A 279,508-nucleotide genomic window follows, 5' to 3' on the forward strand; every position below is an offset into this window, starting at 1 on the left:
ACGCTCCGTTACTTTTCGCTCCTTACTTCTCAGGTTACCGCGCACAGAGTGTCGGAGGGCAAAAATGGTCCCGGAGACGCTCCGTTACTTTTCGCTCCTTACTTCTCGGCCTATCACGCACATAGTGTCGGAGGGCAAAAATGGTCCCGGAGACGCTCCGTTACTTTTCGCTCCTTACCTCTCAGGTTAGCGCGCACACAGTGCAGGAGGGCAAAAATGGCCTCGTATGTGCTCCGTCAATTTCCGCTCCTTACCTCTCAGGTTAGCGCGCACAGAGTGTCGGAGTGCAAAAATAGTCCGGGAGACGCTCCGTAAATTTGCGCTCCTTACCTCTCAGGTTAGCGCGCACAGAGTATCGGAGGGCAATAATGGCCTTGGATACGCTCCGTCACTTCGCGCTCCTTACTTCTCAGGTTAGCGCGCACATAGTGCCGTAGGGCAAAAATGGTCCCGGAGACGCTCCGTTACTTTTCGCTCCTTACCTCTCGGCCTAACACGCACATAGTGTCGCAGGGCAAAAATGGTCCCAGAGACGCTCCGTTACTTTTCGCTCCTTACTTCTCAGGTTACCGCGCACAGAGTGTCGGAGGGCAAAAATGGTGCCGGAGACGCTCCGTTACTTTTCGCTCCTTACTTTTCGGCCTATCACGCACATAGTGTCAGAGGGCAAAACTGGTGCCGGAGACGCTCCGTTACTTTTCGCTCCTTACCTCTCGGCCTATCACGCACATAGTGTCGGAGGGCAAAAATAGTCCCGGAGACGCTCCGTTACTTTTCGCTCCTTACTTCTCAGGTTACCACGCACACAGTGTCGGAGGGCAAAAATGGTCCCGGAGACGCTCCGTCACCTTGCTCTCCTTGTCTCTCAGCCTATGGGACATTGAGGGTCGGAGCTGAAAAACATGACAAAGGTGCTCAGCTAACCCTTGCTGCTGCTGCACCCTCCTCCTCCTTGCATGGAAGGTAAGGGGGAAACATCACCTCACAATTATCGACGCCAGTAGCGTCCGCAGCGAGTTTCCTTCTTACCTGAGAACATTATACGAGTCACAAGGGGAGGGAAACCACTTTTAATGCCTGGTGGCGTGTCTGATCAATAGTTCCTCTTATAGCAGAGGTAAGGGACGATATTTTTGGGGCGACATTCTCACCTAGAGCAATGAACCCACATCTGTGATGAGAGGAGGAGGTACGGAAAGGAGCGACTGATGGAGGGACCCAACATGGAGGATACAGGGAAATTTTCACACGAAAAATTTCCCCAAGTTTTTCCTCCGTTAACCAAGGGCTCTCTCTCTCCATACGTATGGTGGTGAACATCATTAGTGGACCTCTCTGAGGTGAGGAGGTACGTAAGGGAGCGATCGGCTGGCTGACATTTTTGCTCCCTCCCCGAGCGGGCATACATACCCACCACACACACACACACACACACACACACACACACACAATCCTCACTGTCTCTCTCATCATCATCAGTTTCGAGTACCTGCCTGTCGTTGAAAATAGCTCGAGTGTGTTTTATATCTATATATGTAGGATGTTGCAATCGATTGGCGTGACAAATCCCCTAACCTTTTTGGGGTTAAACCTTAGCGGATCGCACCTAACCTAACCTAAGCGAGAGAGCGGCGGCGGCCGATCCCCCTCCCTCCAGCGCGCATACCACACATACACCGAGCCAACCAGCCAGCACGCCACCTCCTCACTCTCGCTTTCCATGACGCTCGGCCGACCCACCTCCCTCCCTTCCTTACACACGTTGGTGGTGGTGGTGAACATCAGTGAACCATTGTCGATCGTCCCACATTGCATCCGTGGAATCTGACATCACTCACTAGATTGGCGGTTGTTTTAATAACATTGTCGTACGTGAGCGAGGGAGCAGGCCGGTGGCGGCGGAGGAGGAGGAGGGCGGCAACCCCCCCACCCCCCACCCAAGCGCCACCCTTTCCCCACCGCCCGCGCGCTCTCACATTCCGTACCACACACACCAAGCCAGCCTCCTCCTACGCCGGCATTGAAAGTGAGGGCGAGAGGGAGGTCCAGTTACGGTGGCGAAATACACAACTCATCTTAATCCATATGTCTACTATGCAGGGGCTTTTGCCATCGATTGGCGTGACAAATCCCCTAACCTTTTTCCGGGTTAAACCTTAGTGGATCGCAGTGAGGAGACTGCTCTGCCACTCACGGCACCCAGGCTGATACGCAAGTCGTATGCAAACGGTTCGGTACAGCACATCAGGTTTTGGTTGATCCGTATTTGGGATGGGATAAAGTAGCAACTGTAGCTCTCAACTCTACCCAATTTCCTCCCTTTGCTGCTGCTGGGGCATTGGTGTACAACACTAAGACCTACGATTCGCACGCGCACGGTCAAGCGACATGATGCATGTACTTGTCGAGGCAGAAGCTCTGGTCTAATCTTCACCGTCTAATCATCATCATAACAATTGGCTGGAGCGGGTGCCACCACAACATCCCGCACGTTTTTAAAACAAGGAGAAAATCCCATCTTCTGGAATTCTCAGGAAATGTGCTGCATTGAAGCGTCGGGGGAAGGTAGGCAACTCACAATAGGGAAAAGCCATAAACGGCAAGGCGTCGTCTTCCCCGTGCTGCAGCGGGGGCCATGACGGTTCCATACGGAGAAGAATGTCTTCGAAAAGACAGACCAAGGATATCATTAGACTGGGTCTAATGGAATTGAAGAAGGATACTACTAATGCAGCTGCCGCTGATGATGTTGCTGCGGCAGCGGCATTAGGGTCGAACACTAATACTACGATTCGCACGCGCATGGCCGAGCGACAGGATGCATGTACTTGCCGAGGCAGAAACTTACACGACGGTACAGGGAGACCTAACAAACCAACAACAAAAAGGAGAATCAAGCTCCTACGACCAAGGAACTCCACAGCCATTCGTACAAGTATGACAAGACTCTTATGGTTTTCGTCCCTAACCTAACCCAACCGCCCCAGGCGCATACCACACACAAACCGAGCCAGCCAGCCAGCCACCACCTCCTCCTCCTCACTCTCGCTTTCGATGACGCGCGGCCGACCATCCCTTCCTCACACACGGTGATGGTGGTGAACATCAGTGAACCATTATCGATCGACAAGTAAATGTACAAGTCGATGGCATGTACATTTACTTACGTTTTATGTATGTTATCGACTTGTACATTCACTTACGTTTTATCTTTATGTCATCGACTTGTACAAGTTGATGGGTATTAAATAAAAGGCAAATGTACGATTTGCTGGCATATAAATGAAACGTAAGTAAATGTATAAGTCGATGGCATATATATAAAACGTAAGTATATGTACAAGTCGATGGCATACATATAAAACATAAGTAATTGTACAAGTCGATATATATAGAGTAACGTATCCCAACACCTTAAACCCTAAAAAATTCATAACGTGTTTCTTATCCCTAACAAGTTCCCCATTTTCTGCAATGACTAATTTTTACCATTTTCTGTGATTATCATGTCAAGCCTAACGTAACCTAACCTGTCGATGGCACCTGTCGATGGCATATAAATAAAACGTAAATAAATGTACAAGTCGATGACATATAAACAAAACGTAATGTTCGAGTCGCTGGCAAATAAATAAAACGTAATTAATTGTGTAAGTCGATTGCATATAAATAAAACGTAAGTATATATACAAGTCGATGGCATATATATAAAAGACATGTAATTGTAAAAGTCGATATATGCAGAGTAACGTATCCCAACTTCTTACACCTAAAAAATCCAATGTGTTTGTAGAAAATGGTAAAATTTTTAGGGGTAACAAAGACCAATTTTTACCATTTTCTATTATCATTTCAAGCTTAACGTAACCTAAAATGTGTTTGGCATATAAATAAAATGTAAGTAAATATACGAGTCGCTGGCATAAAAATGAAACGTAAGTAAATATATAATCTAATGGCATATAAATAAAACGTAAATAAATGTACAAGTCGATCACTTATAAGTCAAACGTAAACAATGTACAAGTGAATGGTATATAAATAAAACGAAAGTAAATGTACAAGTCGATATATATAGAGTAACGTATTCCAACTTCTTAAACCACCCAAAAATTCATAACGTGTTTGTAGAAAATGGTAAACTTTTTTTGGCGTAACAATGACTAATTTTTACCATTTTCTGTGATTATCATTTCAAGATTAACGTAACCTAACCCGTCAATGGCACGTAAATTAAACCTAAGTAAATGTACATTTCCTTACGTTTTATTTATATGCCAGCGACTCGTACAAGTCGATGGCTTATAAATAGAAAGCAAGTTAATATACAATTCGATGGCATATAAATATAACGTAAGTAAATGTAGAAGACGATAGCTTATAAATAAATAGTAAGTAAATGTACATGTCGATGGCATATAAATAAAACGAAAGTAAATGTACAAGTCGATGTCATATGAATAAAACGTAAGTAAATGTAGAGTCGCTGGCATATAAATGAAACGTAGGTAAATATACAAGTCGATGGCATACAAATAAAACGAAAGTAAATGTACAAATCGATGGCATATAAATAAAACGTAAGTATATGTACGAGTCGCTGGCATATAAGCAAAACGTAAGAAAATGTACATTTACTTACTGTTTATTTATATGCCATCTAGTTATACAAGTCACTGGCTTATATATAAAATGTAAGTAAATGTACGAGTCGATGGCATATAAATAAAACGTAAGTAAATGTACAAGGCAATGTATGTAGAGTAACGTATCCCAACTTCTTAAACCCTAAAGAATTCCTAACATTTGTTTCTTACCCTTCAAAATTTTACCATTTTCTACAATGACTAATTTTTACCATTTTCTGTGATTATCATTTCAAGCCTAACGTAACCTAACCTGTCGATGGCATATAAATAAAATGTAAGTAAAATTACAATTCGTTGTCATATAAATAAATCGTAAGTAAATGTACAGGTCGATGGCTTATAAATAGATTTAAAGTAAATGTACATGTCGACGGTATGTTAATAAAAGGTAAGTAAATGTAAAAGTCGATATATATATATATATATATATATATATATATAGAGAGAGAGAGAGAGAGAGAGAGAGAGAGAGAGTAACGTATCCAAACTTCTTAAACACTAAAAAATTCCTAACATGTGTTTGTTAACCCTTAAAAGTTTACCATTGTATACACTGAATAACTAACCATTTTCTGTGATTATGATTTCAAGCCCAACGTCACCTAGACTATCGATCGCACATGAATAAAATGTAAGTAAATGTACGAGTCGCTGGTATAAAAATAAAACGTAAGTGAATGTATAATTCGATGGCATATAAATAAAACTTATGGAAATTTATAAGTCGATGGCTTATAAAAACGAAATTGAATGTACAAGTATATATATATATAGAGTAGCGTATCCCAACTTCTTAAACCCTAAAAAATTCACATGTTTCTTACTACTAAAAATTTTAGCATTTTCAACAATTACTATGTTCTACCATTTTCTGTGATTATCAATTCAAACCTAATGTAACCTAACCTGTCGATGGCATGTAAATAAAACGTATGTAAAAGACATATGTATAGAGTAACGTATTCCAACTTCTTAAACACTAGATAATTCATAACGTGTTTGTAGAAAATGGTAAACTTTTTAGGTGTAACAAGGAATAATTTCTACCATTTTCTGATTATTATTTCAAGCCTAACATATCCTAACCTGTCGATGGCAAATAAATCAAACATAAGTAAATGTACAAGTCGATGGTATGAAAATAAAACGTAAGTGAATGTATAATTCGATGGCATATAAAAAAAACCTAAGTAAATTTACAAGACGATTGTTTATAGATAAAACGTAAGTAAACGTACAAGGCGATGGCAAATAAATCAAACGTAAATAAATGTAAAAGTCAATATATATATATATATATATATATATATATATAGAGAGAGAGAGAGAGAGAGAGAGAGAGAGAGAGAGAGAGAGAGAGAGAGAGAGAGAGAGAGAGAGAGAGAGAGAGAGAGAAACGTATCCCAACTTTTTAAACCCTAAAAAATTCATAACATGTATCTGTTACCCCTAAAATGTTTACCATTTTCTACAAGGACTAATTTTCACCATTTTCTATGATTATCATTTCAAGCCTTACGTAACCTAACCTGTCGATGGCATATAAGTAGAACGTAAGTAGATGTACAAGTCGATGACGTATATAAAACATATGTATATGTAAAAGTCGATGGCATATAAGTAGAACTTAAGTAAATGTACAAGTCGAAATATATAGAGTAACGTATCCCAAACATAGCACTTGACATCAAAACCCTCGAGTTACTGTCAAGTCCTACCAGAGACACTGGGCGTGTATTTTGCAACCGTATCGCCAAATCCCTTACCTTATAAGAACACTCAAATCGTTGCACGGTAATTATAAAGTAGACCCAGTCACTTTTACCCAGATCAAATCATACACTTACTGGTAACTATTACGTTCAACGGTGTCTAATTTCTCCTAAAATCCCTTTAAGTTGCCCCAGGTACCTCGGACATTAGTTTTCAATTTCTGTCATTCCTGATAACACTATTAAATGTATTACCGCGCTCTTCACACCACAAGACAACTAAAGGCAAGCTAAAGAAGTTTGTCGCACCCAGACTTAAGGTAAAAAAGTTCTTCGCAGCCAGACATTTTAATTAAAGAGTTGAAACATATGACGTTGGACATCACAGGAGCTTTTCACCAGGAGTCGTTCAAAGTGGTGGAACCATCTGATGAGTTGTCAATGCTTATTGCCAAAGCAAAGAAGGCTAACTTTATTGAAGACTTGAAATCATTCTTGTAGAGTCATGCAAATATTGTGCTTAGCGGCGCAGAGCCACAAAAAGTTACCCAAGATTTCACTTTTTGGTAACACATTGAAGCTTTGCGTTGATGAACTTTTAGACATTACAAAACGAATCATGATACAGATAATCCCACTGTTTTGGAACACAGTACGATGAAACCACTGATGTTGATCAAAGCTTTCAACTGCTTGTTTAGCCTCGATTAGAGGATGGAGTTGCGAAATACGAAATGATTTTCTCGAAAGCACTGGAGACCACATGAAAAGCTTCCGGTATCAATGAGTCTTTTTTCAGGAGAATTACATTTCATGGGAAACGAATGTCGGAGTCTGCAATGACTGTGCACTAACGATGCTTATGTCTCGCTCGGATTCATAGAATTGTTCAAAGAAATGAATGGATCCGTAACTGGGACTCTTGCATCATCCAAAGAGGAGCACTTGCTGCCAAGACTCTACAGAAAACATAAGTAATTCAACTTCCTAGATGACCTACACAATTTGTTGAATTTGGCAATAAAAGTTATTTTGTAAAGAGCTCTTTATATTCTTTGCATCTCTGCACAGATGTTGGACCTCATCACAAAGCTCTCCCGTTTCCACATGGAAGTCATCTGACCTTCAAAATGATATATGCAGGGTCGGCTCTATGAACGCAAGAGAGAGAGCAATTCTTTTCAATAAAGCCATAAACAAGTAGAACTGTAAGACGCATTTACAGGAGAAAAGTTTTAGTTTTCACGAGCACACCTTGTGCACATTTCTGGGTATCAACAACCTCAATCTACAAGTTAGAAACGCAATTACCATAGCGTATTATGCAATCAAAAGTTTCAAGGAGAAAACTGCTTCGGAAACATCTGGACCTTTTCATAGTCTCAAGAAACTCCAAACAAATTTCAATGACTTCCTCACGCTTCAAACAAAAATGCATGTAGGTTTTTTTAAAATCCATTTTCCGGAGCAAAGAAGTTACGATTTTAGTTTGTTTTTTTTCCTTACAACACACAACAACCTACCAACGTTAAAGACTCCTGAACTTGTTGCTTCCCTTCCCAACAACCACTCACTCCCCACTAAAAATCTTACCAATCATCCTGACATCCCCGCTTCCCTAAGCTCTATCACAAATCCAACGTCCTAGGCCACCACCAGCACTACTGCAAAGCTTTCCTCAATTTCCCTAAAATTCTACATTTTTTACCACGACTCCCATCACCTCCCAGACCATCTTATTCCAGGTCCCCACTTATCAATTCCTCTCCTCCTTCCTCCCCCACACTGAACCTGGTCTTCCTGGAGGACCTCCAGAATCAGACCGTTAACTCATACGATAACTTCTCCATCAATACACTTTCCTACATTGAAATTCAATACCTCGACGAAGACACTTCCCCGTCAAACCCCAGACCGTCCTCGACCCATGACCAGACAACTCGTCAAAAACAATCACAATCGAATGAAATTGGGTTATCTAGGCAAACTTAAATCATTTGATTTTTTCAAAAAATAAAATACCTAAAATATTGCAATCCAACGTGTTCGGCTACAATAACCACCGCCTGACCGCTACTCTCCTTGAACACGTAAAAGCAGACCAGACATTGTCTTCAGCAGTGGGGCAGCAATTACCTTCAATTTCTATCTCCCAGGTCTCTATGGGGTTCCGATTACATTCCCTTCTACCTTCAACTCTCATCTAATAACCTCATTATCATTACAAGAAGTCCCATTGGGACACTTTCAGAAACTCACTAATCACACATACGCGAAAAATTGCCATTATCAATCCGTCACATTCACAGACACAGAGATAGGGCACATACATCAGCAAATCATATGCAGCTCTCAACAGTCTCCAAATCACACTCTCCCCAAGATACTACTCCTTCCCTGCTACCAAAACCAAGTCTTCTCTGGTGCTACCGTCGATGATTTGACCAAAACTGACACCGATTAGGCCTAACACACTGGGATCTCACTACCCTAAGCAGCCACATAATGAACAACCTCAGAGCAACCACATAATGAACAGCCTTAGACAGAGCCTAAGAATTCAGTAATCACCACAGCAGAGAAAAAAACAATCTCAAGACTTGTAGAAGCAAATCCATTAATTCAAAAGTACACCCAAAACAGACGTCAACAGGCTAAAAAATAGCACTTAACATCAAAACCTTCAAGACACTCAACATCTTTAAGAAACATTGGAAGGGTATTTATCAACCACATCCCCAACACTCAGATAGTTGCACAGCACATACAAAGTAGACCCAGCCACTTTGACCCAGTCAAGTCATACACTTATCCTTCCTCAAAGAAGACCACTTATTCCCAACTATTACGTTTAACGATGTCAAATTTCTCCTACTTAAAAATCCCTTTAACTAGCCCAGCTTGTCTCGAGCATTGGTTATCAATTCCTCACACATATTCCTGACAACAATATTAAAGTCATTACCGCGAAATTCAAACCACAAAGCAACCAAAGGCCAGCTAAAGAAGTTCTTTGGAGCCAGACAGAATTGAAACATGACTGTGGACACCACGGAAGCTTTTCACCAGGAATCGTTCAAAGTGGTGGAAGCATCTTACGAGTTGTCACTGCTTATTGCCAAAGCAAAGGCGGCTCACTATTGAAGAGATTAATGAAATCATGCTCGAGACCTACAAATATTGTGCTTGGCGCAGATCCACAAAAAGTTATCCAAGATGTCACTTTCTGGTAACACTGAAGCGTCGCGTTGATGAACTTCTAGATGACAAAGTACAAATTATACAAATGAGAATCCCAGCGTTTTGGAACAGTACAACAAAACCACTGATGCTGACCAAAGCTTTCAACTGCTTGTTTATCCTACATTAGAGGATGAAGGAGTTGTGAAAGAATCTTTCTCTGGAAAGCACTGGAGACCACGTGAAAAGCTTCTAGTATCTTTGAAAGTTCCCCAAGAAAATTATCTTCCATGGGAAACGTATGTCGGAGTGTCCAATGACTGTGCCCTAACAATGCTTGTCTCTCGTTGGGGATTCATAGAATTGGTCAAAGAAAAGAATGGAGCCATAACTGGGACTCTTGCCTCATCCACAGATGAGCACTTGCTGGTAAAACCCTTTAAGAAAACATGTAATTCATCTTTCAAGATGACCTACGCAATTCATTGAATTGGTTAATAGAAGTTGATTATTTTGTGAATATCTTTATATTCTGGCCTCTTTGCAGCTCTCTGCACAGATTTAGTTGCTGATCATAAAATTCTCCTGCTTCCACATGGAAGCCCGCTGGCCTTGAAAAGGAATAGTGTCGAGTCGGCTCTATGAACGTGGCAAATATGAAGAGCAACTCTTCCCAATAAAGCCAGAAACAAGATCTGTATGACGCATTTACAAGCGAAAAGATTTAGTTTTCACTAGCGTACCTTGTACATATTTCCGAGACCATCAACAAACTCGATTTACAATTACAAGAAAGGCAATCATTGTGCATTATGATGTAATCAGAGGTCTCAAGGAGGAGAAAACTCGGTTTTGGAAACGGCAGAACATTTTCATAGTCTCATCTCAAGGAACTCCATACTGACAGGAAAGATCATGATCAGTATGGTCTGGACACAAAGAAAAAATCTATCCCATCTGGATTCCGTTGCCGAGTAATCTATGCGCCATTTTCCATATCTTTGTGTTGGAAATTGGCGTGGTATCCATTTAACATTGATGTGGGGTAGTTAACGAATCCTGTGCAAGAAGCAGCCATCGAATTTATGCGCGACGCGAATGCAAATGATAAGTTTGAAACCATGAGTATGGAAGAGCTCTGGGTCAAATAACTCCCAGTCTACCCAAAACTTGGCGAGGGAGCACTTCGTTTCAGAATTTTCTCTATTTATCTCTGCCATTGTCCTGGACACAAAACAGCGTAATCTAACGAATCCTAGAAAACTACTTGCGTAGTGCTCTTTTATCCCCGAAACCTATAATTTCTGAAAGAATAGCAGCAGCATCCACCTCGTTGAATGCACAAGATTCAAATCATCCTTTACTTCCAGTATGGTAATAGTTGAATATTAGATTCGACAGTTTTAATTCGTTTGCATATGATTTGTTTGTTCTAATGGGTTTACAAGATTTAACGTGTTTTTGGTTTCTATGATATTGGGTGTAATTTGGCTTTGGCTCACCTAAGTGTTGGCCAAAATGAATACTTATACCCTTGATACGTGTTATGTTTTGACATTATTTCTATCTAATTTGTCTTCATCCATGCTCACGAGATACAAGGCTACATAAATGACGAACTAGCTGATCCTCAATACTAAAACACAACACAAAATGTCAAATTCTTCAAAAGAAATGGGGGCGGGGGGTTGAGAGAGTATTTCGTGAAAGCCAACAGGCGAGTCATAAAAGCTTGAGAAACACTGATCCAAGTGTATCAGACGATAAAACTAAACTTATCCAAGAAAAAAGAATCGCCAAGGAAACCTGCAACGAAAATTTCGTTCATTTACTGTAACAACTGCCCGGCAGCGATGACCGAACTCTGAAAATCCTCACTATTTGTTAATGGACCGAATACATAAACGCCTATCGGTAGAGCATTAGGAGAAAATAATATTTATCAGTCAGTCGTCTGTCATGCAAACCAACAATACAGAACTTACTAACACATATGCCTATACGTCCTGCTTTGTAAATCTAACTTCTGAAATGCAGATATGTTAAGGATGAGCAGAGATAATGCACTAATTCAATTTACGATGAACAAGAACATTATGATCCGAGTTACCCAATTCAGAACGTGAACTTGCCGTAGCCCTGACCACGGGAAGATGGTACCACCTGCTACATTACACGACACCTACGCAATCCTCGTCTTGCACTATATAAGAGTCAAGTGGCAGATTACCTCTAGCACGACTAGTAGTATCCTAATACCCAAACAACCAACTACCCTTCATATCTACATCTTTACGAGATCTTATGCTAAACCTTTTGAGAGTATGGTCCTCTGTCATTTAGAGAACGAGAGATCCTCAACTTTCCATTCTACACAACAATGAACCTTTAACTCCATCCAAGACACCACAAAAATTAATGTAAACACTAGATAATAGTAAAAACCGTTACATCTAGCTGGATATCATGGTGGCTATATAAACAATATACCATCACAAGGAATTTTCCGAGGTCAGTTATAAGAAAAAAATATGGCAGAAAGGAAAATAACAGTACTATAATGTAAACAATCGGGCGAATGTTCTGTCTATGGAAAACCCGCAGTCGGATATCTGGCAGTCTTTGTATCAGATCATTTTCAGGACGAGTTACCGATTCAATCAATTCCTCCTCCATGTTGCATCATTCACAATAAGGTAAGTTTCTTAGTGGTTCCTTCGTTATAGGTACGAAATTGTTACAATAGGTTTGGTTAGGTTTGATAATCGTTAATTTTCTTACTAGCGGTAATCTTTTGGTAACGCTTGGCTAAGTTAAAGAACGTTAGGCTTCGTAACGTTAAGACTAAATTGTGTTTGGTCTTGTTATGGGTCGTTAGACTTCGTAATGTTACGGTGAAGTTAGGCTGGGATTGATTACGTTTCGAGTTACGTTAGGTTAAGGTAGAACGGTGGTGTGTCAGTTTATATATTTGTAATCCAGTATTTCCCTCTCTCTAAAGCCCAACCACCCCACCCACTGTGTGGAACTCAAAAGTCTTGTACACTTTTTTTACGTCATTTCCGTATTTAAACAAGACTAACTGCTCCGGATTATAATACTGCGTTGTTTCTCCCAGAAATAACGATGACAATAATAGTTAAAAAATAGCATAAACGAAGTTCCTACATACAATTTTAACAGACATCAAAAATGAAAAATAAAGAAACAACGCGACTCAAATACTTAATACGTCCTGCACTTTATGACAACTGAAGCAGCCCTGTGGCGCTTCCCTTATGCACTCACCGAGTGTTGTGGCAGCGAGGAGGTAATGGAACAGCAAAGCAGGATTTTGTCACTGTACATGAAAACCGATGTGTTGTGTTCAATGGTTTGCTATAACTTATTGCGCTTAGTTACTTTCACTTTCAGAACGAAAAAGGCTTCCAAGCAAGATCTTATATCAATGGACAGGACAATTTCTGCTGTGCGAATGGAGTTTTTACGCCTAAATCACAAACAAGACAAATATCACACCTAGTGAAAATCTTCTACTAATTGTATTTTGGTGTGAAGATGGGAGACCACGATATATAGTGGGCACCGCACGTTGTTAGGTTACATTATCTATGAATAACCATGAATATAATGCGTTCATGGATAACTGCATTACTTTTCTTTGGTCGTTACATAAATCTATATATTAGAAAATGGTAACGTTTCCAGTCAACTTATGCACTGCACAAAATAATGACGTCCTACATGACTTTGAAAGCCAGATCTGAATGCAGCAAGTCTGGATCGATCAGAAATTTTTTAGAAAAAAATTAGCGTAAATACCCAAATGACCAAACAACCAGCTACAGAAAGACTAGTGGAGGAAATCAACACCGAAAGACTAAAATCAAGTAAAAATCTAATCAAATAAAAACTCCATGGATAAGCGGAAAAAAATAAACGTTTCCCAGAATACATCAAGGATCTCACCTGGACGTGGGCGAAATTCTAGCATGATGAATCAACAGAAATGTTCGAGTATTACGGACGACCCTCACACGAAGATATTGTACACAAAACATACCTGAAAAATGAGAGAAAAATATATCAGAATCAAGAAAAATATACAATTTCTTGGTTATTTGTATTGTAAAGCTTCAAGAAAAACCTGTGAAACTTTATAAGGAAACTAAGTTATAATAATGGCGTTAATGTTAACATACTTGCTGAAATAGGCATCTTCAAAATTATGAAACTAGATAATCCCATACACATATAACTCTTAAATACCTTTTGGATGTGGTGGTACAAGGCAAAGACACGGGTAACATTCAATTAAACGACCGAACGTTAACAATTCTTACTTCGAAATCGTAACATATTCGTCAAACTCCGTGTGGCACGTATGAACGATAATTATAGTAATATTCCTCACACCATATAAACTCAGATCTAAATATTTACCACAGTGTACATCAAATTTACGTAGATAGTTCGAGCCCAACGTGTCCACACATCACTGACCTGCTACATCCTGCGACGAACACGAGTCCTGGTACTGGCAGATGTAATACCAGCACAAACATTACTCTCACTTAAGCTGTTGTCAGTACATATTCTCTGCACACTTCTACACGATCAGGCGTTTCCCACAGCAACCCAGTTTGAATATACTTCTCGACAAACACAGATATCAACACACACCGCAACCCGCTCGTCCAGCTGACGTTAACCCTATGGTAAAAGAGGTTCCACAAACTTCTATCTGGAGTACCGGCAGCGGTGGTGGCATTATGGGAGAGAGACTTCAGCTGCACCAATCATCGGCCACAATGCTTTGTTTACATTTGCTGGGCGACAACGACTGCTCTAACTACCTCTTATCGTCAAGGTACGATTACACGGTAGTAGGTAAAACTTTTTATTCATAAATGAGATAAACTAAAGAGCACAATTAACAAACGAGTTCTCCAGGACTCAGGTAAGTAAGACAATCTTCCATCAGTACAATACTGATGACGCCTGAACAAGCCCGCCCACCGCGTGTTGACTGGTGCTTCGATACGAAGGATGAACCAATAGCAAGACCTTACAATAACGGAGTTTGACATCACTCACTAGATTGGCGGTTGTTTTAGTAACGTAATCGTACGCTAGCGAGAGAGCGGGAGGTGGCGGGGGCGGAGGAGGAGGAACGCCACCCCCCCCCCCCAACCTCCACATCCCGCGCGGTCTCGCATTCGATACCACACACACCCAGCCAGCCACCCCCTCCTCACTCTCAATGCCGGCGTAGGGGGTCCACTTACGTTAGGTTAGTTGTACATCTACTTACGTACAATGCTATTGACTTGTACGATTACTTACGGTGGCGAAATACACATGTCGATGGCATATAAATAAAACGTAAGTAAATGTGCGGGCGCATACCACACACACACCGAGCCAACCAGCCAGCATGCCACCTCCTCACTCTTGCTTTCGATGACGCGCGGCCGACCCACCTCCCTCCCTTCCTCACCCACGGTGGTGGTGGTGAACATCAGTGGCCCATTATCGATCGAACCACATTGCATCCGTGGAGTTTGACATCACTCACTAGATTGGCGGTTGTTTTAGTAACGTATTCGTACGCGAGCGAGAGAGCGGGAGGTGGCGGAGGAGGAGGAAATACACATGTCGATGGCATATAAATAAAACGTAAGTAAATGTACGGGCGCATACCACACACACCGAGCCAACCAGCCAATACACGGTGGCGAAATACACATGTCGATGGCATATAAATAAAACGTAAGTAAATGTGCGGGCGCATACCACACACACCGAGCCAACCAGCCAGCATGCCACCTCCTCACTCTTGCTTTCGATGACGCGCGGCCGACCCACCTCCCTCCCTTCCTCACCCACGGTGGTGGTGGTGAACATCAGTGGCCCATTATCGATCGACCCACATTGCATCCGTGGAGTTTGACATCACTCACTAGATTGGCGGTTGATTTAGTAACGTAATCGTACGCTAGCGAGAGAGCGGGAGGTGGCGGAGGAGGAGGAGGAACGTCACCCCCCCCCCCCCCCCAAAATCCACATCCCGCGCGGTCTCGCATTCCATACCACACACACCCAGCCAGCCACCCCCTCCTCACTCTCAATGCCGGCGTAGGGGGTCCACTTACGTTAGGTTAGTTGTACATTTACATACGTACAATGCTATTGACTTGTACGATTACTTACGGTGGCGAAATACACATGTCGATGGCATATAAATAAAACGTAAGTAAATGTGCGGGCGCATACCACACACACACCGAGCCAACCAGCCAGCATGCCACCTCCTCACTCTTGCTTTCGATGACGCGCGGCCGACCCACCTCCCTCCCTTCCTCACCCACGGTGGTGGTGGTGAACATCAGTGGCCCATTATCGATCGACCCACATTGCATCCGTGGAGTTTGACATCACTCACTAGATTGGCGGTTGATTTAGTAACGTAATCGTACGCTAGCGAGAGAGCGGGAGGAGGAGGAGGAACGTCACCCCCCCCCCCCCAACATCCACATCCCGCGCGGTCTCGCATTCCATACCACACACACCCAGCCAGCCACCCCCTCCTCACTCTCAATGCCGGCGTAGGGGGTCCACTTACGTTAGGTTAGTTGTACATTTACATGGGGTACAATGCTATTGACTTGTACGATTACTTACGGTGGCGAAATACACATGTCGATGGCATATAAATAAAACGTAAGTAAATGTACGGGCGCATACCACACACCAAGCCAACCAGCCAGCACGCCACCTCCTCACTCTCGCTTTCCATGACGCTCGGCCGACCCACCTCCCTCCCTTCCTTACACACGTTGGTGGTGGTGGTGAACATCAGTGAACCATTGTCGATCGTCCCACATTGCATCCGTGGAATCTGACATCACTCACTAGATTGGCGGTTGTTTTAATAACATTGTCGTACGTGAGCGAGGGAGCAGGCCGGTGGCGGCGGAGGAGGAGGGCGGCAAACCCCCCCCCGAAACCCCACCCAAGCGCCTCCCTTTCCCCACCGCCCGCGCGCTCTCACATTCCGTACCACACACACCAAGCCAGCCTCCTCCTATGCCGGCATTGAAAGTGAGGGCGAGAGGGAGGTCCAGTTACGGTGGCGAAATACACAACTCATCTTAATCCATATGTCTACTATGCAGGGGCTTTTGCCATCGATTGGCGTGACAAATCCCCTAACCTATTTCCGGGTTAAACCTTAGTGGATCGCAGTGAGGAGACTGCTCTGCCACTCACGGCACCCAGGCTGATACGCAAGTCGTATGCAAACGGTTCGGTACAGCACATCAGGTTTTGGTTGATCCGTATTTGGGATGGGATAAAGTAGCAACTGTAGCTCTCAACTCTACCCAGTTTCCTCCCTTTGCTGCTGCTGGGGCATTGGTGTACAACACTAAGACCTACGATTCGCACGCGCACGGTCAAGCGACATAATGCATGTACTTGCCGAGGCAGAAGTCTGGTCTAATCATCACCGTCTAATCATCATCATAACAATTGGCTGGAGCGGGTGCCACCACAACATCCCGCACCTTTTTAAAACAAGGAGAAAATCCCATCTTGTGGAATTCTCAGGAAATGTGCTGCACGCAACTCTCACAATAGGAAAAAGCCATAAACGGCAAGGCGTCGTCTCCCCCGTGCCGCAGCGGGGGCCATGACGGTTCCATACGGAGAAGAACGTCTTCGAAAAGACAGACCAAGGATATCATTAGACTGGGTCTAATGGAATTGAAGAAGGATACTACTAATGCAGCTGCCGCTGATGTTGTTGCTGCGGCGGCGGCATTGGGGTCGAACACTAATACTACGATTCGCACGCGCATGGCCAAGCGACAGGATGCATGTACTTGCCGAGGCAGAAACTTACACGACGGTACAGGGAGACCTAACAAACCAACAACAAAAAGGAGAATCAAGCTCCTACGACCAAGGAACTCCACAGGCATTCGTACAAGTATGACAAGACTCTTATGGTTTTCGTGCCTGACCTAACCTAACCCAACCGCCCCAGGCGCATCCCACACACAAGCCGAGCCAGCCAGCCAGCCACCTCCTCCTCTTCCTCACTCTCGCTTTCGATGACGCGCGGCCGACCATCCCTTCCTCACACACGGTGATGGTGGTGAACATCAGTGAACCATTATCGATCGACAAGTAAATGTACAAGTCGATGGCATGTACATTTACTTACGTTTTATGTATGTTATCGACTTGTACATTCACTTACGTTTTATCTTTATGTCATCGACTTGTACAAGTTGATGGGTATTAAATAAAAGGCAAATGTACGATTTGCTGGCATATAAATGAAACGTAAGTAAATGTATAAGTCGATGGCATGTATATAAAACGTAAGTATATGTACAAGTCGATGGCATACATATAAAACATAAGTAATTGTACAAGTCGATATATATATAGAGTAACGTATCCCAACACCTTAAACCCTAAAAAATTCATAACGTGTTTCTTATCCCTAACAAGTTCCCCATTTTCTACAATGACTAATTTTTACCATTTTCTGTGATTATCATGTCAAGCCTAACGTAACCTAACCTGTCGATGGCATATAAATAAAACGTAAATAAATGTACAAGTCGATGACATATAAACAAAACGTAATGTTCGAGTCGCTGGCAAATAAATAAAACGTAATCAATTGTGTAAGTCGATTGCATATAAATAAAACGTAAGTATATATACAAGTCGATGGCATGTATATAAAAGATATGTAATTGTAAAAGTCGATATATGCAGAGTAACGTATCCCAACTTCTTACACCTAAAAAATCCAATATGTGTTTGTAGAAAATGGTAAAATTTTTAGGGGTAACAAAGACCAATTTTTACCATTTTCTATTATTATAATTTCAAGCTTAACGTAACCTAAAATGTGGTTGGCATATAAATAAAATGTAAGTAAATATACGAGTCGCTGGCATAAAAATGAAACGTAAGTAAATATATAATCTAATGGCATATAAATAAAACGTAAATAAATGTACAAGTCGATCGCTTATAAGTCAAACGTAAACAATGTACAAGTGAATGGTATATAAATAAAACGAAAGTAAATGTACAAGTCGATATATATAGAGTAACGTATTCCAACTTCTTAAACCACCCAAAAATTCATAACGTGTTTGTAGAAAATGGTAAACTTTTTTTGGCGTAACAATGACTAATTTTTACCATTTTCTGTGATTATCATTTCAAGATTAACGTAACCTAACCCGTCAATGGCACGTAAATTAAACCTAAGTAAATGTACATTTCCTTACGTTTTATTTATATGCCAGCGACTCGTACAAGTCGATGGCTTATAAATAGAAAGCAAGTTAATATACAAATCGATGGCATATAAATAAACCGTAAGTACATGTATAAGTTGATGGCATATAAATATAACGTTAGTAAATGTAGAAGACGATAGCTTATAAATAAATAGTAAGTAAATGTACATGTCGATGGCATATAAATAAAACGAAAGTAAATGTACAAGTCGATGTCATATGAATAAAACGTAAGTAAATGTAGAGTCGCTGGCATATAAATGAAACGTACGTAAATATACAAGTCGATGGCATACAAATAAAACGAAAGTAAATGTACAAATCGATGACATATAAATAAAACGTAAGTATATGTACGAGTCGCTGGCATATAAACAAAACGTAAGAAAATGTACATTTACATACTGTTTATTTATATGACATCTACTTATACAAGTCACTGGCTTATATATAAAATGTAAGTAAATGTACGAGTCGATGGCATATAAATAAAACGTAAGTAAATGTACAAGGCAATGTATGTAGAGTAACGTATCCCAACTTCTTAAACCCTAAAGAATTCCTAACATTTGTTTCTTACCCTTAAAAATTTTACGATTTTCTACAATGACTAATTTTTACCATTTTCAGTGATTATCATTTCAAGCCTAACGTAACCTAACCTGTCGATGGCATATAAATAAATTGTAAGTAAAATTACAATTCGTTGTCATATAAATAAATCGTAAGTAAATGTACAGGGCGATGGCTTATAAATAGATTTTAAGTAAATGTACATGTCGACGGTATGTTAATAAAAGGTAAGTAACTGTAAAAGTCGATATATATATATATATATATATATATATATATATATATATATATATAGAGAGAGAGAGAGAGAGAGAGAGAGAGAGAGAGAGAGAGAGAGAGAGAGTAACGTATCCAAACTTCTTAAACACTAAAAAATTCCTAACATGTGTTTGTTAACCCTTAAAAGTTTACCATTGTATACACAGAATAACTTACCATTTTCTGTGCTTATGATTTCAAGCCTAACGTCACCTAGACTATCGATCGCACATGAATAAAATGTAAGTAAATGTACGATTCGCTGGTATAAAAATAAAACGTAAGTGAATGAAGTGAATGTATAATTGCGGAAGATGAAAGCCGGCAAGGCAGCAGGTTTGGATGGTATTGCAGTGGAATTTATTAAAAAAGGGGGTGACTGTATTGTTGACTGGTTGGTAAGGTTCTTTAATGTATGTATGACTCATGGTGAGGTGCCTGAGGATTGGCGGAATCCGTGCATAGTGCCATTGTACAAAGGCAAAGGGGATAAGAGTGAGTGCTCAAATTACAGAGGTATAAGTTTGTTGAGTATTCCTGGTAAATTATATGGGAGGGTATTGATTGAGAGGGGTGAAGGCATGTACAGAGCATCAGATTGGGGAAGAGCAGTGTGGTTTCAGAAGTGGTAGAGGATGTGTGGATCAGGTGTTTGCTTTGAAGAATGTATGTGAGAAATACTTAGAAAAGCAAATGGATTTGTATGTAGCATTTATGGATCTGGAGAAGGCATATGATAGAGTTGATAGAGATGCTCTGTGGAAGGTATTAAGAATATATGGTGTGGGAGGAAAGTTGTTAGAAGCAGTGAAAAGTTTTTATCGAGGATGTAAGGCATGTGTACGTGTAGGAAGAGAGGAAAGTGATTGGTTCTCAGTGAATGTAGGTTTGCGGCAGGGGTGTGTGATGTCTCCATGGTTGTTTAATTTGTTTATGGATGGGGTTGTTAGGGAGGTAAATGCAAGAGTTTTGGAAAGAGGGGCAAGTATGAAGTCTGTTGGGGATGAGAGAGCTTGGGAAGTGAGTCAGTTGTTGTTCGCTGATGATACAGCGCTGGTGGCTGATTCATGTGAGAAACTGCAGAAGCTGGTGACTGAGTTTGGTAAAGTGTGTGGAAGAAGAAAGTTAAGAGTAAATGTGAATAAGAGCAAGGTTATTAGGTACAGTAGGGTTGAGGGTCAAGTCAATTGGGAGGTAAGTTTGAATGGAGAAAAACTGGAGGAAGTGAAGTGTTTTAGATATCTGGGAGTGGATCTGGCAGCGGATGGAACCATGGAAGCGGAAGTGGATCATAGGGTGGGGGAGGAGGCGAAAATTCTGGAGGCCTTGAAGAATGTGTGGAAGTCGAGAACATTATCTCGGAAAGCAAAAATGGGTATGTTTGAAGGAATAGTGGTTCCAACAATGTTGTATGGTTGCGAGGCGTGGGCTATGGATAGAGTTGTGCGCAGGAGGATGGATGTGCTGGAAATGAGATGTTTGAGGACAATGTATGGTGTGAGGTGGTTTGATCGAGTGAGTAACGTAAGGGTAAGACAGATGTGTGGAAATAAAAAGAGCGTGGTTGAGAGAGCAGAAGAGGGTGTTTTGAAGTGGTTTGGGCACATGGAGAGAATGAGAGGAAAGATTGACCAAGAGGATATATGTGTCGGAGGTGGAGGGAACGAGGAGAAGAGGGAGACCAAATTGGAGGTGGAAAGATGGAGTGAAAAAGATTTTGTGTGATCGGGGCCTGAACATTGCAGGAGGGTGAAAGGAGGGCAAGGAATAGAGTGAATTGGAGCGATGTGGTATACCGGGGTTGACGTGCTGTCAGTGGATTGAATCAAGGCATGTGAAGCGCCTGGGGTAAACCATGGAAAGCTGTGTAGGTATGTATATTTGCGTGTGTGGACGTATGTATATACATGTGTATGGGGGGGGGGGTTGGGCCATTTCTTTCGTCTGTTTCCTTGCGCTACCTCGCAAACGCGGGAGACAGCGACAAAGTATAAAAAAAAAAAAATAATTCGATGGCATATAAATAAAACTTATGGAAATTTACAAGTCGATGGCTTATAAAAACGAAAGTGAATGTACAAGTTTATATATATAGAGTAGCGTATCCCAACTTCTTAAACCCTAAAAAATTCACATGTTTCTTACCACTAAAATTTTTAGCATTTTCAACAATTACTATTTTCTACCATTTTCTGTGATTATCAATTCAAACCTAACGTAACCTAACCTGTCGATGGCATGTAGATAAAACGTATGTACAAGACATATGTATAGAGTAACGTATTCCAACTTCTTAAACACTAGATAATTCATAACGTGTTTGTAGAAAATGGTAAACTTTTTAGGTGTAACAATGAATAATTTCCACCATTTTATGTGATTATTATTTCAAGCCTAACATATCCTAACCTGTCGATGCCAAATAAATCAAACATAAGTAAATGTACAAGTCGATGGTATAAAAATAAAACGTAAGTGAATGTATGATTCGATGGCATATAAAAAAAACAAAGTAAATCTACAAGACGATTGTTTATAGATAAAACGTAAGTAAACGTACAAGGCGATGGCAAATAAATCAAACGTAAATAAATGTAAAAGTCAATATATATATATATATATATATAGAGAGAGAGAGAGAGAGAGAGAGAGAGAGAGAGAGAGAGAGAGAGAGAGAGAGAGAGAGAGAGAGAGAGAGAGAGAGAGATAACATGTATCTGTTACCCCTAAAATGTTTACCATTTTCTACAAGGACTAATTTTCACCATTTTCTATGATTATCATTTCAAGCCTTACGTAACCTAACCTGTCGATGGCATATAAGTAGAACGTAAGTAAATGTACAAGTCGATGACGTATATAAAACATATGTATATGTAAAAGTCGATGGCATATAAGTAGAACTTAAGTAAATGTACAAGTCGAAATATATAGAGTAACGTATCCCAAACATAGCACATGACATCAAAACCCTCGAGTTATTGTCAAGTTCTATCAGAGACACTGGGCGTGTATTTTGCAACCGTATCGCCAAATCCCTTACCTTATAAGAACACTCAAATCGTTGCACGGTAATTACAAACTAGACCCAGTCACTTTTACCCAGATCAAATCATACACTTACTGGTAACTATTACGTTCAACGGTGTCTAATTTCTCCTAAAATCCATTTAAGTTGCCCCAGGTACCTCGGACATTAGTTTTCAATTCCTGACATTCCTGATAACACTATTAAATGTATTACCGCGCTCTTCACACCACAAGACAACTAAAGGCAAGCTAAAGAAGTTTGTCGCACCCAGACTTAAGGTAAAAAAGTTCTTCGCAGCCAGACATTTTAATTAAAGAGTTGAAACATATGACGTTGGACACCACATGAGCTTTTCACCAGGAGTCGTTCAAAGTGGTGGAACCATCTGATGAGTTGTCAATGCTTATTGCCAAAGCAAAGAAGGCTCACTTTATTGAAGACATGAAATCATTCTTGTAGAGTCATGCAAATATTGTGCTTAGCGGCGCAGAGCCACAAAAAGTTACCCAAGATTTCACTTTTTGGTAACACATTGAAGCGTTGCGTTGATGAACTTTTAGACATTACAAAACGAATCATGATACAGATAATCCCACTGTTTTGGAACACAGTACGATGAAACCACTGATGCTGATCAAAGCTTTCAACTGCTTGTTTAGCCTCGATTAGAGGATGGAGTTGCGAAATACGAAATGATTTTCTCGAAAGCACTGGAGACCACATGAAAAGCTTTCGGTATCAATGAAAGTCTTTTTTTCAGGAGAATTACATTTCATGGGAAACGATTGTCGGAGTCTCCAATGACTGTGCACTAACGATGCTTATGTCTCGCTCGGATTCATAGAATTGTTCAAAGAAATGAATGGATCCGTAACTGGGACTCTTGCATCATCCACAGAGGAGCACTTGCTGCCAAGACTCTACAGGAAACATAATTCAACTTCCTAATGACCTACACAATTTGCTGAATTTGGCAATAAAAGTTGTTTATTTTGTAAAGAGCTCTTTATATTCTTTGCATCTCTGCACAGATATTGGACCTCATCACAAAGCTCTCCCGTTTCCACATGGAAGTCATCTGACCTTCAAAATGATATATGCAGGGTCGGCTCTATGAACGCAAGAGAGAGAGCAATTCTTTTCAATAAAGCCATAAACAAGTAGAACTGTAAGACGCATTTACAGGAGAAAAGTTTTAGTTTTCACAAGCGTACCTTGTGCACATTTCTGGGTATCAACAACCTCAATCTACAAGTTAGAAACGCAATTACCATAGCGTATTATGCAATCAAAAGTTTCAAGGAGAAAACTGCTTCGGAAACATCTGGACCTTTTCATAGTCTCAAGAAACTCCAAACAAATTTCAATGACTTCCTCACGCTTCAAACAAAAATGCATGTAGGTTTTTTTAAAATCCATTTTCCTGAGCAAAGAAGTTACGATTTTAGTTTGTTTTTTTTTCCTTACAACACACAACAACCTACCAACGTTAAAGACTCCTGAACTTGTTGCTTCCCTTCCCAACAACCACTCACTCCCCACTAAAAATCTTACCAATCATCCTGACATCCCCGCTTCCCTAAGCTCTATCACAAATCCAACGTCCTAGGCCACCACCAGCACTACTGCAAAGCTTTCCTCAATTTCCCTAAAATTCTACATTCTTTACCACGACTCCCATCACCTCCCAGACCATCACTTACTCCAGGTCCCCACTTATCAATTCCTCTCCTCCTTCCTCCCCCACACTGCACCTGGTCTTCCTGGAGGACCTCCAGAATCAGACCGTTAACTCATACGATAACTTCTCCATCAATACACTTTCCTACATTGAAATTCAATACCTCGACGAAGACACTTCCCCGTCAAACCCCAGACCGTCCTCGACCCATGACCAGACAACTCGTCAAAAATAATCACAATCGAATGAAATTGGGTTATGTAGGCAAACTTAAATCATTTGATTTTTTCAAAAAATAAAATACATAAAATATTGCAATCCAACGTGTTCGGCTACTACAATAACCACCGCCTGACCGCTACTCTCCTTGAACACGTAAAAGCAGACCAGACATTGTCTTCAGCAGTGGGGCAGCAATTACCTTCAATTTCTATCTCCCAGGTCTCCATGGGGTTCCGATTACATTCCCTTCTACCTTCAACTCTCATCTAATAACCTCATTATCATTACAAGAAGTCCCATTGGGACACTTTCAGAAACTCACTAATCACACATACGCGAAAAATTGCCATTATCAATCCGTCACATTCACAGACACAGAGATAGGGCACATACATCAGCAAATCATATGCAGCTCTCAACAGTCTCCAAATCACACTCTCCCCAAGATACTACTCCTTCCCTGCTACCAAAACCAAGTCTTCTCTGGTGCTACCGTCGATGATTTGACCAAAACTGACACCGATTAGGCCTAACACACTGGGATCTCACTACCCTAAGCAGCCACATAATGAACAACCTCAGAGCAACCACATAATGAACAGCCTTAGACAGAGCCTAAGAATTCAGTAATCACCACAGCAGAAAAAACAATCTCAAGACTTGTAGAAGCAAATCCATTAATTCAAAAGTACACCCAAAACAGACGTCAACAGGCTAAAAAATAGCACTTAACATCAAAACCTTCAAGACACTCAACATCTTTAAGAAACATTGGAAGAGTATTTATCAACCACATCCCCAACACTCAGATAGTTGCACAGCACATACAAAGTAGACCCAGCCACTTTGACCCAGTCAAGTCATACACTTATCCTTCCTCAAAGAAGACCACTTATTCCCAACTATTACGTTTAACGATGTCAAATTTCTCCTACTTAAAAATCCCTTTAACTAGCCCAGCTTGTCTCGAGCACTGGTTATCAATTCCTCACACATATTCCTGACAACAATATTAAAGTCATTACCGCGAAATTCAAACCACAAAGCAACCAAAGGCCAGCTAAAGAAATTCTTTGGAGCCAGACAGAATTGAAACATGACTGTGGACACCACGGAAGCTTTTCACCAGGAATCGTTCAAAGTGGTGGAAGCATCTTACGAGTTGTCACTACTTATTGCCAAAGCAAAGGCGGCTCACTATTGAAGAGATTAATGAAATCATGCTCGAGACCTACAAATATTGTGCTTGGCGCAGATCCACAAAAAGTTATCCAAGATGTCACTTTCTGGTAACACTGAAGCGTCGCGTTGATGAACTTCTAGATGACAAAGTACAAATTATACATATGAGAATCCCAGCGCTTTGGAACAGTACAACAAAACCACTGATGCTGACCAAAGCTTTCAACTGCTTGTTTATCCTACATTAGAGGATGGAGTTGTGAAAGAATCTTTCTCTGGAAAGCACTGGAGACCACGTGAAAAGCTTCAAGTATCTTTGAAAGTTCCCCAAGAAAATTATCTTCCATGGGAAACGTATGTCGGAGTGTCCAATGACTGTGCCCTAACAATGCTTGTCTCTCGTTGGGGATATAATAAGCCAGTCAGATGAGCTTGACGTGCTTACCATAACGTCACAGTGGCCCGGGGCGCGACCAACACACCAACCAGGAGTTCAGTATCTCTGGGAGACGTACGAGATTAATCATGTTCTCAGATACAAGAGTTTGTGTGTTATTTAATACAAGAATGATGGCGTCCCCTTGATTAACGATAGTGTCTGAGAGAAAATCATCGCCAAAGTGAATAAGAATATCTCCCGGAAAGCTGGGATCTTTCCTGAGTTTCATACCAGAAAAAAAGAATTACATCAGGATATCTTTTCAGCACGTTATGATTTGAAAGGAGACAAACCTGCATAAACGCATAAACAATATTGGAGAAAAACTATTGACTGAAAAATATAAAGCTAGTAAACGGAACCATGCAGAATAAATGCCAGGACTAAAATAAAGTCCCGAATTAAGCACAACTCTCCCAATTTGTTAATGTGTCTATGTCGAATTAAGTAGAACAGCGAGGTGACTATGACAGATTACACCACAGCCTTGCGCGTCGGCATGACGGCCTTAGGAATAAAATAAGAGGCGGGTATATAATTACCAAAGGAAAATAACAAAGGACTCATCTCAATCTCAGTAAGACCGGCGTTATTCATGCCAGTGAGATGCATCACCCTACGGGAATGGAAACGTAATCGCTCCCACAATTTCGCATCCTTAAGTAATGTTTTGATGCAAGACATGAAAATTATCGTACTTTTGTAAAGTGCTTCAAAACATATCATAAAATGATGCGAGTATGCCTCGAATTACGCCTAATATACCATTACTACGTGTTTCTGGTGCCACACGGATTTTCAGACGCTCGCAAACACAACTGTATACATTAATACATGCATGCATATTGACAGGTAAACAAACACAAATATCATTCACAGTAAAAAAAAAAACAATGATAAACAAGAACACAAATACAGGCACACAAACATGAACGCAATCTGATGAACATACTACCTAAAAACTCACATACACATGACATTATATTTGAGATCACAAACCCAAAAATACGTCCAAGATATCTAAAGAATTAGTAGCTTAATAAGAGGATGATTACACTGTGGCTCCTTACCCTGGACATGGTCGTCTTCACAAGCCTTCAGCACGACCAGCCAATACCTCGGCATTGCCACCCTGGCCTGCAATTTGTAGGTCACTTGGTCTCGACATAATTTCGTGTATTTACCACAAAACTAAGTCACTTATACTCTCTAACACTTGATATAACTCATGTACACACACACACACACACACACACACACACACATATATCATTATTTTGCTTTGTCGCTGTCTCCCGCGTTTGCGAGGTAGCGCAAGAAAACAGACGAAAGAAATGGCCCAACCCACCCCCATACACATGTATATACAGACACGTCCACACACGCAAATATACATACCCATACATCTCAATGCACACATACATATACACACACAGACACATACATATATACACATGCACACAATTCACACTGTCTGCCTTTATTCATTCCCATCGCCACCTCGCCACACATGGAATAACATCCCCCTCCCCCTCATGTGTGCGAGGTAGCGCTAGGAAAAGACAACAAAGGCCCCATTCGTTCACACTCAATCTCTAGCTGTCATGCAATAATGTCCCGAAACCACAGCTCCCTTTCCACATCCAGGCCCCACACAACTTTCCATGGTTTACCCCAGACGCTTCACATGCCCTGATTCAATCCATTGACAGCACGTCGACCCCGGTATACCACATCGATCCAATTCACTCTATTCCTTGCCCGCCTTTCACCCTCCTGCATGTTCAGGCCCCGATCACTCAAAATCTTTTTCACTCCATCTTTCCACCTCCAATTTGGTCTCCCACTTCTCGTTCCCTCCACCTCCGACATATATATCCTCTTGGTCAATCTTTCCTCACTCATTCTTTCCATGTGCCCAAACCATTTCAAAACACCCTCTTCCGCCCTCTCAACCACGCTCTTTTTATTTCCATACATCTCTCTTACCCTTACATTACTTACTCGATCAAACCACCTCACACCACACATTGTCCTCAAACATCTCATTTCCAGCACATCCATCCTCCTGCGCACAACTCTATCCATAGCCCACGCCTCGCAACCATACAACATTGATGGAACCACTATTCCTTCAAACATACCCATTTTTGCTTTCCGAGATAATGTTCTCGACTTCCACACATTCTTTAAGGCTCCCAGGATTTTCGCCCCCTCCCCCACCCTATGATTCACGTCCGCTTCCATGGTTCCATCCGCTGCCAGATCCACTCCCAGATATCTAAAACACTTCACTTCCTCCAGTTTTTCTCCATTCAAACTTACCTCCCAATTGACTTGACCCTCAACCCTACTGTACCTAATAACCTTGCTCTTATTCACATTTACTCTTAACTTTCTTTCACACACTTTACCAAACTCAGTCACCAGCTTCTGCAGTTTCTCACATGAATCAGCCACCAGCGTTGTATCATCAGCGAACAACAACTGACTCACTTCCCAAGCTCTCTCATCCCCAACAGACTTCATCCTTGCCCCTTTTTCCAAAACTCTTATAATAAATAAATATATATATATATATATATATATATATATATATATATATATATATATATATATATATATATATATATATACTCCTACGAATCCACGGGGAAAATGAAACACGGTAAGTTCCCAAGTGCACTTTCGTGTAATAGTCACATCATCAGGGAAGACACAAGAGAAATATAACAGTCAGTTGATATACAACGAAGAGACGTAGCTAGGACGCCATTTGGTAAACATACTGTCTTGGACAATTGCGTAGTCTAGCTCTGCAAGGGACGGAGGTCTAGTTATTATGGCTACCTGCGTCGTCGAAATACTTATCACGATAATAAGGTGGCTCTGTATAGACAGAGTGGTGACACCACCTGAACTACAGGCTCAAATCCCCCTATGGCTAGCATGCTTGTTTATGATTTCATTTCCCTGGCGACGGTTGCCACATTTTCTTAAAGTGAGGGAAGTTCTTGAAGGCAAGTGGTTGACCCTTAAGCTTGGTTCAACTTACGTTTGCCAAGCGGTAAGGTATGATTTAGAGGCAGACGTATAGTTTTATCATAATCTATAAGAGACTCAAACACAGATATACATAATCTTTCCGTATTGCTGTGTGTCGCGCGTGCTATCTAGAAACGTAGAGACTAGTATCAGGTGTTCCAATGATAGGAAGAGCTTATCTAAGAACTAATTTAGGGTTACGTTTCATGTACTACAGGCTCTCCTATCAGACAGGGAAATAAGATATTCCAAATTACATACGAGAAACATAAAAAACGCTGACACTGAAAACCACAGAAGATATTGTACTATTGCGTGCCATCTCTCTACCGAAACTGTGGTAAAAGTCGCGACACCAAGATTCAGGAGGATCCTGTTTACGACGTGCTAAATGGTTTCACACACCACATCTCCATCCTCAGTGTCACGTTACCAATCGCCTTCGAATACGGTAGGTTTCGACTCCTTAACACACATTAGCCCAGGATTATGCCCTGATATAACTGTTTCGGTATATAAACAATCAGCTAAAACATCTTGAAAGAAACAAAAAAACAAGTTATGATCTGAACACATGACCGACGTCGAGGTGGACTAGCATCGGACACATTTATCCTAATTAAATATTTACATGTCCACAAATATTGTTCTTTCCTTCTCTGAATAAAGCCTATATCCTTATCTTTGAATATGACAATTAATCAAGGGCTAATGACAACAAGAAGGGCAAATACAACCTGATTCTGCAGAGAAGCCAGCGCGAACGTTTACCCATCTAACAAGCAACGAGCAGAGAGAGCGAATGTGCTTTTGAACACCATAGCTCCAGCTCCCAAAATTACTGTTTTAGCAAAACAAGCACTTTTTTTGTACAGAAAAGTAACAATTACAATTTAAGCAAAACTTTAATAGTAATTTATATAAATAAATAAAGTCAGTGACATGATAAAAGAATAGAAAATCTATAACATTCTTTAAGTCTGTAAGAGAAAAGTTAACGGTATATTATGGGACATTATACAAAACAAAAACATTCTTTTTCAAGGTACAAAAAATTAAATACATAACATCTGCCTCCTCAAAAAACCATGTCATCTTTCAGGTTGACTCATAACCAGCGAGCATGCTGGACGATACATAAGCTACAATACTATCTATTTTCATTTATTTATTTATTTTGCTTTGTCGCTGTCTCCCGCGTTAGCGAGGTAGCGCAAGGAAACAGAAGAAAAAATGGCCCAACCCACCCACATACACGTCCACACAAGCAAATATACATACCTATACATCGCAACATATACATATATATACACACACAGACATAAACATATATACACATGTACATAATTCATAATGTCTGCCTTTATTCATTCCCATCCCCACCCCGCCACACATGAAATAACCACCCCTCCCCCCTTATATGCGCGAGGTAGCGCAAGGAAAAGACAACAAAGGCCACATTCGTTCACACTCAGTCTCTAGCTGTCATGTAATAAAGCACCAAAACCACAGCTCCCTTTCCACATCCAGGCCCCACACAACTTTCCATGGTTTACCGAGACGCTTCACATGCCCTGGTTCAATCCATTGACAGCACGTCGACCCCGGTATACCACATCGTTCCAATTCACTCTATTCCTTGCACGCCTTTCACCCTCCTGCATGTTCAGGCCCCGATCACTCAAAATCTTTTTCACTCCATCTTTCCACCTCCAATTTGGTCTCCCACTTCTCATTCCCTCCACCTCTGACACATATATCCTCTTTGTCAATCTTTCCTTACTCATTCTCTCCATGTGCCCAAACCATTTCAAAACACACTCTCCTGCTCTCTCAACCACACTCTTTTTATTACCGTACATCTCTCTTGCCCTATTATTACTTACTCGATTAAACTACCTCACACCACACATTGTCCTCAAACAACTCATTTCTAGCACATCCAACCTCCTCCGCACAACTCTATCTATAGCCCACGCCTCACAACCATATAACATTGTTGGAGCCACTATTCCTTCAAACATACCCATTTTTGCTTTCCGAGATAATGTTCTTGCCTTCCACACATTCTTCAACGCTCCCAGAACTTTCGCCCCCTCCCGCTTTCCATGATTCACGTCCGCTTTTATGGTTCCATCCGCTGCTAAATCCACTCCCAGATATCTAAAACACTTCACTTCCTCCAGTTTTTCTCCATTCAAACTTACCTCCCAGTTGACTAGTCCCTCAACCCTACTGTACCTAATAACCTTGCTCTTATTCATATTTACTCTCAGCTTTCTTCTTTCACACACTTTACCAAACTCAGTCACCTGCTTCTGCAGTTTCTCACATGAATCAGCCACCAGCGCTGTATCATCAGCGAACAACTGACTCACTTCCCAAGCTCTCTCATGCACAACAGACTGCATACCTGCCCCTCTCTCCAAAACTCTTGCATTCACCTCCCTAACAACCCCATCCATAATATATATATATATATATATATATATATATATATATATATATATATATATATATATATATATATATATATATATGCCAGGCCCATAGCCTAGCGGTAGCATTCCCGCCTGTGGCACAGGGTCCCGGGTTTGATCCTGGCTGTTGGAGGTTTGTATGTTCTATGAAGGTGCGCGTTCATATGCACTTTATTCGTATATATATATATATATATATATATATATATATATATATATATATATATATATATATATATATATATATATATATATGTGTGTGTGTGTGTGTGTGTGTGTGTGTGTGTGCATTAGAAAACTAGCGTTCCTACTATAATAGATATTTTGATGCCATGAGCGGGAACCACATGATAATGAAAGGTTTGATTGAATCAAAGAGTCTAACATTCATACATTCCTATACCTTCCCGAATTTGATTATTGCTGTGATCTGGTTAATACTGAAATCTACGGAACAATCCTCGACAATATCATAAATGATGCAAAGATAATATGAAGATAGCAGAATGCACTAAGCTTTCCTCCAAGAGAGTTGTTGAGGAGGAAGATTGGTATATGGTGCCAAAGCCTTTCCATGTCTTATATTCCTTCAATTTGATTTCTGAAATAGTATTAGATATACATATTTCATGAATGAAATGGGACATAGAAATACAGACAACTACTTTGGTGATGCTCATTACACATTGTGCACTACAAGACCTAAGTAAGGCAAGTGTTTCCATTCATCATGCGATATGTGAGAAAACAACAAGAAAATGAAAGGGCAGACTACATTCTTAAGAACTCTGTCCAAAAAAAGACATATACATACACCTTCCCTAACTTGAAATGGCCATTTCTAAGGAAATCTTATGGTGAAATATAAAAGAGTCAACATAATAGACTTTATTTCGTTAGTTGTTCTTGTAATCGGGTTAATGAAATTCTTGCAACGAAACCTAGTTAAGTAAAATTTCGTAACGGGTCGTTGAACATAAGATTCTAGATATAGCATATTCCGTTGTATTCCAAACAAAGAGACGACAATATCATAAGCTTAATAATTCCTGGGTGTTGGGGCTGAGGCGAGCGCTTTGGGCGGCTCTGGGGTGAAACAGAAATCATAAGAGGGTTGCTCCGCTGGCCTTCCAAGTGACATCATAAGTGGGCGGAGTCTGCCTCGACGTGTCACTTGACCAACGAACGAATGCACGAAGGAAAGAACGAATGCACGAACGAACGAACGCACACGTGTTTTTGGAACCCTCAAAGATGGATGTCAAGGTTTGCCTAACCCAAGATGGATGTCAAGGTTTGCCTAACGCAAAATGGATGTCAAGGTTTGCCTAACCCAAGATGGATGTCAAGGTTTGCCTAACCCAAGATGGATGTCAAGGTTTGCCTAACCCAAAATGGATGTCAAGGTTTGCCTAACCCAAGATGGATGTCAAGGTTTGCCTAACCCAAGATGATGTCAAGGTTTGCCTAACCCAAGATGGATGTCAAGGTTTGCCTAACCCAAGATGGATGTCAAGGTTTGCCTAACCCAAGATGGATGTCAAGGTTTGCCTAACCCAAGATGATGTCAAGGTTTGCCTAACCCAAGATGGATGTCAAGGTTTGCCTGACAACAACGGCAGCACAGATACGCGCCAGATTCAAATCATTGTTTACAAGACCATAGCCAGATGATGCTAGTAGCCATGCAAGACCAGGACAACTACTCATGTAGATCGCATTTTCATAAATTTCCACGGGATGAAGAGACAGATGTAAGGTGTATTTTTTATATGAAGTTGGTGAGATATTCATAAACATAAGGGTACTGTACTACAGTCATTGGACCTTGTTATTGGAATGCTGGCTGGTAATTTATTAATGTTTTTTGTGCTTGAGTAAGTTGTGATTGCTTTTCTACTGTTTGCATTTTATTATCTTAATGCACGGAGTGATGCAATTGCATTGGTGTTATGTAAGCTCTGCCATTTCTTTAGTATTGCTGATTTCCAGGATTTTTGTAAATTTATGATTTTTTCCCGTTAGGCTTTATGATTTTTGTAAATTTATTGGTTTTCTTTTGCTTTGTTTTCGTATTTGGTTATTCTATAATTTATTTGTTATATAATATCATTATGTATACTGTGATTGTTTTGCAATCTGAGTGAAGGTTTTGTTATATTTTTCCTTTTTATGTGTAATGAGCGATAGGTAGTGAGGCAAATTGTGTAGGTGTCCTAAGCTGGAGGAGGAACAGAGAGGCTGACCATTTTTTAAGAAAAGAAGTATTGTGTTTGTAAGTGAAGCTTTAAAGATAGTTAGGAGACTGTGTGGGCAGTTATAGTAAATGGAAATATCAAAAACTGCCGGAATCTTGGGCGTGTTATGGTGCTGTGTAACCAACCGTTGGTGTGGAGGTGTCTCCTTAATTTCGTGGCTGTTTGGCTGGTGACGCACAACCTGATGCTTTTACCTGCAGCTAAGGGCAGTCATCATCATCATGGTGTGGCACAAGACCTGGTGTAGATATTCTATGGCAACTTGACATTCTCCTGCTCTGGAGAACTACAGAAAATTTTTAGAGGTTAAAAGAAAGGGGTTGGATACCATTACAAAGCAAATACCACAGAAAAGCAGAAGTACCTTTGATTCAGTACTGCCTTCAAATTTGAAATAGAGCACAGTATAATGGATGATTGCAATTACAGGCCACACAGAGTTGAACCCACATAGATTTGAATCCAGTTTGTGACAGTCAGTCTATAGTCAACGCAAGCTGTTCATCTTCCATTGTGGGCTGGTCAACAAAATGGGTACCAGACTAGGGTATATGTATATATGGTGTAAACAAGGTGGCTCTGATTAGGGCTCTCATTAGCCTGTGCTGTCTCAGTTGAAAATTTCAGATAGAGCAAAGAGAACATTGAGAACAGTTTAAACGAATGATACTGTTAGATTTAATCAGGAGAATTTATAAAATGATTAGATATGTCAGGGAGGGTTAGTGACAGCTGTGTAGTGAGCCAGGACTTCATTGGTTGTCAAGTTCCACTCCTCTGACCCAGTTAGCTGTCTCTTATTTCTGCCTCACCCACACATAGACAACTGGCACTATTTCCATAAACATACAATCTCTCCTTGTCATAAAATTGGCAAATCTTAGCTCACACTGCTCATTCCTAACTCTAGATTTTCCCTCGATGAGCTTTAGGTGCTAGCCCTACAGTTTGGCAAAATAGTAGCAGTAAATAAGAGTAGTAGGAAGGAACATTTAAACTGCAGTTTTAGGTAGGAGCATTAGGTAGATGTAGTCAATAGGAACATTAAGTAGGAGCCTCTCCAAACAATGTGCAAGAGTTGCCCTTTGCGAGTTGCCTGTTAGGGGTGAGGCATAAAGGCTAAGAAGCAGAACTGGAGTTCACTAGTCATAGAGACTTGTCACCTACATGAGGGAGTTCCTGGAGAGGAACAGGTGTCAGAGATGTAGAGAGATACATTAGATATGTGAGCACTGGTCAACCAGTGCTTAACCTAACCAACCAAACCTAACCTAAAACCTAACACCTAACCTAAAACCTAACCTAAACGTAACGCAGCCTACCCTACCCTACACTAACCTTACCTAACCCTAACTTAACCTAACCAACCTAACCCAACCCCTAACCTATTCTACCCTGACCTAACCCAACCCAACCCACCCTAACCTAAACTAACCTTACCTAAAACCTAACCTAACCTAGCCTACCCTAACCGAACCTAACCTAACCTAACCTAACCTAACCAAACCTAACCTAACCTCACCCAACCTTTAGAAATCGGGCAAACAAAAATAAGCTAAAACGTTTGGCTCTTTTCTTCCTGAAAAAAAAAAAGAAAAGCGACTTCACGGCGACTTAATTCAAGTGTTCAAATTTCTGAATAAGGTCGTCAACGTAAATCACGAACATCTTTTCGAAATAAATGAAAATACGGTTACCGTGTTACCGTGACAGATGAAATAAAACAAAGCTGAAAGTTATAATACAGACGTAAGAAAAAGCTTCTTTTCCCATAGGTGTGTTGAGCAGTGGAATAAGCTACCGTCAGTAGTGTATGCTAGCAGTGTAATACCTTCAAAATGTCCACTTTCGGACTTTAATTCTAGCTGTCGCCTCACCCTGATGTTATATTTTCTTGGCATTTTTTTTTTTTTTTGTGGTACCTCATCTCTAACTCCCACTATAACCAGCAGCGAGGCTTCATTGTCAGAAATGTCAGCTATTTCTCAGACTGCCACGTGTTCCCAAAACTCAATGAGAAAACACAATATACTTGTGATTAAAAATGCTTGGTACTGTTACTTTCATTAAGATCATTCGAAAGTGCTGATTCAGAGAAAATGCAAAGAATATCATGAGTCAAAAAAAAAGTTTTGTTATATACAAGAATATATAAATTCTATCTATTTCCTTTTTGATTCATATAGTACATGCACAAACGAATAAAATTCAAGGGATACAGTTGAAAGAAAGTGTTTAATGTATTCGGACGCGTTGACAATCAGCTGGGAGAGGTTGTGTTTTATTATGACAGTAGGTTGACACTTGTGTCCATCCAGAGTGGATTGATGTGTAATCACACTTGAATATACTTCAGCAACAGCTTAGTGTGTGTATGTGTGTGTTCTTCTTGGACACTTAACAGTGCCTGACCAGCAGACTTATGTGTGGTGTTCTTGGACAATTAATAGTGCCTCGGCAGAAGCTGGAGGTGTGCTATCGAGCATTTGAGTGTAGTGTATGGCCAGCAGCTTCATGTTTTGCAATGTTGGATTGGTAACTGTTACAGCTTAACATGGATGGGATAAGTCGGTAAGTATATAATGAAGCAGGTAGTAACCTTTCTGATCCGCTAAATGTGATGCTGTAGTGTCAGCTGTTAGTGTTACATGTAAACCTGTTCTCAGTGAAATTAACATTAGTCGTGTTACGGGAAGAGTTTTAAAACATTGTTGCCATGTCTCATTACCTTTTATGTCTCATGTCTTCACTGCTATGTATGTATGCACACTCAAACACATCCCAGCCTGAGCTAGGTATAGTATTATGGATTCGTGATTGCCAGCAAAACTCCATTACATCTATGTTGAATGCTCCAGTTACGGACAAAAATACCACAGCAAAACATAATTACAATATACATAGAGAATTTTGAAGCGGAAAAAGAAGACAAGGGAAATCATCTAAGAATTTTGGAGAAAGTGAAAGTCATAGTTACTGTGAAAGACATGAGAAGGTAGAGAGTTCCAAAGCTTCGATGTGTAGGGAAAAACGCAGGTATCAAAACGGCCCACCCTTGAGTTGCCGATGGCCACACAATAATCATGTGATGCAGCAGTTTCCCGAGTATTGCATTATCTAGTTAACGGTGGGGGGCAGACAAGCAGCCAGCTCTTAGGAACAAAAACCAAAGTGATACCTATGGAAGAGGAAAAGTGAGCCAACTGCAGTGTAGGGCAAAGGGGGTCAAGTTTGGAAGTTAGCCTAGGACAGTTTGTTAGTCAGAATGCTTTCGACTCAGCTCTAAAGTAAGGATGCAAAGTTAGAACCACTCCAAATGTGAGAGCATTTCCTTGCATAAACGTATCAGCTGTTCAGGAGAAGAGGTTTTAACACCTAAACAGGACACCCTGTTTCTTAGAGGCAAACTTAGCTATTTCTGTAATGTGGGGTTTCCAAGAAAGATTGGATGTTAAAGGAATAGCAAGTATGTTCATTGAGTCAAGAGGTGGAATTACTGAACCCTCAAAGGAGAGACAAAGAGTTATGAGGAGTTTTCGATAGATGGGTAGAAATTGGGCTTTGGATACATTAAGCTGAACAAGATTTAGTGTACCCAATGAGATATCCTGTCCAAGTCATTGTGCCTTTTTCAGTTTTTTGTTGGGTAAGGTTTTGGTCAGGTTTCTATGTAGGGGCACATCAAAACCAACATTGGAATACTATATATTTCTTTTGCAGTAATGGTTTACGTTGTGGAAATAATAAAGAGAGAACATGATTTGAAACTTTTATTTTTTTGATAAGACTTGTGGGAAGGGTTATGAAACTATAGGAAAGGTCTGAAGATAGTTATAGTAAAAGTGGTTATTCAACAGAACCTATGAAAACACTATGTAACAACCTAACAGTTGTAAAATGTGCCCTTTTGTTCATACACACATCCCAGTGACTGAATCACAGAAAATTCCTGTTATACAATGAAATTAGCATTGGATATTGAGTGATATTCTTCTGAAATGTTAGCGTATTGTGGAGCGTTATTTCATTGTAGAATATTTCATGATGCAATACTTTAGTGGTGAGGATTATGGATATCTGGGAAATGTGGGGTTGAGAAAGCTAAATACTTGTAAAAAATCTAAAGATCCTGTGTACCAGTGAAAACCATGCAAATGAGATTTAGAGTAGAGACATGTCAACAATAATTTGGTTGGGTGATGAGGAATGTGTTATAATGGCTGCTTGTTGGGAGGTTGGCTGGTGGTGCAAACAGCCACCTGGTTTGTCATCTAAGTGTTGATATTCTTTGGCTGTTGACATGATAGTCTTGGATGTGTGTAGTATATTTTGACAAAGTATTGAAAGTTTAGATACAGCTCTGGTATCAGGGAGGTTAGGTATGTTTTCATAGGTTCTGTAGATTTTTCTTTTTTAATTTTTCATGTACATTTACATTAGATGATTGGTTATAGTCATGTTTGGCATGGCATTCATGTTAGGTTTGGATAATGAATGATGTTCATTGTATTGTTTAGGTAGCGCAGTTACAATTACAGAGCATTATAATCTTTTGAGTAATAATGAATTAGGCAGACATTGTAAGGGTTATGTATTCAAGGGAGTATATGAGGTTGATTTATGTAAAAGAAGGTAACACACTTGTAGTAAAAAAATCATATCAAGTAGTCAACATGTACTGAGGAAAATTTTTTTTCTTTTCTTTATTACATGCTCACCATGAGTAAGGTAGCATCAAGAACAGATGACTGAGCCTTAGAAGACAAAAAATCCATGCTTGTTTCCCTCTTCTGTTCCTTCTTTAGAAAAAAATAATAGAGGGGAGGATTTCCATCCTTCTGCTGATGGAAAAATATACTACCATGAATTTGGTCATCATCTGATGGGGATCACATAGCCACTTTGTGTGTTGTCTGACTTAGACAATTGGAGGCATTCAGTCGTGTGTGATTTGGATAGTTTGACTAGAGTAATGAATATTAGTAGTTGGTAGGCAACCATCTACCAGGAAGCTATGTTGCTAATACTACCTGCCTGGGAATTGGGAGGATTAGTGATGGCTGTGTAGTGAATCACTGCTTCAGTTGTTGTCAGATTGCACTCCTCTGACCCAGGTAGCAGACTGTTCTTTCTGCCGTGCTTACACATGGAGTGCTAGCATTCTGTTCACAAACAATATCTCCTTGTCACACACAACACTTGACAACACCTAACTCACACAACTCTTTCTCTGTAACTATTGGTCTTATACAGTGAGCACTATATGCTAGCCCTGCTTTTTAGCAAAATTATCGGAGCAAAGGATAGTAATAGTAGGCAGGAGTATTAGGCAGAGTAGTAAGTTGAAACACTAGGTAGATATTTAGGTAGACATTTAGGTAGAAGCCTCTGAAAATTGCATTAGAGTTTCCCCTCTACCAGTGGCCTGATGAACATGAGGCACTAAAGGTTAAATAGTGGCATTGGAGCTCAACAGCTATGGGGACTTATATGCCATGGCAACTTGCATGAGGGAGTTCCCAGAAGAAAGGGGCATCAGAGATATAGATACACATAAATGACCATTAAGTGAACCCTCAACCATTAAAGAGGTTAGGTAAGGTTTTTATAGGATCTGTACATTTTTTACATGAATTAACCCAACATATTCCCGAATGAACACTAACAAACCAAGGAGCACATAGTAGCTGCTGCTGTGTAAGTGTTTACAAACTATTGTGATTTGTTACTCTGTATTCAAGCATGAATAATTGATAATTGTTTTATAAGATGCTGAATGCAAAATTTATGAGAGAGAGAGAGAGAGAGAGAGAGAGAGAGAGAGAGAGAGAGAGAGAGAGAGAGAGAGAGAGAGAGAGAACCCTCATCACCATTAATGATTTTTTTTTCACTATGTTCTTTATATGTTTGCCTTTCTCCTTACACTTTTTCATAACTTTTGTTGTAGACTTATAGAGATGTTTAAAGAAAAGATAACATTAAAGCATTCTCAGACAGGGTGAACAGTGCATATAAAGTTTGTTGGAGGACAGTGGATACAGAATGTTGAATTTTGGCCAACCTCCAAACCACCAATCATATTGCTTACAAAGAGAAATGGGAATAATTTCACTTGCCATTTAAATCATCATAAGAAAGATGATGAATAAATGGATTATTATCAGAATTTTCAAATACATTGCGAATGCATTTGTCATCATTTCATTCACATAATTAGTTTTAAGTAATGAGACACTTGTCATTGGTTTGTTAAAGTTTCAAGATCATTCAAGAGAATATGATGCTCCAAACCATGTTTGCAACTTACTGAATTCTCTAACAATTGAATGTCATTGCAGAACAAAATCACTTGGAATTCAAAATGGTATGAGGCTTTTAGGCATTTTAACCCCACATTTCTCTGATAATGTTGCCATCACTAATGTATCCTAATGTAATATCGTAAGATAGTTTAAGGATTAAGTCATATGCAGAGGTATTGGAGACTTCTGATGGATGAAATTGTAAATCACATGTAGAGGACTGATCTATTTTCAAAATGCCAATATAGGTTTATTAAGTACAGGTCTATAGCACTACAGTTTATAACAAAATTGGACATAACAAGCATGGACATTGGGATTTTACAAATAAACAGGTTTTGTAAAGCTTTCAATGAAGTTCCTCATGACAGACTAATTTTTCTTTCATACATATTCGCCATTTTCCGCATTAGCGAGATAGCATTAAGAACAGAGGACTGAGCCTGAGAGGGAGAATCCTGGCATGGCCCCCTTCTCTGTTCCATCTTTTGGAAAATTAAAAATGGAAGGGGAGGATTTCCAGCCCCCAGCTCCCTCCCTTTTAGTTGCCTTCTGTGACATGCAGGGAATACATGGGAAGTATTCTTTCTCCCGATCCCCAGAGACAGTGACAGATAATGATAAATATATTACCATATTGTTTCAGTGACTCAGGACTAGAATAGCTATATTCATCTCTGTGAGGAAACAAAGGCTGGTGGTGCATGACTGGACTATTTAGAAGGAGAGCCACCTGTAGTAAACTCCAAGGGAGTGTACTCAGTCTTCAGTTGTTTGTGATATATATATATATATATATATATATATATATATATATATATATATATATATATATATATATATATATATATATTTTTTTTTTTTTTTTTTTTTTTTATACTTTGTCGCTGTCTCCCGCGTTTGCGAGGTAGCGCAAGGAAACAGACGAAAGAAATGGCCCAACCCCCCCCCCCCATACACATGTACATACACACGTCCACACACGCAAATATACATACCTACACAGCTTTCCATGGTTTACCCCAGACGCTTCACATGCCTTGCTTCAATCCACTGACAGCACGTCAACCCCTGTATACCACATGACTCCAATTCACTCTATTTCTTGCCCTCCTTTCACCCTCCTGCATGTTCAGGCCCCGATCACACAAAATCTTTTTCACTCCATCTTTCCACCTCCAATTTGGTCTCCCTCTTCTCCTCGTTCCCTCCACCTCCGACACATATATCCTCTTGGTCAATCTCTCCTCACTCATTCTCTCCATGTGCCCAAACCATTTCAAAACACCCTCTTCTGCTCTCTCAACCACGCTCTTTTTATTTCCACACATCTCTCTTACCCTTACGTTACTTACTCGATCAAACCACCTCACACCACACATTGTCCTCAAACATCTCATTTCCAGCACATCCATCCTCCTGCGCACATCTCTATCCATAGCCCACGCCTCGCAACCATACAACATTGTTGGAACCACTATTCCCTCAAACATACCCATTTTTGCTTTCCGAGATAGTGTTCTCGACTTCCACACATTTTTCAAGGCTCCCAAAATTTTCGCCCCCTCCCCCACCCTATGATCCACTTCCGCTTCCATGGTTCCATCCGCTGACAGATCCACTCCCAGATATCTAAAACACTTCACTTCCTCCAGTTTTTCTCCATTCAAACTCACCTCCCAATTGACTTGACCCTCACCCCTACTGTACCTAATAACCTTGCTCTTATTCACATTTACTCTCAACTTTCTTCTTCCACACACTTTACCAAACTCAGTCACCAGCTTCTGCAGTTTCTCACATGAATCAGCCACCAGCGCTGTATCATCAGCGAACAACAACTGACTCACTTCCCAAGCTCTCTCATCCCCAACAGACTTCATACTTGCCCCTCTTTCCAGGACTCTTGCATTTACCTCCCTTACAACCCCATCCATAAACAAATTAAACAACCATGGAGACATCACACACCCCTGCCGCAAACCTACATTCACTGAGAACCAATCACTTTCCTCTCTTCCTACACGTACACATGCCTTACATCCTCGATAAAAACTTTTCACTGCTTCTAACAACTTGCCTCCCACACCATATATTCTTAATACCTTCCACAGAGCATTATATATATATATATATATATATAATGTATATATATATATTTTCATACTATTTGCCATTTCTCGCGATAGCGAGGTAGCGTTAAGAACAGAGGACTGGGCCTTTGAGGGAATATCCTCACCTGGCCCCCTTCTCTGTTCCTTCTTTTGGAGAAAAAAAAAACGAGAGGGGAGGATTTCCAGCCCCCCGCTCCCTTCCCTTTTAGTCGCCTTCTATGACACGCAGGGAATACGTGGGAAGTATTCTTTCTCCCCTATCCCCAGGGATAGGAGAGAAAGGGATATATATATTTATTACCCCAGGGATATATATATTTATTTATTATACTTTGTTGCTGTCTCCTGCGTTAGCGAGGTAGCGCAAGGAAACAGGTGAAAGAATAGCCCAACCCACCCAAATACACATGTATATACATACACGTCCACATATGCACATATACATACCTAGACATCTCAACGTATACATATATATACACACACAGACATATACATATATACACACTGTCCTCCTTTAGTCATTCCCGTCGCCACCCCGCCACACATGAAACGACAACACTCCTCCCCCCGCGTGTGCACAAGGTAGCACTAGGAAAAGACAACAAAGGCCACATTTGTTCACACTGTCTCTAGCTGTCATGTATAATGCACCGAAACCACAGCTCCCTTTCCACATCCAGGCCCCACAAAACTTTCCATGGTTTACCCCAGAAGCTTCACATGCCCTAGTTCAACCTTTCCTCACTCATTCTTTCCATGTGACCAAACCATTACAATACACCCTCTTCTGCTCTCTCAACCGCACTCTTTTTATTACCACACATCTCTCTTACCCTTTCATTACTTAATTGATCAAACCACCTCACACCACATATTGTCCTCAAACATCTCATTTCCAACACATCCACCCTCCTCTGCACAACCCTATGTATAGCCCTTGCCTTGCAACCATATAACATTGTTGGAACCATTATTCCTTCAAACATAACCATTTTTGCTCTCCAAGATGACGTTCTCGCCTTCCACGCAGTCTTCAATGCACCCAGAACCTTCGCCCCCTCCCCCACCCTGTGATTCACTTCCGCTTCCATTGCTCCATCCGCTGCTAAATCCACTCCCAGATATCTAAAACACTTCACTTCCTCCAGTTTTTCTCCATTCAAACTTACCTCCCAATTTACTTGTCCCTCAACCCTAGTGACCGTGATAACCTTGCTCTTATTCACGTTTACTCTTAGCTTTCTTCTTTCACTCACTTTACCAAACTCAGTCACCATCTTCTGCAGTTTCTCATTCAAATCAGCCACCAGCTCTGCATCGTCAGGGAACAACAACTGACATGCTTCCCAAGCCCTGTCATCCACAACAGACTACATACTTGCCCCTCTCTTCAAAACTCTTGCATTCACCTGCCTAACAACCCCATCCATAAACAAACAACCATGGAGACATCACGCACCCCTGCCGCAAACCAACATTCACTGGGAACCAATCACTTTCCTCACTTCCTACTTCCTTACATCCTTGATAAAAACTTTTCACTGCTTCTAGCAGCTTACCTCCCACATCATATACTCTTAATACCCTCCACAGAGCATCTCTGTCAACTCTATCGTATGCCTTTTCCAGATCCATAAATGCTACATACAAATCCATCTGTTTTTCTAAGTATTTCTCACACACATCACATTGAAGAAGGAAGAATGGATTGAAAAAGATGTAGAGTGATTAGCGCTTGAACATAAAGGAAGGTGAAAGGAATTCATGGGATAGAGTAAATTTGAATAAAGTGGTATACAGGGGTCAACATGCTGACAGTGGACTGAACCATAGCATGTGAAGTGATCAGGAGAAATCATGTAAAGGTATGCGGAGGTTGATTGTGGATAGTGGACTGTGGTCTTGGCGCATTGCACATAACAGCTAAAGAATGGACATGAGCAAATTTGGCTTTTCTTCATCTGTTCCTGGTGCTATCTTACTAAAACAGAAAATGGCAAACGAGTATGGAAAAAGAAATTGTATATGATATGAGGAGAGATTGGTATTATGTTTGAGGAAGGACATTCTGCCTCTGATTGAAATAAAGCTCAAGGGTAAAGGGGAAGAATGTTTTGAAAATATCTTAAAAGTAAAGTCAGGGTTTGGTAAGAGGACAAAAAAAAGAGAAATAAGACCTAAGGAGTAGCACTACTCCAGAAGCAGGAATTGTGGGAGCATATAATATAGTGTAAGGAAATAAATTCTCGATTGACACTGGTAAAATTGAAAGTGGATGGCAAGAGATGGGTGATTATTAGTGCTTATGTAGAAAGCTCGTAAGAGGCAAGTGTTTTGGGAGCAGCTGAGTGAGTGTTTGTGCAGTATTGATGTAAGGGACTAGATATTGATGATGGATGGTTTAAATGCAAAGGTAATTAATGTGGCAGTTGAAGGTATAATTGGAATGCATCGGGTATTGAGTGTTATGAATGGAAATGGTTAGCTTGTTGAGTTGTGTGCCGATAATTTACTGGATATTGGGTTTATCTGGTTTAAAAAGAGGGTTATACTCAAGTATACTTATGTAAGTGGCACAGATCCTCATTAGTTGTGTAATTGTATGATGAATCTGGGATTTTTCTGGGCATGATTTTGTTTTAGATACCCCAAAGGTCATTTTCACTCATTATGGTTTCACAAAACATGATTTTATACATATTTAAGTATTTTGTTTGCATTATGTATATGCAAATCATTTACCTAGACAGTGCATTATTTACATAGATAAATGAAAAATAACCATATTGTCATGAAAAATGTAAATAGCACAGGAAAAGAATTTTTCTTTTACAGTAAAGTTGTTTATAGTAGTGACACTGTACATCATACTCAATGAAATACTGATGGTTGCACTCTGATTAATTTTGGGTGTCTGTGATGTGTGATATTTTTTCTAGCTTTCTTAGGTTCCTCATGTATTTGGAATAAGTAAAAAGACTTATTTTCTAATGGGTAAAGAAGGATCCATGATGGTTATAGAAGTTATGCTGAGTTGATGACTTTGGCAATGTTCAGTTCTTTCCTGGTAAAATCAGTTTTTGATTGTTTAATACTGGTGTAGAAGCCTGTTGTGAATTTTTTCATCGATATTTTATTTTGCTTATTCTGATGGAGAGGTTATTTTGCAGTTTCTCGTTGCTTTTGCTGGAACCTGGAGAGATTTACTTTGAAGATTTTGCTGCTATTTATATTCTCCCAAATGAAAGTACTGAGAATGATGATGGGTGGGAGAATAAGTTTGAAGATGGCATGCTGAGAGGTAGACTGAAGGTAAGGTCATTTGCCTTTGTTTGGCAACTTTTTAGTTGATATCACAAAGTTATAAGTTTGTTATGTGTACTAAGTAAATTCTGTGGTGGTGTGGTGATTGAGAAGTTGGTGGTATACATAGAACATCACACTGGGTAGGAAAAGTGTGGTTTTATGAGTGGTGGAGGATGTGCAGATCAGTTGTTTGTTTTGAAGGATTTGTGTAAGAAAGGAAAAGGGAGGGAGTAGTATATGGCATTTTTGTGGATCTAGAGAAAGTGTAAGGAACATTTGGTATGAGAGGCAATCCACCACAAACTGAGGTTTCATCAAAAGAGTGAGGCAAGAGTAGGAAGAGAGGAGGTTGAATGAAATTGTTGGAAATGAAATGTTTGAGGACAATATGTGGTGTGAGATGGTTTGATGGAGTAAGTAATGTAAGGGTAAGAGAGATGTGTAGAATTAAAAGAGTGTGGTTGAGAGAGCGAGGGTGTGTTGAAATGGTTTGGACGTATTGGGAATGAGTGAGGAAAGGTTGACAAAAAGGATATATGTGTCATAGGTGGAGGGAACAAGGAGGAGTGGGAGACTAAATTGGAGGTGGAAGGATGGAGTGAAAAAGATTTTGAGTGATTGGGGCCTGAACATACCGGAGGGTGAAAGGCGTGCAAGGAATAGAGTGATTTGGAATGATGTAGTGTACCGGAGTTGACGTGCTGTCAATGGACTGAACCAGGGCATATGAAACGTCTGGGGTAGGCCATAGAAAGGTCTGTGGGACCTGGATGTGGATAGGGAGGGAGCTATGGTTTCAGTGCATTACACATGACAGCTAGAGACTGAGTATGAATGAATGTGGCCTTCGTTGTTTGTTTTCCTGGCAATGGACTAAACCAAGGCATGTTAACATTTAAGGTAAACCATTGAAATGTCTGTGGGGCCTGGATGTGGATAGGGAGCTGTGGTTTCGGTGCATTACACATGACAGCTGGAGACTGAGTGTAAATGAATGTGTCCTTTTTTGTCTGTTTTCTTGGCGCTACCTCGCTGAAGCAGGGGGTAGCAATGCTGTTTCCTGTAGGGTGGGATAGTGCTAGACGTGGATGAAGGCAAGCAATTATGAATATGTACATGTGTATATATGTATATGTCTGTGTGTATGTTTGTATATGTCTATATGTTGATATGTATATATGAATGTATATGTGCATGTATGGCATTTATGTATCTATATGTGTATATGAGTGGATGTGCCATTCTTCATCTGTTTCCTGGCGCTACCTCACTGATGCGGGAAGCGGCGATCAAGTATGATAAATTAATGAATAATCCCTAAATGCAAGGGCAACAAGCAAAAGTTGCATTTCTCCTCTCTCAGCACCACAAGGTAGCAAGTCATATCATCTGACTTCTAAAACTCTACCATGCTGCCATACATGTGATATACCCACCAGAAGCAAGGAAAAGGATTTGTTCATCTGATAAAACCTGTTGCATGAAAGTCATACACTTAACAGTATCTTATTTCTTATTTTTTTTGGAGACTGTACATGCTCTTCAGTAAACTTCCTAAGTATTTAAGTTACTGCTCTTTGCTTATATCACTACTGTTATATTGCAACTTTAGGTCAAATGACTATTGCTGTTTCAAAAAGAACTCCTTAGAGCTCCTGATGGATAGGTTCTGAGGTGGTTAGTATTTTTGGATGACTTATATTGCTAGCTTTTCTCAGGTTTGCTCAAAATCCCTGGTGTTTGACTCCAGGGACATCCGTGCTCCCATCATAAAGTTTCCTTATCGCTCATTTGAAGCCATTGATGAGGGCAAGACTACTCGGACCAATGAACTGCTTTATAGGTAATGTTTTTCTTACTGTTCACTGTAAATCTGTAAATGAGTGACAATTGTTTCTTAAATCACTGTCAGCAAGTCATCTGACTATAGATACAGCATGAATTATTGCTTCAGTTTTGATCTATCTTACCTTTACTTGTCATTCCTTGTCTTGTAAGCAAAGATGTATTTGTTCATTGTGCTCACTGTAACTCACTGTTTAACAACAATATTATTTTCAGTGAGGGGGAGCAAAGCATAATAGAGTTGACATGCAGCATGACCGTAGAGATGTTGGAGGGTGGGGTTTTACAGCCATACAAATTCTGCAGGGTAGGTAGAACTGTCATCATTATCCTTTTATTCTTCAAAAGAGGTAGAATTGTTATGAGGGAGAGGAAAATGTGAGGCTGAATTATAATAAGCTAATGTAGAATACCATCAGATTTCAAATCAGGAGATACCTTGACTCTCTGAATGGTACAGTTGATATGCAGTGGGTCACTTGCCTCATTATTGAGGAGGCTCACTCCATTGCTTGATGCTGTGCATCTTTAACTTTGAGAGGCAAACATTGAGTTTATATGTGTATGAATATGTTGAAATTTATCCCTGCCTGGAACAGATCCCCTTAACTAGTGATATGATCTTATATTTAAGGACATCTAAATTCACTCAGTGTAGTTGCAAGACTCTACTTCAGTTATGTTTAACTCTTAAATGTAATGCTGCAAGGCACCATCCAGGGGAATGCATCTCCTCAATAAACTGAAATTAGCCACTGCTAGACCTCTGGCAAGATATGAATTTTACAGCTTATTTGTGTGTAAATTAACTTCCAAATCTGATAATGTTCAAAACAATTGCCAAAGCAATTAATGCTCACTAGAACATGAGCATGGTTCAAAAGTGAATATTTTGTCAACATCCACCAACATTACTCTTTTGCAAATGTCCTCATAAAGAGCACAAGGGCATTCACAAATCATATTGTCATGCCATAAACTTTTCTCCTGTTCTAGTTGACAGATTTTAGTAAAAGTAGTACCAATTGATTCCTTGCACGGTGAACACTTGGTAATGGAGTGGTTTGCCCTGAAATTTCCTTCTGATTCAGAGTCCTGCTGATTTTATGGAACTTAACCTTGTTAAAGTAGAAGGTGCTACAGGTAAAAACCTACACTTTGTATAAACCCAATAGAGTCTAAGGAATCTATTGGTAACATTTTTCATCAAAAGCTTTCAACTAGAACACATGCATCTGCTTTTACATAAATTACCTAAGTAATTTGCCATGTTGGTAGCTACACATATGATGCATGTGTTGATAGACATCTTTACAATGGCTGTTTTGAGATTATCATATTAACTTATTTTAGGGGGTGTTTCATGGATTTTGATATTTTGAATTTTGACCAGTTTTCTTATTATATAACCTACCACAATTTTATTTTTTCCTAATACAAAAAATGAATTCAAGTGTTAATAACTGAAGTCCTTCCACTGATCTGTAGTGATGACATTGCTCTGCATAAGTGTATGTGGTGTATTGTGATCTTTGATAATGTTAATTGCAGGAAGAGCACAGCCACTTATTTCAGCTGATATATGCCGAAGTGTCAGAAGTCTTGCCAAAGATTTGCCAGCTACACAGAGCTTCTACACTGCCTCCAAATGATCAAAATACAATGGTTAGTTATAGAACTGTAATGTTTTCCTCCTGAGATTTGTATGAAATGTAACAGTAAAATGCCTAGCATTTATCAGATTGTTATGATATTGCTTAAAGGGAATGAGGTTCAACATGGTTTCTTGCAATAATGATGCAATGTTTGAGATTATGGAGGGAAAGTACGGTGTCAAGAAACTGGACAGATGTTCACAGTTTGTGTATGTGTGCAGTAACTTTAGATAACCCATTCTCTTGCACTGTTGAGAAAACTTGCAGTTGGTAGCTGTTATTCTGCCCATTAAAGGGTTTTCTCATTCTACATGAAATAGTTTCAAAATATTCAGCAAGCAGTAGTATATGTTTTTTTTTTTTCTTTTTTGCTTTGTTGCTGTCTCCCGCATTTGCGAGGTAGCGCAAGGAAACAGACAAAAGAAATGGCCCAACCCACCCCCATACACATGTATATACATACGTCCACACACGCAAATATACATACCTACACAGCTTTCCATGGTTTACCCCAGACGCTTCACATGCCCTGATTCAATCCACTGACAGCACGTCAACCCCGGTATACCACATCGCTCCAATTCACTCTATTCCTTGCCCTCCTTTCACCCTCCTGCATGTTCAGGCCCCGATCACACAAAATCTTTTTCACTCCATCTTTCCACCTCCAATTTGGTCTCCCTCTTCTCCTCGTTCCCTCCACCTCCGACACATATATCCTCTTGGTCAATCTTTCCTCACTCATTCTCTCCATGTGCCCAAACCATTTCAAAACTCCCTCTTCTGCTCTCTCAACCACGCTCTTTTTATTTCCACACATCTCTCTTACCCTTACGTTACTTACTCGATCAAACCACCTCACACCACACATTGTCCTCAAACATCTCATTTCCAGCACATCCATCCTCCTGCGCACCACTCTATCCATAGCCCACGCCTCGCAACCATACAACATTGTTGGAACCACTATTCCTTCAAACATACCCATTTTTGCTTTCTGAGATAATGTTCTCGACTTCCACACATTCTTCAAGGCTCCCAGAATTTTCGCCCCCTCCCCCATCCTATGATCCACTTCCGCTTCCATGGTTCCATCCGCTGCCAGATCCACTCCCAGATATCTAAAACACTTTACTTCCTCCAGTTTTTCTCCATTCAAACTCACCTCCCAATTGACTTGACCCTCAACCCTACTGTACCTAATAACCTTGCTCTTATTCACATTTACTCTTAACTTTCTTCTTTCACACACTTTACCAAACTCAGTCACCAGCTTCTGCAGTTTCTCACATGAATGAGCCACCAGCGCTGTATCATCAGCGAACAACAACTGACTCACTTCCCAAGCTCTCTCATCCCCAACAGACTTCATACTTGCCCCTTTCCAAAACTCTTGCATTCACCTCCCTAACAACCCCATCCATAAACAAATTAAACAACCATGGAGACATCACACACCCCTGCCGCAAACCTACATTCACTGAGAACCAATCACTTTCCTCTCTTCCTACACGTACACATGCCTTACATCCTCGATAAAAACTTTTCACTGCTTCTAACAACTTGCCTCCCACACCATATATTCTTAATACCTTCCACAGAGCAGTATATGTATATTTGAATATTTAGTGCAGAATTGATGTTATATGTGGGACTTAACATGTCCTGAATTCTGTTAAACTCATAGGCTTATTTTGAATTTTTTCACTCTTGCACAGGTAGATTATTAAAAGCTTTTTCCCAGAATTCCATAAACTTCCAAAAAACATGCTCCAATACCTTGAAGATTACTGTTGTCTTGGAGTAATGTACCTACATGTATATGAGTACCTACAATGAGATTTTGCCATGAGGCAGGGCTGATGTGTAACACTTACTTTGCTTACTTAATAATACTGTTTTCTTTTGCTGCTTTGCGTAATGTATAAACCCTCCCCTTTTTTTTATTTCAATTTCTAAAAGAGGAAACAGAGGAATGAACCAGACAGGGAGTGCTCCTCCTCTTCGAAGGCTAAGACTGGGGTGGCTAAATGTGTGTGGATGTTACCAAGAAGAGAGGAGAGGAGGGATATGTAGTATATTGAGCAAAGAAATGTAGAGGTTCTGGCTCGGAATGAAACAAAGCTTAAGGGGTAATGGGTAATAATGGTTTGGAACTTTCTTTGGAGTAATGTTGGGCATTGGTGAGTGGGCAAAAGTTAAGGAAGGAGTTGCAATACTCCAGAAGCAGGAGTTTGGGAGTGTATAATGGAATGTAAGAAAGTGCATTCTAGTTTGATGTGGGTAAAACTGAAAATGGATGGCAAGAGATGAGTGATTATTGGTGCTTATGCACCCAGCCAAGAGAAGAGAGATCATGAGAAGCAAGTGTTTTGGGAGTAGCTGAATGAGAGTGTCAGCAGTTTTGATGTAAGAGACTGGATCTTAGTGACAGGTGATTAAAATGTGAAGCTAAGTAATGTGGCAGTTGAGAGTATATTTGGGATGCTTGGGTAATTCAGTGTCATGAATGGAAATGTGAAGAGTTTATGGAATTTTGTGCTGAAAAAGGACTGGTGATTGGAAATGCTGTGTTTATAAAAGAGGGATATACACATTACACATTAATTGATGAGTGTGTAAAAGAGAGACTTTTGGATGTAAATATGCTGACTAGGGCAGGTGTTGGGATGCAAGGATGAAGATTTGTAGCTGTTTTCAAAAAAAGAGGAAAAAGGATGTCGAGGAGAGAAGAGTAGTGAGAGTGAGTTTAGAAAGAAGACTAGTGTGAAGAAAAACTAGGAGAGATTGGGTGTAGAGTGGCAAAAAGTGGAAGTAAATGAAGCAAGGGGGTTGGGTAAGGAATGGAAGGTATTTAGGGATGTAGGGATGACATATGCAAGAGATGCATGTGGCATAAAAAAGGTGGGAGGTGAGCAAATTAGAAAGGGTGGTGAGTGCTGGGATGATGAAGTAAAGCTGCTAATGAAAGAGAAAAGAGAGGCATTTGGGCAGTACTTACAGGAAAGATGTACAAGAGAAAGCAGCAGGAGGTCAAGAGGAAGTTACAGGGGTTGAAAAAGAGGGCAAGTGAGGGTTGGGATGAGTAATAGTACACTTTAGGGAGGATAAAAAGATGTTTTGGAAAGAGATACATAATGTGCGAAAGACAAGAGATCAAATGGGAACAACAGTGATGGGGGCAAAAGGAGAAGTGATAACTGTTAATGATGAAGTGAGTATCTTGAAGGATTGTTGAATGTGTCTGATGATTCAGTGGCAGATGTAGGGTGTTTTGTTCACGATTGCATAATGCACCGAAACCACAGCTCCCTTTCCACATCCAGACTCCATGAAGTTTTCCATGGTTTACCCCAGACGCTTCACATGCCCTGGTTCAATCCAGTGACTGCATACCTGCCCCTCTCTCCAAAACTCTTGCATTCACCTCCCTAACAACCCCATCCATAAACAAATTAAACAACCATGGAGACATCACACACCCCTGCCGCAAACCTACATTCACTGAGAACCAATCACTTTCCTCTCTTCCTACACGTGCACATGCCTTACATCCTCGATAAAAACTTTTCACTGCTTCTAACAACTTGCCTCCCACACCATATATTCTTAATACCTTCCACAGAGTATCTCTATCAACTCTATCATATGCCTTCTCCAGATCCATAAATGCTACATACAAATCCACTTGCTTTTCTAAGTATTTCTCTCAAACATTCTTCAAAGCAAACACCTGGCCCACACATCCTCTACCACTTCTGAAACCACACTGCTCTTCCCCAATCTCATACTCTGTACATGCCTTCACCCTCTCAATCAATACCCTCCCATATAATTTACCAGGAATACTCAACAAACTTATACCTCTGTAATTTGAGCACTCACTCTTATCCCCTTTGCCTTTGTACAATGGCACTATGCACGCATTCCGCCAATCCTCAGGCACCTCACCATGAGTCATACATACATTAAATAACCTTACCAACCAGTCAACAATACAGTCACCCCCTTTTTTAATAAATTCCACTGCAGTACCATTCAAACCTGCTGCCTTGCCGGCTTTCATCTTCCGCAAAGCTTTTACTACCTCTTCTCTGTTTACCAAATCATTTTCCCTAACCCTCTCACTTTGCACATCATCTCGACCAAAACACCCTATATCTGCCACTCTATCATCAAACACATTCAACAAACCTTCAAAATACTCACTCCATCTCCTTCTCACATCACCACTACTTGTTATCACCTCCCCATTTGCCCCCTTCACTGAAGTTCCCTTTTGCTCCCTTCTCTTACGCACTTTATTTACCTCCTTCCAGAACATCTTTTTATTCTCCCTAAAATTTAATGATACTCTCTCACCCCAACTCTCATTTGCCCTCTTTTTCACCTCTTGCACCTTTCTCTTGACCTCCTGTCTCTTTCTTTTATACATCTCCCACTCAATTGCATTTTTTCCCTGCAAAAATCGTCCAAATGCCTCTCTCTTCTCTTTCACTAATAATCTTACTTCTTCATCCCACCACTCACTACCCTTTCTAATTAACCCACCTCCCACTCTTCTCATGCCACAAGCATCTTTTGCGCAATCCATCACTGATTTCCTAAATACATCCCATTCCTCCCCCACTCCCCTTACTTCCATTGTTCTCACCTTTTTCCATTCTGTACTCAGTCTCTCCTGGTACTTCCTCACACAAGTCTCCTTCCCAAGCTCACTTACTCTCACCACCCTCTTCACCCCAACATATATATATATATATATATATATATATATATATATATATATATATATATATATATATATATATATATATATATTTATATGGATCATAGGGTGGGGGAGGGGGCGAAAATTTTGGGAGCCTTGAAAAATGTGTGGAAGTCGAGAACATTATCTCGGAAAGCAAAAATGGGTATGTTTGAGGGAATAGTGGTTCCAACAATGTTGTATGGTTGCGAGGCGTGGGCTATGGATAGAGATGTGCGCAGGAGGATGGATGTGCTGGAAATGAGATGTTTGAGGACAATGTGTGGTGTGAGGTGGTTTGATCGAGTAAGTAACGTAAGGGTAAGAGAGATGTGTGGAAATAAAAAGAGCGTGGTTGAGAGAGCAGAAGAGGGTGTTTTGAAATGGTTTGGGCACATGGAGAGAATGAGTGAGGAGAGATTGACCAAGAGGATATATCTGTCGGAGGTGGAGGGAACGAGGAGAAGAGGGAGACCAAATTGGAGGTGGAAAGATGGAGTGAAAAAGATTTTGTGTGATCGGGGCCTGAACATGCAGGAGGGTGAAAGGAGGGCAAGAAATAGAGTGAATTGGAGTCATGTGGTATACAGGGGTTGACGTGCTGTCAGTGGATTGAAGCAAGGCATGTGAAGCGTCTGGGGTAAACCATGGAAAGCTGTGTAGGTATGTATATTTGCGTGTGTGGACGTGTGTATGTACATGTGTATGGGGGGGGGGGCATTTCTTTCGTCTGTTTCCTTGCGCTACCTCGCAGACGCGGGAGACGGCGACAAAGTATAAAAAAAAAAAAAAAATATATATATATATATATATATATATATATATATATATATATATGTATTTTTTTTTTTTTTTTTTCTAACTATTCGCCATTTCCCGCGTTAGCGAGGTAGCGTAAAGAACAGAGGACTGGGCCTTTTTTGGAATATCCTCACCTAGCCCCCTCTGTTCCTTCTTTTGGAAAATTAAAAAAAAAAAAAAGAGAGGGGAGGATTGCCAGCCCCCCGCTCCCTCCCCTTTTAGTCGCCTTCTACGACACGCAGGGAATACGTGGGAAGTATTCTTAATCCCCTATCCCCAGGGATAATATATATATATATATATATATATATATATATATATATATATATATATATATATATATACAAACAAATTAAATATATATATATATATATATATATATATATATATATATATATATATATATATATATATATATATGTTGGGGTGAAGAGGGTGGTGAGAGTAAGTGAGCTTGGGAAGGAGACTTGTGTGAGGAAGTACCATATATATATATATATATATATATTTTTTTTTTTTTTTTTTTTTTATACTTTGTCGCTGTCTCCCGCGTTTGCGAGGTAGCGCAAGGAAACAGACGAAAGAAATGGCCCAACCCCCCCCCCCCATACACATGTACATACACACGTCCACACACGCAAATATACATACCTACACAGCTTTCCATGGTTTACCCCAGACGCTTCACATGCCTAGATTCAATCCACTGACAGCACGTCAACCCTGGTATACCACATCGCTCCAATTCACTCTATTCCTTGCCCTCCTTTCACCCTCCTGCATGTTCAGGCCCCAATCACACAAAATCTTTTTCACTCCATCTTTCCACCTCCAATTTGGTCTCCCTCTTCTCCTCGTTCCCTCCACCTCCGACACATATATCCTCTTGGTCAATCTTTCCTCACTCATTCTCTCCATGTGCCCAAACCACTTCAAAACACCCTCTTCTGCTCTCTCAACCACGCTCTTTTTATTTCCACACATCTCTCTTACCCTTACGTTACTCACTCGATCAAACCACCTCACACCACACATTGTCCTCAAACATCTCATTTCCAGCACATCCATCCTCCTGCGCACAACTCTATCCATAGCCCACGCCTCGCAACCATACAACATTGTTGGAACCACTATTCCTTCAAACATACCCATTTTTGCTTTCCGAGATAATGTTCTCGACTTCCACACATTCTTCAAGGCTCCCAGAATTTTCGCCCCCTCCCCCACCCTATGATCCACTTCCGCTTCCATGGTTCCATCCGCTGCCAGATCCACTCCCAGATATCTAAAACACTTCACTTCCTCCAGTTTTTCTCCATTCAAACTCACCTCCCAATTGACTTGACCCTCAACCCTACTGTACCTAATAACCTTGCTCTTATTCACATTTACTCTTAACTTTCTTCTTCCACACACTTTACCAAACTCAGTCACCAGCTTCTGCAGTTTCTCACATGAATGAGCCACCAGCGCTGTATCATCAGCGAACAACAAATGACTCACTTCCCAAGCTCTCTCATCCCCAACAGACTTCATACTTGCCCCTCTTTCCAAAACTCTTGCATTTACCTCCCTAACAACCCCATCCATAAACAAATTAAACAACCATGGAGACATCACACACCCCTGCCGCAAACCTACATTCACTGAGAACCAATCACTTTCCTCTCTTCCTACACGTACACATGCCTTACATCCTCGATAACAACTTTTCACTGCTTCTAACAACTTGCCTCCCACACCATATATTCTTAATACCTTCCACAGAGCATCTCTATCAACTCTATCATATGCCTTCTCCAGATCCATAAATGCTACATACAAATCCATATGCTTTTCTAAGTATTTCTCACATACATTCTTCAAAGCAAACACCTGATCCACACATCCTCTACCACTTCTGAAACCACACTGCTCTTCCCCAATCTGATGCTCTGTACATGCCTTCACCCTCTCAATCAATACCCTCCCATATAATTTACCAGGAATACTCAACAAACTTATACCTCTGTAATTTGAGCACTCACTCTTATCCCCTTTGCCTTTGTACAATGGCACTATGCACGCATTCCGCCAATCCTCAGGCACCTCACCATGAGTCATACATACATTACGAGGTAGCGCAAGGAAACAGACGAAAGAAATGGCCCAACCCACCCCCATACACGTGTATATACATACACGTCCACACACGCAAATATACATACCTACACAGCTTTCCATGGTTTACCCCAGACGCTTCACATGCCCTGATTCAATCCACTGACAGCACGTCAACCCCGGTATACCACATCGATCCAATTCACTCTATTCCTTGCCCTCCTTTCACCCTCCTGCATGTTCAGGCCCCGATCACACAAAATCTTTTTCACTCCATCTTTCCACCTCCGATTTGGTCTCCCACTTCTCCTCGTTCCCTCCACCTCCGACACATATATCCTCTTGGTCAATCTTTCCTCACTCATTCTCTCCATGTGCCCAAACCATTTCAAAACACCCTCTTCTGCTCTCTCAACCACGCTCTTTTTATTTCCACACATCTCTCTTACCCTTGCGTTACTTACTCGATCAAACCACCTCACACCACACATTATCCTCAAACATCTCATTTCCAGCACATCCACCCTCCTGCGCACAACTCTATCCATAGCCCACGCCTTGCAACCATACAACATTGTTGGAACCACTATTCCTTCAAACATACCCATTTTTGCTTTCCGAGGTAATGTTCTCGACTTCCACACATTCTTCAAGGCTCCCAGGATTTTCGCCCCCTCCCCCACCCTATGATTCACTTCCAGCTTCCATGGTTCCATCCGCTGCCAGATCCACTCCTAGATATCTAAAACACTTTACTTCCTCCAGTTTTTCTCCATTCAAAGTTACCTCCCAATTGACTTGACCCTCAACCCTACTGTACCTAATAACCTTGCTCTTATTCACATTTACTCTTAACTTTCTTCTTTCACACACTTTACCAAACTCAGTCACCAGCTTCTGCAGTATCTCACATGAATCAGCCACCAGCGCTGTATCATCAGCGAATAACAACTGATTCACTTCCCAAGCTCTCTCATCCACAACAGACTTCATACTTGCCCCTCTTTCCAAAACTCTTGCATTCACCTCCCTAACAACCCCATCCATAAACAAATTAAACAACCATAGAGACATCACACACCCCTGCCACAAACCTACATTCACTGAGAACCAATCACTTTCCTCTCTTCTTACACATACACATGCCTTACATCCTCGATAAAAACTTTTCACTGCTTCTAACAACTTGCCTCCCACACCATATATTCTTAATACCTTCCACAGAGCATCTCTATCAACTCTATCATATGCCTTCTCAAGATCCATAAATGCTACATACAAATCCAATTGCTTTTCTAAGTATTTCTCACATACATTCCTCAAAGCAAACACCTGATCCACACATCCTCTACCACTTCTGAAACCACACCGCTCTTCCCCAATCTGATGCTCTGTACATGCCTTCACCCTCTCAATCAATACCCTCCCATATGATTTACCAGGAATACTCAACAAACTTATGCCTCTGTAATTTGAGCACTCACTCTTATCCCCTTTGCCTTTGTACAATGGCACTATGCACGGATTCCGCCAATCCTCAGGCACCTCACCATGAGTCATACTTACATTAAATAACCTTACCAACCAGTCAACAATACAGTCACCCCCTTTTTTAATAAATTCCACTGCAGTACCATCCAAACCTGCTGCCTTGCCGGCTTTCATCTTCCGCATAGCTTTTACTACCTCTTCTCTGTTTACCAAATCATTTTCCCTAACCCTCTCACTTTGCACACCACCTCGACCAAAACACCCTATATCTGCCACTCTATCATCAAACACATTCAACAAACCTTCAAAATACTCACTCCATCTCTTTCTCACATATATTTATTATCTTTATTTTGCTTTGTCGCTGTCTCCCGCGTTTGCGAGGTAGCGCAAGGAAACAGACGAAAGAAATGTCCCAACCCACCCCCATACACATGTATATACATATGTCCACACACGCAAATATACATACCTTAACAGCTTTCCATGGTTTATCCCAGATGCTTCACATGCCCTGATTCAATCCACTGATAGCACATCAACCCCGATATACCACATCGATCCAATTCACTCTATTCCTTGCCCTCCTTTCACCCTCCTGCATGTCCAGGCCCCGATCACACAAAATCTTTTTCACTCCATCTTTCCACCTCCAATTTGGTCTCCCACTTCTCCTCGTTCCCTCCACCTCCGACACATATATCCTCTTGGTCAATCTTTCCTCACTCATTCTCTCCATGTGCCCAAACCATTTCAAAACACCCTCTTCTGCTCTCTCAACCACGCTCTTTTTATTTCCACACATCTCTCTTACCCTTACGTTACTTACTCAATCAAACCACCTCACACCACACATTGTCCTCAAACATCTCATTTCCAGCACATCCATCCTCCTGTGCACAACTCTCTCCATAGCCCACGCCTCGCAACCATACAACATTGTTGGAACCACTATTCCTTCAAACATACCCATTTTTGCTTTTCAAGATAATGTTCTCGACTTCCACACATTCTTCAAGGCTCCCAGGATTTTCGCCCCCTCCCCCACCCTATGATTCACTTCCACTTCCATGGTTCCATCCCCTGCCAGCTCCACTCCCAGATATCTAAAACACTTTACTTCCTCCAGTTTTTCTCCATTCAAACTTACCTCCCAATTGACTTGACCCTCAACCCTACTGTACCTAATAACCTTGCTCTTATTCACATTTACTCTTAACTTTCTTCTTTCACACACTTTACCAAACTTTGTCGCTGTCTCCCGCATTAGCGAGGTAGCGCAAGGAAACAGACAAAAGAATGGCCTTCATCCATTCCTAGTGCTATACCGCCCCACCGGAAGCAGCATCGCTACCCCCTGCTTCAGCGAGGCAGCACTAGAAAAACAGACAAAAAAGGCCACATTTGTTCACACTCATTCTATAGCTGTCATGTGTCATGCACCAAAACCACAGCTCCCTATCCACATCCAGGCCCTACAGACCTTTCCATGGTTTATCTCCGACATTTCACATGCCCTGGTTCAGTTCATTGACAGCATGTCAACACAAAAAGGCCACATTTGTTCACACTCATTCTATAGCTGTCATGTGTAATGCACCAAATCCACAGCTCCCTATCCACATCCAGGCCCTGCAGACCTTTCCATGGTTTACCTCAGACATTTCACATGCCCTGCTTCAGTCCATTGACAGCATGTTGATCAAGGTATACCACATTGTTCCAATTCACTCTCTTCCTTCCACACCTCTCACCCTCCTGTATGTTCAGGTCGCGATTGCTCAAAATCTTTTTCACTCCATCCTTCCACCTCCAGTTTGGTCTTATGCTTCTCCTTGTTTCCTCCACCTCAGACATATATCCTCTTTGTCAACCTTTCCTCACTCATTCTTTCCATATGTCCAAACCATTTTGACATACTTTCTTCTGCTCTCTCAACCACAATCTTTTTATTACCACATGTTTCTTACCCTTTCATTACTTACTCGATCAAACCACCTCACATCACATATTGACCTGAAGCATTTCATTTCCAACTCATCCACTCTCCTCTGTACAACCCTATCTATAGCTCATGCCATGCAACCACATTATGTTGTTGGAACTACTATTCCTTCAAACATGCCCATTTTTGCTCCAAGATAATGTTCTCTCCATCCACACATTCTTCATTGCTCCCAGAACCTTCTACCCCTTCCCCACCCTGTGACTCACCTCTGCTTCCATGCTTCCATCTGCTGCTAAGTCCACTCCCTGATATCTAAAACACTTCACTTCCTCCAATTTTTCTGCATTCATATTTACATCCCAGTTAACTTGTCCCTCCACCCTGCTCAACTTAATAAACTTGCTCTTATTCACATTTACTCTCAACTTTCTCCTTTCACACATTTTTTCTAAACTCAGTCACTGACTATTGCAGTTTCTCACTTGAATCAGCTACCAGTGCTGTATCATTTTCAAATAGCAACTGACTCTCTTCCCAGGCCCTCTAATCCCCAACAGACTGCATACTCGCCCCATCAAACCTCTTGCATTTACCTCCCCAACTACCCTATCCATATACAAGTTAACATGGGGACATCACGCACCCCTGCCACAGACAGATCTTCACTGGGAACCAGTCACTCTCCTCTCTTCCTACTTGTACACATGCCTTACATCCTTGGTGCGCTGCTTCCCACTATGAATGAATCCTAATGTTATCCAGGACCTTTCTAAACACTCCTGCAACAAATGGCTGTACTACTGCTAGTGGCAGGGGAAATGTAGACTGCATTGGAGTGGGTCTTTGTCAGTACTGTACTCACTGTGTTACAGCCTCGACAAAGGTGACTTCATTTGCAGTGTAACCCGAAGTAGGCGGAGTCTGGTAACATCTGTGCATGCATACAGAGCTTCTGTGTCAACCTTGAGGGTTATATTCTTGGAAAATCCTATGGTTGAGAAAACCATGGTCAGTAAGATACTGTACTTTTATTTATTTGCATGTCCTGAGACATGTAATATCCATGCTTTTGTTTAACTTATCATTGATTTTATTTCCAGAAAAATGTAAATTTATTTGCTCACTACTTATCCCTCAGTACAGTATATGTTTTGGATAATGAGAATATATTTTGCTACCCAGTTTTGTTAAAATGATTTCAGATTATTTTTGCTTGATTATCTCTTGTTGAAATTGCATTGTTTTGAATAGGGGACACAAATCATGTAGATGGATATATAGTAACCTAGTACAATTCTTTTTGTGTTTGCAGATTCAAGCCATTGTTAGATCTCGACAAAGTAGACAGAAGTTTGATCGTGCACTGCTAGGAGACCTCTCTGAGACAGAAGTTTTTGAAACAAAGGCCAACAAAGTGACTCCATTAGTAACCAACCCAGGCACAGTACTTCTTACAACCTCAATGCTTTATTTTCAGCCTCACAACAATGCAGAAAAGGTTGGTTACATGTTAAGCATATTATGTAAATTGTCCCATATGATTGTACTATATATTTTATACCACTAGAGTTGAAAATTTTCATTTTCCTAGTAGTTCAGTGTAACATGTCTCTTTTAGAATATGAGTGCAATTGTACTTATGATTATGTATCGAACCAGGAATCTTGTAATTTTATTACTGTTGTACAAATGATAATCATGCTGATATTGTATACAAAGTAGATGTACATTAACCTGTATGATATGGCTAGAGAGGAAGGGTGTGACTATTCCTCTTGATAAGAATCATAGTTAGTAATGTGTAAGAAAGGTCAATGAGAAGGAGTGTCAAGTCTTGGTATGTATGTTAATAGAATGTCTAAGACATAAGAAAGAAGGTCAGTGAGGAGTGTCAGGTCTTGATATTTTTTATATTCATCATAATCGCTATTTCCTGCTGTTAGCGACGTAGTGCCAGGAAACAGACAAAGAATGGCTCATCCAATCGTATACATGTGTGTGTGTATATATATTTTTTTTTTTTTTTTTTTTTTTTTTTTATACTTTGTCGCTGTCTCCCGCGTTTGCGAGGTAGCGCAAGGAAACAGACGAAAGAAATGGCCCAACCCCCCCCCCTACACATGTACATACACACGTCCACACACGCAAATATACATACCTACACAGCTTTCCATGGTTTACCCCAGACGCTTCACATGCCTTGCTTCAATCCACTGACAGCACGTCAACCCCTGTATACCACATGACTCCAATTCACTCTATTTCTTGCCCTCCTTTCACCCTCCTGCATGTTCAGGCCCCGATCACACAAAATCTTTTTCACTCCATCTTTCCACCTCCAATTTGGACTCCCACTTCTCCTCGTTCCCTCCACCTCTGACACATATATCCTCTTGGTCAATCTTTCCTCACTCATTCTCTCAATGTTACCAAACCATTTCAAAACACCCTCTTCTCTCTCAATCACACTCTTTTTATTACCACACATCTCTCTTACCCTATTATTACTTACTCGATCAAACCACCTCACACCACATATTGTCCTCAAACATCTCATTTCCAGCACATTCACCCTCCTGTGCACAACTCTATCCATAGCCTATGCCTCACAACCATACACCATTGTTGGAACAAATATTCCTTCAAACATACCCATTTTTGCCTTCTGAGATAATGTTCTCGACCTCCACATATTCTTCAAGGCTCCCAGAATTTTCGCCCCCTCCCCTACCCTATGATTCACTTCTGCTTCCATGGTTCCATCCGCTGCCAAATCCACTCCCAGATATCTAAAACACTTCACTTCCTCCAGTTTTTCTCTATTCAAACTTACCTCCCAATTGACTTGACCTTCAACCCTACTGTACCTAATAACCTTACTCTTATTCACATTTACTCTCAACTTTCTTCTTTCACACACTTTACCAAACTCAGTCACCAGCTTCTGCAGTTTCTCACATGAATCAGCGACCAGTGCTGCATCATCAGCGAACAACAACTGACTCACTTCCCAAGCTCTCTCATCCACAACAGACTGCATACTTGCCCCTCTTTCCAAAACTCTTGCACTCACCTCCCTAACAACCCCATCCATAAACAAATTAAACAACCATGGAGACATCACACACCCCTGCTGCAAACCTACATTCACTGAGAACCAATCACTTTCCTCTCTTCCTACACATACACATGCCTTATATTCTCGATAAAAACTTTTCAATGCTTCTAACAACTTGCCTCCCATACCATATATTCTTAATACCTTCCACAGAGCATCTCTATCATCTCTATCATATGCCTTCTCCAGATCCATAAATGCTACATACAAATCCATTTGCTTTTCTAAGTATTTCTCACATACATTCTTCAAAGCAAACACCTGATCCACACATCCTCTACCACTTCTGAAACCACACTGCTCTTCCCCAGTCTCACTCAATACCCTCCCATATAATTTCCCAGGAATACTCAACAAACTTATACCTCTGTAATTTGAGCACTCACTATTATCACTATTGCCTTTGTACAATGACACTATGCAAGCATTCCGCCAATCCTCAAGCACCTGACCACGAATCATACATACATTAAATAACCTTACCAACCAGTCAACAATACAGTCACCCCCTTTTTTTAATGAATTCCACTGCAATACCATCCAAACCCACTGCCTTGCCGGCTTTCATCTTCCGCAAAGCTTTTACTACCTCTTCTGTGTTTACCAAATCATTCTCCCTAACCCTCTCACTTTGCACACCACCTCGACCAAAACACCCTATATCTGCCACTCTATCATCAAATACATTCAGCAAACCTTCAAAATACTCACTCCATCTCCTTCTCACATCACTACTACTTGTTATCACCTCCCCATTTGCCCCCTTCACTGAAGTTCCCATTTGTTCCCTTGTCTTATGCACTTTATTTACCTCCTTCCAAAACATCTTTTTATTTTTTTATATATTTATTTATTTTGCTTTGTTGCTGTCTCCCGCGTTAGCGAGGTAGCGCAAGGAAACAGACGAAATAATGGCCCAACCCGCCCACATACACATGTATATACATACACGTCCACACACGCAAATATACATACCTATACATCTCAATGTACACATATATATACACACACAGACTTATACATATATACACATGTACATACTTCATACTGTCTGCCTTTATTTGTTCCCATCGCCACCCAGCCACACATGGAATAACAACCCCCTCCCCCCTCATGTGTGTGAGGTAATGCTAGGAAAAGACACCAAAGGCCCCATATGTTCACACTCAGTCTCTAGCTGTCACGTAATAATGCACCGAAACCACAGCTCCCTTTCCACATCCAGGCCCCACACAACTTTCCATGGTTTACCCCAGACACTTCACATGCCCTGGTTCAATCCGTTGACAGCACGTTGACCCCGGTATACCACATCATTCCAATTCCCTCTATTCCTTGCACGCCTTTCACCCTCCTGCATGTTCAGGCCCCGATCACTCAAAATCTTTTTCACTCCATCTTTCCGCCTCCAATTTGGTCTCCCACTTCTCCTCGCTCCCTCCAATTCTGACACATATACCCTCTTGGTCAATCTTTCCTCACTCATTCTCTCCATGTGACCAAACCATTTCAAAACACCCTCTTCTGCTCTCTCAACCACACTCTTTTTATTTCCACACATCTCTCTTACCCTTACATTACTTACTCGATCAAACCACCTCACACCACATATTGTCCTCAAACATCTCATTTCCAGCACATCCACCCTCCTGCGCACAACTCTATCCATAGCCCATGCCTCGCAACCATACAACATTCTTGGAACCACTATTCCTTCAAACATACCCATTTTTGCTTTCCGAGATAATGTTCTCGACTTCCAAACATTCTTCAAGGTTCCCAGAATTTTCGCCCCCTCCTCCACCCTATGATTCACTTCCGCTTCCATGGTTCCATCCGCTGCCAGATCCACTCCCAGATATCTAAAACACTTTACTTCCTCCAGTTTTTCTCCATTCAAACTTACCTCCCAATTGACTTGACCCTCAACCCTACTGTACCTAATAACCTTGCTCTTATTCACATTTACTCTTAACTTTCTTCTTTCACACACTTTACCAAACTCAGTCACCAGCTTCTGCAGTTTCTTACATGAATCAGCCACCAGCGCTGTATCATCAGCGAACAACAACTGACTCACTTCCCAAGCTCTCTCATCCACAACAGACTTCATACTTGCCCCTCTTTCCAAAACTCTTGCATTCACCTCCCTAACAACCCCATCCATAAACAAATTAAACAACCATGGAGACATCACACACCCCTGCCGCAAACCTACATTCACTGAGAACCAATCACTTTCCTCTCTTCCTACACGTACACATGCCTTACATCCTCGATAAAAACTTTTCACTGCTTCTAACAACTTGCCTCCCACACCATATATTTTAAAACCTTCCACAGAGCATCTCTATCAACTCTATCATATGCCTTCTCCAGATCCAATAATGCTACATACAAATCCATTTGTTTTTCTAAGTATTTCTCGCATGCATTCTTCAAAGCAAACACCTGATCCACACATCCTCTACCACTTCTGAAACCACACTGCTCTTCCCCAATCTGATGCTCTGTACATTCCTTCACCCTCTCAATCAATACCCTCCCATATGATTTACCAGGAATACTCAACAAACTTATACCTCTGTAATTTGAGCACTCACTCTTATCCCCTTTGCCTTTGTACAATGGCACTATGCACACATTCAGCCAATCCTCAGGCACCTCACCATGAATCATACATACATTAAATAACCTTACCAACCAGTCAACAATACAGTCACCCCCTTTTTTTAATAAATTCCACTGCAATACCATCCAAACCTGCTGCCTTGCCGGCTTTCATCTTCCGTAAAGCTTTTACTACCTCTTCTCTATTTACCAAATCATTTTCCCTAACCCTCTCACTTTGCACACCACCTCGACCAAAACACCCTATATCTGCCACTCTATCATCAAACACATTCAACAAACCTTCAAAATACTCACTCCATCTCCTTCTCATATCACTATTACTTGTTATCACCTCCCCATTAGCCCCCTTCACTGAAGTTCCCATTTGCTCCCTTGTCTTACGCACTTTATTTACCTCCTTCCAAAACATCTTTTTATTCTCCCTGAAATTTAATGATACTCTCTCACCCCAACTCTCATTTGCCCTCTTTTTCACCTCTTGCACCTGTCTCTTGACCTCCTGCCTCTTTCTTGTATACCTCTCCCACTCATTTGCATTTTTTCCCTGCAAAAATCGTCCAAATGCCTCTCTCTTCTCTTTCACTAATAATCTTACTTCTTCATCCCACCACTCACTACCTTTTCTAATCAACCCACCTCCCACACTTCTCATGCCACAAGCATCTTTTGCGCAATCCATCACTGCTTCCCTAAATACATCCCATTCCTCCCCCACTCCCCTTACCTCCTTTGTTCTCACCTTTTTCCATTCTGTACTCAGTCTCTCCTGGTACTTCCTCACACAAGTCTCCTTCCCAAGCTCACTTACTCTCACCACTCTCGTCACCCCAACATTCTCTCTTCTTTTCTGAAAACCCCCACAAATCTTCACCTTCGCCTCTACAAGATAATGATCAGACATCCCTCCAGTTGCACCTCTCAGCACATTAATCATCCAAAAGTCTCTCTTTCGTGCGTCTATCAATTAACACGTAATCCAATAATGCTCTCTGGCCATCTCTCCTACTTACATACGTATACTTATGTATATCTCGCTTTTTAAACCAGGTATTCCCAATCACCAGTCCTTTTTCAGCACATAAATCTACAAGCTCTTCACCATTTCCATTTACAACACTGAACACTCCATGTATACCAATTATTCCCTCAACTGCCACATTACTCACCTTTGCATTCAAATCACCCATCACTATAACCCGGTCTTGTGCATCAAAACCACTAACACACTCATTCAGCTGCTCCCAAAACACTTGCCTCTCATGATCTTTCTTCTCATGCCCAGGTGCATATGCACCAATAATCACCCATCTCTCTCCATCAACTTTCAGTTTTACCCATATCAATCTAGAATTTACTTTCTTACACTCTATCACATACTCCCACAACTCCTGATTCAGGAGTAGTGCTACTCCTTCCCTTGCTCTTGTCCTCTCACTAACCCCTGACTTTACTCCCAAGACATTCCCAAACCACTCTTTCCTTTTACCCTTGAGCTTCGTTTCACTCAGAGCCAAAACATCCAGGTTCCTTTCCTCAAACATACTATCTATCTCTCCTTTTTTCTCATCTTGGTTACATCCACACACATTTAGACACTCCAATCTGAGCCTTCAAAGAGGATGAGCACTCCTCGCGTGACTCCTTCTTCTGTTTCCCCTTTTAGAAAGTTAAAATACAAGGAGGGGAGGGTTTCTGGCCCCCCGCTCCCATCCCCTTCAGTCGCCTTCTATGACACGTGAGGAATGCGTGGGAAGTATTCTTTCTCCCCTATCCCCAGGGAAATTTAATGATACTCTCTCACCCCAACTCTATTTATTGTACTTTGTTGCTGTCTCCCACGTTAGCAAGGTAGCGCATGGCATCAGATGAAAGAATGGCCCAACCCACCCAAACGCACGTGTATATACATACACATCCACACATGCACATATACATACCTATACATTTCAACGTATACATATACATACATAGACTTATACATATATACAAATGTACATAATGCATACTTGCTGCCTTTATTCATTCCCTTCACCACCCCATCACACATGAAATATCAATCCCCTCCCCCCACATGTGCATGAGGTAGCACTAGGAAAAGACAACAAAGTCCACATTCGTTCACACTCAGTCTTTATCTGTCAGTATAATGCACCAAAACCACTCCACATCCATGCCCCACAAAACTTTCCATGGTTTACCCCTGACGTTTCACATGCCCTGGTTCAATCCATTGACAGCACGTCGACCCCGATGTACCACATCGTTCCAATTCACTCTGTTCCTTGCACGCCTTTCACCCTTCTGCATGTTCAGGCCCCGATCCACTCTTATCACACTTTCCCCTTTATGCTTCAGCATTTCAACCACAATCCCATCCTTTCCAGGTGCCTCTCCTACCTTCAGTCTCATTATTGCCCTTCATACCTCCCTCTTTGCTATAGGCCCCTACACTTGCATCCTCTTCCTTCCCTCCTCCATACCCATGCATGTAACAACTGCTGCCTCCCTTTCTCCTCCATTTCTCAGTTCTTCAAAATACTTTTTCCATCTTCCTTTCACTTACCTCCTTTTGATTCAGCAATTCCCCTTCCTTACATTTCCAATCAACATTTTGACTCTTACATCCACTTCTTTCCTTTTTCGCCTCCTTCCAGTATAATTTCTGAGTATCCCAAAACTTTTCACTTAATTTTTTTCCAAAATCCAACTTTTTCTTTGCTTTCTTCTATCAGCCTCTTAACATTCTGCTTATAAATTTTATATTCTTCCCTCCCCCTTTCCTAAACTTCCAACTGGTACATTCCTATTGAGCAATATACCATATGCCCTTTTGTTCTCTTCCACAGCATTTCTAATTTCTTCTGTCCACTATGCATTGCCCTTTTTATTCCTGTATTTCACTACCTTGTATCCAACTACTGATTCTACAATACAACCTTTACTAGTATTTCTCAAAACATTTTAAACACCTCATTCACACATGACTGCATTCCTACATTCACTGCACTTCTAAGATTTCAGTTACCCTCCTTTCATACTCCTCCCTGTATTTTTCCTGATTCATCTTCTTGCTTGCCAACAGTATTACCTCTCCATTCTTTGGTCACATGGAGAGAATGAGTGAGGAAAGATTGACAAAGAGGATATATGTGTCAGAGTTGGAGGGAACGAGGAGAAGTGGGAGTCCAAATTGGAGGTGGAAAGATGGAGTGAAAAAGATTTTGAGTGATCGGGGCCTGAACATGCAGGAGGGTGAAAGGCGTGCAAGGGATAGAGTGAATTGGAATGATGTGGTATACCAGGGTTGACATGCTGTCAGTGGATTGAGCCAGGGCATGTGAAGCGTCTGGGATAAACCATGGAAAGTTCTGTGGGGCCTGGATGTGGAAAGGGAGCTCTGGTTTCAGTGCATTATTCATGACAGCTAGAGACTGAGTGTGAATGAACGTGGCCTTTGTTGTCTTTTCCTAGTGCTACCTCGCGCGCATGTGGGGGGGAGGAGGTTGGTATTTCATTGTATGGCGGGGTGGCGATGGGAATGAATAAGGGCAGACTATGAATTATGTGCATGTGTATATATGTATATGTCTGTGTGTGTATATATGTATACATTTAGATGTATAGGTTTGTATATTTGCGTTTGTGGACGTGTATGTATATACATGTGTATGTGGGTGGGTTGGCCCATTCTTTCGTCTGTTTCCTTGCACTACCTTGCTAACACAGGAGACAGTGACAAAGTATGATAAATAGATAAATATTCTTCCTGACACCATACCTCCACAATATACCTCCACATATCTCCACAAAAACCATAAAATGGTCAAGGTCTCCATAGAATCCTCTCACAACTCTAGCATCCAGCATAGCCTTTCTCAATCTTTCATCCATTGCCACTTAGTCAATCAAAGCCTTTTGTTTTTCTCTTCCGTCGTTCCACATCCATACATATCTGTGGATCATCTTGACCGAAAAAAGATGTTCACAAGGAATAAACCTCTCGGCACAAATATCCACAAGGTAGCTTCCAATTTCATTTACTCCAGGCACTCCCCATTTACTCTCTATCTTACCAATTCCATTACATCCCACTTTCACATTCATATCACCCAATATGACTACATTTCTCTCTTTCTCATCCTTTCCATGTGTCTAAACCATTTCAGCACACCCTCATTAGCTGTCAGTCACACTCTTCTTACCACAACACTTCTCTTTTATCTGTCATTTCGTACTCAAGCACTTTATTTCCATCACATCAGCCTTCCTCCATACTTTTTGATCTGGCACACACCTTGCATCCATGCAACACCTCTAGGACTACTGTACCATTAGTTGTATCAGTCTTTGCTTTCAAAGATGGTATCCTCTCTTTCCACACATTCCTCAGTGCACCCAAGACTTTACCACCCCTGCCTCACCCACCCTATGGCTAACCTTAGCTTCAGTAGTTCCATCTGCTGTCGTATCCACTCCCAGGCATCTGAAACATTGCTTCCACCTGCTTCTCTCAATTCAGACTTACATGACAACCACCCTATGTCTCTCCCTTCTTAAACTTCAAACTTAACTTTAATTACATTTTTTCTCCATACCACCTTTGTACACTAACCGAAACTCAGATACCAACTTCTGCAGTTTCTCAGTCAAGTCTCCCACCAGAGTTGTGTCATAATCAAATAATAATTGACTCACCTCTGATGCCCCCTCACCCACAACAAACTGCAGCACCATCTCTTTCTCTGATTCTAATTGCTGCATTTACCTACCTCACAGATTAAACAGGCATAGTGACATCAAACATCCTTGCTGTAGACCCACCTTAACCTGAATCCAGTCACGTTCCTTTCTCCTTGTTTGCACACTGTCTTTTTTTTTCCTTTCATAATCCTTTGCTGTTCCTCACATTAGTGAGGTAGTGCCAGTTTTGTTTGTGTAATTAACCAAAAGCACAACCTGCTTTCCACAACCAGGCCCCATAGACCTTTCCATTGTTTCATATGGCTGCTTCATATTCTCTGGTTCAATCCACTGACAACACTTTGCCATTCATGTACCACATTGCTCCAATTTACTCTTATCCTGTGCTTGCCTTTCACCCTCCTGCATGTTCAGGCCTTGAGTATTCAAAATACTTTTCACTCAATCCTTACATCTCCAGTGTGGACTCCTGATTTTTCTTGTTCCCTCCACTTCTGAAACATATATCCTCTTAGTCGATCTCTTCTCACTTATTCTGTCAAAGTGTCCAAACCATTTTAGCCTCTTCAGCTCTCTCAACCACACTCTTCTTGTTATATACACATCTCTCATACCCTCACTTAGTTGATCAAACTACTTCACCCCAAATATTGTCTCCAAACATTTCGTATCCAACACATCCACCCTCTTCTGAACATCCTTATTTATAGCCCATGCCTTGCAACCTTACTGCATTGTTGGGACTACTGTACTTTCAAACATAACCATTTTTGCCTTCCCAGATAACAACCTCTCTTTCCACACATTCCACACACTATATCTACTGGATATATATTACTTCTTAATCTCCCATATGGCACTGTTTCTGTGTAAGTGGAATGAGTGTTAATGATAAAGTTTCTAAGAAAAGTATGAACTTGATGATTTTCCTGAAAGTGAATACATTCTGTAAGAAAAAGCTTAGCATTTCGAAGGCCTAACTAGTTTGCACTTTTTTGTCCAACAGTATCCTGTGATCAGAATTGGCCTCTCTGAAATTCAACAAGTCATCAAACGACGCTATCTACTCAGACAGGTGGTAAGTGTTTATAGGTTAAAAACTAAACATAAAGGACATACATGAGATATGGTACTGAATTTTGTTTTGTTTTATTCTCAAAGTTTCATTTTTAAAACATGATATTATACGAGATTTTTTCTCCATTCACTCCTCTTACGTCATATTCGTTCACATTCCCAATCTAACTGTTTTCCTACTTCCAAGATGAAATTTTCAATATTTGACATGTATTAGTTTTCAAGCTAGTTTCTTTAGACTCCTGCTTAATGGGACAGTATTTAAATGTAAACTGCATGGAATTCTAGGATTTTGTATACCACCATGAATATCATGTCATTATGCAGTATGACTTGAAATCTGTCTTTTCAGCATTTTGTTTGGATGATCTTGAAAACCTTTGCTTGCTTTTATGTGGATGAAGTATGTTAAACAGTCCTTTGAGAAAGTGTGTAATATGTAGGGGTAAGTGGAAGATTTTTGTAGGAGTGAATGCAGAGGGTACAACAAGCACTTTTTTTTTCATACAGATGACCACTATTAGGGCTAAAGACAAGCGTATGTGGCCATGCTAATTATAGTGAATACTGCACATTGTGATAGGGAACTATATATGTATTGTAACTGTTGTGCATAGAACATGTGAAATATGTACAAGCTGTTACCATTTTCCACTTTTCGAGAATGAAAAGACGAAACATTTTTATGAAAGGACAATTATGGTTCTGATGGTATTGCAGTTGAATTCATTAAGAAAAGGGGTGACAATGTTGTTGATTGGTTGGTAAGGTATTCAATGTATGTATGGATCATGATGAAGTACCTAAGGATTAGCAGAATGCATGTATAGTGCCATTGTACAAAGGCAAAAGGTGAGTGTTCGAACCACAGAGGCATGAGTTGTATGGTAGGGTATTGATTGAGAGGATGAAGGCATATACAGAGCATCAGATTGGGAAGGAGCAGTGTGGTTTCAGAAGTGGTAGAGGATGTGTGGATCAGATGTTTGCTTTGAAGAATGCATGTGACAAATACTTTGAGAAACAGGATTTGTTTGTAGCATTTATGGATCTAGAGAAGGCATATGACAGAGAGGATGGAAATGCTTTGTGCAAGGTCTTAGAGTATATGGTGTGGGAGGTGAGCTGCTAGAAGCAATGAAAAGCTTTTACAAGGATGTAAGGCATGTTTACGAGTAGGAAGAGAGGAGAGTGATTGGTTCCCATTGAAGAGTGGTCTGTGGCAGGGGGGTTTGATGTCCTCATGGTTATTTAATTTCTTTATGGAAGAGGTGGTTAGGGACGTAAATGCAAGGATTTTGGAGAGCGGGGCAAGTATGAAGTCTTTCAGGCGAGAGGACCTGGGAAGTGAGTCAGTTCTTGTTCGCTGATGATGCAGCTTTCAAGAGGATCTGCTGGCAAGAACACTTGTAGATCCTGTGAAACTTGCATTGATTTTGCTTTCATGGACAATATGCAGAACTGTTGAGTCATGATCTTAACTTGCCCTCTGAAGTTCCAGCAAGTACAATAGCAGTAAATGTTACTGACCTTGTCTCTTTCTTTATATCATCTTTTTTAACAGGTTTAAATAAAGCTTTCATGATGTCAGTTTCCATAGTTGCAGAAACTCCATGAATTTCTGTTGATGTATTTTTATATTCAAAAGAAAATTGCATTCTCATAGTAGATTTGATGATTATTTATAATCCCCTTTGTTCACTGAATTACTAAACTAGTCATGACCTCATAGAGGAAACTTTTGTTTTGCTAGACAGCACATGACATCAGTAATCCTTTTCAAAATCTCTTTGTTCTTTCTTACCTGTTCATTACACGGGCTAACTTCAGTTTTCCATTGATTGTCAATTAGTGCATCAGTTCTGTGTATTCCAAACATCTTAAGGTTAGATAAAAAAAATGAAACTGTAGCTAGATCATTCATGTTTCTGTTGAGCTGTAGTTAGGTTGAGATCAGAAAACCCATGTTTCCTTCATGCACCATTCTCTTTTGTTGACAGGAAACAGGGCCAGTAGGAAGGTGTAAGTTACTTTTTACAACCAATTTGTCCATTCCAGTGTTTCATGTAGTGAAATGCAAAAATTTCTTGTATATGCAGATTTTTTTTGTTATTATTTAGAAGGTAAATTTGGAAAAGCAGGACAGGGCTTCCCTTCCTTCACAACTTTCAACCTATCCTCGCTGGTTCATATGAAAAAGGCACACAATATTTCTTTAATGTTATTTCCCACAACGTAAGAGTAAAAATTCAGAAAATGTCTAGAATCCACAGGTAGCATTAGATATTGATTATGTAAAAAAAGGTTTAATGAATTTTTTTTTCACAATAGGAAATAAAGTATGGAATGAAACTCTCACTGTGACAAGTTGGATGCTGTTGGCTCTCTGTGTATAAGCCTTCCCCTCCCTCTGGGTTCCCCTATGATTGCATCATTATGTTAAAATATGCAGTCACTACTCCATCCAACCAAAACTAAGCATTCAGAGAGAAAGCCAAGGGATGACAACAGAAATTAACTCTGTTTTAATTCATGTAAAATGTGGTATAGATTTATGTAAATAGAATAATTAAGTCACCATTTCATGGCATCTGTTTGTGTGTAGCACATACCCATAACACCGTTGATATATGTCTCTACTTGCCAACTATGCACAGAAGACATACTTTACAGAAATTCTTGTTTTATTATTATACTTGATCGCTGTTTCCCATGTCAAAGAGGTAGCACCAGGAAACAGACGAAGACCAACCCATCCATTCATATGCACATATATATTAAACACCCATACGTGTACATATACTTATATATATTTCTTTCATACTATTCGCCATTTCCCGCGTTAGCGAGGCAGCGTTAAGAACAGGGGACTCGGCCTTTGAGGGAATATCCTCAGCTGGCCCCTTCTCTGTTCCTTCTTTGGGAAAAAAGGAAATCCTCCCCTCTCATTATTTTTTTTTAATTTTCCTAAAGAAGGAACAGAGAAGGCGAATAGTTTGGAAGAAAGAAAAAAAGAAAGATACATATATATATATATATATATATATATATATATATATATATATATATATATATATATATATGTGTGTGTGTGTGTGTGGTGTGAGGTGGTTTGATCGAGTAAGTAACGTAAGGGTAAGAGAGATGTGTGGAAATAAAAAGAGCGTGGTTGAGAGAGCAGAAGAGGGTGTTTTGAAATGGTTTGGGCACATGGAGAGAATGAGTGAGGAAAGATTGACCAAGAGGCTATATGTGTCGGAGGTGGAGGGAACGAGGAGAAGAGGGAGACCAAATTGGAGGTGGAAAGATGGAGTGAAAAAGATTTTGTGTGATCGGGGCCTGAACATGCAGGAGGGTGAAAGGAGGGCAGGGAATAGAGTGAATTGGAGCCATGTGGTATACCGGGGTTGACGTGCTGTCAGTGGATTGAATCAAGGCATGTGAAGCGTCTGGGGTAAACCATGGAAAGCTGTGTAGGTATGTATATTTGCGTGTGTGGACGTATGTATATACATGTGTATGGGGGTGGGTTGGGCCATTTCTTTCGTCTGTTTCCTTGCGCTACATATATATATATATATATATATATATATATATATATATATATATATATATATATTTTTTTTTTTTTTTTTTTTTTATACTTTGTCGCTGTCTCCCGCGTTTGCGAGGTAGCGTTAACAACAGAGGACTGGGCATTTTTTGGAATATCCTCACCTGGCCCCCTCTGCTCCTTCTTTTGGAAAATAAAAAAAAAAACGAGAGGGGAGGATTTCCAGCCCCCCGCTCTCTCCCCTTTTAGTCGCCTTCTACGACACGCAGGGAATACGTGGGAATTATTCTTAATCCCCTATCCCCAGGGATATATATATATATATATATATATATATATATATATATATATATATACCTCGCAAACGCGGGAGACAGCAACAAAGCAAAAAAGAAAAAGAAAAAAAAAATATATATATATATATATGTAGGTTTGCGGCAGGGGTGTGTGATGTCTCCATGGTTGTTTAATTTGTTTATGGATGGGGTTGTTAGGGAGGTAAATACAAGAGTTTTGGAAAGAGGGGCAAGTATGAAGTCTGTTGGGGATGAGAGAGCTTGGGAAGTGAGTCAGTTGTTGTTCGCTGATGATACAGCGCTGGTGGCTGATTCATGTGAGAAACTGCAGAAGCTGGTGACTGAGTTTGGTAAAGTGTGTGGAAGAAGAAAGTTAAGAGTAAATGTGAATAAGAGCAAGGTTATTAGGTACAGTAGGGTTGAGGGTCAAGTCAATTGGGAGGTGAGTTTGAATGGAGAAAAACTGGAGGAAGTGGTGTTTTAGATATCTGGGAGTGGATCTGGCAGCGGATGGAACCATGGAAGCGGAAGTGGATCATAGGGTGGGGGAGGGGGCGAAAATTCTGGGAGCCTTGAAGAATGTGTGGAAGTCGAGAACATTATCTCGGAAAGCAAAAATGGGTATGTTTTATTATACTTTGTCGCTGTCTCCCACGTTTGCGAGGTAGCGCAAGGAAACAGACGAAAGAAATGGCCCAACCCACCCCCATACACATGTATATACATACGTCCACATACGCAAATATACATACCTACACAGCTTTCCATGGTTTACCCCAGATGCTTCACATGCCTTGATTCAATCCACTGACAGCACGTCAACCCCGGTATACCACATCGCTCCAATTCACTCTATTCCTTGCCCTCCTTTCACCCTCCTGCATGTTCAGGCCCCGATCACACAAAATCTTTTTCACTCCATCTTTCCACCTCCAATTTGGTCTCCCTCTTCTCCTCGTTCCCTCCACCTCCGACACATATATCCTCTTGGTCAATCTTTCCTCACTCATTCTCTCCATGTGCCCAAACCGCTTCAAAACACCCTCTTCTGCTCTCTCAACCACGCTCTTTTTATTTCCACACATCTCTCTTACCCTTACGTTACTCACTCGATCAAACCACCTCACACCACACATTGTCCTCAAACATCTCATTTCCAGCACATCCATCCTCCTGCGTACAACTCTATCCATAGCCCATGCCTCGCAACCATACAACATTGTTGGAACCACTATTCCTTCAAACATACCCATTTTTGCTTTCCGAGATAATGTTCTTGACTTCCACACATTCTTCATGTATATATATGTATGTGTGTGTGTGTATATGTGCGTATGTATGTGTATGTGTGTGTATGTGTATATGTATATATCATTATTATTATTATTATTATACTTTGTCGCTGTCTCCCGCGTTTGCGAGGTAGCGCAAGGAAACAGACGAAAGAAATGGCCCAACCCCCCCCCATACACATGTATATACATACGTCCACACACGCAAATATACATACCCTTCTGTTTCCCATTTTAGAAAGTTAATACAAGGAGGGGAGGATTTCTGGCCCCCCGCTCCCGTCCCCTCTAGTCGCTTTCTACGACACGCGAGGAATATGTATATATATATATATATATATATATATATATGTATATTTTTTTTTTTTTTATACTTTGTCGCTGTCTCCCGTGTTTGCGAGGTAGCGCAAGGAAACAGACGAAAGAAATGGCCCAACCCCCCCCCCATACACATGTACATACACACGTCCACACACGCAAATATACATACCTACACAGCTTTCCATGGTTTACCCCAGACGCTTCACATGCCTTGATTCAATCCACTGACAGCACGTCAACCCCTGTATACCACATCGCTCCAATTCACTCTATTCCTTGCCCTCCTTTCACCCTCCTGCATGTTCAGGCCCCGATCACACAAAATCTTTTTCACTCCATCTTTCCACCTCCAATTTGGTCTCCCTCTTCTCCTCGTTCCCTCCACCTCCGACACATATATCCTCTTGGTCAATCTTTCCTCACTCATTCTCTCCATGTGCCCAAACCATTTCAAAACACCCTCTTCTGCTCTCTCAACCACGCTCTTTTTATTTCCACACATCTCTCTTACCCTTACGTTACTTACTCGATCAAACCACCTCACACCACACATTGTCCTCAAACATCTCATTTCCAGCACATCCATCCTCCTGCGCACAACTCTATCCATAGCCCACGCCTCGCAACCATACAGCATTGTTGGAACCACTATTCCTTCAAACATACCCATTTTTGCTTTCCGAGATAATGTTCTCGACTTCCACACATTTTTCAAGGCTCCCAAAATTTTCGCCCCCTCCCCCACCCTATGATCCACTTCCGCTTCCATGGTTCCATCCGCTGACAGATCCACTCCCAGATATCTAAAACACTTCACTTCCTCCAGTTTTTCTCCATTCAAACTCACCTCCCAATTGACTTGACCCTCAACCCTACTGTACCTAATAACCTTGCTCTTATTCACATTTACTCTTAACTTTCTTCTTCCACACACTTTACCAAACTCAGTCACCAGCTTCTGCAGTTTCTCACATGAATCAGCCACCAGCGCTGTATCATCAGCGAACAACAACTGACTCACTTCCCAAGCTCTCTCATCCACAACAGACTTCATACTTGCCCCTCTTTCCAGGACTCTTGCATTTACCTCCCTAACAACCCCATCCATAAACAAATTAAACAACCATGGAGACATCACACACCCCTGCCGCAAACCTACATTCACTGAGAACCAATCACTTTCCTCTCTTCCTACGCGTACACATGCCTTACATCCTCGATAAAAACTTTTCACTGCTTCTAACAACTTGCCTCCCACACCATATATTCTTAATACCTTCCACAGAGCATCTCTATCAACTCTATCATATGCCTTCTCCAGATCCATAAATGCTACATACAAATCCATTTGCTTTTCTAAGTATTTCTCACATACATTCTTCAAAGCAAACACCTGATCCACACATCCTCTACCACTTCTGAAACCGCACTGCTCTTCCCCAATCTGATGCTCTGTACATGCCTTCACCCTCTCAATCAATACCCTCCCATATAATTTACCAGGAATACTCAACAAACTAATACCTCTGTAATTTGAGCACTCACTCTTATCCCCTTTGCCTTTGTACAATGGCACTATGCACGCATTCCGCCAATCCTCAGGCACCTCACCATGAGTCATACATACATTAAATAACCTTACCAACCAGTCAACAATACAGTCACCCCCTTTTTTAATAAATTCCACTGCAATACCATCCAATCCTGCTGCCTTGCCGGCTTTCATCTTCCACAAAGCTTTTACTACCTCTTCTCTGTTTACCAAATCATTTTCCCTAACCCTCTCACTTTGCACACCACCTCGACCAAAACACCCTATATCTGCCACTCTGTCATCAGACACATTCAACAAACCTTCAAAATACTCATTCCATCTCCTTCTCACATCACCACTACTTGTTATCACCTCCCCATTTACGCCCATTTATCCCTGGGGATAGGGGTGAAAGAATACTTCCCACGTATTCCTCGTGTGTCGTAGAAAGTGACTAGAGGGGACGGGAGCGGGGGGCCAGAAATCCTCCCCTCCTTGTATTAACTTTCTAAAATGGGAAACAGATATATATATATATATATATATATATATATATATATATATATATATATATATATATATATATATATATATATTCTTTCTTTCTTTCATACTATTCGCCATTTCCCGCGTTAGCGAGGTAGCGTTAAGAACAGAGGACTGGGCCTTTGAGGGAATATCCTCACCTGGCCTCTTCTCTGTTCCTTCTTTTGGAAAATTAAAAAAATTTTTTTTTTTTTTTTATACTTTGTCGCTGTCTCCCGTGTTTGCGAGGTAGCGCAAGGAAACAGACGAAAGAAATGGCCCAACCCCCCCCCATACACATGTACATACACACGTCCACACACGCAAATATACATACCTACACAGCTTTCCATGGTTTACCCCAGACGCTTCACATGCCTTGATTCACTCCACTGACAGCACGTCAACCCCTGTATACCACATCGCTCCAATTCACTCTATTCCTTGCCCTCCTTTCACCCTCCTGCATGTTCAGGCCCCGATCACACAAAATCTTTTTCACTCCATCTTTCCACCTCCAATTTGGTCTCCCTCTTCTCCTCGTTCCCTCCACCTCCGACACATATATCCTCTTGGTCAATCTTTCCTCACTCATTCTCTCCATGTGCCCAAACCATTTCAAAACACCCTCTTCTGCTCTCTCAACCACGCTCTTTTTATTTCCACACATCTCTTTTACCCTTACGTTACTTACTCGATCAAACCACCTCACACCACACATTGTCCTCAAACATCTCATTTCCAGCACATCCATCCTCCTGCGCACAACTCTATCCATAGCCCACGCCTCGCAACCATACAACATTGTTGGAACCACTATTCCTTCAAACATACCCATTTTTGCTTTCCGAGATAATGTTCTCGACTTCCACACATTTTTCAAGGCTCCCAAAATTTTCGCCCCCTCCCCCACCCTATGATCCACTTCCGCTTCCATGGTTCCATCCGCTGACAGATCCACTCCCAGATATCTAAAACACTTCACTTCCTCCAGTTTTTCTCCATTCAAACTCACCTCCCAATTGACTTGACCCTCAACCCTACTGTACCTAATAACCTTGCTCTTATTCACATTTACTCTTAACTTTCTTCTTCCACACACTTTACCAAACTCAGTCACCAGCTTCTGCAGTTTCTCACATGAATCAGCCACCAGCGCTGTATCATCAGCGAACAACAACTGACTCACTTCCCAAGCTCTCTCATCCCCAACAGACTTCATACTTGCCCCTCTTTCCAGGACTCTTGCATTTACCTCCCTAACAACCCCATCCATAAACAAATTAAACAACCATGGAGACATCACACACCCCTGCCGCAAACCTACATTCACTGAGAACCAATCACTTATATATATATGAGTGGGGGGTGTGCGGGGAATGGAGGGAATTGGAGTGATGTGGTGTGCCAGGGTCGATGTGCTGTCGGCGGATTGAACCAGAGCGTGTGAGGTGTCTGGGGTAAACCATGGAAAGTTTTGTGGGGCCTGGATGTGGAAAGGGAGCTGTGGTTTCGTTGCATTATACATAACAGCTAGAGACTGTGTAAGCGAATGTGGCCTTCGTTGTCTGTTCCTAGCGCTACCTCACACATGCACAAGGGAAGGGGGTTGCCATTTTATGTGTGGCTGGGTGGCGACGGGAATGAATAAAGGCAGCATGCGTGAATATGTACATGTGTACATATGTATATGTCTGTGTATGTATATATATGTATATATATATATATATATATATATGTGTATATATGTATATATATCCCTGGGAATTGGGGAGAAAGAATACTTCCCACGTATTCCCTGCGTGTCGTAGAAGGTGACTAAAAGGGGAGGGAGCGGGGGGCTGGAAATCCTCCCCTCTTGTTTTTTTTTTTTAATTTTCCAAAAGAAGGAACAGAGAAGGGGGCCAGGTGAGGATGTTCCCTCAGAGGCCCAGTCCTCTGTTCTTAACGTTACCTTGCTGATGCGGGAAATGGCGAATAGTTTAAAAAAAAAAAAAAAAAATATATATATTTCTTCCTTTAAACTATTCGCCATTTCCCGCGTTAGCGAGGTAGCATTAAGAACAGAGGACTGGGCCTTTGAGGGAATACCCTCACCTGGCCCAATTCTCTGTTCCTTCTTTTGGAAAATTAAAAAAAAAAAAACGAGAGGAGGATTTCCAGCCCCCCGCTCCCTCCCCTTTTCGTCGCCTTCTACGACACACAGGGAATACGTGGGAAGTATTCTTAATCCCCTATCCCCAGGGATAGATATATATATATATATATATATATATATATATATATATATATTTCTTCTTTTAAACTATTCGCCATTTCCCGCGTTTTTTTTTTTTTTTTTTTTTTTTCTCTCCACACATCTCTCCACCTCCAACACATATATCCTCTTGGCCAATCTTTCCTCACTCACTCTCTCCATGTGACCAAACCATTTCAAAACACCCTCTTCTGCTCTCTCAATCACACTCTTTTTATTATCACACATCTCTCTTAACCCATTATTGCTTACTCGATCAAACCGCCTCACACCACATATTGTCCTCAAACATCTCATTTCCAGCACATCCACCCTCCTCTGCACAACTCTATCTATAGCCCATTCCTCGCCACCATATAACATTGTTGGAACCACTATTCCTTCAAACACACCCATTTTTGCTTCCCGAGATAATGTTCTCGACTACCACACATTCTTCAATGCTCCCAGAACTTTCGCCCCCTCCCCCACCCTATGATTCGCTTCCACTTCCATGGTTCCATCAGCTGCCAAATCCACTCCCAGATATCTAAAACACTTCACTTCCTCCAGTTTTTCTCCATTCAAACTTACCTCCCAGTTGACTCGTCCTTCAACCCTACTATACCTAATAACCTTGCTCTTATTCACATTTACTCTCAGCTTTCTTCTTTCAAACACTTTACCAAACTCAGTCACCAGCTTCTGCAGTTTCTCACATGAATCAGCCACCAGTGCTGTATCATCAGTGAACAACAACTGACTCACTTCCCAAGCTCTCTCATCCACAACAGACTTCATACTTGCCCCTCTTTCCAGGACTCTTGCATTTACCTCCCTAACAACCCCATCCATAAACAAATTAAACAACCATGGAGACATCACACACCCCTGCCGCAAACCTACATTCACTGAGAACCAATCACTTTCCTCTCTTCCTACGCGTACACATGCCTTACATCCTCGATAAAAACTTTTCACTGCTTCTAACAACTTGCCTCCCACACCATATATTCTTAATACCTTCCACAGAGCATCTCTATCAACTCTATCATATGCCTTCTCCAGATCCATAAATGCTACATACAAATCCATTTGCTTTTCTAAGTATTTCTCACATACATTCTTCAAAGCAAACACCTGATCCACACATCCTCTACCACTTCTGAAACCGCACTGCTCTTCCCCAATCTGATGCTCTGTACATGCCTTCACCCTCTCAATCAATACCCTCCCATATAATTTACCAGGAATACTCAACAAACTAATACCTCTGTAATTTGAGCACTCACTCTTATCCCCTTTGCCTTTGTACAATGGCACTATGCACGCATTCCGCCAATCCTCAGGCACCTCACCATGAGTCATACATACATTAAATAACCTTACCAACCAGTCAACAATACAGTCACCCCCTTTTTTAATAAATTCCACTGCAATACCATCCAATCCTGCTGCCTTGCCGGCTTTCATCTTCCACAAAGCTTTTACTACCTCTTCTCTGTTTACCAAATCATTTTCCCTAACCCTCTCACTTTGCACACCACCTCGACCAAAACACCCTATATCTGCCACTCTGTCATCAGACACATTCAACAAACCTTCAAAATACTCATTCCATCTCCTTCTCACATCACCACTACTTGTTATCACCTCCCCATTTACGCCCATTTATCCCTGGGGATAGGGGTGAAAGAATACTTCCCACGTATTCCTCGTGTGTCGTAGAAAGTGACTAGAGGGGACGGGAGCGGGGGGCCAGAAATCCTCCCCTCCTTGTATTAACTTTCTAAAATGGGAAACAGATATATATATATATATATATATATATATATATATATATATATATATATATATATATTTTTTTTTTTTTTTTATACTTTGTTGCTGTCTCCCGTGTTTGCGAGGTAGCGCAAGGAAACAGACGAAAGAAATGGCCCAACCCCCCCCCATACACATGTACATACACACGTCCACACACGCAAATATACATACCTACACAGCTTTCCATGGTTTACCCCAGACGCTTCACATGCCTTGATTCACTCCACTGACAGCACGTCAACCCCTGTATACCACATCGCTCCAATTCACTCTATTCCTTGCCCTCCTTTCACCCTCCTGCATGTTCAGGCCCCGATCACACAAAATCTTTTTCACTCCATCTTTCCACCTCCAATTTGGTCTCCCTCTTCTCCTCGTTCCCTCCACCTCCGACACATATATCCTCTTGGTCAATCTTTCCTCACTCATTCTCTCCATGTGCCCAAACCATTTCAAAACACCCTCTTCTGCTCTCTCAACCACGCTCTTTTTATTTCCACACATCTCTCTTACCCTTACGTTACTTACTCGATCAAACCACCTCACACCACACATTGTCCTCAAACATCTCATTTCCAGCACATCCATCCTCCTGCGCACAACTCTATCCATAGCCCACGCCTCGCAACCATACAACATTGTTGGAACCACTATTCCTTCAAACATACCCATTTTTGCTTTCCGAGATAATGTTCTCGACTTCCACACATTTTTCAAGGCTCCCAAAATTTTCGCCCCCTCCCCCACCCTATGATCCACTTCCGCTTCCATGGTTCCATCCGCTGACAGATCCACTCCCAGATATCTAAAACACTTCACTTCCTCCAGTTTTTCTCCATTCAAACTCACCTCCCAATTGACTTGACCCTCAACCCTACTGTACCTAATAACCTTGCTCTTATTCACATTTACTCTTAACTTTCTTCTTCCACACACTTTACCAAACTCAGTCACCAGCTTCTGCAGTTTCTCACATGAATCAGCCACCAGCGCTGTATCATCAGCGAACAACAACTGACTCACTTCCCAAGCTCTCTCATCCCCAACAGACTTCATACTTGCCCCTCTTTCCAGGACTCTTGCATTTACCTCCCTAACAACCCCATCCATAAACAAATTAAACAACCATGGAGACATCACACACCCCTGCCGCAAACCTACATTCACTGAGAACCAATCACTTATATATATATGAGTGGGGGGTGTGCGGGGACTGGAGGGAATTGGAGTGATGTGGTGTGCCAGGGTCGATGTGCTGTCGGCGGATTGAACCAGAGCGTGTGAGGTGTCTGGGGTAAACCATGGAAAGTTTTGTGGGGCCTGGATGTGGAAAGGGAGCTGTGGTTTCGTTGCATTATACATAACAGCTAGAGACTGTGTAAGCGAATGTGGCCTTCGTTGTCTGTTCCTAGCGCTACCTCACACATGCACAAGGGAAGGGGGTTGCCATTTTATGTGTGGCTGGGTGGCGACAGGAATGAATAAAGGCAGCATGCGTGAATATGTACATGTGTACATATGTATATGTCTGTGTATGTATATATATGTATATATATATATATATATATATATATATATATATATATGTGTATATATGTATATATATCCCTGGGAATTGGGGAGAAAGAATACTTCCCACGTATTCCCTGCGTGTCGTAGAAGGTGACTAAAAGGGGAGGGAGCGGGGGCTGGAAATCCTCCCCTCTTGTTTTTTTTTTTTAATTTTCCAAAAGAAGGAACAGAGAAGGGGGCCAGGTGAGGATGTTCCCTCAGAGGCCCAGTCCTCTGTTCTTAACGTTACCTTGCTGATGCGGGAAATGGCGAATAGTTTAAAAAAAAAAAAAAAAAAATATATATATATATTTCTTCCTTTAAACTATTCGCCATTTCCCGCGTTAGCGAGGTAGCATTAAGAACAGAGGACTGGGCCTTTGAGGGAATACCCTCACCTGGCCCAATTCTCTGTTCCTTCTTTTGGAAAATTAAAAAAAAAAAAACGAGAGGAGGATTTCCAGCCCCCCGCTCCCTCCCCTTTTCGTCGCCTTCTACGACACGCAGGGAATACGTGGGAAGTATTCTTAATCCCCTATCCCCAGGGATAGATATATATATATATATATATATATATATATATATATATATATATATATATATATATATATATATATATATATATATTTTTCTTCTTTTAAACTATTCGCCATTTCCCGTGTTTTTTTTTTTTTTTTTTTTTTTTTTTTTTTTTTCTCCACACATCTCTCCACCTCCAACACATATATCCTCTTGGCCAATCTTTCCTCACTCACTCTCTCCATGTGACCAAACCATTTCAAAACACCCTCTTCTGCTCTCTCAATCACACTCTTTTTATTATCACACATCTCTCTTAGCCCATTATTGCTTACTCGATCAAACCGCCTCACACCACATATTGTCCTCAAACATCTCATTTCCAGCACATCCACCCTCCTCTGCACAACTCTATCTATAGCCCATTCCTCGCCACCATATAACATTGTTGGAACCACTATTCCTTCAAACACACCCATTTTTGCTTCCCGAGATAATGTTCTCGACTACCACACATTCTTCAATGCTCCCAGAACTTTCGCCCCCTCCCCCACCCTATGATTCGCTTCCACTTCCATGGTTCCATCAGCTGCCAAATCCACTCCCAGATATCTAAAACACTTCACTTCCTCCAGTTTTTCTCCATTCAAACTTACCTCCCAGTTGACTCGTCCTTCAACCCTACTATACCTAATAACCTTGCTCTTATTCACATTTACTCTCAGCTTTCTTCTTTCACACACTTTACCAAACTCAGTCACCAGCTTCTGCAGTTTCTCACATGAATCAGCCACCAGTGCTGTATCATCAGTGAACAACAACTGACTCACTTCCCAAGCTCTCTCATCCACAACAGACTGCATACTTGCCCCTCTTTCCAAAACTCTTGCATTCACCTCCCTAACATTTCCATCCATAAACAAATTAAACAACCATGGAGACATCACACACCCCTGCCGTAAACCTATATTCATTGAGAACCAATCACTTTCCTCTCTTCCTACACGTACACATGCCTTACATCCTCTATAAAAACTTTTCACTGCTTCTAACAACTTGCCTCCCACACCATATGTTCTTAATACCTTCCACAGAGCATCTCTATCAACTCTATCAAATGCCTTCTCCAGACATAAATGCTACATACAAATCCATTTGCTTTTCAAGTATTTCTCACATACATTCTTCAAAGCAAACACCTGATCCACACATCCTCTACCACTTCTGAAACCACACTGCTCTTCCCCAGTCTGATGCTCTGCACATGCCTTCACCCTCTCAATCAATACCCTCCCATATAATTTACCAGGAATACTCAACAAACATACCTCTGTAATTTGAGCACTCACCTTCATCCCCTTTGCCTTTGTACAATGGCACTATGCACACATTCCGCCAATCCTCAGGCACCTCACCATGAGTCGTACATACATTAAATAACCTTACCAACCAGTCAACAACACAGTCACCCCCTTTTTTAATAAATTCCACTGCAATACCTTCCAAATCCTCCGCCTTGCTGGCTTTCATCTTCCGCAAAGCTTTTACTACCTCTTCTCTGTTTGCCAAATCATTCTCCCTAACCCTCTCACTTTGCACAATACCTCGACCAAAACACCCTATATCTGCCACTCTATCATCAAACACATTCAACAAACCTTCAAAATACTCACTCCATCTCCTTCTCACATCACCACTACTTGTTATCACCTCCCCATTATCCCCCTTCATTGAAGTTCCCATTTGTTTCCTTGTCTTATGCACTTTATTTACCTCCTGCCAAAGCATCTTTTTATTCTCCCTAAATTTAATGAAACTCTCTCACCCCAACTCTCATTTGCCCTCTTTTTCACCTCTTGCACCTTTCTCTTGACCTCCTGCCTCTTTCTTTTATACATCTCCCAGTCATTTGCATTGTTTCCTTGCAAAAATCGTCCAAATGCCTCTCTCTTCTCTTTCACTAATGATATTACTTCTTCATCCCACCACTCACTACCCTTTGTAATCTGCCCACCTTCCACGCTTCTCATGCCACAAGCATCTTTTGCGCAAGCCATCACTGCTTCCCTAAATACATACCATACCTCCCCCACTCCCCTTATGTCCTTTGTTCTCACCTTTTTCGATTCTGTACTCAGTCTCTCCTGGTACTTCCTCACACAAGTCTCCTTCCCAAGCTCACTTACTCTCACCACTCTCCTCACCCCAACATTCTCTCTTCTTTTCTGAAAACCTCTACAAATCTTCACCTTCGCCTCCACAAGATAATGATCAGACATCCCTCCAGTTGCACCTCTCAGCACATTAACATCCAAAAGTCTCTCTTTCGCACACCTATTAATTAACACATAATCCAATAACGCTCTCTGGCCATCTCTCCTACTTACTTACGTATACTTATGTATATCTCTCTTTTTAAGCCAGGTATTCCCAATCACCAGTCCTTTTTCAGCACATAAATTTACAAGCTCTTCACCATTTCCATTTACAACACTGAACACCCCATGTACACCAATTATTCCCTCAACTGCCACATTACTCACCTTTGCATTCAAATCACCCATCACTATAACCCAGTCTCGTGCATCAAAACTACTAACACACTCACTCATCTGCTCCCAAAACACTTGCCTCTCATGATCTTTCTGCACCAATAATCACCCGTTTATCTCCATCCTTTTTCAGTTTTACCCATATCAGTCTAGTTTACGTTCTTACACCCTATCACATACTCTAACCACTCCTGTTTCAGGAGCAGTGCTACTCCTTCCCTTGCTCTTGTGCTCTCACTAACCCCTTACTTTACTCCCAAGACATTCCCAGACCACTCTTCCCCTTTACTCTTGAGCTTCGTTTCACTCAGAGCCAAGACATCCAGGTTCCTTTCCTCAAACATACTACCTGTCTCTCCTTTTTTCTCATCTTGGTTACATCTACACACATTTAGACACCCCAATCTTAGCCTTTGAGGAGGATGAGCACTCCTTGCATGACTCCTTCTTCTGTTTCCCCATTTAGAAAGGTAAAATACAAGGAAGGGAGGGTTTATATACATACACAGACATATACATATATACACATGTGCATATTCATACTTGCTTGCCTCCAATCCATTCCCAGCACCACATTGCCCCACAGGAAACAGCATCACTGTCCTGCACTCACTTCAGTGAGGTAGCGCCATGAAAACAGACATATAAGGCCACATTTGTTCACACTCAGACTCTAGCTCACACTCCCTATCCACATCCAGGCCCCAAAGACTTTTCATTGGTTTACACCAGATGTTTCACATGCCCTGGTCCAGTCCATTGAAGTACGTCAACCCCGGTATACCTACATTGTTCCGTTTCATTCTATTCCTTGCACACCTCTCACCCTCCTGCATGTTCAGGCCCTGATCACTCAAAATCTCTTTCACTTGATCCTTCCATCTCCAATTGGATCTCCCGCCTCTCTTTGTTCCCTCCACCTCAAACACATATACCTCTTTGTCAGCCATTCTTCACCCATTCTCTCCATATGTCAAAACCATTTCAACACACCCTCTTCTGCTCTCGCAACCACTTTCTTTTTATTACCACACATTCCCTGCATGTCATAGAAGGTGACTAAAGGGGGCAGGAGTGGCAAGCTGGAAACCCTCCCCTTCATGTATTTCAATTTCTAAAAGGGGAAACAGAAGGAGTCAAGCAGGGAGTGCTCATCCTCCTTGAAGGCTCAGATTGGGATGTCTGAATGTGTGTGGATGTAGCCAAGATAAGAAAGGAGAGATAGGTAGTATGTTTGAGGAAAGAAAATTGGATGTTCTGGCTCTAAGTGAAACTATGCTCAAGGGTAAATAGGAAGAGTGGTTTGGGAATGTCTTGGGGGTAAAGTCAGGTGTTGGTGAGAGGACAAGAGCTAAAAAAGGAGTAGTACTGCTCCTGAAGCAGTTGTAGGAGTATGTGATAGAATGTAAGAAAGTAAATTCTAGATTGATGTCAGTAAAACTGAAAGTGGATGGAGAGAGATGGGTGATTATTGGTGCATATGCACCTGGTCATGAGGAGAAAGATCATGAGAGGCAAGTGTTTTGGGAGCAGCTGAGTGAGTGCATCAGCTGCTTTGATGATCGTGACTGGGTTTTAGTGATGGGTGATTTAAATGAAAGGTGAGTAGTGTGGCAGTTGAGGGTATAATTGGTGTACTTGGGGCATTCAGTGTTGTGAATGGAAATGGTGAAGAGCTTGTGGATTTGTGTGCTGAAAAAAGACTGGTGATTGGGAATACCTGGTTTTAAAAGAGAGAAATACATAAGTATACGTATGTGAGTAGGAGAAATGGTCAGAAGGCATTATTGGATTACGTGTTAATTGATAGGCATGTGAAAGAGAGACTTTTGGATGTTAATGTGCTGAGAGAGGCAGCTGGAGGGATATCTGATCATATCATGTGGAGGCAAAGGTGAAGATTTGTAGAGGTTTTCAAAAAAGAAGAATGTTGGGGAGAAGAGAGTGGTGAGAGTAAGTGAGCATGGAAAGGAGACTTGTGTGAGGAAGTACCAGGAGAGATTGAGTGTAGAATGGCAAAAGGTGAGAGCTAATGACGTGAGGGGAGTGGGTGAGGAATGGGACGTATTAAGGGAAGCAGTGATAGCTTATGCAAAAGATGCACATGGCCTGAGACAGGTGGGAGGTGGGCAGATTAGAAAGGATAGTGAGTGGTGGGATGAAGAAGTTAGGTTGTTAGTGAAAGCGAAAAGAGAGGCATTTGGATGATACTTGCAAGGAAGGACTGCAAATGCCTTGGAGATGTATAAAGCAAGTTACAGGAGGTCAAGAGAAAGGTTCAAGGGTTGAAAAAGAGGGCTAATGAGAGTTTGGGTGAGAGAGTATCATTAAATTTTAGGGAGAATAAAAAGATGTTTTGGAAGGAGGTAAATAACATGCATAAGACAAGAGAAGAAATGGGTACCTTGGTGAAGGGGGCAAGTGATGAAGCGAGAAGGAGATGGAGTGAGTATTTTGAAGGTTTGTTGAATAAGTTTGATGATAGAATGGCAGCTGTAGGGTGTTTTGATTGGGATGGAGTGTAAAGTGAGAGGGTCAGGGAGAATGGCTTAGTTAAGAGAGATGAGGTAGTGAAACCTTCGCGGAAAATGAAATCTGGCAAAGCTGTGGGCTTGGATGGTATTGCAGTGGAATTTATTAAAAAAGGTTGTGACTGTGTTGTTGATTGGTTGGTAAAGATATTCATTGTATGTATGGACCATGGTAAAGTGTCTGAGGATTGGCAGAATGCATGCATAGTGCCATTGGACAAAGGCAGAGGGGATAAAGGTGAGTATTCGAACTACAGCAGCATAAGTTTGTTGAGTATTCCTGGGAAATTATATGGGAGGGTTTTGATTGAGAAGGCGAAGGCATGTACAGAGCATCAGATTGGGGAAGAGCAGTGTGGTTTCAGAAGAGGTAGAGGATTGCTGTGCTTTGCTTTGTTTGCTTTGAAGAATGTGTGTGAGAAATACTTAGAAAAACAGATGGATTTATGGGTCTGGAGAAGGCATATGATAGGGTTGATAAAGATGCTTTGTGGAAGATCTTAAGAGTATATGTTGTAGGTGGTAAGTTGCTAGAAGCAGTGAAAAGCTTTTACAAAGGATGTAAGGCATGTGTATGAGCAGGAAGAGAGGAGAGTGATTGGTTCCCAGTGAATGTCGGTTTGCGGCAGGAGTGTGTGATGTCCCCATGGTTGTTTAAATTGTTTACGGATGGGGTTGTTAGGGAGGTAAATGCAAGGTTTTGGGGAGAGGGGTGAGTGTGCAGTCTGCTGTGAATGAGAGGGCCTGGGAAGTGAGTCAGTTGTTGTTTGCTGATGATACAGCTCTAGTGGCTGATTTGAGTGAGAAACTGTTAATTGATAGGCGTGTAAAAGACAGACCTTTTGATGTAAATGTTCTGAGAGGAGCAGCTGAAGGGATATCTGAACACTGTCTTCAGGGGGTGAAGGTGAAGATTTGTAGACGTTTTCAGAAAAGAAGAGAGAATGTTGGGGAGAAGAGAGGGATGAGAGTAAGTGAGTTTAGAAAGGAGACTTGTGTGAGGAAGCACCAGGAGAGATTGAGTGTAGAGTGAAGTATGAAGTATGTAGTCTGTTGTGGATGAGAGGGCTTGGGAAGTGAGTCAGTAGTTGTTCGCTGATGATACAGCACTGGTAGCTGATTTGGATGAGAAACTGCAGAGGTTGGTGACTGAATTTGGTAAAGTGTGTGAAAGAAGAAAGTTGAGAGTAAATTTGATTCAGACTAAGGTTATTAGTTTCAGTAGGGTTGAGGGACAAGTTAACTGGGAGGTAAGTTTGAATGGAGAAAAACTGGAGGAAGTGAAGTGTTTTAGATATCTGGGAGTGGACTTAGCAGTGGATGGAACCATGGAAGCAGAAGTAAGTCACAGAGTGGGGGAGTAGGTGAAGGTTCTGGGAGTGTTGAAGAATATGTGGAAGGCGAGAACGTTATCTCAGAGTGCAAAAATGGGTATGTTTGAAGGAATAGTAGTTCCAGCAATGTTATATGGTTGCGAGGCATGGGCTATAGATAGGGTTGTGCGGAGGAGGGTGGATGTGTTGGAAATGAAATGTTTGAGGACAATATGTGGTGTGATGTGGTTTTATCGAGTAAGTAATGAAAGGGAAAGAGAGATGTGTGGTAATAAAAAGAGTGTGGTTGAGAGAGTAGAAGTGTGTGTATTGAAATGGTTTGGTCACACGGAAAGAATGTGTGAGGAAAGACTGACAAAGAGGATATATGTGTCAGAGGTGGAGGGAACAAGGAGAAGTGGGAGACCAAATTGGAGGTGGAAACATGGAGTGAAAAAGATTTTGAGTGATCAGGGCCTGAACATGCAGGAGGGTGAAAGGCGTGCAAGGAATAGAGTGAATTGGAACGATGTGGTATACCGGCAGGGTCAACATGCTGTCAATGGATTGAACCAGGGAATGTGAAGCGTGTGGGGTAAACCATGGAAAGTTTTGTGGGGCTGGGATGTGAAAAGGGAGCTGTGGTTTCGGTGCATTATACATGACAACTAGAGACTGAGTGTGAACGAATGTGGCCTTCGTTGTCTTTTCCTAGTGCTACCTCATGCGCTTGCGGGGGGAGGGGGTCGTCATTTCATGTGTGACAGGGTGGCGATGGGAATGAATAAAGGCAGCAAGTATGAATTATGTACATGTGTATTTATGTATATGTCTGTGTATGTATATATATTATCCCTGGGGATAGGGGAGAAAGAATACTTCCCACGTATTCCCTGCGTGTCGTAGAAGGCGACTAAAAGGGGAGGGAGCGGGGGGCTGGAAATCCTCCCCTCTCGTTTTTTTTAATTTTCCAAAAGAAGGAACAGAGAATTGGGCCAGGTGAGGATATTCCCTCAAAGGCCCAGTCCTCTGTTCTTAACGCTACCTCGCTAATGCGGGAAATGGCGAATAGTTTGAAAGAAAGAAAGATGTATATATATGTATACATTTAAATGTATAGGTATGTATATGTGTGTATGTGGACGTGTATGTATATACATGTGTATTTGAGTGTGTTGCGCCATTCTTTCATTTGTTTCCTTGTGCTGCCTCGCTAATGCGGGAGACAGCAAAATAGTATGATAGATAAATGAAATAAATAATAATAATGATTATAGTAATAATCATTGTGTCTCATTTCATGATATTTTTGTATTAGTGTTAAGTGATGAAATGCTCATGTGATTTTGATTTTGTCAATTTAATAACTTAATTTCAGCCTCGAATTAAATGAGATTTTATATCATAGGGCTTGGAGGTATTTTGCCGAGATCAGTGCATGGTGAAGCATCTACTGCTAACCTTTAAGGTAAGAGTCAGAGAATGTGTTTGGAGTAGTTTGATGAATTCCATCTGGCCTGGTATTTAGCTATTGCAATTTACTCTTAGGGGATAGATTTTTCTGTTTAAGATTAAAATCTTTGTTGACAGTACCAATCAATGAACCTTTGCTTTTGGTGTAGCCCTGTATTGGATTGTAATATTTCTAATTAGTATCATTAAGATATAGAAACATCTGCTGGATATACATGGCTTTTGTTAATAATTGGTGTTGTTTGGTATAGGGTGGTAATATATCTGATTAGTATCATTAAGATTTAGAAACATCTGCTAGATATACTTGGCTTTTATTGTTAGTTTTGGAAATAGTTTTGGTTAGTCCAAATTCCCTCATGCGCAAGCAAGTATGAAGAATACAGATCATGGTGAACAGATTTTTCTTTTACATTGTTCATTTGTATTTCTGGCTGTGTTTTTGGGATTATTTGCCTATGACTATAAGCCTTAGAAACATGGCTTTGTTAGTCTATTGGTAATGGCATTTGGACAGTATGGTGGCCAGAATTAACAAAACACACTTCTTGATCTTCCTCATGCTGCTCATCTAAAGTCCATGCCTCTCATCCATACAGCATCATTGTTACCACTATACCTTCAAACATACCCTTTTTCACCATTGTAGATAGCTACCTTTCTTTCCGCTCATTCCTCAATGCTCCCATCACCCACTCTATGAGTTGCATCCATTTTCTGGGCCCAATCACTACCACATTTACTCCCAGCTATCTAAAACACCCTACTTTATCCAAGCTCACCCCAAGTAACCTGTCTTTTTCCACAGCTAAACCTCATCATCTTGATTGTTACTCACATTTACCTCCTCCTTTCACACACTTTCCCTACTTTAGACATTATCTGTTTCTTACTTGAATCTGAAACCAGTTCCTTGTCATCAGGAAACAACAATGAACTGCCTTCCCAGGCCCCCTTCTAACCCCCGACAGCCTGCACACATGCCCTTCTTTTCAGGAAACTGGTTTTACGTCCATCATCACTCCATCCATTAACAAATTTAATAGCCATGGCTATATCACATATCCCTGTGGTAGACTTACCTTCACCTGGAGCCACTTACACACTGTTCTGCCGATTCGTGTGCGTACCTTATTTTCTTATATACTATATATTGAAAACTTACAGTCTGTTTCCATATGTTCTGTTTAGATTGTGCTACCCTTTATGAGATTGTTAATTTGTTTAGCATTTCTCTTACTTTTATGGGCTTTTTGCTGTCTTTTACTGAGTGTTTTTGTGTTTTGTTTGCATTTTACTTTTCTTATCCAAGTTTTGTGATGCAGTATTTTTCTCTTTTTGTAGATTCCTGATGATGCCTCTGTGAAGGCAAAAGCTTGAATGTATTAAATGATGGACTATGGACGACTGGTGTTTGAGCACCCACCTAATGGTACAATAATTCTGAGAAAATTAGGGAACTTAAGAAAGAATATTGAGAACTCTTAAATATACCTTTATGTTGAATGCTCCAGTCATGGACACAAGTCCACATCAAGGTCGGACCTTAATTGAAATACTGAGAGAACCATGAAATGGAAAAAGAAAAGTCAAGGGAAAGTATTTATGAATTTTTGAGAAAGTGAAAGACCTGTCTTTTGAAATGTGCTAAGCCATAGTTATGTGCATTAGAGAAAGACTGCACCCAGCGTATACTGATATAGATTTATTATACTTGATCACTGTCTTCTGCGTCAACAAGGTAGCGTCAGAAAGCAGATGAAGAATAGCCCATCCACTCATATGCACATAAACAATTGCCCATACTCACACATATACATACATATACATATCATCATATACACATATACATAGCCTTACACAGACATATACATATATACACATGCACATATTCATACTTGCCTGCCTTCATCCATTCCTGGAGCTACCCCCGTCCCAAAGGAAACAGCATCGCTGCCTCTGCTTCAGCGCGATAGTGCCAAGAAAACAGACAAAAAAGACCACATTTGTTCACACTCAGTCTCTAACTGTCATGTGTAATGCACCAAAACCACAGCTCCCTCTCCAGGCTCCACAGACCTTTCCATAGTTTACCCAAGATGTTTCCCATGCCCTGGCTCAGTCCATTGACAGCACGGCGACCCTGGTATACCACGTCGTTCCAATTCAATCTATTCATTGCATCCCTCTCACCCTGCTGCATGTTCAGGCCCTGATTGCTCAAAATCTTTTTCACTCCATCCTTCCATCTCCAATTTGGCCTCCCATTTCTCCTTGTTCCCTCCACCTCTGACACATATAACCTTTGTCAAACTTTCCTCTCTCATTCTTTCCATACGTCCAAACCATTTCAACACACCCTGTTCTGCTCTCTCAAGCACACTCTTTTTATTTCCACACATCTGTCTTACCCTTTCATTACTTACTTGATCATACCACCTCACACCACATATTATCTTCAAACATTTTACAACCAGCACACACCCTCCTCCATACAACCCTATCTGTAGCCCATTCCTTGCATCCATATGACATTGTTGGAACCACTATTCCTTCAAACATACCTATTTTTGCTCTCCAAGATAATGTTCTCTCCTTCCACACATTCTTCATAGCTCCCAAAACCTTTGACCCCTCCCCCACCCTTTCACTCACTTCTGCTTCCATGGTTCCTCTCACTGCTAAGGCCACTTCCAGATATCTGTAACACCTCACTTCCTTCAATTTGTCTCCATTCAAATTTACATCCCAGTTGACTTGTCCCTCAACCCTGCTGAACCTAATAACCTTGTTCTTATTGACATTTACTCTCAACTTTCTCCTTTCACACACTTTTCCAAACTCAGTCACCAACTTTTGCAGTTTCTCACACGAGTCAGCCACCATTGCTGTGTCACCGGCAAGCAACAACTGACTTACTTCCCAGGCCCTCTCAGCCACCATTGCTGTGTCACCAGCAAGCAACAACTGACGTACTTCCCAGGCCCTCTCATCCCCAACAGACTGCATACTCACCCCTCTCTCCAAAACTCTTGCATTTACCTCCCTAACCACCTCATCCATAAACAAATTACACAGCCATGGGGACATCACACACCCCCTCTGCAGACTGACATTCACTGGGAACCACTCACTCTCCTCTCTTCCTATTCGTACGCATGCATTACTTCCTTGGTAAAAACTTGTCATTGTTAATAGCAGCTTATCTCCCACACTGTATCCTCTTAATGCCTTCCACAAAGCATATCTTATCCACACTGTCATGTGCCTTCTCCAGATCCATAGATGTCCCATACAAATCTATCTGTTTCCCTTAGTATTTCTCACACACATTCTTCAGAGAAAACACCTGATCCACACATCCTCTGCCATTTCAGAAAATGCACTTCTTCTACCCAGTCTAATGCTTTGTACATGTCTTCACCCTCTGAGTCAATACCCTCCCATACAATTTCCCAGGAATACTCAACAAACTTATACCTCTGTAGTTTGAACAGTGACCTTTATCTCCATTGCCTTTGGACAGTGGCATGATACATACATTCCACCAGTCTTCAAGCACTTCACCATGATCTATACATACATTATATATCCTTAATGACCAATTACCAATATAGTTACCCCTTTTCTTAATAACTAAAACTGCAATGCCATCCAAACCCTCTGCCTTGCCAGATTTCATCTTCCACAAGGCTTTCACCATCTATTCCCTCTTCACCAAACCACACTGCTGACTCTCACTTTGCACAACACCCTGACCAAAAAACTGATAATCTCTGACTTATGATGGTTCGACTTACAATTTTTCAACTTTACAACGGAGCAGTATCGATAAGAATTCAGTAGAAAACATACTTTGAATTTTGAATTTGGATCTTTTCTTGGGCTAGTGATATGCTGCGCAGTGGCAGTGAGCTGCGGCTTCCGGTCAATCATGCAATCATGAGTGTAAAAAACCATATTAAGTGTAATATGTGTATTTTTGACTTAAAAAATGTTCTACCTATGGCTGGAATGGTTAGGGAGGTAAATGCAAGAGTCTTGGATAGAGGGGTGAGTGTGCAGTCTCTTGGGGATGAGAGGGCTTGGGAAGTAAGTCAGTTGTTGTTAACCGATGATACAGCACTGGTGGCTGATTCGAGTGAGAAACTGCAGAAGTTGGTGAGTGAGTTTGGAAAGTGTGTGAAAGGAGAAAGTTGAGAATAAATGTGAATAAGAGCAGGATTGATAGGTTCAGTAGGATTGAGGGACAAGTTAGTTGGGATGTAAGTTTGAGTGGAGAAAAATTGGAGGAAGTGAAGTGTTTTAGATATCTGGGAGTGGAGCAGATGGAACCATGGGAGTGGAAGTGAGTCACAGGGTGCGGGAGGGGTCGAGGGTTCTGGGAGCAATGAAGAATGTGTGGAGGGAGAGAACATTGTCTCAAAGAGTGAAAATGGGTATTTTTGAAAGAATAGTAGTTCCAACCATGATATATGGTTGTTAGGCTTGGGCTGTAGATAGAGTTGTGCAGAGGAGGGTGGATGTGTTGGAAATTAAATGTTTGAGGACAATGTGCGGTGGTTTGATCGAGTATGTTAGATTATGTGTTAATTAATAGGTGTGTAAAAGAGAGACTTTTAAATGTTAATGTGCTGAGAGGGGCAACTAGTGGGATGTCTGATCACTGTCTTGTAGAGGCGAAGGTGAAGATTTGTAGAGCTTTTCAAAAAAGAAGAGAATATGTTGAGAGAAGAGAATGGTGAGAGTAAGTGAGCTTGGAAAGGAGACTTATGCAAGGAAGTACCAGGAGAGATTGAATGTAGAATGGCAAAAGGTGAGAGCAAATGATGTGAGGGGAGTGGGTGAGGAATGGGATGTATTTAGGGAAGCAGTGATAGCATGTTCAAAAGATGCATGTGACATGAGAAAGGTGGGAGGTGGGCAGATTAGAAAGAGTAGTGATTGGTGGGATGAAGAAGTAAAGTTGGTAGTGACAGAGAAAAAAGAGGCTTTTGGGTGGTACTTATAGGGAAGGAGTGCAAATGAATTGGAGATTTGGAGGGCAAATGAAAGTTGGGGTGAAAGAATATCTTTAAATGCTCTTTAATGCTCCGTGCATGCCTTCACCCTCTCTCTTACCACAGTCTTTTACAACTTTCCGGGTATGCTCAACAAAATTATACCCCTGTAACTCAAATACTCGCCTTTTTCCTCCTTGTCTTTTTACAGTGGCACTATAAATGCATTGTGCAAATCCTCAGGCACCTCACCATGATCAATATTTACATTGAAAATACTGAATAACAAATCAGCAACACATTCACCCACTTTCTTAAGGAATTCAACTGCGGTATCATCCACTCCAGCAGCCTTGCCATATTTCATATTACTCAATGCTTGCACCTCCTCTGGTATCATAACTATCCCATTTCCATGACTCTCACTTCACATGCCTCCATGATCCAAACATCCTACATCTGCTGCCCTATCATCAAATTCATTCAACAGTCTTTCAAAATACTCCATCTTCTCCTCCATATCACTACCTGTTACCACTTTTCCCTTTTGCCCCATTCACCAGTGTTCCCATTGTTGTCTTTTGTTTCTCACACTATTAACCTTCTTGAATATCTATTCTCCCAGAAGTTTACCGATAATTGTTCATCTGTACTGTCATTTGCTCTCTGTCAATGCCTTCACCTTCCTCTTGATCTCCTGCTGCATTCTCTTGTACATCTCCCAATCATTTTTACTCCTTCCATGTAAGTATTACCCACACATTTTTTCTCTCTCAGTAGCAACTTTACTACATCACTCTATCACTCACGACCCTTTCTCACCTGCCCACCTCCCACCTGCAGGCCACACACTTCTCTCACACATGACAGTAGTGCTTCCCTAAGTAGCTACCATTCCTTATCCATTCCTTTTGCATTGTTTACTCTCACCTTTTGCCATTCTGTATGCAGTATCTCCTGGTAGTACTTCACATGCGTTTCTTTTCCAAACTTACTCACTTTCGCCACCCTCTTCTCACCCACATCATTTCCTATATTCTGGAAACCCCTTGTCTCCACCAGGTAATGATTAGACATGCCACCTGCTGCTTCTCTCAAGACATTCACATCCTGTCAGTTCGTATATAGTCCAGTAATGCCCTCTTACCATCGATCTTACTTACCCACATACTGTCATGTTTGTCTCTTTTTAAACCAAGTATTCCCAGTAACCAGTCCTTTTTCAGCAAGCAACTCTATGGGCTGTTCACCATTCCTATTCACCTCACTGAATACCTCAGATTCCCCAGTTGTAACGTCAGTTGCCACATTACTCACTCTCGCATTTAAATCACCCATCACTAATACCCAGTCTCTAGCATCAAATTAATGATGCACTCACTCAGCTATCTAAAAACACTTGCCTGTCATCATCCACCTCCTCATGGCCTTATGTATAAGTGCTAATAATCACCCATCTCTCGCAATCCACTTTCATTTTTCCCCATATTAGTCTGGAACTCATTTCCCAACACTCACACATGCCCACAACTCTTGCTTGATCAGTAGTGCTGCCCCATCCTTACATCTTGCTCTCCCACCAAGCCCTAATGTTTCTCCTAAGACATTTCTAATCCATTCTTCATCTTTATCCTTGAGCTTTGTTTCACTCAGAGCCAGAACATCCAGGCTCCTTTCTTCATATATACTACCTATCTTTCCTTTCGTCTTCACGCATTTAGACACCCCAGCCTGAGCCTTCGAGGAGGATGAGCACTCCTTGCTTAGCTCCTTCTGTTTTGTCTTTTAGAAATTGAAATGCAAGATGGGGCTTCCAGCTCTCTGCTCCTGCCTTCATAGTAGGCTTTTACGTCATGCAGGGAATACAAAGGTAGAATTCTTTCTCCCTTACTGTGACTAGTAATTCATCACAGATTATCAGTGATATATTGTAGCTTATTCCCTCGCTTCATCTGTCCATCTTCTCCATGGCCTGTCATGTTTCTTTGTTCCTTCATCGATGCCACTATATGTCTTAATCACATATTCTGTTGACTGTACACTCTTAAATAGACTTCCATTGTTTGTCATCTTTTTGATCTATGTATGCCATATATCCTTCTCACATCTTCATTAAAACTTCATCTTCTGATCTCCTGTTTTTCAGTGTAGGATATCAAACTCTTTTTGTAAGAGTGAAAGAGTACTGGAGGGAGAGAAATGTTGGAACAATGCATGTAATGGTGTATGTGAGGGAGGCATGTAGGGACAGTGATAAACTGAGACTCTTTTGCTGTGCCCACTCCTTTGTTAGGTGTTCTTGGAGGGAACAGGCATCAGAGATATAGATAGATAGACCTGTCCAAATTAGGGATTCACACATCCATAGATCAGACTTAGTACAAGTATACTTTCACATGAGCTAAATCATGCACATAACACATATTCTTCCCATTTACCTGAGCAAGATCTTGCACATAACACAAATTCTTTCCATTTCACAGAACTTTTAGTGCACCTTTGGTTTGCTTCCATGTGAGGCCTTGCTCTGTTCTTCAACTTTACCCAACCATTCTTACTAAAAATATCTTACTTTTTCTTATCATCCAATGATTCTTTATTCAGATTAATATCACACTTAGATAGCACATTTTGTTTTAAGATATTGTACTCTCACATGAATCTACTTTTGCCATCTTCTTCCATATAACCTCCAAGTGACCTGTCATTCCATTTATCTCTTCTGTTGTAGCTAAGAATACAGTATCATCTATATATATAACAAGTGTAGTAACATTACACACCATTTCCTACCACTTACTCGTAGCACCACTTGCTCTCAGAGGTGCAATGATTTTTTCTGCATTTTTTATATGATTTTGATGTCTGTTTGTTGACTTTTGAATGCTAGGTAATGATTGTGATTTATACATTTGATAGATCATATACAGTGATCTTTGATATTCACCCCTTTATGGCTAGAACATTGGTGTCCTTAACTCTTAGATATCAAGAATACTTGCTTCATAGTGACCCAAGATTCTTTTCTTGTTTGCTGGACAAGTAGTTTTCATAATGCTTCTTAGAAGATTATAGGCATACAGCCTAAAATATGCGATAATGTTCGAGGCTTTTACTTTCACATTGCAGCATTACTTGGGAATTCATGCATTAAATTTCACTTTTGCTGCCAGCCAATCATACATGCATGCTGAGGCAAGTCATTCATTCACACTAATGTATTAATGCCTAACTAAATAATCATCTCCCTAACTCAGTCTTAAACTTTTGGACCTTTTAGAAATTGCACTCTGAAGACAAACACAGTTCACACTTGCCCATCTGCACTTTGAGTGTTACCCATCTTATTAGCAGTACAGGAATCCATTCATCATAAACAGGAATCCTCACAACTAGGGCACAACTTCCACACTGAAGATGCCAAGCACCTACTTGTCAATTGCCTTGCACCGACACTGCCTGGACATATATACAATATAACCACATTTTTTTATTTGTAGTTCTGGCTGGTGGATAAAGCTGACTCACTAAGCTCTTTGGGAACTCTGTTGAAGTTGTTCTTGGGTTTCAAACTTCATGATTTGTGTGGTACTAGATCTGACTTGAATCTTTAGGCTTTTATTTTTTCTTTGCTATACTTAACTGTCTTTAATGGGAGGTTATGGATATGCTAGCAAAAAAATTATAAAATGAAATTTTTGTAGCTCACAGTGCTGGAAAATGTATATTTCTAGGTAGAATATTGTTGACAGTAGCTGCTTGGAAAAATATTATTTTTTTTTGACCAATGAGTTTTAAAGTGATGCCTGAAATCATCTTTTGCCCATATGTTAGAATTGCTGATCTTGTTTCCATTTTCATAAAATTATGTTATACCATGCTTAATGAAATATGTTATCTTTACTTCAGAAAACTTTTTTCTTTATCTCTTGTGTCAATGCCTTTTCATACCTCTGCTTTCATTTATGTAGTGTTTCTTTATTCAGACCTGACTTTAATGACATTTTTTCATGAAGATGCTTTGGATAATGTAATTATTTGCTTTCTTTTGAAAGTAGTGTTATTACTTACAGGAATCTGGAGAGAGAGAGAAGCTGTATGACCTGCTTATACAGTTGGAAAAAGTGAATATGGATGATATGCGCCAAGACAACATGAGTTATCAATGGCAAGCTGGGGCTATATCAAACTATGACTACCTCTGCTATCTTAACAGGTTAGACTTGCAAGCAAGTTAGTGCTTCATGTAGAAGAGTACTGTACTTTCTAAAATTTTATGTAGCATGCAGATTTTGCATAGACCTTGGATATAAGTGCAGTACACCTCAGATTGTCCAGTATTAGAATGGTTTCTTTATATAGTCAGGCAGATCGAAGTGAAAATGACTTGACGCAGTATCCAGTGTTTCCTTGGGTGTTGGCCGACTATGTGAGTGAAACACTAGACTTGACAGATCATGGTATATACCGTGACCTTTCTAAACCCATTGGAGCTCTCAATGAAGAAAGGCTGAAAAGATTAAAGGTAATTTTAAGTTCTTACACTCTATTTCAGACATATGTAAATGTTATTAGATTCAGTAGTCTCTCTTTTGCATGCCTATCAATAAGCAAGTTATCCATTAATCCCTGCTGACCATCTTTCCTACACACCTACATACACTTGCATATGTCCCTTTTTTTAAACCAGGTATTCTCAATCACCAGTCCTTTGTCAGGACACAAATCCATAAGATGTTCACCATTTCGATTCACATCACTGATTACCCTATACCCCCAATTATACCCACATCTGTCGTGTTAGTCACTTCTGCATTTAAAAAGATCACTGCTAATATTCAGTCTCTTGTATAAAGACTTAAGACACACTCACGCAGCTGTTCCCAAAATGCACACCCCTCTTCATCATTCTTCTCGTGCCTAAGTGGGTAAGTACTGAAAATCACCCCTCTCATGATTTGCTTTCATTTTTACCCACATCAGCCTGGAGATCACTCCCTTACACTCTTTCACTCATTCCCACAACTCCTGCTTCAGCATTAGTGCAAACTCCATGCCAGCTGTCCTCTGGAGTTGTCTTCTTACTGAGAGCAGATCTCTTGAGAACACCAGTCACCAAACCCATTTATCTGTAGACTGTAGAACACCAAGTCTCCATGTACACCTTTGCTCTTGGAGATCACCATGTCTCCACTCACATCTCTGTAGCTGAAACAAAGATCATCCCAAAGGTACTTTCTGGTATACAGTAGTATTACCCACTTCTCAACTGTACTATCATAGATTCTTGTGTAACCACACGAAATAAACCTAACCCACACTAATACAGTCTAGAACAGCTGGCACAGTGATTACAACCTGTGTTAATCATTATGATATTCTATCATATAATGAAGAGAAGATTCATCATAATCCTCACTAACACTTATTTTTTTCTTGTACATGATAGTACACGTTGACATTTATAATATATCACTGATGCAGAAATTATATTTATTATTTATTTTGCTTTGTCACTGTCTCCCGCGTTAGCGAGGTAGCGCAAGGAAACAGACAAAAGTATGGCCCAACCCACCCACATATACATGTATATACATACACGTCCACACACGCAAATATACATACCTATACATCTCAATGTACACACATATATACACACACAGACATATACATAAATACACATGTACATAGTTCATACTGTCTGCCTTTATTTGTTCCCATCGCCACACATGGAATAACAACCCCCTCATCCGTCATGTGTGCGAGGTAGCGCTAGGAAAAGACACCAAAGGCCACATTCATTCACACTCATGTAATAATGCACCGAAACCACAGCCCCCTTTCCACATCCAGGCCCCACACAACTTTCCATGGTTTACCCCAGATGCTTCACATGCCCTGGTTCAATCCATTGACAGCACGTCGACCCCGGTATACCACATCGTTCCAATTCACTCTATTTCTTGCACACCTTTCACCCTCCTGCATGTTCAGGCCCCGATCACTCAAAATCTTTTTCACTCCATCTTTCCACCTCCAATTTGGTCTCCCACTTCTCCTCGTTCCCTCCACCTCTGATACATATATCCTCTTGGTCAATCTTTCCTCACTCATTCTTTCCATGTGACCAAACCATTTCAAAACACCCTCTTCTGCTCTCTCAACCACACTTTTTTTATTTCCACACATCTCTCTTACCCTTACATTACTTACTCGATCAAACCACCTCACACCACATATTGTCCTCAAACATCTCATTTCCAGCACATCCACCCTCCTGTGCACAACTCTATCCATAGCCCATGCCTCGCAACCATATAACATTGTTGGAACCACTATTCCTTCAAACATACCCATTTTTGCTTTCCGAGATAATGTTCTCGACTTCCAAACATTCTTCAAGGCTCCCAGGATTTTCGCCCCCTCCCCCACCCTATGATTCACTTCCGCTTCCACGGTTCCATCCACTGCCAGATCCACTCCCAGATATCTAAAACACTTTACTTCCTCTAGTTTTTCTCCATTCAAACTTACCTCCCAATTGACTTGACCCTCAACCCTACTGTACCTAATAACCTTGCTCTTATTCACATTTACTCTTTAACTTTCTTCTTTCACACACTTTAACAAACTCAGTCACCAGCTTCTGCTGTTTCTTACATGAATCAGCCACCAGCGCTGTATCATCAGCGAAAAACAACTGACTCACTTCCCAAGCTCTCTCATCCACAACAGACTGCATACTTGCCCCTCTTTCCAAAACTCTTGCATTCACCTCCCTAACAACCCCATCCATAAACAAATTAAACAACAATGGAGACATCACACACCCTGGCGCAAACCCACATTCACTGAGAACCAATCACTTTCCTCTCTTCCTACATGTACACATGCCTTACATCCTCGATAAAAACTTTTCACTGCTTCTAACAACTTGCCTCCCACACCATATATTCTTAAAACCTTCCACAGAGCATCTCTGTCAACTCTATCATATGCCTTCTCCAGATCCATAAATGCTACATACAAATCCATTTGTTTTTCTAAGTATTTCTCACATACATTCTTCAAAGCAAACACCTGATCCACACATCCTCTACCACTTCTGAAACCACACTGCTCTTCCCCAATCTGATGCTGTGTACATGCCTTCACCCTCTCAATCAATACCCTCCCATATAATTTATCAGGAATACTCAACAAACTTATACCTCTGTAATTTAAGCACTCACTCTTATCCCCTTTGCCTTTGTACAATGGCACTATGCAAGCATTCCGCCAATCCTCAGGCACCTCACCATGAATCATTTTTTTTTTTTTTTTTTTTTTTTTTGCTTTGTCGCTGTCTCCCGCGTTTGCGAGGTAGCTCAAGGAAACAGACGAAAGAAATGGCCCAACCCACCCCCATACACATGTATATACATACGTCCACACACGCAAATATACATACCTACACAGCTTTCCATGGTTTACCCCAGACGCTTCACATGCCCCGATTCAATCCACTGACAGCACGTCAACCCCGGTATACCACATCGCTCCAATTCACTCTATTCCTTGCCCTCCTTTCACCCTCCTGCATGTTCAGGCCCCGATCACACAAAATCTTTTTCACTCCATCTTTCCACCTCCAATTTGGTCTCCCTCATCTCCTCGTTCCCTCCACCTCCGACACATATATCCTCTTGGTCAATCTTTCCTCACTCATTCTCTCCATGTGCCCAAACCATTTCAAAACACCCTCTTCTGCTCTCTCAACCATGCTCTTTTTATTTCCACACATCTCTCTTACCCTTACGTTACTTACTCGATCAAACCACCTCACACCACACATTGTCCTCAAACATCTCATTTCCAGCACATCCATCCTCCTGCGCACAACTCTATCCATAGCCCACGCCTCGCAACCATACAACATTGTTGGAACCACTATTCCTTCAAACATACCCATTTTTGCTTTCCGAGATAATGTTCTCGACTTCCACACATTCTTCAAGGCTCCCAGAATTTTCGCCTCCTCCCCCACCCTATGATCCACTTCCGCTTCCATGGCTCCATCCGCTGCCAGATCCACTCCCAGATATCTAAAACACTTCACTTCCTCCAGTTTTTCTCCATTCAAACTCACCTCCCAATTGACTTGACCCTCAACCCTACTGTACCTAATAACCTTGCTCTTATTCACATTTACTCTTAACTTTCTTCTTTCACACACTTTACCAAACTTAGAAACTTAGAAACTGAAGACACCTCACATTTATTGAAGGAAACATTGTCCAGCAATTAAGCAGCTGCAAAGACTTGAGGCTAGTGCTGGAACCTCTCTCAAGCTCTTGCAAATTTATGTTCAGCCTGCATTCTATATATGTCATAGTGACGAAAAGAATCTAGGGACCCACTGCTGGGCTTCTTGTGTGATCTTCCTCTATCCACCTGTCTCCACTATATTACTTCCCTTTCCATCATCCTTCAACTATGTTCTTTCCTTTGTTCCACTATAGCTAATTACCTGCCTGCCCATAGCTTGCTGTACAATTGGTTACTATGCAGTTGTGTTTGCAATGATCAGTGAAACTGCAAACTTAGTAGTTTAGACTGCCCATCCCTTGATTAAGTTGTGATAGTACATTACTGGGAGCTTTGATATTTGTTTGACTTACATAGTTGCACTTCTGCCATGTAATTTATTACCTAATTGTAATTACTTATTTGTACTGTACGGGGAGGGAGTTTTACACTTGTGTGGGGGCCCCTTCTGTTGAAAATAACCTTCTGCCATACAATCTCTTAGCATATATGTATGCTGACTGCATTGACTATGTCCTCAGTCATTCTGTTCCATTCAATCATCACACTTTCATGTCCTCACTCATTCTGTTCCATTCATCCATCATACTCATACTAAAAACTTCTTTACAATTTTTTTTTTATGATGTTTCTTGCTTAATTTCATATTATATCCTCTGGTTGCTCTATCCCAACATTTCTGGGAGAACTGTTTTCTTCATATCACTGATCTTTTTTAAAGATTTAAAGGCCTTGCTTAGGTCACCCCTAACTCTCCCCTCTTTTAAGGTGGGCAGATTTAAAGCATGTAGCTTTTTCCTGTAATTCAGCTGTCCTAATTCTACCACCATCTTCATTGCCCTCCTCTGGACCTCCTCTATTGATTCCTTGTGCTCTTTTAGGTGTGGTGATGAAACTTGAGAAGCATATTGAACGTATTCAAGTTTTGGCATGATGTAGGATATGAACTGCTTGCTGAATATTCTCTTATCCTTGCATTTGAAACTAGTTTGAATGGTTGCCAGCAGATAGTTTGTATCCTTAACTAGTCTCCTAATATGGGACTTTAGTGACAAGTTAGGGATGATGTTAAATCCCAATTCCTTTGCAGGCAGAATCCTGAAGCTTATTTCATACTCTATCCTCATTGCTTAAATTTTGCTCAGGTTGAATTTCATCAACCACTTATTGGACCAACTTTGGAATCTGTTTAGATCCCCATTGTAAGCTGATGCATTCCTCCTCTCCACTTCCCTCATGAGCTTTGTGTTATCTGAAAACATATTGAGATATGAGTACATGACTTCAAGCAAGTCATTTACATTGATCCAGAAGAGTAATGGTCGCAGAACAGAACCTTGTGACACTCCAGTGGTTACCATGGCCCATTTAGAAAATGCTCATCTGACTTGTTTTTTCCCTTTCTCTTATATTATCTTGTATCCCCTGAAGGAGTTTTCCCCCTTATTCCAACCAGATGTTCCAGCATCTCAGTCAGCCTGCCTCCCATGTGGTATAGTTTCAAATGCTTTTTGGCAGTCCAGATACAAAGATTCAGCCATCCTTTCCTCTTGTCTAAGACAGAGCTCACTCTCTTGTACAAATCTAAGTGGTTTATTGCACTTTAGTTGTTTTCCCTCTGCAGAAGGTCATCCACTTGCTTTCTGATAGCCCTTTCCAAAACCTTACATGCTACATTCATTAGTGAGATGGGTCTTTATTGCAGTACCCATTCTTGGTCTCTGTTCATATAGATAGGTATGACATTTGCATTATGTTTATGTAACTTTTACTCTGGTAATGCTTATGTTCTGGCATAGAGATATATGAAGTGATGGTTACACATGATATTTTACCTCCTCTTTAAAGAAATTTATGTAATTTCTTAGAATTAGTGATAATGTACCAAATTGACATCCACAGTTAAGCCCTACATACAGTGCTTGGTATCTCCTGACTGCTTCATGTACCCTGATTCAGTCCAGTGATAACATGTCAGTCCCTGAATACCACAGCTCTCCAGTTTGTTTCATCCAGTGAATAGCCCTCACCCTCCCAACTTTTCTTGCCCATGTATCTACTTAGTCAGTCTCTCTTCCCTCATCCTCCTCACATGTCTATTACATTTCAGCACACCCTCATCAGTTTTCTCAGTCATACTCAGCTTACTTTCACACCTCTATCTAACACTCATCATTCCTTATGTGACCAACCAAAGGACACTGTAGTATCCTTAGGCATTTCATTCCCATATTCCTCTCTCCTATGTCCTTTTGCATTTTGGCCCATGCAACACTGATAGAACTACTGTGCCTTCACTTCTGCCTTCATGTTTCCATCCACTTTTAAGTCCATTCCATTACAGTGAAATCCTCGATTTATTGGACATATAGGGGGAAAGGGGTTTCAGTTAATGCCAAAAGTCCATTAACTGGAATGTAACCAAGTTGAAGTGTAGTTGAAGAGGTAAAGTCTTTAGTGAAAGGGAAAAGAGAGTCCTTGGGAGATGTATAAAAGAAAGCAGCAAATCAAGAGGAAGGTGCAAGGAGTTGATAAAGAGGGCAAATGAGAGTTGAATCTGGTCCCTTAAATCTGAAATCTATTATATTGGGGTCCATTAAATTGAGGATTTACTGTCTATCTAAAACTCTACACTTTCTCCAGGTCCTCCCCATTCAGATGTACTCTCAAACCATCTTTCTCATCTCCCTGCTGCATCTCATCACGTTACTTATGTTCACATTTACACAACTTTTAACTTTCACATGCATTCCCAAACTTTTATCACTAGTATCTGGAGTTTCTTCATCGAGTCTCTCGAGAATTGTCATCTGGAAATGGTGACTAATTCACCTCCTAGGCCCCTTATCCCTGGTATGCCATGAAACTGCCCCTGACTCTAGGATCCTTGTATTCACCCTTCATCTCCCTGTCCATAAACAGATCATGGTGACATCATGCATTCTTAATACAGACCCACCATTACCAAGAACCATAGACCCACCTCCCTTTATAGTCATTTGCATTCCTAACTCGTAGTAAAATCTTCACAGAATTTTATAACTTTCTGTCTACCCTGTCATATGCTCTCTCCAGATGCATAAATGCCATATATCTTCCTCTCGGAGTATTTCTCACCCCAGTTCTTCAAAGCAATCACCTAGTCCACACATCTTCTACCCCATTTGAAGCAACACTACTCCTCCTACATCAGATGTGCTGTGCAAACCACCATCCTCTCAGTCACCACTTTCCCATACACTGTGATTGGTGCACAAAACAGACTTATGCCTCTGTAGAGCATTCTCTTTTGTTCCCCTTGCCTTTACATACAAGCATTATACATGCATTCTGCCAATCCATAGGTTTCTGTCATAGCTTATTTGAACACTGTCATCATGTATCATTTTATGTGTTCATGATGTAAAGCATGGATGAGAGTAAACCTGAAATATTGTAACCATTCCTTTCATAAATATGATTCTTAATGTCCGATGATGTTACAGGACCGTTGCAAAGATATGCCTGAGCCAAGGTTCTTATATGGCTCCCACTACTCTACATACAAGCCTTTACTTTACATACAAGCATTATACATGCATTCTGCCAATCCATAGGTTTCTGTCATAGCTTATTTGAACACTGTCATCATGTATCATTTTATGTGTTCATGATGTAAAGCATGGATGAGAGTAAACCTGAAATATTGTAACCATTCCTTTCATAAATATGATTCTTAATGTCCGATGATGTTACAGGACCGTTGCAAAGATATGCCTGAGCCAAGGTTCTTATATGGCTCCCACTACTCTACACCAGGATTTGTTTTGTTCTACCTGGTACGACAGTATCCCCAGTACATGCTGTGTCTGCAGAATGGCCGCTTTGATCATCCTGATAGAATGTTTAATAGGTGAGTTTACTATTGATAGCTATATAATGTTATCACATTATTTATGATAATACTAGTGTATTCTCCTTGAAAGGAGGGATAGTAAGTTGTCTGGTAGGTGGTTTGTCTTGATTATGATTCCTCTGATCGTATGTTCTTTGTGTTAGGATTACTTATCTAGCTTTATGTAATTGACTTAAAGCCATAAGACCATTCTCTGTATATTTTTATCACATTATACACCTACTTTAAAAAACACACACACTTTTTCTGACCCCCATTCATCTTTCTGTTACTTCTATACATCCAAGATAAGAACTAGTGTCTGTTACTGAAACCTTTGTTGTTTCTCTTGCATAGCATGGCAGACACTTAAGGGTCACTTTGTCTGTTGTCATCTGTTCGTCTCTCACACATTTTCTTTTGTCAAGAGGTACTCCAACCTGCAATTTAGCTGTGGTAATAACTTGAAAATTTTAAGTCAGATACAGTTTTTTCAGCATCTCAAGAATTGAATGGCATAGAACCCATAATTCTAGATTAGATTTTGCCTTTAAGAAACAAAGAGTCCTGTTAGTCCTGTTTAGATATCAAAATTTCTTTTCTTCTGAACAGTTTCTCCATTTGTAAGCTTCAACCAAGAACTTAACCTGGCTCACAACTCTAAGAATATTCCAGTTGTGGATATGGAACTTAATGCGTTTTAAAAAATTTTCAAAAAATGTTTCTTAATTTTTGTATCGCTTGCAAGTGACACGAGTATTTTATGGAACACTCTGCCAATTTTCATATTAAATGAATCTCCTTAGCAGAGAGCTCTGCATTAGCATTAATTTGATATTCACCAAAAAGATTTACATTGTGCACATAATGCATCAAAATACATCATAGCAATATCCGTGTGCTTGTCAGGACCTTGTTAAGATTTTTGAATGTAGAGTAACTTTACCTTTTATTCTTTGGAAGGAAATTTTTCTTGTGAAATGAAGTCATTAGAGAGAAAAGAATGTGTTTATAAACATTCTAACTCTCGGCAGGTTGCATATATGGTCAGGTAAACATAACTTTCTGAGGTATAAAAAAGTAGCCAACAACTTTGATAAGTGGACCCTGGGTAACTATCTTATTTTTGACTATTGTTTTTCTCTCAGGAGTGTCTTGTGAATATGAAATTATATTTCCAAGGAATACAAGAGTCAGGGCATTCCAACCCAAAGGATGCTGCTGAGGAACTACTAGCCTTTACTCTTTATTCAGAGTGATCAACATGGCACAGGCAAAACATGTCATAGTCAAAGGCCATATCAGTTGAAAAGAATGAAGTGGGGAAAAAAGAACGTAGAAATTTATCAGGGCCCTACAGTTATTATTTTGTGTGTGTGTGTGTGTGTGTGTGTGTGTGTGTGTGTGTGTGTGTGTTGGAGTCTTCAGTCATGGAGAAAACTCAACATCAGGACTAGCCCTTAATTGGAATATAAAGATGTCAGTGAAAAGAAGAAAGAGAGTGAAAAAAGTATTTTAAAAGTCCATGAGAATCTGAAAAACCTGTCTTTAAGAAATAAAAAGTGTCCGGTCATAGTTATTGGGAAAGATATGAGAGGGTAGAGAGTTCCAAAGCTTTAAGGTGGCCCACCCTTGAGTTGCCAGTGACCACACAGAATCATTTGATTCAGCAGCTTGTTATGTATTTTGTGGTCTCACTAATGGTGGGAGCATGCCAGCAGCAAGCTCTCAGGAGCAAAAACCAGAGTAATGTCTGGGAAAAAGAGAAACTAAACCACCATTGTGGCATAGGGCAAGCAGGTCAAGTTTTGAAGTTTGCTTGGGTGAGATGATAAGTCAGATCACTTTTGACTCAGCTTTGTCAAAAAAGGATGTAAGAGCAGTACTTGATACAAGGATAGATCGGTCCTTTGTATAAATGGAGCAACTATTCAGATGAAAGAAATTTTGACCTCTAAACAGGACCCCCTGTTTCTTAAAGGTAAACATTAGTTACTTCCTTATTGTGAGGTTTCCGAGATAGGGAAGGTTTTACAGTAATACCAAGCATGTTCATTCAATCAAGAGGTGGAGGTACAGATCCATCAAAGATGAGTGGAAAGCTGTTAGGAATTTTCAATAGAGAGATGGGCAGAATGGATCTTGGAGGCATTAAACATAACCAAATTCTGTCTACCCCCAGTGAGATATCCAGTCCTAATCTGAGTTTATTGAGGAAGTTGTGTCGAGATAAGATGCAAATCAAGTGAGAGAAAAGGGAGCAGATTTGAAGAGTGTGGAGGAATGCATTGTTGAGTCATGAGCAAGTGAATGCATTTGGTTATATGTAAGAAGAAAGAAAATTGTTGATAAAAGGAGAAAAGTGTAGGAGATAGAACAGAACCTTCAGGAACACCATTGTTGATGGAGAAAAGGGGAGAGGCTAATGCATCAACCACAGAGATAGATCGGCATGAGGAGAAGCTAGATGTGGGAGACTAAAGTGATGAAGGGAAGATGAGAGAGGAAAGCTTATTAACGAGACTCTGGTGCAACACCGTCAAAAGCTTTGGATATATCAAGGGCAACTCCATAGGTTCCCCAAAATATTTCTGGGAAGATGATCAGATATTAGTAAGACTGGAAAAGATATCACTGGTGGACCTCACCATGTGGAAACCATAGTGATGATCAGAGAGATATCTGAAGTTTTCAGACCTTTCTCTGAAAAGGTAGAAAGCTTAGAGAACAAGGGAGTATAAGAGGAAGAAGAAACTTCTGCTGCTTAGCTATTCGATGTAAGGAGATATTATAAAGGTCAATACAGAAGTGGCTGATTGCCACACAGAAACTGTGGGAAGCAGCATCTGGATGCGTGCCCCAGGTCCAAGCCTAGGGGGCAGGAACACTTGCTGACAGAACATGAGGACAGTGGCCAAGATAGTACTTTTAGAACAGAGATTGAGTAGCAACATTGGTGGTGAACAGAAAGGTATGATTGAAGAGATGAGACCAGGATTATTAATGAAACAGAAGGCCTTTGATTCCTCTCTGGTTGATAAAGAGAAAGAAGAATCACCCTATTTATATGAGCAGTACTGTGTATTGGGGTGAATAAAACCCACATACATATGAAATAGATGCTTACAAGAAATATTATTACGGCATCTGTATAACACCTTCACATTTTAGGAAGCAGACTTTGTGATGTTGATTATGTGGGGTTTTCAGGACAGGGTAGAGGATCTGGTTATGCCCATCTTATGTATGTTATTAATCTCTGATGCCTGTTCCAATTGGAACTCCCTCATAGGCGTGACCACAGCAACAGAGTCTCCATAACTAAAGAACTCCAGTACTGCTTCTTGTCTTTTATTGCCTCACCCTTAACAGGCCACCAGCAGAAGGCAAGTCTAGCGCAGTGCTTGCAGAGATTCCAACCTAATGTTCCTAAAGACCACAGAGGGAAATGAATGACTCTTAAATAGAGACAATGGGAGAAATTGCATTTTAACATTGGTAAATTTAGATAAGTTGCTGCTTCTCCTGTCTGAAATATTGTACAATCAGAACTGAGATTGGAAATATGTCTATCTATCTATATATCTATTTATATCTCTGACACCCATTCCTCCAGGAATTCCCATCAGTGGGGTGGCCACAGCAAAAGTCTCTACTTATCCCTAATCTTGCATGCCTTCCTTGCATACACTATTCCATGCATTCTTCAACCATTTCTCTCCCTCCAGTGTCATTCCACTATACTCTCCTTGTCATAGGTGGTCTTCATCCCACACCAACCCCTTTGATTTTACTGCTATACACTTTCCATGTAAACTCCCCGTCTTATATTCTTTCCACATGCCCAGACCACTTCATGGTATTACTTTTCACCCACTCTGTCACTCCACAATTCATTTCCTTTGCATTCTCTGCCATACCTCATATCTGATACACCCCTTCATTTCTTTTTTCATTCCATCAAGTCATACTACATGCTCCTCCCAGATAGCTCATTTCCCCAGCCTAGATTTTTGACCTCTGTGACTCATTCCATGGCCATATCTCGGCTGCATAAAGGGTTGGAAGGACTATGCTGTTCCTTAATCTTTTATTTCCTTTCATTCTTATACCTCAATCCTTCAGTATTCTGTTAAGGGACCCAGTGATTCTTCTACCTTGTACTCCTCTCTCCCTTTTCTCTCTTTCCATTTCACTAAACATCCCGAAGATAGCCCCTAAATACTTAAATTTTATCACCTCTTCCAGTCTTTCTCCTCCATATGTATAACATCATTTAGGACACTTTCTTCTTTCATTCTGTAAGGTTTTGCAGGATCTATACTTTCACTCTGTTTTGTTTTCTTTCAAACATCATTACTTTACTTTTACTTACATTTACCTGCAAATGCCTACACTTCCACTCATTATAAAACACTTACAACCTTCCACAATTCCTCTTCACTCTCAGCAAATAACGCAGTATCATCCACAAACAGGCTTGTCACTCGCCTCCATACCTGACTGCTACACTCCATCTGTGCACTTTCTGTCTTGGATGTTTGCCTTTTATGTCTTTTATCATTCCATCTGTATATATATTAAAAAGTCACAGTGACATCACACAGTCCTGCCTCACACCCACTCTCAGTCAACTCACACATGCATTTGCTACTCCATAGAAGGCTGTCAGTATGTGCAGTATGAGACAGAGTATAAGTATTAGGAGGAGGAGAAAGGAAATTAAGGTGAATTGTGTGTGAAGTGGAGTCATCACCATAAGAGTCAATAGTCCTAGAAGGAATAGAAAATGTATCTTTTTCCTTAGCATTACTAAAAACGTTTCTTTAGAGAAAATCAAGGAAAGGGTTTTTGGCACTTCTTCCAAATTCTTCAGGCGGTACTTAGGTGTTGTGGACCTACCTTCTGTAATACTGGGGATTCCTCCTAAAAGAGGGTTGGATTCCAATGTGCATCTAACTCATTTAGGGTATAGTTTTATCAGAACATTATTTTGTAAACCCTCATCCTTTGTGTGGTAATGCTTTAATGCTCATGGGACAGACAGTAGAGGAGAAAAATGTGGATTTAGAAAGTTGTAAAACATTATTTCTTATGAAGCTTTGCCCCACCAGCATTTTTTCTTGGTTTTCTTACCTCGTCCTTTCTCAAAAAACCTTTCTCTGTACCTACTGTGACCTCTTGAGGGTTGTCACTGGCAATCTGCAGATTTTGAGCACTAAAAGGCTGGAAGTGAGTAGGCCAGTTACATCAGCTTGTTGATGGTTGCTTATTGGCTGAGGATGGGCCTGAAATAAACAAGCTGCTGCAGTCACAAGTAAGTGGTTAGCAAAGGGTCAGTGAAGGCTAGTGCTTTCTCACTGAAAATCCTGAGGGTTGGAAAGTCCTAACCCATATATTCCTAGAGATATATATCTCATGCTAATGGGACAGCACTTTGGGGAGATGACCAAATAATGGAGCAATGGTGTAATACCATACATCTTCAGATGTCATGTTGTCTTAGTAATTCCTTCCTTCACTTTTGTTTCCTCTTGCTTTTGCTTTTCTCTTTCTACTTCCCTACCTTGCTTCCTTCTTCTGAATACTTGAGGTAGAGTGCCTCATCATTTGACAGTGCAAGCAAGCATTGTCTCTGCACTTATATTGTACACCAAACTAGCTTGTGGAAGTCTTCAGCAGATGTTTTAAGCATTGTTGCTGGAGATCTTTGATGCATGAATATCTGAGAAAAATTCTGCATGTACCCCTGTGCTTTGAACATGGAGGAAGATGATAAAGAAAAAGACTGGGAGTGGCTAAAGGTAAACATATTGATGCTTAGATACGATGATATGAAGAGATAGATGTATTTGATTGTAGAAAATTGTCCAAGATAATAGTTTTCAGAAAATTCACATTGATAGAAAGAGTACTTTTGTTTTTATATGTTCTACCAAGTCTAGATGTACGTGAGTTCATTTGTACATTGTTAATGAATTTCTTTTCTAGCCTCCCTGAAACCTGGTGTAATGTCACTACAAACCCATCAGACTTCAAAGAGCTTATACCAAACTTCTACAATTTGGATGGTTCTGCGGATTTCCTCACTAATTCACTACGGATCAACTTCGGTGTGAGGCAGAATGGAAAGCCAGTTGGTGAAGTAGAATTACCTCCATGGGCAAAAGGTTATTGTGGAATGTAATTCTTTGGGGGGCTCTGATTTTTTTTTCTTTTTTGAAGTAGACATTGCTATCCAGTAGAAGTGACATTTTTGGTGTCGGTTTTCAGAGTAGTAGTGTTTGGTAGGGTATTATATGAGGGTTCCTTTCCTGGATACAATCAGAATACGAAGCATTTGTGGTGGTTTGTTACAAATTCCCAAGCTCCATCCTATCTTTCTGATATTATGGTATTCCTATGTCTCAGCTTTTGTCATTTCCCTATTTTTGTTTTTCATGTTTATCTTTGCAGGCATCCTACCTTTGATTTCTACTTTCTGAATATATATGGAGTAACCCTTTTCATTTTGCATCTAATTTTCCTACTGAAAACATACTTTTGTTGAAAATGGCAAAATGTGAGGTAAGAGTTAGATGGGATGATTGTATTGTACTGATGAAACATGGATGAACATGATGAAACTTAATCACAGTAGTATGGAAATGATACTGCTCAGGTAACTGAATCAGAGGAAGAATTGAATAGATTGGAAAGTCATATGGATGTTATGGTAGGGAAGAAGAGGATATTGAATATGCACATAGGAGTAAGATGTTTGTTTTTGAAGGACAGACTGTCACTGTGTAATATTAATTAGAATGGATAAGTACTAGAAAAATGTAAATGAGTTTGGATGTATGAGAGTGATTTGTATGTTATTATTATTATTGCTATTTAATTTATATTTATTTATTTTCCTTGATTGCTGTTTCCCGCATCAGCAAGGTAGTGCTAGGATACAGACGAAGAATGGCCCATCCACTCCTATACACTTATGTGTACGTAAATGCCCATACACGCAAATATACATATCAACATATACACATATACATACACATACACAGACATATACATACATACATGTGTACATATTCATACTTTCTTGCCCTCATCCATTCCTGGTGACACCCGCCCCACAGGAAACAGCATCACTACCCCCTGCTTCAGCGAGGTAGCACCAGGAAAACAGACAAAAAAAAAGGCCACATTTGTTCACACTTAGTCTCTTGCTATCATGTGTAATGCATCAAAACCACAGCTCCCTTTCCCCATCCAGGCCCCACAGACCTTTCCATGGTTTACGCCAGATGTTTCACATGCCCTAGTTCAGTCCACAGACAGCACGTTTTTGTTGTTATTATTGCTTTCAAGAATGTATGTGAGAAATACTTAGAAAAACAAATGGATTTGTATGTAGCATTTATGGACCAGCAGAAGGCATATGATAGAGTTAATCTGAGGAAGGTGTTAAGAGTATATGGTGAGGGAGGCAAGTTTCTAGAAGCAGTGAAAAGTTTTTATTGAGGATATAAGGCATGTGTACGAGTAGGAAGAGAGGAAAGTGATTGGTTCCCAGTGAATGTTGGTTTGCGGCAGGGGTGCGTGATGTCTCCATGGTTGTTTGATCTGTTTATAGATGGGGTTGTTAGGGAGGTGAATGCAAGAGTTTTGGAGAGAGGGGCAAGTATGCAGTCTGTTGTGGATGAGAGGGCTTGGGAAGTGAATCAGTTGTTGTTCACTGATGATACAGCACTGGTGGCTGATTCGGGTGATAAACTGCAGAAGTAGGTGACTGAGTTTGGTAAAGTAAGTTAAAGAAAAAAGCTGAGAGTAAATGTGAATAAGAGCAAGGTTATTAGGTACAGTAGGGCTGAGGGACAAGTCAATTAGGAGGTAAGTTTGAATGGAGAAAAACTGGGGGAAGTGAAGTGTTTTAGATATTTGGGTGTGGATTTGGCAGCAGATGGAACCATGGAAGCAGAAGTGAGTCACAGGGTGGGGGAGGGGGCGAAGGTTCTGGGAGCGTTGAAGAATGTGTGGAAGGCAAGAACATTATCTCAGAAGGCAAAAAATGGATATGTTTGAAGGATAAGTGGTTCCAACAATGTTATATGGTTGCAAGGCATGGGCTATAGATCGGGTTGTGCGGAGGAGGATGGATGTGTTGAAAATGAGATGTTTAAGGACAATATGTGGTGTGAGGTGGTATGATCGAGTAACTAATGAGAGGGTAAAGAGAGTGTGTGATAATGAAAAGAGTGTGGTTCAGAAAGCAGAAGAGGGTGTATTGAAATGGTTTGGTCACATGGAGAGAATGAGGAAAGATTGACAAAGAAGATATGTGTGTCAGAGGTGGAGGGAACAAGGAGAAGTGGGAGACCAAATTGGAGGTGGAAGGATGGAGTGAAAAAGATTTTGAGCAATTAGGGCCTGAACATGCAGGAGGGTGAAAGGCATGCGAGGAGTAGAGTGAATTGGAATGATATGGTATACCGGGGGCGACGTGCTGTCTGTGGATTCAACCAGGGCATGTGAAGGGTCTAGGGTAAACCATGGAAAGTTTTGTGGGGCCAGGGTGTGGAAAGGGAGCTGTGGTTTCTGTGCATTATACATGACAGCTAGAGACTGAGTGTGAGCAAATGTGGCCTTTGTTGTCTTTTCCTAGCGCTATCTCGTGCAGGGGTAGGGGGTGTCATTTCATGTGTGACAGGGTGGTGATGGGAATGAATGAAAGCAGCAAGTATGAATTATGTACATGTGTATATATGTATATGTCTGTGTATGTATATATATGTATACGTTGAAATGTATGGGTATGTATATGTGCGTGTGTGGACATGTATGTATATACATGTATGTGTGGGTGTGTTGGGCCATTTTTTTGTCTGTTTTCTTGCGCTACCTCGCTAATGCGGGAGACAGCGACAAAATACAAGATAGATAGATATATAATTATTATTATTATTACTTCTGATATTATTATTGTTATTATTATTATTCATTTATTTATTTATTCATTTATTTATTTATTTTGCTTTGTCGCTGTCGCAAGGAAACAGACGAAAGAATGGCCCAACCCACCCACATACACATGTATATACATACACGTCCACACACTGCACATATTTTTTTTTTTTTTTTTTGCTTTGTCGCTGTCTCCCGCGTTTGCGAGGTAGCGCAAGGAAACAGACGAAAGAAATGGCCCAACCCACCCCCATACACATGTATATACATATGTCCACACACGCAAATATACATACCTACACAGCTTTCCATGGTTTACCCCAGACGCTTCACATGCCCCGATTCAATCCACTGACAGCACGTCAACCCCGGTATACCACATCGCTCCAATTCACTCTATTCCTTGCCCTCCTTTCACCCTCCTGCATGTTCAGGCCCCGATCACACAAAATCTTTTTCACTCCATCTTTCCACCTCCAATTTGGTCTCCCTCTTCTCCTCGTTCCCTCCACCTCCGACACATATATCCTCTTGGTCAATCTTTCCTCACTCATTCTCTCCATGTGACCAAACCATTTCAAAACACCCTCTTCTGCTCTCTCAACCACGCTCTTTTTATTTCCACACATCTCTCTTACCCTTACGTTACTTGCTCGATCAAACCACCTCACACCACACATTGTCCTCAAACATCTCATTTCCAGCACATCCATCCTCCTGCGCACAACTCTATCCATAGTCCACGCCTCGCAACCATACAACATTGTTGGAACCACTATTCCTTCAAACATACCCATTTTTGCTTTCCGAGATAATGTTCTCGACTTCCACACATTCTTCAAGGCTCCCAAAATTTTCGCCTCCTCCCCCACCCTATGATCCACTTCCGCTTCCATGGTTCCATCCGCTGCCAGATCCACTCCCAGATATCTAAAACACTTCACTTCCTCCAGTTTTTCTCCATTCAAACTCACCTCCCAATTGACTTGACCCTCAACCCTACTGTACCTAATAACCTTGCTCTTATTCACATTTACTCTTAACTTTCTTCTTTCACACACTTTACCAAACTCAGTCACCAGCTTCTGCAGTTTCTCACATGAATCAGCCACCAGCGCTGTATCATCAGCGAACAACAACTGACTCACTTCCCAAGCTCTCTCATCCCCAACAGACTTCATACTTGCCCCTCTTTCCAAAACTCTTGCATTCACCTCCCTAATAACCCCATCCATAAACAAATTAAACAACCATGGAGACATAACACACCCCTGCCGCAAACCTACATTCACTGAGAACCAACCACTTTCCTCTCTTCCTACACGTACACATGCCTTACATCCTCGATAAAAACTTTTCACTGCTTCTAACAACTTGCCTCCCACACGATATATTCTTAATACCTTCCACAGAGCATCTCTATCAACTCTATCATATGCCTTCTCCAGATCCATAAATGCTACATACAAATCCATTTGCTTTTCTAAGTATTTCTCACATACATTCTTCAAAGCAAACACCTGATCCACACATCCTCTACCACTTCTGAAACCACACTGCTCTTCCCCAATCTGATGCTCTGTACATGCCTTCACCCTTTCAATCAATACCCTCCCATATATACATACATACACATATACATACCTATACATCTCAATGTATACATATATATACACACACAGACATATACATATATACCCATGTACATAATTCATACTGTCTGCCTTTGTTCATTCCCATCGCCACCCTGCCACACATGAAATAACAACACCCTCCCCCCTCATGTGTGCAAGGTAGCACTAGGAAAAAACCAACAAAGGCCACATTTGTTCACACTCCATCTCTAGCTGTCATGTAATAATGCACCGAAACCACAGCTCCCTTTCCACATCCAGGCCCCACAAAACTTTCCATGGTTTACCCCGGATGCTTCACATACCCTGGTTCAATCCATTGACAGCACGTTGACCCCGGTATACCACATCGTTCCAATTTACTCTGTTCTTTGCATGCCTTTCACCCTCCTGCATGTTCAGGCCCTGATCACTCAAAATCATTTTCACTCCATCTTTCCACCTCCAATTTGGTCTCCCACTTCTCCTCGTTCCCTCCACCTCTGACACATATATCCTCTTGGTCAATCTTTCCTCACTCATTCTCTCCATGTCACCAAACCATTTCAAAACACCCTCTTCTGCTCTCTCAACCACACTCTTTTTATTACCACACATCTCTGTTACCCTTCCATTACTTACTCGATCAAACCACCTCACACCACATATTGTTCCCAAACATCTCATTTCCAGCACATCCACCGTCCTCTGCACAACTCTATTTATAGCCCACACCTCGCAACCACATAACATTGTTGGAACCACTAATCTTTCAAACATACCCAATTTTGCTTTCCAAGATAACGTTCTCGACTTCCACACATTCTTCAGTGCTCCTAGAACTTTCGCCCCCTCCCCCACCCTATGATCCACTTCCGCTTCCATGGTTCCATCCACTGCCAGCTCCACTCCCAGATATCTAAAACACTTCACTTCCTCCAGTTTTTCTCCATTAAAACTTACCTCCCAATTGACTTGTCCCTCAACCCTACTGTACCAAATAACCTTGCTCTTATTCACATTTACTCTCAGCTTTCTTCTTTCACACACTTTACCAAACACAATCACCAGCTTCTGCAGTTTCTCACCCAAATCAGCCACCAGCGCTGTATCATCAGCGAACAACAACTGACTCACTTCCCAAGCTCTCTCATCCACAATACACTGCATACTTGCCCCTCTTTCCAAAACTCTTGCATTCACCTCCCTAACAACCCCAACCACGAGCAAATTAAACAACCATGGAGACATCACACACCCCTGCCGCAAACCAGCATTCATTGAGAACCAATCACTTTCCTCTCTTCCTATGCGTACACATGCCTTACATCCTCTATAAAAACTTTTCACTGCTTCTATCAACTTACCTCCCACACCATATATTCTTAATACCTTCCACAGAGCATTTGCTTTTGAAAGTATTTCTCACATACATTTTTCAAAGCAAACACCTGATCCACACATCCTCTACCACTTCTGAAACCACACTGCTCTTCCCCAATCTGATGCTCTATACATGCCTTCACCCTCTCAATCAAAACACTCCATATAATTTCCCAGGAATACTCAAGAAACTTATACCTCTGTAATTTGAGCACTGTCTCTTATCCCCTTTGCCTTTGTACAGTGGCACTATGCAAGCATTCCACCAGTCCTCAGGCACCTCACCATGAGTCATACATACATTAAATAACCTTACCAACCAGTCAACAACACAGTCACCCCCTTTTTTGATAAATTCCTCTGCAGTACCATCCAAACCCACTGCCTTGCCAGCTTTCATATTCCGCAAAGCTTTTACTACCTTTTCTCTGTTTACCAAATCATTCTCCCTAACCCTCTCACTTTGCACATCACCTCGACCAAAACACCCTATATCTGCTACTCTATCATCAAACACATTCAACAAACCTTCAAAATATTCACTCCATCTCCTTCTCACATCACCACTAGTTGTTATTACCTCCCCATTAGCCCCCTTCACTGAAGTTCCCATTTGTTCCCTTGTTTTACGCACTTTATTTACCTCCTTCCAAAACATCTTTTTATTCTCCCTAAAATTTAATGATACTCTCTCACCCCAACTCTCATTTGCCATCTTTTTTACCTCTTGCACCTTTCTCTTGACCTCCAGCCTCTTTCTTTTATACATCTCCCAGTCATTTGCATTATTTCACTGCAAAAATTGTCCAAATGCCTCTCTCTTCTCATTCACTAATCTTCTTACTTCTTCATCCCACCACTCACTATCCTTTCTAATCTGCCCACCTCCCACACTTCTCATGCCAGAAGCATCTTTTGCACAAGCCATCACTGCTTCCCTAAATACATCTCATTCCTCCCCCACTCCCCTTACATCCTTTGTTCTCACCTTTTTCCATTCTTTACTCAGTTTCTTCTGGTACTTCCTCACACAAGTCTCCTTCCCAAGCTCACGTACTCTAAACACTCTCTTCACCCCAACATTCTCTCTTCTTTTCTGAACACCTCTACAAATCTTCACCTTCGCCTCCACAAGATAATGATCAGACATCCCTCCAGTTGCACCTCTCAGCACATTAACATCCAAAAGTCTCTCTTTCGCACGCCTATCAATTAATACATAATCCAATAACGCTCTCTGGCCATCTCTCCTACTTACACATGTATACTTGTGTATATCTCTCTTTTTAAACCAGGTATTCCCAATCACCAGTCCTTTTTCAGCACATAAATCTACAAGCTCTTCACCATTTCCATTTACAACACTGAACACCCCATGTATACCAATTATTCCCTCAACTGCCACATTACTCACCCCTGCATTCAAATCACCCATCAGTATAACCCAGTCTCGTGCATCAAAACTACTAACACACTCTCTCAGCTGCTTCCAAAACACTTGCCTCTCATGATCTTTCTTATGCCCAGGTGCATATGCACCAATTTTCACCCATCTTTCTCCATCCACTTTCAGTTTTACCTATATCAATCTAGAGTTTACTTTCTTACACTCTATCACATAATCCCATCACTCTTGTTTCAGGAGTAGTGCTACTCCTTCCCTTGCTCTTGTCCTCTCACTAACCCTTGACTTTACTCCCAAGACATTCCCAAACCACTCTTCCCCTTTACCCTTGAGCTTCGTTTCACTCAGAACCAAAACATCCAGGTTCCTTTCCTCAAACATAATACGTATCTCTCCTTTTTTCTCATCTTGGTTACATCCACACACATTTAGACACCCCAATCTGAGCCTTCGAGGAGGATGAGCACTCCCTGCGTGACTCCTCCTTCTGTTTCCCCATTTAGAAAGTTAAAATACAAGGAGGGGAGGGTTTCTAGTCCCCCCCTCCCGTCCCCTTTAGTCGTGTTCTACGACACTTGAGGAATGCGTGGGAAGTATTCTTTCTCCCCTATCCCCTATCATTATTAAATTTTTCATACATTATTAAATTTTTCATACATCATTGTCATTTCTCATTTTAGTGAGGTAGTGCTAGGAAAAGATGAAGAAAGGTCACAGTCGCTTATATCCATTGTCTAGCTATCGCATTTAGTGCCCTGAAACCAGAGCTTCTTATCCACGAAGAGTCCTCACATACCTTTCTGTGGTATACCCCAGCTTTTTCAGTGCCGTAGTTCAGTCCGTTGACAGTACATCAACCCATGCACACCACATTGTTCCAGTTCACTCTATCCCGTGCTCACCTTTCACCCATCTGTAAATTCAGGCCCCAGTCACCTAAAAATATTATTATTATTTTTCCTTCAGCCATATGATAGAGTTGATAGAGATGCTTTGTGGAAGATTTTAAGAGTATGTGGTGTGGGAGGTAAGTTGCTAGAAGGAGTGAGAAGTTTTTACCAAGGATGTAAGGCATTTGTACGAGTAGGAAGAGAGGTGAGTGAATGTCGGTCGGTCTGCAGCAGGGGTGTTTGATGTCCCCATGGTTGTTTAATTTGTATATGGACGGGTTGATTAGGGAGGTAAAAGCAAGAGTTTTGTAGAAAGGGGTGAATATGCAGTCTTTTGGGATCAGAGAGCCTAGGAAGTGAGTCAGTTGTTGTTTGCTGATGATACAGCTTTGGAGTCTGATTTGTGTTAGAAACTGCAGAGGTTGGTGACCAAGTTTGGAATTGTGTGAAAGGAGAAAGTTGAGAGTAAATGTGAATAAGAGCAAGGTTATTAGGTTCCATAGGGTTGAGGGAAAAGTTAATTGGGATGTAAGTTTGAATGGAGAAAAATTGGAGGAAGGGAAGCATCTTAAATATCTGGGAGTGGACTCAGCAGCGGATGGAACCATGGAAGCAGGAGTGAGTCACAGGGTGGGGGAGGGGGTGAAAGTTCTGGGAGTGATGAAGAATGTATGTAGGGGAGAACGTTATCTCGGATTGCAAAAATGGGTATATTTGAAGGAATAGTAGTTCCACCAGTGTAATATGGTTGCAAGGCATGGGTTATAGATAGGGTTGTATGGAGGAGGGTAGATGTGTTGGAAATGAAATGTTTGAGGACATTATGTGGTGTGAGGTGGTTTGATCGAGTAAGTGATGTAAGGGTAAGAGAGATGTGTTGAAATATAAAGAGTGTGTTTGAGAGAGCAGAAGAGGGTTTGTTGAAATGGCTTGGACATACAGGGAAATGAGTGAGGAAAGGTTGACAAAGAGGATTTATGTGTCAGAGGTGGAGGGAGCAAGGAGAAGCAGGAGACCAAATTGGAGATGGAAGGATGGAGTGCAAAAGATTTTGAGGGATCATGACCAGAACATGGAGGAGGGTTAGAGGCGTGCAAAGAATAAAGTGAATTGGAACGATGTAGTGTACCAGGGTTGATGTGCTGTCAATGGACTGAACTAGGGCATGTGAAGTGTTTAGGGTAAACCATGGAAAAGTCTGTGGGGCCCAGATATGGATAGGGAGCTGTGTTTCGGTGCATTACACATGACAGCTAGCGACAGAGTATGAATGAATGTGACCTTTTTTGTCTGTATATGGGCATTTATGTATATATATATATGTGTATATGAGTGGATGGGTCGTTCTTTGTCTGTTTCCTGGCACTACCTTGTTGATTTGGTAAATAGTGATTATTTATGAGAAAAAAATATCATTATTATTGTAAGTACCCTTTCTCCAGGTGTTCTTGGAGCTTCAAGGCTATGCCAAACTAAGTAGCAAGGAAAGGTTGGACTCTGTTGGCATAAGAAGTCCTTTGGTGAGATTTTACTTTGATGATACAACCTTACTAAAGGTGACTTTTCACTTGTAATGGCATAGCCATATGCAGGCAGAGTCCAGTAATGTCTGTAGGAGTGATGCTCATGGATAATAGAGGGAAAGTTGAAATTGAGAGAACCATGCAAGGGAGAGGAATCAGAAGTATGCTGGACATGCTGGTGAATAGGAAAAATGTACTTGTTGTATACTCAAGAAACTTGCACTATTGAGTACTCGTCTCATCATTTATATTTGGTCTAGTTGTGAAGCTATAATTTTTCAAAGCTATGGAGATGGATGATTGTTGTAGTATGTTTGGAATATGGAGATTAGATAGAATGGAGAATGGAGATGAAAAGCATCCATGATGTGAATAGATAAATGGGAAACCACTTGGATAAAAGATCTTGTGATATGGTATGGTATGGTTTTTTAGGATGCATGGCATAAGATGAATGGTGATAAGATTAGAAGATGCAAGATGATGTAGGCATGTGCAGTGAGTTTTTCAACCAGTCACTTATTTTGCTGCTTTATGTGTCAAATGATGCGTAATATAGTTACTGCACCACACATCATATAACATTTTATTGGCTCCTGCCATCATTTGATATCCCATTTAATATTTACTTCTACCAGTTACCCATTGATATGACTTGCATCCTACTGCCTTAGCTTAATAAAACCACACATCTTAGTCAACTACAGATATGTCATCTTGTAGTTTCACACACATATTAGTCATTTCCCACATCAGCAAGGTAGCACCAGGAACAAATGAAGAAATGACCTCATTTACTTACATCCACTCTCTAGCTGTCATGTATAATGTACCAAAACCAGACACCTCCATCCATGATCAGGTTCCATAAACCTTTTTGTGGTTGTCCCCAACCATAGCTGTTTGTAAAATGAAAAAAATATTTCCATTGATTTAGGTTTATTTTTCTTGAAATGTAGATTATTTGTGTATTTATTCACGTAAATAGAGATCTGCATGTGTACTTATGAGAATACATTATTGATATATATGATTTGAGAAGTATTTATATTTATCATTTATTATACTTAGTTGCTGTCTCCCGCATTAATGAAGTATCGCAAGGAAACAGACAAAAGAATGTCCCAGCCCACCCACATACACATGTATATACATAAACACCCACACATGCACATATACATACCTATACATTTGACAGTATACATACATATACATACACAGACATACATATATACACATGTACATATTCATACTTGCTGCCTTCATCCATTCCTGTCGCCATTCTGCCACACATGAGATGGCACCCCCCCTCCCCCCATGCACATGAGAGGTAGCGCTAGGAAAAGACAACAAAGGCCACATTCGTCCACACTCTGTCTCTAGCTGTCATGTGTAATACACCGAAACCACAGCTCCCTTTCCATATCCAGGCCCCACAGAACTGTCCATGGTTTACCCTAGACGTTTCACATGTCCTGGTTCAATCCATTGGCAGCATGTCGATCCCAATTTACCACATCGTTCCAATTCACTCTATTCTTTGCACACCCTTCACCCTCCTCTATGTTCTGGTCCCGATTGCTCAAAATCTTTTTCACTCCATCATTCCACCTCCACTTTGGTCTCCCACTTCTCCTCGTTTCCTCCACCTGTGACACATATATCCTCTTTGTCAATCTTTCCTCACTCATTCTCTCCATGTGACCAAAACATTTCAATACACCCTCTTCTGCTCTCTCAACCACACTCTTTTTATTACCACACATCTCTCTTACCCTTTCATTTCTTATTCGATCAAACCACCTCACACCACATTTTGTCCTCAAACATCTCATTTCCAACACATCCACCCTCCTCCGCACAACCCTATCTATAACCCATGCCTTGCAACCATATAGCATTGTTGGAACCACTATTCCTTCAAACTTACCCATTTTTGCTCTTGGAGATAACGTTCTCTCCTTCCACACATTCTTCAACGCTCCCAGAACCTTCGCCCCCTCCCCCATACTGTGACTCACTTCCGTTTTTGTAGTTCCATCCATTGCTAAATCCACTCCCAGATATCTAAAACACCTCCCTTCCTCCAGTGTTTTCCATTTCCTTGTCCCTCAACCCTACTGTACCTAATAACCTTGGTCTTATTCACATTTACTCTCAGCTTTCTTCTTTCACACACTTTACCAAACTCAGTCCCTGACTTCTGCAGTTTCTTACCCAAATCAGCCACCAGTGCTGTATCATCAGTGAACAACTGACTCACTTCCCAAGCCCTCTCATCCACAACAGACTGCATACTTGCCCCTCTCTGCAAAAACTCTTGCATTCACCTCCCTAGCCATCCCGTCCATAAACAAATGAAACATCCATGGAGACATCATGCAACCCTGCTGCAAACCTACATTCATTGAGAACCAATCACTTTCCTCTCATCCTATTTGTACACATGCCTTACATCCTTGGTAAAAACTTTTCAGTGATGCTAGCAACTAACCTCCCACACCATATCTTCTTAATACCTTCCCCAAAGCATCTCTATCAACCCTATCATATGTCTTCTCCAGATCCATAAATGCTACATACAAATCCATCTGTTATTCTAAGTATTTCTCACATACATTCTTCAAAGCAAACACCTGATCCACAGATCCTCTACCACTTCTGAAACCACACTGCTCTTCCCCAACCTGATGCTCTGTACATGCCTTTACCCTCTCAATCAATACCCTCCCATATAATTTCCCAGGAATACTCAACAAACTTATACCTCTGTAATTTGAACACTCACCTTTATCCCCTGTGCCATTGTACAATGGCACTATGCATGCATTCTGCCAATCCTCAGGCACTTCACCATGAGTCATACATATATTGAATATCCTTACCAACCAATTGACAACACATTCTCCCCCTTTTCTAATAAATTCCACTGCAATACCATCCAAACCCATCGCCCTGCTGGCTTTCATCTTCCATAAAGCTTTCACTACTACTTCCATGTTTACCAAACCATTCTCCCTGACCCCCTCACTTCGCACACCACCTCGACCAAAACACCCTATATCCGCTACTCTGTCATCAAACACATTCAACATACCTTCAAAATACTCACTCCATCTCCTTCTCACTCCATCGCTACTTGTTATTATCTCCCCATTTGCCCCCGTCACCGATGTTCCCATTTCTTCTCTTGTCTTACACGCTTTATTTACCTCCTTCCAAAACATCTTTTTATTCTTCCTAAAATTCTATGATTCTCTCTCACCCCAACTCTCATTTACCCTCTTTTTCACCTCTTGCACCTTTCTCTTGACCTCCTGCCACATTCTTTTATACGTCTAATAGTCATTTGCACTACTTCCCTGCAAAAATCCTCCACATGCCTCTCTCTTCTCTTTCACTAACAATCTTATTTCTTCATCCCACCACTCACTACCCTTTCTAATCTGTCCACCTCCCACCTTTCTCATGCCATGTTCATCTTTTGTGCAAGCCATCACTGCTTCCCTAAATACATTCCATTCCTCTTCCCCTCCCCTTACGTCATTTGCTCTCACCTTTTCACCTCTTGCACCTTTCTCTTGACCTCCTGCCACATTCTTTTATACGTCTAATAGTCATTTGCACTACTTCCCTGCAAAAATCCTCCACTCACTACCCTTTCTAATCTGTCCACCTCCCACCTTTCTCATGCCATGTTCATCTTTTGTGCAAGCCATCACTGCTTCCCTAAATACATTCCATTCCTCTTCCCCTCCCCTTACGTCATTTGCTCTCACCTTTTGCCATTCGACACTCAAAATCTCCCAGTACTTCCTCACACAAATCTCCTTTTCAGGTTCACTTACTCTCACCATAAACTGTATTCTTGCCCCTCTCTCCAAAACTCTCACATTTACCTCTCTAACCACCCCATCCATAGACAAATTAAACAACCACGGGAACATCACACACCCCTGCCACAGACCACCTTTCACAGGGATCCAATTGCTCTCCCCTCTCCCTACTTGTACACATGCCTTACATCCTTGATAAAAACTTTACACTGCTTATAGTAGCTTACCGTCCACACCAAGTACTCTTACGACCTTCCACAAAGCATCTTTGTCAACCTTATCATATGCCTTCTCCAGGTCCATAAATGCTATATACAAATCTATCTGTTTTTCTAAGTATTTCTCACACATATTCCTTAAGCAAACACCTGATCCTCAGATCCTCTACCACTTTAGAAACCACTCTGCTCCTCCCCAATCTGATGCTCTGTACATGCCTTCTCCCTCTCAATAAATACCCTCCCATACAATTTTCCAGTAATATTCAACAAACTTATGCCTCTGTAGGTTGAACACTCACCTTTATCCCCTTTGCCTTTGTACATTGGCACTAAACGTGTATTCTGCCAATCCTCAGGCACTTCACCATGAACTATACATACATTGAATATCCTTACCAACTAATCACCAACAGCCACTCCCATTTTTAATCATTTCAACCGCAATACCATCCAAACCTGCTGCCTTGTTGAATTTCATTTCCACAAGCCTTTCATCGCTCCTCTCTCTTAATGAAACCATTCTCCTTGACCCTCTCACTATGCACACCACCTTAACCAAAGAGCTCTATATCTGCCACTCTATCAAACACATTCAACAAACCTTCAAAATACTTGCTCCTTCTCCCTCTAACTTCATCACAACTTGTTATCACTTCCTCCCTTGACCCCTTCACAGATGTTCCCATTTGGGGATGAGGGCCTGGGAAGTGAGGCTGTTGTTTGCTGATGATACAGCTCTAGTGGCTGATTAGAGTGAGAAACAGCAGAAGTTTGTGACTGACTTTGGAAAAGTGTATGAAAGGAGGAAGTTGAAAGTATATGTGAATAAGAGTAAGGTTATTAGATTCAGCAGGGTTGAGAGACAAGTTAGTTGGGATGTAAGTTTTAATGAAGAAAAATTGGAGGAAGTGAAGTGTTTTAGATATCTGGGAGTGGACTTAGCAGCGAATGGAATCACGGAAGCAAGTGTGAGTCACAGGGTATGGGAAGGGGCGAAGGTTCTGCGAGCGATGAAGAATATGTGGAAGGAACATTGTCTTGAAGAGCAAAAATGGGTATGTTTGAAGGAATAGTGGTTCCAGCAATATTACATGGTTGCGAGACATGGGCTATAGATGGGTTTGTACGGTGGAGGGTGGATGTGTTGGAAATGAAATGTTTGAGAACAATATTTGGTGTGAGTTGGTTTGATCGAGTAAGTAATGAAAGGGTAAGAGAGATGTGTGGCAATAAAAAGAGTTTGGTTAAGAGAGCAGAAGAGGGTGTGTTGAAATGGTTTGGACATATGTAGAGAGTGAGTGAGGAAAGATTGACGGAGAGGATATGTGTCAGAGGTGGAGGGAACAAGGAGAAGCTGAAGACCAAATTGGAGGTGGAAGGATGGAGTGAAAAAAAAATTGAGCAATTGGGACATGAACATACAGGAGGGTGAGAGGCATGCAAGGAATAGAGTGAATTGGAAAGATGTGGTATACCAGGGTCAACGCACTGTCAGTGGACTGAACTAGGGCATGTGCAATATTGAATAAACCAAGGAAAGGTCTATGGGGCCTGGATGTGGAAAGGGAGCTGTGGTTTTGGTGCATTACACATGACAGCTAGAGACTGAGTGTGAATAAATGTAGCATCAATTTTTTTTTTTTTTGTCTGTTTTCCTGTCACCACCTTGTTAAAGTGGGAGGTAGAGATGCTGTTTCCTGTGAGGCTGGTTGTCTGTATCTCTGATGCCTGTTCCCCTCTGGAATTCCCTCATGGGGATGGCCATGGCAATAGTCTTTATAAGTAAAGAACTCCAGCAGTGCTTCTAGTGCTTCACCATTAAGAGGCCATCGGCAGAAGGCAAGTTGAGCCCATTGTTTGCTGAGGCTCCTATCTAATGTTCCTACTGAATACTTCTACCTAAAGCTCCTACCCAATGTTCCTATCTGCTGTTTCTACCTTATGTATGTGTATGTGTATATATGTATATAAATGTGTATGTTAGGGAGGTGAATGCAAGAGTTTTGGAAGGAGGGACAAGTATGAAGTCTGTTGTGGATGAGAGAGCTTGGGAAGTGAGTCAGTTGTTGTTCGCTGATGATACAGCGCTGGTGGCTGATTCATGTGAGAAATTGCAGAAGCTGGTGACTGAGTTTGGTAAAGTGTGTGAAAGAAGAAAGTTAAGAGTAAATGTGAATAAGAGCAAGGTTATTAGGTACAGTAGGGTTGAGGGTCAAGTCACTTGGGAGGTAAGTTTGAATGGAGAAAAACTGGAGGAAGTAAAGTGTTTTAGATATCTGGGAGTGGATCTGGCAGCGGATGGAACCATGGAAGCAGAAGTGGATCATAGGGTGGGGGAGGGGGCGAAAATGCTGGGAACCTTGAAGAATGTGTGGAAGTCGAGAACATTATCTCGGAAAGCAAAAATGGGTATGTTTGAAGGAATAGTGGTTCCAACAATTTTGTATGGTTGTGAGGCGTGGGCTATGGCTAGAGTTGTGCGCAGGAGGGTGGATGTGCTGGAAATGAGATGTTTGAGGACAGTGTGTGGTGTGAGGTGGTTTGATCGAGTAAGTAACGTAAGGGTAAGAGAGATGTGTGGAAATAAAAAGAGTGTGGTTGAGAGAGCAGAAGAGGGTGTTTTGAAATGGTTTGGGCACATGGAGAGAATGAGTGAGGAAAGATTGACCAAGAGGATATATGTGTCGGAGGTGGAGGGAACGAGGAGAAGTGGGAGACCAAATTGGAGGTGGAAAGATGGAGTGAAAAAGATTTTGAGTGATCGGGGCCTGAACATGCAGGAGGGTGAAAGGCGGGCAAGGAATAGAGTGAATTGGATCGATGTGGTATACCAGGGTCGACGTGCTGTCAATGGATTGAATCAGGGCATGTGAAGCGTCTGGGGTAAACCATTTAAAGTTCTGTGGGGCCTAGATGTGGAAAGGGAGCTGTGGTTTCGGGCATTATTGCATGACAGCTGGAGACTGAGCGTGAGCAAATGGGGCCTTTGTTGTCTTTTCCTGGCGCTGCCTCGCGCACATGAGGGGGTAGGGGGATGTTATTCCGTGTGTGGCGATGGGGGTGAGTAGGGGCAGACAGTGTGAATTGTGTGCATGTGTGTATATGTGTGTGTCTGTGTGTGTATATGTGTGTACGTTGGGATGTGTGGGTGTATATGTTTGCGTGTGTGTATGTGTGTGGGGACGGGTTGGGCCATTTCTTTCGTCTGTTTCCTTGCGCTGTCTTGCAGGTGCGGGAGACCGTGACAAAGCAAAATAAATAAATAAATAAATATGTTATTATTATATATAATGATTATTATATATAATTATTATTTTTTTCACTGACATTACACTGCAAGAAAGTCATAGGAGTACGACTCCACAGGTTGTTCACAGTGTTGTGTGCTATAATTCTTATTCTATAATATCTTGCTTTCACTTCTATTTACATGTGTGGGTGGGATGAGGAAGTGTTTAGTGTTATGGGATGTGGTCTTTGTCCTGCAGAAATTATTACAGTGGTGGGGAACACCACACCACAATCATGGTGCGGAGCACCATCATGCATTGCACAACAGTCATGACATCAAGCATTGGAAGGGTTACCTTATTGAATACATGAGAGATTCATATGTTGGAAGTGTATATGAGATTCAAGAAGTATAGAGAATATGTAAAGTAAACAGTTGTATGGCTGTACTTTGTATTAAATGTGTAGGATATGAAGAGTAATATTTTATTTTGGAATGGAAACAGATTTATTAAGTAAAGTCTTTCACTGTTGACATGTTTGCTGCTAAGTTTCATCATCCAAATAAAGAAAGGTATTACTAAAAGCATTTATTTTCCAGATCCTCTTAGTGTGATAAAAATAATGCGAGAGGCCTTAGAATCAGAATATGTCTCAAATCACTTACATCTTTGGATTGATCTTATATTTGGCTACAAGCAGAATGGTGAAGAGGCTGAGAAATCTGACAATTGTAAGTTATTGCTTTAATTTTTTCCCATGTAAATACTCTGTCTTTCTGTTGATTCACTTGTCACATTGTACCAGACCATAAACTTTGCTGCTGTTCATAAATGTTGGTTGATTAAAATATATTCCTAATAAAAGGAATGTTGGGTTATGAAATAATGCTGAGTAAATAGCAGTGCTGACATGTGCAATAGAACAATATGGTGTGTGGAAGGTGAGAAGTGAGCTGGTGAGAAAAGATAGTAAGTGATGGGATTAACTTAGGAGAAAAAGTATGATATGTATGCCTTACAGAAAAGGAGTGTGATTGATTGGGAAATGTGCAAAGAAAGTGGCAGGCAGTCAATAGGAAGGTGCAGGAGCTGAAGAAGAAGGCAAATGAGAGTTGGGATAAGCAAATATCAACAGACTCAAAGGAGAATAGGGAATTATTTTAGAAGCATATTAGGAGTATGAGAAAAACAAGAGAACACATAGGAACATCAGTGAATGGGACAAATAGAGAAGGGATAACAGGCAGAGATGAGGTTGAGAGTAGTTGGAATGAATGCTTAATGTATTTTGAAGTTGGTGTATGGCTGGGGAGGTATTGGATGTGAGAGTTGTGGCAAGTGGTTTGGTAAATTTGAGAGTTGGTGAAAGCTTTTATTGCACAAAATGAAATGTAGCAGAGTGGCTGGAGTAGATGGTATTCAGATGAATTTCTTAAGAAAGGGGTGATGGTGTTTTTAAATGGTTGGTTGGATTTTCACTGTTTGTATGATTCATGATGAAGTGCCAGAGGATTTACAGTGTGTGTATAGTGCCATTGTATAAAGGCAGGGAGATAAAAGTGAGTATTTGTATTACAGAGGTTTAAGTTGAGTGTATTCGGAAGGTTGTATGGAAGAATGATGATTGAGAGGGTGGTTGCATGTACATAGCATCAGATTAGAGAAAAGCAATATAGTTTCAGGAGTGATAAAGTATGTGTGGATCAGGGTTTTGCTTTGAAGAATGGGCACCAGAAATACTTAAGAGATCCAGAGGGATTTGTATGTGGCATTCATGGATCTAGAGAAAGCATATGTAAAGCTCAGTACAGATGCTTTGTGGATAGTTTTATGAATATATGGTGAGGGTGGAAGCTTTCAGAAGCAGAGGTGTTTTTATCAAGAGAGTAAGGCATGTGTAAGTAGGCAAAGAGTAGGGTGAGTGGTTCCAGGTGAAGCTGGGTCTGACATGAGTGTGCGATGTCATGATTGCTGTTTAATTTGTTTATGAATTGGTAGTGAGGGTGGTAAATGCAAGGCCCTTGAAGATAGGGGCAGGTTTGTAGTTTTCAAGGGTAGAGGGAACCTGGGGTTCAGTCAGTTGTTATTTGCTAATGACATGACATTGCTGGCAGATTCAAGTGGAAAGACTACAGAAGTTAGGTCTTAGTTTGTGTGAGTGTATGAAAGGAGAAAGGTGAGAGTAAATATAAATAAAAGCAAAGTTATTGGTGTAGCAGTGGATGGAGACAAGATAGTTAGAATGTATGTTTGAATGGAGAAAACTTAAGAGAAAGTGAAGTGTTTCATGTATATGAGAGTGGACATGGCAGCAAGTGAAACCAGTGAAGCTGAGGTGAGTCTTGGGGTCAGGGAGAGCTAAAGGTCCTGGAAACATTGAGGAAAGTGTGAAAAGAGAGGTCACTATCTAGGAAGGCAAAGATGGGTTTTTGGAGGTAGAGTAATCTCATCAGTTTTGTATGAATATGAGGCATGGGCTATAGATGAAAATGTATAGAAAAGAGCAAATGTACTGGAAATTAAATGTTTGAGAACAATTTATGTTGTAAGGAGGATTGATTAAGAAATAGAATGAGAGAGATGTGTGATTATAAGATGAGTACAGTTGAGAGAGCTGAAAAGGGTTTGCTGAAACAGAGGAGGTTCACAGAGAAGATATATGTGTCAGAAGTAGAGGGAACAGGGAGAATGGGAAACCAAACTGGAGTGTGGGGTGCTTTATTTAAGTACATAAAATAGAACTTGGTTAAATAACAGTAGAATGTAAAGAATAAAGAATACTCAACAAACTTATACCTCCGTAATTTGAACATCCACCTTTATCCCCATTGCCTTTGTATGATGGCACTGTGCGCATATGCATTCTGCAGGTTTGGATGGTATTGCAGTGGAATTTATTGAAAAAGGGGGTGACTGTGTTGTTGACTGGTTAGTGAGGATATTCATTGTATGTGTGGCTCGTGGTTAAGTGCCTGAGGATTGGCAGAATGCATGCATAGTGCCATTGCATAAAGTCAAAGGGAATAAAGATGAGTGTTCAAGTTACAGAGGTATAAGTTTGTTGAGTTTTCCTGGGACATAATATGGGAGGGTATTGATTGAGAGGGTGAAGGCATGTACAGAGCATCAGACTGGGGAAGAGCAGTGTGGTTTCAGAAGTGGTAGAGGCTGTGTGGATCAGGTATTTGCTTTGAAGAATGTATGTGAGAAATACTTAGAAAAACAATTGGATTTGTATGTAGTATATATGTATCTGGAGAAGGCATATGATAGAGTTGATAGAGATGCTCTGTGGAAGGTATTAAGAGTATATGGTGAGGGAGGCAAGTTGCTAGAAGTAGTGAAAAGTTTTTATCGAGGATGTAAGGCATGTGTGTGAGTAGGAGAGAGGAAGTTGATTGGTTCTCAGTGAATGTCGGTTTGCGGCAGGGGTGCATGATGTTTCCATGGTTGTTTAATTTTTTAATTGATGGGGTTGTTAGGGAGGTGAATGCAAGAGTTTTGGAGAGAGGGGCAGGTATGCAGTCTGTTGTTGATGATAGGGCTTGGGAAGTGAGTCAGTTGTTCGCTGATGATACAGCACTGGTGGCTGATTCAGGTGAGAAATTGCAGAAGCTGGTGACTGAGTTTGGTAAAGTGTGTGAAAGAAGAAAGCTGAGAGTAAATGTGAATAAGAGCAAGGTTATTAGGTACAGTAGGGTCGAGGGACAAGTCAATTGGTAGGTAAGTTTTAATGAAGAAAAACTGGAGGAAGTGAAGTGTCTTAGATATCTAGGAGTGGATTTGGCAGTGGATGGAACCATGGAAGCGGAAGTGAGTCACAGGGTGGGGGAGGGGGCGAAAGTTCTGGGAGCGTTGAAAAATGTGTGGAAGTCGAGAACATTATCTCAGAAAGCAAAAATGGGTATGTTTGAAGGAATAGCGGATCCAACAATACTATATGGTTGCAAGGCATTGGCTATAGATAGGGTTGCATGGAGGACGGTAGATGTGCTGGAAATGAGATGTTTGAGGACAATATGTGGTGTGTGAGGTGGTTTGATCATGTAAGTAATGAAAGGGTAAGAGAGATGTGTGGTAATAAAAAGAGTGTGGTTGAGAGAGTAAAGAGAGTGTATTGAAATGGTTTGATCACATGGAGAGAATGAGTGAGGAAAGATTGACCAAGAGAATATATGTGTCAGAGGTGGAGGGAACAAGGAGAATTGGGAGACCAAATTGGAGGTGGAAAGATGGAGTGGAAAAGATTTTAAGTGATCGGGGCCTGAACATGCAGGAGGGTGAAAGGTGTGCAAGGAATAGAGTGAATTGAAACGATGTGGTATACTGGGGTCGACGTGCTGTCAATGGATTGAACCAGGGCATGTGAAGCGTCTGGGGTAAACCGTGGAAAGTACTGTGGGGCCTGGATGTGGAAAGGGAGCTGTGGTTTCGGTGCATTATTACATGACAGTTAGAGACTGAGAGCGAACGAATGGGGCCTTTGTTGTCTTTTCCTCACGCTACCTCTCGCGCATGAGGGGGGAGGGTGTTGTTATTTCATGTGTAGCGCTGTGGCAATGGGAATGAATAAAGGCAGCAAGTATGAATTATGTACATGTGTATATATGTATATGTCTTTGTGTGTATATATATATGTATACGATGAGATGTATAGGTATGTATATATGCGTGTGTGGATGTGTATGTATATACATGTGTATATGGGTGGGTTGGGCCATTCTTTAGTCTGTTTCCTTGCGTTACCTCACTAACGCGGGAAACTGCGACAAAGCAAAATAGAATAGTTAATGATATTATTATTTTTATTATATATTATTTTCATTTTATTGTACTTTGTCGCTGTCTCCCGCATTAGAAAGATAGCGCAAGGAAACAGATGAAAGAATGGCCCAACCCACCCACATACACGTCCACACGCACATATACATACCTATACATTTCAACGTATACATATATATACACACACAGACATATACATATATACATATGTACATAATTCATACTGTCTGCACTTATTCATTCCCATCGCCACCTCGCCACACATGAAATGACAACCCCCTCCCCCTGCATGTGCGCGAGATAGCACTAGGAAAGGACAACAAAGGCCACATTCGTTCACACTCAGTCTCTACCTGTCATGTATAATTCACCGAAACCACAGCTCCCTTTCCACAGCCGGGCCCCACAAAATTTCCCATGGTTTACCCCAGATGCTTCACATGCCCTGGATCAATCCATTGACAGCACGTCGACCGTGGTATACCACATCGTTCCAATTCACTCTATTCCTTGCACGCCTTTCACACTCCTGCAAATCCACTCCCAGATATCTAAAACACTTCAATTCCTCCAGTTTTTCTCCATTCAAACTTACCTCCCAATTGACTTGTCCCTCAACCCTACTGTACCTAATAACCGTGCTCTTATTCACATTTACTCTCAGCTTTCTTCTTTCACACACTATACCAAACTCAGTCACCAGCTTCTGCAGTTTCTCACCCAAATCAGCCACCAGCACTGTATCATCAGCAAACAACAACTGACTCACTTCCCAAGATCTCTCATCCACTACAGACTGCATACCTACCCCTCTCTCCAAAACTCTTGCATTCACCTCCCTGAGAACCCCATACATAAACAAATTAAACAACCATGGAAACATCACGATCCCTGCCGCAAACCGACATTCACTGAGAACCAATCACTTTCCTCCCTTCCTACTCGTACACATGCCTTACATCCTCAATAAAAACTTTTCACTGCTTTTAACAACTTGCCTTCCACACCATATATTCTTTATACCTTCCACAGAGCATCTCTATCAACTCTATCATATGCCTTCTCTAGATCCATAAATATTATGTACAAATTCATTTGCTTTTCTAAGTATTTCTCACATACATTCTTCAAAGCAAACACCTGATCCACACATCCTCTAACACTTCTGAAGCCACACTGCTCTTCCCCAATCTGATGCTCTATACATGCCTTCACCCTCTCAAACAATACCCTCCCATATAATTTCTCAGGAATACTCAACAGACTTATATCTCTGTAATTTGAGCACTCACCTTTATCCCCTTTGCCTTTGTACAATGGCACTATGGAAGAATTCTACCAATCCTCAAGCACCTCATCATGAGTCATACAGACATTGAATAACCTTACCAACCAGTCAACAACACAGTCACCCCTTTTTTGATAGATTCCACTGCAATACCATCCAAACTCACTGCCTGGCTGGCTTTCACCTTGCGCAAAGCTTTTACTACCTCTTCTCTGTTTAACAAATCATTCTCCCTATTATTATTATTATTATTATTATTATTAAAAAAAAAAAATTATTATTATTATTATTATTATTATTTTTTTTTTTTTTTATCATTTTTTTTTTCTTTTTGCTTTGTCGCTGTCTCCCGCGTTTGCGAGGTAGCGCAAGGAAACAGACGAAAGAAATGGCCCAACCCACCCCCATACACATGTATATACATACGTCCACACACGCAAATATACATACCTACACAGCTTTCCATGGTTTACCCCAGACGCTTCACATGCCTTGATTCAATCCACTGACAGCACGTCAACCCCGGTATACCACATCGCTCCAGTTCACTCTATTCCTTGCCCTCCTTTCACCCTCCTGCATGTTCAGGCCCCGATCACACAAAATCTTTTTCACTCCATCTTTCCACCTCCAATTTGGTCTCCCTCTTCTCCTCGTTCCCTCCACCTCCGACACATATATCCTCTTGGTCAATCTTTCCTCACTCATTCTCTCCATGTGCCCAAACCATTTCAAAACACCCTCTTCTGCTCTCTCAACCACGCTCTTTTTATTTCCACACATTTCTCTTACCCTTACGTTACTTACTCGATCAAACCACCTCACACCACACATTGTCCTCAAACATCTCATTTCCAGCACATCCATCCTCCTGCGCACAACTCTATCCATAGCCCACGCCTCGCAACCATACAACATTGTTGGAACCACTATTCCTTCAAACATACCCATTTTTGCTTTCCGAGATAATGTTCTCGACTTCCACACATTCTTCAAGGCCCCCAGAATTTTCGCCCCCTCCCCCACCCTATGATCCACTTCCGCTTCCATGGTTCCATCCGCTGACAGATCCACTCCCAGATATCTAAAACACTTCACTTCCTCCAGTTTTTCTCCATTCAAAGTTACCTCCCAATTGACTTGACCCTCAACCCTACTGTACCTATTATTATTATTATTATTATTATTATTATCATTATTATTATTATCATTATTATTATTACTATTATTTTTCCTCCTGCCTCTTTTTTTTATACATCTCCCACTCATTTGCATTTTTTCCCTGCAAAAAATCGTCCAAATGCCTCTCTCTTCTCTTTCACTAATAATCTTACTTCTTCATCCCACCACTCGCTACCCTTTCTAATCGACCCACATCCCACGCTTCTCTTGCCACGAGCATCTTTTGCACAAGCCATCACTGCTTCCCTAAATACATCCCATTCCTCCCCCACTCCCCTTACCTCCTTTGTTCTCACCGTTTTCCATTCTATACTCAGTCTCTCCTGGTACTTCCTCACACAAGTCTCCTTCCCAAGCTCACTTACTCTCACCACTCTCTTCACCCCAACATTCTCTCTTCTTTTCTGAAAACCCCTACAAATCTTCACCTTCGCCTCCACAAGATAATGATTAGACATCCCTCCAGCTGCACCTCTCAGCACATTAACATCCAAAAGTCTCTCTTTCACGCGCCTATCAATTAACGCATAATCCAGTAATGCTCTCTGGCCATCTCTCCTACTTACATACGTATACTTATGTATATCTCGCTTTTTAAACCAAGTATTCCCAATCACCAGTCCTTTCTCAGCACACAAATCCACAAGCTCTTCACCATTTCCATTTACAAGGTGCAAGGTGCAAGAGGTGAAAAAGAGGGCAAATGAGAGTTGGGGTGAGAGAGTATCATTGAATTTTAGGGAGAATAAAAAGATGTTTTGGAAGGAGGTAAATAAAGTGCATAAGACAAGGGAGCAAATGGGAACTTCAGTGAAGGAGGCTAATGGAGAGGTGATAACAAGTAGTGGTGATGTGAGAAGGAGATGAGTATTTTGAGTGAGTATTTTGAAGGTTTGTTGAATGTGTTTGATGATAGAGTGGCAGATATAGGGTGTTTTGGTCGAGGTGATGTGCAAAGTGAGAGGGTTAGGGAAAATGATTTGGTAAACAGAGAAGAGGTACTAAAAGCTTTGCGGAAGATGAAAGCTGGCAAGGCAGTAGGTTTGGATGATATTGCAGTGGAATTTATTAAAAAGGGGGTGACTGTATTGTTGACTGGTTGGTAAGGTTATTTAATGTATGTATTATTCATGGATTTATGTGCTGAAAAAGGACTGGTGATTGGGAATACCTGGTTTAAAAAGCGAGATATACATAAGTATACGTATGTAAGTAGGAGAGATGGCCAGAGAGCGTTATTGGATTACGTGTTAATTGATAGACGCACGAAGAGAGACTTTTGGATGTTAATGTGCTGAGAGGTGCAACTGGAGGGATGTCTGATCATTATCTTGTGGAAGCAAAGGTGAAGATTTGCGGGGGTTTTCAGAAGAGAAGAGAGAATGTTGGGGTGAAGAGAGTGGTGAGAGTAAGTGAGCTTGGGAAGGAGACTTGTATGAGGAAGTACCAGGAGAGACAGAGTACATAATGGAAAAAGGTGAGAACAAAGGAGGTAAGGGGAGTGGGGGAGGAATGGGATGTATTTAGGGAAACAGTGATGGCTTGCGCAAAAGATGCTTGTGGCATGAGAAGCGTGGGAGGTGGGTTGATTAGAAAAGGTAGTAAGTGGTGGAATGAAGAAGTAAGATTATTAGTGAAAGAGAAGAGAGAGGCATTTGAATGATTTTTGCAGGGAAAAAATGCAAATGAGTGGGAGAGGTATAAAAGAAAGAGGCAGGAGGTCAAGAGAAAGGTGCAAGAGGTGAAAAAGAGGGCAAATGAGAGTTGGGGTGAGAGAGTATCATTAAATTTCAGGGAGAATAAAAAGATGTTTTGGAAGGAGGTAAATAAAGTACATAAGACAAGGGAGCAAATGGGAACTTCAGTGAAGGGGGCAAATGGGGAGGTGATAACAAGTAGTAGTGATGTGAGAAGGAGATGGAGTGAGTACTTTGAAGGTTTGTTGAATGTGTTTGATGATAGAGTGGCAGATGTGGGGTGTCTTGGTCGAGGTGGTGTGCAAAGTGAGAGGGTTTGGGAAAATGATTTGGTAAATAGGGAAGAGGTAGTAAAAGCTTTACGGAAGATGAAAGCCAGCAAAGCAGCAGGTTTGGATGGCATTGCAGTGGAATTTATTAAAAAAGGGGGTGACTGTATTGTTGACTGGTTGGTAAGGTTATTTAATGTATGTATGATTCATGGTGAGGTGCCTGAGGATTGGCGGAATGCTTGCATAGTGCCACTGTACAAAGGCAAAGGGGATAAGAGTGAGTGCTCAAATTACAGAGGTATAAGTTTGTTGAGTATTCCTGGTAAATTATATGGGAGGGTATTGATTGAGAGGGTGAAGGCATGTACAGAGCGTCAGATTGGGAAAGAGCAGTGTGGTTTCAGAAGTGGTAGAGGATGTGTGGATCAGGTGTTTGCTTTGAAGAATGTATGCGAGAAATACTTAGAAAAGCAAATGGATTTGTATGTAGCATTTATGGATCTGGAGAAGGCATATGATAGAGTTGATAGAGATGCTCTGTGGAAGGTATTAAGAATATATGGTGTGGGAGGCAAGTTGTTAGAAGCAGTGAAAAGTTTTTATCGAGGATGTAAGGCATGTGTTCGTGTAGGAAGGGAGGAAAGTGATTGGTTCTCAGTGAATGTAGGTTTGCGGCAGGGGTGTGTGATGTCTCCATGGTTGTTTAATTTGTTTATGGATGGGGTTGTTAGGGAGGTGAATGCAAGAGTTTTGGAAAGAGGGGCAAGTATGCAGTCTGTTGTGGATGAGAGAGCTTGGGAAGTGAGTCAGTTGTTGTTCGCTGATGATACAGCGCTGGTGGCTGATTCATGTAAGAAACTGCAGAAGCTGGTGACTGAGTTTGGTAAAGTGTGTGAAAGAAGAAAGTTAAGAGTAACTGTGAATAAGAGCAAGGTTATTAGGTACAGTAGGGTTGAGGGTCAAGTCAATTGGGAGGTAAGTTCGAATGGAGAAAAGCTGGAGGAAGTGAAGTGTTTTTAGATATCTGGGAGTGGATCTGGCAGCGGATGGAACCATGGAAGTGGAAGTGAATCATAGGGTGGGGGAGGGGGCAAAAATTCTGGGAGCCTTGAAGAATGTTTGGAAGTTGAGAACATTATCTCGGAAAGCAAAAATGGGTATGTTTGAAGGAATAGTGGTTCCAACAATGTTGTATGGTTGCGAGGCGTGGGCTATGGATAGAGTTGTGCGCAGGAGGGTGGATGTGCTGGAAATGAGATGTTTGAGGACAACATGTGGTGTGAGGTGGTTTGATCGAGTAAGTAATGTAAGGGTGAGAGAGATGTGTGGAAATAAAAAGAGTGTGGTTGAGAGAGCAGAAGAGGGTGTTTTGAAATGGTTTGGTCACATGGAGAGAATGAGTGGGGAAACATTGACCAAGAGAATATATGTGTCAGAGGTGGAGGGAACAAGGAGAAGTGGGAGACCAAATTGGATGTGGAAAGATGGAGTGAAAAAGATTTTGAGTGATCAGGGCTTGAACATGCAGGAGGGTGAAAGGCGTGCAAGGAATAGAGTGAATTGGAACGATGTGGTGTACCGGGGTCGACGTGCTGTCAATGGATTGAACCAGGGCATGTGAAGCGTCTGGGGTAAACCATGCAAAGTGTGTGGGGCCTGGATGTGGAAAGGGAGCTGCGGTTTCGGTGCATTATTACATGACAGGTAGAGACTGAGTGTGAACGAATGGGGCCTTTGGTGTTTTTCCTAGCGCTACCTCGCACACATGAGGGGGGAGGGGGTTGTTATTCAATGTTTGGCGAGGTGGCGATGGGAACAAATAAAGGCAGACAGTATGAATTGTGTATATATGTATATGTCTGTGTGTGTATATATATGTGTACATTGAGATGTATAGGTATGTATATTGTGCATGGGTGGACATGTATGTATATACATGTGTATGTGGGCTGGTTGGGCCATTCTTCCGTCTGTTTCCTTGCGCTACCTCGCTAACGCGGGAGACAGCGACAAAGCAAAATAAATAAATAAATAAAATAAATGATTCATGGTGAGGTGCCTGAGGATTGGCGGAATGCTTGCATAGTGCCATTGTAGGAAGGCAAAGGGGATAAGAGTGAGTGCTCAAATTACAGAGGTATAAGTTTGCTGAGTGTTCCTGGGAAATTATATGGGAGGGTATTGATCGAGAGGGTGAAGGCATGTACTGAGCATCAGATTGGGGAAGAGCAGTGTGGTTTCAGAAGTGGTAGAGGATGTGTGGATCAGATGTTTGCTTTGAAGAATGTATGTGAGAAATACTTAGAAAGGCAAATGGATTTGTATGTAGCATTTATGGATCTGGAGAAGGCATATGATAGAGTTGATAGAGATGCTCTGTGGAAGGTATTAAGAATATATGGTGTGGGAGGCAAGTTGTTAGAAGCAGTGAAAAGTTATTATCGAGGATGTAAGGCATGTGTTCGTGTAGGAAGAGAGGAAAGTGATTGGTTCTCAGTGAATGTAGGTTTGCGGCAGGGGTGTGTGATGTCTCCATGGTTGTTTAATTTGTTTATGGATGGGGTTGTTAGGGAGGTGAATGCAAGAGTTTTGGAAAGAGGGTCAAGTAAGCAGTCTGTTGTGGATGAGAGAGCTTGGGAAGTGAGTCAGTTGTTGTTCGCTGATGATACAGCGCTGGTGGCTGATTCATGTGAGAAACTGCAGAAGCTGGTGACTGAGTTTGGTAAAGTGTGTGAAAGAAGAAAGTTAAGAGTAAACATAAACAAGAGCAAGGTTGTTAGGTACAGTAGGGTTGAGGGTCAAGTCAATTGGGAGGTAAGTTTGAATGGAGAAAAACTGGAGGAAGTGAGGTGTTTTAGATATCTGGGAGTGGATCTGGCAGCGGATGGAACCATGGAAGCGGAAGTGAATCATAGGGTGGGGGAGGGGGCGAAAATTCTGGGAGCCTTGAAGAATGTGTGGAAGCCGAGAACATTATCTCAGAAAGCAAAAATGGGTATGTTTGAAGGAATAGTGGTTCCAACAATGTTGTATGGTTGCGAGGTGTGGGCTATGGATAGAGTTGTGCGCAGGAGGGTGGATGTGCTGAAAATGAGATGTTTGAGGACAATATGTGGTGTGAGGTGGTTTGATTGAGTAAGTAATGTAAGGGTGAGAGAAATGTGTGGAAATAAAAAGAGTATGGTTGAGAGAGCAGAAGAGGGTGTTTTGAAATGGTTTGGTGACATGGAGAGAATGAGTGAGGAAAGATTGACCAAGAGGATGTATGTGTCAGGGGTGGAGGAAACGAGGAGAAGTCGGAGACCAAATTGGAGGTGGAAAGATGGAGTGAAAAAGATTTTGAGTGATCGGGGCCTGAACATGCAGGAGGGTGAAAGGCGTGCAAGGAATAGAGTGAATTGGAACGATGTGGTATACCGGGGTCGACGTGCTGTCAATGGATTGAACCAGGGCATGTGAAGCGTCTGGGGTAAACCATGGAAAGTTGTGTGGAGCCTGGATGTGGAAAGGGAGCTGTGGTTTCGGTGCATTATTACATGACAGCTAGAGACTGAGTGTGAACGAATGGGGCCTTTGTTGTCTTTTCCTAGCGCTACCCAGCACACATGAGAGGGGAGGGGGTTGTTATTCCATGTGTGGCGAGGTTGCGATGGTAATAAATAAAGGCAGACAGTATGAATTATGTACATGTGTATATATGTATATGTCTGTGTGTGTGTATATATATGTGTACATTGAGATGTATAGGTATGTATATTTGCATGTGTGGACGTGTATGTATATACATGTGTATGTGGGTGGGTTGGGCCATTTCTTTTGTCTGTTTCCTTGCGCTACCTCGCTAACGCGGGAGACAGCGACAAAGCAAAATATATATAATGATAAATATTATTTTTCCGCGGGAATGGGGGGAAAGAGTACTGCCCATGTACTACCTGCATGTCGTAGAATGTGACTAAAAGCTTTGGTGCATAGGGATCCAAATCCCCCCCTTCTGTTTTGCTTCATCCAAAAGAAGAAATGGTGTGTGTGTGTGTGTGTGTGTGTGTGTGTGTGTGTGTCATGTGAGCATTTTTTGCTCTAAGGCTTAGACCTCTGTTCTTGATGCTACCTCACTAATGCAGGAAATAGCAAATATGTGTGTTTAGATGTAAGAAAGTAAACTCAACTGATGTGGGTAAAACTGAGAGTGGATGGTGAGAGATGGGTGATTATTGGTACTTATGCACCTGGTCATGAGAAGAAAGATCATGAGAGGCAAATGTATTGGGAGCAGCAGAATGAGTGTGTCAGCAGCTTTGATGCATGAGACCGGGTATTAGTGATGGGTGATTTGATTGCGAAGGTGAGTGATGTGGCAGTTGAGGGTATGATTGGTGCACTTGGGGCATTCTGTGTTGTGAATGGAAATGGTGAAGGGCTTGTGGATTAGTTTGCTGAAAAAATACTGGTGATTAGGAATACTTCGTTAAAAAAGAGAGACACACATAAGTATACTTACGTGAATAGGAGAGATGGTTAAAGGGCATTATTGGATTACGTGTTAATTGATAGGCATGTAAAAGAGAGACTTCTGGATATTAATGTGCTAAGAGGGGCAGCTGGAGGGATGTCAAATCACTATCTTGTGAAGGTGAAGATTTGTAGAGGTTTTCTAAAAAGAAGAGAGTGGTGAGAGTAAGTGAGCTTGGAAAGGAGACTTGTGTGAGGAAGTACCAGGAGAGATTAAGTGTAGAAAGGCAAAAGGTGAGAGCAAATGACATGAAGGGAGTGGGTGAAGAATGGTATGTATTCAGGGAAGCAGTGATGGCATGTGCAAAATATGCATGTGGCATGAGAAAGGTGGGAGGTGGGCAGATTAGAAAGGGTAGTGAGTGGTGGGATGAAGAAGTAAATTTGTTGGTGAAAGAGAAAAGAGGGGCGTTTGGATGATACTTGCAAGGAAAGAGTGCAAATGACCGGGAGATGTATAAAAGAAAGCAGCAGTAGGTCAAGAGGAAGGTGCAGGGGTTGAAAAAGAGGGCAAATGAGAGCTGGGGCAAGTGAGTATCATCAAACTTTAGGGAGAATAAAAGGATGTTTTGGAAGGAGGTGAATAAAGTTTGTAAGACAAGAGAACAAATGGGAACATCTGTGAAGGGGGGAAGGTGGGAAGTAATAACAGGTAGTGATGAAGTGAGAAGATAGAGTGAGTATTTTTGAAGGTTTGATGAGTGTGTTTGATGAGAGACTAGCAGATGTAGGGTGTTTTGGTTGGGGTGGTGTGCAAAGTGAGAGGGTCAGGGAGAATGGTTTGGTTAAGAGAGAAGAGGTAGTGAAAGCTTTAATGAAGATGAAATCTGACAAGTAGGCAGGTTTGGATGGTATTTCAGTAGAATTTATTAAGAAAGGGGTTGAGTGTGTTGTTAACTGGAAACCCCCTCCCCCCGCATATGCGCGAGGTAGTGCTAGGAAAAGACAACAAAGGCCACATTCGCTCACACTCAGTCTCTAGCTGTCATGTATAATGCACCGAAACCACAGCTCCCTTTCCACATCCAGGCCCCACAAAGCTTTCCATGGTTTACCCCAGACGCTTTACATGCCCTGGTTCAATCCATTGACAGCACGTCGACCCCGGTACACCACATCGTTCCAATTCACTCTATTCCTTGCATGCCTTTCACCTTCCTGCATGTTCAGGGCCCGATCACTCAAAATCTTTCTCACTCCATCTTTCCACCTCCAATTTGGTCTCCCACTTCTCCTCGTACCCTCCACCTCTGATACATATATCCTCTTTGTCAGTCTTTCCTCACTCATTCTCTCCATGTGACCAAACCATTTCAAAACACCCTTTTCTGCTTTCTCAACCACACTATTTTTATTACCACACATCTCTCTTACCCTTTCATTACTTACTTGATCAAACCACCTCACACCACATATTGTCCTCAAACATCTCATTTCCAGCTCATCCACATATATATACACATGTACATATTCATACTTGCTTGCCTTCATCCATTCCTGGCACCAACCCACCCCACAGGAAACAGCATCGCTACCCCATGCTTCAGCGAGGTAGTGCCAGGAAAACAGACAAAAAAAGGCCACATTCGATCACACTCAGTCTCTAGCTTTCATGTGTAATTCACCAAAACCACAGCTTCTTATATACATTCTGGCCCCACAGACCTTTCCATGGTTCACTCCAGATGTTTCACATGCCTTGGTTCAGTCCATTGACAGCTCATTGACCCCCATTGACACCTCATTGACCTGGAACTTCACAATGTTCCAATTCACGCTATTCCTTACAAGCTCTCACCCCCGTGTATGTTCAGGCCCTGATCACTCAAAATTTTTTTCACTCCATGCTTTCACCTCCAATTAGGTCTCCTGCTTCTCTCTGTTCCCTCTTCCTCTGACACATACATCCTCTTTGTCAATCTTTCATGTCTCATTCTCTCTATTTGTCCAGACCATTTCCACACACCATCTTCTGCTCTCTCAACTGCACTCTTTTTATTTCCACACATCTGTCTCACCTTTTCATTACTTACTGGATCAAACCACCTCACACCACATATTGTCCTTATTCTTTTCATTTCCAACACAACCACCCGTCTCTGTACAACCCTATCTATAGCCAATGCCTCGTGACCTTACAACATTATTGGAACTACTATTCCTTCCAACATACCCATTTTTGCTCTCCAAGACAATGTTCTTTCCTTCCACACATTCCTCATCACTCCCAGAACCTTCGCCCCCTCCCCCACCCCATGATTCACTTCCACTTCCATGGTTCCATTCGCTGCTAAGTCCACTCCCAGATATCTAAAACTTCACTTCCAATTTTTCTCTATTCAATCTTGCATCCCTATTGACTTGTTCCTCAACCCTACCAGACCTAATAACCTTGCTCTTATTCATGTTTACTCTCAACTTTCTCCTTTCACACCCTTTTCCAAACTCAGCCACCAAATTTTGCAAACTTAGTCACCACCATCGGCAAACAACAACTGACTCACTTCCCAGGCTCTCTCATCCTCGACAGACTGCGTACTTGCCCTTCTCTCCAAAATCCCTGCAGTCACCTCCCTAACCATACCATCCATAAGCAAATTAAAGAACCATGGGGACATCACACACCTCTGTCACGGACCAACCTTCACTGGGAACCAAACACTCTCCTCTCTTCCCAATCATACACATGCCTTACATCCTTGGTGAAAACCTTTCGCTGCTTCTAGCAGCTTACCTCCAACACCATATACTCTTAAGACCTTCCACAAAGCATCTCTATCAACCATAACATATGCCTTATCTGGATCCATGAATAATACATGCAAATTCATCTGTTTTTCTAAGAATTTCTCGCCCACATTCTGATCCACACATCCTCTACTACTTCAGAAACCACACTGCTCTTCCCCAGTATGATGCTCTGTACATGCCTTCATCCTCTCAGTCAATATTCTCCCATACAATTTCCCAAGAGTACTCAACAAACTTGTGCCTCTCTAGTTTGAATGCTCATCTTTATCCCCTTTCTCTTTGTACAATAGAACTATGCATGTATTCCACCAATCCTCTGGCACTTCACCATGATCCATACATACATTGAATATCCTTACCAACCAATCAACAACATAATCACTCCTTTCTTAATAAATTCCACTGCAATACCATCCAAACCCACCACCTTGCTGGATTTCATTTTCCGCAAAGCTTTCACGAACTCGTTTCTTAAACCAAACCAATCTTCCTGATCCTCTCACTTCACACACCACCTCAATCAAAACACCCTACATCTGCTACTCTATCATCAAACACATTCAACAAACCCTCAATATACTCACTCCATCTTCTCACTTCTTCACTACCTATCACTCACTCCTTGCCCCCTTCACCAATGTTCCCATTTGTACCCTTGTCTTATGCACATTATTTAGCTCCATCCAATGCATCTTTTTATTCTCCCTAAAGTTTAATGATACTCTCTTACCACCACTATCTTATTATATACCACCAAAACCCCCTCTCTTGACCTTCTGCAGCTTCAAGGCTGCACTCCATTCAGGAGCAAGGAGACAATGGACTCCTTTGGAGTGGGAAGGTCCTTGACAAGACTATATTCCTTACCATCCATTAATGATGAAATAGCCTTGCTGAAGGTCACATCTCTCCTGTGGTGTAACCATTAGCTAATGGAGTCCAATGATACATAGAATTGTACATAAAAGTTTGTGTAATGATACTGTGCTTTACTGATACTAGCTGAACAAAGTGTAGGAGTAGCATTTGAATTGCACATCAAAGCAACCAAGTGTTACATAGTCCACTGCAATGGTAACTATTATGGGTAGATTCCTAAAATGACTTTTTTATAGGTGATGAATAATGATAATCCAAGTTGACTTACACCCGTAGTTAGCAACATGGATTGTAAACTGGGATGAGTGCAATTGTGCAGGGATTAGGCTACATGGGCAATCCTGTTGGATAGTAGAAAATTGAGTATTGGATAGATTGAGGAGATTCCCATATTATTATTGAAATGTTCTAAAGTGGAGTATGAAGATAGTTGCAGTGGCTCTAGTGTGTAGATTTTTTTTTGTGGGACACCCTATTCTGTATTGGAAATAAAAGGATAATCATATTTTATTGATTTGATAACTGAGTCTTTTATGAATTTTTCTCTGGTTCTAATCTTTTTTAGTGTTTTATCATCTCTGTTATGAGGGATCTGTGGACTTGGGTGCCATCACGGACCTCAATGATAGACTTGCTCTAGAAGTTCAGATAACAGAATTTGGACAAGTGCCAAAACAATTGTTTGGAAGACCACACCCTAGAAGATCAAGATCATATGGACTTTATGATTCAACTCATCTTACTGATGGGATGGCTGAGGATCCAGATGATTTTATGGAAAACTCTATTGAGAGTGCTGGTGAGTGCTTTCTAGAGGTTTGATTTTCATAGAAATATATATTTAGATCTAATCTTTAGATAAGTTGGTATTTGGAATGAGATGATGAAGATTGGAGATGAAACTAGTACTAAGTAGAGCTTCAAAGTGTGTATCAAAGCATACACAGACATTTACATGTATACACATGTACATATTCATACTTGCGTGCCTTCATCCATTCTTGATGCTACCCTGCCCCACAGGAAACAGCATTGCTACCCCCCTACTTCAGCAAGGTAGTGCCAGGAAAACAGACAAAAAAGGGCCATGTTCGTTCACACTTAGTTTCTAGCTGTCATGTGCAGTGCACCGAAACCAAAGCTCCCTATCCACATCCAGGCCCCTCAGATGTTTCTATGGTTTACCCCAAATGTTTCGCATGCCCTGGTTCAGTCCATTGACAGCACATTGACCCCAGTATACCACATCATTCCAATTCAGTCTATTCCTTTCATGCCTCTCACCCTCCTGTATGTTCAGGCCCCGATTGCTCAAAATCTTTTGCACTCCATCCTTCCTCCTCCACTTTGGTCTCCTGCTTCTCCTTGTAGCTCCACCTCTGACACATATATCCTCTTTGTCAGCCTTTCCTCTCATTCTCTCCACATGTCCAAACCATTTTAGCACACCGTCTTTGCTCTCTCAACCACACTCTTTTTATTTCCACACATCTCTCTTACCCTTTCATTACTTACTCGATCAAACCACCTCACAACACATATTGTCCTTGAATGTTTATCTCATTTCCAACACATCCACCTTCCTCCGTATAACCCTATCTATAGCTCATGCCTTGCAACCATATGATATTGTTGGAACTACTATTCCTCCAAACATGCCCATTTTTGCTCTCTGAGATAATGTACTCTCATTCCACACATTCTTCGTCACTCCCAGAACCTTCACCCCCTTCCCCACTCTGTGACTTACTTCCACTTCCATGGTTCCATTTGCTGTTAAGTCCACTCCCAGATATCTAAAACACTCCACTTCCTCCAATTTTTCTTTGTTCAAACTTACATCCCAACTAATTGCTCCTCAACCCTGCTGAACCTAATAACCTTGCTCTTATTCACATGTACTCTCAACTTTCCCCTTTCACACACTTTTCCAAATAGTCACCAGTCTCTGAGACATATATCCTCATTGTCAGCCTTTCCTCTCATTTTATCCATATGTCCAAACCATATGCCTTTTGTTATACTTTGTTGCTGTCTCCCGTGTTAGCGAGGTAGCACAAGGAAACAGATGAAAGAATGGCCCAACCCACCCACATACGCATGTATATACATACACGTCCACACACGCACATATACATACATATACATTTCAACGTATACAAATATATACATACACAGACATATACATATATACACATGTACATAATTCATACTTGCTGCCTTTATACATTCCCGTCGCCACCTCGCCACACATGAAATGACAACCCCCTCCCCCCGCACACGTGCGAGGTAGCGCAAGGAAAAGACAACAAAGACCACATTCGTTCACACTCAGTCTCTAGCTGTCATGTATAATGCACCGAAACCACAGCTCCCCTTCCACATCCAAGCCCCACAAAACTTTCCATGGTTTACCCCAGACACTTCACATGCCCTGGTTCAAGCCATTGACAGCACGTTGACCCCGGTATACCACATCATTCCAATACACTCTATTCCTTCCACACCTTTCACCCTCCTGCATATAGTAATATTTATTCTTAATACAGATGACTCAATTTGTTCCATGGGTTTTCACCTTTTCTCAATCAACAGTGGTGTCCCTCAAGGTTCTGTCCTGTCCCCTACACTTTTTCTCCTTTTTTTCAATGATTTCCTCTCCTCCACACATAATCCAATGCACTCACCCTCTCTCACTTGATCTGCATGTCATCTTGACACAGCTTCCTTAATAAACTCAGACTTGGGCAGGATATCTCAGTGGGGTAGACAAAATCTTGTAAAGTTTAATGTCTTTAAGACCCAGTTTCTATCCATCTATGTATCAAAAACTCCTCACAACTCTCGTCTCTCCTTTGACGGATCTGTAATTCCACCTCTTGACTCAGTGAACATACTTGGTGTTTCTGTAACATCCACTCTTTCTTGGAAACCCCACATTACAGGAATAGCTAAGTCTGCTCCTAAGAAACTGGATGTCCTGTTTAGATGTCGAAACTTCTCTTGTGAACAGTTACTCTTTTCTCTTCTGAACAGTTTCTCCATTTATACAAGGGACTGATTCGTCCTTATATGGAGGACTGGTTATAGCTGTGTATGCTTACTTGACAGAGTTAAGTTGAAAGTAATCCGACTTATAAACTGTCCCAGGCTAATTTCCAGCTTGGCCCCCTTGTCCTACACAGCAATGTTGGTTCACTTTCCCTTTTCTATATGTATTGCTTTGGTTTTCGCTCCTGAGAGCTGACTGCTTGTGTGCCCCCACCACTAGCTAGACCATGCAATGCTCGGCAAGCTGCTGCGTCACATGATTATTGTGTGGCCATTGGCAACTTAAGGGTGGGCCATTTTGATACCTGCTTCTTTCCCTCCACGTCGAAGCTTTGGAACTCTACCTTCTCATGTCTTTCCCAATAACTATGATCTGGCATATTTCAAAAGACAGGTCTTTTCTCCATTTCATAATTCTCTCTATTTTCAATAAAGCTCGACCTTGATGTCCATGACTAGAGCCTTCAACATGAAAAAAATATATATCATCTTTCTGAAATTTTTGACTTTCTAAAATCCTCTTGGTCCCAAATATATCATATGTGTAGTACTCTTGTTTAGCATTATAATTATGGTGCCTAGGATATCTGTCTATCTGTATCACTGATGCTTGTTCCCTCTGGGAACTCCCATCAAGGGGATGGCCACAGCAAAATAGTCTTCACTTATCTGAGTCTTTACATGCCTTCCTGGCATACACCATACCTTGTATTCTTCCCTCAATTTTCTAGGATATGAAATTTATTAAAATACTTTGCTTGCAGTTTATTCTTTATTTCATGTTTCTTATCATTATTATGGTGTTTTTATGTATTTTTTTCTGTGTAGCATATATGGGACCCAGATGACTTGGAACATTCCATAATCCAGTACTACTTATGTCCCAAGGCTACTAGGTTAGGGAGGTTCACCCCATTTATAGGTTTTTATATTTTCATATGTTTACAGAAAAATGCCCTGGAAGATCCAGCTCAACAGTTCCAAGTCTGTGGCAACGATTAACTGATCTTCAGCGGCTTGGGGAATGTCGTGCTCACCGTGAGGTCATATTAGGTGTTGCTTTCACAGCAGATGCTCAACAAATTATTTCTGTTGGTCAGGATTCACTGATAAAGATGTATGCTGTTCCAGGATTAGATCAGGTTAGACTGCTGATTTTATTTTGTGAATAAAGAATTTTTGATAGCATACAATGAATTATTCTGGTATATTTCTGCTGTCTTCAGTGTAGAGTGCTAAGGGTTTTGTCACACCTGATCAGCTTTAGCTGTTGTCTCTTATATTTTTCTAAATGTATAATTATGTGTAGATGATTACTGATTCATTCATAAGGTAAGAACCTTGTGAAGAGAATTTTTTACACACATATATGTATTATACTTGTTCACGCATTTCCCACATTAGACAAAGAAAGACCCATCTACTCATATACACACATACCTGTATATGTACATATATACACATATACATATCTATATATACATACACATACGCAGACATTATTTATTTATTTATTTTGCTTTGTCGCTGTCTCCCGCGTTAGCGAGGTAGCACAAGGAAACAGACGAAAGAATGGTCCAACCCACCCACATACACATGTATATACATACATGTCCACACATGCAAATATACATACCTATACATCTCAACGTATACATATATATACACACACACAGACACATACATATATACACATGTACATAATTCATACTGTCTGCCCTTATTCATTCCCATTGCCACCTCGCCACACATGAAATAACAACCCCCTCACACCTCATGTGTGTGAGGTAGCACTAGGAAAAGACAACAAAGGCCACATTCGTTCACACTCAGTCTCTAGTGTCATGTAATAATGCACTGAAACCACAGCTCCCTTTCCACATCCAGGCCCCACAGAACTTTCCATGGTTTACCCCAGACGCTTCACATGCCCTGGTTCAATCCGTTGACACCAAGTCAACCCCAGTATACCACATTGTTCCAATTAACTCTATTCCTTGCATGCCTTTCTCCCTCCTGCATGTTCAGGCCCCGATCACTCAAAATCTTTTTCACTCCATCATTCCACCTCTAATTTGGTCTCCCACTTCTCTTCATTCCCTCCATCTCTGACACATATATCCTCTTGGTCAATCTTTCCTCACTCATTCTCTCCATGTGACCAAACCATTTCAAAACACCCTCTTCTGCTCTCTCAACCACACTCTTTTTATTACCACACATCTCTCTTACCCTGTTATTACTTACTCGATCAAACCACCTCACACCAAATATTGTCCTCAAACATCTCATTTCCAGCACATCCACCCTCCTGCGCACAACTCTATCCATAGCCCACGCCTCGCAACCATATAAAATTGTTGGAACCACTGTTCCTTCAAACATACCCATTTTTGCTTTTCAAGATAATGTTCTCAACTTCCACACATTCTTCAACGCCCCCAGAATTTTTTGCCCCCTCTCCCACCCTATGATTCACTTCTGCTTCCATGGTTCCATCCGCTGCCAAATCCACTCCCAGGTATCTAAAACACTTCACTTCCTCCAGTTTTTCTCCATTCAAACTTACCTCCCAGTTGACTTGACCCTCAACCCTACTGTACATGATAACCTTGCTCTTACTCACATTTACCCTCAGCTTTCCTCTTTCACACACTTTACCAAACTCAGTCACCAGCTTCTGCAGTTTCTCACATGAATCAGCCACCAGTGCTGTATCATCAGCGAACAACAACTGACTCACCTCCCAAGCTCTCTCATCCAAAGCAGACTGCATACTTGCCCCTCTATCCAAAACTCTTGCATTCACCTCCCTAACAACCCCATCCATAAACAAATTAAACAACCATGGAAACATCATACACCCTTGCCGCAAACCTACATTCACTGAGAACCAATCACTTTCCTCTCTTCCTACACGTACACATGCCTTACATTCTCGATAAAAACTTTTCACTGCTTCTATCAACTTGCCTCCCACACCATATATTCTTAATACCTTCCACAGAGCATCTCTATCAACTCTATCATATGCCTTCTCTAGATCCATAAATGCTACATACAAATCCATTTGCTTTTCTAAGTATTTCTCGCATACATTCTTCAAAGCAAACACCTGATCCACACATCCTCTACCACTTCTGAAACCACACTGCTCTTCCCCAATATGATGCTCTGTACATGCCTTCACCCTCTCAACCTATACCCTCCCATATAATTTACCAGGAATACTCAACAAACTTATACCTCTGTAATTTGAGCACTCACCTTTATCCCCTTTCCCTTTGTACAATGGCACTATCCAAGCATTCCACCAATCCTCAGGCACCTCACTATGAATCTTTTTTTTTTTTTTTTTTTTTTTTTATACTTTGTCGCTGTCTCCCGCTTTTGCGAGGTAGCGCAAGGAAACAGACGAAAGAAATGGCCCAACCCCCCCCATACACATGTACATACACACGTCCACACACGCAAATATACATACCTACACAGCTTTCCTTGGTTTACCCCGGACGCTTCACATGCCTTGATTCAATCCACTGACAGCACGTCAACCCCTGTATACCACATCGCTCCAATTCCCTCTATTCCTTGCCCTCCTTTCACCCTCCTGCATGTTCAGGCCCCGATCACACAAAATCCTTTTCACTCCATCTTTCCACCTCCAATTTGGTCTCCCTCTTCTCCTCGTTCCCTCCACCTCCGACACATATATCCTCTTGGTCAATCTTTCCTCACTCATTCTCTCCATGTGCCCAAACCATTTCAAAACACCCTCTTCTGCTCTCTCAACCACGCTCTTTCTATTTCCACACATCTCTCTTACCCTTACGTTACTTACTCGATCAAACCACCTCACACCACACATTGTCCTCAAACATCTCATTTCCAGCACATCCATCCTCCTGCGCACAACTCTATCCATAGCCCACGCCTCGCAACCATACAACATTGTTGGAACTACTATTCCTTCAAACATACCCATTTTTGCTTTCCGGGATAATGTTCTCGACTTCCACACATTTTTCAAGGCTCCCAAAATTTTCGCCCCCTCCCCCACCCTATGATCCACTTCCGCTTCCATGGTTCCATCCGCTGACAGATCCACTCCCAGATATCTAAAACACTTCACTTCCTCCAGTTTTTCTCCATTCAAACTCACCTCCCAATTGACTTGACCCTCCACCCTACTGTACCTAATAACCTTGCTCTTATTCACATTTACTCTTAACTTTCTTCTTCCACACACTTTACCAAACTCCGTCACCAGCTTCTGCAGTTTCTCACATGAATCCGCCACCAGCGCTGTATCATCAGCGAACAACAACTGACTCACTTCCCAAGCTCTCTCATCCCCAACAGACTTCATACTTGCCCCTCTTTCCAAGACTCTTGCATTTACCTCCCTAACAACCCCATCCATAAACAAATTAAACAACCATGGAGACATCACACACCCCTGCCGCAAACCTACATTCACTGAGAACCAATCACTTTCCTCTCTTCCTACACGTACACATGCCTTACATCCTCGATAAAAACTTTTCACTGCTTCTAACAACTTGCCTCCCACACCATATATTCTTAATACCTTCCACAGAGCATCTCTATCAACTCTATCATATGCCTTCTCCAGATCCATAAATGCTACATACAAATCCATTTGCTTTTCTAAGTATTTCTCACATACATTCTTCAAAGCAAACACCTGATCCACACATCCTCTACCACTTCTGAAACCACACTGCTCTTCCCCAATCTGATGCTCTGTACATGCCTTCACCCTCTCAATCAATACCCTCCCATATAATTTACCAGGAATACTCAACAAACTTATACCTCTGTAATTTGAGCACTCACTCTTATCCCCTTTGCCTTTGTACAATGGCACTATGCACGCATTCCGCCAATCCTCAGGCACCTCACCATGAGTCATACATACATTAAATAACCTTACCAACCAGTCAACAATACAGTCACCCCCTTTTTTAATAAATTCCACTGCAATACCATCCAAACCTGCTGCCTCGCCGGCTTTCATCTTCCGCAAAGCTTTTACTACCTCTTCTCTGTTTACCAAATCATTTTCCCTAACCCTCTCACTTTGCACACCACCTCGACCCAAACACCCTATATCTGCCACTCTGTCATCAGACACATTCAACAAACCTTCAAAATACTCACTCCATCTCCTTCTCACATCACCACTACTTGTTATCACCTCCCCATTAGCCCCCTTCACTGAAGTTCCCATTTGTTCCCTTGTCTTACGCTTTTTATTTACCTCCTTCCAAAACATCTTTTTATTCTCCCTAAAATTTAATGATACTCTCTCACCCCAACTCTCATTTGCCCTCTTTTTTGCCTCTTGCACCTTTCTCTTGACCTCCTGCCTCTTTCTTTTATACATCTCCCACTCATTTGCATTATTTCCCTGCAAAAATCGTCCAAATGCCTCTCTCTTCTCTTTCACTAATAATCTTACTTCTTCATCCCACCACTCACTACCCTTTCTAATCTGCCCCCTTCCATGCTTCTCATGCCACAAGCATCTTTTGTGCAAGCCATCACTGCTTCCCTAAATACATCCCATTCCTCCCCCACTCCCCTTACATCCTTTGTTCTCACCTTTTTCCATTCTGTATGGAGGAGGGAGGATGTGTTGGAAATGAAATGTTTAAGGTCAATGTATGGTGTGAGGTGGTTTGATTGAGGAAGTAATGAAAGGATCTCTGTGCATTCATAAGAAGAGAGCAGAGCTTATTAGCAAAAAGTCACTGAAAGAATTGTAGATAGTTAAAGGAACTGTGGTAAGTTGGGGAATAAATGAAACACATAAGCAAGATAATTGAGGATCAAGAAATAATAAGTCAGATGGCATCCAAGTTATTACACTTAAGATGCATGAGGTGAGTAATAGGTGTTTCTGTACTGCAGTAGGCGGAAACTCCACCTTTGGAGTGGAAACGATGATAGAGATTATAGTTGGAGATCTGATTGTACAGAGGAGAAGCATCTGTGGCCGGTATGATTTCAGAAAGAAAAGATCAAAGAGAAGGTGGTAATCACATGGTATTCAATAGAGGAAAGGTTAGAATTAAGACTGTGAAGGTTGCAGAATGAGATAAAAATGGATCCAGGTTTAGAACTGTGGCTATGGAACTGGGATCGATCATAGTCACATGATGGCAGTCAAGTGGAACTCATCCACCCCTACTCTGAATTGGCACTGGAGAATTATGTAATGGTTGTACTGCCATAAATCTTTTTATAAGTTTCAAAAAGTGAGTAAAAAATTTGAAAAAGAAGTGAAGATGTATGCGAGTTGTGAGTCAAGTTCTGTTTATTAGAAAATAATGTGTGGGATTGGGATTCAGTGCCAGCTACCCACATGCGGTTGAGGCAAAGGAAATAAGAGAAATATCTTTACCATTACTACTTTTCATCAGTGTTTGTGTACATAACTTTCACTCTGACATTTCCATCACCTAACATTCTGATCTGTTTGTGATGCTCGCAAGGGAGTTCCTTGTTTGTTTATTGAGCATCAGTACCCATGTGTAGGTAAGGCAGAGAAGAAAAACAGCAACTAGGGTCAGGAATGGAAATGTAAGAGCTATTGCAGTGCTGGCTTGCTATTTAACTTTGACCAATCATCCAGATGCTCAAAAGATGGTAGCATTTCCCTGGTTGGTAATTTCTTTTTTTTTTTTTTTTTGATTTTCCAAAAGAAGGAACAGAGAACGAGGCCAGGTGAGGATATTCCCTCAGAGGCCCAGTCCTCTGTTCTTGACGCTACCTTGCTAACGCGGGAAATGGCGAATAGTATGAAAGAAAGAAAGATGGGACCTAGATAAAGATGTAAGTAATCATGGATAGATAAATGCTGTCATGAAGATAAAATTTAACAAATGGAACAGTTAGCAATGTAATGGTGACACTGTATGAGTCTCAGGATGCAATTTTGAAAGTGAGAAAAATATTGAAGATCGAAGAGTTATCTTAAAATAGAGAAATATATTTTTGGGTCAGGTAATATTTGATTTATTAATGTGAACTTTTGCTAAAAAGATAGAAAGCTGATGATGGTACTGTTCAGTGCATATACAAGAAACAAAATTGAATTGCTTTTCTGTTGTGCAGTCACTAAAAAACAGGTAGAACTTAATAACCTAGAAAGAATTCATTAACACTTTACTAGCAAAATTGAGAAAATGGAACACAAGAACTTTTATGAAAGACTGAAAGAATATGAATGATACAGATGTATAATGAACATATTAAAGGACTTAAAAGAAAACTCGCTAGGAATAAGAATTCATAATACAGTGGAAGAAGAGGAATTACATCTGAAAGAATTCTGTGGAATGTTTCAAAAAGGCACAAAACATATATCTAAGAGCTGAGTAAGAAAGATAGAGAGAAGTTGAATATATTACCCATTGAAATAGAAAATCTAAAAGAGGTGAATACTTAGACCTTCAAGAGAAGACTAGGTGAATGGCTGGTAATGATTCCAGATGAATCCATGACTGAGAACTAAGCAATGGGCATGGCAACAGATAATATTTTACATGAAACTAGGGAAACATAATGGTGAGCTCCACATGTTAACCTTGCCTTTTGCACAATATGGTCAAAAGTACTCAGAGGTAAGTATTACATCTTTCTGCCTACTCATGTTTTTTCATTTCCCTTCATTTGTGTTTTTATCTCAGATTCCTGGTTGATGTAGGAAGTGCCTGAAAATAGCTCATATTTCATCAGATGAGGAGTGTTCGTGTGAGCTCCATGGCAGCATCGTGTTGTCTTCACCTTCCTAGCACAGACATGGTACTTGTGGGCTCATGGGATAACAATGTGTAAGTGAACTAGTTATTTTTGGTATATACAAGACTTATTTATCCTGGGATGAGGCAGATTTTGGAATATCTCAAAAGTTTAAAACATTAAACTGAAATTTTTGCTCGGCACAATATCGTTATTAATCATATGGGTATTTCTGGCTGTGAAACCATCTTCTCTAGGTGGTTGCATAATGAAAGTTAGTAAGTGAGTTAAAAGAAGTCAGTTCTCTAGTGATCAGAATTAATCTCAGAGAGGGGTCACCTCTTCCCTAAACACCTATTGTTATACATTTATAGTTTGTTCATACAGTACTATACACATTACACAGTAGCTTGTTATAGTGCCAGCAAAGTGACATATCTTAAAGATCATAAAGTGACAGATACCTTCAAGTTTGAGGAATGTTGCTGAGTGAAGAATCATCACTAATACTTGACTCATAAACTTTATAGTTAGTATGCCCTTATTTTTTATTTGAGAGTGTGAAATGAAATCATTAGTTTTGCCTGTTTCACTTGTATGTTAGGCAACCTTGTGGTCAAGTGAAGAATTTCTTTTTTAACACCTAGTATCTTGGCAAGGATATCTGCCTTCTGTGAAATTGGCAAAGCCATTGACTGTAGATTACATTTCATACATGAAGATATAGGGTATCAAGGTCGTAACATCCTACAGATGTTGTATGTGCATTAAAAGGAGAATTGCCTATTTATATTTTGCTTTTCATCATGAACAAACTGTAGAAGTACATCCATTTCTTTTTGTAATTACCTAGTCATTTGAGAACAGCTTAAGGCTGTGCTCCATGCAGGATCAGAGATAAGTCATACCCTTTAGGGTAGGAGGTGTTGAAGGGCATGACTCCAGTTGGTACCATCTCAGTCTTCTAATCTTGGGTATAGGCTGGAGTCTGTTGCAGAAGTTGTCCCTTTATAATGCTTGTACCCATGATGCCACCACGAGCAAGTCCCAGCATCACCCTCTCAAAAGCAAATATAACAGAGCTACAATCCATACAAATTAGTGCACTCAGAACAATTACTGATTGCCAGGCAACCACAAACACTCAAAATCCTCATAGTGCAATATAGATCCTCCCAATACAGACCCACTTCAACATGCATGGCACCCAGTCCTTTATAACAACACTTACCCCCATTCCACCGAAACCACTCTGTAATATCAACTAGATCCCAAGTAAAGATGAAAAGCTTATCCCTGACTCATTCTTCAGTAACCTCTTCTCACAGATTTCCCCATCTCCAGCAAATATAACACTGAGGAGGAAAGATGGAGTGAAAAAGATTTTGAGCAATTGGGGCCTGAACATGGAGGTGGAAAGATGGATTGAAAAAGATTTTGAGCGATAGGGACCTGAACATGCAGGAGGGTGAAAGGTGTTCAAGGAATAGAGTGAACTGGAACAATATAGTATACCGGGGTCGACGTGCTGTCAATGGATTGAACCAGTGCATGTGAAGCATCTGGGGTAAACCATGGAAAGTTTTGTGGGGCCTGGATGTGGAAAGGGAGCTGTGGTTTCGGTGCATTATACCTGACAGCTAAAGACTGAGTGTGAACGAATGTGGCCTTTGTTGTCTTTTCCTAGCGCTACCTTGCACGCTTGTGGGGGGAGGGAGTTGTCATTTCATGTGTGGCAGGGTGGTGACGGGAATGAATAAAGGCAGCAAGTATGAATTATGTACATGTGTATATATGTATATGCCTGTGTATGTATATATATGTATATGTTGAAATGTATAGGTATGTTTATGTGTGTGTGTGGATGTGTATGTATATACATGTGTATGTGGGTGGGTTGGGCCATTCTTTCGTCTGTTTCCTTGCGCTACCTCGCTAATGCGGGAGACAGCGACAAAGTATAATAAAGTATAATAGAAATACATACATGCTGAAATAACCAGACAATTACTAAACAACCAACTTCCTCAGTCAGTCTTAAAATTTAGCCCACCAGACATACATTCATCAGAAATTACAATCCCCATACAAACTCAAATCACACTCCCACTTATGCTCTGGGCATTGCCCATCACTACAACACTACAAACACTGTTTCAACACATAACCACCATGCATACAAACACTGTTTCAACTATGCCAACAATGCATCTACCATAAAGAAAATACCAGACACTTTTGACTCAATTTCCCTTCACTCTTAGCTAATAGACACACGCACAACATCTCAACACTTTATGACCTATGGTTCCAGCTGATGGGCACAGCTGAATTCCTGAGTGGACGTGGCAGCAAATGGAACTACGGAAGCTGAAATGAATCATAGGGTGGGTGAGTAGGCCAAGGTCCTGGGCACATTGAGGAGTGTGTAGAAAAATCATTATTGGTGAAGTCAAAGATTAGTATTTTTGATGGTTTAGTAAGTCTAAAGTTGTTGAATGGATGTGAGGCATGGACCCAAGATGAAGTGTGGAAGAGAGATGCGTTGGAAATATAATATTTGAGGACAACATGTGGCATGAGGAGATCAATCATATAAGACATGATAAGGTAAGAGAGAAGAGTGGAAGAAAGAGGATTATATATGAAGGAACTAGAGATGGTATGCCAAGGTCTATTTCATTCATTTATAACTACCCCAGAACAAATTTGTATGAAAGTCCTGGTGGTACTTATGACCTTCCTGAAAGCTCATGCAGCCTAAGGCTGTGCCACTTCCAGCATTGGGGAAATGTTGATCCCTTTGAAGTGAGAAGTCCTCTGATGACACTGCACTTCCAATGATACAGACTTTGGGAGGTAAAACATAAATCACATACAGTATGCATGACTGTTTTTTTTTTTGTGAAGTCACTATGGACAAGGGAAACATTTCAGTACAGTGTTAAATATATCCAAAAAATTCTATGGTTTCCCCCAAGAGTTGAGGAGCTAAGGCCCTTGAACCCTTAAACTGCAACATACATCATTTGATGGTTGTGATCAGCTGCAACATACCTCATAAGAGATAGGATTCTGCATTCACATGGTATATGAATGTGCACCAAGTTTCACATTCATATACCATGTCACATCCCAGTAGGCCTCCTCACATCAACTATGCATTACTCAGTATCTCAGGAGCACCTCTGTCAGTATGGAAGATTCACCTTTGTTACTGTTCCCCAAGAAAAGAAGACTGGTAGTGAAATAAGTTTGTTTATCAGTGATTCACCTTTTTTATTGTTGGATATCCAAACTATGACACATCATAATTATGGTATAGGTGGTCAGCTGCAACATTCATCACCTGAAAAAAAATTTTTGCCCTCTGTTTTGAAAACTGAATGCCAAATTCTGTATTGCACCCATGCCTCGCTAATTTTATTCCCTAACCTCCCTTCTTGTGCATGGCTCTCTCCTCTTGTTTCTCCCTCCTCCCTTGTTACACAGTGAGGCATCAGCTGGGGGCCACCAGCCACTTATCAACAGTCGACCACAACAAAATGGAAGATAGATTATTTATTTTTTATTGTTCATACTTATCCATGCATCTCATAGAATTCTTAAAAATGTAATGTGTTTTCAAGATCTTATGGTTATAGTTTTTGATCAAACAGTATTAGCTACATTTTGTACTACACACTGTTTAACGGTTAAGCTATTAGTTGTAATGGCTGCTGTTAAATAGAGTGTAAGGTTAAATTTAGTTCATACCTGTCCCTAGTCAGATAATAGATGGATAGCAAGATAGACATGTGTGGCTTAGTAAGTTTTGTACAAATATCTTTTGTATATGTATAATTAGCAAGCCTACATTAATTATTTTCAACAGGTACACATATAATTTGGAATATAGTCAAGTGTGTATGCTGTTAGAGGCTCACTCAGATGCAGTTTCTTGTATGCAGTGGAAAAACAATATTCTTGTCACTGGTAAGTAGAACTATGATATGATCGTAATTCAAAAAGCATTTTAACCTTTTATGGTTTCATATTTACATTGTATTTAATGTATTGTGAGTTGTAACATATAAATCTAACCAAGGTAATAACCCATGATATTTATTATTTTTCTCTTTTTCCCCCTATCCATAACCAGGTTCCACAGGCCTTCTGTGGTCTACCCCAGTTGCTTTATATACCCTAGTTCAGTCTGCATGTCACCTCCTGTACACCACATTTCTCCAATTCACTTTATCCTTGGGATACCTCTCATCCTCCTGCATGTTCAGGCCTCATTTACTCAAAATCTTTTTCACCACGTCCATCTCCTTGTCCCCTCCACTTTTGACACACATACCCTCTTTGTTACTCCTTTCTCACTCATTCTATCCATATTTCCAAACCATTACTGTAAACACACCCTCTCCAACTCTTTTAGCCATACTCTTCTAATTGCAACAACTCTCCATTACCCTATCATCACTTTCTTGATTAATACTCCTCACAACACCTAGTGTCCTCAAAGATTTTGTTTTCAACACCCTTCTCAGTATATTCTTATCTGTGAACATACAACATTGTTAGTGCTGCTGTACCTTCAAACATACCAATTTTTGCCATCCCAGATAACAACCTCTTTTTCCAAACATTTCTGAATGCTCCCAGAACCTTTGACCCCTCACCCACCCTGTGACTCGACTCTGCTTCTATAGTTCTATTCACTGCCATGTCCACTCCTAGATATCTAAAACACCCCACTTTTAACAAGTTTTCTTTATTCAAACTCACACCCCACCTAACCTCTCTGTATATTGCGAAACATAATAACCTTGCTTTTATTCACATTTACTCTCAACTTCCTCTTCTCACACACTGTCCCAAACTAAGACACCAACATCTGCACCTTTTCACTTTAATCTGCCACCAGTATTTTGTCATCAGTATACAATAATTGACTCACTTCCTAGGCCTTCCCTCATGCCCTACAGATTGCATTCCTGCCCACTTCACGACCCTTACGTTTACCTCTCTTACTGCTCCATCCATAAACAGATTAAAGAGCCATGGTTGTATCACACAACTGTGCCACAGACCCACCTTCACCTGGAACCATTCACCCTTCTCTCTACTTACTTTCACATATGCCTTACATATGATGAAAAAACTCTGCTTTTGATAACTTTTCTTCCACACTACATCAAAGTATTGTTATTTGTTATAGTATGAAATTACAGGTTTATTGACCACAGTTAATGGCTTGGTCACACTTTTAACTCATTCATATTGAATATCTAGGCTGGTTTCCCTATTAACTGAGATCATCTAATTTTACATGTCTTCATTATCAGGTATTTAATAGTATGTAACTTTTTCTGTCTCAGTTTCAGGCTGAAAGGCTGTTTTTCATTCATGTTGCAACTGATAGTTTCCATTGTGAAAAAGTTTTCATTTAAATGTATATACCATTAAAAAAGAAATATTGAGTTTAAACTGCCAAGAATATGTATGTTGTGTTCAAAATTCTTTGTTATCATTAGTGTATACTTTTATTTCTATTTTGATGTTATACTTAAGGGTCATGGGACTGCACAACACGTGTCTGGTCAGTAGATGATGGTATGAGTGATGATGCAAGAAACGGAGACAAAGCAAGAGGGAGAGGAAGCACTCAGTCTTCATTATCAGCTGGCCAGAATATTATATGTGAAATGGATCATGACTCACCAGTGTCATGTGTGGCTCTGCACCCTGAAGGATCACTGCTGGCCACTGGCACTCAGGATGGTGTTTTATCCCTGTGGTTGTTGCCAGGAGGAGATTTAATGAACCAGTTGAATTGTATGTAACTTGATGGTTGTTGGAATAATTAGTTAGACTTGCTAAAGATATACATTATAATGTAAATAGTATTAGGGCATGGATTTATTAAAAGTCAATGATATTCTTTATGTAATAAATCATGGGAGATGATAAATTGTTTACTTTAAAGATGCTTTATAATTCTGTTTGATTCACTTAGAATATTGTGCTTTAACATGCTGTACTGGGATTATTTTGTTTTGTTTTTATATAAACAAGAGAATATATTTATCTTTGTAGAATATTTAGATGGTGTAAGTGTATGCATCAGATCATGATGCAAATTGTACCTGATTAGATAAGGGGCAACATGGCTCAGTGCTGAACACAGACAATCCATAAACTAAAGATTTGATTTCATGGCCTTCTCCTCCCTACCTCTTCCTTCTCTTCTTTCTCCAGCTACTCACATTCCACAGAATCTTCCCCCTCCTCCTCCTTACCACTTCTCCTTTTCCTCCTTCTCATATTTCACACTATTCTTATTTCTTACCTTATGCATTAGATTAAACCTTTGTTTATATTCTGTCACCTGTAAATATGCTACATATTTGAATAATTTATTCAGGTCATAAAAGAGGTATGAATGTAGCTGTGTGGAGTACAGTAGATGACCGAATACTGACTGGCGGGAATGATGGTCTTCTGACGATTGTTGATGCACACCAGGGCACAAAGATCTGTGTCCATAACCTGGAGGAAGTTGTAAGGTATGCATAACTTGTTTGTTTCTTCCAGAATGACTTGTTAAACTGTTGTGGTTGGTAATCATTCATACAAGATTGAAGGACTGAATACAAAATGTCATTAACAGACACATAAAAGATATTTTCATAAATTTATGGGACATAGGTAGTGCACATTGAATCATGTTGTTTGTGAGCTTAGACCCTTAGGTATAGTTGGAGGGAAGGTGGATTAATAGTTGCAAATATCCGTGTAGTCTTGCAATATTAGCAACTTTTTGTCTGTATTCTGTTAACAGTGAGTAACATGGTATTGCTACTTTCTGCAAGAACTTGGACAGTAAATTGTTTTGTACATTGAAAGACTGCTTTAGTGCAACATATGTGAAAGTTCAGGAGGACATATGTATGTTAGAATACTGGAGGGATGCAGTGATGAAATCAAAGTATGAAAGATTTTTAAACTTAGTTCCCAGTGTAGAAAATATTGTTTTGCAACAGAATGACAAAAGAAGATTGAAAAATGTGTGCTTCTAATGATGAACAAAGGATTTAATGAGGAAAGGTTATGAAGATCAGATCTAATAGTTAAAAGAGGATTTATGGAGATATGGTTAGTAGATAAGATCATCACTAAAGGTAATGAAGAAATAGTTGAATGAGAAGTGTAAGTATCATTTACTGTTTTAGAAAAACAGAAAAAAATTATGATTGGATGAAGTTGTGAAGTGTTTTGAATGTCTAATTCAGTTGGTTGAATAATGGAAGTAGGTTGGAGCAAAACAATTTTGGATATAACCCTTTGTAATGCATGTATTGATAACTTGCAATAAAAGTATCTTCGTATTTTTTGAGTGTTTGGAAAATAGGAATGTTACTGCATGTGGATGATGTTAGTGGATATATGGAGATATGGTCACGAAGATAAAAATCATCATTATAGAGGAATAAAGAAACTGTTGAATGAGAAATGTAGAAGCATCATTTACAGTTTTAGAATAACTGGAAAAGTTTAGAAGTTGGACAAGGTTGTGGAGTGTTTTGAGTATATACTTTAGTTGGTAAAATAATACAATTAGGTTGGAGCAAAAATAGGAGTAGATTGGAGCAAAACAAGAATGAGTATTGCCCTTTGTGATGTGTGTTTAATATACCAATAAAAGTATGTTAGATTTTTTTTAGGGGTTTGGAAAACAGGGATGTTTCTGTGGATGATGTATTTAGTGTTATGTGCAAAATAATAAAGTACTGTCACTGAGAACTTCAAGCATGTTAAGTTTACGTTGTTGAAGTGGGACCCAGTCTTCTGAACTTTCTTTGTCATCAAGTAGCCTTTTCAACCTTTGTAAATTGCCAGCATTCACAGCCTCATTGGTTAGTTTATACCCTCCCATAAAACTTATCAGGTATACTTGACAAACTTATACCTCTGTAGTTTGAACACTCACCTTCATGCCCCATGCTTTTATGCATTCTTCCAATCCTCAGGCACTTCACCATGATCCATATATACACTGAATATCCTTACCAATCAGTCAACAACACAGTCACCCCCTTTTTTGATAAGTTAAGCCATAATTCCATCCACTCCAGCTACCTTACCACTTTTCATCTTATGCAAGGCTGTCACCCTCTTCTTTCTTCACCAAACTATGCTCCATGACACTGACAGTTCCCATACCACCCAAATAAAAACACTCTACATCTGCCACTCTGTCATCAAGCAGTTTTAACAATCCATCAGTATACTGACTCCATCTCCTCACCTCACCATTACGTGTTATCATTTCCCCTCTGCCCCCTTCATTATTATTCCCATTTATCATTAAATTTTGGGGAGAATAAAAAGATGTTTTGGAAGGAGGTAAATAAAGTGCATAAGACAAGAGAGCAAATGGGAATATTGGTGAAAGGGGCTAATGGGGAGGTGATGTGAGAAGATGGAGTGAGTATTTTGAAGGTTTGTTGAATGTGTTAGAAGATAGAGTGGCAGATACAGGATGTTTTGGTTGAGGTGGTGTGCAAAGTGAGAGGGTTAGGGAGAATGATTTGGTAAACAGAGAAGTAGTTGTGAAAGCTTTGCGGAAGATGAAAGCCGGCAAGGTGGCAGGTTTGGATGGTATTACAGTGGAATTTACTAAAAAAGGGGGTGACTGTGTTGTTGACTGGTTAGTAAGGATATGTATGTATGGCTCATGATGAAGTGCCTGAGGATTGGCAGAATGCATGCATAGTGCCATTGTGCAAAGGCAAAGGGAATAAACGTGAGTGTTCAAATTACAGAGGTATAAGTTTGTTGAGTTTTCCTGGGAAATTATAGGGGAAGGTATTGATTGAGAGGGTGAAGGCATGTACAGAGCATCAGATTGGGGAAGAGCAGTGTAGTTTCAGAAGTGGTAGAGGATGTGTGGACCAGGTGTTTGCTTTGAAGAATGTATGTGAGAAATACTTTGAAAAACAAATGGATTTGTATTTAGCATTTATGGATCTGGAGAAGGCATATGACAGAGATGCTCTGTGGAAGGTATTAAGAATATATGGTGTGGGAGGCAATTTCGTGGAAGCAGTAAAAAGTTTTTATCAGGGATTTAAGGCATGTGTACGAGTAGGAAGAGAGGAAAGTGAGTGGTTCTCAGTGAATGTCGGTTTGTGGCAGGGGTGTGTGATGTCTCCATGGTTGTTTAATTTGTTTATGGATGGGGTTGTTAGGGAGGTGAATGCAAGAGTTTTAGAGAGAGGGGCAAGTGTGCAGTCTGTTGTGGAAGAGAGGGCTAGGGAAGTGAATCAGTTGTTGTTCACTGATGATACAGCACTCGTGGCTGATTTGGGTGAGAAACTGCAGATGCTGGTGACTGAGTTTGGTAAAGTGTGTGAAAGGAGAAAGCTGAAAGTAAATGTGAATAAGAGCAAGGTTATTATGTATAGTAAAGTTGAGGGACAAGTCAATTGGGAGGTAAGTTTCAATAAACTGAAGGAAGTGAAGTGTTTTAGGTATCTGGGAGTGGATTTGGCAGCATATGGAACCATGGAAGCGAAAGTGAGTCACAGGGTGGGGGAGGGGGCAAAAGTTCTGGGAGCATTGAAAAATGTGTGGATGGCGAGAACATTATCTCGGAAAGCAAAAATGGGTATGTTTGAAGGAATAGTGGTTCCAACAATGTTACATGTTTGCGAGGTGTGGGCTATAGATAGGGCTGTGTGAAGGAGGGTGGATGTGTTAGAAATGAGATGTTTGAGGACAATATGTGGTATGAGGTGGTGTGATCAAGTAAGTAATGAAAGGGTAAGAGAGATGTGTGTTAATAAAAAGACTGTGGTTGAGAGAGCATAAGAGGGTGTATTGAAATGGTTTGGTCATATGGAGAGAATGAGTGAGGAAAGATTGACAAAGAGGATATATGTGTCAGAGGTGGAGGGAACAAGAAGTGGGAGACCAAATTGGAGGTGGAAGGATGGAGTGAAAAAGATTTGGGGCGATCGGGGCCTTCACATGCAGGAGGGTGAAAGGCATGCATGGAATAGAGTGAATTGGAATGCTGTGGTATACCGGGGTCAACATGCTGTCAATGGATTGAACCAGGACATGTGAAGCGTCTAGGGTAAACCATAGAAGTTTTGTGGGGCCTGGATGTGGAAAGGGAGCTGTGGTTACGGTGCATTATACATGAGAGCTAGAGACTGAGTGTGAATGAATGCAGCCTTTGTTGTCTTTTCCTAGTGCTACCTTGCGCGCATTGGGGGGTAGGGGGTTGTCATTTTATTTGTGGCGACGGGAATGAATAAAGGCAGCAAGTATGAATTATGTACATGTGTATATATATGTATATGTCTGTGTATGTACATATACGTATGCATTTGAATATATGGGTATGTTTATGTGCATGTGTGGGTGTGTATGTATATACATGTGTATGTGGGTGGGTTGGGCTATTCTTTCATCTGTTTCCTTGCAGTACCTCGCTAATGCGGGAGACAGCGACAAAGTACAATAAAAAGAAAACAGTTTTTAATCCTGATTGTTAGATAATGATGAATGAAAAATATTTCTAACAGGTGCGTGGCTTGGGAAGGACGACTAGTTATTGCAGGTGGAGTTTCCGGCAATGTGATCGTATTTGATATGGGCACTGGCTTGGTAATCAAAAGATTTTCCGCACATAATGGTGAGTTTATAGAAGTGCAGAAACCTGTTATGTTGGTGATGATGTGCTTTCCTTATTTAATAATAATCAAGGTTTAAGGCACTGAAATCCATTTTTAATCTCAGTGTGTAGTGGATATTATTTACAATTATAGTTATTTACAATATGATGGCTTAAGGTTGATTGATAGTTTTAACATAAAGAAAACTTTGCTAAAGATTAACTCCAAAGTGGATGATTATCTTGTAATATATGAAGGTTGATGTGGTCCTCCAGTTACCATGACCAGATTTTAATATGCAAGTTCCTTCTTTTTTGTTCTGGAAACTCTTCCATGTACACCACTGCAGTACTGGATTCATGATGGAAAACTGCTTTTCTACAATCATTATATTAGGTATACATTCTAAAAGCTGAACTTATGTCAATGGAAATTTGACTTTCTTCTGTTGAATATTAGCCAGTATAGTCGAATAGTTTGTTATTCATATCAGCTTGGGACAAAAGCTGATTTACATAATTTTAGAAATACTTTTGGCTACTGTAGCATACCTTTAGATTCTGGATTGAAACATGGAAATGAGAACATGTTCGTTAAGATAAAACAAAATAATAGAAATGTCAGTACAAAGACATGTAAAGAAATAAAGATGATGAAGAATAACTTTATAGAAATTAGAGAAATATAGGTACAGGTTGAGCATTCCTAATCCGAAAATCCCAAATTCGAAATGCTCCAAAATCAGAAACATTTTGAGTGGCAACCTGATGTTACAAGTGGAAATTCCACACCTGACCTCACTTGCCCATGCTGGGCTCTGACGCTCTTTTGGCGCCAGTTTGTTACAAACCATCGTCACCACCATACCTACATGCATTGCTCACTGTTTTTTTTTTTGCTCATTCTCTACTGTATGAATAAGTGTAAGAAAATGGTTGCTTATCAGTAGCACATAAATTCAAGGTCAGGAATGAAGATGATGCCAGACAAACACATATTGTCCACATGGGCTGGTGACATTGTGACACCTTAGCTTTCTATTGGTTCATTGTTACACAAATTTTGTTTCATGCACAAAATTATATATATTGTATATATTACCTTCAAACTATGTGTATAAGCTGTATATGAAACATAAATGGATTCTCTGTTTAGACATGGGTCCCATCGACAAGATATCTCTATTCATCATGACAAATGTGAAAAACATGATGGTATGGAAAAAACAGGTTAGAGCTGAGACATACCTCAATGTTTTGACCATTCAACTGGACCATTCTCAACCACACTCTTTTTATTACCACACATCTCTCTTACCCTTTCATTACTTACTCGATCAAACCACCTCACACCACATGTTGTCCTCAGACATCTCATTTTCAACACATCCACCCTCCTCCGCAAAACCCTATCTATAGCCCATGCCTCGCAACTGTATAACATTGTTGGAACCTTGATTCTTTCAAACATACCCATTTTTGCTCTCCAAGATAATGTTCTCACCTTCCACACATTTTTCAATGCTCCTAGAACTTTCGCCCCCTCCCCCATCCTGTGACTCACTTCCGCTTCCATGGTTCCATCCGTTGCCAAATCCACTCCCAGATATCTAAAACACTTCACTTCCTCCAGTTTTTCTTCATTCAGTTTTACCTCCCAATTGACTTGTTCCTCAACCCTACTGTAAGTAATAACCTTGCTCTTATTCACATTTACTCTCAGCTTTCTTCTTTCACATACTTTACCAAACTCAGTCACCAGCTTCTGCAGTTTCTCACCCGAATCAGCCACCAGCGCTGTATCGTCAGCGAACAATAACATACTCATTTCCCAACCCCTCTCATCCTACAACAGACTGCATACTTGCCCCTCTCTCCAAAACTCTTGTTTTCACCTCCCTAACAACCCCATCCATAAACAAATTAAACAACCATGGAGACATCACGCACCCCTGCCGCAAACCGACATTCACCAAGAACCAGTCACTCTCCTCTCTTCCTTCTCATACACATGCCTTACATCCTCGATAGAAACTTTTCACTGCTTTTAGCAACTTGCCTCCCACACCATATATTCTTAATACCTTCCACAGAGCATCTCTATGAACTCTTATCATATGCCTTCTCTAGATCCATAAATGCTACATACAAATCCATTTGTTTTTCTAAGTATTTCTCACATACATTCTTCAAAGCAAACACCTAATCCACACATCCTGTACCACTTCTAAAACCACACTGCTCTTCCCCAATCTGATGCTCTGTACATGCCTTCACCCTCGTAATCAATACCCTCCCATACAATTTCAACAAACTTATACCTCTGTAATTTGAATACTCATCTTTCTCCCCTTTGCCTTTGTACAATATATATATGTATATATCCATGTGTGGCGAGGTGGCGATGGGAATGAATAAAGGCAGACAGTGTGAAGTGTGTGCATGGGTATATATGTATGTGTCTGTGTGTGTATATATATGTGTACATTGAGATGTATAGGTATGTATATATGCGTGTGTGGACATGTATGTATATACATGTGTATGGGGGTGGGTTGGGCCATTTCTTTCGTCTGTTTCCTTGTGCTACCTCGCAAACGCGGGAGACAGCGACAAAGCAAAAGAAAAAAAAAAATATCCCTGGGGATAGGGGAGAAAGAATACTTCCCACACATTCCTCACATGTCGTAGAAGGCGACTAAAGGGGACGAGAGCGGGGGGCTAGAAACCCTTCCCTCCTTGTATTTTAACTTTCTAAAACGGGAAACAGAAGGAGTCACGCAAGGAGTACTCGTCCTCCTCGAAGGCTCAGATTGGGGTGTCTAAATGTGTGTGGATGTAACCAAGATGAGAAAAAAGGAGAGATAGGTAGTATGTTTGAGGAAAGGAACCTGGATGTTTTGGCTCTGAGTAAAACGAAGCTCAAGGGTAAAGGGGAAGAGTGGTTTGGGAATGTCTTGGCAGTAAAGTCAGGGGTTTGAGAGGACAAGAGCAAGGGAAGGAGTAGCACTACTCCTGGGCATGAGAAGAAAGATCATGAGAGGCAAGTGTTTTGGGAGCAGCTGAATGAGTGTGTTAGTGATTTTGATGCACGAAGACCAGGTTATAGTGATGGGTGATTTGAATGCAAAGGTGAGTAATGTGGCAGTTGAGGGAATAATTGGTATACATGGGGTGTTCAGTGTGTAAATGGAAATGGTGAAGAGCTTGTAGATTTATGTGCTGAAAAAGGACTGGTGATTGGGAACACCTGGTTTAAAAAGAGAGATATACATAAGTATACGTATGTAAGTAGGAGAGATGGCCAGAGAGCATTATTGGATTACGTGTTAATTGATAGACGCACGAAAGAGAGACTTTTGGATGATTAATGTGCTGAGAGGTGCAACTGTAGGGATGTCTGATCATTATCTTGTAGAGGCGAAGGTGAAGACTTGTAGAGGTTTTCAGAAAAGAAGAGAGAATGTTGGGGTGAAGAGAGTGGTAAGAGTAAGTGAGCTTGGGAAGGAGACTTGTGTGAGGAAGTACCAGGAGAGACTGAGTACAGAATGGAAAGAGGTGAGAAGAAAGGAGGCAAGGGGAGTGGGGGAGGAATGGTATGTATTCAGGGAAGCAGTGAAGGCTTGCGCCAAAGATGCTTCTGGCATGAGAAGCGTGAGAGGTGGGCAGATTAGAAAGGGTAGTGAGTGGTGGGATGAACAAGTAAGATTATTAGTGAAAGAGAAGAGAGAGACATTTGGACGATTTTTACAGGGAAATAATGCAAATGAGTGGGAGATGTATAAAAGAAAGAGGCTGGAGGTCAAGAGAAAGGTGCAAGAGGTAAAAAAGATGGCAAATGAGAGTTGGGGTGAGAGAGTATCGTTAAATTTTAGGGAGAATAAAAAGATGTCTTGGAAAGAGGTAAATAAAGTGCGTAAGACAAGGTAACAAATGGGAACTTCAGTTATATATATATATATATATATATATATATATATTATCCCTGGGGATAGGGGATTAAGAGTACTTCCCACGTATTCCCTGCGTGTCGTAGAAGGCGACTAAATGGGGAGGGAGCGGGGGGCTGGAAATCCTCCCCTCTCGTTTTTTTAATTTTCCAAAAGAAGGAACAGAGAATTGGGCCAGGTGAGGGTATTCCCTCAAAGGCCCAGTCCTCTGTTCTTAACGCTACCTCGCTAATGCGGGAAATGGCGAATAGTTTGAAAGAAAGAATATATATATATATATATATATATATATATATATATATATATATATATATATATATATATATATATATAGTTGTTAGAAGCAGTGAAAAGTTTTTATCGAGGATGTAAGGCATATGTACGTGTAGGAAGAGAGGAAAGTGATTGGTTCTCAGTGAATGTAGGTTTGCGGCAGGGGTGTGTGATGTCTCCATGGTTGTTTAATTTGTTTATGGATGGGGTTGTTAGGGAGGTAAATGCAAGAGTTTTGGAAAGAGGGGCAAGTATGAAGTCTGTTGGGGATGAGAGAGCTTGGGAAGTGAGTCAGTTGTTGTTCGCTGATGATACAGCGCTGGTGGCTGATTCATGTGAGAAACTGCAGAAGCTGGTGACTGAGTTTGGTAAAGTGTGTGGAAGAAGAAAGTTAAGAGTAAATGTGAATAAGAGCAAGGTTATTAGGTACAGTAGGGTTGAGGGTCAAGTCAATTGGGAGGTGAGTTTGAATGGAGAAAAACTGGAGGAAGTGAAGTGTTTTAGATATCTGGGAGTGGATCTGGCAGCGGATGGAACCATGGAAGCGGAAGTGGATCATAGGGTGGGGGAGGGGGCGAAAATTCTGGGGGCCTTGAAGAATGTGTGGAAGTCGAGAACATTATCTCGGAAAGCAAAAATGGGTATGTTTGAAGGAATAGTGGTTCCAACAATGTTGTATGGTTGCGAGGCGTGGGCTATGGATAGAGTTGTGCGCAGGAGGATGGATGTGCTGGAAATGAGATGTTTGAGGACAATGTGTGGTGTGAGGTGGTTTGATCGAGTGAGTAACGTAAGGGTAAGAGAGATGTGTGGAAATAAAAAGAGCGTGGTTGAGAGAGCAGAAGAGGGTGTTTTGAAGTGGTTTGGGCACATGGAGAGAATGAGTGAGGAAAGATTGACCAAGAGGATATATGTGTCGGAGGTGGAGGGAACGAGGAGAAGAGGGAGACCAAGTTGGAGCTGGAAAGATGGAGTGAAAAAGATTTTGTGTGATCGGGGCCTGAACATGCAGGAGGGTGAAAGGAGGGCAAGGAATAGAGTGAATTGGAGCGATGTGGTATACCGGGGTTGACGTGCTGTCAGTGGATTGAATCAAGGCATGTGAAGCGCCTGGGGTAAACCATGGAAAGCTGTGTAGGTATGTATATTTGCGTGTGTGGACGTATGTATATACATGTGTTTGGGGGGGGGTTGGGCCATTTCTTTCTTCTGTTTCCTTGCGCTACCTCGCAAACGCGGGAGACAGCGACAAAGTATAATAAAAAATAAAAAATAATATATATATATATATATATATATATATATATATATATATATATATATATATATTTTTTTTTTCTTTTATACTTTGTCGCTGTCTCCCGCATTTGCGAGGTAGCGCAAGGAAACAGACGAAAGAAATGGCCCAACCCCCCCCATACACATGTACATACACACGTCCACACACGCAAATATACATACCTACACAGCTTTCCATGGTTTACCCCGGACGCTTCACATGCCTTGATTCAATCCACTGACAGCACGTCAACACCGGTATACCACATCGATCCAATTCACTCTATTCCTTGCCCTCCTTTCACCCTCCTGCATGTTCAGGCCCCGATCACACAAAATCTTTTTCACTCCATCTTTCCACCTCCAATTTGGTCTCCCACTTCTCCTCGTTCCCTCCACCTCCGACACATATATACTCTTGGTCAATCTTTCCTCATTCATTCTCTCCATGTGCCCAAACCATTTCAAAACACCCTCTTCTGCTCTCTCAACCACGCTCTTTTTATTTCCACACATCTCTCTTACCCCTACGTTACTTACTCGATCAAACCACCTCACACCACACATTGTCCTCAAACATCTCATTTCCAGCACATCCATCCTCCTGCGCACAACTCTATCCATAGCCCACGCCTCACAACCATACAACATTGTTGGAACCACTATTCCTTCAAACATACCCATTTTTGCTTTCCGAGATAATGTTCTCGACTTCCACACATTCTTCAAGGCTCGAAGAATTTTCGCCCCCTCCCCCACCCTATGATCCACTTCCGCTTCCATGGTTCCATCCGCTGCCAGATCCACTCCCAGATATCTAAAACACTTTACTTCCTCCAGTTTTTCTCCATTCAAACTTACCTCCCAATTGACTTGACCCTCAACCCTACTGTACCTAATAACCTTGCTCTTATTCACATTTACTCTTAACTTTCTTCTTTCACACACTTTACCAAACTCAGTCACCAGCTTCTGCAGTTTCTCACATGAATCAGCCACCAGCGCTGTATCATCAGCGAACAACAACTGACTCACTTCCCAAGCTCTCTCATCCACAACAGACTTCATACTTGCCCCTCTTTCCAAAACTCTTGCATTCACCTCCCTAACAACCCCATCCATAAACAAATTAAACAACCATGGAGACATCACACACCCCTGCCGCAAACCTACATTCACTGAGAACCAATCACTTTCCTCTCTTCCTACACGTACACATGCCTTACATCCTCGATAAAAACTTTTCACTGCTTCTAACAACTTGCCTCCCACACCATATATTCTTAATACCTTCCACAGAGCATCTCTATCAACTCTATCGTATGCCTTCTCCAGATCCATAAATGCTACATACAAATCCATTTGCTTTTCTAAGTATTTCTCACATACATTCTTCAAAGCAAACACCTGATCCACACATCCTCTACCACTTCTGAAACCACACTGCTCTTCCCCAATCTGATGCTCTGTACATGCCTTCACCCTCTCAATCAATACCCTCCCATATAATTTACCAGGAATACTCAACAAACTTATACCTCTGTAATTTGAGCACTCACTCTTATCCCCTTTGCCTTTGTACAATGGCACTATGCACGCATTCCGCCAATCCTCAGGCACCTCACCATGAGTTATACATACATTAAATAACCTTACCAACCAGTCAATAATACAGTCACCCCCTTTTTTAATAAATTCCACTGCAATACCATCCAAACCTGCTGCCTTGCCGGCTTTCATCTTCGCAAAGCTTTTACTACCTCTTCTCTGTTTACCAAATCATTTTCCCTAACCCTCTCACTTTGCACACCACCTCGACCAAAACACCCTATATCTGCCACACTATCATCAAACACATTCAACAAACCTTCAAAATACTCACTCCATCTCCTCACATCACCACTACTTGTTATCACCTCCCCATTTGCGCCCTTCACTGAAGTTCCCATTTGCTCCCTTGTCTTATATATATATATATATATATATATATATATATATATATATATATATATATATATTTTTTTTTTTTTTTTTTTTTTTTTATACTTTGTCGCTGTCTCCCGCGTTTGCGAGGTAGCGCAAGGAAACAGACGAAAGAAATGGCCCAACCCCCCCCCCCCCATACACATGTACATACACACGTCCACACACGCAAATATACATACCTACACAGCTTTCCATGGTTTACCCCAGACGCTTCACATGCCTTGCTTCAATCCACTGACAGCACGTCAACCCCTGTATACCACATGACTCCAATTCACTCTATTTCTTGCCCTCCTTTCACCCTCCTGCATGTTCAGGCCCCGATCACACAAAATCTTTTTCACTCCATCTTTCCACCTCCAATTTGGTCTCCCTCTTCTCCTCGTTCCCTCCACCTCCGACACATATATCCTCTTGGTCAATCTCTCCTCACTCATTCTCTCCATGTGCCCAAACCATTTCAAAACACCCTCTTCTGCTCTCTCAACCACGCTCTTTTTATTTCCACACATCTCTCTTACCCTTACGTTACTTACTCGATCAAACCACCTCACACCACACATTGTCCTCAAACATCTCATTTCCAGCACATCCATCCTCCTGCGCACATCTCTATCCATAGCCCACGCCTCGCAACCATACAACATTGTTGGAACCACTATTCCCTCAAACATACCCATTTTTGCTTTCCGAGATAATGTTCTCGACTTCCACACATTTTTCAAGGCTCCCAAAATTTTCGCCCCCTCCCCCACCCTATGATCCACTTCCGCTTCCATGGTTCCATCCGCTGACAGATCCACTCCCAGATATCTAAAACACTTCACTTCCTCCAGTTTTTCTCCATTCAAACTCACCTCCCAATTGACTTGACCCTCACCCCTACTGTACCTAATAACCTTGCTCTTATTCACATTTACTCTCAACTTTCTTCTTCCACACACTTTACCAAACTCAGTCACCAGCTTCTGCAGTTTCTCACATGAATCAGCCACCAGCGCTGTATCATCAGCGAACAACAACTGACTCACTTCCCAAGCTCTCTCATCCCCAACAGACTTCATACTTGCCCCTCTTTCCAGGACTCTTGCATTTACCTCCCTTACAACCCCATCCATAAACAAATTAAACAACCATGGAGACATCACACACCCCTGCCGCAAACCTACATTCACTGAGAACCAATCACTTTCCTCTCTTCCTACACGTACACATGCCTTACATCCTCGATAAAAACTTTTCACTGCTTCTAACAACTTGCCTCCCACACCATATATTCTTAATACCTTCCACAGAGCATCTCTATCAACTCTATCATATGCCTTCTCCAGATCCATAAATGCTACATACAAATCCATTTGCTTTTCTAAGTATTTCTCACATACATTCTTCAAAGCACACACCTGATCCACACATCCTCTACCACTTCTGAAACCGCACTGCTCTTCCCCAATCTGATGCTCTGTACATGCCTTCACCCTCTCAATCAATACCCTCCCATATAATTTACCAGGAATACTCAACAAACTTATACCTCTGTAATTTGAGCACTCACTCTTATCCCCTTTGCCTTTGTACAATGGCACTACGCACGCATTCCGCCAATCCTCAGGCACCTCACCATGAGTCATACATACATTAAATAACCTTACCAACCAGTCAACAATACAGTCACCCCCTTTCTTAATAAATTCCACTGCAATACCATCCAAACCTGCTGCCTTGCCGGCTTTCATCTTCCGCAAAGCTTTTACTACCTCTTCTCTGTTTACCAAATCATTTTCCCTAACCCTCTCACTTTGCACACCACCTCGACCCAAACACCCTATATCTGCCACTCTGTCATCAGACACATTCAACAAACCTTCAAAATACTCATTCCATCTCCTTCTCACATCACCGCTACTTGTTATCACCTCCCTATTTACGCCCTTCACTGAAGTTCCCATTTGCTCCCTTGTCTTACGCACCCTATTTACCTCCTTCCAGAACATCTTTTTATTCTCCCTAAAATTTACTGATAGTCTCTCACCCCAACTCTCATTTGCCCTTTTTTTCACCTCTTGCACCTTTCTCTTGACCTCCTGTCTCTTTCTTTTATACTTCTCCCACTCAATTGCATTTTTTCCCTGCAAAAATCGTCCAAATGCCTCTCTCTTCTCTTTCACTAATACTCTTACTTCTTCATCCCACCACTCACTACCCTTTCTAAACAGCCCACCTCCCACTCTTCTCATGCCACAAGCATCTTTTGCGCAATCCATCACTGATTCCCTAAATACATCCCATTCCTCCACCACTCCCCTTACTTCCATTGTTCTCACCTTTTTCCATTCTGTACACAGTCTCTCCTGGTACTTCCCCACACAGGTCTCCTTCCCAAGCTCACTTACTCTCACCACCTTCTTCACCCCAACATTCACTCCTCTTTTCTGAAAACCCATACTAATCTTCACCTTAGCCTCCACAAGATAATGATCAGACATCCCTCCAGTTGCACCTCTCAGCACATTAACATCCAAAAGTCTCTCTTTCGCACGCCTGTCAATTAACACGTAATCCAATAACGCTCTCTGGCCATCTCTCCTACTTACATAAGTATACTTATGTATATCTCGCTTTTTAAACCAGGTATTCCCAATCATCAGTCCTTTTTCAGCACATAAATCTACAAGCTCTTCACCATTTCCATTTACAACACTGAACACCCCATGCATACCAATTATTCCCTCAACTGCCACATTACTCACCTTTGCATTCAAATCACCCATCACTATAACCCGGTCTCGTGCATCAAAACCGCTAACACACTCATTTAGCTGCTCCCAAAACACTTGCCTCTCATGATCTTTCTTCTCATGCCCAGGTGCATATGCACCAATAATCACCCACCTCTCTCCATCAACTTTCAATTTTACCCATATTAATCGAGAATTTACTTTCTTACATTCTATCACATACTCCCACAACTCCTGTTTCAGGAGTATTGCTACTCCTTCCCTTGCTCTTGTCCTCTCACTAACCCCTGACTTCACTCCCCAGACATTTCCAAACCACTCTTCCCCTTTACCCTTGAGCTTCGTTTCACTCAGAGCCAAAACATCCAGGTTCCTTTCCTCAAACATACTACCTATCTCTCCTTTTTTCACATCTTGGTTACATCCACACACATTTAGGCACCCCACTCTGAGCCTTCGAGGAGGATGATCACTCCCCGCGTGACTCCTTCTTCTGTTTCCCATTTTAGAAAGTTAATACAAGGAGGGGAGGATTTCCGGCCCCCCGCTCCCGTCCCCTCTAGTCGCTTTCTACGACACGCGAGGAATACGTGGGAAGTATTCTTTCACCCCTATCCCCAGGGATAATATACATATATATATACATATACACATGTATATATATATATATATATATATACATATTTTTTTTTTTTTTTTTTTTTTTATACTTTGTCGCTGTCTCCCGCGTTTGCGAGGTAGCGCAAGGAAACAGACGAAAGAAATGGCCCAACCCCCCCCCATACACATGTACATACACACGTCCACACACGCAAATATACATACCTACACAGCTTTCCTTGGTTTACCCCGGACGCTTCACATGCCTTGATTCAATCCACCGACTTCCACACATTTTTCAAGGCTCCCAAAATTTTCGCCCCCTCCCCCACCCTATGATCCACTTCCGCTTCCATGGTTCCATCCGCTGACAGATCCACTCCCAGATATCTAAAACACTTCACTTCCTCCAGTTTTTCTCCATTCAAACTCACCTCCCAATTGACTTGACCCTCAACCCTACTGTACCTAATAACCTTGCTCTTATTCACATTTACTCTTAACTTTCTTCTTTCACACACTTTACCAAACTCAGTCACCAGCTTCTGCAGTTTCTCACATGAATCAGCCACCAGCGCTGTATCATCAGCGAACAACAACTGACTCACTTCCCAAGCTCTCTCATCCACAACAGACTTCATACTTGCCCCTCTTTCCAAAACTCTTGCATTCACCTCCCTAACAACCCCATCCATAAACAAATTAAACAACCATGGAGACATCACACACCCCTGCCGCAAACCTACATTCACTGAGAACCAATCACTTTCCTCTCTTCCTACACGTACACATGCCTTACATCCTCGATAAAAACTTTTCACTGCTTCTAACAACTTGCCTCCCACACCATATATTCTTAATACCTTCAACAGAGCATCTCTATCAACTCTATCGTATGCCTTCTCCAGATCCATAAATGCTACATACAAATCCATTTGCTTTTCTAAGTATTTCTCACATACATTCTTCAAAGCAAACACCTGATCCACACATCCTCTATACATATTTATTTATTTATTTTGCTTTGTCGCTGTTTCCCGTGTTAGCGAGGTAACGCAAGGAAACAGACGAAAGAATGGCTCAACCCACCCACATACACATGTATATACATACACATCCACACATGCAAATATACATACCTATACATCTCAACATATACATATATATACACACACACAGACATATATACACATGTACACAATTCATAGTCTGCCTTTATTCATTCCCATCGCCACCCTGCCACACATGAAATAACAACCCCAGATGCTTCACATGCCCTGATTCAATCCACTGACAGCACGTCAACCCCGGTATACCACATCGTTCCAATTCACTCTATTCCTTGCCCACCTTTCAACCTCCTGCATGTTCAGGCCCCGATCACTCAAAATCTTTTTCACTCCATCTTTCCACCTCCAATTTGGTCTCCCACTTCTCCTCGTTCCCTCCACCTCTGACACATATATCCTCTTGGTCAATCTTTCCTCACTCATTCTCTCCATGTGCCCAAACCATTTCAAAACACCCTCTTCTGCTCTCTCAACCACGCTCTTTTTATTTCCACACATCTCTCTTACCCTTACATTACTTACTCGATCACACCACCTCACACCACACATTGTCCTCAAACATCTCATTTCCAGCACATCACCCTCTTGCGCACAACTCTATCCATAGCCCACACCTCGCAACCATACAGCATTGTTGGAACCACTATTCCTTCAAACATACACATTTTTGCTTTCCGAGATAATGTTCTCGGCTTCCAACCATTCTTCAAGGCTCCCAGGATTTTTGCCCACTCCCCCACCCTATGATTCACTTCCGCTTCCATGGTTCCATCCGCTGCCAGATCCACTCCCAGATATCTAAAACACTTTACTTCCTCCAGTTTTTCTACATTCAAACTTACCTCCCAATTGACTTGACCCTCAACCCTACTGTACCTAATAACCTTGCTCTTATTCACATTTACTCTTAACTTTCTTCTTTCACACACTTTACCAAACTCAGTCACCAGCTTCTGCTGTTTCTCACATGAATTAGCCACCAGTGCTGTATCATCAGCGAACAACAACTGACTCACTTCCCAAGCTCTCTCATCCACGACAGACTTCATACTTGCCCCTCTTTCCAAAACTCTTGCATTCACCTCCCTAACAACCCCATCCATAAACAAATTAAACAGTCATGGAGACATCACACATCCCTGCCGCAAACCTACATTCAATGAGAACCAATCACTTTCCTCTCTTCCGACACGTACACATGCCTTACATCCTCGATAAAAACTTTTCACTGCTTCTAACAACTTGCCTCCCACACCATATATTCTTAATACCTTCCACAGAGCATCTCTATCAACTCTATCATATGCCTTCTCCAGATCCGTGAATGCTACATACAAATCCATTTGCTTTTCTAAGTATTTCTCACATACATTCTTCAAAGCAAACACCTGATCCACACATCCTCTACCACTGCTGAAACCACACTGCTCTTCCCCAATCTGATGCTCTGTACATGCCTTCACCCTCTCAATCAATACCCTCCCATATAATTTACCAGGAATACTCAACAAACTTATACCTCTGTAATTTGAGCACTCACTCTTATCCCCTTTGCCTTTGTGCAATGGCACTATGCACGCATTCCGCCAATCCTCAGGCACCTCACCATGAGTCATACATGCATTAAATAACCTTACCAACCAGTCAACAATACAGTCACCCCCTTTTTTAATAGATTCCAATGCAATACCATCCAAATATCTGATAACATTATAATTGGTGTAAATATTAATTATTAACATCTGAAGTTATAAGACAAATGTAAATATTTCAGGTCCTGTGACATGTTTAGCGCTGAGCCCCAACAATTCACACTTCGTGACTGGCAGTGAAGATCGACGTATTATGCTGTGGGGTGTAAACTCCTGAAATTGGGAATTTGTGTGGAATTTTTACCCCACTTAAGTTGCCTTGGTCTGTTTGCTTTCTCAGAAGGAAAAGTTTTTCAGGCCTTGAAGATAAGCCTTACAGAAGTTTGTTTGTAAAGCTTACCAGTTGTAGTTATTAAGATTTTTTATTCATGAATATTTTTACTTTTTCTTTGATGTATTTTACTTCAGTTATAAATTTTAGTTAAGAACTTACGGGATGCTTTCAGAGAGCCTTCTTGATTACTGGTCATGAAGATTTTTGGGTGTTGAGACAATACCTTGAAGTGATATTCTGACGCTTATTACAAAAAGATGAAAATATTTTTTGTACATATATATTACATATGTTATATGAACATTTTTAGGTATTTTAGGCATGACATAAAATTATTTTATGTAAAGCTTTAAAAACATATGAATTATAAGGTAGGAAACAACTGAATGCACTCAATTTGGAAGAATAACTAAATCTCAGTAGTTTGTAATCGATGTTTGAATTTAAATTAATTTGGGTTTTTATGTTAGCGGACATGGAATAAATGTTATTGTTTTATTAAATGTTCTGTTTGGCTGAATTTTACATGATATGCACCTGGACATGAGAATGGTGAAGAGAGATGAGTGTTTTGGGAGCAGCTGAGTGTGTGTGTCAGCAGTTTTAATGCAAGAGATTGTGTAGTAATGATGGGTGACATGAATGCAAAAGTGGGTAATGTGGCAGTTGCGGGTATATTTGGGAGGTATGAGGATATTCATTAAGTTAAATAGAAATAGTAAACAACTTGTGGAGTTGTGTGCTGAAAAAGAAGGGGTGGGTGATTAAGAAAACTAAATGTAAAATCTTAAATGAACCAAACAAAGATGGCGTGCAGGCATTATTGGATTACATGCCAGTTGATAGGCATGCTAAAATGAGACTTTTGGGTATGAATGTGCTGAGATGGGAAGCTGGTGGGATGTCTACCATTATACGGTGGAGGCAAGAATGAGGATTTGTAGTTTTCAGAAAAGTGGAAATGATACAAGTGAAAAGAGGATGGTGAAAGTAAGTAAGCTTGAAAAAGGGATGTGTTAAGAAATACCAGGAGATATTGAGTGTAGAATGGCAAATTGTAAGAGTAAACAAAATAAAGGGAGTGGGTGAGGAATGGGAGGTATTTACGGAACCAGTGCTGGCAGATGAGAGAAAAGTGGAAGGTAGGAGATACGAAGGAGTGAAAGGGTAGCGAGTGGCAGGATGACAAGTTAAGTTGCTAGTATAAGATAAGAAAGGTGTATAGGCAGAACTTACAGGGAAGTAATGAATGTGACTGGGAGATGTAAAGAGAAAGTGGCAGGAGGTTACAGGAGGGTGCAGGGGCTGAAAAAGAAGGCGAAAGAGAGTTGGGATGATTGAGTGTTTGCAAACTTCAGGAAGGATATGAAAATGCTTTGGATGGAGGTTAACACTGAGAAAAAGAATAGAACAAATGGGGATGTTGATGAAGGGGTCAAATGGGGACTTGATAACAGGCTGTAATGAGGTGAAGAGGAGATGGAGTGAGTACTTTGAAGGATTGTTGAATGTATTTGATAATAGGGGAGCAGATTTAGGGTGCTTAGGTTCAGGAGGTATTCAGAGTGAGAGAGTAATGGTAAGTGGTTTGGTGAAAAGAGATGGAGAAAGCCTCATGTAAGATGAAATGAGGCAAGATGGCTGGTTTTGCAGTTGAATTTATTAAGAAAGGGAGTGATGTGTTATTGACTCATTAGTAAGGATTTTCATTGTATGTATAGATCATGATGGAGCGCCTGAGGATTGGCGGGATGCATGTATAGTGCCATTGTATAAAGACGAGAGACAAAGGTGAGTGTTAGAGTTAAAGAGATATAAGTTTGTTGAGCATTCTCAGTAAGTTGTATGGAAGAGTGGTGATTGAGAGGGTGTTTGCTTTGAAGAATGTGTGTGGGGCATGCTTATTTTAACAGAAGGTTTGTATGTGACATTTATGGATCTAGAGAAAGCATGTTATAAGGATGACAGATATGTTTTTTGGAAGATGTTATGAATATAAGGTGTGGGAGGATAGCCTATAGAAGCAGAGAGCAGTTTTTATCAAGAAATTAAGGCATTTGTATGAGTAGGTACAGAGGAGGGTGAGTGGTTCCACATGATGGTGGGTCCATGGCAGGGGATGTCTTATGTCACCAGGTTTGTTTGATCTCTTTATGGTTGGGGTGGTGAGGTAGGTAGATGAAAGGTTCTTGGAGAGAGGGACAGGTATGCAGTCTGTTGGGGGTGAGGGGGACCTGGGAGATGAGTCAGTTGTTTTCTGATGATACAGCAATAGTGGCAAATTTGAGTGAGAACTGCTGAAGTTGGTGTCTGAGTTTGAGAGAGTGTGTGAAAGGAGAAAGTTGAGAGTGAATGTGAATAAAAGCAGTGTTATTAGGTTTAGCATTGCAGAAAGACAGGTTATTTGGGGTGTGAGTTTGAGTAGAGAAAACTTAGAAGTGAAATGTTTTAGTTATCTAGAAGTGAACCAGGCAACAAACAGATTCATGGAAGCTGAGGTGAGTCATAGGGTTAGTGAGGGGGTGAAGGTTCTGGGAGCATTAAGGAATGTGTGGAAAAAGAAGTCACTCTCAGGAGGAGTGAAAATGGATATATTTAAAGGTATATTAGGCCCAATAGTGTTTAAAGGATGTGAGACATGGCCCATAGATGAGAATGCACGGAAGAGGGTGAATATGTCGAAAATTAAATGTTTGACGGCAATATGTGGTGTGAGGAAGGTTCATTGAGTAAGTAATGATAAGGTAAGAGAGAGGTATGGTAATGAAAAGAGTATGGGTGAGAGTGCTGATGAAGGTGTGCTGAAATGGTTTGGACACATGGAGAGAATGAGTGAGGGGAGGTTGATAAAGAGGATATGTGTGTCAGAAATGGAGGGGAGAGTGAAATTGGCAAAACCAAAAAGGATATGAAATTATGGAGTGAATAACATTTTGAGTGCTCAGGGCATAAAAATTTAGGAAGGTGAAAGGCATGCATGAGATAGAGTGAATTGGAGCAATATGGTATACAGGGGGCACTGTACTGTCAGTGGACTGATGTAGGGCATGTGAAGCAGCCAGGTCTTTGGGGCCTGGTTGTGGATTGGGGGCTATGGTTTTAGTGCATTACACATGACATCTTGAGTATGGATATGAGTGAATGAGGCCTGTTCTTTATCTGTTCCTGGTTTTATCTTACTGACACAAGAAACAGTGAACAAATACGAAAAACGAAACAAATTTTCTTGGTTAAATTTGCCTGACATTTTAGACATATATATATATATATTTATATTTATTTATATTTTGCTTTGTCGCTGTCTCCCGCGTTGGCGAGGTAGCGCAAGGAAACAGACGAAAGAATGGCCCAACCCACCCATATACACATGTATATACATACACGTCCACACACGCAAACATGCATGGAAATGTTAATAATATTTTACAGAGATGTCACCCCACCCACCAACCATAAATTGCCATGAGCTAGACGGTAAGCCTAAAAATACATTATGTTTAGGTCTTCCCAACCCCATGAGGTCTTACATAGCTTTGGCCAAGATTTCATCTTACTGCAAGATACAACTTTATAGTACAGTGAGTCTGGGGACTTTTACGATTGAAATGAGGAGTTACATGACTAGGCGTAAAGAATTTTTGGAAAAGTTTAATTAATACAATTGTTTTAAGAACTACAATTGAATTCCATGGGCATGTACAGTTTAAAGGCAATTCATCTGCAGTCTAAGCAGATGTAGCAGGGTGGTTTTGAAGTGGATTCAAGGTGATGATTTAGGTGAACTGGGACGGTCTCAAGAATTTCAGTCATTTCCACATAACTTTGGCTCATGATTCTAATAAAAGTATTCAGCAATAGCAGTGGTAAGTCAGCCTGTCAGTAAGGGAAAACCTGAAACTGGTATAGAACATGATGCAGAGTTACATCAGCTATATTAAATTTACTTCAAGCCCTTAGCAAGTTAGTTCTTGCCCTACTGATGCCCCCAGCAAGTTAGTTTTTAACCTGCTTGTGAACCCAGGAGATGTGTCAAGACTGTATGTACTGGTATTGGGGAGAATTTGGTGTTTTTTGTCTGACCAAGTAAAGTTGCTGACAGGTTAGGAGACCAGCAGGTGAACTGCTATGTAGAGGTAATCGAAGGTGATTTCTGATCTTTGTGCCCACAGTTGTTTACTTGGGCTGAAGGGTAAATGTTGTGTTTGACATCTCTGCATGAATTTATTTGAATAATATTACGATGGGAAACTCTCAGAGATAGAGGTTCAGAAAAGTTTAAGCACTTTTATTGTCACAATGTTTATGGGCTCTAATGAACATGGTTAGTGATATAATTAATTAGTCAGAAGTACATTTGTTTTAACTGCACAGTGTATATTTTTTAAGGAATAGATCAAAATGACCAGTTACAAAGGAAACTGAAGTTTGATTCTATAATGGTTACCATTGTGAAGCTCTGAAAGGCCACATGTATCAATACTTTTCATAATTAGCAGCCTTATACCTGGCTTCTGGGATAAGTAGAATTGATTGCATAGTACAAAGCTAACACCCTGGAGTCACAAATGGAAGCTACCAAATTCTGTGGACATACAGAAAGTGAAAAACAAGCAAAAATTGTTTCAATGATAGATGTACGGTTGAAAGAGGTTTTACATTACAGTAGTAGCACTCGACACTTGTAACAGGATTCTCATTGAATATGGAATAGTCAGCAAATTTTTTGATACTTTCAAGGCCAGGAAATTTTCCACAAAATCAAAAACTACTAGTGGTTAGGGAAAAATCATAGGTAAGCACATAATCAAATAGGAACAATACACCAATGCCCGTAGCAGTTTTCTGCATCTTCACTATAAAACATAAAATGTTCATAAACAAGAGTCAGTCTTCTGTAAATGTATTAAGTTTTTTTCAGATTTTAACTATTGTGATTGTTAATAAATGCATTGACTAGTAAAAAAACAGCTCAGACCAGTATGATTAAAGAATGGAAGAACTTACCATATGGATGGCAAAAAGCCCAAAATCAGATATCAGTTTGTTGAATCTTATGTGGAGTAAACACTGGGTTGGCAAATATGGTGAAGAGAACTCTTCCCCTTCCCTATCATTCTCAAGTTAAACTTTCCACTAAGATAAAAAAACAAAAACAATCTTTACCTTTGATTTGGGTCAGCCAGGACTGTATGTTGAGTACCCTAAAGTGAAACTAAAAAATGCCAGTGAGATGATTGCATTATTTCCACCCCTAATACATTTTGTGGCAAGATTGTCAAGTGCTATCCTAAGAATTTTAGTTGGCCATGAAAAAATGGAACGATGTGGTTGATATACATCGATGTATATCAACTGTTATATTCCTCTCTTGTGTCTCCCCTGATGATGTGATTATTACACGAAAGTGCACTTGGAACTTTTCCTTCTTTCATTTTCCCCGTGGACTCGTAGGAATATCTTGATCACGAGCTAAATTGTGATCCTTTCCAATATATATATATATGTATATTTTTTTTTTTTTTTTTTATTATACTTTGTCGCTGTCTCCCGCGTTTGCGAGGTAGCGCAAGGAAACAGACGAAAGAAATGGCCCAACCCCCCCCATACACATGTATATACATACGTCCACACACGCAAATATACATACCTACACAGCTTTCCATGGTTTACCCCAGACGCTTCACATGCCCTGATTCAATCCACTGACAGCACGTCAACCCCGGTATACCACATCGCTCCAATTCACTCTATTCCTTGCCCTCCTTTCACCCTCCTGCATGTTCAGGCCCCGATCACACAAAATCTTTTTCACTCCATCTTTCCACCTCCAATTTGGTCTCCCTCTTCTCCTCGTTCCCTCCACCTCTGACACATATATCCTCTTGGTCAATCTTTCCTCACTCATTCTCTCCATGTGCCCAAACCATTTCAAAACACCCTCTTCTGCTCTCTCAACCACACTCTTTTTATTTCCACACATCTCTCTTACCCTTACGTTACTTACTCGATCAAACCACCTCACACCACACATTATCCTCAAACATCTCATTTCCAGCACATCCATCCTCCTGTGCACAACTCTATCCATAGCCCACGCCTCGCAACCATACAGCATTGTTGGAACCACTATTCCTTCAAACATACCCATTTTTGCTTTCCGAGATAATGTTCTCGACTTCCACACATTCTTCAAGGCTCCCAGAATTTTCGCCCCCTCCCCCACCCTATGATCCACTTCCGCTTCCATGGTTCCATCCGCTGCCAGATCCACTCCCAGATATCTAAAACACTTCACTTCCTCCAGTTTTTCTCCAGTCAAACTCACCTCCCAATTGACTTGACCCTCAACCCTACTGTACCTAATAACCTTGCTCTTATTCACATTTACTCTTAACTTTCTTCTTTCACACACTTTACCAAACTCAATCACCAGCTTCTGCAGTTTCTCACATGAATCAGCCACCAGCGCTGTATCATCAGCGAACAACAACTGACTCACTTCCCAAGCTCTCTCATCCCCAACAGACTTCATACTTGCCCCTCTTTCCAAAACTCTTGCATTTACCTCCCTAACAACCCCATCCATAAACAAATTAAACAACCATGGAGACATCACACACCCCTGCCGCAAACCTACATTCACTGAGAACCAATCACTTTCCTCTCTTCCTACACGTACACATACCTTACATCCTCGATAAAAACTTTTCACTGCTTCTAACAACTTGCCTCCCACACCATATATTCTTAATACCTTCCACAGAGCATCTCTATCAACTCTATCATACGCCTTCTCCAGATCCATAAATGCTACATACAAATCCATGTGAGGAACTGCAGAAGCTGGTGACTGAGTTTGGTAAAGTGTGTGAAAGAAGAAAGTTAAGAGTAAATGTGAATAAGAGCAAGGTTATTAGGTACAGTAGGGTTGAGGGTCAAGTCAATTGGGAGGTAAGTTTGAATGGAGAAAAACTGGAGGAAGTAAAGTGTTTTAGATATCTGGGAGTGGATCTGGCAGCGGATGGAACCATGGAAGCGGAAGTAAATCATAGGGTGGGGGAGGGGGCGAAAATCCTGGGAGCCTTGAAGAATGTGTGGAAGTCGAGAACATTATCTCGGAAAGCAAAAATGGGTATGTTTGAAGGAATAGTGATTCCAACAATGTTGTATGGTTGCGAGGCGTGGGCTATGGATAGAGTTGTGCGCAGGAGGATGGATGTGCTGGAAATGAGATGTTTGAGGACAATGTGTGGTGTGAAGTGGTTTGATCGAGTAAGTAACGTAAGGGTAAGAGAGATGTGTGGAAATAAAAAGAGCATGGTTGAGAGAGCAGAAAAGGGTGTTTTGAAATGGTTTGGGCACATGGAGAGAATGAGTGAGGAAAGATTGACCAAGAGGATATATGTGTCGGAGGTGGAGGGAACGAGGAGAAGTGGGAGACCAAATTGGAGGTGGAAAGATGGAGTGAAAAAGATTTTGTGTGATCGGGGCCTGAACATGCAGGAGGGTGAAAGGAGGGCAAGGAACAGAGTGAATTGGATCGATGTGGTATACCGGGGTTGACGTGCTGTCAGTGGATTGAATCAGGGCATGTGAAGCGTCTGGGGTAAACCATGGAAAGCTGTGTAGGTATGTATATTTGCGTGTGTGGACGTATGTATATACATGTGTATGGGGGTGGGTTGGGCCATTTGTTTCCTCTGTTTCCTTGCGCTACCTCGCAAACGCAGGAGACAGCGACAAAGCAAAAAAAAAAAAAAAATATATATATATATATATATATATATATCAATGCACTGTATTCCTTGCACGCCTCTCACCCTCCTGTATGTTCAGGCCCCTATTGCTCAAAATTTTCTTCACTCCATCCTTCCACCTCCAATTTGGTCTCCCACTTCTTGTTCCTCCCCACCTCTGACACATATATCTTCTTTGTCAATCTATCCTCACTCATTCCCTCCTTATGTCCAAACCATTTCAACACACCCTCTTCTGCTCTCTCAACCATACTCTTTTTATTTCCACACATCTCTCTTACCCTTACATTATTTACTCAATGAAATCACCTCACACCACCACTTAGTCCTCAAACATTTCATTTCCAATACATCTACCCTGCTCCATACAACCCTATCTATAGTCCTTACTTTGCAACCATATAACATTGTTAAGGACCACAACTGAGCATGTGATCAAGTTTATTCATACGAGTTCATAGGGAAATGAAACCAAGTTCCCACGTGTTCTTTTGTGTAATAATCACATACTTATGGAAGATACAAGAAAAATATATCAGTTGATATACAACAAGTGACTACCTGAATGGAGGTCAGGTGCATTCAAGTCTAGCAACATGCATGTCATAAATTTATTATATGGACAAAATGGGGAATCCTTTACATATTTTATCAATGGTAAAGCTATCCAATTTGTATAGACTTTTACTAACATTGATGTCAATTCTTTGTGTATTTAATAACAGAAGATTCAGTGATATTTCATGTAGTATAAAAGTTAGTTAATAACTGAGATGGCATTACTCCAATCATTACAATGATCATAATTTTTAACATGATTAAACAAGGCATTTGATTCTTGTCCTGTTCTTTTAACATAGTTATGTTGCTTAAGTCTAACAGAAAGATCCTTACCAGTCAGCCTAACATATACCTAATCACAATTTCTACATGGTACTCTATAGATGCATCCTGTTGAACTTTCTGGTGAGTTTCTGATTAAGATATTCTTTATAGTATTGTTGTTGCTGAAAGCAACTTTTACATGAAAGGATTTAAGTAACATGGGTTGGAAAGTAAAATTTTTACTAAAAGGGAGAACTAAAATGTTCAAGGTGTCAAGGGGAGGTTTGGGTATAACTCTATAAAATGATTTCTTTGCCAACTTAATTAATCAATTTGACAATGAAATCATTTTATAGAGTTATATCCAAACCTTCCCTTGACACTATGAATCTTTTAGTTCTCCCTTTCAATAATAATTCAACTTTCCTTCCCATGTTACTTAAATCCTTTAATATAAAAGTTGCCTTCTGCAACAACAATACTATAAAGAATATCTTAATCAGAAACTCACCAGAAAGTTCTGCAGGATGCATCTATAGAGTACCATGTAGAAATTATGCTTAAGTATATGTTAGGCTGACTGGTAAGGATCTTTCTGTTAGACTTAAGCAACATAAATATAGTAAAAGAACAGGACAAGAATCAAATGCCTTGTTTAATCATGTTAAAAATTATGATCATTGTAATGATTGGAGTAATGCCATCTCAGTTACTAACGCTAAATCTTGTACCACGAGAAATATCATTAGGTAGGAACCTCTGCAAACACTGCACTACACTTGCCCTCAACCAGTTGCCTGTTAAGGGTGAGGCAATAAAGACAAAAAAGGCAGCACTGAAATTCTTTAGTTATGGTGACTGTTGCTGTGGCCACCCCTTTTAAGGAGTTCCAATTGGAACAGGCATCAGATATACAGACGATAGATAGATAGACAAGCTAAAACTGTAAAGTAATTAAGCTGGGCAGGGATGCAGACAAACTAAAACTAAAGTAACTGGGGTGGGCAGGGATGCTATATATGAAAAGAATACAAATATGCTACAAAAGAGGAAGGATATACAAAGATATAGATTTTTAACAATGAAATAAAGACCTCTGCCAAATATTTATTTTTCTATCACTTTCCCGTCAATAGCTGTATTTCTTACCTGCACAATTTCATAAATAGGAGAAAAGAAAAATTTCTGGAAGTGCAAGAAAAAACATGCAAGAATGGAATCTCTCAAATAAAGGAAAAATACAGGAAAATACTAAATACCTGTCATCTTGTTTGATATTAAAGAAATAATGTCATGAGATACTAACATAAGCTTTTTGCTCATAAACCAGCACTGATATAAACACATTAAGCATTAACCAAAATTATGGTACACACTTACTAAAAATTACATAATGGCAACGGTCCTCTCTTTCACTGTAGTTCATTCCTCTAGCCACATTCACAGAGCAGTACCATATAACAGTAAACAATCATTTTTCACTGTATAATACCTTTCAAAGACAACTTGTTATAGTCTAACATATTTACAATGTACTCATGACTTCTTTCCCTTTTATTTTGTGTCCCTACAACTATTCCCCTAACTCATAAATATGATCTGGTACCCTTTATTTTTTCATACATACTTGTACTATTATCAGCTGGCACTTGCTTCACTTATATTACAATCAATTTATCAAAAAGAATTCTTCAGTAGTAGTTTGATCACGAATTTTACTCTTTTCGCCTATGGAGATAATCACTGACCAAAACGTTATGGGTTGATTCTGCATGTGTTACCCTGCTTAACTCTGGAAAAGGTGTTAATGGTAAAGGTAGAGAGAGTGAGACATTATTATTACTATATCATTATTATTATTTCTTTTGTGCTTCATTGTCATTTCCCACATTAGCAAGGTAGTGCCAGGAACAGACAAAGAAAGGCTACATCTGCTCACATCCATTCCTGAACTGGCATGTGTAATGCACCAAAAACACAGCCCCCTATCCACACCCGGTCCCCACAGACCTATCCATGGTTTCTCCTAGACAGTTCACATGCCATGAGTCTGTCCACTGACAGGACATCAACCCCAGTATACCACATTGCTCCAATTCACTCTATCCTGTGCACACCTTTCACCCTCCTGCATGCTCAGGCCCTAATTGCTCAAAGTCTTTTTCATTTCATCCTTCCATCTCTAATTTGGTCTCCCAGTTCTCTTTGTTTCCTCTACCTCTGACACATATATCCTCTTTGTCAAACTTTCCTAACTCATTCTCTCCATATGACCAAACCATTTCAGCATACCCTCCTATGCACTCATAGTCACACACTTTTTTATTGCCACACATCTCTCTTACCCTTTCATTATTTACTCTACCAAACCATCTCACACCACATTTTATTTCTAACACATTCGCCCTCCTCCACACAGCCTTAACTATACCCCATGTTTTGCATCCATATAATATTGTTGAAACAACTATATCTTCAAACTTATCTATTTTTGTCCTCCCACATAATATTCTCTTTTTCCACATATTCTTCAGCGCTCCCAGAACATTCACCCCTTACCCACCCTATAACTCGCTTCTGCTTCCATTCCCTGCCAATTCCATTATCAGACATCTAAAACACTTCACTTCCTCCAACTTTTCTCCATTCAAACTCACATCCCATCTAACCTGTCCCTTGACCTTACTGAACCTAATAACCTTGCTTTTATTCACATTTACTCTCAATTTCCTACTTTCATACTCTTTCAAACTCAATCACCAACTTCTCGCTTGAATTAGCCACTAGTGCTGTGTCATCGGCAAACAACAACGAACTCACTTCCCAAGCTCTCTCATCCCTCACAGACTGAATACTCACTCCTCTCTCTAAGAATAACATGTTTACAGTGCACTTATGACTTCTTTCCCTTATATGTTGTGTTTTCCTACCTCTATTTCCCTATTTGATAAGTAGGATCTAACACCCTTCATTCTTTTCAAAAATACTTGTACTGTCATTAGCTGGCACTTGCTTCACTTATATTAATGTCATATCAAAAATGAATTCTTCAGTAATGGCTTGATTATTGCTTTTACTCTTTTCATCCAGAGACACATATGGGGATAATCACTGACTAAGATGTTCGTGATTGATTCTGCATGTGTAACCGTGCTTACTTCTGGAAAAGGTGTTGATGGTAAAGGTAGATGAGCACAATCTAACACCCTTCATTCTTTTCAAAAATACTTGTACTGTCATTAGCTGGCACTTGCTTCACTTATATTAATGTCATATCATCAAAAATTAATTCTTCAGTAATAGTTTGATTATTGCTTTTATTCTTTTCATCCAGAGACACATATGAGGATAATCACTGCCTAAGATGTTTGTGGTTGATTCTGCATGTGTAACCCTGCTTAATTCTGGAAAAGGCGTTGATGGTAGATATAAGGGGTCTTATTATTATTATTATTATTATTATTTATACATTTATTTATTTTGCTTTGTCGCTGTCTCCCGCGTTTGCGAGGTAGCACAAGGAAACAGACGAAAGAAATGGCCCAACCCACCCCCATACACATGTGTATAGACACACGTCCACACACGCAAATATACATACCTATACATCTCAATGTACACATATATATACACACACAGACACATACATATATACCCATGCACACAATTCACACTGTCTGCCTTTATTCATTCCCATCGCCACCTCGCCACACATGGAATACCATCCCCCTCCGCCCTCATGTGTGCGGGGTAGCGCTAGGAAAAGACAACAAAGGCCTCATTCGTTCACACTAAGTCTCCAGCTGTCATGCAATAATGCCCGAAACCACAGCTCCCCTTCCACATCCAGGCCCCACACAGCTTTCCATGGTTTACCCCAGACGCTTCACATGCCCTGATTCAATCCACTGACAGCACGTCAATCCTGGTATACCACATCGATCCAATTCACTCTATTCCTTGCCCGCCTTTCACCCTCTTGCATGTTCAGGCCCCGATCACTCAAAATCTTTTTCACTCCATCTTTCCACCTCCAATTTGGTCTCCCACTTCTCCTCGTTCCCTCCACCTCTGACACATATATCCTCTTGGTCAATCTTTCCTCACTGCTCTCTCAACCACGCTCTTTTTATTTCCACACGTCTCTTACCCTTACATTACTTACTTGATCAAACCACCTCACACCACACATTGTCCTCAAACATCTCATTATTATTACTATTATTATTATTATTATTATTATTATTATTATTATTGTTATCAATTATTATTATTGTGGAATAGAGTGAATGTTGGGGTGAAGAGGGTGGTGAGAGTAAGTGAGCTTGGGAAGGAGACCTGTGTGAGGAAGTACCAGGTGAGACTGAGTACAGAATGGAAAAAGGTGAGAACAATGGAAGTAAGGGGAGTGGGGGAGGAATGGGATGTATTTAGGGAATCAGTGATGGATTGCGCGAAAGATGCTTGTGGCATAAGAGTGGGAGGTGGGTTGATTAGAAAGGGTAGTGAGTGGTGGGATGAAGAAGTAAGAGTATGAGTGAAAGAGAAGAGAGAGGCATTTGGACGATTTTTGCAGGGAAAAAATGCAAGTGAGTGGGAGATGTATAAAAGAAAGAGACAGGAGGTCAAGAGAAAGGTGCAAGAGGTGAAAAAAAGGGCAAATGAGAGTTGGGGTGAGAGAGTATCATTAAATTTTAGGGAGAATAAAAAGATGTTCTGGAAGGAGGTAAATAAAGTGCGTAAGACAAGGGAGCAAATGGGAACTTCAGTGAAGGGCGCAAATGGGGAGGTGATAACAAGTAGTGGTGATGTGAGAAGGAGATGGAGTGAGTATTTTGAAGGTTTGTTGAATGTGTTTGATGATAGAGTGGCAGATATAGGGTGTTTTGGTCGAGGTGGTGTGCAAAGTGAGAGGATTAGGGAAAATGATTTGGTAAACAGAGAAGAGGTAGTGAAAGCTTTGCGGAAGATGAAAGCCGGCAAGGCAGCAGGTTTGGATGGTATTGCAGTGGAATTTATTAAAAAAGGGGGTGACTGTATTGTTGACTGGTTGGTAAGGTTATCTAATGTATGTATGACTCATGGTGAGGTGCCTGAGGATTGGCGGAATGCGTGCATAGTGCCATTGTACAAAGGCAAAGGGGATAAGAGTGAGTGCTCAAATTACAGAGGTATAAGTTTGTTGAGTATTCCTGGTAAATTATATGGGAGGGTATTGATTGAGAGGGTGAAGGCATGTACAGAGCATCAGATTGGGGAAGAGCAGTGTGGTTTCAGAAGTGGTAGAGGATGTGTGGATCAGGTGTTTGCTTTGAAGAATGTATGTGAGAAATACTTAGAAAAGCAAATGGATTTGTATGTAGCATTTATGGATCTGGAGAAGGCATATGATAAAGTTGATAGAGATGCTCTGTGGAAGGTATTAAGAATATATGGTGTGGGAGGAAAGTTGTTAGAAGCAGTGAAAAGTTTTTATCGAGGATGTAAGGCATGTGTACGGGTAGGAAGAGAGGAAAGTGATTGGTTCTCAGTGAATGTAGGTTTGCGGCAGGGGTGTGTGATGTCTCCATGGTTGTTTAATTTGTTTATGGATGGGGTTGTTAGGGAGGTAAATGCAAGAGTTTTGGAAAGAGGGGCAAGTATGAAGTCTGTTGGGGATGAGAGAGCTTGGGAAGTGAGTCAGTTGTTGTTCGCTGATGATACAGCGCTGGTGGCTGATTCATGTGAGAAACTGCAGAAGCTGGTGACTGAGTTTGGTAAAGTGTGTGGAAGAAGAAAGTTAAGAGTAAATGTGAATAAGAGCAAGGTTATTAGGTACAGTAGGGTTGAGGGTCAAGTCAATTGGGAGGCGAGTTTGAATGGAGAAAAACTGGAGGAAGTGAAGTGTTTTAGATATCCGGGAGTGGATCTGGCAGCGGATGGAACCATGGAAGCGGAAGTGGATCATAGGGTGGGGGAGGGGGCGAAAATTCTGGGGGCCTTGAAGAATGTGTGGAAGTCAAGAACATTATCTCAGAAAGCAAAAATGGGTATGTTTGAAGGAATAGTGGTTCCAACAATGTTGTATGGTTGCGAGGCGTGGGCTATGGATAGAGTTGTGCGCAGGAGGATGGATGTGCTGGAAATGAGATGTTTGAGGACAATGTGTGGTGTGAGGTGGTTTGATCGAGTGAGTAACGTAAGGGTAAGAGAGATGTGTCGAAATAAAAAGAGCGTGGTTGAGAGAGCAGAAGAGGATGTTTTGAAGTGGTTTGGGCACATGGAGAGAATGAGTGAGGAAAGATTGACCAAGAGGATATATGTGTCGGAGGTGGAGGGAACGAGGAGAAGAGGGAGACCAAATTGGAGGTGGAAAGATGGAGTGAAAAGGATTTTGTGTGATCGGGGCCTGAACATGCAGGAGGGTGAAAGGAGGGCAAGGAATAGAGTGAATTGGAGCGATGTGGTATACCGGGGTTGACGTGCTGTCAGTGGATTGAATCAAGGCATGTGAAGCGTCTGGGGTAAACCATGGAAAGCTGTGTAGGTATGTATATTTGTGTGTGTGGACGTATGTATATACATGTGTATGGGGGGAGTTGGGCCATTTCTTTCGTCTGTTTCCTTGCGCTACCTCGCAAACGCGGGAGACAGCGACAAAGTATAATAAAATAAATTATTGTGGAAGTAGAGAACATTATTTCGGAAAGCAAAAATGGGTATGTTTGAAGGAATAGTGGTTCTAACAATGTTATATGGTTGCGAGGCGTGGGCTATAGATAGAGTTGTGCGGAGGAGGGTGGATGTGCTGGAAATTAGATGTTTGAGGACAATATGTGGTGTGAGGTGGTTTGATTGAGTAAGTAATAATAGGGTAAGAGAGATGTGTGGTAATAAAAACAGTGTGGTTGAGAGAGCAGAAGAGGGTGTTTTAAAATGGTTTGGTCACATGGAGAGAATGAGTGAGGAAAGATTGACCAAGAGGATATATGTATCAGAGGTGGAGGGAACAGGGAGAAGTGGGAGACCGAGGTCGAAAGATGGAGTGAAAAAGATTTTGAGAGATTGGGGCCTGAATATGCAGAAGGGTGAAAGGCGTGCAAGGAATAGAGTGAATTGGAACGATGTGGTATACCGGGGTCGATGTGCTGTCAATGGATTGAACCAGGGCATGTGAAGCGTCTGGGGAAAATCATTGATAGTTCTGTGGGGGCCTGGATGTGGAAAGGGAGCTGTAGTTTCGGTGCATTATTACATGACAGCTAGAGACTGAGTGTGAACGAATGTGGCCTTTGTTGTCTTTTCCTAACGCTACATCGCGCACATGTACAGGAAGGGGGTTGTTATTTCATGTGTGGCAGGGTGGCAATGGGAACGAATAAAGGCAGAGAGTATGAATTATGTACATGTGTATATATGTATATTTCTGTGTGTATATATACGTATATGGTGAGATGTATAGGTATGTATATTTGCATGTGTGGACGTTATGTATATTCACGTGTATGTGGGAGGGTTGGGCCATTCTTTCGTCTGTTTCCTTGCGCTACCTCACAAAGGTGGGAGACAGGTGACAAAGCAAAATAAACAAAATAAATATTATTATTATTATAATTATTAATTTTTCAAAGTTGATCACAATTTCCTACATTAGTGAGGTTGCATCAGGAACAAAGAAAGAAAGGCTACAACCGCTCACATCCATTCTCTAACTGCCATGTGTAGTGCACTGAAACCACAGCTTCCTATCCACAACCAAGCCCCATTAGCAGGACATCTACCCTGACATACCATACCATTCCAATTCACACTATCATCCCTTGTACGCCTTGCACCCTCCTGCATGTAAAGGGCCCCAATCACTGAAAACCTTTTCCACTCCATCCTACTATCTCCAATTTGGTCTCCCTGTTCTTTTCTGACACATATATCCTCTCTCTGCTTTACCAGAAATAAGGACCTACTACTAGTCTACAAAGTCTGTTTCAGTCATCCTTCAATACCCTGACAGTACTCACACCAACATACATGGAGCAGTGAGTAAGATATGGACAAGTTATAGTGCATCTCCGTGCGGAACACCATCTCATGCTACCCCTCCAGCCATCTTGTGTCCCATGATTTTTTTCCTATGGATTTTATGGGGGTATGCACGTGCAGTGACAGTGTTTGTGCTTTTCCATGAGTGCAGTGTCAGGGCAAATGAAGTGTAGTGGTGTGTTTCCTTCATGGCCATCCTGTGGGTGCTGGGCGACTCCTCTGATGCCTAGCTGGCAGGAGCGCGGAGAGTGTGTCCACTCCCTCTCAATTCTCAAGTAGCACTCCCACAGGCTCACTTGCCTCTTGTCTTTACCACCCGCGCGTACACACACACACACACACACACGGACAATAATCTTTTTTTTCTATTTTCTACTGTTGCCTGCGTTGATCTGTACAATCAATTAAAGCTGTTGAGGCATTGGTTTGTATTAAAAATAAACATAGTATATAGACAATGTCTTGTGGTAAGCAATGTCAGCAGCAGCAAGCTGCTACTTCTTGCGAATCTCCTACCTTCCACGACTCCCAACCTTCTTCGTCTCCTTATGCTTCCCATTCTCCTTCACCTCCCATCAAAAACCATTTTGTTTATGATATGGATGGAACAACAGTGCAGGGAAGATGAAATGCAAAGGGAGGAGGAAGCTCAATGTCGTGAGGCAAACACAGCTCGCTTCGAGGCTCTCCTCTCAAGACTTTTGTTATCCCAGGCACAAGTCTCATCACTTCTGGCACCATCTGTTAGCCTTGGACTCACACCCTCAATGCCATCCGACCATCCTTCCACTCCTGCACCACCTAAAGCTGCTGCCCTCTCACCAACATCTCACACTTGAGGTTATTTACCACAACTTCAGAGAGTGAAGATAGAGATGGACGGACTATGCTACAATAGTCGATCTACAGAGCTTGCCACAGTCAAAACAGCTTATATAGCTATGTATGTGCTTGTCTCTCGAGACTCGGCGCATCTTAGAGCATACACTGCAGGTGCCTCCATACTCCATGTCGTCTGTGGAGGCTATGCTTAACATCTTCCAAGATCACATATGGGCCAGCACAATGCACTGCATAAGTGGGAACTCCAGTAGCACACAGATGGAAGGTGAAACTTGAGAAAACTTCTACGTATGTCTGAAGAGAGCATCCAAGGAAGTCAATATCTGTAAAGGTCATCACCAGTAGTGTGAGGAAACTCAAAACAAGCAAGTGATTTTAATGGGTGTCAAGGATGATGAGCTGGTGCAATGCCTCATCTCCCTTGACACTTCCTTCTCTCTGCAGGATGTAGTGACGATGTGCCGCTCATATGAGGCCACAAGGTGTGCAACTTCAGCCCTGCGGGCTCCCCCAACAGCAGTGAGGGCCATGTCGCAGTATAAGAAGGGGAAGAAGAAAACCTACAATGCAATGGCTATTTTCCTGCCTAGCGCCTTTTGCAACAGCTGCGGTAAGCAGCACGGGTCAGCTATGCCCAGTCATGTGCAACAGTTGTGGCTATAAGGGCCACTAGTTTCACATGGTACTGTGCCCTGCTAAATGCACTCATATAGGCAATTATGACAAGTGTTGCACTCAAAATATACCCAAGGGACAGCAAAGGCAGCATAAGCAGTGCTCTTCCACAAGTGGGTCGTGCACATAATCCCCTGGTCAGAAACAACAGGCTCCTGAATGGTGCCTGAGCCATATCAGACAGAGAAACTCACCCTCACGGCCCAGGACAAACTTCCCTCAGCCTATCAGCATCACCATCACCCATGGTACGTGTAATCTCACTTAAGGATGACTCCTGACACTGCAACATCTAGGGCTTTCCCGGCATAACTTCAAACAGCTCCCCAACATTAGATGCGGATATTACCTTTGGCAAGAGGTTGTGCTATGCTTGGATCACTGTGCACGATGTCTTTCCGACTCCTCTGTTGTCATACAAACACTGCCAGGAGTTAGCTATCATCTCCAAGGACTTTCCTAAGCCTATTGAAGTGAAGCATGTCAACAGGTTGCATGCAATGAGCAGTGACGATCCTGCTGTTGCACCACCTTCCTCTACATCATCGCTCCCTATCACTAGCAAAATGTCTCCTTCAGATGCTCAAGAATATTTCCTAAGGGAATTCAGCCACATGCTAGTGAGAAAGGATGTGTTATGGGGCACGCCACTCAAGATGATGATATGCCCACCTATGACGATTCACCTGAGGGAAGATGCGAAACCCTTCGCCATCCATACCCCTTAGCTGATTCCCCTTGCTTGCCATGAGTCATTGAAACAAGCTGGAATCTATGGTCACCCAGGGTATCATTACACCGGCTAGTGATGACCCGTCTCCATGATGCCATCCCCTCCTGGCCATTGCCAAGAACAGAGGTGGAGTTAGGATCACCATCGACCTATCAAAGTTAAATAGCCAGGTGTCACATCCAACACATCCCTCTCCTACGCCCTTTACAGTAACTTACAGCGTAGACCCGGTGTGCTCCTTCACAGTGGTTGATGCTCAATTTGGCTACTGGTAGATCGAGCTCGCCGAGGAGGACCAGCCACGAACAACATTCATCACTCCATATGGACACTTCAGATATCGCCAAGGCCCCATGGGTTTTGCCGCTATGGGAGATGCCTTCTGTATCCGAGGTGCTATCGCTCTAAAAGGTATAAGGAAATATGTGAAAGTCATCAACGAGATTCTTCTATACGACGAGGGATACTTCACCCACCTCTGCCGCATCCACGACGTATTCTTCAGGTGCTGGAAGCATGGAACCTCTCTCAACAGCAACAAGTTTGTTCTTGCCGAATCCTCAGTATCCTTCTGTGGATTTTACCTCACTGGCCTGAAACACTGAGTTCGTCACCGACCATTGCCCACTCATAATGTTACTTAACCATTACTCACTGGATGCAATTGAAAACTCTCGTCTGCAGCAACTGAAGAAGCTTTCAGCATACCTCTTCACAGCAATTTGGTGTGCGAGTAAGCAACTCTGTATCCCAGATGCTTTGCCCCACTCTCCTGTAAGCCACCCCACCCCAGAGGAAGAAGCACTGAGCACAGAAACCAATGTCTCCATCAGGACTGTTGTTACTTTACGGACCATACAGTCCTTTGTCAATCCCCAGCGTTCAGAGTTTTCACCTGACAATGACAAGGCAATGGAGGTTCTATGGACTGCAGCTTGAGATGACCCTTTCTATGTCAGGCCCATCAACTGTGTGAGAAATGGTTTCCCTTGTCACCACTACGACCTTCATAACTCATTGCTCCCATATTGGACACTGCATGAGTATCCCTACGGTGATGGGGACCTTGTCCTTTATGGGGGCACGTGTTGTTGTTCCTGCTGCCACCAAATCTTAGATTGCCTCCACGACAGCCACCAAGGAACGGAGGCCATCAAGCGAGGGCATGACAGGCTGTATTCTGGCCCGGCATCAACTCAGACATAGTGAACACTATTTGTGCATGTGAACCATGCCAGTATTGCAGCCCAGCCAACAGCACGAGCCCCTACTCTGTGACAACAATCACGCCCAGCTCTTCAAGTCCATGTCAGCCAACTTCTTCAGTGCATCAGGAAAGTCTTTTCTTGTCATCGTCGACCATCTCTGTGGTTGGACTGTGATACCATGCGACAACGATACGACGTTCCCCACCACCATCTGCAACTTCCGACTTTACTCCCATGATGTGGGTGTTTCCATGTCTCAGGACCGCCAAAGGGCCTCAGTTCATGAGTCGGGATTTTGCAGCATTCCTTGGCTGTTGGGTAGTCCGACGATGTCATCGCCACATTACCTGCAGTCTAATGGCCACATTGCAACTGCTGTTATGTCTGTGAAGCACCTCATCCTGAAAGTGGCTCTTTTTGGCAACACTGACGGCAAGGATTTCGAATGGGGACTGCTAGAGCTTTGTAACACCTCAAATCACACCAAACACTCCCCAGCCCAGGTCTTATATGAACGCCTCCTTTGCTCTTGTATCCCTCCTCACCCTCAGTCCTTCTAAGAGGAGTGGCAGGTCAAGACCGAAATATGTGACTGCCAAGCTGCAGAGCATGCTCAGGATGCCGCAGCCTGCTACAATGAGCACGCCTGTCCCCTTCTCAAGTTGAGTGTTGGCGAGCAAGTTTGCATCCAGGATACAACCTCTCTCTGTTGGGACAAAGTGGGTACCGTCATGGGTGTTGGCAGGTCATGGGACTAACATGTACGGTTACCTAGTAGTAGTGTTTGGTGGAGGAACCACCATTTCCTCCATCCGCTGAAGTGTCTCACAGATGGCCCCCTTACCGTGCATGAGTCCCCTATCCTCCTCAGTGAACCAATGTCTCAATGCTTACAGCGAATTAAGAACAAGAAGTCCACTCAAGACCTTGCTATGAGCGTAAGGTGGGGGGGAGGCAAGAAATTGTAATTATGAAACCACATATGTGTGTAACACTATAATTACTTTACCTCATATTTTATGTAATCATGTCAGCTAGTCAGTGGTATATGGAAATGATTGTTGTATGTCCCATTCGTCATACATCAATTTAGTTAGCCAGCGACTTGTGGCATGTCTTATTACCCACAAGATTTCAGTTTTGATCAGCTGTTGTCCTCATGCACTATAATGTTATGCTAAGTTTCTATGTACTGTACTGTGCCTTCCCGGAAATAAGAACCTATTTGTCTACAGTGTTGCAGTCATCCTTCAATACCCAGACTGTACTCACACCAACATACACACATGCCTTACAACTTAAATAAAAACTTCTCACTGCTTCTAGCAGCTTTCCTCCCATACCATATATTCTTAAGACCTTCCACAAGGCATCTCTATCAACCCTATCATATGCTTCCTCCAGATCCATATATGCCACAAACAAATCCATTTGCTTTTCTAACTATTTCTCACACACATTCTTTAAAGCAACCATCTGATGCACACATCCTTTACCACTCCTAAAACCATACTGTTCCTTCCTAGGCTGATGCTCAGTGCATTTCATCGCCCTGTCAATCACAACCCTCCCATATAACTAACGACGTATCCTCAACAAACTGATACCTCTGAAGTATGAGAACTCACCTTTATCCCCCTTGCCTTTATACAATGGCACTATACATGCATTCCACCAATACTCAGTTACCTTATCATGATCCATACATACATTGAAAATCCTTACCTTATCATTATGATTAATATATTTCTATTTATTTATTCATTATATTTAATCACATTGGATGTCAATGTGCTGAGAGGTGCAACTGGAGGGATGTCTGATCATTATCTTGTGGAGGCTAAGGTGAAGATTAGTATGGGTTTTCAGAAAAGAAGAGTGAATGTTGGGGTGAAGAAGGTGGTGAGAGTAAGTGAGCTTGGGAAGGAGACCTGTGTGAGGAAGTATCAGGAGAGACTGTGTACAGAATGGAAAAAGGTGAGAACAATGGAAGTAAGGGGAGTGGGGGAGGAATGGGATGTATTTAGGGAATCAGTGATGGATTGCGCAAAAGATGCTTGTGGCATGAGAAGAATGGGAGGTGGGCTGTTTAGAAAGGGTAGAGAGTGGTGGGACGAAGAAGTAAGAGTATTAGTGAAAGAGAAGAGAGAGGCATTTGGACGATTTTTGCAGGGAAAAAATGCAATTGAGTGGGAGAAGTATAAAAGAAAGAGACAGGAGGTCAAGAGAAAGGTGCAAGAGGTGAAAAAAAGGGCAAATGAGAGTTGGGGTGAGAGACTATCAGTAAATTTTAGGGAGAATAAAAAGATGTTCTGGAAGGAGGTAAATAGGGTGCGTAAGACAAGGGAGCAAATGGGAACTTCAGTGAAGAGCGTAAATGGGGAGGTGATAACAAGTAGTGGTGATGTGAGAAGGAGATGGAATGAGTATTTTGAAGGTTTGTTAAATGTGTCTGATGACAGAGTGGCAGATATAGGGTGTTTGGGTCGAGGTGGTGTGCAAAGTGAGAGGGTTAGGGAAAATGATTTGGTAAACAGAGAAGAGGTAGTAAAAGCTTTGCGGAAGATGAAAGCCGGCAAGGCAGCAGGTTTGGATGGTATTGCAGTGGAATTTATTAAAAAAGGGGGTGACTGTATTGTTGACTGGTTGGTAAGGTTATTTAATGTATGTATGACTCATGGTGAGGTGCCTGAGGATTGGCGGAATGCGTGCATAGTGCCATTGTACAAAGGCAAAGGGGATAAGAGTGAGTGCTCAAATTACAGAGGTATAAGTTTGTTGAGTATTCCTGGTAAATTATATGGGAGGGTATTGATTGAGAGGGTGAAGGCATGTACAGAGCATCAGATTGGGGAAGAGCAGTGTGGTTTCAGAAGTGGTAGAGGATGTGTGGATCAGGTGTTTGCTTTGAAGAATGTATGTGAGAAATACTTAGAAAAGCAAATGGATTTGTATGTAGCATTTATGGATCTGGAGAAGGCATATGATAGAGTTGATAGAGATGCTCTGTGGAAGGTATTAAGAATATATGGTGTGGGAGGCAAGTTGTTAGAAGCAGTGAAAAGTTTTTATCGAGGATGTAAGGCATGTGTACGTGTAGGAAGAGAGGAAAGTGATTGGTTCTCAGTGAATGTAGGTTTGCGGCAGGGGTGTGTGATGTCTCCATGGTTGTTTAATTTGTTTATGGATGGGGTTGTTAGGGAGGTAAATGCAAGAGTCTTGGAAAGAGGGGCAAGTATGAAGTCTGTTGGGGATGAGAGAGCTTGGGAAGTGAGTCAGTTGTTGTTCGCTGATGATACAGCGCTGGTGGCGGATTCATGGGAGAAACTGCAGAAGCTGGTGACGGAGTTTGGTAAAGTGTGTGGAAGAAGAAAGTTAAGAGTAAATGTGAATAAGAGCAAGGTTATTAGGTACAGTAGGGTTGAGGGTCAAGTCAATTGGGAGGTGAGTTTGAATGGAGAAAAACTGGAGGAAGTGAAGTGTTTTAGATATCTGGGAGTGGATCTGTCAGCGGATGGAACCATGGAAGCGGAAGTGGATCATAGGGTGGGGGAGGGGGCGAAAATTTTGGGAGCCTTGAAAAATGTGTGGAAGTCGAGAACATTATCTCGGAAAGCAAAAATGGGTATGTTTGAAGGAATAGTGGTTCCAACAATGTTGTATGGTTGCGAGGCGTGGGCTATGGATAGAGTTGTGCGCAGGAGGATGGATGTGCTGGAAATGAGATGTTTGAGGACAATGTGTGGTGTGAGGTGGTTTGATCGAGTAAGTAACGTAAGGGTAAGAGAGATGTGTGGAAATAAAAAGAGCGTGGTTGAGAGAGCAGAAGAGGGTGTTTTGAAATGGTTTGGGCACATGGAGAGAATGAGTGAGGAAAGATTGACCAAGAGGATATATGTGTCGGAGGTGGAGGGAACGAGGAGAAGAGGGAGACCAAATTGGAGGTGGAAAGATGGAGTGAAAAGGATTTTGTGTGATCGGGGCCTGAACATGCAGGAGGGTGAAAGGAGGGCAAGGAATAGAGTGAATTGGAGCGATGTGGTATACAGGGGTTGACGTGCTGTCGGTGGATTGAATCAAGGCATGTGAAGCGTCCGGGGTAAACCATGGAAAGCTGTGTAGGTATGTATATTTGCGTGTGTGGACGTGTGTATGTACATGTGTATGGGGGTGGGTTGGGCCATTTCTTTCGTCTGTTTCCTTGCGCTACCTCGCAACCGCGGGAGACAGCGACGAGGTATAAAAAAAAAAAAAAAAATTTAATCACCGTTTCCCATGTCAGCGGGGTAGCGCCAGGAAACAGACAAAGAAAGACCCATCCACTCATATGCACATATATACATACGTGCACATACACGTACATATACATATGTATGAAGACATACACATACATATATACACATGCACATATTCATACTTGCTTACCTTCATCCATTTCCGGTGCCACCCCACCCCACAGGAAACAGCATTGCCACTCTCTTCTCAAGTGGTTCCTGCAGCTTCAAGGCTGTTCTACGATCAGTAGCATGGAAAGGATGGACTCCTTTGGAATGAAAAGTTTGAAGAGACTGTACACCAATGATAAAATTTCAATGAAAAGGCCTTCATTCACAGCGATTAAAATCATATACATCATCTGTCAAAAGTTTGATGAGACTGTACTCCAATGATAACATTTCAGTGAAAAAGACTTTATTCACAGCGATTTATATCATATACATCATCCGATAAACCCAAAAGGACAACTGTCAAAAAGATTAACAATGGTACTTAAGTTCAAATTGTGTACTCTCAAATATACCCATCCCTCACTTTATGCAGGAAAACTATATACAATTACACTATTCTGTAAGGAAACATCTTAATATGTGGTCAAAATTTACTACTACGCAGGCGAATGGGGTAGAAAGTGAACCAAACCTTCAGTTTTTCTCTGTATATTTACTGGTTTCCTATATGTGTTTTCTCTTTGTGTGAAGTTTTTGCAGAACATTATCCCCACACAAAGCGAGGAGTGGGTGTAAATTAACAATTCTGAGAAAAAGTATCATCATGAACTGATCCACTCAAATAATATTTCACCCATAGGTTCTGAATGCTCCATAACAAAAGCATGCTGATAACCATTCTTACATAAAATAGCATGCAATCCTTCTACTTTCAACATTAGTTCATCTCGGTACACTCGGGGACACCAACCGTCTGTGGCCCCGTAATAAAACACTATTTCACTTTTGAATTTACTTATTGTTTCTATGTCTGCTTCACAAACTTGTACAAGTTCATTGAAAGCCATCCACAAAACATTTTGCATCACTTTGGGATGAAATAGTTCAATGGTAGCCTGGAAAAAACAGTCAGGTACATGACTTGCCCTAAAGTACCATCTTAGGATTTTCTCTTTTACCCTCTCAGGTAAGATAAACACACAAGCAGTAAGCAATATTACTAACCAACGGAAGTAACTTAGGACTGGCCACAAACGTTCACCATTAGGAGTAATGCGCATTCTTTCTATTGTGGGAAATAGCAGATAATTCTTAGCAATTGTTACTTCAGAATGAGGTTTAAAACTTTTGAGGATTTTAAGGATGATGTGACAACCAATAGAATGTCCAATGAGAGTAATCCTTGCTTCCCTGGGAACATAATCTTGGATAAATGATATTTTGTGATTTATTTGGTCCTTGAGATTGTAGACATGACTGTCATCTGTTGGAGAAGAAATATTAAAAAAATTCTTTTCAACTTGAATAGACTGTGAAAACACTTGATCTGCCACATATTGTACTTATGAAGCCTTTCACATCCAACAACTCAGCAATCTGAGAGGCATTTAAACATTCAGAATCTTGTCATCAGGCTTGTTATATCCTTCTAACTACCTTGGCCTTCACTATACTTCTATCTTGTTTCCATTCAAACACTTATCTCCTAAAATGGTTATATCTTTGATAATGTGGAACACTGCAGTTAATTTTTTAGTGCACCAATCATCTTCCCATTTCCTAGGAAAACATTTTAGCAATCTCCTTACCCTAGGGATATGGGACTACAAATACATCCCATGTATCTCAACATGTCATAAGAAGTTACCATCTTGGACTGGAGTTGGGGAGGTTGAAAGCCTTCCCCTCCTGTACTATCACTTCTCAAAAAAAAAGAAAAAAAAGAGAGAAATGGAACAGAAGGAAGAAGCTTAGCAAGGATTTCTTTTTGCAGGCTCAGGCTGGAGCATCTTGATATGCATGGTACCAAGAATTGACAAGGGGGGAGTGATGGATATAATGTCTGATGATAGTCTGGATGTTTTGATTCCATGTGAAACTAAGTTGAACACAAGGGGGCAAAATGGTTTTAGAAAGTCTGGAATATGAAGTCTGGTGTTAGAGTGCAGATGAGAACAAAAAAGATGTAGCACTTCTAATGGAGGTGCTCTCAGACAGTGTTAAAGGGTATAAGGAATTCAGAGCAAGATGGATGTAGGACAGAAAGAAAACAGTCTGAGAAATAGGCAAATGTTAGTGCTTATGCCCCTATTAGTAGAAGAAATGAAGATAAGTGTTTTTAGATGAGTGGGTGTTTTGACAGTTTTGGTGCTCAGGGATCTGAATGCAAGGGTGAGTGGTGTGGCACTTGAAGGGGGCAGTGGGGGGATGAAGAACAGGGTGTAAATGAATATGGGAAAGAGCTTGTTGAGTTTGTATTAAATGAGATTGCTAATTGGGAGTACTGTTTTAAAAAGAGATACATACAAAAGTATATGTAGGTGAGTGGAGCTGGAGGTTAAGAGATATTACTGGATTATGTGCTAAGTGATAGGTGTGCAAAGAACAGCTTCTTGGATATGAATAAGCCAATAGGGGCAACAGGTGGGAGATGATCATCGCTTGATGAAGGAAAGTGTGAAAGTTTGAAGTGATTTTTGGGAATGAGGAAATGAAGTATGTAATAGAAGTTATGAAAGTGATAGAGCTTGAAAAAGAAGCACTTGTGTAGATATCATGAGTGAGTAAGTGAAGAATGGCATAGGGTGAGAGAAAATGATATAACTGAAGTGGAAGAAGACTGGAAAGTATTTTGAGAAGTAATGCTCATATGGGTGGGTGAAGTGTGTGACATGCAAAAGGTGGGATGCAGGCATGTGAGAAAACATAGTGAGTGGTTGGACAAGGAAGCTCAATTCCTAATAAAAGAAAAGAAGGGTATGGGCAGTATTTGCAGGGCAACTGGGCAATGTACATGAGAAAGTGGCATGAGGTAAAGAGAAAGGTAAGGGAGCTGAAAAGGAGGAAAAATGAGTGGGATGAGAGAATTCCAATTGTCAGAAAATATGAAAATCCTTTTGAAAGGTGAATAGTGTGAGGACAAGAAAACAAATGGGTGCAACACTAAGGGGAGCAGCACACATTCATTTATTCATAATTACCCCATGGTTAATTTCTGTAAAAGTCATGATGTCACCCAGGACCTGCTTTGAAAGGCTCCTGTAGCCCAAGGCCATAATACTTCCAGTAACAGGGAAATGTAGACTTATGAGGAGAGAAATTTTATAATAAAGACTTTACTGTCAGTAATACAGCCCCATTAAAGGTGACTTTTTCACTCAAAAGTGTAACCTGGAGCAGGAGGAGTCTGGTAACACCAGGATGCAGCACTGGAAGCAGTAACAGGAAGGGAGAGTTGAAAAAGAGATGAAGCAAGTGTTTCTGTTGGATTGTTGAAAGAGTTAGACAACAGAGTGTAAGATGTGATGTGGCACATGGAGTTAGAGAGTCCTGACAACTAGAGATGCCCGAGGACTGGTATGATGCACTTACTTAAAGGAAGGTAACAAAAGTGAATGTTGTCTGTTGGGTATGCCCAGTAAAATATATGGGAAAGTGGTGACTTTGAGAGTGGTAGCATGCATAGAACACATGACTGAGAAGAAGTAATATGGCTTTAAGAGAGGTAGAGGATGTGTGAACTAGTTATTTCCTTTGAAGACTTTACGCCTGAAATACTTGAAAAGAGTGAAGTATATGCGGCATTCATGGATTAGGAGAAAGCATATGATAAGAGTTGATCGAGAAGCCTTGTGGAAGTATGACAAATATATAGGGTAAATGGAAAGTAATTAAATGCAGGGAGGAGCTTTCACCAAGATGGCAAGGCATGTGTGCAAATAGGAAGAAAGGAAGGTACATAGTTCTTGGTGAAGGTGATCACAGATGTGTGATGATATAATGGCTGTTTAAACTGTTATTGTATAGATCATGAATGCAAGAGTCTTAAAGTGAGGATCAGATTTATGTTATACTGTGGGGAGCATGGAGGGTAAGTCAGTCACTGTTTACAGATGACTGCTCTGGTGGCAAACTCTAGAAATGAATTTCAAAAGCTGGTGGCAGTTTGGGAGATTGGTTATAAAGTAGGAAGATAAATGGTTAAACATGAATGCAATAAAGTATGAGAGAATAATTTGAGAGTGAGTTTGAGTCAGGAGGCCCTGGAAGAAGTGGAATGTTTTAGGTGGCTGGGAGTGAACAGAGAAGCAGATGGAAACAATGTGATGAAAGAAGTCAGAGCGAGAGAGGGCTAAGGTACTGAATGAATTAAGAGAAGCGTAGAAGGAGAGGTCAGTGTCTGTTTGGGCAAAGTTGGGTGTGCTTGAAGGAACAATAATCTGACAATACTGTGTGGATACGAGTCTTTGGTTTTAAGAGCAAAGGAATGGAAATTGTTGGATGTATTGGAAATAAAATGCATGCAGAACATTCAGGAAGGTGAGAGGTATGCATGGGATAGAATGAATTTGATCAAAGTGCTGTACACATGTGTTGGCAATGGGCTGATCCAGGGTATATAATGCTGTCAATTTAAACCATAAATAGTCTGTGGGGTTTGAAAGTAGATGACAGGCACTGGTTTCAGTATATTATACATGGCTGCTAAAGAATGTTTACTGTATGTGCAAATATGGTTGTTCTGCTCTTGTGCCTGACACTACCTCACTAAGGCAAGGAAAGCAAGAGAATGAAAAAAAAAAATATCAGTTTAGGGACCCCACTTACATTCTTCATATCTGTCAACCAGTACACACAATTCTGTACAAGAGCATATTTACCAGAAATTTATCTTTACTTTGCTCATAAACTGGGAACAACTTAATTATGGAAGGCAAAAATTTTTTATAATTTTGAAACTCATACATCTATTTAAAATTAGAGCACAAAAATCTTCAAACTTTGTTTAATCAATAATAAAAGATAAAATATGATAAAAAAAATGGCCTCAGACATATAAGATGTATGAGAGAATGGTGACAGAAACTATGGTAGCATGCACAAAGCTTTACACAAGGGAAAAACAAAGTGTTTTCAGAGTTGGTAGAGGATGTATGGATCAGGTATGTGCATTGAAGAATGTGTGAAAGAAAATAATCACAGTGACAAAATTATCTGTATGAGGCAAATATGGATCTGCAGAAAGCATATGACCAAGTTTACATAGACATCTTTTGGAAGGTCTTCTGAATATAAATGGTGTGGATGGAAAGCTGCTAAAAGCAATGAATAGTTTTAACAAGGATGTAAGGCATGCATACAAGCAGGAATAGTGGGGAGTAAGTGATTTCAGGTGAAGGTGCAGCAGAAGTGTGTAATGTCACCATACTGTTTAACTCATTTATGGATGGAGTGGTGAGGATGTTAAATGCGAGAGTCTTGAAGAGAGAGGCAAGAGTAAAGTCTGTACTGGGTGAAGGGGCAAGTTGTTGTTAGCTGATGACACAGCACTGGTGGCAGATTCAAGTGAGAAACTCAGAAGTTGGTGACTGAGTGAGGGAGAGGTGTGAAAGGAAGTTGAGGGTAAATGTGAATAAAAGCAAGGTTATTAGGTTTAGCATGATAGAGGGAGAGGTTAGCTGATGTGTGATTTTCACTGGAGAATATTTGGAAGAACAGTTTTAGATACCAGGAAGTGGACATGACAGAAAATGGAACCACGAAAGATGAATTGAGTCTCTGGATGGGTGAGGTGGCAAAGGTTCAGGAAGCACTGAGGAATGTGTGGAAAGAAGTCATTATGTGGGAGGGCAAAATGGGCATGTTTGAAAGTAGTCCCAACAAAGCTGTATGGAAATAAGGCATGATCTATAGATGAGGATGTATAGAGATAGATGGATGCATTGGAAATCAAATGTCTGTCAATAAGTGGTGTGAGGTGGTTTGATCAAGAGAGGTGAGGTAAAAAGTGCAGCTGAAAAGGATGTGAAGAAATGGGTTGAGCATATGGAGATAATGAGTGAGGAGAGGTTAACAAAGAGGACACATGTCAAAAGTTGAAGGGGAAGGAGAAAGGGGAGACCAAATTGGAGATGAAAGAATGGAGAGAAAAATTCTATGAGTGATTGGAGCCTGAACATGCATGGGATAGAGTAAGCTGGTGTGATGTGGTATACAGAGATCGATGTAATGTCAGTGGACTGAACAAGGGCACATGAAGAGGCTGTGTGAAACCACGGAAAGGGTTGTAGGGCCTGGCTGTAGATGGGAAGCTGAAGCTTCGATGCACTGCAAATGACAGCTAAGGAATGGCTGCAAATGAATGCATCTTTCTTATTATGTTCCTGGTGAAACATTGCTAATGTGGGAAACAGCAAAGTATGAAAAAAATTATCATTAATGCTGTGGGAATGACAGCACATATCCTCTATTCCTCCAAGACAACCACTTCTTCCAATCAATGGTTCAACCATTCCTGTTCTGAGGTCATTTCGGCAAAGGATCAGGCATATTGGTCGTATCACTGTTTGTAATCAATGTGAGTATTTTATCTGTGAGGCAAAGCATTCCTTTATTCAAAGGAAGTGCAATAACTGCTCTTCATACTATGATAGGTCTTTCTGGTCTTCAGCTAAGGGTATTGCTAACAACTGTTGCTTTACCTTTCCTTCACTTTTCTGTTCCGATGGTACTATAGCTGTCTACTGTTAAAAAAGCAACTCTCTTTGGTTTTCCTTTCTCCTGTAATTCTACCTTGGACAACTTTAATATTCCTTCACCCCCGATGCTTATCATACTAATCCTATGCCCCTCTTAATCTCTTTTCAAACTGTCCAAACCAAAAAGTTTTTTTCTCGGGCACAAGCAAGGCTTATGGACCTGATGCCATCCATCCCCACGTACTGAAAGAGTGTGCCTCCGAACTTGCACTTATGCTAGCTGGTTTGTTCCATTTCTGCTCAAAAACCAAAACTCTTCCTTCTTCTTAGAAATATGCGTTGGTACGTCTCATGTTGTTCTGGCTCTGAATGAAACGAAACTCAAGGGTTAAGGGGAACAATGGTCTGGAAACATCTTGGAAGTAAAGTCAGGGGTTTGTGAGAAGACAAAAGCTATGGAAGAAGTAGCACTACTCCTGAAGTAGGAGTTGTGGGAGTGTGTGATAGAGTGTAAAGAAGTAAATTCTTGACTGATGTGGGTAAAAATGAAAGTGGATGGTGAGAGATGGGTGATTATTGGTGCTTATGCACCTGGTTATGAGGAGATCTTGAGAGGCAAGTGTTTTGGGAGCAGCTGAGTGAATGTGTCAGCAGTTCTGGTGCACAAGACCAGGATATTAAGTGATGGGTGATCTGAATGTGAAGGTGAGTAATGTGGCAGTTGAGGGTATAATTAGTGCACAAGGGGTATTCAGTGTTGTGAATGGAAATGGTGAAGAGCTAGTGGATTTGTGTGTGGAAAAAGACTGGTGATTGGGAATACTAGGTTTAAAAAGAGAGAGATACACAAGTATAAGTATATGAGTAGGAGAGATGGTCAATGAGCGACATTATCTCGCAAAGCAAAAATGGGTATGTTTGAAGGAATAGTGGTCCCAACAATTTTATATGGTTGCGAGGCGTGGGCTATGGATAGAGTTGTGCGCAGGAGGATGGATGTGCTGGAAATGAGATGTTTGAGGACAATGTGTGGTGTGAGGTGGTTTGATCGAGTAAGTAACGTAAGGGTAAGAGAGATGTGTGGAAATAAAAAGAGCATGGTTGAGAGAGCAGAAGAGGGTGTTTTGAAATGGTTTGGGCACATGGAGAGAATGAGTGAGGAAAGATTGACCAAGAGGATATATGTGTCGGAGGTGGAGGGAACGAGGAGAAGTGGGAGACCAAATTGGAGGTGGAAAGATGGAGTGAAAAAGATTTTGTGTGATCGGGGCCTGAACATGCAGGAGGGTGAAAGGAGGGCAAGGAATAGAGTGAATTGGATCGATGTGGTATACCGGGGTTGACGTGCTGTCAGTGGATTGAATCAGGGCATGTGAAGCGTCTGGCGTAAACCATGGAAAGCTGTGTAGGTATGTATATTTGCGTGTGTGGACGTATGTATATACATGTGTATGGGGGTGGGTTGGGCCATTTCTTTCGTCTGTTTCCTTGCGCTACCAAGCAAACGCGGGAGACAGCGACAAAGCAAAAAAAAAAAAATAAATAAAAAAAATAAATATATATATATAAAAAAAAACTTTTCACTGCTTCTAACAACCTGCCTCCCACACCATATATTCTTAATACCTTCCACAGAGCATCTCTATCAACTCTTATCATATGCCTTCTCCAGATCCATAAATGCTACATACAAATCCATTTGCTTTTCTAAGTATTTCTCACATACATTCTTCAAAGCAAACACCTGATCCACACATCCTCTACCACTTCTGAAACCACACTGCTCTTCCCCAATCTGATGCTCTGTACATGCCTTCACCCTCTCAATCAATACCCTCCCATATAATTTACCAGGAATACTCAACAAACTTACACCTCTGTAATTTGAGCACTCACTCTTATCCCCTTTGCCTTTGTACAATGGCACTATGCACGCATTCCGCCAATCCTCAGGCACCTCACCATGAGTGATACATACATTAAATAACCTTACCAACCAGTCAATAATACAGTCACCCCCTTTTTTAATAAATTCCACTGCAATACCATCCAAACCTGCTGCCTTACCGGCTTTCATCTTCCGCAAAGCTTTTACTACCTCTTCTCTGTTTACCAAATCATTTTCCCTAACCCTCTCACTTTGCACACCACCTCGACCAAAACACCCTATATCTGCCACTCTATCATCAAACACATTCAACAAACCTTCAAAATACTCACTCCATCTCCTTCTCACATCACCACTACTTCTTATCACCTCCCCATTTGCGCCCTTCACTGAAGTTCCCATTTGCTCCCTTGTCTTACGCATGTGTAAGGCATATGTACGTGTAGGAAGAGAGGAAAGTGATTGGTTCTCAGTGAATGTAGGTTTGCGGCAGGGGTGTGTGATGTCTACATGGTGTTTAATTTGTTTATGGATGGGGTTGTTAGGGAGGTGAATGCAAGAGTTTTTGAAAGAGGGGCAAGTATGAAGTCTGTTGGGGATGAGAGAGCTTGGGAAGTGAGTCAGTTGTTGTTCGCTGATGATACAGCGCTGGTGGCTGATTCATGTGAGAAACTGCAGAAGCTTGTGACTGAGTTTGGTAAAGTGTGTGAAAGAAGAAAGTTAAGAGTTAATGTGAATAAGAGCAAGGTTATTAGGTACAATAGGGTTGAGGGTCACGTCGATTGGGAGGTAAGTTTGAATGGAGAAAAACTGGAGGAAGTAAAGTGTTTTAGATATCTGGGAGTGGATTTGACAGCGGATGGAACCATGGAAGCGGAAGTGGATCATAGGGTGGGGGAGGGGGCGAAAATCCTGGTAGCCTTGAAGAATGTGTGGAAGTCGAGAACATTATCTGGGAAAGCAAAAATGGGCATGTTTGAAGGAATAGTGGTTCCAACAATGTTGTATGGTTGCGAGGCGTGGGCTATGGATAGAGTTGTGCGCAGGAGGATGGATGTGCTGGAAATGAGATGTTTGAGGACAATGTGTGGTGTGAGGTGGTTTGATCGAGTAAGTAACATAAGGGTAAGAGAGATGTGTGGAAATAAAAAGTGTGTGGTTGAGAGAGCAGAAGAGGGTGTTTTGAAATGGTTCGGGCACATGGAGAGAATGAGTGAGGAAAGATTGACCAAGAGGATATATGTGTCGGAGGTGGAGGGAACGAGGAAAAGTGGGAGACCAAATTGGAGGTGGAAAGATGGAGTGAAAAAGATTTTGTGTGATCGGGGCCTGAACATGCAGGAGGGTGAAAGGAGGGCAAGGAATAGAGTGAATTGGATCGATGTGGTATACCGGGGTTGACGTGCTGTCAGTGGATTGAATCAGGGCATGTGAAGCGTCTGGGGTAAACCATGGAAAGCTGTGTAGGTATGTATATTTGCGTGTGTGGACGTATGTATATACATGTGTATGGGGGTGGGTTGGGCCATTTCTTTCGTCTGTTTCCTTGCGCTACCTTGCAAACGCGGGAGACAGTGACAAAGAAAAAAAAAAAAAATATATATATATATATATATATATATATATATATATATATATATATATATATATATATATATATATTTTTTTTTTCTTTGTCGCTGTCTCCCGCGTTTGCAAGGTAGCGCAAGGAAACAGACGAAAGAAATGGCCCAACCCACCCCCATACACATGTATATACATACGTCCACACACGCAAATATACATATATATATACTTTTTTCACTATACCTAGTTGCTTTCTCCGGCATTAGTGAGGTAGCACAAGGAAACAGATGAAAGAAAGGCCCAACCCACCTACACACACATGTATATACATAAACGCCCACACACGCAAATATACATACCCATACATTTCAACGTATACATACATATACATACACAGACATATACATATATACACATGTACATATTCATACTTGCTGCCTTCATCCATTCCTGTCGCCACCCTCCCACATATGAAATAGCACCGCCCTCTCCCTGCGCGCATGCAAGGTAGCACTAGGAAAAGACAACAAAAGCCACTTTCGTTCACACTCAGTCTCTAGCTGTCATGTGTAATGCATTAAAACCACAGCTCCCTTTCCACATCCAGGCCCCACAGACCTTTCCATGGTTTACCCCAGATGCCTCACATGCCCTTTTTCAATCCACTGACAGTACGTCGACCCTGGTATGCCACTTTGTTCCAATTCACTCTATTCCTTGCATGCCTTTCACCCTCCTGTATGTTCATGCCCCGATTGTTTAAAATCCTTTTCACTCCATCCTTCTACCTCCAATTTGGTGTCCCACTTCTCCTTGTTCCCTCTGCTTCTCAAACATATATCCTCTTTGCCAATCTTTCTTCACTCATTCTCTCCATGTGTCCAAACCATTTCAACACACCCTCTTCTGCTCTCAACCACACTCTTTTTATTACCACACATCCCTCTTACCCTTTCATTACTTAATCAAACCACCTCACACCATAGATTTCATTTCCAACACATTCACACTCCTCTGCACAACCCTGTCTATAGCCCATGCCTCACAAACATATAACACTGTTGGAACCACTATTCCTTCAAACATACCCATTTTTGCTCTCTGAGATATCGTTCTCACCTTCCACACATTCTTCAAAGCTCCCAGAACCTTTGTCACCTCCCCCACCCAGTGACTCACTTCCGTGTCCATGATTCCATCCGCTGCCAAGTCCACTCCCAGATATCTAAAACACTTCACTTCCTCCAGTTTTTCTCCATTCAAACTTACCTCCCAATTAACTTGCCCCTCAACCCTACTGAACCTACTAACCTTGCTCTTATTCACATTTACTCTCAACTTTCACCTTTCACACAATTTACGAAACTTAGTCACCAATGTCTGCAGTTTCTCATCCGAATCAGCCACCAGCACTGTATCATCAGTGAACAACAACTTACTCACTTCCTAAGCCCTCTCATCCACAACAGATTTCATACTTGCCCCCCTCTCTCCAAAACTCATGCATTCACTTCCCTAACCACCCCATCAATAAATAAATTAAACAACCATGGAAACATCACATACCCCTGACGCTAACCGACATTCACGGGGAACCAATCACTTTCCTCTCTTCCTACTCATACACATGCCTTACATCTTTGGTAAAAGCATTTCACTGCTTCTAGCAGCTTGTATTGCATTAAACAACTTTTCATCTCTACTGCAGGACTCGTATATTTTTGTCTAATATTCTTTATGTGATTACAGGTTTTATTTTCAACTTGTTAATTCAATACCTGACTTTCTGATATGCTCTCAGATTTAAAATATTACTCTCTATGCCTTTCCTCTATTGCCATGCATAGGACAAGGCTTAAAAGTTCTAGAACTACTAAACCTTTCTAGTCTCAATCACCAAAGACATGCAAACTGAGACAATTACTGATTTTAGCAAAGATATTGTTTGTTATAAAATATATCATACTAACACAGTTGACCAGGTAAAATATCCTGAAAAATGTGTACATGAAAAAATGAGTGCTTCTACAGGGAATGTATGTGGCTTAAGGTCCACCAGTTTGCCCAAACCTAACAATACCGGGCCATCTCAGCTTGACCAGTTCAAACTGGCACTGTTCATCAATGGAAAATCCATACCTTTTGGTCCACAAAAGTCCAGCTCTACTTCACGCAGAGGGATGTCAATTGTTTACACAAAACCATTATTGCATTAAACTTAAAAGGCAGAAAAACAAGTATCTTTCCTACACTTATTTTGTCTGATAAGATTATGCATGTTTTCATCAAAATGAACCTGCTGATTCCTAGCCTATAAAGGGTTAAGGCAGGTCACTGTCAACAATTTGTAGGTTCTGGAAACACGGAGGACTTTGCCTTATTTTTCATTTGTTCACTGTTTCTCACTTAACAAGGTAGCACTTGGAACAAAGAACAGCTATTAACAGCAAGTCACATCCTGTATACTACATTGCTCTAATTCACTCTGTCCCATGCACATCACTCACCCTCCTGCATGTTAAGGTCCGAAACACTCAAGCATCTTTTACTCCATCCTTCCACCTCTTCCATTTCCCCTTCTCCTTTTTATAGGGAAATTCCAACATTTAAACACTCTTAATAACCTTTCCTCACTCATCCCCTTCATATGTCAAGACCATTTCAGCATGCCCTCTTCAGCTCTCTCACACATACACTTCTTGCCACAATACCTCTCTCTTACCCTATCATTTCTTACATGATCAATCCTCACACCACATACTGTCCTCAAACATTTCATATCAAGCATATTCATCCTCTTTTGTACTTTTTCATCTATAGCCCAAGCCTTGCTTTCATACAACCTATCTTTGCCCTTACAGATGGTGACCTTTCTTTCCACACATTCCTAAATGAGCCATGACCTATGTTCCTTCACCCACCTTATGCATTACTTCAGCTCCCATGGTTCCATTCAGTGCTGCGTCCACTCACAAGAATCTAAAATTCTCTCTCTCTCTCCTCTCCTCTCTCTCTCTCTCTCTCTCTCTCTCTCTCTCTCTCTCTCTCTCTCTCTCTAATAACCTTAACTTTTATTCATATTAACTCTAACTTTCTCCTTTAACACACTCCCCCAAACTCAGAAACCAACTTTTGACATTTCTGACTTGAATTTGCCAACAAAGTTATATCAGCATACAGCAACTGACTTACCTCTCAGGCCCCTGTACCCCAAACAGAGAGCAGACCCACCTCTCTTTCCAAGACTACCACACTGATCTCCCTTACCACCTCATCCATAGATAGGTTAAACAGCCATGTTGAGATCACATACCCATGCTGCTGACTCACTTTCACCTGGAACCACTCACCCTCTTCTCTTCTTACTCACACACATGCCTTACTCTCCTGATAAACTCCTCACTACTTCAAGTAACTTTCCCTCCACACAATACATTTGTAACATTTTCCACAATAACCCCATATAAACACTATCATAATATGAATGCTACATACACACAAATTCTTCAAAGCACCAAAATACTCCACATATCATCTATTGCCCCTAAAGCCACACTATTCATCCTCAGTCTGATGCTCTGTGGATGTCACCACCCTCTCATACAACTTTCTAGGTATATTCTACAAACTTACACCTCTGTAGTTCAAACATTCTATTTCCACCCCCTTGCACTCTACAGACATTCTGTCAATCCTAAGGCATTTCAACTTGTACCATAAGTACAACAGAAATCGTAATTAAACAAACAACAATACTGTCACTTCCTTTCTTGAGAAGTTCAACTATAATCCCATCCACTCTAGATTCCATCCCTATTCCATCTTACACAAAGCTGTCACCATCTTCTCTTTTCACTAAATCACTTTTCCTTGATATTCTTCTTTCTCATATCTCCATGACTCAAACACCCTAAATCTGCCACCCTATCATGTAACATAACATTCCCTCAAAATATTCCCTTCATCTCCTTTCCACCTCTTTCCTTCCTGTTACCACTTCCCCATCTACTCCCATTTATTCTCATGTTCTCTTCACATTATTCAACTCCCAAAGCATTTTATCATTCTCCAGAAGACTGCTGATTCTCTCTCAACCCAACTCTCATTTGCCCTTATTTTCACCCATCGCCCCTTCCTCCTGACTTCCTGCTGCTTCCTACACGACTCTAATATATCTTTGTCTAATATTTTTCTGATATGGTTGCAGGTTTTATTTTCAACTTGTTAATTCTATACCTAACTTCCTGGTATGCTTTAAGATTTAAAATATCAATATTTATGCCTTCTCTCTACTGCCATGCTGGAGCACAAGGCTTAAAAGTTCAAGAATTATTAAACCTTTCAAGTCTCAACCACTAAAAGACTTGCAGAGATTATCATGGATTTTAGTGAAGAGAAATTTTTACTTAACATAGCATACCAACATAGTTTACAAGGTAAACTATCCCAAAAAATGTATACATGAAAAAGAGAGCACTCTTACAGGCAGTGCATGTGGCTAATAGTCCACCAATTTTCATAAACCTAGCTATACTGGGCCATCTCAGACCATTTTCTGTATGCAACACACTTCTTCCATGCATGTTACCACTGCTTTTCTAAATATCTCTCGTGCTTGCCCACTCCTGTGGTTTCATTTACTCTTGTCTGCCATTCTTGACCCAGTCTCTCCTACTACCACCAGACACAATCCTCTTTTTTAAACTCACTCGCTTCACCACCCTCTTCCCACCCACATCATTTTCTCTTTTCCTATAGCCAGTACAAAATATCACCCTCAGCTCCACCTAGAAGTGTTCAGACATCCCACCAGCTGCCCCTCTCAGTATATTTACATCGAAGTCTCTTTAATGTGACTATCAAACAAGATATCATCCAAGAAAGCCTGCTAACTGTTTACCTTTATCACCTATATATACTTTTTATGTATATCCTTTTATAAACAAAGTATTCCAAATCACCAGTCCTTTTTAGTACACATCTCCAAAAGCTGTTCACTGACATCATTCACAACATGTACCCCATGCCCTCCTATTATACCCTTAACTGCCATGCCTAACATTCTTGCATTCAAATCACTCATCACTATTACTGAATCTCTTGCATCAAAATTGCTGACACATTCACTCAACTCCTCCCAAAACACTTGTCTCGTTTCCTCTCCCTCTTGCCACCAGCTGCAAAAGCACTAACAATAACCCACCTCTCATCATCCAAATTCATTTTGAACCACAACAGCCTTGGCTCACTTCCTTACATTCTTTCATGTATTTCCACAACTCCTTCAGCAGAATTGCCACTCACTCCTTTGATCTTGCCCTCACACTAAACCCAGACTTTAACCCTAATATATTCCCACACCATTTTTACCCCTTTCCCAAAAGCTTTGTTTCATTAAGAGCTAAAAGATTCAGGCACCCATCCCTAAACATACTGCCTTTCACTGTCTTCTTCTCATACTAGTTACATCCACACATATTAAGACATACCAGCCTGATCCTTCAAGAGGGATGACAATGCCTTATTTGGCTGTTCCTGTTCTGATATTTACAAATTGAAATATAAGGAGAGGGAGATTTCTGGGCTCCCAGCTCCAACTCCTTTAATCACCTGTTATGAAATGCAGGGAATAAGGGGGTAAAATTATTTCTCCCCACTGTGTCACCAACTACGACAATTCAAATGCGAATCATACTGGGTCATCGTATTTGATAATGAAATTTTTCATGAAATAGCTTTTACAACTGAAGTCTATGGGGTTCTTCTAATGTCCTTGGCTAACTTTCTTATTCAGCAATGGAGGAGACCTATGGTAACATTGAAACTCATAGCTTAGATATAATATATTCATAAGTTCGTAATTTCTAGCTATCTAAAGTTATACCAATTCCCTTAAATATGTAAGAAAAGAAGCCAAAGCAAGTTATTCACTTGCAATTTATTGAAAGGCAAGACAAAGGTTTACTGTAGTTGTCATCACCTGGCCAAAATGAGATATCTGAAGTGCAGCAATGTCCTGCATGGGAAATGGTCCACACAGCATGTTTGTTTGACAGATGAGAGTAGATGGCCTGCATGAAACTTACATAGTAAGAAGCCACACCTGGGTTACCTGGCAAAATCATAAGATGGACGTACAAAACATGTCATTACATACATATGATAAAAATTTTCTGAAATTTCCAACAATTTCTGTGCTTTAAACTCTTAACATCTTAAAATATAACAGAGAATTTTCAATTAATTTACACACCTGGAATGATCAATATAATGCTCTTTGGATTTTCATCTAAAGATTGTCCAAGACTTAAGACTTCTGTTGGGTGTCCTCTAACAAGTATTTCACGTCTGACTACCATGGATGCCATTTTGGCTAAACTGCTTAAAAATGTACCTGGGGAAAAACATTACTTATGAGGAGCATACTCATGACTAATCTTCATAACTTAATAGAAATAAATTATTTCCAAAAACATGAAAACTACAAAAATCACGTCTACAAATTTTTATACTCCATTTTAAGATTTGTATTTTCAAAATACTTCAGAAAGTGGTCCTACTGCTGGCAAATCAAACCTTGGCCAAATCATAACACAACATGAAAAAACATGTCTGTCAAACATGCCCCCTATCTAATATTTTAAACCACCTTTATAAATGTCACCTTGTGGCCTCACATGTACAACTTCCTATCATAAATACATGCCTCTAGTTTGGTCCCCATCCATTATCCCATTTTGTGCAAGAGTGGTATAATTGAGAAAGGGCCATGGAAACATGTTAAACAAGGTGATATACAAGGTGAGGTAACAGAGGGCAATGAGCAACTAGAGGTGCATGATTATAGTGAGGAAAGAGGTGTTGTAAGGTTGGTAGAGTAATAAGAGACAGGCCTGTGATGCTGGTGATGATAGGCATCAGATGAAGCAGCACCACATGGGAGAAATGCATGACTGCCAAGTCGATGTTGTGCCCCTGTAGGAGGTGGGTGAGGCCCATATCGCAGCTCCTGGAGTGTACAGCAGCTGCCAATCAGTGATAGGGAAGCCAGAGGCTCCTGGAGTGTGTAACTGCCGAATAGTGCTTCGGGTCGCAGGAGGGTCCTGAAGTGGCACTATGGATGCAGGAGTGTCATGTGCACTGCCGTAGGTCCCTTGTTACAGCTGCTGTTTGTAATGGGCAGAGGCAATGTCCCATGCGATTCCTGCCGAAACTGGACATTGGAGATGAGGCACCACAATGAATCCTGCCAGAAAGATGAAATGTCTGGAGTCATGTTGGGACTCCTATTGATGGAGATGCCCTAAGGGAAGCCTGAGTCTGGAGTCACATTGCCAAGGTTTCAGGTACTGGAGTGGTACACTGCTGTCTAGTGGTGAGTCAACTTCCAGACTGGATTGCTGTGGTGATACCTGGGTATTTACGAGGTGGTGAGGTCAGGTCTGTGAGGGGTAACTATTCCCAAAGGGAATTAGAAAGATTGAAGCAGAATGTTGCAAGCTTTCTGATCTCTTCCAAGCTAGTGGACTTGAGGTTAAGTGCATAACAGTGGCACTTCTTATGGAAAGGGTCAGGTCATCTGTAATTACAGAGGCTGCTTTTGATCTGCTACCACCCACATAAATGTAGATGTCAGGAGTTATTGATGCAGGTGCAGATGTGTAGGATGGGGCATCAAACACATTCTTCCAAGAATTATTAGGTCAGGTGAGGCCACAGGCTGTCACCCAGTCAATGGTGACATCATTAAGGTGACCTTCAGTCACTACACATTCTTCATATATTGTATACACAGGCATTTACTATAATTTCAGTACACATGACCTTGTGACACTGACTTTTGACCCATAAACTCAATAAATTGAGATGGAGAACTTTGTATATCTATTATATAAGTTTAACCCACATCCATTCAGCCAATTAAACAACATTGTGTACACAAGCATTTAGTACCACATCATTACACATGACCTTATGACCTTAATCTCTGACCCCAAAAGTTAATCATGTTTTTATGTTTCCCTCTGAAAAAGGAAGACTTTTTCTTTGTTGTTGCTGTTTTTTCTTTCTAACATACAGCATATTTAACATAACACAAAGTGAAAATGCATCTAACCATAATTACCTATTTGTATTATATATGTAGGGAATTTTACACTCATGTTAAACATTCTCTACTATCACACAACTTGTTAAATCCACATATGATACCTTCATTAACCATGCCCTAAATTATTTTATTCCGTTCATCCACCACTCATACTATTAATATCCTTCATTACATCTTTTATTGCAAGTTTCTTGCTTAAATTCATGTAATTGTTTAATTACCTATTTGTACTTACTGTACAGGGAGAGTTTTCTACCGGGAGAGAGTTTGACAGTTGTGGAGCCCCATCTCTTGAATATTCTCTACTATCATGCTACTCCTTAAATTTATGTATGCTATTTACATTAACCATGTCCTCAGTCATTTTGTTCCATTCATTCTCCACTCTTATACTATAAAAGTATCATTTTACATCCTTTTTAACAAGTTTCTTTTTCAATTTCTTTTTTTTTTTTTTTGTCATACATATTCGCCATTTCCCACGTTAGCGAGGTAGCATCCTCTAATAGCTCTATCCCTAAATAACTCTAGGAACTGTTCACGGTCTACATCATCCATCTCTTTTAAAAACATAAAGGTTTGTGATTAGGTTAGGTTGGATTAGGTTCGGTTCATTTTAAGACCTCTTCCATCAAGAAATCAACAAAGTCAAGCAAATTTTAGATAATATTGTTTTTTCTAATAAAACAATTGATGAAGAGACAAGTGTGTGCTTCCAAACTCGACTAGTTAATCACATCCAACAACTTTAACTATCCATCGAATTTCTTACAAAAATAAGATGTATCTGCCTATCATATAAATGAGCATATCGTAATGAGGAGAACAGATAGGTATATTACCTGCAACATCCAAGAACATTTACTCACTATCATCATTTACTACAGGAACTTTATGAGAGACAACTTCACAGAGCGCACTACCTTACTGCAGTCTACCAATGTAGTTTACAGTTGAAGGTTTTAAACTTCAGAACAACTTAAGCTACATCAATATGATGCTTCACACTCCATCTTCAAAAGTGAGGCCTGAAACTATATATGCAACAGCAACATAATACAAATCTCACTCACCAGCACCTTGGTGAATAACATAACAATGAAAAACTGCCATAACCACACAAGACTACAGATACAAGAAGACATAAAAGAACATAAGAATATGTAATCATCAAAGTACTGGAAAACCCATGGCCCTACGACTGTTTTCAACCACACCACAGATGACCCCACTCTCTCCCAAAAGTGACTCCCCCAGGTGTAGAGACCTGAAGCAAACCACCCACCAAATGACCCACCAAGCTTGACTCCCATCAAACACACTGCTGTGCATGAAGTTTGAGGGAACATGGTCCTCAAATTAAAATATTATATACCTTACTGCTCTCATTTATAACACTTCAAGAAGTAAACCATTCCTGTTTTAGGTCAAAGTATATTGTGTGGTACCATTTTTAAGCAATATGACAATTATATGTACAATGTGTACCTGAAACATCTTATGTATTTAAGTTATAAAATAAAGATGAACATAAGACATAAATTCATACTTTATCTGATGAAGCAAAATTTGTGACCAAAAAAACTAAACTAAACACGCATTCCTCACGTGTTGTAGAAGGCGACTAGAGGGGACGGGAGCGGGGGGCCAGAAATCCTCCCCTCCTTGTATTCTAACTTTCTAAAATGGGAAACAGAAGAAGGAGTCACGCAGGGAGTGCTCATCCTCCTCGAAGGCTCAGATTGGGGTGTCTAAATGTGTGTGGATGTAACCAAGATGAGAAAAAAGGAGAGATAGATAGTATGTTTGAGGAAAGGAACCTGGATGTTTTGGCTCTGAGTGAAACGAAGCTCAAGGCTAAAGGGGAAGAGTGGTTTGGGAATGTCTTGGGAGTAAAGTCAGCGGTTAGTGAAAGGACAAGAGCAAGGGAAGGAGTAGCACTACTCCTGAAACAGGAGTTGTGGGAGTATGTGATAGAATGTAAGAAAGTGAATTCTAGATTAATATGGGTAAAACTGAAAGTTGATGGAGAGAGATGGGTAATTATTGGTGCATATGCACCTGGGCATGAGAAGAAAGATCATGAGAGGCAAGTGTTTTGGGAGCAGCTGAATGAGTGTGTTAGTGGTCTTGATGCACAAGACCGGGTTATAGTGAAGAGTGATTTGAATGCAAAGCTGAGTAATGTGGCAGTTGAGGGAATAATTGGTATACATGGGGTGTTCAGTGTTGTAAATGGAAATGGTGAAGAGCTTGTAGATTTGTGCTGAAAAAGGACTGGTGATTGGGAATACCTGGATTAAAAAGCAAGATATACATAAGTATACATATGTAAGGATGAGAGATGGCCAGAGAGCGTTATTGGATTACGTGTTAACTGACAGGCGCACGAAAGAGAGACTTTTGGATGTTAATGTGCTGAGAGGTGCAACTGGAGGGATGTCTGATCATTATCTTGTGGAGGCGAAGGTGAAGATTTGTATGGGTTTTCAGAAAAGAAGAGAGAATGTTGGGGTAAAGAGGGTGGTGAGAGTAAGTGAGCTTGGGAAGGAGACTTGTGTGAGGAAGTATCAGGAGAGACTGAGTACAGAATGGAAAAAGGTGAGAACAAAGGAGGTAAGGGGAGTGGGGGAGTAATGGGATGTATTTAGGGAAGCAGTGATGGCTTGCGCAAAAGATGCTTGGGGCATGAGAAGCATGGGTGGTGGGTTGATTAGAAAGGGTAGTGAGTGGTGGGATGAAGAAGTAAGATTATTAGTGAAAGAGAAGAGAGAGGCATTTGGACGATTTTTGCAGGGAAAAAATGCAAATGAGTGGGAGATGTATAAAAGAAAGAGGCAGGAGGTCAAGAGAAAGGTGCAAGAGGTGAAAAAGAGGGCAAATGAGAGTTGGGGTGAGAGAGTATCATTAAATTTTAGGGAGAATAAAAAGATGTTCTGGAAGGAGGTAAATAAAGTGCATAAGACAAGGGAGCAAATGGGAACTTCAGTGAAGGGGGCTAATGGGGAGGTGATAACAAGTAGTGGTGATGTGGGAAGGAGATGGAGTGAGTATTTTGAAGGTGTGTTGAATGTGTTTGATGATAGAGTGGCAGATATAGGGTGTTTTGGTCAAGGTGGTGTGCAAAGTGAGACGGTTAGGGAAAATGATTTGGTAAACAGAGAAGAGGTAGTAAAAGCTTTGCGGAAGATGAAAGCCGGCGAGGCAGCGGGTTTGGATGGTATTGCAGTGGAACTTTTTAAAAAAGGGGGTGACTGTATTGTTGACTGGTTGGTAAGGCTATTTAATGTATGTATGATTCATGGTGAGGTGCCTGAGGATTGGCGTAATGCTTGCATAGTGCCATTGTACAAAGGCAAAGGGGATAAGAGTGAGTGCTCAAATTACAGAGGTATAAGTCTGTTGAGTATTCCTGGTAAATTATATGGGAGGGTATTGATTGAGAGGGTGAAGGCATGTACAGAGCATCAGATTGGGGAAGAGCAGTGTGGTTTCAGAAGTGGTAGAGGATGTGTGGATCAGGTGTTTGCTTTGAAGAATGTATGTGAGAAATACTGAGAAAAGCAAATGGATTTGTATGTAGCATTTATGGATCTGGAGAAGGCATATGATAGAGTTGATAGAGATGCTCTGTGGAAGGTACTAAGAATATATGGTGTGGGAGGCAAGTTGTTAGAAGCAGTGAAAAGTTTTTATCGACGATGTAAGGCATGTGTACGTGTAGAAAGAGAGGAAAGTGATTGGTTCTCATTGAATGTAGGTCTGCGGCCCAATCCACCCACATACACATGTATATACATACACATCCACACACGCACATATACGTACCTATACATTTCAACGTATACATATATATGCATACACAGACATAAACATATATACACATGTACATAATTCATACTTGCTGCCTTTATATCCCTGGGGATAGGGACATGGATAGGGGAGAAAGAATACTTCCCACGTATTCCCTGCATGTCGTAGAAGGTGACTAAAAGGGGTGGTAGCAGGGGGCTGGAAATCCTCCCCTCAAGTGTTTACTTTTCCAAAAGAAGGAACAGAGAAGGGGGTCAAGTGATGATTTTTCCTCTATGGCTCAGTTCTCTGTTCGTGATGCTACCTTGCGAATGTGGGAAATGGCAAATATGTATGAAAAAAATATATGTATATACATGCACATATACATACAAGTACACATACATATCCATATATCCACATGTGCATATTCATACTTACTCGCCTTCATCCATTCCTAGCACCACTATACCCCACAGGATACAACACTGCTTCCCCCTGCATCAGTGAGGTAGCACCAGAAAACAGATGAAAAAAGGCTACATAACTGACTCTGACTCAGTCTCTAGCTGTCATGTGTAATGCACCAAAACCACAGCCCCCTATCCGTGGCAAGGCCCTACAGACCTTTCATTGGTTTAATCCAGATGTTTCACATGCCCTGGTTCAGTCCATTGACATCATGTCGACCCCAGTATACCATGTTGTTCTGATTCACTCTATTCTGTGTATGTCTTTCAACCTCCTGCATGTTCAAGCCCTGATTGCTCAAAATCTTTTTCACTCCATCCTTCCACCTCGAATTTGGTATCAAGCTTCTCGTTCCCTCTACCTCTGACACATACATCCCTTTGTCAACCTTTCCTCACTCATTCTCTCCAGGTTTTTTGTTTTATGTTGAAGGCTTCAGTCATGGACAAAATTCTACATCAAGGCCAGGCCATTAATTGAAATACAGAGAATTATGAAATGAGAAAAGAAAAGGAAAAATTACAAATTTTTGAGAAAGTAAAAAAACCTGTCTTTTGAAAATGTGCTAGGTCAAAGATATTGTGGAGGACATGAAAGGGTAACAAGTTCCAGAGCTTTGATGAGTAGGGAAAGAAGCAAATATCAAAATAGCTCACCCTTGAGTTCCCAGTGGCCACACAATAATCATGTACCACAGTAGCTTGCTAAGTATTGCATGGTCTAGCTAGTGGTGTGGGCACACAAGCCAGCTCTCAGGGGCAAAAACCAAAGTAATACCTATAGAAGAGGAAAAGTGAATGAACATTGCAGTTCAGGGAAAGGGGGTTAAGTTTAAGTTAGCCTTGGACACACTCTTCTGCTCTTTCAACCACACTATTTTTTTTTTTTTTTTTTTTTTTTTTCAAACTATTCGCCATTTCCCGCGTTAGTGAGGTAGCGTTAAGAACAGAGAACTGGGCCACTGAGGGAATATCCTCACCTGGCCCCCTTCTCTGTTCCTTCTTTTGGAAAATTAAAAAAAAATTGAGAGGGGAGGATTTCCAGCCCCCCGCTCCCTCCCCTTTTAGTCGCCTTCTACGACACGCAGGGAATACGTGGGAAGTATTCTTTCTCCCCTATCCCCAGATCTCTCTTACCCTTTCGCTTAAGTATTACTGAGATGTCCTTAATCTGGGCATTCAGTTGCCTGTGCTGAAAAAAAAATCATAAATTGCCATCCAAAAAAAGAAAAAATTCATGAACACAATATCTTTGAAGGAAGAGGCTAACACAATATAACAACACAAAATAACATGTTGAATAAGATGCCATATCTATCTTTGTACTGAAACACAGACAATACAGATATCTGCAAGCAACACAACTGAAGACATTTCATAAAACTGCATCTACAAATGAAGAATCCAAAAGGAGGAAAAGGATGAATATGACGCCACACTTATCCCTAAAGTATGTAACTTTGATATTCATATCAAATACAGACAGTACAAAGAAATCCATACACTTTTGAAAAATTTTGACTTGAAAATTGATACAAAAAGTTTACTTTTAATTCTGAGAAAACTTAGTGTATTTACAAGGAAATTCCCATATTCTTTGTCTCAAAATACAGTATCAATACTTCTAATATGATGTCAAAGTATATGTAACTTCCTGCTGATTCAAGAGATTCTGTATTGATTCAAAGACAACATATGGCCATGGTAGCTACATTGTTCACATAAAAAAATCTGGGTGGCAGTCACCACAGCATCAGAGAGTAGAATTGTGTGTATCTTAAAATCCAAAAATGTAAGACAAATTAGGTAATGACGACCAAAAATGATTTTACAGCAGTCAACTGCAGATGAATTAGCCCTCAGGCTGGATAAAAGTGTCTCTCGACAAAAACTGATTAGACATCGAGATATTTCAGAAAAAGTATTGATTCAGAGTATCTTTTGCAACGGAAAATTATAACTTTACAGACAATAAACACATTTCATTTGCTGGTTCCTTCAATCTGGTAACTTTAACATACCAGAAAATTAAATGTTTCCAATCAACTCTTCATGTAGCATGGCATTTGTCACAAGATATCTGGTTTTGAAAGACTATATGACACAAGAAAGTCACCAAGGTTATGTAAGTCAGAAAATCTGCCCAATATATCCTAAATTTTAAGTTACAGACATCACATATGAGAAGTAGAAGCAGAGATGTAGAAATATAATTGAAGGATGTCTATCATAAACACTGGAACAAGACTACGATATAGTTTAACATTACTTTTTATAAAAAAAAGCCCATAAACCTCAAGAGGGTTACACCAGACACTGGTAAAAGAATTACAAATTATATTGTTGCAATTAAAGAACATATGATACCATAACCATTGTAATGAAAAGAATGTGACAGAATTTTTTTTATGTTGAAGGCTCCAGTCACGGACAAAAGTCCACATCAAGGTCAGGCCTTTATAACGAATCTAGCTCTCACAGTAATGAAAGTAATGGTCAATATAGATCACTGTTGTCTAGGTTATACTGCGAGGAGAAGACCCGTCATAAATGATTGTGAAAAATTATTTTATTAGGTCTAGAATAAGCCCAGGTTGATAATGATCAGTATTATTAATCAAAACATAGAAGTAACACAAAATCACAAAGTAACAGCAAGTATAATAACTAATTAACCAAATTCAATCAACAATGAATCTGTGACTCACATCCCCATGAATAGAAAAATATTACCACAAATCAAATGAAAAGCAATTTCCCAGCACACAACATAAAACTATGTTAACACAACCACAAGTGCATTTAACCACAAAGGCAGCTTAACTTATATAACAAAATCGTTCTGCTCCCCTACCACACCACCACACCTCGGGGAAGAGCCACTACACCTCAGGATGCCGTCTGGAATGAGACTGCTGTGGAAGGCATCGGCACCAATATATAAAGAGTTGGTATGAAGCCCGGCTTGTCTCAGTCAAAGTGAGACGAAGCAACAAGGACTTGAACTAATGAATCCTAACGCAGAACGATCTGGTTCCAACGTGGCAGAGAGGCAGTGGTGCGTAGTATGGAGGACAAAATAATATAAGAGTTTTAATTTAAACAAGATCTTAGGAGAGTACATGATAATATACATTCTTTTTTTTTTTTTTTTTTGCTTTGTCGCTGTCTCCTGTGTTTGCGAGGTAGCGCAACGAAACAGACGAAAGAAATGGCCCAACCCATCCCCATACACATGTATATACATACGTCCACACACGCAAATATACATACCTACACAGCTTTCCATGGTTTACCCCAGACGCTTCACATGCCCTGATTCAATCCACTGACAGCACGTCAACCCCGGTATACCACATCGCTCCAATTCACTCTATTCCTTGCCCTCCTTTCACCCTCCTGCATGTTCAGGCCCCGATCACTCAAAATCTTTTTCACTCCATCTTTCCACCTCCAATTTGGTCTCCCTCTTCTCGTTCCCTCCACCTCCGACACATATATCCTCTTGGTCAATCTTTCCTCACTCATTCTCTCCGTGTGCCCAAACCATTTCAAAACACCCTCTTCTGCTCTCTCAACCACGCTCTTTTTATTTCCACACATCTCTCTTACCCTTACGTTACTTACTCGATCAAACCACCTCACACCACACATTGTCCTCAAACATCTCATTTCCAGCACATCCATCCTCCTGCGCACAACTCTATCCATAGCCCACGCCTCGCAACCATACAACATTGTTGGAACCACTATTCCTTCAACATACCCATTTTTGCTTTCCAAGATAATGTTCTCGACTTCCACACAGTCTTCAAGGCTCCCAGAATTTTCGCCCCCTCCCCCACCCTATGATCCACTTCCGCTTCCATGGTTCCATCCGCTGCCAGATCCACTCCCAGATATCTAAAACACTTTACTTCCTCCAGTTTTTCTCCTTTCAAACTTACCTCCCAATTGACTTGACCCTCAACCCTACTGTACCTAATAACCTTGCTCTTATTCACATTTACTCTTAATTTTCTTCTTTCACACACTTTACCAAACTCAGTCACCAGCTTCTGCAGTTTCTCACACGAATCAGCCACCAGCGCTGTATCATCAGCAAACAACAACTGACTCACTTCCCAAGCTCTCTCATCCCCAACATATATATATATATATATATATATTATCCCTGGGGATAGGGGATTAAGAGTACATCCCACGTATTCCCTGCGTGTCGTAGAAGGCGACTAAAAGGGGAGGGAGCGGGGGGCTGGAAATCCTCCTCTCTCGTTTTTTTTTTTTTTTCAATTTTCCAAAAGAAGGAACAGAGGGGGCCAGGTGAGGATATTCCAAAAAAGGCCCAGTCCTCTGTTCTTAACGCTACCTCGCTAACGTGGGAAATGGCGAATAGTTTAAAAGAAAGAAAGAAATATATATATATATATATATATATATATATATATATATATATATATATATATATATATATATATATATATTTTTTTTTTTTATACTTTGTCGCTGTCTCCCGCGTTTGCGAAGTAGCGCAAGGAAACAGACGAAAGAAATGGCCCAACCCCCCCCCCCCATACACATGTACATACGTCCACACACGCAAATATACATACCTACACATCTTTCCATGGTTTACCCCAGACGCTTCACATGCCTTGATTCAATCCACTGACAGCACGTCAACCCCTGTATACCACATCGCTCCAATTCACTCTATTCCTTGCCCTCCTTTCACCCTCCTGCATGTTCAGGCCCCGATCACACAAAATCTTTTTCACTCCATCTTTCCACCTCCAATTTGGTCTCCCTCTTCTCCTCGTTCCCTCCACCTCCGACACATATATCCTCTTGGTCAATCTTTCCTCACTCATTCTCTCCATGTGCCCAAACCATTTCAAAACACCCTCTTCTGCTCTCTCAACCACGCTCTTTTTATTTCCACACATCTCTCTTACCCTTACGTTACTTACTCGATCAAACCACCTCACACCACACATTGTCCTCAAACATCTCATTTCCAGCACATCCATCCTCCTGCGCACATCTCTATCCATAGCCCACGCCTCGCAACCATACAACATTGTTGGAACCACTATTCCTTCAAACATACCCATTTTTGCTTTCCGAGATAATGTTCTCGACTTCCACACATTTTTCAAGGCTCCCAAAATTTTCGCCCCCTCCCCCACCCTATGATCCACTTCCGCTTCCATGGTTCCATCCGCTGACAGATCCACTCCCAGATATCTAAAACACTTCACTTCCTCCAGTTTTTCTCCATTCAAACTCACCTCCCAATTGACTTGACCCTCACCCCTACTGTACCTAATAACCTTGCTCTTATTCACATTTACTCTTAACTTTCTTCTTCCACACACTTTACCAAACTCAGTCACCAGCTTCTGCAGTTTCTCACATGAATCCGCCACCAGCGCTGTATCATCAGCGAACAACAACTGACTCACTTCCCAAGCTCTCTCATCCCCAACAGACTTCATACTTGCCCCTCTTTCCAGGACTCTTGCATTTACCTCCCTAACAACCCCATCCATAAACAAATTAAACAACCATGGAGACATCACACACCCCTGCCGCAAACCTACATTCACTGAGAACCAATCACTTTCCTCTCTTCCTACACGTACACATGCCTTACTTCCTCGATAAAAACTTTTCACTGCTTCTAACAACTTGCCTCCCACACCATATATTCTTAATACCTTCCACAGAGCATCTCTATCAACTCTATCATATGCCTTCTCCAGATCCATAAATGCTACATACAAATCCATTTGCTTTTCTAAGTATTTCTCACATACATTCTTCAAAGCAAACACCTGATCCACACATCCTCTACCACTTCTGAAACCGCATTGCTCTTCCCCAATCTGATGCTCTGTACATGCCTTCACCCTCTCAATCAATACCCTCCCATATAATTTACCAGGAATACTCAACAAACTTATACCTCTGTAATGTGAGCACTCACTCTTATCCCCTTTGCCTTTGTACAATGGCACTATGCACGCATTCCGCCAATCCTCAGGCACCTCACCATGAGTCATACATACATTAAATAACCTTACCAACCAGTCAACAATACAGTCACCCCCCTTTTTAATAAATTCCACTGCAATACCATCCAAACCTGCTGCCTTGCCGGCTTTCATCTTCCGCAAGGCTTTTACTACCTCTTCTCTGTTTACCAAATCATTTTCCCTAACCCTCTCACTTTGCAAACCACCTCGACCAAAACACCCTATATCTGCCACTCTGTCATCAGACACATTCAACAAACCTTCAAAATACTCATTCCATCTCCTTCTCACATCACCGCTACTTGTTATCACCTCCCCATTTACGCCCTTCACTGAAGTTCCCATTTGCTCCCTTGTCTTACGCACCCTATTTACCTCCTTCCAGAACATCTTTTTATTCTCCCTAAAATTTACTGATAGTCTCTCACCCCAACTCTCATTTGCCCTTTTTTTCACCTCTTGCACCTTTCTCTTGACCTCCTGTCTCTTTCTTTTATACTTCTCCCACTCAATTGCATTTTTTCCCTGCAAAAATCGTCCAAATGCCTCTCTCTTCTCTTTCACTAATACTCTTACTTCTTCATCCCACCACTCACTACCCTTTCTAAACAGCCCACCTCCCACTCTTCTCATGCCACAAGCATCTTTTGCGCAATCCATCACTGATTCCCTAAATACATCCCATTCCTCCCCCACTCCCCTTACTTCCATTGTTCTCACCTTTTTCCATTCTGTACACAGTCTCTCCTGGTACTTCCCCACACAGGTCTCCTTCCCAAGCTTACTCACTCTCACCACCTTCTTCACCCCAACATTCACTCCTCTTTTCTGAAAACCCATACTAATCTTCACCTTAGCCTCCACAAGATAATGATCAGACATCCCTCCAGTTGCACCTCTCAGCACATTAACATCCAAAAGTCTCTCTTTCGCACGCCTGTCAATTAACACGTAATCCAATAACGCTCTCTGGCCATCTCTCCTACTTACATAAGTATACTTATGTATATCTCGCTTTTTAAACCAGGTATTCCCAATCATCAGTCCTTTTTCAGCACATAAATCTACAAGCTCTTCACCATTTCCATTTACAACACTGAACACCCCATGCATACCAATTATTCCCTCAACTGCCACATTACTCACCTTTGCATTCAAATCACCCATCACTATAACCCGGTCTCGTGCATCAAAACCGCTAACACACTCATTCAGCTGCTCCCAAAACACTTGCCTCTCATGATCTTTCTTCTCATGCCCAGGTGCATATGCACCAATAATCACCCACCTCTCTCCATCAACTTTCAGTTTTACCCATATTAATCGAGAATTTACTTTCTTACATTCTATCACATACTCCCACAACTCCTGTTTCAGGAGTATTGCTACTCCTTCCCTTGCTCTTGTCCTCTCACTAACCCCTGACTTCACTCCCCAGACATTTCCAAACCACTCTTCCCCTTTACCCTTGAGCTTCGTTTCACTCAGAGCCAAAACATCCAGGTTCCTTTCCTCAAACATACTACCTATCTCTCCTTTTTTCACATCTTGGTTACATCCACACACATTTAGGCACCCCACTCTGAGCCTTCGAGAAGGATGATTTTTTTTTTTTTATACTTTGTCGCTGTCTCCCGCGTTTGCGAGGTAGCGCAAGGAAACAGACGAAAGAAATGGCCCAACCCCCCCCCCATACAAATGTATATACATACGTCCACACACGCAAATATACATACCTACACAGCTTTCCATGGTTTACCCCAGACGCTTCACATGCCTTGATTCAATCCACTGACAGCACGTCAACCCCGGTATACCACATCGCTCCAATTCACTCTATTCCTTGCCCTCCTTTCACCCTCCTGCATGTTCAGGCCCCGATCACACAAAATCTTTTTCACTCCATCTTTCCACCTCCAATTTGGTCTCCCTCTTCTCCTTGCTCCCTCCACCTCCGACACATATATCCTCTTGGTCAATCTTTCCTCACTCATCCTCTCCATGTGCCCAAACCACTTCAAAACACCCTCTTCTGCTCTCTCAACCACGCTCTTTTTATTTCCACACATCTCTCTTACCCTTACGTTACTCACTCGATCAAACCACCTCACACCACACATTGTCCTCAAACATCTCATTTCCAGCACATCCATCCTCCTGCGCACAACTCTATCCATAGCCCACGCCTCGCAACCATACAACATTGTTGGAACCACTATTCCTTCAAACATACCCATTTTTGCTTTCCGAGATAATGTTCTCGACTTCCACACATTCTTCAAGGCCCCCAGAATTTTCGCCCCCTCCCCCACCCTATGATCCACTTCCGCTTCCATGGTTCCATCCGCTGCCAGATCCACTCCCAGATATCTAAAACACTTCACTTCCTCCAGTTTTTCTCCATTCAAACTCACCTCCCAATTGACTTGACCCTCAACCCTACTGTACCTAATAACCTTGCTCTTATTCACATTTACTCTTAACTTTCTTGTGAATAAGAGCAAGGTTATTAGGTACAGTAGGGTTGAGGGTCAAGTCAATTGGGAGGTGAGTTTGAATGGAGAAAAACTGGAGGAAGTGAAGTGTTTTAGATATATATATATATATATATATATATATATATATATATATATATATATATATATATATATATATACATATATGAAAAGATTCGAACCCCGTACCATTCGCGTGGTAGCTAGGAATGCTAACTGCGAGGCTATGATCGCCCCTAACAGGGAAATGACTATTCGATTGCTAGTAATCCAATACCCTCAAACAAGATCTTAGGATAGTACATGATACCTTAATTGAAACAGGTTTTAATTGAAACAGAAAAGTATGAAAGGAAAAAAGAAGACATGGAAAAATATTTATGAATTTTTGAGGACAAGAAAGACCTGTCTTTTGAGATGTGCCAAGTCATAGGTATTGAGAAAGACATGAGATTAGGGAAAGACATGAGAAGCCTGAGAGTTCCAAATCTTCAATGTATAGAGAAAGAAGCAATTGTCAAAACGACCCACCCTTTAGTTGCCGATGGCCACACAATAATCATGTGATGCAGCAGCTTGCCGAGTATTGCATGGCTTAGCTAGTGGTGGGGGTACACAAGCAGCCAGCTCTCAGGAGCAAAAACGAAAGTAACATCTATAGAAGAGGGAAAGTAAACCAACATTGCAGTGTAGGGTAATGGGTCAAGTCTGGAAGTTAGCCTGGGACAGCTTTTAAGTTGGAATGCTTTTGTCTCAACTCTGTCAAGTAAGGATACAGAGTTACAACCACACTAAATGTGAGAGCAGTACTTCATACATGGACAAATCAATGCCCTGTATAAACAAAGCAACTGTTCAGAAGACAAGAAGTTTCAATGTCTAAACAGGACACCCAGTTCCCATACTTAGCTATACCTGTAATATGGGGTTTCCAAGAAAGAGTTGAGGTTACAGTGATACAAAGTATGTTTACTGAGTCAAAAAGTGGAATTACTGAACCACTAAAAGAGATGTGGGAGTTGTGAGGAGTTTTCAATAGAGATGGATAGAAATTGGGCATCAAACTTAAGATTTTATCTACTCCACAGAGATATCCTGTCCGAGTCTGAGTTTATTGAGGAAGCTGTGTCAAGACATGATGCAGATCAAGTGAGAGAAGAGAAGAGGGGGGCAGAACTGAAAGACATGGATGAATGCAGGGTTGAGTCGTCAGTGTACGAGTGCATTATTAGATCACTGGCAGAGAGGAAATTGTTGAAAAAAAGAGGAAAAGTGTGGGGGACAAGGCAGAACCTTGAGGGACACCACTGTTGATGGAGAAAACGGGGGAGGCTAAACCAATATCAATCATAGAGATAGATTGACCAGAGAGGAAGCTAGATATGAAGAAGCAAAGTGTGGGAGGGAAGCCAAAAGAGGGGAGCTTAAAAATGAGACCCCAATGCCACAACCTGTCAAAAGCCTTAGATATGTCAAGGGCAACTACTCATGACCCCAGAAGCTTTCAGAAATGATGACCAGACAGTAGTAAGATAAGAAAGAATATCACTAGTGGATCTCACTTTATGGAAGCCATACTGGTGATCAGAAAGAAGACCGATTTTTGAGGTGTTTAAGGATATGGGAAATGAGGATGGAATTAAAACTTTGGAAATGGTAGATGTCAAAACAATAAGATAGTAAGAGGGGTCAAAACAGTCACCCTTCTTAGGGATGTGCTATATCAATACATATTTCAAAGGAGATGGAAAAGTTTTGGTTTTTAAGTAGAAACGGAACAGATATGCAAGCTTAGGTGCAAATTCAGGGATACACTCTTTCAGTACATGGGGATAGATGCCATCAGAACCATAAGCCTTGCTTATGTAAAGAGAAACAAAAGCTTTTCAGACAGTCCAAAAAGAGATCACAGGAAGAGGCATAGAATTACTAAGAGGAGCATCAGGGGATGAAGGAATGTTTAGAGTCATCCAAGGTGAAGTTAGAGGAGAAACGGGAAACAGAGAGTTGCTTTGTCTATGGGAGAGACAGATATAGTACCATTAGAATGAAAAAGTGAAGGAAAGGTGGAGCGACAGAGGTTGATGGAGATGCCCTTACCTAAAAAACAGAAAGACCTATCAGTGGAGGATGGGGAGAGGTAATTGCACTTCCTCTGAATAAAGGAAAGCTTTGCTTCACTGTTGAAGTGCTTGCAGCAATTACGGGCAATGATAAAAGCTGAATGGGAGCCAGAGGAAGGAGAGTCTTTCCAAGCCTGATATGCCTGATCCCTTGTCTGAGTGGCCTCAGAATTTAAATACCTCTAATGGGGAATCAAATATTATCATTCCTTCAAACATCTGATAACTACCTTTACACTTATTTTGCTGTCATATCTATACCGTCTTGAGGTAAACAATGTTGAGGCAGAAAATACTGCCCTTAAGTTTCACTCATGGGAAAAATTATTTATACTTTTGAAAACTCAAACAAAAGACTAATATACCAAATATGTATTCTCAATTACATACTTACAGGACTCTTGAAAACCTGTATACTTACAGTAGTATTTCACTCTTCATAACCCTCCTCACTAATACGTAAAAAAAAATAAAAATATTGGGTCTCAGTAGCAATACCTGTTATCACAATGAAGTATTGAGCCACTGGCCATACCTTGTTTTGATGAAGAGCTAGACTGGATTTTCATCGCATGACCAACCCAATGCACAACCTCACCTACAGCCCACATTTGCTCCCACCCCACCTCTTCAACATAGCCACCACCCTACTTATATAGACAAAAATTCAATAAAGTATTCAAAGTAGATAGTTCTAGGTGCTTTAAATACTTCATTTTGATTGCTAACATACCGGCGGAGGATGATACTGAACGATACTAAAGGTAATAGCTATAAAATGTATTAAAGAAAAGGAGTTTGATTGGTGAATAAGAAGATAATACACTTGACTAATATCAGCTGGCCTTATATAAACTGGTACTCTGTCAAGTGTCAGATGCATATTTTCTAGCATTGTATGTGCTCTACTCTTTTGCAACCATTGCTGTCACTGTAAATAGTGATTTAATGAAAGTGGAAACTAACATTTTATGCTCAAAATCGATTTTTTTATATCAAATAACTCGTTAATGATAGGGTAATGGGGGAGAGGGAAAATGTGCAGTTAGGAAATAAAAAAGTCTTCACAGATGATGTCATGTTCTACAACATAATTATGGGTGAAAGTGGAACCAATAAAATTCTCTTCAGTCTTAGCTATTGATAATGTTTTACCTGACAATTTTCCTGCCCAATGTACTTCCAGAATCACTCAATTGTAGCAAGTACGTCTGCTCACCTTACCACAGATATAGTCTAAATGATATATACAAACGGATACATGGTAATGTGGTGGGGTGAGAGAAACAGAGTAAGTGAGATATATTCTGGATATATAGGATCACACTGGTGTCTACTGGTTTAAATCCCCCCAATCTACATTGCTGAGGATTATTACTTAGCATGATTTGTATATCTAGTTTAGATTCATGGAAAGTAAACTTTGACCACTAGGGAAGTTTGGTGATGGTTTCATAGGTTCTGTTCCAAAGTGTATCAGGTTTACTTTGACATCATACTATTTTTTTGATATACTACAATCGTTTTACTAAATATCATTCAATGTTTATAATGCCATATATCATGTCCCACAGGTATTTATCATGAACTATATGAATACCTGAAACATATGGAGCATTTTCTCAGTGATAGGTGCACTGCACAGCTCAACTATAATATTACAATTAACACCACTTTCCCCATAGCCTTCCTAATTACCAAACCATTTATCATTAACGAGGTAAAACAATATCAATGATTTGACAACTTAATTCTGTTCCTTATTTGATACACTACCAAATGAACTTTGTAAAGTAACTGTTTAGGGGAACCATAAAAAATGCCCCCCCCTCCCCATTCTCATTATCTTTTATCACTGTATCAAGTACAATGTTTCCATAGGCCGTTCCTTTATCATGAATAATTGGTTAAGTATAAGGAATCCCTTAATATGTATTTCTTCCAAATCTAAAAGATATTACAACTGCACCAGTTAACTGGTACTTTACCGTAATCAGGTCAATCAATCTTGAAATTGCTGTGGTGTTCTTAAATAATGACTATGGTTAACTTTGTTATCTCAAAGTCCCTTGGAAAATACTGGGCTTAAGGAAAACCCACTTCAGTACTTAATAAACACTTGGATTACATACAGCTAAGCTGATGGGCTGTAGAATGTGGCCACCAATGTGTTATGTCAACAAGTAGTAATGATGACGCTGCCAGTCATACGATAAGCTGGTCTCCCTCCACTTGACCATACACTTATGTGATGGAGTTTAATCAAATAATCCTCTATGTTTTTTATAGTTCTCCTGAAGATGCAGTACACGAAATTTCACTCGGAACTTACCGATTTTAGGATATGTTGGTTATCCCGAGCTATGATAGTTTGTTGGGGATGAATTTGTTATATCATTAATAAGAGGAATATATAATTCATAGATTTATAATTCATAAGAGAACACGTAATGGCGTATTATCATGAGTTACTTAACAAAACGAAAAACATTTTCTTCAGAGATATAAAAAAGAAATATACAACACCCTCTATCGAAAATACCGAATAGCAACACGAACAACTACAAATAATCAATTTGAACAAACCTAATTAAGAAAAAACGCATCCAAAATCAGGCAGAGCTAAGTCAACATGCTAAGTTTTATTATATAAATAGCTGAAGGACACAATTCTCACGAACTGTGACTATTCAAAACTGAAACAAACGCCTTCACATTAGTGTCGTCTTTGACACGTACAGTATAGCAATACTGATGAATACTAAGATTATTTATTGCTATGATATTGTGGATATTGATTAATTATTCAAATGTGACTGCAGTTGTAGGTTGTGGTTGATGTTATATGCATATTCGTATTCTTTGCGACAAGCGACGTTTACTAACAAGATTGGCAAAATGCATGAGTGCCGTTCATCAGTCTTAATTCCTACTTGGCACAATGCATGAGTGCCGTTCATCAGTCTTAATTCCTACTTGGTACAATGCATGAGTGCCGTTCATCAATGTCTTAATTCCTACTTGGCACAATGCATGAGTGCCGTTCATCATTGTCTTAATTCCTACTTGACACAAAGCATGAGTGCCGTTCATCAGTCTTAATTCCTACTTGGCACAATGCATGAGTGCCGTTCATCAGTCTTAATTCCTACTTGACACAAAGCATGAGTGCCGTTCATCATTGTCTTAATTCCTACTTGGCACAATGCATGAGTGCCGTTCATCATTGTCTTAATTCCTACTTGACACAAAGCATGGGTGCCTTTCATCATTGTCTTAATTCATACTTGGCACAATGCATGAGTGCCGTTCATCATTGTCTTAATTCCTACTTGACACAATGCATGAGTGTCGTTCATCATTGTCTTAATTCATACTTGGCACAATGCATGAGTGCCGTTCATCATTGTCGTAATTCCTACTTGACATAAAGCATGATTGCCGTTCATCATTATCTTAATTCCTACTTGGCACAATGCATGAGTGCCGTTCATCATTTTCTTAATTCCTACTTGACATAAAGCATGAGTGCCGTTCATCATTGTCTTAATTCCTACTTGGCACAATGCATGAGTGCCGTTCATCATTGTCTTAATTCCTACTTGGCACAATGCATGAGTGCCGTTCATCATTGTCTTAATTCCTACTTGGCACAATGCATGAGTGCCGTTCATCATTGTCTTAATTCCTACTTGGCACAATGCATGAGTGCCGTTCATCATTGTCTTAATTCTTACTTGACATAAAGCATGAGTGCCGTTCATCATTGTCTTGATTCCTACTTGGCACAATGCATGAGTGCCGTTCATCATTGTCTTAATTCCTACTTGGCACAATGCATGAGTGCCGTTCATCATTGTCTTAATTCCTACTTGGCACAATGCATGAGTGCCGTTCATCAGTCTTAATTCCTACTTGACATAAAGCATGAGAGCCGTTCATCATTGTCTTAATTCCTACTTGACACAATGCACGAGTGCCGTTCATCATTGTCTTAATTCCTACTTGACACAATGCATGAGTGTCGTTCATCATTGTCTTTATTCCTACTTGACACAATGCATGAGTGCCGTTCATCATTGTCTTAATTCCTACTTGGCACAATGCATGAGTGCTGTTCATCATTGTCTTATTTCCTACTTGTCACAATGCATGAGTGCCGTTCATCATTGTCTTAATTTCTACTTGACATAAAGCATGAGTGCCGTTCATCATTGTCTTAATTCCTATTGGCACAATGCATGAGTGCCGTTCATCAGTCTTAATTCCTACTTGACACAAAGCATGAGTGCCGTTCATCAGTCTTAATTCCTACTTGGCACAATGCATGAGTGCTGTTCATCATTGTCTTAATTCCTACTTGACACAAAGCATGAGTGCCGTTCATCATTGTCTTAATTCCTACTTGGCACAATGCATGAGTGCCGTTCATCATTGTCTTAATTCCTATTTGACATAAAGCATGAGTGCCGTTCATCAGTCTTAATTCCTACTTGACACAATGTATGAGTGCCGTTCATCATTGTCTGAATTCCTACTTGACAAAAAGCATGAGTGCCGTTCACCATTGTCTTAATTCCTACTTGACACAAAGCATGAGTGCCGTTCATCATTGTCTTAATTCCTACTTGGCACAATGCATGAGTGCCGTTCATCATTGTCTTAATTCCTACTTGACATAAAGCATGAGTGCCGTTCATCATTGTCTTAATTCCTACTTGGCACAATGCTTGAGTGTCGTTCATCAGTCTTAATTCCTACTTGACACAAAGCATGAGTGCCGTTCATCAGTCTTAATTCCTACTTGGCACAATGCATGAGTGCCGTTCATCATTGTCTTAATTCCTACTTGACACAAAGCATGATTGCCGTTCATCATTGTCTTAATTCCTACTTGGCACAATGCATGAGTGCCGTTCATCATTGTCTTAATTCCTACTTGACACAAAGCATGAGTGCCGTTCATCATTGTCTTAGTTCCTATTGGCATTATGCATGAGTGCCGTTCATCATTGTCTTAATTCCTACTTGACAAAGCATGAGTGCCGTTCATCAGTCTTAATTGCTACTTGGCACAATGCATGAGTGCCGTTCATCACTGTCTTAATTCCTACTTGACATAAAGCATGAGTGCCGTTCATCATTGTCTTAATTCCTACTTGGCACAATGCATGAGTGCCGTTCATCATTGTCTTAATTCCTACTTGGCACAATGCTTGAGTGCCGTTCATCATTATCTTAATTCCTACTTGGCACAATGCATGAGTGCCGTTCATCATTGTCTTAATTCTTACTTGACATAAAGCATGAGTGCCGTTCATCATTGTCTTGATTCCTACTTGGCACAATGCATGAGTGCCGTTCATCATTGTCTTAATTCCTACTTGGCACAATGCATGTCTTTAATTCCTACTTGACATAAACATGAGTACCGTTCATCATTGTCTTAATTCCTACTTGACACAATGCATGAGTGCCGTTCATCATTGTCTTAATTCCTACTTGACACAAAGCATGAGTGCCGTTCATCATTGTCTTAATTCCTACTTGACACAAGCATGAGTGCCGTTCATCATTGTCTTAATTTCTACTTGGCACAATGCATTAGTGCCGTTCATCATCGTCTTAATTCCTACTTGGCACAATGCTTGAGTACCGTTCATCAGTCTTAATTCCTACTTGACACAAAGCATGAGTGCCGTTCATCAGTCTTAATTCCTACTTGGCACAATGCTTGAGTGCCGTTCATCAGTCTTGATTCCTACTTGACATAAAGCATGAGTGCCGTTCATCATTGTCGTAATTCCTACTTGGCACAATGCATGAGTGCCGTTCATCATTGTCTTAATTCCTACTTGGCACAATGCATGAGTGCCGTTCATCATTGTCTTAATTCCTACTTGACACAATGCATGAGTGTCGTTCATCATTGTCTTAATTCCTATTTGACACAAAGCATGAGTGCCGTTCATCAGTCTTAATTCCTACTTGGCACAATGCATGAGTGCCGTTCATCATTGTTTTAATTTCTACTTGGAACAATGCATGAGTGCCGTTCATCATTATCTTAATTCCTACTTGACACAAAGCATGAGAGCCGTTCATCATTGTCTGAATTCCTACTTGACACAATGCATGAGTGCCGTTCATCAGTCTTAATTCCTACTTGACACAATGCATGAGTGCCGTTCGTCATTGTCTTATTTCTTATTTGACACAAAGCATGAGTGCCGTTCATCAGTCTTAATTCCTACTTGACACAATGCATGAGTGCCGTTCGTCATTGTCTTATTTCTTATTTGACACAAAGCATGAGTGCCGTTCATCAGTCTTAATTCCTACTTGACACTATGCATGAGTTTCGTTCGTCATTGTCTTATTTCCTATTTGACACAAAGCATGAGTACCGTTCATCATTGTCTTCATCACTATTTGCATGATACGACAAGAGACTTTTCCAATCATGTTGCCAGCATGTTTGGTCTATGTATGTATGTATGTATGTCTTTACTCTGGAGTTACATACACACATGTCACAGCGTAATTTGTGGTTCATTATGATATATGAACTATTGTATTCTGTGTGACAAGCGACATTTACAAATATTGCCGTAACAATGGTTGTGACAGTGGAAGACAGGACAATCTAGGGTGACAGTACAAAATGGTGATCGATGAACGAGAGTTCATTATCTAGAGTAGATTAGATGAAGAAAGATTCGTAGATCCTAGTAGTATCAACAACTACAACGATATTTTTACATTGCCTCACAACTGAGTACCCAATTATGTATTTTCTTTCTTACCGTCTTGACAGCAAACCTCAGGGCAGATAAGTTAAATACGTACGTACGTGTTCTACAAACACATGTTTTCTAAAGTTGCTAATAACACTACCATTTTTAAAGGTATGTAGATTTTATGAATTGATAAATTTCTTGCTCTGAAAGTAGACTATCTCTACTGTATTCTTCTCTGTGTTTCACTCCATTGATTTGTTGCAAAGTTGACCCACTTTTCACGTGTGATATCAGAGTATTGTTATTATGTCTGCGTTATGAACGGCACCTTATGAAGGTAGTTTGTGATTGGCTGATGAACCGCTGGGCGGAGCCAGGAACACCACTGGCAAGGAAGACATCAGCCGAATACTACCGTCAGCTGCCACTGGCAAGGAGGACGTCAGCTACATACCACTGTCTGCTGCTACTAATACAGTGTGGACGTCAGCCGCGCACTACCGTCAGCTGCCACTGGCACGGAGGACGCCAGCCACACCACCGTCAGCTGCCACTGGCACGTAGGACGTCACCACGTACCACCGCCAGCTGCTACTGATACAGAGAGGACGTCAGCCACGTACTACCGTCAGCTACCACTAGCACGGAGGACGTCAGCCAACATAGAAACTAGTGGGCACTGTAGAGTACATAAATTCATGCTAGGTTAAATTGTGAGCACCATAAGAACTATTGGGCACTGCTACTGTTACAGAGAGGACGTCAGCCGCGAACTGTCGTCAACTGCCGCTGGCACGGAGGACGCCAACCACATACCACCGTCAGCTACCACTGGCACAGAGGTCAGCAGCGGACAACCGTCAACTACTACTGACAGGGAGAACGTCAGCCGCGCACCATGGTCAGCCATACGGGACATAGGTAAGTTGTTCTGTGTACTGCAGGAACACTGTTATGTGAAGTAGAGAGGTGCTTCTTATGAACTAGAGAGCACTGTGCAGTACTGAGCACAATATGAACCAGAGAGCACTGTGCAGTACATCTGTTTATACGAGGTTAAACTGAGCACAATATGAACTAGAGAGCACTGTGCAGTACTGAGCACAATATGAACTATAGAGCACTGTGCAGTACTGAGCACAATATGAACTAGAGAGCACTGTGCAGTACTGAGCACAATATGAACTAGAGAGCACTGTGCAGTACATCTGTTCATGCGAGGTTAAACTGAGCACAATATGAACAAGAGAGCACTGTGCAGAACATCAGTTCATACGAGGTTAAACTGAGCACAATATGAACTAGAGAGCACTGTGCAGTACATCTGTTCATACGAGGTTAAACTGAGCACAATATGAACTAGAGAGCACTGTGCAGTACTGAGCACAATATGAACTAGAGAGCACTCTGCAGTACATCTGTTCATGCGAGGTTAAACTGAGCACAATATGAACAAGAGAGCACTGTGCAGTACATCAATTCATACGAGGTTAAACTGAGCACAATATGAACTAGAGAGCACTGTGCAGTACATCAGTTCATACGAGGTTAAACTGAGCACAATATGAACTAGAGGGCACTGTGCAGTACATCTGTTCATACGAGGTTAAACTGAGCACAATATGAACTAGGGAGCACTGTACAGTTCATCTGTTCATACGAGGTTAAACTGAGCACAATATGAACTAGAGGGCACTGTGCAGTACATCTGTTCATACTAGGTTAAACTGAGCACAATATGAACTAGAGGGCACTGTGCAGTACATCAGTTCATACGAGGTTAAACTGAGCACAATATGAACTAGAGAGCACTATGGAGTACATCAGTTCATACGAGGTTAAACTGAGCACAATATGAACTAGAGAGCACTGTCCAGTACATCAGTTCATACGAGGTTAAACTGAGGACAATATGAACAATATTCACATCCAAGAACCTTTCTTTTGTACGCCTTCCATATACATCCATGTCCATCTTATTAGATGAAATATTAACAATCATCCGTCCTCTTTCGGTACACAGCTACACAAACTGTTCATTTTCATTCAAAACATTGGGTACCCCCATTCTCCTCAATTTTACCTTCAATTGTCATATATCCATTTTAGCATTCAAGTCACTTAAGAATAAGTCATTCATTCGCATCATAATTGTTGAAATCCTCACTCAGCTACTCCTAAAGTACTCTCGTCTCTTCGTTACTCCTGTCGTTTCTTCGAGTATAGTCTCAGATAATCACCCTCTAGTATAATGAATATAAATGAAATTATATATATTTATCTTTCTTTCTTTCATACTATTCGCCATTTCCCGCGTTAGCGAGGTAGCGTTAAGAACAGAGGACTGGGCCTTTGAGGGAATATCCTCATCTGGCCCCCTTCTCTGTTCCTTCTTTGAGAAAAACAAAAAAACAAAATATCAAGAGGGGAGGATTTCCAGCCCCCCGCTCCCTTCCCTTTTAGTCGCCTTCTACGACACGCAGGGAATACGTGGGAAGTATTCTTTCTCCCCTATCCCCAGGGATATATATATATATATATATATATATATATATATATATATATATATATATATATATATATATATATATATATATATATCGAGGATGTAAGGCATGTGTACGTGTAGGATGAGAGGAAAGTGATTGGTTCTCAGTGAATGTAGGTTTGCGGCAGGGGTGTGTGATGTCTCCATGGTTGTTTAATTTGTTTATGGATGGGGTTGTTAGGGAGGTGAATGCAAGAGTTTTGGAAAGAGGGGCAAGTATGAAGTCTGTTGGGGATGAGAGAACTTGGGAAGTGAGTCAGCTGTTGTTCGCTGATGATACAGCGCTGATGGCTGATTCATGTGAGAAACTGCAGAAGCTGGTGACTGAGTTTGGTAAAGTGTGTGAAAGAAGAAAGTTAAGAGTAAATGTGAATAAGAGCAAGGTTATTAGGTACAGTAGGGTTGAGGGTCAAGTCAATTGGGAGGTGAGTTTGAATGGAGAAAAACTGGAGGAAGTGAAGTGTTTTAGATATCTGGGAGTGGATCTGGCAGCGGATGGAAACATGGAAGCGGAAGTGGATCATAGGGTGGGGGAGGGGGCGAAAATTCTGGGAGCCTTGAAGAATGTGTGGAAGTCGAGAACATTATCTCGGAAAGCAAAAATGGGTATGTTTGAAGAAATAGTGGTTCCAACAATGTTGTATGGTTGCGAGGCGTGGACTATGGATAGAGTTGTGCGCAGGAGGATGGATGTGCTGGAAATGAGATGTTTGAGGACAATGTGTGGTGTGAGGTGGTTTGATCGAGTAAGTAACGTAAGGGTAAGAGAGATGTGTGGAAATAAAAAGAGCGTGGTTGAGAGAGCAGAAGAGGGTGTTTTGAAATGGTTTGGTCACATGGAGAGAATGAGTGAGGAAAGATTGACCAAGAGGACATATGTGTCGGAGGTGGAGGGAACGAGGAGAAGAGGGAGACCAAATTGGAGGTGGAAAGATGGAGTGAAAAAGATTTTGTGTGATCGGGGCCTGAACATGCAGGAGGGTGAAAGGAGGGCAAGGAATAGAGTGAATTGGAGCGATGTGGTATACCGGGGTTGACGTGCTGTCAGTGGATTGAATCTAGGCAATGTGAAGCGTCTGGGGTAAACCATGGAAAGCTGTGTAGGTATGTATATTTGCGTGTGTGGACGTATGTATATACATGTGTATGGGGGGGGGGGTTGGGCCATTTCTTTCGTCTGTTTCCTTGCGCTACCTCGCAAACGCGGGAGACAGCGACAAAGCAAAAAAAAAAAAAGAAAATATATATATATATATATATATATATATATATATATATATATATATATATATATATATATATATATATATATATATATATATATATATGTATGGGTTTTCAGAAAAGAAGAGTGAATGTTGGGGTGAAGAGGGTGGTGAGAGTAAGTGAGCTTGAGAAGGAGACCTGTGTGAGGAAGTACCAGGAGAGACTGAGTACAGAATGGAAAAAGGTGAGAACAATGGAAGCAAGGGGAGTGGGGGAGGAATGGGATGTATTTAGGGAATCAGTGATGGATTGCGCAAAAGATGCTTGTGGCATGAGAAGAGTGGGAGGTGGGTTGATTAGAAAGGGTAGTGAGTGGTGGGATGAAGAAGTAAGAGTATTAGTGAAAGAGAAGAGAGAGGCATTTGGACGATTTTTGCAGGGAAAAAATGCAATTGAGTGGGAGATGTATAAAAGAAAGAGACAGGAGGTCAAGAGAAAGGTGCAAGAGGTGAAAAAAAGGGCAAATGAGAGTTGGGGTGAGAGAGTATCATTAAATTTTAGGGAGAATAAAAAGATGTTCTGGAAAGAGGTAAATAAAGTGCGTAAGACAAGGGAGCAAATGGGAACTTCAGTGAAGGGCGCAAATGGGGAGGTGATAACAAGTAGTGGTGATGTGAGAAGGAGATGGAGTGAGTATTTTGAAGGTTTGCTGAATGTGTTTGATGATAGAGTGGCAGATATAGGGTGTTTTGGTCGAGGTGGTGTGCAAAGTGAGAGGGTTAGGGAAAATGATTTGGTAAACAGAGAAGAGGTAGTGAAAGCTTTGCGGAAGATGAAAGCCGGCAAGGCAGCAGGTTTGGATGGTATTGCAGTGGAATTTATTAAAAAAGGGGGTGACTGTATTGTTGACTGGTTGGTAAGGTTATTTAATGTATGTATGACTCATGGTGAGGTGCCTGAGGATTGGCGGAATGCGTGCATAGTGCCATTGTACAAAGGCAAAGGGGATAAGAGTGAGTGCTCAAATTACAGAGGTATAAGTTTGTTGAGTATTCCTGGTAAATCATATGGGAGGGTATTGATTGAGAGGGTGAAGGCATGTACAGAGCATCAGATTGGGGAAGAGCAGTGTGGTTTCAGAAGTGGTAGAGGATGTGTGGATCAGGTGTTTGCTTTGAAGAATGTATGTGAGAAATACTTAGAAAAGCAAATGAATTTGTATGTAGCATTTATGGATCTGGAGAAGGCATATGGTAGAGTTGATAGAGATGCTCTGTGGAAGGTATTAAGAATATATGGTGTGGGAGGAAAGTTGTTAGAAGCAGTGAAAAGTTTTTATCGAGGATGTAAGGCATGTGTACGTGTAGGAAGAGAGGAAAGTGATTGGTTCTCAGTGAATGTAGGTTTGCGGCAGGGGTGTGTGATGTCTCCATGGTTGTTTAATTTGTTTATGGATGGGGTTGTTAGGGAGGTAAATGCAAGAGTCTTGAAAGAGGGGCAAGTATGAAGTCTGTTGGGGATGAGAGAGCTTGGGAAGTGAGTCAGTTGTTGTTCGCTGATGATACAGCGCTGGTGGCTGATTCATGTGAGAAACTGCAGAAACTGGTGACTGAGTTTGGTAAAGTGTGTGGAAGAAGAAAGTTAAGAGTAAATGTGAATAAGAGCAAGGTTATTAGGTACAGTAGGGTTGAGGGTCAAGTCAATTGGGAGGTGAGTTTGAATGGAGAAAAACTGGAGGAAGTGAAGTGTTTTAGATATCTGGGAGTGGATCTGGCAGCGGATGGAACCATGGAAGCGGAAGTGGATCATAGGGTGGGGGAGGGGGCGAAAATTCTGGGGGCCTTGAAGAATGTGTGGAAGTCGAGAACATTATCTCGGAAAGCAAAAATGGGTATGTTTGAAGGAATAGTGGTTCCAACAATGTTGTATGGTTGCGAGGCGTGGGCTATGGATAGAGTTGTGCGCAGGAGGATGGATGTGCTGGAAATAAGATGTTTGAGAACAATGTGTGGTGTGAGGTGGTTTGATCGAGTGAGTAACGTAAGGGTAAGAGAGATGTGTGGAAATAAAAAGAGCGTGGTTGAGAGAGCAGAAGAGGGTGTTTTGAAGTGGTTTGAGCACATGGAGAGGATGAGTGAGGAAAGATTGACCAAGAGGATATATGTGTCGGAGGTGGAGGGAACAAGGAGAAGAGGGAGACCAAATTGGAGGTGGAAAGATGGAGTGAAAAAGATTTTGTGTGATCGGGGCCTGAACATGCAGGAGGGTGAAAGGAGGGCAAGGAATAGAGTGAATTGGAGCGATGTGGTATACCGGGGTTGACGTGCTGTCAGTGGATTGAATCAAGGCATGTGAAGCGTCTGGGGTAAACCATGGAAAGCTGTGTAGGTATGTATATTTGCGTGTGTGGACGTATGTATATACATGTGTATGGGGGGGGGGGTTGGGCCATTTCTTTCGTCTGTTTCCTTGCGCTACCTCGCAAACGCGGGAGATAGCGACAAAGTATAATAAAAAAAAAAATAAATATATATATATATATATATATATATATATATATATATATATATATATATATATATATATATATATATATATATATATCTTTTCTTTCATACTATTCGCCATTTCCCGTGTCAGCGAGGTAGCGTTAAGAACAGAGGACTGGGCCTCTGAGGTAACATCCTCATCCAGCCCTCTTCTCTGTTCCTTCCTTTGGAAAAAGAAAAAAAAAAAAAGAGAGAGGGGAGGATTTCCAGCCCCCCGCTCCCTTCCCTTTTAGTCGCCTTCTACGACACGCAGGGAATACGTGGGAATTATTCTTTCTCCCTATCCCCAGGGATAATATATATATATATATATATATATATATATATATATATATATATATATATATATATATATATATATATATATATATATATTATGGGGCTTCTGCAGCTTCAAGACTTTCCTCTTATCAGGAGCAGGGAAATAATGGATAACAGCATCGCTTGTTCACCAATTCCCACATCCATAAGTTAGTGCCAGGAATAGACAGAGACAGCACTTACTCGTGTCCGTTCTCTAGTTGTTAAGAGCACTGCACGGAAACTTCAGCCCCCTTTCCATAACCAGACCCTAAAGACCCTTTCTGGACTGAACCAGGGTATATGAAGTAGCCAAAGGAAAGCATGGAAACATCTGTGGGTCCTGGTTGTGGACGGGAGGCTGTGGTATCAGTGCATTGCATGTGAGAAGTGGAGAATGGACATGGGTGAACGTGGCCTTTCTTTGTCTGTTCCTGGCGATACCTTGCTAACGTGGGAAATGGCAAACAAGTATGAAAAATGTCTGTATCTCTATATATATATATATATATATATATATATATATATATATATATATATATATATATATATATATATATATATATATATATATATATATATATACATACACATGTATGTATATACATACACATGTATATACATAAACGCCCACACGCCCACATATACATACCTATACATTTCAACGTATACATACATATACATATAGACATATACATATATACACATGTACATATTCACACATGCTGCCTTCGTCCATTCCTGCCGCCACCCCGCCACACATGAAATGACATCCCCCTCCCTCCGTATGCGCGCGAGGTAGCGCCAGGAAAAGACAACAAAGGCCACATTTGTTCACACTCAGTATCTAGCTGTCATGTGTAATGCACTGAAACCACAGCTCCCTTTCCACATCCAGGCCCCACAAAACTTTCCATGCTTTACCCCAGACACTTCACATGCCCTGGTTCAAGCCACTGACAGCACGTCGACCCCGGTATTCCACATCGTTCCAATTCACTCTATTCCTTGCACGCCTTACACCCTCCTGTATGTTCAAGCTCCGATCGCTCAAAATCTTTTTCACTCCATCCTTCCACCTCCAATTTGGTCTCCCACTTCTCGCTCCCTTCACCTCTGACACATATATCCTTTTTATCAATCTTTCCTCACTCATTCTGTTCATGTGACGAAACCATTTCAATACACCCTGTTCTGCTCTCTCAACCACACTCTTTTTATTACCACACATCTCTCTAACCCTTTCATTCCTGACTCGATCAAACCACCTCTCACCACATATTGTCCTCAAACATCTCATTTCCGACACATCCATCCTCCTCCGCACAACCCTATCTATCGCAAATGCCTCACAACCATATAACATTGTTGGAACCACTATTCCTTCAAGCATACCTATTTTTGCTCTCCGAGATAACGCTCTCACCTTCCTCACATTTTTCATCGCTCCCAGAACCTTTGCCCCCTCCCCCACCCTGTGACTCACTTCCGCTTCCATGGTTCCATCCACTCCCAGATATCTAGAACACTTCACTTCCTCTAGTTTTTCTCCATTCAAACTTACCTCCCAATTTACTTGTCCCTCAACCCTACTGAACCTAATAACCTTGCTCTTATTCACATTTACTCTTAGCTTTCTTCTTTCACACACTTTACCAAACTCAGTAACCAACTTCTGCAGTTTCTCACCCGAATCAGCCATCAGCGCTGTATCATCAGCGAACAACAGCTGACTCACTTCCCAAACCCTCTCATCCACAACATACTGCATACTTGCCCCTCTCTCCAAAACTCTTGTATTCACCCCCCCCCCCCCTAACAGCCCTATCCATAAACAAATTAAACAACCATGGAGACATCACACACCCCTGATGCAAACAGACATTCACTGGGAACCACTCACTTTTCTCTCTTCCTACTCGTACACATGCCTTACATCCTCGATAAAAACTTTTCACTGCTTCTAGCAACTTACCTCCCAACCATAAACTCCTAATACCTTCCACAGAGCATCTCTATCAACTCTATCATATGCCGTCTCCAGATCCGTAAATGCTACATACAAATCCATATATACATAAGTATATGCATAAGTATACATATGCAAGTAGGAGAGATGGCCAGAGAGCGTTATTGGATTACGTGTTAATTGATAGGCGCGCGAAAGAGGGACTTTTGGATGTTAAAGTGCTGAGAGTAGCAACTGGGGGATGTCTGACCATTATCTTGTGGAGGCGAGGTGAAGATTTGTAGAGGATTTCAGAAAAAAAGAGAGAATGTTGGGGTGAAGAGAGTGGTGAGAGAAAGTGAGCTTGGAAAGGAGACGTGTGAGGAAGTACCAGGAGAGATTAAGTGCAGAATGGAAAAAGGTGAGAGTAAATGACGTAAGGGGAGTGGGAGAGGAATAGGATGTATTTAGGGAAGCAGTGATGGTTTGCGCAAAAGATGCCTGTGGTATGAAAAAGGTGGGAGGAAGGCAGATTAGAAAGGGTAGTGAGTGGTGGGATGAAGAAGTTAAGATTGTTAGTGAAAGAGAAGAGAGAGGCATTTGGACGATTTTTGCAGAGAAATAGTGCAAATGATTGGGAGATGTATGAAAGAAAGAGGCAAGAGGTCAAGAGAAAGGTGCAAGAGGTGAAAAGAGGGCAAATGAGAGTTGTTGTGAGAGAGTATCAGTAAATTTTAGGGGAAATACAAAGATGTTTTGGAAGTAGGTAAATAAAGTGTGTAAGACAAGAGAACAAATGGGAACATCGGTGAAGGGGACAAATGGGGAGGTAATAACAAGAAGTGGTGATGTGAGAAGGAGATGGAGTGAGTATTTTGAATGTTTGTTGAATGTGTTTGATGACAGAGTGGCAGATATAGGGTGTTTTAGTCGAAGTGATGTGCGAAGTGAGAGGGTCAGGGAGAATGAATTGGTAAACAGAGAAGTAGTGAAAGCTTTGCAGAAGATGAAAGCCAGCAATGCGGCGGGTTTGGATGGTATTACTGTGGAATTTATTAAAAAAGGGGGAGACTGTGTTGTTGATTGGATGGTGAGGATATTGAATGTATGTATGGTTCATGGTGAAGTGCCTGAGGATTGGCTGAATGCATGTATAGTGCCATTCTATAAAGGCAAAGAGGATAAAGGTGAGTGTTCAAATTACAAAGGTATATGTTTGTGGCGTATTCCTTGGAAATTATATGGGAGGGTATTGATTGAGAGGATGAAGGCATGTACAGAACACCAGATTGGGGAAGAGCAGTGTGGTTTCAGGAGTGGTAGAGGATGTGTGGATCAGGTGTTTGCTTTGAAGAATGTATGTGAGAAATACTTAGAAAAAAAGAAAAGAATATATATATATATATATATATATATATATATATATATATATATATATATATATATATATATATATATATATACACATATATATATTGCTTTGTCGCTGTCTCCCGCGTTAGCGAAGTAGCGCAAGGAAACAGGCGAAAGAATGGCCCACCCCACCCACATACACATGTATATACATACACGTCCACACACGCAAATATACATACCTATACATCTCAACGTATGCATATATATATATACACACACAGACATATACATATATACACATGGACATAATTCATACTGTCTGCCTTTATTCATTCCCATCGCCACCCCGCCACACATGAAATAACAACCCCTTCCCCCCTCATGTGTGCGAGGTATCGCTAGGAAAAAACAAAGGCCACATTCGTTCACACTCAGTCTCTAGCTGTCATATAATAATGCACCGAAACCACAGCTCCCTTTCCACATCCAGGCCCCACAGAACTTTCAATGGTTTACCCCAGACGCTTCACATGCCCTGTTTGAGAAGTGAGAGTCTAGGAGAGCATTAAAGACACTGAGACAGCAGAAGTGAGAGCAATACGGCCATAGTTGGAGGGGTTAGGGGGGGGGGGGGGTCCTGTTTTAGGGATGGGCTGCACCAAGGCGTGCTTCCATGTTGGGGGGGAAAGTCTGGATATTTAGACAGATGAGAAATTAGCGAGTAAGGATTGGTGCTAGCTCAGAGGCACATTCCTTAGAACACGAGAGTGTATTTACACCATCTGAGACATAGGCTATGACCACCTGGGTCTAGGAGACCTTACGCAGGGAGGATAGAGATTTCATTTCCCGTGTTAACGAGGTAGGAAATAATGAATAAATTTGCTCACATCCATTCCCTAGTTGTAATGCTTGGAAACCAAACTCCGTAGCCACAACCAAGATTCACAGACCCTTCCATGGTCTATCTCGGCTGGAATTATATGCTCTGGTTTAGTACGTCGCTCCCTGTATACCACCTCACTCCAGTCCATAGCAACACACGGCACCAGACAACACCATCAACACCAGACAGCAACAGTTGACACCAGACAACACCATCAACACCAAACAGCAACACATGACACCAGACAACAACACCAACACTAGACAGCAACACATGACAACAGACAACAACACCAACACTAAACAGCACATGACAGCAGACAATACAATGAACACTAGACAGCAACACATGACACCAGACAACAAAACCAACACCAAACAGCAACACATGACAACAGACAACACCAACAACACCAAACAGCAAGAGATGACAAAAGACAACACCACCAACACCAAACGGCTACACATGACACCAGACAACAAAACCAACACCAAACAGCAACACATGACAACAGACAACACCACCAACACTAGACAGCAACACATGACAACAGACAACACCACCAACATTAGACAGCACATGACAGCAGACAATACCATGAACACTAGACAGCAACACATGACACCAGACAACAACACCAACACCAAACAGCAACACATGACAACAGACAACACAACCAACACTAGACAGCAACACATGACAACAGACAACACCACGAACACCAAACATCAACACATGACAACAGACAACACCACCAACACCAACAGCAACACATGACACCAGATAACAAAACCAACACCAAAAGCAGCACATGACAACAGACGACACCACCAACACCAAACAGCAACACATGACGGCAAACAACACCATCAATACTAGACAGCACCACATGACAACAGACAACACCACCAACACTAGACAGCAACACATGACACCAGACAACAACACCAACACCAAACGGCTACACATGACACCAGACAACAACACCAACACCAAACAGCAACACATGACAACAGACAACACAACCAACACTAGACAGCAACACATGACAACAGACAACATCACCAACACCAAACATCAACACATGACAACAGACAACACCACCAACACCAACAGCAACACATGACACCAGACAACAAAACCAACACCAAAAGCAGCACATGATAACAGACGACACCACCAACACCAAACAGCAACACATGACTGCAGACAACACCATCAACACTAGACAGCACCACATGACAACAGACAACACCACCAACACTAGACAGCAACACATGACACCAGACAACAACACCAACACCAAACGGCTACACATGACACCAGACAACAACACCAACACCAAACAGCAACACATGACAACAGACAACACAACCAACACTAGACAGCAACACATGACAACAGACAACACCACCAACACCAAACATCAACACATGACAACAGACAACACCACCGATACCAAACAGCCACACATGACACCAGACAACAACACCAACACCAAAAAGCAGCACATGACAACAGACAAGACCACCAACACTAGACAGCAACACATGACACCAGACAACACCACCAACACTAGACAGCAACATATAACACCAGACAACAACAACAACACCAAACAGCAACACATGACAACAGACAACAGCACCAACAATATACAGCAACACATGACAACAGACAACAGGACCAACACCAAAGAGCAGCTCATGACAACAGACAGACACCAGACAACACCACCAACACTAGGCAGCAACACCTGACACCAGACAACAAGACCAACTCCAAAGAGCAGCACATGCCAACAGACAACACCACTAACACCAGACAGCAACACCTGACACCAGACAACAAGGCCAACACCAAAGAGCAGCACATGACAACAGACAACAACACCAACACTAGACAGAATCAGATGACAACAGACAACACTCCCAACACCAGACAGCAACACATGATTCCAGACAACAACACCTACACCAAAGAGCAGCACATGACAATAGACAGCACCACCAACACTAGACAGAAACAGATGACACCAGACAACACCACCAACACTAGACAGCAACACATGACAATAGACAACACCAACAACACCAAACAGCAACACATGGCAACAGACAACAATACCAACACCAAACATCAACACATGACAGACAACACCATCAACACTAGACAGCAACACATGACACCAGACAACAACATCAACACCAAACAGCAACACATGACAACGGACAACACCACCAACACCAAACAGCAACACATGACAGCAGACAACACCATGAACGCTAGACAACAACACATGACACCAGACAACAACACCAACACCAAACAGCAACATATGGCAACAGACAACACCACCAACACCAAACAGCAACACTTGACAAAAGACAACTCCACCAACACCAAACGGCTACACATGACACCAGACAACTCCAACACCAAACAGCAACACATGAAAACAGAACAACACCACGAACACTAGACAGCAACACATGACAACAGACAACACCACGAACACCAAACATCAACACATGACAACAGACAACACCACTAACACCAAACAGCAGCACATGACACCAGAAAACAACACCAACACCAAACAGCAACACATGACAACAGACACCACCACCAACACCAAACAGCAACAAATGACAGCAGACAACACCATCAACTCTAGACAGCAACACATGACACCAGACAACACCACCAACACCAAAGAGCAGCACATGACAACAGACAACACCACCAACACTAGACTGCAACACATGACACCAGACAACATCAACACTAGACAGCAACACCTGACAACAAACAACACCATCAACACCAACACATGATACCAGACAACAGCACCAACCAAACAGCAACACATGACAACAGACAACACCACCAACACTAGACAGCAACACAAACACCAGACAACACCACAAACACTAGAGAGCAATGCAAGACACCAGACAACAACACCAACACCAAACAGCAACACATGAGGGCAGACAACACCATCAACACTAGACAGCAACACATGACACCAGACAACACCACCAACACCAAACAGCAACACTTGACACCAGACAACACCACCACCAACACTAGACAGCAACACATGACACCAGACAACAACACCAACACCAAACAGCAACACATGACAACAGATAACACCACCAACACCAAACAGCAACACATAACAACAGACAACACCACCAACACTAGACAGCAACACATGACACCAGACAACAACACCAACACCAAACAACAACACATGACACTAGACAACAACACCAACACCAAACAGCAATACATGACAACAGACAGCACCACCAACACTAGACAGCAAAATATGACACCAGACAACGCCACCAACACTAGAAAGCAACACGTGACACCAGACAACAACAACAACACCAAACAGCAGCGCAGGACAACAGACAACACCAACAACATTAGACAGCAACACATGACACCAGACAAAACCAACAGCAAACAGTAGCATATGGCAACAGACAACACCACCAACACCAAACAGCAACACATGACACCAGACAACACTACCAACACTAGACAGCAACACATGACAACAGACAACACCAACACCAAACAGCAACACATGACACCAGACAACACCACCAACACCAAACAGCAACACATGACACCAGACAACAACACCAACACCAAACAGCAACACATGACAACAGACAACACCAACACCAAACAGCAACACATGACAACAGACAACAGCACCAACACCAGACAGCAACACATGACAACAGACAACACCATCAACACCAAACAGTACCACATGACACCAGACAACACCACCAACACCAAACAACAACACATGACACCAGACAACAACACCAACGCCAAACAGCAGCACATGATAACAGACAACACCACCAACACCAAACAGCAACAAATGACACCAGACAACACCACCAAAACTAGACAGCAACACGACAACAGACAACACCAACACCATACAGCAACACATGACACCAGACAACACCACCAATACCAAACAGCAACACATGACACCAGACAACAACACCAACACCAAACAGCAACACATGACACCAGACAACAACACCAACACCAGACAGCAACATATGACAACAGATAATACCACCAACACCAGACAGCAACACGTGACAACAGACAACACCACCAACACCAAACAGCAACACATGACACTAGACAATGCCACCAACACTAGACAGCAACACGTGACACCAGACAACAACAACAACAACACCAAACAGCAACACATGACACCAGACAACACCACCAACACTAGACAGCAGCACATGATAACAGACAACACCACCAACACCAAACAGCAACACATGACACCAGACAACACCAGCAAAACTAGACAGCAACACATGACAACAGACAACACCAACACCAAACAGCAGCACATGACAACAGACAACAACACCAATACCAAACAACAATACATGACAATAGACAACACCACCAACACTAGACAGCAAAATATGACACCAGACACCACCAACCCTAGACAACAACACATGACACCAGGCAACAGCACCAACACTAAACAGCAACACATGACAATAGACAACGCCACCAACACCAAACAGCAACACAAAACGACAGACAACACCACCAACACCAAACAGCAACACATGACAACAGACAACAGCACCAACACTAGACAGCAACACATGACAACAGACAACACCAACACCAAACAGCAACACATGACAACAGACAACTCGACCAACACCAAACAGCAACACGTGACACCAGACAACATCACCAACACTAGACAGCAACACATGACAACAGACAACAACACCAACACGAACACATGACAACTGACAACAACACCAACACCAAACAGCAACACATGACAACAGACAACACCACCAACACTAGACAGCAACACATGACAGCAGACAACAACACCAACACTAGACAGCAACACATGACACCAGACAACAACACCAACACCAAAGAGCAGCACATGACAACAGACAGACACCAGACAACATCACCAAAACTAGACAGCAACACCTGACACCAGACAACAAGACCAACACCAAAGAGCAGCACATGGCAACAGACAACACCACCTACACTAGACAGAAACAGATGACACCAGACAACACCACCAACACTAGACAGCGACACATGACAACAGACAACACCACCAACACCAAACAGAAGCACATGACAACAGACAACACCACCAACATCAAACAGCAACACATGACAAACAACACCATCAACACTAGACAGCAACACATGACCCCAGACAACAACATCAACACCAAACAGCAACACATGACAACAGACAACACCACCAATACCAAACAGCAACACATGACAGCAGACAACACCATGAACACTAGACAGCAACACATGATGCCATACAACACCAACACCAAACAACAACACATGACAACAGACAACACCACCAACACCAAACAGCAACACATGACAACAGACAACTCCACCAACACCAAACGGCTACACATGACATCAGACAACAACACCAACACCAAACAGCAACACATGAAAACAGACACCACCACCAACACTAGACAGCAACACATGACAACAGACAACACCACGAACACCAAACATCAACACACGACAACAGACAACACCACCAACACCAAACAGCAACACATGACACCAGACAACAACGCCAACACCAAACAGCAACACATGACAAAAGACAACACCCCAACACCAAACAGCAACACATGACAGCAGACAACACCATCAACACTAGACAGCAACACATGACACCAGACAACAACACCACCAAAGAGCAGCACATGACAACTGACAACACCACCAACACAAGAGAGCAACACATGACACCAGACATTAACATCAACCCTAGACAGCAACACCTGACAACAAACAGCACCACCAACACCAACACATGATACCAGACAACAGCACCAACCAAATAGCAACACATGACAACAGACAACACCACCAACACTAGACAGCAACACAAACACCAGACAACACCACCAACACTAGACAGCAACGCATGACACCAGACAACAACACCAACACCAAACAGCAACATATGACAGCAGAAAACACCATCAATATAAGACAGCAACACATGACACCAGACAACAACACCAACACCAAACAGCAACACATGACACCAGACAACACCACCAACACTAGACAGCAACTCATGACACCAGACAACACCACCAACACCAGACAACATATGACACCAGAGAACAACAGCAACACCAAACAGCAACACCGAGCACAAGACAAAGCGACCAACACCAAACAGCAACACATTACAACAGACAACAACACTAATACCAAACAGCAACACATGACAACAGACAACACCACCAACACCAAACAGCAACACATGACACGAGACAACACCATCAACACTAGACAGCAACACATGACACTAGACAACACCACCAACAACAGACAATACATGACACCAGACAACAACACCAGCACCAAATAGCAACACATGACAACAGACAACAACACTGACACCAAACAGCAACACATGACAACAGACAACACCACCGACACCAAACAGCAACACATGACACCAGACAACACCACCAACACCAGACAACAACACATTACACCAGACAACACCACCAACACCAAACAGCAACATAGGGAACCAGACAAAGCGACCAACACCAAACAGCAACACATGACAACAGAACAACACCAACACCAGACGGCAACACATGACATCAGACAACACCACCAATACCAAACAACACATGACATCAGACAACAACACCAACACCAGACAGCAACACATGACACCAGACAACAACACCAACACCAGACAGCAACATATGGCAACAGACAACAACACCAACACCAGACAGCAACATATGGCACCAGACAACACCAACAACACCAGTCAGCAACACATGACAAAAGACAATACCGACACCAGACAGCAACATTTGGCATCAGACAACACCACGAACACCAGAGAGCAACATATGGCACCAGACAACACCACCAGCATCAGTCAGCAACACATGACAAAAGACAAGAATACCGATACCAGACATTTGGCACCAGACAACACCACTAACAACAAAGAGCAACATATGACTCCAGATAACACCACCAACACCAGACAGCAACACATGACACCAGACAACAACATCAACACCAGACAGAAACATATGGCATCAGACAACAACACTAACACCAGACAGTTACACATGACAACAGACAACAACAACAACACCAAACAGCAACACATTACAACAGACAATACCGACATCAGGCAGCAACATTTGGCATCAGACAACACCACCATCACCAAACAGCAACACATGACAACAGACAACACCACCAACACCAGACAACAACACATGACACCAACTTACAACACCATATAGCAACATACACCACCAAAAAACACCACCAACATCAGAAAGGAAGGCAGGTGGCAGAGAGGGGGGAGGCAGGGAGGCAGGTGGCAGAGGAGAGGAGGCAGGCAGACAGGTAGGCAAGTGGCAGAGGAGGGGAGGCAGGTAGGCATGTGGCAGAGGAGGGGAGGCAGGCAGGCAGACAAGTGGCAGAGGAGGGGAGGCAGGCAGGCAGGTAGGCAGGTGGCAGAGCAGGGAAGGGAAGGAGTATCTGGGTGAGGCAGGCAGGCAGGTGGCCAGAGGTACATATTGATCGTAGAGTGAAGACTGCGCTATAGTGGCCCCACCTACCGAGCTATGTGGTCAGTGTCGTGTATTTAACGTGACTGCAGGTATGTCCTGACACCCACACGTGATATTAACGTTAACATGCTTGCTTAGTGGCGCTCCACCATATGTATGTATGTAGTACGTCATTCTTGGGCTTCTACAACACAACTGAGGCTCGGAAGTCCTTGTGTTACACATGAGAATGTTATGGAAATAATGCTCTTAAACTAGCCATTATATGAACTGTAGAAGGGGTAGATATATGTAGCTGAGTTGCAGGGTCATAACTTGATTTTTATTTTGGGTTTATGTTGTAGTCTTTAAATGTTATCAAATTTGATTTATGGGACTTTATTTTGATTTTGTGATAAGCATGTGAAATTGTTGCTGATGTTGTGCATTGTACCTGTTATTGGGTTTGTGCTGATTAATGTTCCAGAGCTCATGTTGTGATCAAAGTAGGTAAGTTGTTCTATTGTAGGCTTATAAGTCACAACATGTTACTCTTGGAATACTGAAGTCTAAATATGATACTCTTAGATAATTGAAGCCAAAACATGATACTGTTGGAATATTGAAGTCAAAACATGATAGTGTTGGAATATTGAAGCCAAAACATGATACTGTTGGAATATTGAGTGAAAACATGATACTGTTGAAATACTGAAGTCAAACATGATATTGTTTGAAATACTGAAGTCAAAACATGATACTGTTGGAATACTGAAGTCAAACATGATATGGTTGGAATATTGAAGTCAAACATGATATTGTTGGAACATTGAAGCCAAAACATGATACTGTTGGAATATTGAAGCCAAAACATGATATTGATGGAATATTGAAGCCAAAACATGATATATTTGGAAAATTGAACTCAAACAAGATATTGTTAGAATATTGAAGTCAAACATGATATTGTTTGAATATTGAAGTCAAAACATGATATTGTTAGAATAATGAAGCCAAAACATGATATTGTTGGAATATTGAAGTCAAACGTGATATTGTTGGAATATTGAAGTCAAAATATAATAATGTTGGAATACTGAAGTCAAAAAATGATATTGTTGGAATATTGAAGCCAAAAACATGATATTGTTGGAATATTGAAGCCAAAACATGATATTGTTGGAATATAAAATTCAAAATATGATACTGTTGGAATATTTGTCAAAACATGATATTGTTGGCATTTTGAAGGCAAACATGATATTGTTGGAATATTGAAGCAAAACATGATACTGTTGGAATATTGAAGTCAAACATGATATTGATGGAATATTAAAGTCAAACATGATATTGTTGGAATATTGAAGCCAAAACATGATAGTGTTGGAATATTGAAGCCAAAACATGATATTGTTGGAATATTAGAGCCAAAATATGATACTGTTGGAATATTTGTGTCAAAACATGATATTGTTGGAATTTTGAGTCAAACATAATATTGTTGGAATATTGAAGCCAAAACATGATACTGTTGGAATATTGAAGCCAAACATGATATTCTTGGAATATTAAAGTCAAACATGATATTGTTGGAATATTGAAGCCAAAACATGATACTGTTGGAATATTGAAGCCAAAATATGATACTATTGGAATATTGAAGTCAAAACATGATACTGTTAGAATATTGATGCCAAACCATGATACTGTTGGAATATTGAAGCCAAACATGATATTGATGGAATATTAAAGTCAAACATGATATTGTTGGAACATTGAAGCCGAAACATAATACTTTTGGAATATTGAAGTCAAAACATGATACTGTTGGAATATTAAAGCCAAAACATGATATATTGTTGGAACATTGAAGTCAAAACATGATATTGTTGGAATTGGAAGCCAAGATATGATACTGTTGGAATATTGAAGCCAAAACATGATACTGTTGGAATATTGAAGTCAGAAATGATTTTGTTGGAATATTGAAGTCAAACATGATATTGTTGGAATATTGAAGCCAAAACATGATATTGTTGGAATATTGAAACCAAAACATCATACTGTTAGAATATTGAAGTCAAAACATGATATTGTTGGAATATTGAGGTCAAACATGATATTGTTGGAATACTGAAGCCAAAACATCATACTGTTGGAATATTGAAGTCAAAACATGATACTGTTAGAATATAGAAGCTAAAACATGATATTGTTGGAATATTTAAGTCAAACATGATATTGTTGCAATATTGAAGTCAAACATGATATTGTTGGAATAGTGAAGACCAAACATGATATTTTTTGATATTGAAGTCAAAACAAAATTCTTTTGTAGTTTTGAAGTCTAAACATGATATTGTTGGAATATTGAAGTCAAAATATAATACTTTTGGAATTTTGAAGTCAGAACATATATTGTTGGAATACTGAAGTCAAAACATAATACCTTTAGAATATTGAAGTCTAAACATGATATTGTTGGAATATTGAAGTCAAACATGATATTGTTGGAATATTGAAGCCAAGACATGATACTAATGGAATATTGAAGCCAAAACATGATACTGTTAGAATATTGAAGTCAGACATGATATTGTTAGAATATTGAAGTCAAGCATGATATTGTTAGAATATTGAAGCCAAAACATGATATTGTTGGAATACTGAAGTCAAAACATGATAATGTTAGAATATTGAAACCAAAACATCATACTGTTGGAATATTGAAGCCAAAACATGATATTGTTGCAATATTGAAGTCAGAAATGATATTGTTGGAATATTGAAGTCAAACATGATATTGTTGGAATATTGAAGCCAAAACATGATATTGTTGGAATATTGAAATCAAAACACGATACTGTTGGAATATTGAAACCAAAATATCATACTGTTAGAATATTGAAGTCAAAACATGATGATGTTGGAATATTGAAACTAAAACATCATACTGTTAGAATATTGAAGTCAAAACATGATATTGTTGGAATATTGAAGCCAAAACATGATAATGATGGAATATTGAAGTCAAAACATGATATTGTTGAAGTCAAAACAATACTTTTGGAATATTGAAGTCTAAACATGATATTTTTGGAATATTGAAGTCAAACATGATATTGTTGGAATATTGAAGCCAAGACATGATACTATTGGACTATTGAAGCCAAAACATGATACTGTTTGAATATTGAAGTCAGACATGATATTGTTAGAATATTGAGGTCAAGCATGGCATTGTTGGAATATTGAAGCCAAAACATGATATTGTTAGAATATTGAAGTCAAAACATGATACTGTTGGAATATTGAAACCAAAACATCATACTTTTGGAAAATTGAAGCCAAAAGATGATACTGTTGGAATATTGAAGTCAAACATGATATTGTTGGAATATTGAAGTCAAACATGATATTGTTGGAATATTGAAGCCAAAACATGATACTGTTGGAATATTGAAGTCAAAACATGATATTGTTGGAATACTGAAGTCAAAACATAATGCTTTTGGTATATTGAAGTCTAAACATGATATTGTTGGAATATTGAAGTCAAAACATAATGCTTTTCGAATATTGAAGTCAAAACATAATGCTTTTGGAATATTGAACTCAAAACATAATACTTTTGGAATATTGAAGTCTAAACATGATATTGTTGAAATATTGAAGTCAAACATGATATTGTTGGAATAGTGAAGCCAAGACATGATACTGTTGGAGTATTGAAGCCAAAACATGTTACTGCTAGAAAATTGAAGTCAGACATGATATTTTTGGAATATTGAAGTCAAACATGATATTGTTGGAATATTGAAGCAAAACTTGATATTGTTGGAATATTGAAGTGAAAACATAATACTTTTGGAATATTGAAGTCTAAACATGATATTGTCGGAATATTGAAGTCAAAACATGATATTGTTGGAATATTGAAGTCAAAACATAATACTTTTGGAATATTGAAGTCAAAACATTATACTGTTGGAATACTGAAGCCAAAACATGATATTGTTGGAATATTGAAGTCAAAACATAATACTTTTGGAATATTGAAGTCTAAACATGATATTGTTGGAATATTGAAATCAAAACATAATGCTTTTCGAATATTGAAGTCAAAACATAATGCTTTTGGAATATTGAACTCAAAACATAATACTTTTGGAATATTGAAGTCAAAACATGATATTGTTGGAATACTGAAGTCAAAACATAATACTTTTGGAATATTGAAGTCTAAACATGATATTGTTGAAATATTGAAGTCAAACATGATATTGCTGGAATATTGAAGCCAAGACATGATACTGTTGGAGTATTGAAGCCAAAACATGTTACTGTTAGAAAATTGAAGTCAGACATGATATTTTTGGAATATTGAAGTCAAGCATGATATTGTTGGAATATTGAAGCCAAAATATGATATTGTTGGAATATTGAAGTCAAAACATGATACCTTTGGAATATTGAAACCAAAACATGTTACTGTTAGAAAATTGAAGTCAGACATGATATTTTTGGAATGTTGAAGTCAAACATGATATTGTCGGAATATTGAAGTCAAACATGATATCGTTGGAATATTGAAGCCAAAACATGATACCGTTGGAACCATGAAGTCAAAACATGATATTGTTGGAATATTGAAGTCAAAACATAATACTTTTGGAATATTGAAGTCTAAACATGATATTGTTGGAATATTGAAGTCAAAACATAATCCTTTTGGAATATTGAAGTCAAAACATGATATTGTTGGAATATTGCAGTCAAAACATGATATCGTTGGAATATTGAAGTCAAAACATAATACTTTTGGAATATCAAAGTCAGAACATGGTGCTGCTGGTCATGACACAGAAATATATCCTAGTGTTACTGCTGGTCATGACACAGAAATATATCCTAGTGTTACTGCTGGTCATGACACAGAAATATATCCAAGTGTTGCTGCTGGTCATGACACAGAAATATATCCTTGAGTTGCTGCTGGTCATGACACAGAAATATATCCTAGTGTTACTGCTGGTCATGACACAGAAATATATCCTAGTGTTACTGCTGGTCATGACACAGAAATATATCCAAGTGTTGCTGCTGGTCATGACACAGAAATATATCCAAGTGTTGCTGCTGGTCATGACACAGAAATATATCCTAGTGTTACTGCTGGTCATGACACAGAAATATATCCAAGTGTTACTGCTGTCATGACACAGAAATATATCTAGTGTTACTGCTGTCATGACACAGAAATATATCCAAGTGTTGCTGCTAGGTCATGACACAGAAATATATCCTTGAGTGCTGCTGGACATGACAAAAAAAAAAAAAAAAAAAAAAAAAAAAAAAAAAAAAAAAAAAAAAAAGAAATAATATATATATATATTGTCATAACAGTCGATATTATATGGTTTCAGTGGGTATACAAGAGATATATCTATACTATATTATATGGTTTCAGTGGGTATACAAGAGATATATCTATACTATATTATATGGTTTCAGTGGGTATACAAGAGATATATCTATACTATATTATATGGTTTCAGTGGGTATACAAGAGATATATCTATACTATATTATATGGTTTCAGTGGGTATACAAGAGATATATCTATACTATATTATATGGTTTCAGTGGGTATACAAGAGATATATCTATACTATATTATATGGTTTCAGTGGGTATACAAGAGATATATCTATACTATATTATATGGTTTCAGTGGGTATACAAGAGATATATCTATACTATATTATATGGTTTCAGTGGGTATACAAGAGATATATCTATACTATATTATATGGTTTCAGTGGGTATACAAGAGATATATCTATACTATATTATATGGTTTCAGTGGGTATACAAGAGATATATCTATACTATATTATATGGTTTCAGTGGGTATACAAGAGATATATCTATACTATATTATATGGTTTCAGTGGGTATACAAGAGATATATCTATACTATATTATATGGTTTCAGTGGGTATACAAGAGATATATCTATACTATATTATATGGTTTCAGTGGGTATACAAGAGATATATCTATACTATATTATATGGTTTCAGTGGGTATACAAGAGATATATCTATACTATATTATATGGTTTCAGTGGGTATACAAGAGATATATCTATACTATATTATATGGTTTCAGTGGGTATACAAGAGATATATCTATACTATATTATATGGTTTCAGTGGGTATACAAGAGATATATCTATACTATATTATATGGTTTCAGTGGGTATACAAGAGATATATCTATACTATATTATATGGTTTCAGTGGGTATACAAGAGATATATCTATACTATATTATATGGTTTCAGTGGGTATACAAGAGATATATCTATACTATATTATATGGTTTCAGTGGGTATACAAGAGATATATCTATACTATATTATATGGTTTCAGTGGGTATACAAGAGATATATCTATACTATATTATATGGTTTCAGTGGGTATACAAGAGATATATCTATACTATATTATATGGTTTCAGTGGGTATACAAGAGATATATCTATACTATATTATATGGTTTCAGTGGGTATACAAGAGATATATCTATACTATATTATATGGTTTCAGTGGGTATACAAGAGATATATCTATACTATATTATATGGTTTCAGTGGGTATACAAGAGATATATCTATACTATATTATATGGTTTCAGTGGGTATACAAGAGATATATCTATACTATATTATATGGTTTCAGTGGGTATACAAGAGATATATCTATACTATATTATATGGTTTCAGTGGGTATACAAGAGATATATCTATACTATATTATATGGTTTCAGTGGGTATACAAGAGATATATCTATACTATATTATATGGTTTCAGTGGGTATACAAGAGATATATCTATACTATATTATATGGTTTCAGTGGGTATACAAGAGATATATCTATACTATATTATATGGTTTCAGTGGGTATACAAGAGATATATCTATACTATATTATATGGTTTCAGTGGGTATACAAGAGATATATCTATACTATATTATATGGTTTCAGTGGGTATACAAGAGATATATCTATACTATATTATATGGTTTCAGTGGGTATACAAGAGATATATCTATACTATATTATATGGTTTCAGTGGGTATACAAGAGATATATCTATACTATATTATATGGTTTCAGTGGGTATACAAGAGATATATCTATACTATATTATATGGTTTCAGTGGGTATACAAGAGATATATCTATACTATATTATATGGTTTCAGTGGGTATACAAGAGATATATCTATACTATATGATTCACTCACTCTGAGTCAACCCCACACAGGTGTCTCCGACCAGTTTATCCATTCATTTCATTTTTGTTTTTCGTAAGCCTCACTCAGACGTGTTGGGTCACTTATTGCGTGTCCTCTAACATGAGTTATTAAGGTAAGATGACAACAAATAATCACATAATGTTTCCCATACGATTATATTACTTGATAAAAATTAAGCTTACAAACTAGCAGTATGTGTTGGTCACTGAACGATTGGCGTTACTTGAATACCATACCAATTATATGTTCAGTTATGAATTACAATCACAATGGCACAGTATCAATTACCTATTATAGAAGGATATATGTATCTCTGCACATATAAGGCATACACAGGGACACCAACCTGTAAGTGACCTTTGTTAAGTGTCTTTCGTGTATTGTGTCATTAAGTAAGACACCAAAAGTGTCACGATACTTTCCCGGCTGTCTGTACACTTCTCTCTGGGTAGCTGCTCTAAACTTTACATTAGTTCTCCCAAGATACCATAAACATCATGTGTACTATCCGGGACAACGACTGTAACATCATGTGTACTATCCGGGACAACGACTGTAACATCATGTGTACTATCCGGGACAACGACTGTATACATCATGTGTACTGTCCAGGGACAACGACTGTAAACAACATGTGTACTGTCCAGGGACAACGACTGAAACATCATGTGTAACTGTCCAGGGACAACGACTGAAACATCATGTGTAACTGTACGGGGACAACGACTTGTAAACATCATGTGTACTGTCCAGGAACACCGACTGTAAACATCATGTGTGCTGTGCTGGGACAACGACTGTAACCATCATGTGTACTGTGCAGGGACAACGACTGTAAAACATCAGTGTACTGTACGGGAACAACGACTGTAAACATCCATGTGTACTGTCCAGGAACACCGACTGTAAAACATCAGTGTACTGTACGGGGACAACGACTGTAAACATCCATGTGTACTGTCCAGGAACACCGACTGTAAACAGCATGTGTACTGTCCATGGACAACGACTGTAACCATCATGTGTACTGTACAGGACAACGACTGTAACCATCATGTGTACTGTCCAGGACAACGACTGTAAACTTCATGTGTACTGTCCAGGAACACCGACTGTAAACAGCATGTGTACTGTCCAGGAACACCGACTGTAAACAGCATGTGTACTGTCCATGGACAACGACTGTAACCATCATGTGTACTGTACGGGGACAACGACTGTAACCATCATGTGTACTGTCCAGGAACACCGACTGTAAAACATCAGTGTACTGTCCAGGGACAACGACTGTAACCATCATGTGTACTGTACAGGACAACGACTGTAACCATCATGTGTACTGTCCAGGAACACCGACTGTAAACATCATGTGAACTATCCCGGGACAACGACTGGTAAACATCATGTGTACTATCCCGGACAACGACTGTAAACTTCATGTGTACTGTCCAGGAACACCGACTGTAAACAGCATGTGTACTGTCCAGGGACAACGACTGTAAACCTCATGTGTACTGTACGGGGACAACGACTGTAAACATCCATGTGTACTGTCCAGGAACACCGACTGTAAACAGCATGTGTACTGTCCATGGACAACGACTGTAACCATCATGTGTACTGTCCAGGGACACGACTGTAAACATCCATGTGTACTGTCCAGGAACACCGACTGTAAACAGCATGTGTACTGTCCATGGACAACGACTGTAACCATCATGTGTACTGTACAGGACAACGACTGTAACCATCATGTGTACTGTCCAGGAACACCGACTGTAAACAGCATGTGTACTGTCCAGGAACACCGACTGTAAACAGCATGTGTACTGTCCATGGACAACGACTGTAAATATCTTGTGTACTGTACGGGGACAACGACTGTAAACATCCATGTGTACTGTCCAGGAACACCGACTGTAAACAGCATGTGTACTGTCCATGGACAACGACTGTAACCATCATGTGTACTGTACAGGACAACGACTGTAAACATCCATGTGTACTGTCCAGGAACACCGACTGTAAACAGCATGTGTACTGTCCAGGAACACCGACTGTAAACAGCATGTGTACTGTCCATGGACAACGACTGTAAACCTCATGTGTACTGTACGGGGACAACGACTGTAAACATCCATGTGTACTGTCCAGGACAACGACTGTAAACATATGTGTACTGTCCAGGTACAACGACTGTAAACCATCATGTGTACTGTACAGGACAACGACTGTAACCATCATGTGTACTGTCCAGGAACACCGACTGTAAACAGCATGTGTACTGTCCAGGGACAACGACTGAAACATCATGTGTACTGTCCAGGGACAACGACTGTAACCATCATGTGTACTGTCCAGGACAACGACTGTAAACAGCATGTGTACTGTCCAGGACAACGACTGTAACCATCATGTGTACTGTCCAAGGACAGCGACTGTAAACATCATGTGTACTATCCCGGACAACGACTGTAAAACATCTGTGTACTGTACGGGGACAACGACTGTAACCATCATGTGTACTGTCCAGGAACACCGACTGTAAACAGCATGTGTACTGTCCATGGACAACGACTGTAACCATCATGTGTACTGTACGGGGACAACGACTGTAAACATCCATGTGTACTGTCCAGGAACACCGACTGTAAACAGCATGTGTACTGTCCATGGACAACGACTGTAACCATCATGTGTACTGTACAGGGACAACGACTGTAAACATCCATGTGTACTGTCCAGGAACACCGACTGTAAACATCATGTGAACTATCCCGGGACAACGACTTGTAAACATCATGTGTATTGTACGGGGACAACGACTGTAAACATCCATGTGTACTGTCCAGGAACACCGACTGTAAACAGCATGTGTACTGTCCATGGACAACGACTGTAAACAGCATGTGTACTGTCCATGGACAACGACTGTAACCATCATGTGTACTGTACGGGAACAACGACTGTAAACCATCATGTGTACTGTCCAGGAACACCGACTGTAAACAGCATGTGTACTGTCCATGGACAACGACTGTAACCATCATGTGTACTGTACAGGGACAACGACTGTAACCATCATGTGTACTGTCCAGGACAACGACTGTAACCATCATGTGTACTGTCCAGGAACACCGACTGTAAAACATCAGTGTACTGTCCAGGGACAACGACTGTAAACTTCATGTGTACTGTCCAGGGACAA

At 41.0% G+C, this 279,508-nt stretch overlaps 2 protein-coding genes across 8 annotated transcripts; one reads left to right on the forward strand and one right to left on the reverse strand.

Annotated features, from left to right (window-relative positions):
- Positions 1–33,439: 33,439 nt before the first annotated feature.
- LOC139752232 (protein FAN-like) lies at positions 33,440–196,005 on the forward strand. Of its 3 annotated transcripts, none has more exons than XM_071668259.1 (21): positions 33,440–33,543; positions 45,629–45,770; positions 47,483–47,607; positions 47,826–47,916; positions 49,161–49,274; positions 61,667–61,852; positions 71,814–71,885; positions 93,340–93,399; positions 102,478–102,620; positions 102,767–102,929; positions 110,449–110,603; positions 116,577–116,755; positions 134,238–134,369; positions 151,567–151,800; positions 155,001–155,194; positions 161,820–161,914; positions 165,697–165,797; positions 167,382–167,645; positions 168,235–168,376; positions 172,406–172,515; positions 186,164–196,005. In XM_071668259.1, the coding sequence occupies exons 1-21, from the start codon at positions 33,455–33,457 to the stop codon at positions 186,256–186,258; spliced, it is 2,886 nt and encodes a 961-aa protein (XP_071524360.1). In that variant the 5' UTR covers positions 33,440–33,454; the 3' UTR covers positions 186,259–196,005. The 3 variants fall into 3 exon arrangements, with proteins under 3 accessions (XP_071524360.1, XP_071524361.1, XP_071524362.1); XM_071668260.1 differs by lacking the exon at positions 33,440–33,543 and adding an exon at positions 36,280–36,613; XM_071668261.1 differs by lacking the exon at positions 33,440–33,543 and adding an exon at positions 36,311–36,334.
- Positions 196,006–211,050: 15,045 nt separating this feature from the next.
- On the reverse strand, positions 211,051–246,137 carry sturkopf (lipid droplet associated hydrolase sturkopf). 5 transcript variants are annotated; one of them, XM_071668264.1, is made up of 5 exons: positions 245,917–246,036; positions 233,786–233,906; positions 227,010–227,150; positions 226,737–226,868; positions 211,051–212,087 (listed from the first exon to the last, which is right to left on the reverse strand). In XM_071668264.1, the coding sequence occupies exons 3-5, from the start codon at positions 227,122–227,124 to the stop codon at positions 211,426–211,428; spliced, it is 909 nt and encodes a 302-aa protein (XP_071524365.1). In that variant the 5' UTR covers positions 227,125–227,150; positions 233,786–233,906; positions 245,917–246,036; the 3' UTR covers positions 211,051–211,425. The 5 variants fall into 5 exon arrangements, with proteins under 5 accessions (XP_071524365.1, XP_071524366.1, XP_071524367.1 ...); XM_071668265.1 differs by lacking the exon at positions 245,917–246,036 and adding an exon at positions 245,773–245,907; XM_071668266.1 differs by lacking the exons at positions 233,786–233,906; positions 245,917–246,036 and adding an exon at positions 246,117–246,137.
- Between the last annotated feature and the right edge of the window lie 33,371 nt (positions 246,138–279,508).

The sequence above is a fragment of the Panulirus ornatus genome, chromosome 12 (assembly GCF_036320965.1).
Source record: "Panulirus ornatus isolate Po-2019 chromosome 12, ASM3632096v1, whole genome shotgun sequence".
Classification (NCBI taxonomy): Eukaryota; Metazoa; Arthropoda; class Malacostraca; order Decapoda; family Palinuridae; genus Panulirus; species Panulirus ornatus.

What these genes read in the sequence shown, in the direction of transcription:
- LOC139752232 (XM_071668259.1), top strand. Translation starts at nt 33,455, where the DNA reads ATGATGCTAGTAGCCATGCAAGACCAGGACAACTACTCATGTAGATCG. An exon ending in TTTAATGAACCAGTTGAATT is followed by an intron (nt 167,646 to 168,234) that starts GTATGTAACTTG and finishes TAATTTATTCAG; the next exon opens with GTCATAAAAGAGGTATGAAT. An exon ending in AAGATTTTCCGCACATAATG is followed by an intron (nt 172,516 to 186,163) that starts GTGAGTTTATAG and finishes TAAATATTTCAG; the next exon opens with GTCCTGTGACATGTTTAGCG.
- sturkopf (XM_071668266.1), bottom strand. Translation starts at nt 227,124, where the DNA reads ATGGCATCCATGGTAGTCAGACGTGAAATACTTGTTAGAGGACACCCA. An exon ending in CATTATATTGATCATTCCAG is followed by an intron (nt 226,869 to 227,009) that starts GTGTGTAAATTA and finishes TGATTTTGCCAG; the next exon opens with GTAACCCAGGTGTGGCTTCT. An exon ending in AGATATCTCATTTTGGCCAG is followed by an intron (nt 212,088 to 226,736) that starts GTGATGACAACT and finishes CTTCTCCAACAG; the next exon opens with ATGACAGTCATGTCTACAAT.